General features: G+C 41.7%; 3 protein-coding genes across 15 annotated transcripts; 2 read left to right on the plus strand and 1 right to left on the minus strand.

Moving 5' to 3' along the window:
- The first annotated feature begins 34,727 nt into the window (after positions 1-34,727).
- LOC139694563 (frizzled-5-like) lies at positions 34,728-64,943 on the plus strand. The gene is made up of 4 exons (XM_071593065.1): positions 34,728-35,416; positions 35,507-36,013; positions 63,833-64,168; positions 64,247-64,943. The coding sequence occupies exons 1-4, from the start codon at positions 34,728-34,730 to the stop codon at positions 64,941-64,943; spliced, it is 2,229 nt and encodes a 742-aa protein (XP_071449166.1).
- A 42,108-nt stretch (positions 64,944-107,051) lies between these two features.
- On the minus strand, positions 107,052-137,063 carry psq (BTB-domain-containing protein pipsqueak). Its single transcript, XM_071593066.1, has 9 exons — positions 136,775-137,063; positions 136,091-136,247; positions 135,616-135,939; positions 133,555-134,101; positions 132,955-133,064; positions 115,997-116,072; positions 112,458-112,565; positions 112,126-112,412; positions 107,052-111,295 (listed from the first exon to the last, which is right to left on the minus strand). The coding sequence occupies exons 1-9, from the start codon at positions 136,819-136,821 to the stop codon at positions 110,792-110,794; spliced, it is 2,160 nt and encodes a 719-aa protein (XP_071449167.1). The 5' UTR covers positions 136,822-137,063; the 3' UTR covers positions 107,052-110,791.
- A 194-nt stretch (positions 137,064-137,257) lies between these two features.
- On the plus strand, positions 137,258-241,496 carry lola (longitudinals lacking). 13 transcript variants are annotated; one of them, XM_071593087.1, is made up of 6 exons: positions 137,258-137,369; positions 137,960-138,145; positions 138,471-139,332; positions 140,439-140,528; positions 165,010-165,338; positions 177,475-178,184. In XM_071593087.1, the coding sequence occupies exons 2-6, from the start codon at positions 137,972-137,974 to the stop codon at positions 177,805-177,807; spliced, it is 1,788 nt and encodes a 595-aa protein (XP_071449188.1). In that variant the 5' UTR covers positions 137,258-137,369; positions 137,960-137,971; the 3' UTR covers positions 177,808-178,184. The 13 variants fall into 13 exon arrangements, with proteins under 13 accessions (XP_071449188.1, XP_071449199.1, XP_071449192.1 ...); XM_071593098.1 differs by lacking the exon at positions 177,475-178,184 and adding an exon at positions 167,642-167,753; XM_071593091.1 differs by lacking the exons at positions 165,010-165,338; positions 177,475-178,184 and adding an exon at positions 240,874-241,496.
- Positions 241,497-288,358: the final 46,862 nt, after the last annotated feature.

The following is a 288,358-nucleotide window of genomic DNA, read 5'->3' on the forward strand; positions in this document are numbered from 1 at the left end:
GATGGGTGTGCATGAAAAAGAACATAAAAACTTTGGTGGATGACAAAAGATTCGAGATATGCCAGTGGATGTCCTGAGTGTTTAATAAACCAAGTGCAAGGAGTGAGTGGTGTAGCCATTGATGGCGGCGGTTTGGAATTACCGCCCAGAGTTGACAATTCTGTCCACGATAGTCAGGGTGCATGCGTCGAATGTTTGATTCCCAATGAGTGGGCTACAGTTCAAATGAGAAAATACGACATAGAACCTTTCAGATACCTCTGGTTTTGAATGATATTTTGCGAAATAATTACCTATAGATTGACTCGCCAATAGATCCTTACAGACATCTCTAGATGAGTTACAACTAAAAGATGAGTATGAGCCTAAAGAAAGGATAATACGTAGAGCTAGGATACAAGAATGGTCGGATTAGTTTGCAAAGGAATGCCATGCATAATTGATTTGGAGACCCATTGGAAGCCATTTGATTGTGTTTATGGATAGGAAATTATTTTCTAGTATTTGGTTTGTTCAAAAAATATTCATTGAATGCAAGATAAGAGATGATTTACAGTGAATTATTGATTTCTTACAACGTGATGAGAGACCAAAAGTATCAGTGAAGATAGGATAGTGTCTTGAGCATCACTTGGGGAAACTTGTTGATCTTCATTCGAATAAAATGAAAGCACAAGCTAATTTTCATCCAATTAATGCACCTACCTCAGTATGTCTTTATCTTTGGTAATATATTGAAATTATGATAGCGTATTTATTTGCTAGAAGATTAGTTTTTGTTGTTTAATTATTTTTGCACTAATGAGAGAGCTATGAGAGCTGCTGAACGTGGAACAAGTCAAACAATTTGACAATGCATAAAGTGGATCGGGGGAAAATGAGAGCAGCAAGGAAGATTAAATCGCATTTGCAGTTGAGAGAAAAATTCGAACTGACATATACGTTACCAAGAAATATCCATGCATGCTTGAGGATAAGCTGAACTCGAGTCAGGTGGAATAGAATGAAATACATGGAAAACAAATATATGGTAAATACAAGCTATCCTTGCGGGCTTGAAATTAGATGATTAATAAGCTAGGAGAATTGCAAATGCCTGAAAGAATTACTGTTATCTATTGCAAAGTGATTGATGGACGTAAGAAATTTTATGCCAGAATAGTGTTCGGTAAATTGTATTGAATGAGTAGGGAAGGTGAAAATGGACAAAATCTGGGCATTAAAATGGAGCGTTGTGTTTCATTTGTATGAGGAATAAATGTTTACCCTTTAGCGAGTAATAAAGTAATACATGCATGTGAAAAATGAAGCCCATAGTGCATTTTCTTATTAGGAGAAGGCATAAAACAGGATAAATAGCGTAAATTCGTGGAAGATTAAGGACGAATTTGGAGTGATTAGACGTTTTTTAATTATTAAAAAAATATTCGTGAAATTGCTGAGGCGAAAGAAGTTTTTGACTAAATGAGACCGAATGACTTGAATGAAATGTAAATTGGTGAAAATAAAGGATGTGTTATGCCACCATGGATGTTAACATTTGCAACGATAAACGCGTGGGAGATGAATGCAAGATTAACGTTCAGCATAGTTATTTGATATTTAAATATGTATCCTCTTCTATACTCCGATAATATATTTATTACTGAGATTCCAAAAACCTATTATGTCAATCCCCTTCACACTTGCGTAATGGCCTGCATAGCTTCTATGAATCAATTGAGTGAATGTAATTGAGGGCAAATGAGTTCAAAACCAAAGCAGGTACATTTCATAAGGGAAATGGAAATAATGGTTGCATAATGAGTGCATATGGTGATATAATGGAACAAGTGGATTGTTTTATTGCTTGTCCGGATATTTGTGAAAGGTGTGAGATTAGACGAAAATATCAAAAGGCGCGAGAATGCTGGCTGAGAAAATGGATGTTCTGCTTACCCTGAAAGTTGCCGTGAGGCCGTAAGGCAGGAGATTTAGGCCACCAGTCATTATATTAATTAGTTATTTAACCATGCAAGAAACTTAGTTGACATTTTATTTTCGAGTGTTTCGAATTATTTCTAACGTTTTTTGGCTGTTTTTAGTCGTATTTAGGAGGCATATGGGTAGTCGTACAGCTCCCCGGATTATCAGATGAAGATAAATTCGGGTACTTCAGGATAAGCATAAAACTCGATTAAATGTGGTATGTAGATGGATACTGTACAGTGTTGGTGGCAAAATGTAGCAGAGAGATAAAGTCAGAGGTGAGTGGATAATGAAGGAATTCGGAATGGATTCTCTTATAATAAGCGGTTCAGAAAGAACTGTGCTTCGCTGGTTTGGCCTCGTTGAAAGAATTGATGAGAGTTTATATCACTAAGCATGTGTATGAAGGAAAAGTAAATGGTCTGAGAGAAATGAGTGCATTGAGAATATCTTGGGTAAATGCGGTTAAAGGGACTCAAGAGTTGAAAAAATAAGTATTTTAGGACCCAAAGAACATGCATGAACTAGGTTTGTGAAATGTCGAAAGAGTATTCGAGGAGAAGGAAGTGTATAAGACAGTATTAAAAGAGTCAACTCCGAAAAGCATAACATAAAATTATGGTTTTTCCTATGCATATCCTAAGGGAGAAAAATTATAGACACTTAGGATTACATACCACAAAGATAAAAAAAGGGAGATAGATTCCAGTACAGATGGATAGAAATACTCATTTTCCCCCGAACAATCAGAAATCATAATAGTAAGAAACCAAAGTCACTTTAGAAATATTAAAAACATTGAATTTACAAGTCGGAACAAAATTAGACATTACGAGGATATTAGGTGTATTTATAGGTGCATGTGTATGTTAGTTGGTGGTTTGATTGTTTGAATGTGTGTGGTGTGCATGTGTTCTTGCATGAGTGTATGCAATGTTTTGTTTGCGGATGGTATAAATGTGTGGCTTTTGCATGCGGTTTTTTTTTCTTTCTTAATTACCGGTGGTGTCCTAACACCCCCCGCCACACGCCCTTGTGGCTGCTTGCGGGGTATTAAGTAGATGTAGATTAAATTAAGGAAGAAAGCAAAACTAAAGAATTAGCAATAGCAATTCCTAGATCGGGGAGTAAGAATATTTTTGTGTCATATTCGCGAACGTTATGTAGGTGCAGTAACGTTTAGTCCAATGGTCCATCAAAACAGTAGCCTAACCCGGTAAATAGCGCTAATTATAATATCCTGAAAGGATGCGGCATGAGGGATATGCATGCAGTTGTCTACTTACTGCTATCTTTCTCTTATCCGTCAGCGCATTTTCCAAATTAAAAAAATACCCATCTTGAAACTATTTCTGGCGACGCGATACAGAAATCGTTCACCTAATCAGAAGTGGGCTGTGTAACATAAAAATTCAGTTTCTAACACTTAGTGGTTCTGTTTTTCCACCGATATATATTAAATCAGGATTAAAATATGAAAAAATACACACATCCCACCGCCGATGAACGCTTAAGCGAGAAATCATGGAAAGATACGCGAAAAATGTTGGAAAGAGTGCCGTTTTTCCCAGCATACTGGATGTTTCCAGATATTAAAATATTACCGTCGAAAATGCCACAATTTTTCCTTATAACCCATTTTCACGCCTCTTTCCAACAAAAAACGATCTCTGGGAAACCAACACCTCTTATAATTCCTACGAACTCCATAAATGTATTTCACCATTATTTTAAATATTTTCGCGGATCCGGGAGGAGCTCGCGTGCTCTTAACTGTGACTCCCAACTACACATCTCAATTTTTATCTATCCCTCCACCCTTCATCTCATACAATACATGAATGACCTCGCCGTGTAGAAACGAATAAATATTTTCCGTAAAAAGTTTACTTTATGCACCGCGACGAGGAAGTAAACCATGGTGATATAAATAAATAAGAGGACGACAAATATCAGTTGAGTTGGAGGAATGGCATAAAAAAGCGTTAAATTCCTTTAAAAATGATATGAACGTTCCGCAGTCACGTAACTGAGCCAACTTCACTATTAATTTTTTCATTTTATTTCCTTTTTTGACCTCTTCTCCCTTTCCCCATGACCCTTCCAGGCAACTCATTTTTACTTCTCTTTTCTCCCCAACCCATTTCTCCCGCATTATCACGTTCGACCATTCGCGCTGTTTCCTTCAAAACATTTCTCCACTCTTCATCTTCGTTTTATAAGCCTGTCATTGAAATAGTATATATTAGATAATATGTGCAAGTGTCCTTAATGTCTTTTTAGTCATGGGTTTAACGGAAAAGATCCCCGAATTTCATTTCTCGTCCGATAAAACAAGCAGATAAAACAGAGCTTAAGAGTCGCTTTTTCCTAGATTAATGGTAAAACTGCGAGCAGATTTTGTTTTCTTCACAAATGCATACCTTTGAAGTAAGAAGAATAATGAAGCTATAAGAGAAGGAAGACGGCTCTTACCTAAAAGAACAGACAAAATTCTTTCCAGCGGATTCATCGGATTTGAATGCATAAAATCTTCGTGTATATCCCTATTTAGCTATCGATCGTGCCATTTCGTATTAATGTTGTGTTGTTGAATATAATACTAAGGAATCGGCAGTTTCGACATGTTTTCAAATGAGTAAATACGAACCTCCTGAAGTTAAGTAAGGTTAACTAAAATGGCCTCAATGATTCTTCATTCCCCCATCACACTGATGCGAGGTTATTTTTTCCACGGGAATTAGAAATGTATGTGTATGTCAAATATTCCTCTGGACAAATGTTGAACAAATTGAACAAATTTTTCGAAACCTATTTAATAGTATTTTTTCAGTTCAAATATTTATTCTTATATATAATTAGAATTAAAATTACCAATATGCAAAATGGGTTGGTTTGTAACAAAAGGAAGAGGAGCGACATGGTAAATGTCCTAGATTATAGGAGAATATTACTATTCTGGCACAAAAGTGGAGGGAGGGAATCAGAATTTTACATCCTCAGCATCCGTAATGGAATTTTAGGATTCGAGGAGGAACATTGCAGATGGTTCTAGTATTTTTTTATTGATATCCCTCTTAGCATAACTATGAAATAAAATTACGGCGGAGGAAACGTTCAAATGGCTGCCAATCGGGACGGGTAGATTGAATGGCTGAGTGAATTAAAATCAAGAGACGACCCTACACCACCGTGTACGACCTCATTGTAGTCTGTTTGGCCGGAACAGGCCCTTTCTTTTCCGCCTAGAATTGCCTCCATCACCTCTCGCGCCTCGCTCACGCCCACACCCGACTATATCGGCCTCCTGTAACCCTCTCCCCCTTGCCTCCCGCCGCTCTCCCGTTCACACTTCGCCACGTGGCCGACGAACGATTCGATCGCTCCTTCTCGCCCGTGCATCAGCCTCCGAGCGTCCCTTCCTTTCATTCCAAACACACACACACCTCTACCAACCCACCCGCCCATTCGCTCCCCCCCCCCCACACCCCTCTAATCTCAATCGCCCTCCTCACTGCTAAGTCCATTCTCTACCGTTCAGGCCGAGGTTGCCAAACCGGCGATGGCCTCAAGGGTCGCAAATATATTATATTGAAACAAGCGGGATCCAACCCAAGTGACGCGTACAAAGCCAATCGACGTGCAACGCCATCGTTCAAGGCTGCGTCGCGACTGGACTCAATTACGACCCTCGAGGAGTGAATGAAATTCCAATTAGGCAACCTCACGCGCTCGCCATTGGATTTGAGTTTTCACTACATCCCATTCTTCTCTGGTCACAGTCGTACGCACCCGGATGATGCTGGCATTAATCAATCGGTAGCGGTATCGTTTCCAAGAGACTTCGAATCACTCTAATAATTCACATTTTCAAAGCAGAATGCGGGGAATTAAGTTATCTAAGTTAAGTCTTAGGGCCATTAGAGTTCGTTGGCAATTACAATCAAGTGAAGTAGTTACGATTTTCCAAAAAACAATATTGATTATAATTTTATATTGAATTTCAAATACTGTTCTGATTGGCATTTGATTAATGAAGCATATGGAAAAACTATCCCATTACTACTACCCAACCTTCTACAGACTTCAATCCCAAGATTGCTTTGACATAGCTCTTATATCGACTAACCTCTTCGTGTCTTCATGTTTCTATACTTTCATATCTACCATTATTTGTTCCATGTTTCTCAATCTTTAAGAACATAAATTTGTTCCAAATCACTATCTCTTCCCTTTCCCTTCCCGTCCAATTCTATTTTATTTTCATTTTTCTTTCCCACACTTCATTGCATTCTTCGTTTTGTTACTAGTAAGGATTTCTCACTGCCGTATAGGCTGCTGCAATTATTCCATGAGCCAGGTCGTTTTGTAGCTTTTGAAATGTATTGTTAATAAAACATCTGGGTTTCCTCACCCAACGGATAAAATCTCGTTTCTCCCTTTACAGCCCTTTTCCTTCTTTATTTTTCTTACTTCCACCCATTTTCTATTCTCCATTCACCTCTATTTGTCTTCATAGTCCATTGTACATTTGAAAACGAGTCGCCATTGCATCCGTCTGTGACTGAAAGTTATGGTTGGCCCTTGAGGACCTGAGAACAAAATAATTTTCTTTTACCTATCATTATTGTTCCAATATTCTTCAGCTCATAATAAATATTATTCCCATTCCTAGCGCAAAAAATATATTTTTTTCCTTCCTCTTTAGGTTAAAATGATAATCTGCTTGTTTTATCCCGATTTTTATTCGTTTGTGTTTTTAAACTTTCTTTGGCGAAGAATAGTTGTGCAACAACTATTTCATTTTCCCGCATGTGTTGGTTTATATACTTCCTCTGAACAAATTTACGATGTATCGACTATTTGTGATGAAGACAACACCTGTTCCAAATACTGCCTATTGCAGTTGGTGCAATTTCGATGAGAGTATTCGTCGTATATTTTAAGAAAGCCCTTATTATTTCCTCCATTCCAAGACACATTTGAGCAGTGAACAATGCATCGTAAACTCAGGGGATCACATAAATGCATGATCAATATTTTGAATGATTCCGGAAATATATTTCCTGCAGAGGTTCTTCTTGAACTTTACAAAACCTGTTTCACTCAAAGGCGGCACTATGCCACGCTTAAATATTTTTATTTTAACCATAATATAAATTCATAATTTGGATTTTCTATTCAGCTCTGCTCCTCCGAACACTAAAACATTTAATAGGACGGAAATTTATTTAATATTATGATCCTTTACTTAGTTTTCTTTCTTCTCCCTGGAATTCCGCCTATCTAAATGTTTAAAGATCATTCACAGATGAGACACACCCACCACTATTTTTAAAACTTCCGACAAAAAAAATCAGAGATCCTGTACAATATACGAGATTGCAAAATAAATTCTATCTATGTTGGGCAAACGAGGAAAGGGATGTTGGACGGGATGAAGGGGGGAAGAAAGTACTCAGAGATGATGAGGGACATCTACATCTACTTAATACCCCGCAAGCCGCCGCAATGGCGTGTGGCGGGGGGTGTTAGGACACCACCTGTAATTTAGAAAAGAAAAAAAAACCTCATGCAAAAACCACAAATTCATGCATCCACAAAATACATGGCATGGGACCTGATGTAGAGTAGGATGCTGGATTTTGTGTTTTGTTAGGAGTCACAAAATATTAATTTAGTAGTTGTTCCCATCCAAAAACCTACCTTAACCGCTAGATTGCCTGATAATAACAATAATCTGGTTATTAAATACAGCATTATTGTTCATTAAACCACTACCCAGGGGTTTACTGAGATGAGCTACCTTAAGACCGTTAGGGCATCTACTCTTCTTAAATAGGCTAGCCTATACTTCGCTAGCCCTTCTGAAAGATTTTGAAAAAATTGATTTGGGACAGAGAAGTGCATTTTTAGCACTTGGCCTGAGCCTCAAGCATGGATTGATCCCTCACTATGGAACGTGTTTGTTCCATATAGAGCTGTGAGTGTTAATGGACAACTCTGCGACGTTAATGGCTTTAGTCATTGTGTGGTGCAATACGTCACAATTGCCTTCCAAATGACTTATTTTCCCTTCTTAAAGTAGAAACCTCTAATGAGAATGTTCGCAAGGGCCTTACACGGAGGAATGACCTTCAGTACTCTAAGCAGTGTCCTTACAATCAGGAGGAGCGTTCGATCCTCTTGCCTTCTTACAATATATGGGCCACACGCCCGATCCAGGGAACGTTCAAGTCGCTTTATATTCCCATTACTTGGTTGATCACTCAATTTACCGTTCACTGCAATCCCTCAGAGAGTGGGGCAGTTTGTAGCCTATAAACACACGATCCAAAGTTGATTCTAAGAGAACCTCTCTCGTGATTCCGATAAACAAATAACAAGTATAATTCCATTGAAAAATAACTGGTTTCTGCAACTGGAAATAGTGCCTGTGTATGAGCTACTTACTAATGTTTTAAACTGAAGGCATCCCCATACCATCATGATGGCTCTACGAACATCCTAAAGCGGATTACCATGGAAATGATCATGTAGATACATAAGGAACAAAGAATTAAATGATAATCCCAAGTTTTTAAAGAAGAACGTCACTAATGAATTGATTAAGATCAATTCAAATAGAGAATAAGATGTCCCAAGGGATGAGATGGTCATTGAGATTAATGGTGAAAATAATTGTTTGGGCCTTATGATTAAGTTCGCCTTCAATAAACTGTTTGTGATATTTGGTTTAAGATAGTGGATAATGCTCTCTACAGAATTTCTGGGTGGACATTCCACTTATCCTATATTTCCAAACAATATAGCTAGGTTTAAAGGAAATCCGCCAGATTTGTTCTAAACTGCTACAATATGAGAGTAAACGTAATAGATATTCACAATGAAATGTTCTGGGAGCCTCTTGATTTTCGATGAGAGCAGGCAAGACTTTTAGGAAGGCATTGGGAACCTGAATTTTCTTACGACACAGAGGGAATTCTTATGGATCCAAATTTTATTGGTAGATTCGACCTCGGAGATACATGTAGAGAGATAGACACCGTCAGTTAGATTCAGGTACTTGTTCTCCCCTCGCACGATACGAATCCATAACAAAATAGAAACGAAGAAACCAATATTTATCTAACACCAAACTATAAATTTAATCGAACACAACTTGTACTGCTTGATGTGCCCACACAGGCATGTATAAGTGAATATTCAGGAGTGCTTTAAGTATGAGCTAATTTATATTATAATATTCATGGCAAATAAACATTGCTAGAATGAAAACTTTCACCCCTACTTACCAAGAATACGGGAGAATATGGGCGGCTGCAACAGGGCACTAGCGATTATTTTTATGGGTCCATGAGACACCTTTACCGTGTGGTTTTTTAAGTTCTTCTTGCGGCCAGGCAGTGGCCGGCGGAATGCACAAAAGGAGCCTTTAAGCGAGGGAGAGAGGAGGGAAAAATTATCCCTTATTTGACCCCAGAGAAAATCATAACTATGCTTACATTCATGCAAACTTATCAGAGTAGAATACAACTGCGACTCTTCAGCTCTCCTTAAAGTGCATTGCGAAGTGGACATATCGCGCATATTGAAAGTGCAAGCACATGTTATTTTTTATGCTGAGTCTCGAGAAGTTAAAATTTATTTATTGCACGACATATGGGGGAGCGAAGGGAAACGTTAGCTCCTAAGACTAATGCGCTCATTATCCAAAAGTTCCTCTCCCTCCCCTGTCTACCCTCCCTCAACTTCTCTTCCTAGTCTCTCCTCCTACCACGCGGCTTACCACGGTCCTAAGATTCCTTCTCCCCTACCCTGACCAAATTCTCGCTGAATCCCGTCCCCTAACCCTGAACCCTCACTTCCAAATCTAGCATCTCTCAACCTAAAACTCTACCCCTCCCCTCAAAAACCTTACCTTCACCCTCTCTTCCTCCTCGTCCCATTTCCCACACCCTAAAGCATTCCTCCCCCTTATTTCCCTCCTCACCACCCAGATCTCCCCTCTCAGCCTCCGAACCATGCCCTTTATCCCACCCACGAACCAACCCTGCCACCACCACCGGCTCTCCCTTCACTCCGACCAACCCTTTCACCCTCCTGCGCCCCCTCCCGCAACACCCTTTCGCACCGGCTTAATCAACATTCTATCCCCGTTGCTACCGGCTATCCCTCAGACTGAGAAGCGTCCTTAACAGTGGTTGGACGGAGAGAGAGGCTGGGGGGGGGGAATTGGGAGAGATGGCGAGGGGGGAGAGAGAGAGGGGGGAAGGTTGAGGGTATGAAGGGGGTTGGAGGTTTTGGGGTTGGGATGGGGTCACAATGGCACCATTTGTCACCGAGTCCTCTTCCTCCATCTCATCCTCCCTGTGCCCACAACAGCACACATGCCCCTTCCTCTTCCTCTCCAACACAACGCCCCCTCCAACCCGCTCTATCTCGCAGTTCCTGGGACGTCGTCTCCCCCCTGCGTTGGGCAGGAATCCTGGCTACCGCGAGTGAAAAGGAACACACAGCCCAAACAGCAGTGCGTGTACAGCGCTTGCACAAGGCTCCCTGTGCCGCGCACAGAGCTCGACTGTTGAGGTCGAGCGATTGTCCCCTCCACACCCGGGATGGTGGTCCGATTGGTCTCTCGTTGATAAAAGCATCTCTTTTCCCTTTCCACCGAGGGAAGTTTTGAAACGTCCGCACTAATTCTTTACTCAGAAAGATTAAGCCGAAAATACGGCATTTTCCTAGATTGTCTAGTTGTAAATCGTAGGGTGAAGGAGACGACCAAAGCAAGGGGAGTTGGCATAAAGTCCTCAACCGGTTTTTATCTTGAGTGTTGTAGAGGAAGAACCCTGACGGGAATATATATATATATATATATATATATATATATATATGTGTGTGTGTGTGTGTGTGTGTGTGTGTGTGTGTGTGTGTGTGTGTGTGTGTGTGTGTGTGTGTGTGTGTGTGTGTGTGTGTGTGTGTGTGTGTGTGTGTCCGGGTTCCAAGTTGATGTTGACATATCAGTAGATTGAAATCAGCAGAAAGACATACGTTCCAGCATCCTGCTCCATTGCGGAAGGTTGTCTTATCAAATCTTTCTCAAAGTTAGCATAAAGATTAGCATATCCCCTTCGTCAAACTTAAAAATGAGAATCATCCCTCAATAGGTGCTAGAGTTATTATCATAGAAAATAAGTGGACAATTCTAAAATGAACCAAAAAGTAAAAATTCGCCGCAGTTATTAACCCAAAGGTTGAGTTGATTTGTAATGAGATATGTGTAGGTAGAGCTCACCTAGTGCTGAGCCCTATGCGGCATATGGTATTCACATACCAAGGAAGGGGGGCCAATTTCCTTTCTTGTGTCAACTGATGTTTCCCTGGAAGATGCTTTTCAGGAAAAATCATGCCGCTTGAGTAAAGCTAAGTGTGTACAGGAGGCGTTATCCGGAATCAAACTCGGGCCCTCCAGCCAGTAGCCCAGCGATCTCCCCATTGGTATACTACGCCCTTTTTTCCATGAAGTAATTAACGCAAAATTCAGACGATTTTGCTCCGTTTATCTGGCTCTTTTTGTGGAAATATGGGCTAACTATAATCAAATTGGAATTAAAAACTATCGCTCTATGATAACGTTACTCGGTTTACCGAAATCATGGTAAAACATATTAACCGTGACTCTAAATTAATGCGGTTTCTGATATCCGTAGGGGATAATAAACTTGAGTTTGGAGGTATTTTCATATTTACAATGATAATTGTAGCTTGGTCTATCCGCACAGTCTTCCCTTTCTCTACTTTGAATAATATTCATATAAATGCTTACCGTGGAAAATAATTGTCAATCAATGTAAAAATTATTTCTAGTAAAAATAGACTTAATTATGGAATTTAAAGGACCAATTTACATTAATTAGAGAACTTTTATTTCCCTGGAATTTATTTTTTGAATTTTTTAAACAATCTGTAATTACAACGAGCGGATGTCTTTTGAATCATGTCACCCATTCAACGAATCCTTGGACAAACATATCAGGCATACCCATAAGAATCATTCTAACCTTCCACAGTTCATGAATTTAATTGATAAAACCATTTTAACCATGCTGAACACCTATTATTTATTCAAGCATAAAGTTTTTCCACTACCACTGCTTTCGAAATCAAAGCCGTTAATCACCGCCTGTTCAACAGCGATTCTACCGGTCAAAAGAGTGTTAAAATTTATATAGTTTGATTGATTTTAGCACATTTTTATTCGCAAAAAAAACCACCCTCCTCTCCGACATAATGGATTCTTATTTGAAGAGGAGTTGAGGGTATCCACTCTCTCTAATTCCTATCCCACCCGCCCGAATACCTAACTAGTGTAACGTCATACATCGCTTAATCGTTTTAAAGAGGACGCCAGTGCGCATCATTTCAGGGTACCCCCCCCCCTAGCCCCTGCCAAATCAACCCCCCACTCCTGATCCTCCCACCCCTCCTGCCACTCGATCCACATCACACATGCGTGAGTGGCCGTCCGAAATTCCCGTCAAACCACCGATCAACATACCTCAGAGGCCACTTCAAATGCGGAGGGGAGAAATGTGGCGCCGCGCCCCCGTCCCACACCCACACTACCAACTCTCCCCTCTCTACCTCTCTCACACTCTCACTCTCTCTCTCCCTCGGAATCAAGACTCCTGAAAAAAAATAAGTCCGGGTGAAGTTGGAAAAGACGGTTTCACCCCATCGAATCCGAATCCAATCTGTCGGATAACCACGCCGTTTAAATGGCCCTTCATCGGCTCCTCATTTTAAAGCCTTGGCTTCGACATTCCCGAAACCTCGCACCGCGTCACGCGTTCCGCATGTGAGTTTCGGAATCGATCCAGGAAGGGCGTACGTGATTTTTTTGATTCGTGATGCATTTGGTTGGACCTAATCCTTTGATCCCGTCGTGAAATCAAGGGGTCCCGAGCTCTCGCTAGTACTCAACGGCTCAGTATTTCACTGATCCATTACTTTTTATTAGGGTTTAACTCATTTGGAGTGCTTCACGCAAGCACATTTTTTGTTGATGGAACATCTATTAATGGTTCAGAACTATTGAAATAAATAAAGGTGTACAACAACAAGCACGCCTACCACCGTTACAGTTATCAATCCGCAAGTTGGTTTGATAGGTATGGATAGAACTCACCTAGAACTAAATCCAACGGTGTTTGAAATTCAGACATCAGGGTAGGTTGGGCAGTTCCTTTCCTTGTGCCGCCTGTGGTTTTCCAGGAAGATCTGGTACCTGGAAAATCACACATCTAGGGTGAAGATGAAGACGATTGGGTCTAGAGGCGTCCACGGACCCCAAATATGTCAGCATACATGTAAATTTTATGGTCTGAGATGAAGGAAACACATTACTTTCTACTCTCTGACAATATTTCAAGGTAACATTTAAAAGATCTATTTACTAATAAGCAAAATGGGAATTATTTTTAAATTATATTTTTATTACCGATTTATATTTGCTCCGATTCAGCCATATCTATCGTATTATCAACATCTCATGGTGCTCTCATTTAGATTACTCTAATGAGCAGATTATTTTTCACTTTTTCATTTGGCATGCTACTCCAATGCTGCATTATTTGGCATTGCATAACTATTGATTAATATATGCACATTTGAGAGTTCTGCATTTTTTTCCCTATAATCTTTCATTATTTATTTTTTAAATCAGATAGTCCACTCCGTATCCAATATCAGATGAAATTTACCAGGAATTCTTCAAATATTACTATTTATTTAGATGTAGCGCACGTTACTTAATTACTGAGGTGCATCGAAAACAGTAGCGGCTGTACCGTTAATGCTTCTACAAATATTAAAAAGCTGGTCTCTTGGGGAAACACCCCGTAAACCGTGGCACATGTTTACACGGATTCAATGAACCCTTAAGGGCGACCGCACGACGGCATTCCTATTGGTCGAGTTGGGTCTGGGCCACCTCCACTTTCCGCTCCGAATGACCTCAACGAAAAAGGAATTTCCTGTAGCAGCTTGCGATAAGCGATCGCTGCCCTCGTCCATTCACGCACGGAGGGCGAACTCTCATTTTCCTTCTCCTGCTCGCCGATCCACGAGTTCAACTGCGAACTGTTCCCGGGCGTTCGTGTTACCACCCCCGTCCAATATGAGAGATCCCTCTCAAAGCAAAGAGATGCTGAAAGGTAACATTGAGGGGAGAAAGAGGATCCATCGGGCTTAACGCATTTGTTTTCGACCCACGGATTCCTTCATTGAAACGCGAATACCATTTTCCATTTACCAACATTTCTTTTTATGGAGCAATGGACGTGTTTTCGAACTTTTTCGTGCGGAATACTATCGTCAAAGGTGTCCTCCCCGGGGCTAATTGTCTGTCTAAAACATACTTTCAAAATACAATGGCAATGACAAAGGATAAAAGCGGTACTGAGAATTGATCGGTCTTCCTAGCCTCTCACTTTTAATCATAGCGTGCAGAGTCGAGACAAATAAATGAAATTTCTTTTCTCATACCGGAAAAAATGACCCCATTTAGTAATCAAAGCTTGAAATTATTGTTTCAAGAAATGTGGCGCGGTGAAATGATGGAATTTATGGAAAAGCAAATGAAGAAGCGTTTTGAAAAGGTGAATACGAGGGAAACTAAGTGGACACAACCTGAAACACGATAGCTGACTGAAAACCACAATTTAGGGAAATATGGCGGAAAAAACACTACGGGAAGGTTTAGGATGAATGATGAGAAACCAGTAATCGCTAATGTCGGGATCACAATGATCGTCGGGAAACAGGAGGATTTTGAGAACTCATGCAAACCAATCCTCGGATTGATAAACCGTGAGGATGATAAACAAGATTACAGCCTCCACTAGTTTGAACTGAACATTTTCAATTCTTGAAGAAATACACTAGATTACGGTTTAACTCAATCAATTCCGTTTATTTTACTTCTTTGCCGTCGTCCAAGTCCATCGAGCATGTAAGCTTGGTTGGAATATATTTGGCACGGTAAATGAGAGTATTTCAAAAATGTTGACAAGTTTTTTCTTTCCTTTCATTCAAGTATGTATTTTGCTACAAGGTAACTTTATCCCTCTGAAGCACATCACTATCACTCCATTATAAAAAAAGATAAAAAGAATATTTTGGGTATAAGGAGATCTTCATGTCCAAATTATAATTTTGGAACCTAGCACGAGCGCTACTTCATACGGATGGATATGAATTCATCGAACCACTGCATAGAGGTGCATGTGAGTTTACAAAATAAATTGGAGTCACTTCCACATGTGAATTATTGTGAAGACATAATTACATAAATACAAGATTTGAGCTGGAAGTAACCCTTCCTTTTTTGTCTCGTTTGCCAGTTATAATATTTTTAATTTTACTTCGGTTGTAAATTAACTAAAGCTTTTTCTTCGGCTGATTGTCCCAACAAATTGGAAAATTTTAAGCCTAAAATACAGATCAATCTGTACATGAATTACTGAGGACACAGTCAATGGGCGAGTTGACCCCCAATCGCTTTACGGACAATAACTCAGGAATAAGACGAAAATTGTAAAATTAACCAAAAATTTTAATCAATACGGTACTACCAGTTTCATCACAAAGGTTACATCTTCAGGTACCTTGAAACCGGTAGTGCCGTTAGAATAAAAATTTTTGGCAAATTTCACAAAGTTTGTCTTACAGGTATTCCTCAAGATGAACGTACACAAGGTTGAGCCCGATACCATTGAGACAATGCACCATTTATGCGGTCGTAAATGAAATTAAATCCAGAGATAAAATTTCTATAGAGAACACATTTTTATTTTTAGGAATGCTGAACACAGTAGAGGCATGCTTAAACAGAAATGGCCAATCAACAAAGGTGTTCAGCTACGAAATTCACGACCATAAACATTCGAGGGATTAATCTCCTAAAATCTATGGAGTCATTCTCAACTTTTACTCATCTTTTTGGGCTCACTGGGATGTGCACGCTCACCCTGAAATCCGAGAAATCCAGCTAGCTACGAAATACGAATCCTGCTACTATGAGGAAGTTTAAGATTAAGGTGAAAAAGTAAAGAAAAGCATATCCTCGAAGGGGGGGAAAAGTCCGAAAATTCTCAGGAGGGAAAGGTTTCCATGACGACCTCATTCCAGAAAACCATTCCCAGAATACCAAGGGAAAGACAGTCATTTCTCATTGGAGGGTTCGCAAAGGGTAGAGGAGGACAGCGATTGGTGTGTGAAGTTTCCTTTTTTGGACCATGTCCATTCAGCTCTTTTTCCGACTAAAAAACATAACGATGGAACTATAAAGATTCAAGTTAAAGAAGAGATTGCAAGAAGTTCTCTCCCTAGTAGGGTTTCCGAGGTGAGAGGACGGTAACGGTAAACAGTCAAAACACTCAAGAGATAAAATGGAATGATGTTCAGATTCATTTGAAATGTTAAGCTAAATCGAGTTAAACCTTTTCCGAACAGGTTTGCGCAGGTTTCGAAAATTCAAAGGAACGCACAATACAAGGCGACATCATCAAAACAATCGCAAATGATAATGCATCCTCCCTGTCATAACACCTGCATCTGATTTGTTTCCATTGAAACTACAAAAAGTAGCATCTGAAAATATTACATCTTAGTACTTTAGATACGAAATTCGCTCATTTTTATGCTGAAAAAATATTATCCAACAACAAGCCTTAGTACATATTCTGCTACCATCCCCTGTAATTTTTAACACTAGTAAATATCATTAGTTTGGAGCCTTAATGTCTAGCAAGATACGGCATTTTTTATTTAAAATTTGTGCTTAAGATTCTGCTAGAAAATCAAAGCAACCAAATATTGCTTTATAAAGTTTTTTTCTACCGCTCTAAAATTATATTTCCTAGTACTTCAAAGGAAATTAAAGTAATTAAAAGTAGAAATTTAGAGTGCATTAAAATAATAAATTACTCTCCGATTAAAATGCGGCAATTTAACTCGAAAGAATCACTCTCGCTGGAAAGAGAAGAAGATATATGTATTTGGCTTAAAAACTGATTCCCCCACTGAGCTTACAGAAGTTGAACAGGACAACCAAAGCTTAAGAGAAATCTTCCCATAGAAAATAATTAGCTACAGCTAGAGATTAGAGATGACCATTGGCAACAGTGTTTTCCGTTGATTTATGAGACAAGATCATCGTTTACAATGAAGAACAGTAGGAACTGCTAGGTACAGACATTCTTGAATCAGATTTACTGTTTTCAATTAAGATTACTGCATGAAAAGTTAGAAAATAAACAAGGCGGAGGCAAGAGAACAGAAAGTAAAATAAGGCCCGGAAAATAAAATGAAACGCTGGAGAAAAGGCAAATGTGAGCCATGGAAGAGGTTTCTTGACGGTGACTGAAAAAAGTGGGGGAGGGTGAGATGAGCGAAGAAATGAGGGACTGAGAGAAAGAAGAAGCATGACCTTAGAATGGGTGAAAGAATAAGAAAGCTTTGAGCCAAAGATTTTAAAGCGGGGGTGGATCACGCGTTGAGAAGGGATGTTGCTTTGGTTTGAAGTTTGACATGGCGTTCGGCAGGGTAGGGTGGGGATTAAGAAAGAGGAGGAGTTAATGAGACCCCCTTGGGATGCGCGCAACCCAAAGTTTTCATTGAAGGAAAAGGTGAAGAAAGGCGACATACAAAAGATGGGAAGAGAAAAAGACGTAGTAAGGACTTGCACAAGGGGAAGGAGCCGGCGCTGACGGTGTGTGTGCGTTGCTTAACGAGCCCACGCGGCGAAACTGTCCCCTCCTTCCCACAAAAGAGAAAGGGGAGGCGTGTGGATGAAGATGGTCCAGGTTGATCTTTCGGGAAGGTATTATCCATCCTCCCCGTCACTTCTTTTGAAGCCTAAGTTCAAACCAAAGGACACGTGAGTCCTCCCCCCGTCCGTCTTACTCTTTCCTCCTCTAAAATCACCGACCTCCTCTTCCTGCACTCACCCTCCCCGCTAACCACACCAAAACCCCCTTCTTGTACCCATCTCTCTCTCTCTCTCTCTCTCTCTCTCTCTCTCTCTCTCTCTCTCTCTCTCTCTCTCTCTCTCTATCACACACTCACACTCAAAAATCCTCGGTTCTCTAGAGAGAAGTTGGAATGAACGGCTAAATCAAGTGCGGAGTTAGCGAGCTGAGCAAAGCGAAAACCTTCGGTAAAGCGGACTCAGGCGTGGTGGGCGGGTCGCGATCATTAAAATCCTCCGTCCCTCCACCATCCCGTCTCCCCCATGGGTTTCCCGCGGTCACATTTTTCGCTGGGTGATCAAGCAGCGAAAATGCGCAATTTACAATGCAAAACCGTTCTCTCTCGTTTGCCTTTGCTTAAGTCTACCACCACCACTCCACCAGCACCGCTGCCGTCGCTGCTCCTATCTCCCACCCTTTCTCGACGTGCTCTTTTATCTCCCCGCCTCCTCCGTCTCGCGGTTCATTTGCTCCGTCACCGCGGTGTCTTTGGTACTGGCGAAAAGCAAACAAACACCAACTGAATTTGAAGGATTGAGGGCACGCCGGGATCTCACGATTTTCGAGAAATGAGGTGGGAGGGAAAGGGGGAAGGGACTCACCTAGCTCCTGAAAGTCTCATTTTCGGAAAACAAAATAGATTTCCAAAATGTCAGTAAGACGAGACATGAATTTTACCAATAGAGATGAAATATATGGTTATCGTGATTTTCGATACACTTTTTAAAATCAGGCTCGGATGTGCTGAAAAAATAAAAAAAGACTACGCTATTTGCAGATGAATCCACGTTGATAGTCCGAGCGACGATTCCCATCTAAAATCGCGAGACTTTGAATCTTAAATTTTCACGAGCTTATTTTACTTCAAGCCAAACTCGAACTCAGAAAGAATGGTCAGTTTTTGCGAAAATTTGAGGTTGCCTAATTTTTACATTTACATGCATAGTTTTTGGACGTAAATGAATAATGCTGTGCGCATATTAAATGCATATATTCCACTTTGCAGTACAAGATAGGTGTAATATTTTTACACTCCATGCAATGTAATAATTTGCTTTGTTCGCAGAATTTATTCCGAATCCACTGGGAATAAAGTGAGTGTACCCACTTTATTGAAACCTGAGAACATAAAAATCAGACAACCTAATGAGTCAATTTCACCTGCATTTGCTTAATTTTTATTGAATTGGATAGGCTATGATTATCAGTAGAAAGGAATGGAGAAAAGGGGCATATTTTCAGATATTAGAGTACTTTAATTTCTCAGAGTGGAGAACTTTAATTTAAATTCCACTGATTTTTCATTTATTTCTCCAGTGTTATACGTGTGTTTCGATAGGAAAATATGTTTGGCTAATTGCCAACAGTTGATTAAATCGCGGAAAAATCCACACACTTTTATTTTTTGGAAAACGCGTGTCAAATTAGAGTAAAGCATTCTTTTCTGTCATATTTCTCAAGCAAGGTCGGAAATCATTTCAGCTTTATTTGTGATATTCACTTTTATTGGCTATAGTCATTAAAATGGACAAGATGCAATCCTAAAGAAGCAAGAAAACAAAGTAAAATCGGCTCTACTCGTACAAAAAACATATTTATGAAACCGTATTTTTAATTGTTTTCTCAAAAATGTTCCGTGTCCATGGCTTCAGAGAAAGTAAAGAGTTGCAAATTACTATAGACATCTATAAGGGTAACACCGTGATAAATACAAAATATTAAGTATTTTTGAACGCAGATGTAAAAGATGGTCGCAAAAGCAATCTTCCTATGAGGAAACCAGCTATCAATCACGAAAAGAACATCAGCCGATCTCTCCGAAATGTATGTGAACCACACCCTGCCAAACACCATAGCAAGAAGGCTGTGCTCCCGGCTGATTTCAAATATTGTACTGTTTGTCATAAACACACAGTGTAACACGAAAAAGACTCGACTGTGATGTTGTCTCTGTCGCTTTTTCTGGGAATCACGAAAGGCTACTACAGGTAAAATACTGTTTTTTTTCCGTCCACTCTGATCAAATTGTTATTAATGTCCTTGGGCACCGTAACACAAACAGTTGAGCAACAGCTTATAGCGTATTTAAACAACGAACAATAGAATACGTATTCCTGAATGAAGCTGGTCCGGAGAATGATTGAAGAACCGCTCTAGATATCAGGATGAATAATGGTGAGCAGGAAAAATTCTGTGTGGCAATTATTCATAGGGTACGTCGTGCCTTCAAGGCCAGATTTGAAATGCAGGCTTACATTGGACGGCGGAATATTTAATAAGCATAAGACACAATTGTGAAGAGAAAATTCATCGTTATGTTCAGACACTGTTAATCACTCACTCTTATCTCTCGTAATTTCCAATCTCCCGTTATCTCCATACTAGTAGAGTAATAGCGTTCAGACGTGCATAACATTAAGGGAGAATATTTACTTCATTATCGGTAGCAAAGGGAGGATGTCATTTAATAGGGTCCTTTTTTCTACCATTATCTTAATTCTTTTCATTTCACAGACAAAAACCGCTTATTTTAATGGAATAAAAATGTAAATTAGTGGAATTTTCATGTATAAAATATTTAAATCATTGCTCTCGATTGGCCAATGTCCCGCAAAATGTACTACTTCTACAGAGTGGATTTCCGGCGTTCAAAACAAAACGAAGGGGAAAGCGCCCTCCCCAAAGCCTTAAATATGATCACTTTGAACACCAATGGGAGGATTTATTTTCTCAAACAAGAGCTGCAATGATCCACCACAGGGACGATGGAGTCGTGTAACACCCTTTGCGGTGCTAATTAAAAATCGCTACGGTATTACTCCGGAGATGGAAGCCAAAAAATAGCCAAGCGTACATTCACCGCCACCTGCCATCTGTCTCAGGTCGTGGTAGAAGAGGGATATCCAATCGTTTTACGCTCTTCCTTTCACACCTCGCTTATGTGTGCAGGCGACTGCAATTTAGGCAGATATCCGAGACCGAATCCCCACCGATTCCGTGCTGAGAAAAGCATGAATGCGGAAGAAAGAGAAAAAAACAACGACGCATCAATTTTGCGCCTGGGGCTTTCGCCTCTACAAAGGAGAGGAAAATTCACTTATCACTTCCCCATCCCCGGCGGGGACACAGGATTTCCCCATATATATTGCCCATTTCCGCGTGCGGGATTGGTCTGAGGTCGACCTCTCGCTGGAGGTTGGGAGGGAGACAGGCGGAAGGCAGGGGAGAACCTGCTCAGCTCCGAGTGAGTTTACAGAGAGAGCGTTAAATCCTATGACATAAGATGAGGGTTTAGGTGGACAGAAAAAAGGCAAGGGGGGAGAGGGAGAAGAGGACGAGGAGGAAAAAAAATCCTTTCTCCTTTCCGATTGTGTGCCTGTGATGCTGATTGCAGTGCAGACTCCCGTGATCGCCTCACATTGTCCGTATGCAAATCGAACGCGGTCGACGACGATGAGGCTCTGCTACATCGGTTCCCCTCTCTCCTTATTCCCTCATCCACCTTCCCCCTCCATTATGTGCCCCTCTGCCTTCTCACTCCTGAATTCTCAACATAAATACGCACATACACCACAAACACACACCAACTGCCCATCACACCCCTGCACGGAAACTCCCTTAACGTCACCACTACCACTATCCCTTTCCAAAACGCCCGCAATTGATTGCGGTTAAAAAAAGAGGAAGAAAATTGGAGAGAGAGAGTTCTAATAGTAGTAGTAGTTCTGTTAGGGAAGCAGGGGAATAAAACCGGGATTTTTTTTTCATTTGTTAAGGGCCCTGTGGTGGTGTCACCCGCTTCGGGGATGTCCAGCTGGCACGCCCCCTTTCCCCGTTTCTGCTGTCCCGCGATCTCCCTTCCCCGACCTCTTATAAATCCCATGCTGTTCTCTTCCACTCCTCCACATCATCCTCCCACATTCGCGTTCCAAAGAGGGGGAGTGGTTTTATCTTTTTTTTGGGTGCAACGGAGGCAGGAGGCGGAAGGGGCAGGTCGGGTCGCCACCAGGGAGGGAAGGCTACAGAGTAGGGTTAAAGGGAAGAGGGGGAGAGTACGGAAAGAACATGCTGCCCGGGGACGCCGGCTGGACTTGAGTCGGAAAAGAAAGAATAACCACGGTGACGGGTCCCTTCCGGTTTCCCTTACCACTTTCCCTCGGTCTTTTCCCTCCCTCTCTTAGACATTCTCCCCGCATTTGCATAAGTACATCGCTTGCTAGCCGGAACGATACCTTTTCCCTCTTCCCTATTCTCGTATTTATTTAATAACTCATTTTGTCCACATCAAAAATTTCCCTTTGTTACCAATTGTGTTTCCCATTTTAATTATGTCACGTAATCTTGATTACCTACGCCCGTCTATGCGAAAGTAGTTGGCAAGTTAATGAAGTCAAAAAGTATCGGTGGACGATAAGGTGTCATTAAATCAAGGAATTTCAGTCATCTTTGATCGTATCATAGTATCATATCAGTGGATACGCAGGATAAAGAGTAATTAGGAGAAATCAAAGGTAATAAGATTACAAAGAAGTAGGGAGTCTTAAACTACCCGGATCGGCAGCAGTTGCATGTTCTGCGCGAACCCGCGGCAATGGTGGCGTTACTCGACAGCCGACCGGTGAACAAGCCGGAGGTTTCTATGTAAGTAATCGGCGATGTGACCAGTGGACTTTTTTCCGGGCGGACATCGACGCACGCAACTTACCAAACGTAGCCGCCCTCTTCCAGGCTCCAGCCCTCGTCGCGCTAGGCAAGCGTGGGTTTGCCAACGAAAAATGCCGCTAAATCTGTACGCAATCCCGTTGGGCCCCACACCGCGATTTTTTTCTATTCATATAAGCATAGTTCGAAAGGAGAGAGTGGGTCGCGGTAGTCCAGGGGTAGACTACTGACCGGAGGGCCCGGGTTCGATTCGCTGGAAAGCCTCTCTGGGCACCTGCAGCTCTACCTCCTATGTGACTTTTCGGGTACCAGATCTTCCTGGGAAACCATATCCGTCACAGGGAAAGGACCTGCCCCCCCTAACCTGATGTGCCAATTTCACACGCCGTCGGGCTTAGTACTGGGTGAACTTTATCATCACCTTCTAAACCGACCTTAGGGTTGATTACAATGTTTACGGTTTATAGTTGTAGTAGTGATATAGAGGCTTAGGGTAGGGCTAAATATCACTGTAATCTTAAGAAAAGTATCAGGGCGTTGACGCCTGATATAAAAGAGAAAACATAGAGTAAACCGAGAAGAGGGAGAAATAGAGTAGGCCTTCCCGTTAAGGTAGAGAGAAACTGAAAATAAATTGGGCAATAGTGTGCGGCAAATGGTTCTCATATTGTACGGAGTAGTTTCGCAAATCCACCAGGAAATATATTACTTTTTAAGAGTCGTACGATGACTATCTGTATGGTATAGGGTAATAATTTATACGAATTTAACAATCTATTCCTGCTGTTCCTATATTTATTGAATTTTGACAGCGTGTTAAGGGAGTGCGCGAACGTACTCGTACCATGGCATATTATAAGCTAACAAATTCTCTTACCGCCTACCTTTACTGAAATATATTAGCTCCTTGAGCAGAATAAAGGATATAATGGCTAAACATATGTATCTCGACAAATTTCATGCGACGTATTGCAAAGTAATTGCAAACCTTGGGTTGGATGAAAAATTAAAAATTCGTAGTTACAATTCGCCTTCCATAGGAGGCAGGAAAGAAACGGTAAACTACCAATAAAATTTACTCATAACAAACTTCCCGAAAAAAGTACCCGATGCAAAAAATGAGAAATGCCAAATTCTATAATTACTAACAAGTGTCCAAATAAAATGTATCATTCCCAAATTAATTGATAAAATACCTCCTGATAATCAGCCATTAACTCGAAAATTTTATGACACAACCAGGAAGTACTAAATTACTTTTACTATTGCTCTTACAGAAAGTGAGGGTGATGTTATTCACTCTTGGTTCACCGAATTAATAGTCACATTTGTTATTTTCTGCCGGAAACATCAATTACCTTGCTGTTAATATCACCTATTATCTTTTCGTGTGTTTCCGTCTTTGAAGCATTTCTCCCTCCTTTCTTTATAAGTGATACCCTAACTAACTGCGGTTTTCTCTTTAAACATTTGGTTGAATATATTTTCAAATATTTGTAAAATAACACAATTAAAAATTTGTAGAACAGCTCAATCCTTGTTATTCGTGTATTTTGAAAGCATATAACTGCAGATGTAATTGGTTAACTGAAAGGCTTAGACACAAATATTGCTTGTATATGTAACCGTAAATGACTTTTCATGCGCTTTTTACTATTCCCGATAAAAGAAAACATTAATGTAATATTCAGCCATGATAGGTCCAATTTCTCGTCGATGTAGTCCTTCGTCGACCTTCTCTTATTATTTCCTTCCACCCTTCTCTTCCATTCCCCTTTCCAATATTTAGAAATCCATTCCTTTGTTTCCCGCACTTCCTTTTTCACGCATGACGCTTCCACCATGTTGTGCACAGCCTCTTTTGCATCAACAGGAAATGTAATTTTTTCCCCGTCAGTTCGATCCGAGTTTCCTCGCATACTCGCCATCTGTTTGGGATTCCGCCTGTTCCCGCCGGGAAGAGTTTTAATTTTTCTGCACTTTTCATTGAACGGAATATATTTGTATGCTAATACGAGGGATCGCGATGAGACGATACACGACGCACTTATTCTAAAGGCATATGAAAATAGCCGTTCCCAAGAGCTGACATCAATAATCCGGCAGAATGACGTGGGCTGACTAAAGCAATCTATAACTCTAAATATATGATGTGAGCAGCTCAAGATCCTTGGGGATAAAAGATAAAAAATAATGAGAAGTCTAGTCAGTATTAAAAGAAAAATTTTAATTAGCAGGTGAATGGAAATTTGCATGTAAATTGGGCTCTAGATTTTAGGTAGGGCTCTGCTAATATTAATTGTTTGACTAAGGTGACCCCTCGATGAAATTTCTAACCCACCACACCATAAATATTGTCCGTGTCAGGAAAATGTGATAGGCAAGGAAGTTATCTTTCTAATATAAATCCAATAAATGGCACAAAAGCCATTTGAAAGGTTAAAACACTATACTCTCCCGACGCATATGACAAAAATGCTGACAACAAATTACGATTTTTGCTTATTAAAAAATTTCTTACACCCGGAAAATTTCCATCTACTGCAGCCAACCTATAATAGATCGTGTTGCATCATGTTTCACGATTTAACCATGCATTATTTTTACAAAAATTACCATTTAAAATTTCATTTTAGATTAATCTAATAAAAGCGATAATAATCGACGAAAAAACTTAGCAAAATCAATACAGATCGAATAATAATATGAACTCAAGATACCGAGCGAATGATTTTACCGTAATACATCATCCAAGGTATTCTACTCATTTTTGGAAGGTTCCTAACTACTATTTATTTCTAAGTATCACCGGGGCCTTTCTATTTCTTTATTCATTTCTTCGTAACTTCTGCTTGCCTTCATGCTGTCCAAAAAGTCCTACTGTCTTCCTTCCTCTACTCCACTTTCACAACGTTCTCCCTTGTATACAATGGCCTTCAACACATCACTACATTTCAATATTTCCACCAACGTTTCATTTTTCTCTAACTTTTTTCGAATTTCCCCCCAGCAATTGCCCCTCTTCGCCCACCCTATTTAAGACCTCAACGTCTGTCTTCCTTTCCGTCTTTAGATTATAGTACTGGTCGGATTAATTCTATCACATATTCTTCTTGAATTGAACCTTGAACTTATTTATGGCTTTTCTGAAGTCCTTTCCGATAAATAAGCCGATTACATTAACCGTGTATGAGTCCTTATTTATCTTGAAGAGTGCATTAACTACTTTCCCAACTGCTGTAATCTTTTATGCCCCTTAAAGAAATGCTTACCAATATTTAAAATTTCTGTTTTCCTTTACACACGGAACCTGTAATAGCTTGTACAATAAATCTGCATCTGTACTGGACCTTAATAAAAAAGCGACCTTTTCGAAAAAACGTATTAAGGTTCAGACCTCAGAAAACGCCGTTTTCATTAACCGACCGACGGCGTAGCGGACTGAATCTAGATATCTCCGCCTCCTAAGCATTTCCCTACCAACGGGGCACATCCCAAATGAATGACGACTGTTCCCATAATCCCCACCTCCATTTTCAGCTCGACTGCTTACGGTTTGAAAAAATGTTTTCGGGCCAACGCTTGCGCAAGGAAATTAAGGAAACCATACCGAAAAAGCTCAACGCCCAGGGAGCTTCTGCCAGGGGTCGTCCGAGAGCCTTTCCCCCTATGCGCTCAAACAACCAGCACGCCCCCGCACCCACCTCTACCCTCTCCCCACACGTCCCTCGGACCAGACCAGTCCCTCTTTTCCAGTCGCCACAGCGGCCGACGTTAGTCCGTCCAAGTGAGTCTTCCCTCTCGACTCACTTAGTAGCCACACCTCCGGTTCCTTCCCATACTTCTGCCTAAACCCTCCTGTGCCCCTTCCTCCTGACGGTGAAAAACTCTACTTCTTCCCCCGCCCTCCCAATCCCCTAGTTCTCTCCCTCCCACCACCCCCGCCACTTCTTAGCACCTTTTTAACCACCACGCTCTTATTCTCGTCACCTTTTTTAAACGAGGGTTGGGAGGAAGTGGATGGAAAATAAGGGGGGAAGGGCAATAGGTTGGCCAAGGAGAGCATCCCACACTCGCAGCGCCCGGCCTTTTCCTTTCGAAAATAAAAATAAGAGAAAAGAAGAACTTTGAAGACCCAAAAGTTCCTGGAAAGTTCACACCCACCTGCACTTAAGCGTATTTTGATCACGAATCCCACTGGCACGGCCGGAGAGTGAACTTCTTAGTGATCTAAAACTACCGATGTAATCTAGGGACGCGATAGGGACAGTCAGCGCTACACTCCCATCAAGAAGATCTAGTAACGAAAATCATCGATGCCTCTACCTCGTTAACATGGTCTTATTTGCACCTCCTAATAATACTGACAATATTCTAAGTGCAATAAAGAGACACCGCTTCATGAATGTTGCTTTTTGTCATTTTATGTTAATTATATTACTGAAAATACTTAAAAATTACGAGGAATCGTACTTTATTTTTACAAATGAAATCTCTCGACACAATATGGTCCCATCTATCAGGACATCTAGATACGACCCAAACAATCATTGATGCTTTACCCTTCTTGTCAACCAGAGCAGAAGACTACGCATAAGTACCTCAATTTACCCTAATCCCAGAAGCTAGGATGCCGGATAGGGTGTATAGTAAACTTCAGATTATCAAAGGGAGATTATGGTTTTGTGAGCTTTGCTTTTAAGACGGTAATCGTTGGGTACCAAAATTTCTACACCAATTTTATTTCATGAATTTCGAATACAGAAAGGCTTACGCTGCTAAAGGGGCAGCTGTCCAATTAAAAAAGGTATACTAACACCATCTGTGTCTATTAGCAGACACTCGTTTTGGCTGCATGTAGGTATACAATTTTTTGGGTACTTTTCGTGCCAATATCAAATCGCAGTGCTTCTTCCGAAAATTTTATAAAAGGCTTGTAACTTAAATATAGGTCGGTATTCAACTCTGAATAAAATTGTTAGAAAGAAAAGAATATCTTGAAATATAAAATAGTTAACCGTCAATTATGGCACATCATGGCGTCATTGGCATATAAATATTATTGTTTTATTTGAATAAAAATTTGGAAGAAATAATTTTCCTCTTCACGCCTTCACAAATTTTTGTCAAAGGCATAAAAGAATCCAAAACATTTCTTTCTATCTACTACATTTATATATATATATATATATATATATAAATATATATATATATATATATATATATATGTATATATATATACACATACACACACACCTCAGGATTATAAACAAAATAATAGAGAGTAGGGCAAATTATTACTTAGGGGATGATCAGTTTGGGTTTAGGAAGGGGAGAGATACGGCGTGATGCCATTTCAGTAATGAGATTATTAATCTAGAGGAATATAGAATACAACCAGGAGGTATTTGCCGGTTTTGTAAATTTCGAAAAAGCGTTTGATAGAGTGAATTGGGAAAAACTAATTGGTATATTGCAGAAAATAGGAATAGATTGAAGGGATAGGAGGCTAATCCGTAACATGTGCATGTCTCAGACTGCTCAGGTGCGAGTGGGGAACGGGCAGTCCGGATGGGCAGTGCGAGGAAGAGGTGTAAGGCAGGGTTGTCCAATATCACCGTTGCCGTTCGACCTGTATGTAGAGGAAATGATCAAAGAAGCATGGGAAGAACTGGAAGTAGGAAAGACTGTGGGCGTGGAATTCGTAAAATCAGTTAGGTTTGCCAAGCTCGAGCTTGTGACCAAGCTCGAATTTGTCAGTCAGGCAAGGGGCTGCAAGCATTGCTTAGTGAATTGGAAATCCAGTGCAATAGGTATGGGATGAGAATCAATATTAATAAAACAAAGGTTATGCGATTTTCTAGAAAGAAAAAGGCTAAGCTTAAAATTAAAACAGGAGGGTAAAAACTAGAGCAGGTAGAACAGTTTACGTATCTCGGAAGTGTTTTGGACCAACACGGTCAAAGTAATAAGGACTAAAGGAGAAGAATTGCGCTAGGCAAAGAGGCTCTCACAAAGAGGAGGGAGTTGATGACAGGGACTTTGAGTAAGGACATTAAGAAAAGACTCGTGAAAACTTTAATATGGAGCGTAGCTATGTACGGCGCGGAAACGTGGTCATTGAAGCAGCAAGATAGACGTAGACTGGAGGCTTTTGAAATGTGGGTGTGGAGAAGAATGGAGAAAATGAAATGGACAGAGAAGAAAACAAATGAGGAAGTACTTGGTATGGTGGGCAAAGAGAGGGGTTTGTTGGGAGAAATCCTATGGAGGCAGGAAAAGTGGATGAAGGGGGTATTGGCCGACAGGGGGATGTTGAAGACTGTAATTTAGGGGAGAATGTTAGGCAAACGAGGAAAGGGAAGGAACAAGATAGGGATGTTGGACGGGATGAAGGGAGGATGAAAGTACTCAGAGATGAAGAGGGACCTGATATACAGTAGTATGCTGGATTTTTTGTTTTGTTAGGAGTCACAAAATGTTTTATTTGGTAGCTGTGTCCATCCAAAAACCTACCTTAACCGGTAGATTACCTAATAATATAATATATATATATATATACATATATATATATATATATATATATATATATATATATATATATATATATATATATACCTCCAATTACCACTCATTACCACCATTGAAAAAGCAGATAGCACTTATTTCGCATCTAGATCAAAACTAGGATTCCATGGTTCGATTTGCATGGAATCCACTAATATTTGCTAAAACTTGCAGAGAGGTCAAGAAAAGCACGAAGATAGAATCAAAGATTTTGCGTTTCCACGGGAAATGTGGTGGTAAATATTTAATGCGACCAAATTTGAGATAAGAAAGTGTAATGAGTATCAGAAATGAAGAGAGCAAATTCCTTCGTTTTTCTAACATTGTCTTTTGATTGATATTTGGAATTTAGTGTGTAAGATATGTAGCGAAACGAATTTTTTCAAATCATAACAGGTACTTTTTCGCTCTGCCATAATTCTCTCCACGGCTGACGCAGCGGCACTTATGTAAGGGCCGGATGGATTTAATTTCACTGACAACCATGAGCACTACCATATTTAAACGTTCAAATACGAAAATTATTCAAGCGTTAATAACTAAAATATTGGCACGTAAAATGACGGCTTTTTAAAATGCTGCAAACAAATCCTGGGATATACAGGGTTCGTCCGGAAAATAAGTGTACTGACTCCTGGGCTGGGCGCGCCGCTCCAGGCGCGCCCAGCACCGCTCTGACGGGCTGCGATTGGAGGGGGGTATGTTGGCAAGCGACGCTGAAAAAGGCAGTCGGCTCTGAGCTGTGGTGTGGTGAGGAGCTCTGTTAACGCGAACCTCCACGCTCGACCCACGTCACGGAACGCGATGCCGAAGTTTTTGTAGCAGCGTTATTCCATCAAATTTGCGGTAAAGCTTGGGAAATCGTCTACCGAAACTGTCGGTATGATTAACCAGGCTTACGGGGAGTCAGCCATGTCCAGAAATATGATCTTTCGGTGGCACAAGATGTTCGTGGAGGGCAGAGAAGAGGTCGACGACGAGTCTTCGAGAGGTTCCCGATGATGCCTTCGCGGGAGCGTTCCAGGAATGGGAACGCCGTTGGAACAAGTGTATCGACTCACAAGGGTCCTATTTTGAGGAATATTAGCTTAAGATATGTAAAAGTGTAATAAATTTTTTTTCCTGAGCTCAGTACACTTATTTTCCGGACGAACCCTGTATAACCCACGATGAAACATATTAACGTTGCCTATTATCATTTATAGCCCATACTCCACGTAAAAATGTCTTAATTTCTACAAAAAATATGATTATTGATTATTGAAGATTAAGTTTTTTAATTTATCCATTGTGTTCGTTCAGATTTAAAATTTAAATAGTTTCTCTGGCAGAAATCTTTGGATCATATTAAATTTCTAAAAATAATTCATACACACAAACACGCACACCCACGTATATTGTGTATTTTTATCAACGAATACGTTATGAATATGATAATGAGACATGCTTATAGAATTTTAGACTGTCGAAGCAAGAGAAGGGAACGGACCTAAATAACCTGTTGTGAAAGCGAATAATTTTACTAAAAGCAACTCCAGCAAGCGCGATGGCAAGCCATCCTCAACGACAAATATAGGCGATCTTATCGAGCTGCAACACGACACGCCCTTTGTTTTACAAGCAAGGCACAGTAATTTCTTTGAGTCTTATTCGATCACGGAAAGACCAAGGTTTGTTAGGCGCACCGAAAATTTTAACTCTTTATGACCCAAGAGGCAACACAAGAGATGAAAGGAATGTGAGCCTAGTTAATTAAAATCAAAAGAACGGTCCCTAAACTGGTACGGAATCGACAAAGACTTGTATCCAAAAAAAGAAACTGTAATCCTTTATAGAAGGTGACGTGCTGATATAGTAAAAGAAATGCATTGAACTGAGGCCATTAAGCGGAAACATTGTGAATAAAAAAAATCATATTAAAAATAAACCTCGTTCTGAGCGAGGTTCACGTCTGAACCACACCGGAGAGGTTCAGTGGCAGTCGTCGGTGAATGAGGGAATCACCGGCCGCCTCTCTCCCATCGTGCAGGTGTGAAATTCCTTCCGTTTTCGACTCATTAGAAATATTTGAGAGGCCCTTCACAGGGGCGCGATAGCGTGAAACTTTTCCAGTTTCCACAAAAAAAATTAAGAAACACTTCCCTCACTCTTGCTCCCGCCATAAATGAATAATAAAAGGCATAACGACTTTAAAAGCACGGATCGAGCGTGCATAACGTGTGGGGGCATCGTACCCTTTATTTCCCATTTGGACTCGTCACAACGGTTGTGAATAGAGGAACACACACGCTCTCCCTCCCCCACTAATTACACACCCAGGCGTGTGGCCTTACCCTCCCAATTATCCTCCCCCTCCTCCACGACAACCACCACCGAACGAACGTGTTATGTAGTGGTGGTACACCAAAGAGCGCATTTATGTATGCTTGCATGTATGTATTATCATTCGCATACCCCACTGTGCATTCGTATGTGTTTTAATGAGTAAGTATGCATGCGTGCGTGCTCCTGTATTTTATGGACCGACTCAGTCACTTTATTTTCTTTTTTTTTCGCAGAGATCATCGCCGTCGCCTCCTTGGCTCCCGCGTCTATAACGTCTGCTACGTGGACTGGCCACTGAATCACCACTGCGACCCACTCCACCGCCTTCCGTCCGTTCCTGTCGTCTTCTCGAGTCTCGGCCCGCGGGGGAATAGGAGAAAAGAGGGGTTTTTACGGTGGGGGTTGGAGACAGAGAGATAGAGAAGAGCAGGAGGAGGAGGCCAAGGGAAGAAGACGCGGAGAGGAAGAAGAGTCCGAGAGAGGAGCTGAGCGTTGCCTCGACACGCGTCTTCATCGTCGCCGCCGCCGGGTTGAGGCACGGACTGTGGGGACAGACACGTGCACGTGAGGCCTGCGCGAACGAGGAACGACCTGCGGAAGGGGAGAACTAAGGACGGGAGGAGGAAGCATATTCCCGAAAAAGGGAGGAAGCAGAGAGTCAAAGAGAGGAAGAGGGTGCAATAACAGAGATAGAGAGAAAGAGCAGAAAATCGTGGTAGAGTGGGTGATATTTTTCCACATATACACAAGGGGAAGAAGAGGAGGTGGAGGAGGACCGGCGGTCGTGTTCATTGGGCGGAGGCTGCAGAATCAGTTCCAAGAGGGGCAGGTTGAGGGAGCTCCGTCATTGGTTGGCAGCTCCGCTCTCTCGAGTGGGCCAAGCGTGCGTTTTTTTTCCCTAAACATTTTTTCCCGCGTCTCCTCTTTAATCCTTCCCTCGAAACCAAAGGAGAGGGGAGGGAAAGATAAGAAGGAAGAGGGAGACTGGAGAAAGAATAAGGCAAAGAGGAAACAGTAGAGCGAAGGAGGAGGATATTAAGGGATAAGAAAGAGAGCGAGGCAGATAGGAGAAGAGGATAGAAAACGCATAGAAGAGAGAAAGGGTTAAAAAAAAGTTGCAACGGAGAGAGAAACATATAGGAAGCCAAACCTCTGGGCTACCCACACGGCGGCTCTCCCCATCCTACCTCACTTCTCGAACCCTACCTAATCCTCACACCCTACCGACTTCCCTCCCACCGATAGTACAAAGTCCTCACCCCCTTCGTGCTCCTCCCACCCTTTTTTTCTCCTGCCATTCCCTCTCGCCGTCGTACACACTCGGTTCAGACATAAGAGGGAGGAAGGGGAGAGAGAGTAAGAGAGAGAGAGGTGGAGAGGGGCGGAGGGGTAGCTGGGGAGAGGGAGTCTCGCTGGTTTTTCTCCCCTCAAATCCCCCCTTCTGTTTCCTCCCCCTTTTACCCGCTGTCACATCGACCACCCCTCCCTCGTCCTCCTCCATCCCTCCCCAAAAGAACCCCCTCTTCCGCACACATAACGCAGTCTCGCCCCCTCCACACACACACACGTACGTACTTCCCCCGCCCCGCCCCCTCCTCCTTTCGCCGAACGCACAACACTCCTCTTCCCTGCTCCAACAACAATTCGTCAGTCGCTGGCCAGCTGTCATCGGCGTCCCAGCGTGTGTGTGCTTTTTCCTTCCTTCGGCTGTCTCCGAGCTCCAGTCCGTCCTGTCTTACTTCTCGAGTCCCCGCCTTTTCCATCTCCTTCTATCGTCTCCCCCCTTCAAGTCCCAAGCCCTTCTGAAAATTTCATCGGATATTATTAATCCATCTCGCGCGCATTATCCCTCCCTTTGTCATCCCGACTTCACTAAGGCATTGACGTTGGACACAGTTTCATAAAGTCCCCCCTATTGACGGTAATTCGCGACAATTGACCAACACTTTCGCTTATATACCTGAGTGATCGCGAACTGCGGGGTGTGAGAAGAGCAGTGAGCGGACGTGGGTGCTACCGTCCTTGTGTTTCCGAACGGTGAATCAAGACATTAATGCGCGAATGAGAACAGGATCAGAATGTAATCTTGCTCACTCCAACCATCGCCACACTGAAGCAGCAGCCACAGCCGGCGCTAATTGACGCTAAAGAAACCGTACGGACCGTGCATCGTAATAACTCAAGCGAAAACCGAGGTCCGGACGCCTCTTCTACGTGAAGTGATTTCACTTGTTGTGTGCGGTCGTGAATGTGGGCGTGTGTTTCCGACGCCGTGCAATTGAGATTTTGGCACGCGTCGTTGACAGAAAGATCTTTTTTTTCTTGGCTCAATCGCAAGTGATTTTTTTCCCTGATGAAACTCTAAAACATTTACTCTACTGAGGAATGAAGGAGTGTCCGAAGTAAGTGAATCGCCATCACGGAATAGTAAAAAAACTCGACATCTAAGACGTCACTAGGATTATAATTCTCGTCTCCCGAGGATAATCAGCACTGGTCGGATGACAAACAATACTAAACTAAATTATTTTTTTTAATACCAATTGAGTTCCAGGTTAAGTAGAAAAACTTTTTGAGTCGGAATCATCGGTGCAACTTCCGTGACGAAGGGTGCTGGAAGAGGAGGGATTACCGAAACATGCCCTGTAGAGTTCGCGGGCTACTCGCGCGCGACCCCGTGCGATCGAAGTGTCCCCCAGTCCGTTCCCCTTTCCGGGGTCTCCAATGAAGCGGAATCAAGCGTGCGAACCGAAACCGATCTGGTGCACTCACAGCTTTCGGACCGCTCGTTGTCCAGGACTAATAAAATGAACGTCTTCAGAGTGTGGAAAGACAGACGGGATCATCGGAGGAGAGCTCGAAGAGTGCGCAGTGATAGGTGTGGCAACTAAGTAACTTTTAAATGCCTAAAGAATAGGGTGATAAATGACATTTTTCTACGTTTAATAGGAAAAAACATTATCCTTCGGTGGCGGTCGTGTCATCTTCGGATCCGTTGCTTTGAAAGGTAAATAGAACCAGTGGAGAGCGAAGTTCGTTGACTTTATTTTCAACGAGCTACTTGAGTTTTTTCACGGGAAATTCACTTGGAAAATTTCACTCCCGTACGTAATCATGGCAGGCCGTCGGAAGAGCGACTCCTTGTGGTGCGCGTTGACACTCCTCCTTGTCGCCATGGCGACGGCGGGTTCCGTCCCGCCCTCTTCGCCGGAGGGCGACGGAGGCATCGGCCCCGGGTCATCCGTCGAGGGATCCGCCGGCGGCGGTGGAGGTGGGAGCCTCGGGGGGTCCGTTGTGTCGTCGGCGGGCGGGTCTTCGGGGGTCGCCCAGGTCGCATCGCCGGGAGCGGCTATCGGATCCCTGACGCCCGCCATCTCCTCATCGTCCTCCAACTCCAACCCGAGGTGCGAGGAGATCACGATCCCCATGTGCAGGGGCATCGGATACAACCTCACCGCTATGCCCAACGAACTCAACCACGACACGCAGGAGGAAGCGGGCCTGGAGGTGCACCAGTTCTGGCCACTAGTCGAGATAAGGTGCTCCCTAGACCTCAAGTTCTTCCTCTGCTCCATGTATGCTCCCATCTGCATAGAGGACTACCACAAGCCACTGCCGGCTTGCAGAAGCGTCTGCGAGAGGGCCCGCGCCGGCTGCGCCCCCCTCATGCAGCAGTACGGCTTCAAATGGCCGGAGAGGATGGCTTGCGAGAGACTTCCCCCTTACGGTGACCCGGAAAACCTCTGCATGGAGCAGAACAACAGGACGGACTCCGGGGGTGGCCAACCGCCCACGCCCCCGCCTTACAGACCCGCCGCACCCACTAGGAGAACGGGACCCGTGCGGTGCAAGCCCGGGAAGGCGGGAAAGGCCTGCAGGGAGCAGGCAGAGAACGCAAACAGGGGGTCGGTCGGCGGCGGGGTCCCCGGCGGCGGAGTCCCGCCCGGCGTCGGTGCGCCGCCGGGCCGGGGAGGTCCCGGCGATTGCGCCTGTGCCTGCCGGCCGCCCCTCGTGTCGCTCTCCCGCGACTCGCCCTGGTACAACAAGAGCGTGATGGTGGCGGACGTGCCCAATTGCGCCTTCCCGTGCGACGTGGCCTTCGCCTCGAACGCCGAGAGGAAATTTGCCTCGGCGTGGCTGGCCCTGTGGGCAGGGGTGTGCTGCGTTTCGACGCTGGCGACCGTCTCGACGTTCCTGATTGACGCGGAGAGGTTCCGTTACCCCGAGCGGCCCATAGTGTTCCTGTCCGCGTGCTATTTCTTGGTCGGGGTCGGTTACCTGGTGAGGGCGCTGTTGGGACACGACGAGATAGCCTGCGAAGACGTGATGGGGACCACGGCGATGGGGGCGACGTCGGCGCCCGGAGCGGTGCTGATCCTAAGGCACCACGCCTCGGGGCCTGGGGCATGCACTGCAGTCTTCCTCCTCGTCTATTTCTTCGGGATGGCCTCTTCCATTTGGTAAGCCATTTCTTACCCATGCGCGTGAATGACCAAGATCCCACCCATGATATGTCTACGGTCAAATCGATATGTTCTCCTCAGCCTGACGATGCAGTAGCCGCGCCAAAATTCAGTTATGTGGTTTGAATTGGAATAGTATTCAGAAATAACCTAATATCGGTTTTTATCTTGAAACAAATTTTTGTGCCATCATGTAAGAAAAATAGTGAAGGGAGGAAGTTAAGTAGATCAAATGAATGTCGCGTCTAATTAGTTGCGTTCTCAAATAATATTAATTTATTTTAAGAGAAAATCAAGATAATGGAACGGTATTTGAGTGAGGAAAACAAAGGGTTGAGTTGTCAATGACGATGAATCTTGATAAATGTGTTCATTTTAACATAAAGATGGATTTTTTTCTGTTTTTAATCATCATTCCTGAAACCATCAAGTAAACGAGGTGAATACGATTTTTTTAAGTCTAGAATCATATGTTATACGATTCCAGCGGATGTTTTTATTTTGAATGAGAAATATTTATCTAACATCGGTTTTAAGAATATCAAGGAGAATTAAAATCATTTACTTCCATGGGGAATATCGCTTCCGATCGTCTGAATCATCTTATGCGTCGCAGTTTGCCGGTAAAGAACGCCTCATCAATTAACTGTAAGTGTTCTAACTTGAGAATGACCTGAGAACTGCTCCCATTAACATTGCCGTCATTTCCGTCTGAAAACAACGTCACCGTGTTCGTGGAATATTTGGGTGGTTATACTCATTGATTCATTCCCTGACCTATCCCACGCTACCTCGCAACGACATACTCGAAGTTGTCAATAATCTGGATGCGCATTACGCCTTCGGCTTGTCGATTGAATAACTTTTGGGACCGTTTTCTTTATCTTAGATGATGGATATTGGCCAAGACCACTGCTTTGAAATTCAGTACGCAATGTTCGCTACCGTAAAAGATGAATGTGTACTTAAAAATATATCGAAAACCATAACATGCAGAAAGACGAGATTTGTTTAGTATGCGCACGGTTAACTGAGGAATGCCTGCATTCCGCTAGCATTTTGTCACTAAATTTAAATTAAAATAGACCATGAAATCTATCACTCGCAGTTGGCCAATTCCCTGCAGTTTTCATTTAATTCCATTTTAGTAAATAGAATCCCATATCCCATCCGAGTAACTAATTAACCTATCGAGTCCGTTTAGATTTTATTTAAAACAAATATCACTTTCCGAATTATTTTCTCAATTTCATACGATTATTAAAACCAAAAATTCTTAATATGATTAAGATTAACGTGCGATGACAAAATTTAATGGTGATATCAGGACGAAAACGCAGTGTTTCTGACATTAAACTTTTATGTATTGTACGTAAAAAATCAGGCATTTATATAAGTTGTGAATATACCACCGGTAGAAAAATTATTTCCTAGCACTTCAACAGAAAGCTGATGTTTTTGTGAATGCAATGCGATCAATCGTGATTACAGTTTTTCGCCTTAAGGCATTTTGCATCGGAACTTCGCTCAGTGAAAATATTTACAATTATAAAATTTTAATTTTATTGGAAATTTTGATTTAGTTTTTCCAGCCACCTTAGGAGTACAAATTAATATGTTTCAGAATTTTTATGCTCTTGGAATTCTCAATCAGACGGAAAATAAATTAATATGCATGTGAAGTGGGAATTAATTATAAAATTAATGTTTCGATGTCAGTACTATTATGGATTAAGTGGAAGAAGTGACCATTTGGTCACAATTTCGCCCTAATGAAGACCTCTATCAATCTAAATGTCTATTGAAAATCTTCTAATTACAGAATTATGCCGTGCTCATGTAAAATTCATGGTATTGTTATGAAGATACCATAATAATTTCTTTCATACATTTTTGAAACCATGTCTAATGTATATGTATGATTACAATTGAAAATTTGAGAATTTCAACAGATGAACAGCAGAATAGACGAGGTAAATTCGCATCCTTTTCTCAGACGCTTCTCGTTGAGACCCACAAAGATAAAATAACAACCAAATCAGATTGGCAATTTTTCATGGATAGCTATTTTCCTATGGCAGGGATTTCCCAGTTAGGCAGTTTTTGTCTTTATAATGATATATATATATATATATATATATATATATATATATATATATATATATATATATATATATATATATATATATATATATATATATCATTATAAAGACAAAAACTATATATATATAAATGTATGTATATATACATGCATAGGATATATATTACTAATATGACACTTTGCTTATTTTTGCGAATAATATTTTATGTTTATGCATAATTGCAGCAAGTGTAAAAAAATCATCCGCTTAATTGTGTACTTACTGGAGCTCGAAATTTATTCGTAGTATTATTTGCTGTAGTCGTGGAGTTTTATTAATGGCTTGTATGAGAAGCATTACGTCCAATACAGTCTAAATACAATCCTAATTACTAATTGATTCATTAATTTTTATTATTCAAACCCATTTTGTTATTCAGACCATTTGTATTCTAAGTTACTTTACAGTACGAGTTATTTTTTAAACTTTCAATAAAAGAAACTAGCGTTTAAAATGAATGCAAAACCTTGTAAAGTGATATGTTTCAATAAGTCAACCAACTAAGTTTCACTTGATGCAACCCTGCGTTATGAAATATATTTTAGTCATTTATCGACCGTAACTGAATTTCTCGCACGAAATCCACGTCTCGTGACTCCTTTTAAATGAAAAAGAGTTCATAATCTTTTCAACTCGTAATAGATTTCCTTATTCAGCTTAATTTCTGGGCTATATGCTTCAATGATCGATATTCTTCTTGCCATTCGTTTCACCTTGTTCAATTTACTCTTTTCTTAAAATCTTCATGTATCTAGGAAATATGTATCAAGAGTTGAAATCTGCATGGGAGAAATATCTGAATTAGAATGTGACTGGACCACTTATCACACAAGGCCTTGTAAATATATGAAATCCGAATGATGCTATTACTGAAAACACTTAAACCCAAAGTCAAAATTTCGTTTGGTGGTAGTTAAAAAAATAAATAATTTGCGTTGTGAACTAATTTTCCCGAACCGTGGTAATTGACGGAGGAGCGTTTAGTCAATCCGAATTCTAGATTCACTAATATCGGTAAAATTTTCGACTGATGGAAAATTAGAAGTAGCATTTGAGAATCCCAAGGCATCAAAATTAGGCAAACAAAGAAATAGTGAAATATATCTGTCCAAAGTAAACAGTTATCACCACGTTTCAGAGACGGATAAAGAATACACTCTGGTGACACTCTCCGCTAGCATTTCATGGCAAAACCTACAAGAAGAATGAACTTGGCCGCGCTTTTGCGATTTACAAGAAAACAATGAAATACTATCTAGTCAATGATAAAATTCTGAAGTAAGGAAATTGTTCGATTTTTCAAAAGTGTTCTACGAGGCGAACGAGCCATGGAGAGTTTTAAAAACAAATAGGATCGTATTCGTTTTAGTCGCGAAGATCAGGTTCTATATTCATGTCAAAATTATATATATATATATATGTATTTTTATATTTTTATATATATATATGTATTTATATATAATATATATATATATATATATATATATATATATATATATATATATATATATAGAGAGAGAGAGAGAGAGAGAGAGACCTGGACCGGGATCCCAGTCAAGGCGAATGATTTTTTACACTCTGAAATTGTTGTATTAAAACACAGAAAATTGTCCTAATACTACAACTGAAAACAAGGCAACAGCAATATCAATGAATGTCCGAATTCGTATAAGCATTAGCCAGCAAGGATTGGCATCAATTCGCATAATGGCTGGGCAAGCCTTATCTTACCTCGATAACATAGTATCGCAATTATATCGAACAAACTTCAAAACCATGCCCCCAGTAAGATTAGACACACGCCGAAGACGGCTGTTCCAGTCCCGAATTCTGTTCCAGTTCACGAGCCACCATATTCGTCAACGTTCGAAAGAATTACGACCTCGTTTCCTCCCAGTTAATTAATTTCAACTTCTGTCTTGATCGATCGGGCGGGACCTGTGGAGAGAGCAGGGAAATCTTCGACCGCAAGAGGCAGGCACACTCGGGAATGGAAAAGGCAAGGGAAGAGACTCGTAGGGAGGATTAGGAGAAAGGGAAATGAAGAAGACAAACGCGAAAATCAATTCGTCAGACCAAGGGGTTCCCTACCGTTCCGAACGCTCGGCGCCAACAAAACCATCCGAGTCTTTTGGAGAGAGAGTGTACGCCATGTAAAATGAATTGATGGGAGACCATTCAGGCGAAACAAATCAGGCGTTAAACTCACCGACCCTAAACGATGCTCATCCGAAACACCCAGGAGGAAAAAATGAAAAAGATAAAACACCATCAATCGCCTTTCCATTCGTTTTCTATGCCTCTCTTTCGCCCCCCAACCCGTGTTTTTCACGTCGTAGAAGGGGCCACTATCAATGTTATGACTGACTCAAACGAGGTCGGCGCCATCTCGTCTAAGTAGCCGGGACGGAGGAGAGCGCGGTACTATGCTTCTTGAAGAAAAATCTAGATATAGAAGGAAAGAAGAAAGGCATAGCGTAAAATGACCATTGAAAACTTCCAGGGCCATCAACCAGGAGTGTGGTTCTTTAGAGGAGTGTATACATCAGCTCATATTAATCCTGTTTCGTAAAAACAATCGAGGAACAGCCCTGCACATTCAGTGTATGTGGGGGGGCCATTTCATAATTCTGTCCATCTGCGGCATCCCATAAGCATCCAGAAAATAACACACTTCGGCATTTTTAGAAGAACGTGCCCAGAGGTATCAAACGGATTTGAACTCGGCAACTTCTGGCCTATAGAAAAACTCTCTACCCACCTAGGTTAACAAGTCCATAAAATCCAGAACTACTAACTTAATGAATTGTATGAAATCAGAATGGCGGAGTAATTGGTGGAAAAGTGGAGCCAAAGAGATAGGAACACAGAGAAAAATGCCGCATGTGTATTGTACAATACTGTACGTGTGTAACAGTAAAAATGTATTGAATTTCACCACCAAGGATTTATTCGAATCCACCAATGCGTGTAAATCCGTTGTGAAATTTTATTTGACTTGTTGCAATACGTACCCGGAAATTTATGTAGTCAGTCAGTGGTGGAGTGATAGTTGGTGAACACATCAATAACTTAGTAAATTGAACTGAGTTTGAATTGTCAAGTGAAATGAGTTCTTTGCCTGTTGAATTTCTGTGTATTGACACATTATATTGCATTGGTGTACCCGACGACATAACATTATTCTTCCAACCGTTCCCCGTGGAATATTTTTTTAATTTAGTTCACTTACTAATTTAGTTCAAATTAAACGGGAAACTCTAGTGCATATAATCACCCTCAGAAATGCGTCTCCAAACATAGATCTTCATGCTGATGATCACCTAAGTGGAACATGAATAGCAATGGGAGTCGAGAAAATAACATACACGCGACAAAGATACGCAATTGCCGCACATGTACAGATTAAAGAGCAAAAATGCTCATAGGATAACATATAAATAAAATGCATTTTCTACGCCTTTACTTTCTGAGATTGATTTCTAATGAATGTTTTAAACACTAGGTGCTTACCGTTCCTGTAATATGATGCAGAGTTAGTAACTACATATAAATTATTAACACTTGTGAGCATTTTCTGGGTCAGCTTTTTTGGAAAATATGTTCGGTGAGGAATAGCATTTGAGTAAAACCCTCGAAAGAATGATCTTGCTGTAGTCAAGGAAAAACATTTCGTCGAGTGAGAGATGTGTGAAACGAACGCACTGCAAGATGGGCAAGGTGTGGGGAACCAAAAAAAAGGTAGAGAAGCGTTAAAGGTTTTCCGTAGACGTCTGCCAACGCCACCTTAAGTGAGTTGAACCAACTACCCATTTTAGGGGGGGAGACGGAGGCGGTTTCGGTTGTGCCTTGTTTACGTTGTCTGACAGCTCCCAAAAGCAGTGGACATCTTTTTTATGCTTATTTTTCTGCCTTGGCGTGGGAGGCCGGATCTTGCAGGTCATAAGTAGGCAGTCAGTATGCGCATCGCAGAGAGTGGTTATACAGAATGACTTGCACGTACAGATGAAGTGTGTGGCGGCATTTTATGGTACGCCCTAGTAAAACGAGGAATTTCGGCCCACTGGCGCCTTAAAAGAGCACCTTCGTATGCTCATCGACGATAAGAGAAGGAGAAAATATATTTGAGTTCACTCAGTGAGCAGGAACTTCCTCTGTTCCTTCAAGGCTGCCAACCGCGGTGCGTCGAGATCGTCCGACATTCGAGAAGTTGACACAGGAAACTTTATCTACTTTAACCAAATGAGTAAAGAAAAGTCCTAAAACATCTTAAACGGAATGGTACTTACTTCTAAACTTACAATTCTATTATAGTGCTTCCCATCCTTTAGCGCGCTGAACAGTGGAATGAAAAGAATTTACAAATTACACATTAGTAAAATTTTGGTAAATTTCTTCTCGCACAATTTAAAAATGTTCACTCACGCTGTTTTGATCCAGTAGTTCTAAAATAGACACAAAAACGCTCAAGGTTAGCTCTTAAAAATATTACCAGCCCCAGGTTTAACGAATGAGTTAGCTTTGAAACCGAATTTCATAGACTATCGTTATTAATTATTCACCGTATGGCTTAACTTCGCTTTCGTTCCCAAATTCATTTGATACTTGAAGCTTCGAATTATAAAATTTAATTACGCATTTATTAAGTCTCCAATATAATATAATTATATAGGTGAGGTATCCTATCTCGGAATTAAAATTCAATGACCAGTTTCGAGCTATTTCGATAAGTTATGCAATAGAGGCAAGTCAACCTCACGTGCTTATTTAACAAGGCCATTATTCTGCCAATTCATCACCGTGGCTATAATTAGGTTTAATCAAGATAAAGTAAACGCGACAAAGAGCCTGATGAATTGGCAGTTTATCCTCCCCTGATCAGAGAATAATGAAAGCAAAAATAAAATGAATTTTGAAACGTGGATTAGCTCATTTAAGGGACGATGCCCCATGGTAAGTGGAACACACAAAGTCACACCCTCAAGCTTCAACTAAAACCGAAGCATCTTCAACCTTTCACTGAGTCAGAAGTATTTCATTATCACAGCGTTTAAATTCAATACACGAGTATCAAATTGAGAGTCATCTCATAATCATTTTGAGCATAATTTTTGGAGAAATTTGTGGAAGTAAAATGGGTCGAATGATATAGTGTACAAAGATGGTAGCATCATAAGTAGTGTCCAATCAATGACGGTTCATCGAAACGCACTGTCCCAACCATTATAAACCTATAACATATAGATATACGAGATTGATTTGTAAAAACGATAGTCGTCCTTGAAGGGGTAAGTGCGAGGCATGTTCATGAAATAAGGGCCGTTTGGTCACAGGAAAAAATATACTCATATGAAACACATTTTATTGGTACTTTTAGTTAGCTACAAGCCTAATTCACTTCTCTACATAATCGTCGTTCACTTCTAAGCATTTTTCGTACCGCTGCACCAGCTTCTTTTACCCCTCTGCAGAGAAGCACGCCGCCTGAGAGTTGAACCAATTGACAACGCCGTTCTTGAGTTCCTCTTCGGTTTCGAAACGTTGTCCACCGAGTCACTGTTTCAAGTGCAAGAAGAGAGAGTAGTCAATAGGTTCAAGGTCAGGACTGTACAGTGGGTGGTCAAAGAGTTCCCAACGAAAATCTTGAATTTTCTTATTCGTTTTGGCAGCAGTGTTTCGGAACCCACCTTGCACACAATTTGTGGTATCCGAGGTTTTCTGTAACAATATTGTAGACAGTAGTACGTCCAAGTTGAGGAAATTGTTCAGCCAGGCCATTAATCGTCAATTGAAGATCACATCGCAATTTTTGCTCCACTTGTGAAACAATTTCATCGGTCAGAACACTGGGTCTGCCACTTCGCTCTTCGTCATGGACATTTGTTCGTCCATTTTTAAAATCACGGCACCATTTTCTAACCTTTCCTTCAATCATAACTGTATGTCCATAAACTAGTCATAACTCCCGATGAATTTTAGCAGGCTACAATCCTTTTGCATACAAGAATCGTATGACAGAACGCGCTTAACAGCTGGCGAGATGAACTATTGTCGCGGGCATTGTTGTTTGCATGCATGGACCAACAAACGACTTCTGAAACAAAACAAATGCTGCTATAGCTTCTAAATGAATCAGTATCTGGCGCTGCAGGAGTAAAACTGTGTTCTGAAGCGCCAATATTTAAATATAAGCAAATGGCCCTTACTTTATGAATATGCCTCGTATTTGACATCTCTAGTAGAGAATACTGAATTACATATTAGTAACATGACAGTGGCAGCGAGTGTAAAACAAGAATTTTGCATTCGCCTTTATGGAGGTTGTTTTCATATCTGATTCAAAAATACTTTTCATGACAGGTAACTTTAGAATTACCTAGATTTCCAAAGCGAAGATAATGTGTCATCACCGTATTTTATAAAATCAGTTTACATATAAGTATTCATAAAATGCTAACGGAATAGCGCTTACTGACATAATATGCGTGGCAACTAAAAAGATGTGCAATTTTGTGAGAACAATTATCCTTCCTGCGTTTTCCGTTCATTATATTTTTCAGGTATCCGCGTGAAACGTCTTAAACCTCACACAGGGTACCGCCGTCAAAGGTTGTTGGTGTTCTTGGTCTTTATAAACAACCCCCCTAGGTTGTAGTACTCTGCATTGTCGGGTTTCACCGCGTCGTTGTTTGATTCAGACAACGACGCGGTGAAACCCGACAATGCAGAGTACTTCAAACCACCGCCGCGAAAACCTACGCAGCCAACCCTCCTAGGTTTGTTCCATGTATATTCTTACACATGGTCAACATGATGGCACTGATGGCAGCAGCCTCTATGGCCAACACGATGGCACATGTCTAGGCACGCTATATTTGAGACTGTTGGAAAAAAATTATCTTAACATTCCCCATTTCCTCTCCCATCGTGTTATTCTTTGATTTTCTCACGTTAGCCCAACAGTGCAATACGAAAAATTCCTTCTCTAGATATCGCAGATAAGGTGTATTCCTCAATGAGTGATCATCAAACCTGATTTCACTTATGCTAGTGTCATCATGAGCCTGCAGATACATCGGAGACACATGTTTATCCGATTAATATACTGAAATCTCCCTGAGGAGTTCTCATATCAAAACTATCAAATTATATTCTGTGTATTTTTTTTCATTTGTGTATTTCATTCTTCATTCCATCAGACTCTCAGTGCACTTGACGTCGATCAGTGAAGCTAGATATTTAGGATTCCTTACGCTTGGTTGTGGAATGAAGGGAGGTAGAGTATACAAGTATACTTGTATGCTGACTTTGCTATGAATGTGTACGCGGAATGAAATAAGGTAGCATGCAAGCTCGTATAGGAGGATTTTGTGGGTTACGGTAGTCCAGGGGTAGAGCGTTGGACTACAGATCGAAAGGCCCGGGTTCGATTCCCGGGGAAGCCTCTCTGGGTGCCTGCTGCTCGACCCAAGCTATGTGATTTTTTGCGTACCAAAATTTCCTGGGCAACCATAATCGGCACAAGGAAAGAAACTGCCCCCCCTACCCTTATGTAGGATTTCACCCGCCGTAGGGTTTAGTACTGGGTGAACTCTATCATCACCAAACCGACCTTCGGGTTGAATACCTTGTTTATGTTATATATGCGGAATTAAAGAACAGCTTGTAATAGAGTTGGGTTTCAGTTTGTCTTGTTATGCGGGGCAAAAAATGTATACATGTATGCATGTTCATCTGTGTCCATCCAAGGCCTACCTAAAGCGGTAGAATACCAAATAATTATGTTTGACATTCCAATATTTTAGTCGATCTTCTGAAAATTATTCCATTTAATTTAGGAGCTTTTGAAAGCTATATCGAACGGAAAGGTAATCCACCCGAATTAAACGTAAGATTTCAAAATGTTACAGTTTTGAAATCTTACATAGAAAAGTTATTCATACATACGAGTAGTAAACTCCGGTTAATATACACACCTAGTTTGATCGAATAAAAATATACAACTTAAAAAAATGTTGTTTCCGCTGAGAAAAACTGTCACACTACACTACATAACGTCAGCTAAAGCGTCAACCGAGTCGATTTCAATGCATTAGCTCAATAATAATCCAAATAAAAGTTATCTAACGGCGGCAGGCATCGATCTTTGATGCAGATCCGATGATGATGATCTGATGAAGACCTTTCTAGCATTTTTATCAGAATTAGAGTTGCCCGCGGAATATTTTCGCACATTGATGGAAGTTTCTCCAACAGCTATGACAAAAAAAATTTGCCGAATGCCTTAATTCTTAAACGTCTCATGAAGGATTCCCCTTCTCAATTAGTTAGTCCTGGTGCCATCATGGTTCATAAGCCATCGTCAAAAAAAGTTCTATCTTAATCGTTCACTGCGTCTTATATTGCACATCTGACAGCTAAGAAGGTCAGGAGACGAACCATATTTAATCGAAGAACCTTCCCGGAAACGATTTGCTGTGACAGAAAAAATGAAACGTCTGAGTCCGAAAGGCGAGCTTCTGAGTAATTGATCATCTCCGCTTCTCTTAGCTAACCGTGTCTAAATAGCGAGAGTAATGGTAATCGGCAGATAGAACGAGTATTGGTGGGACTGGCGTTGTTCCCTGTCCCTAAATGCTCACTCATTTCAAACTTTATCTCATATTTTACCGTCTAACTTTTATTTAAGGGCAGCTTAATTATTGTCCCAAGATCTCGAGAAAGTTCACCATTTAAGATTATTAATCATTCATGCGTCACCAAAAAAACTGAAATATAACCTCAGAGTTATGGGTCGTAACACACAATCTTTACTGTCTCTCTGTCTCGTAAAAATTGCGATAAGTATCTCTAGGGCCGGATTAAAAAAAAACGCCGATTCATTCCCCTGCTGGGAGAGAAATACGCTAGCTACTCCCAACAGACGCGCAACGTAGTGTGCGACGTAGACGTGCAACTGTGTTCTAGCAACCATGGCTCGCCTAATCAACCATGCCCGCCAATGGGATTTCGTTTCCATTTGAATCAACAGCATTTGTATTCCACTCAAAATTGATTCCTCCTCCCTTGCCGCATGGGCAGTGGAATCTGCGATTGGCCGCACGAGTTTTCCGAGGTGAAAGGAATAATAATAGGGGAAGCAGAGAATAATAAAAAAGGTTATGGGATAGTAAGCATCCCAGAAAATATTGCACGATTCATGGGGGCATCAAGTGTTGAGATCAAACCTAAAAATAAGTAAGTAAGGAGGGTACATAGAGTGCTGTCTTAGGTAGGAAAGGATCTACGATGCGTTACAAGGGCAAAGTTTTTTTTTATTAGTTCTCATGATAAAATGAAGGCTCTTTTTTTATGTGTAGTGGCTTGCTAAGCCATAGCTGACCATTCTATAAATTTTGCATGATCAACGAGAATCTCACTTATATGACATCTAGCAGTTAGATGTGAATAAGTGGAAGCGAATAATCGAAGGTTAATGACTTCCACTACTAACAACACATCGTACTACGAAATAACCAATTTACCTTCGAGTTTCATGGAATGTGTAAATTCGCAGCGTCATTTAGTATCAATGGTATATGGACATTTATACTTTTTGCATTTTTATCAACCGCGTTACATTTTAACACAGTTGGATACAAATAGTTTTTTAAAAATGTTTTTTGGTATACGCAGGAGCTCTTGTAACTGGGAAGGGGAAAAAAGCGTGGAGAAAATGTCAGTAGTATCTTAATAGGCCACGTTTGGGCCAAAATCCTAACTATCCTCTATTTGTTCATTTGAATGAGGAAAAGAATATGAAAGATATTTAAAATGTGTTATTAAAATAGGCTATTTATCCGAACATTGGCGTGAAGCAGACTGACTCAACGAGTATTTCCTGCTGATCTCTTGATTACTTCAGAGTGTCTTTCTCAATATTTGTTTCCCAACTTCTTTCCCGTTATTTATCCTTGGTTCCACACCGTTATCCTACTTCCTTTACATGCTTTCTTCATTTAACTACTGTGCTTTAAAATATCTCCAATCATTTTCTCTTCTACTCGTCAGTATCTTTCATAGGTTTGTCTGCGCCTGCACTTCGAGGCACTCCATTCGACACTCGGTTAATCCATTTTAATTTCCCCATCCGTCGCAGTCATTACATTGCTATCACTTTTAATCTCACTATCTCCGTACTTGCTAGCCTCAATGTCGCACGACCATATAAACGTTAACTCCTATTAAAGGTTTTTGCGCCGATCCCTTATGTCATTACCCACAAAAGTAATCTTTTGCTGAAATATCGTTCATTCTGTGAGAAATCCTATGGGCTATCCAGCTTTCTTTGGAGATCCAAGGTTAAGTAACCCTGTGTTCAAATGCGAATTTATTCATGTTGACAAGTTTATAATTTGGAAAATCAGGTATTCTGGTAAAATTGTAAGCAAATTATGGAACCTGACAAATAAATTTTAAATCAATGTGATTCTAGCCAATCATTTCAAATGCATAATTAAATGCAGACTCTAAAAAATTCGCTGGTGAAAATTTGCTAACTAGATAATAGTATTTTTTTTATTTTCAAAATGTATGCCAATCTCCGTAATATCCTACAAATATAAAGATCTGGATGAAGTTGATACTTTTACTGGCGTTGGAAAGGACAGGTCGATGTTAGAATTTGTGTGATATTAAAGTCATTTCTTCAATTGGTGGCTAAGTCAAGGGCAAGGTGGCTTCAAAAATGTATGAAATAAGCAAAATCATTACGGTATTTTGTTATCGTTTGAACTTGAGGATATAATTTCTCTTTCCGTTTCCCTGAACGAGGATGGTAAGCCAGTTTTCCCCAAAGAAGGTTAGTCATTAGGGCTGGTAAAACTAAAAAATATTGCAACTGGCCTTCCGTCGGGTAACATTTCCCGAAGTACAACAACAAATTGAAATTTTGAACAGAGATTATAATGTTCACCAACCATAACAAAAAGTCAGCGTTTATCTCAATTAAAATGTTTACACGAAACAGCGTACATTCCAGCAAATAATCTGGTATATCATTTTGAGATGCCCGTAAAGCAGTTGTATTGCTAAGATGTTCTCAAACAAATTTATTTGATATAATTGGGAAATTAATGAACCATCTGAATATTTCCGAAGTTATTAAATGACTTCTTTATCAATAGTCAATTTTATTTTCACAAAATTTCCACGGTTAATAATTTGAGACAATTCATGACCACTTTCTCACGGAATCAATTTGTCTCTATATTTCCCTTATGAAGGTAATGTTTTCGAGTTAATGTTATACCAACAACTGAAAAATATGAACTGGCCCTCTAGGGTCATAGATTTATCATGTTTTCTAATTTCTTGAGATAAAGGCCCTTAATCCTCCCCGGACTACAACCTTGACGTGGTGGAAGGGCTTGTGCGTTCCGATGACCCCTAGAGCTGTACTGGCGGGAGTAATAATAATTGCTCCTGGTAGGGTCACCCATGCCAGATAGGTCGAAGGTCAGGAGCCAGACGAAAGATCCACACAGCGTCTGTTCCTCAGTGAGGCGGCTGCAATGGCGTCTGACCCCAGTGGAGCGGCCAGTAAGTGATGGTGTCGCGTTAAAAACACTATTGAGGAAGGCAACGGGAAACCACCTCAATTATCATTCCCAAGAAAAATATGATGGACAATACAGAGATTTTGAGTCCTGGCAACCACGGGGCTCGGCCCAAACGGCCGTGTGTCGTGCCCGGCAGCGGGGGAGGCAAGGCTTCCGCGGTCGTCATCCCACGAAACCCTTGCAAGGGAAAACCAGCAACAGCAGGGCAGAAGACGCAGGAGAAGAAGACCAAATTAGTTAGAATAGGAACGTGGAATGTTAGGACAATGATGAGGACAGGGAAATTGAAGAATGTTAAGCGAGAGATGGAAAGGGGAAATATAGATGTTTTAGGTCTATGCGAGGTGAGATGGAAAGATAGCGGGGATTACTGGAGTGATAAGTATAGAATAATATACAGCGGCGGGGACGAGAGCCAACGAGGGGTTGCCATAGTATTAAATGAAGAGGTATGAAGAAGCGTAGTCAACATACAGCAGGTAACGGATAGAATACTACTAGTGGAGATAAGAGCAGAACCGACGAACTTAGTTATTATTCAGGTATACATGCCACCGAGCAACCATAAGGAAGAAGAGGTCGATAGGATATACGATCAGTTAGAGGACATGATCGCGTGTGTTCCTGCAGGGAAACATTTGATAGTGATGGGGGATTGGAATGCGACGGTAGGCGAAGGAAGAGATGGTGACGAGGTGGGGGACTACGGTTTAGGCACGAGGAATGACCGCGGGGAGAAAGCAGTTGAGTTCTGCAGGAGACAGGGGTTAGTCATCACCAACACTTGGTTTAGACACCACAAAAGACGCAGGTATACATGGAAAATGCCAGGTGACTCAGGAAGATATCAGCTAGATTATATCCTGGTTAGACACAGGTTTAGGAACAGTGTGATAAATTCGCACAGCTTCCCGGGAGCGGATGCGGACTCAGACCACAATTTAGCTGTTATGAAATGTAGCGTCCGTTTCAAAAAGATAATGCAGGGGCAGCGAGTTAGAAAATGGAATGTAGAAGCATTAAATGGTTTGAAAAGGAAGGAATACAAACAGGCGGTAGAGGAAATCATGGAAGATGGTAAAGAGCTAAGCACTATCGAAGAAAAATGGGAAAGTATCAAGAAAGGGTTGTCTAAAGCCGCAAAAGACACTATTGGAACCGTTAACGCTAAAAGGACTAGGAAACCATGGGTCACGGATGAGATGATTACAAAGATGGATGAGCGGCGAAAATGGGAGAATGTAAATACAGAATTAGACAAAATGAAGTACAAAGAATTGAACAATAAATTGAGGCGGGCAACAAATAAAGCAAAAGAAGCATGGTGGAAGACGCAGTGCGAGGATATGGAAAGTCTGCAGAGGAAGGGTGAAATCGGTGCGCTGTATAGCAAAGTTAAAGCTTCATCGGGAAGTAAGAAAGGAAGATCAACGATTGCAGTTAGAGATAAGGCGGGTAAGGTAATAGTTGACGCAGGAAAGATCCAAGAGAGATGGAAGGAATATATAGAAGAACTGTATAGTAAAGAACTTAGACTAACAAAGTTAGACATAGAAAAGGCACATGACGTAGAGGAAGATAGCTTAGGTCCAGGCATACAAGACAATGAGATAGAAAGGGCATTAAGGGAGATGACACTAAATAAGGCCGTGAGGGTGGATAACATTCCCGCGGAACTTTTAAAATGCTTAGGAGAATGTGGGAGGAAGAGGCTATATGGGATGATCCGTAGTATTTATGAGGAGGGAATCTGGCCGGAAGACTTTGTGAGATCAGTTTTAGTTCCTATTCCGAAAAAGGTAAAGGCCACGTCATGTGAGGACTATAGGACGATTAGTTTGATATCCCACGCAGCTAAAGTTGTTCTCAGGATCATAAACAACAGGATAGAGAGTAGGGCAAATGATTACTTAGGGGATGATCAGTTTGGGTTTAGGAAGGGGAGAGGTACGCGTGATGCCATTGCAGTAATGAGATTATTAATCGAGAGGAATATAGAACACAACCGGGAGGTATTTGCCTGTTTTGTAGATTTCGAAAAAGCGTTTGATAGAGTGAACTGGGAAAAACTATTGAGTATTCTGCAGAAAATAGGAATATATTGGAGGGAAAGGAGGCTAATCCGCAACCTGTACATGCCTCAGACTGCTCAGGTGTGGGTGGGAAACGGGGAGTCCGGATGGGCAGTGTTAGGAAGAGGTGTAAGGCAGGGTTGCCCATTATCACCGTTGCTGTTCAACCTGTATGCAGAGGAAATGATCAAAGAGGTATGGGAAGAACTGGAGGTAGGAATGAAAGTGGGCGGGGAATTCGTAAAATCAGTTAGGTTTGCTGATGACCAAGCTTTAGTTTGTCAGTCAGCCAAGGGGCTGCAAGCATTGCAGAGTGAATTGGAAATTCAGTGCGACAGGTATGGGATGAGAATCAATATTAATAAAACAAAGGTTATGCGATTTTCTAGAAAGAAAAAGGCTAAGCTTAACATTAAAGTAGAAGGGCAAAATCTAGAGCAGGTAGAACAGTTTACGTTTCTCGGTACTGTTTTGGACCAACACGGTCAAAGTAATAGGGACGTAAGGCGAAGAATTGCGCTAGGCAAAGAGGCTTTCACAAGGAGGAGGGAGTTGATGACAGGGACGTTGAGTACGGATGTTAAGAAAAGACTTGTAAAAACTTTTATATGGAGCGTAGCTATGTACGGCACGGAAACGTGGTCATTGAAGCAGGAAGATAGACGTAGACTGGAGGCTTTTGAAATGTGGGTGTGGAGAAGAATGGAGAAAATGAAATGGACAGAGAAGAAAACAAATGAGGAAGTACTTGGTATGGTGGGCGAAGAGAGGGGTTTGTTGGGAGAAATCCTATGGAGGCAGGAAAAGTGGATGAAGGGGGTATTGACCGGCAGTGGGATGTTGAAGACTGTGATAGAGGGTAGAATGTTGGGCAAAAGAGGAAAGGGAAGGAACAGGATAGGGATGTTGGATGGGATGAAGGGAGGAAGAAAGTACTCAGAGATGAAGAAGGACCTGATGTAGAGTAGGATGTTGTGTTTTGCTAGTGGTCACAAATTATTTGATTAGTAATTATGTCCATCCAAAAACCTACCTTAACCGTTAGATTACCGAATAGCAGTAGTAGTAAAATGCCCTTAAATCGACTACTTTTATTGTTATTCAGGTCACAGCTTCAGTAGAAAGCAAGAAAAGGAAACCTTAGATATAGTCTATTGGTGGAGTCACGGGAAAAACCTACTGTTTATCACATACTCCTGAGGCTTAAAAACTCGGAAATATTGCCTACCCCTGCTACTTTGATTCTGAGGGAAGTTTAGTGCATGAAGAGATCTCCATAACTAGTTGTCAGCTCAATTTTTGCATACCGACAGAGAGACAAAATCAGTGCCTCTCAGAAACCGGATATTATTTCATACATAAATAACACAGTAAGTATTAGTACTGACCACGTAAAGCAACCATGGCACAGATGACCGAGTATGTAGACAAAGTGAGAAATAAAAATCCGAAAATACACAATACGCAGTATTACTGATTAAAAGTAGGTTTTAGTCGTTGCACAAGCATTTATTGTATTAGCAATTAGCTGATTCTAATAAGCATTTCCTCCTCAAATGGCAGTACATGCAACAATCATTCACGAGTAGCCGTATCTATTAGGGGAAGGTGACCGACAACAGAGGACAATTGATGGGTAATTTTGTAGGGGTAGGATTTGAAGGTAGGAAGGAGATAGGGCTGCGAAAGAGAGCATTAGCCGAATGTATGGTAAAAGACCAATAGGAAGAACGGAAGGACTGGCAAGATGAAGTACTGATTGACGCTCGTAATCTTTTAGGATTGCGGCTCTGGATGAGAGAGGCAAGAGATAAACAAGCATTGAGGAAAAGAAGCTAAGGGAGACCAAAGCTCAAGCTGGGCTGTAGTGCCATAAGAGAGGAAGAGAATTTTCAGGGAATGCGGGTAGAGTGGAGAGAAACGCGCCGTCGGAATTAGCTTACTCTTACCTAAATACGCCAAAGGTTCCATAGTACAACGTTCCATCCGGAGGACGGCGTTAAGCACTTAAAGTGCTTGGTCCCGATCCCTACTTGGCAACGTATGTAGGGTTCGGTATAGCATTTAAAGCTTGTGCCATTTCCAGAATTTAAACCCGTGTTATCGGTTTTGGAAGACAGTACACTAACCACCGCACTAATCCAATTCAAGGATTTATCCGAGCGTCAGCGTCAATCGCCGGCCTACTTAGGAATGCTCACCTCCGAAATAGGAATTATCATTGGACATCGGCAATCCTCGACCATTGTTGCATCGACCATCGATCGGCACATGTCTGAAAGCCTTAGGTGCGTTCTCTTTCACGTTACCTCTCCTCATCCACAAGCACACAGGCGCAGTTTAACTTCGGGGAGTGAGTTCACGAACAATATCGAGTAATAGTGATTTGAGCTCTGATAAGAATTTTGGCATTGCGAATAATGTTCCCGCCACCGTTGCCTACAAGAAATGCTTTAGTTATTTATCCCAACGATAAACGTGTATTTAATGTATTTCTGTTTAAATGCAATCCAAACCTTAATTCTATCGTGGAATACGTGCCAACTGTGAATGAAAATCGATTCCTGGCAAAAATCATTCGATAGTCAAATCCTACACAGGCATTGAAGTCTCCGGGTAAAGTTTTTTGCAGTACGACTCGAAATGAAACTGTGGCAGATATGTAACCTTTATAAATCACGAAATGAAAGAAATTATTCAATGAGCAATGCCTGTATAATAAGCACTTAACGCTACTTTATTTTTGAAGCTTACTTTATTACTCACCTTTACGCTCGTGGAAATCAGGAAGAGAGCCGGGCGGTAAAGTGATATGTGAAGAGACTCGGTATTGAGCTTTCATTCATACAAACCGATATATTAATTTTTACGTGTACATTAATATTTTTTTAAACATTTTCACTTTACGGTAACTTATTCAAATATTGGACAGTAATCTCTGATTCCCTAAGGGATTTTTCGTTAATAATTCGACCAACTCGTTTCACCATTTTTCCAAATCTCAATTGATCTTGTATTAGGTAGGTTATTTAAAAAAATTAAATTATTTTTTACGTATTTTAAAAATGTTTTAAATAATTGAAGGATCCAATGTTAAAATAACAACCTATAGTTTAGAGGCTCTTTTAGCTTAGCTTAAAAGTTTAGTTTTAGTTCTAAAAAAATGACTCAAATGGATTTCATTTGCAAGCCCTAGAGATAGAAATCAAAGAAATCCGGATTGCGAGGTTAAAATTATTTATCAAACTTTCACTTCCTCTATCCTCAACCATACTTCACTATCGCTACGCAAGAGGTTAAAAGTGTGTTTTGTGAAATAAAAGGGTATGCAAAATGAATAAACAGTCATGAACCACAAGCGGCGGATATTGGTATTCTCCTTTGGTTAGATAAGCCTGCCAAATGATGAAGTCCTATGAAATTGCCGTGACACGTCGACGACAAATAGGCCTCCGATTACCCAAAGAATTTCTACTAATACAGCAGTTATTTATCGAGCGCAATAAGCTGGAGATCATCGCAATAACCGGAACAACTATCAGCAAAATTAATAGGATCATCTCTATTAGATCAAAGTAAGAAGATACAGAAGCAAGTGGGAATGATGCACGAAGTCTTTTGAAGTGTGAATGAATAATTTTGTAACAGAGGCTTCGCTATGTTTAAGATAAAAACACACCAAGGAATCATAATGATCTACGCACTGCACCCTGACTGATTATACAGATAAGGGAAGGGAAAAAGTCAATGAAATATCAAGGAAGAATGTAAACATTCACGGAGTAAAGAACTAAAATGAACTGGAGATTGGCACCTTGTGGTTAGAAAAAGGCGAAGACGGAAAAATGATTAAAAAATACTGATCGTAATAACAGAAAAGGGCGACAAAATGGAATGGAATTCAATCGTTAGCGAAGAATTTTAGTTTTAAAACAACCGTGCCATATGTGATGAAGTTGCTGGAAACAAGTATTTTCATTTGCGCCACATTCTTCTGTATCGAAAATTCAGGCATCAAATCTACCTCTGTTAAAAGGGCACCGGCTGGACAATGAACACGACTTATGATGATGAAATGGTATCTTAAATTAAAGAGACGGCATATACAGGAATGACAACAAGAAGGTAAAAAGGTAACCAGAAACGCTAACGAGACAGGATTTTCAACGAACACTTGATTTAGAAAGATGTGAAAAAGCACAACATGCAATTCTCGAAAATAGAAGACTATTCATTACATCTATTTGGAGCCTACTTCTCTAAAGATTCGAAACATAAACGGTGAAATAAGAATATAATAAAATAATGGATGTAAATCAAGGACTACGGAAGGCAAACGAAAATCTAAAGGACAGAATGTCCTCAAAGGACTTCCTAACAAACGTATATCAACTCGATAATTTAGATGCATTTACTTTTATTCGAGCGTTTGCAGAGAGTTGAAAAGGAAAAAGAGCCATGGAAATAGTGGAAAAAGAACGAATATGATTCAAATGTTAAGACGAAATAGCTTGCTAAAAAACTTCCGAGGAAGATACCGAATAAGATTGCCAAAAAACTGATGGCATACGTGAAGCCTGAGGAGTAGAATGAAGACATGAAGAGGTACGCCGAAGGAAAACAGAGTGGAGAGTAGCATAAAGCAATCCCAGTATAGATCACCATTGATGATAACGATGTCAGTGCATGCAGGATAAAGCAAAAGAATTTTCCATTTTTTAATGCAGGAAAAAATGTAAAGGACTTGAAAGGGCTGAATTCCGCAAAGCCAAATTACTCCCAAATTTGGCTGAGGCAGACATGTGGACTCGTAGAGGAAATAAAAAGAATAATAATCTGAATGGTATGAGAAGCGGGTGTAGGTACCCCAGCACCGCTGCGGTGAAGTGGAAAATTCGTCAAAAGTACTCGCCTCTCCACACGAGACAGAAGTCCAAAATAACTTGTGAATATAGCACGAAAGGTAGCGATTACAGAGCAATAAAATGAATACAACTGATGATACAAATCGTGGATTTAATTAAACTGTAATGAAGTTAAAATGGTAGTTCGGTGAAGGAGGGAATTAACATTTCCTTAAAATTATATTTCACCGTTCCCTCTTAAATGCAATATCTTGGCAATTTCATGACATGACCTTTTCGGGGTTGCACAAAAATATGGTAGACTACAGGAAACTGATATATACCCTATTTGAATCCAGGCTTTGAAAATGTATTCGAATTTCTGGCAATTTTTTTATATCAGGTGATAATTCATCAGTGGAATATTTTTATTTATAGTAATGGGAACCACCCCAGGATGGAGGATGTTAAGCCGACATAAATTGATTCCTTGAATTAATTTAACCTGGAGATACGGATTAATTAAGGGCTGAAACTTTTTAAACCGTATTTTACAAAGACGGTATTTTATTCGTAATTTGAGGAGGACTATATAATCTTAGGACTAGAATTTCTAAAGAATTGGTGTCATTTTTATGTGAACCTCGTCCTTTTATTAAATATGTGTTAGCCATCCACTAACCAAAACCAATTCACAACAAACATAGTAATTAAATTGTAAAAACAGCTGCTTCAACTCTTGGGAATGCCATTCCTGCATCCCTTGTCTGAAAATTTAAACATTTTTAAAGCCTTAAACCCAGTATATCTTAGCTAAATATTAATTCTGTCACCTCTCCGACCAGGGAAAAACTTTCTCAGAATTTATATAAATTTACAAACAAAATTCCCTGAATCTCCAATACTGAAAATAATCCAGAACTAAATTACAGTCACCCAATCAGCTATTGCTTCAGGAAGATTATTTTGATATAATCAGTCCCAGTTGTGTCTTGGGCATTATACATTTATAACATTTGTTAATTGCTATTTTCCAAGAATTATGTACGAGTAATTCTTGAAAAGAGCAACATTGGAGAGAGAGTAATAGGGATTATTAATATTTCCTAAACCTGGACTTAACCGTTATTTTATAAGTTTCCCTGATATTATATTTAATACAGGTGATAAGGTCTCACCGAGAGGTGAAATTAATAGACGTTATCAGGATACCGCCAAAAGACACCAATTCAAGAGTGATAGTTGTGATAATACCAGAAGCTCGATGAAAGGCTGACATTCTGAAATTATTCACTGTAGTGGAGAATTAAATTGCGTCAAATTTTAAAATGGAAAAAATATTACCTCTATCGGTAATACCAGAGAAAGACAGACAATTAATTTAAACATAACAGTTTCATACTTGACTTCGTAGAATTCCTTCATGATGAAGTTGGAGAAAAAACTTTGCTCTTCCACCTAAAGATTTATGACTTCAGAGGACCATAGTTTCGATCATTGCCCATCATCAGGTGGTGATGCGCTGCATGGAAACCATGGTTGTGTGAAGTAATAAATCTCTATGTGGAAGTGCTAATTCTTTCTCTACCCTCAACAATTAATTTACACTAAGATTTTTCCACGCTTTTAGGTTCAGAGCCAAACTGTCAAGTTCCTATAATGGACATACGTATTACCTAAGCAGTGTTGTTTTATAGATCCAAGCAAAACTATCTATGGACCTTTGAACACAGGACGCAGCCTTCCGTCCGCTGAATAGAGATTATTCTTCTAATTATTACTCATACAAGTACAAATACCCACATACTTTGTCGATAGATGTTCCTAAAAAATAACCGAATACAACCGAAGCAAGCAATTTGTCAATTCTAAAATACTTTCCAGGCCGAAGAAGCATGAAATATCGACATTGTGCTAAATATTTCATGTGATGAGAGTGAGGTATTCGCGACAAATTATATTTTGTTCATTCAGCGAATGAACCTCTTTGCTGATGAAGCTGCTCTACTGAATTTACAATATACACGGGATTCTACTGAGGCAGCCTAAGATAAGTTGTGAGCTATTTTATTTTAAAATAATATTCTCATTCATCTCGGGGATCTTCAACCCCAAATAGTATGCCATATGCTACAGAGAATAAAAAAACAGAAAGTACCTTTTCACCTATCCACATATCTCCCATCGAATAAAATTCATATGCGATCTCATCGGCAATTGCAGTAATCATTATTGTAAACAACATGCTTATTAATTTGGAAAATTGACAAATGCGTTTAGTTTATCACTTAAAGAAAATTTAAAAATAACCTGAAAAATTCTGTTCGCTCAACAAAAACTGAGCATAAGAACGCTGTTTTTTTGGTTACTTACGGTAACTATTTCTTCATTTTCAAATTACATTGAATTCTATAAAATCTCTTTTTATAAGCGTACAATTGTTTCTAGATTTCTAGTCCTAGATTATCAGGGTTGAAGATCACACTGATGAAGGATTCGGCTGGTGAGGGAAAATATGCGTAATGACTATTAGCAGTTAACATAAAAATAATTGAGATATGAGAAATCGTGTGGATTTCATTCTCTCCATTAAATATCAATCAGAACGTTTACAAGGCGACACCAGCAAAATCCGTGGAGCTGCTGCTAAGCAACTCTCCCATCAATAACCCGTGATGGTGGAAAGACCCAACGCTTCACCTATGAAAATATGATGAATTTTTTACTTAAATGATTTTGATTCCTTGTTAATCTTTTACTAAATCTTTGAAAATATTCGGCATCAACATTTCTCCACTTATCAATCCTGAATACCATTATGTTTATAATATTTTTGCAAGCTTTAATTTCTCTTTTAGACAGATAGAAATCCCTCGAAAAATTTACCAAGAATTACTTATAAATCGCCTTAGTATATCGGAAAAAGCATAATACCCAAAGTGTCTAGTGGCGTTCGATGAAATAATGAATATTAACTAGTTTATTAGGTGCATAGACATAGGGCATTAAGGGAGATGAAATCAAATAACGCCGTGGGGGTAGACAACAGTCCTGTGGAACTTCTAAAAGGTTTAGGAAAATGTGGGAGGAAGAGTCCAAAGGGATTGATCCGTAGTATATATTAGGATGGAGTCTTTCTGAAGACTTCGTGAGATCAGTTTGGTCCTATCCCGAAAAAGGTAAAGGCAACATGATGTGAGGACTACAGAACAATAAGTTTTCATTTCCCACATAGCTAAAGTTGTTCTCAGGTTCACCAACAAAAGGATAGAGAGTAGGGAAAATGATTACAAAGGGGATCGTCATTTTGGATTTAGGAAGGGGAAAGGCACATGTGATGCCATGCAGTAATGAGATCACTCATCGAGAGGAACGTAGAATACAATCAGGATACGTACGCATTCGTATTTGCCTGTTACTTAGATTTCGAAAAGGTGTTTGATAGTGTTACCTGGGAAAAACTAATGAGTATATTTCAGAAAATATGAATAGATTGGGGGGACAGGAGGCTAATCCGCTACCTGCTAATGTCTCAGTTTGCTCACGTGCGAGTGAGGAACAGAGAATGGGCAGTGTTAGGAAGAGGCGTAAGGCAGGGTTGCCCATTATCACCGGTGCTGTTCAACGATTATTCGCATGCTGACAAAATAATTAAAGAGGCATTGGCAGAATTGGTGCCAGGAATGAAAATCGAAGAAGAATTCGTAAAATCAGTTAGGTTTGCTGATGACCAAGCTCGAATTTGTCAGCCAGCCAAGGGGTTGCAAGCATTACTGAGTGAATTGGAAATCCAATGCGACAGATATGGGATGATAATCAATATTGATAAAAAAAAGGTTATGCCATTTTACAGAAAGAAAAAGACTAAGATAAACATTAAAATAGGAGGGCAAAAACTAGAGCAGGTAGAACAGTTTACGTATCTCGGAAGAATTTTGGACCAGCATGGTCAAAGTAGTAGGAACATAAGGAGAAGAATTGCGCTAGGCAATGAGGCTTTCACAAGGAGTAGGGAGTTGATGACGGGGAATGAGTTGATGACAGGGACGTTGAGTAAGGATGTTAAGAAAAGACTCGTCAAAAATTTGATATGGAGCGTAGTTATGTACGGCGCGGAAACGTGGTCACTGAAGCAGGATGATAGAAGTAGATTAGAGGCTTTTAAAATGTGGGTGCGGAGAAGAATGGAGAAGGTGAAATGGATCGAAAGGAAAACAAATGAAGAAGTACTAGGTATGGTAGGCAAGGAGGGGGGTTTGTTGGAAGAAATCCTAAGGGGGCAGGAAAATGGATGAAGCGCGTATTGATCCGTAGTGAGATGTTGAAGACTGTAATAGAGGGGAGACTTATAGACAAACGAGGAAAGGGCAGGAACAGCATAGGCATGTTGGACGGGATGAAGGGAGGAAGGAAGAGTACAAATAGATGAAGAGGGACTTGATGTAGAGTAGGTTGCTGCATTGTGTTTTGTTAGGCGTCACAAAACATTTATTTGGCAGTTGTGTCCATCCAAAACCTGCCTTAACCGGTAAATTACTTAATAATAATAAATAAATATATATATAAATACACATACACTCGCATAGACACAGTCATGACCTTTGTTATATCTGCTAATTAACAATTTATGAATAAAAACGTTGGGTGCAAGCAAATTTTGTTCCCTTAGGTATGGTGGCATAGTTGTTACATCCAAAATTAAGATATCACCAATCCTTTGTCCGAAGTGCGCCATTTGAAAACTCATTCACATTATCAAGGCTGTATTCATATCAAAGGTTGAAATTCCTCGAAAGATGCAGACAGAGCGTGCCACATAAACGCCCTCAAGATAATCAATCAAATATAAATTTCTTCCAACGAAGGAATCGTCAATACTAAATTACCAGCAATTTCTTCCCGAAATAAAACCTTGGGAAGAAGATTAACTTCCCCTAATGGCTGTTTGCGGCGATAGTTGTTGACTTTCCCTCCGGAATAATGCAAGGCCCGTAATCGCGACCCATTCATCAAAATCAGATGTCCTCGATAAGAACTGAGCTCGTTTCGCGTTCCACGAAATGGCGTGCCCTGCCTTGTTTGGCGCCCAGAAGGAACCCCTCCACTCCACTGCTTCCCCCCCCCCCACTCTCTTTAGGGCGCTTGTTCCACGGGAGCCGCGTGACGTCGCGTGTCCCTACACCGCAACCGGGGAGTTGCGTTCGCTGAAAACGGAACGGTGGATGAAAAAGCGTCCGTGGAGGTGATATCCTTGCTCCCGGGTTTCAAATTTCGTGAAATTGGAGCTCTGCAGTTAGTGGCTCCCTCCGCTTTACCTACCCGCCCGCATTGGCGACTTATCACGCATCAGCTTCTTCCAATGTGTAGGCGTAAAAGATTCCGGGGTTCCGGATTGATTGACAATGTCGAAACGTCTTATCCCCACAGTTTTCCATTTCGTGTGTTTTACGCGACACGGAAAGCTTTCACAGCTTGATGGTTTTGTTTCTTTCATGAATAGAAATTCATAGTTTTTACCACGAATTATGCATCTGATGAAACCGATCAACATTTGATGCACAACCACAGCAATAACCAAAGAGACTCTATCATATTAAAACAATCTACTTTTTTTTCTTTACTTTTCTTCCGTCTCTTGGGTGATTATTTTAACAACCTATTGAGTGTTCTTTCAGCGGTATGAGGATTATTTTACAGTCAAAGATTTATTTTAAACTACTTCATTAACCGTGGTCCACTCAGAAAGAGCTTGCATCCATCATTAGCATTAGCGTAGAACGATTATACTGCCATTGAAAATGAGACACATTCGATTCTAATCATGGAAGGAATTATCACGACACCAAAATATCAATAGTGTTGGCGAATAATAAGAGGTGCCTTCGCGATTTATAATAATAACTGTAAATATACTGAAATTCATGGGTTAAAAGTAATTTGAAGTGCTACGGTGTATTGTGACTTGTTAGGCGGGGCTCAGAAGGGTAGTAGTGCATATTCCATTACTCATCAGAAATCTAAATGCATATTTTCCCCGAGGCAACTCCTACACGTAGCTCATAAGTAATAGCAATGCTTCCACAGTAATATTCATGCATTTCAGTTATGCTTTATCGTTTCTCACGCCTTCCTACCCGATTTGAACAGTAAGCGGAGAGAGGATGATCCCTGCCGAATTTTTGAATACTTGATTCTTGAGTATGAACTACAAATAAACTAAAACTCACGGGTTGAGAAATATATTGCATAACGAAATAACAAGTTACACAATAGTCCATCCCATTAAGAAAATTTCAACTGATAAAAAAAATTGTTTATAAGCCTCATTCAGTCGGCTCCAATTGCTGTAATTTCCAAAGCAATGGTTTACTCTTTGAAGCAGGTGACAACAATAGAACGAACTTCTCTTTTACAATTTCTTTTCTCTTCTGTTGGACAATCACCACGTACGCCTGAATTAAAACTCTACATTGCTATTTATTAGTAGTAATCTACCGGATTTGGGTCGGATTTTAATTGTCCTTTACATTATACACTTCTCTCGTTCTCACTAAGCCCTAACTTACAATACCCAAAATATACATAGCCCCATACTCCATATTAGATAAACTCATTACATAGTCTGCATACTTTTTATTCCCCTTCATTCCGTCCAAAATACCTATTATTTTCCTCCCTCTAACTCGCTTGTTCATAATTCTTCCCTCTATTATCGCGTGCAGCATCCCACTTCCTCTCAGTTTAATCTCCGGCATCCATCTGTCCTGCCTTCCTATTCCTCCCAATAAAATTCCTAATTCCTAATTCCTCCCAAATAAATTCCTCCCTCCCTTTTCTCCCTTTATCTTCTATTCTCCTACCATACCTACAAGTTCATCGTTTGTTTTCACGAAATTAATAAAAAGTTGAAATAAATATTATTGAAATGAGATCTAATGTGGCATTTTAGAGTGGAAGTTTCCATTGTATGACTGGTACTACTAAGTATAACAGCGCAGTGTGACAGTGTTTTCTTATTAGAATTTTGCAATTGAATTCATTTTCCTGATGGTGCATTCTGGATTAATGATTCTGCATCATTCATGAAATCAGATCAACTATCCATCACAATGCAGGATCACGCTTTATTAAACCATCCGCATTTTCTTTGCACTTACAGGTGGGTGGTCCTGGCCCTGACGTGGTTCCTCGCCGCAGGACTCAAGTGGGGTAACGAGGCTATTGCCTCCCTGGCGCCGTACTTCCACTTGGCCGCCTGGCTCATCCCGGCGGGGAAAGCAGCCGCGGCCCTCGCGTCCAACGCGGTGGACTCCGACCCCGTCGCTGGCATCTGCTACGTGGGGGGCCTCAACGATGGAAACCTGCGAGTCTTCGTGCTCGCGCCCCTGCTGGCGTACCTCCTGATCGGGACGTCATTCCTCCTCGCCGGTTTCGTCTCCCTCTTCCGGATAAGGAGCGTCCTCAAGCGGCAGCAGCAGTACCACCAGCATTCTCAGCAACTCCAGGCTCCGCAGCCACCACCGCCGCCCCCTCCTCCGCCATCTTCCATTTTGCACCACAACAATCAGGGCAGGGCGGACAAGTTAGAGAAGCTGATGATCAGGATAGGTGTTTTCAGCGTCCTGTACACGGTTCCCGCCACCGTCGTCATCGGGTGTCACTTCTACGAGGCTTCAATGCGTCCGGAATGGATGAGGCAGACGGCTTGTCCCTGCGAGGGAGGCTCTGGCGGTCAGCATTATCACCAACACCCGACGAGACCGCTTTACTCTGTCCTGATGCTCAAGTACTTCATGGCCCTTGCCGTAGGGATAACATCCGGGGTTTGGATTTGGTCTGGAAAGACATTGGACTCGTGGAGGTGGTTCTGGCACCGCATAACGGGGGGTAGGGGTGGCGGCCCCGGGGGACCGGGGGGTGTCGGCGGAGGAGTTGGGTCCACGGGTAGAGGCGGAAGGGGCAGAGGGGGCTACTACAGCCAGAGCCACCTCGTGGGAGGAGGAGGTGGGAGTCTCTTGGCCGGCCATCAAGCTCCTTCCCACCACTACCCGTCGTCGGGTCACATCCACGGTCACGCATGCATGCCAAAGCAACAGCAGCAACCTCAGAGGCCACTGACGGGACTGAAGGGTCAACAGTCCATCTGCGGATACAGTTCCGTGGCATCTCCGGCAGTGCCCGTTCCCGGCGTGGCGGCCAGCGTCCAGTCCAGCCACGTGGGCAGCGTCGTGCAGCAGAAAGGAGTAGCGGCTCCTTTGAGTCACGTATGACAGCAGAACGGCGACCCGCCCCTGGCCACGCCCCTGGTACGTCACCACCAAGGGATGATCCCTCAGCCGCCCACGCCTTCCGGCCTGACGGAGGGTAGCGAGATGGGCGGGGTGGCCGGGAGGGCTGGGACTGCAGGGGTTGGGTCGTGCGATGGCGCGCAGCTTAGCAACTACGGGCCCATCTGACGGGGGCAGGGTTCCGCCGGCGGGGTCGCATGGGGAAACGTCAGGCGGTAGATGGAGACGAAGGGGAAAAGACTTGGTGTTTCGCTCCATCCTCGCCTAAGGGAAGATTTTGCTCCCTAGTGTCGAGATACTTTGATTTCGAAGCGTAACATAACGAGCTGAGTTCCCGAAAAGGTGCTGGACGCCTTAAAAGATCTTCGATACCAGCGAAATTCTGGGGCTCTCTCGTTTTGACGCGTGTGCGACTCGTCCGACACTTTGTTTGTTCAGTGTACGTCCAATCCCTTTAATTTCCACTTCACCTTTTTCGTGTTCTTCTTTTGAAATTCTTCTGTTGAAAGTCGGGCGCGGGAACGTTCGATATTTGTAGATTCAGTTGTTCAGAACGATTTTCATCCAATAAACCAAGATGGACGCTCTTCATGAACCGAGAAACTCTTTACATATCTTTATTTCAAAATTTAGCCCAAACGGTTTTAGTTTCGAAGTCCAGATAAGTGAAATGTAGTTCAAATTTTCTTTTGATTTTATACACTGAGGACCACATCAAAGACTTTTCCTTGAATCTCCAGCTACGAGGTTTCCCCTCTCTAAACCCACGATTAAGTACCCAATAGTGAAAAACTCAAATAAACGCCAATGAGCGAAGGAAGACGTCCTGAATAGCTCTCATTAAGGAACTAGTGTAGCAGTGTAAATACAACAGTGACAGTAGTGAAATTGGTATCCAAAGTACTGGGGAAATAGTTAATAGCCCTGAGGGCAGGACCCGAAAACGGTCAATACGAGAACATAAACGTAGTGCCCCGCAAAGTATGTATGCATCTCCTCCGTGATAAAAACTGACAATGATAGGTGTACTAGCATGTGTGTGATCGTGAGTGGATGAACAATTCCACCATGGAAGGCTGTAATTATTCGAAGGCTGTATTGATGTGAGCGAAGTATGCAGCTCTAGTGTAACTCGTTAACAGTCACGCAAAATTCAGGAACTTGTAACGATGCAGTGGCCTGAAGAAAATTCAATTCCCTCCCAAAAGATGTTCAGCAGTCGATATTAGGAGAGAACCTTTTTCCTCTCACCTCGAGACCTCAATACTTAAAATTTTCGTCATCAAAATTATTTAACAAAATAATGCAAATAGTGCACGTTTGCGCGGTCAAATGTTTCTATTCAAATTCTGGAGAAAATCAAGTGTGACGAACATGGTGTAGAAATAAACTGTAGACATGTTTAAGTTAAGGCAGAAAATCAAGAGTTGAAAACTGCCGTACTTTAAATTATATTGCCCATGAACGACGATGATTGCAAGGAGTGGATATATGTATATATATATCAATATGTGTTATATAGATAATGGACACTTAATGACCAATCGATGATATTTTAATGTGAAATTATTTAATGGATGTTAGGAGGGAAAAAACGAGGGAGAGGCGATAAGGTAAGGGTTTTGAAAGAAAAGTGAAAACTCATCCACCGCGTAAATTTTCACGTTAAACAGAAACAACCAAAGTTACCAAGTAGGTATTCTGCAACATAGGAAATTTAGAATTTTCATAACATTGACTGTCGCCCAAAAACCAAGGAATAATTTCAGGAAAACTTTCTTTTTTGTAAATAATAATGACCATAGATTATTCTCTTCGTATTCGCTTTCAGTTACCTTCGGAAGGCGATATATGCCTCGACTAGTCCGTTTTCCCCAAGAACAAATAATATGAATGGAAGAAGTTCGAAGTGATAACTTTTGGATCTTAGTGATCCTGGAGGTCATCACATTTTTACAGTCAACTCGTCATTTTTGCATTGCGAGAAGGTTTTTTCAGACAAAGCTCAATGTAAAAATATGGCATTTCTTTGCTTTCCCTGGTCCGAAATTCCTGTGTCGCGTGAAAAAATAATTTCACTTGTACTTTTGCAACAGGTTTTCCGTAAAACAATATTGGTGAATATTAGCTAGTCGAAATGATACAAGTGAGATCAAAAATAAATTTCTGCTTTTGTTGTAAGCCTGGGAGTGGCGTGAACTAATTCTGGTGCAATACAAAAAACTGGACCCCAAGTCAGATAAAAAACTTTCTTCACCCACTGAATGTGCAACGTGCCAGTGAGACCTGCATCCTCAAAAAATCGCAAATGTGTTGTCCAAGTCCCTTGTTTCAAAAGGCGGCAAACTCCTGAGTTCAAATCTTGTGCCCGACCGCCAAAAGTAACAAGTTCCATAATCTCACAACTCTGCGGCAAAACTCCACTATAGTGCTCATATTCGGTTCCGCCGCGGAAACCCGAAATAATATCGAGCACATTTTGTGTGCGCATGTTTGTGTATGTGTATGTGCGCATGTTTGGATTGTCGAGGAAAGCATTTAACCCTCCCCACAAGCACTCCACATCCTCCTGCTTGCTGTTGACCGTCAATGCAGCCCGAGACAATGGGAGAAGACACAAGACAGAGGAAGGAGGAAGGGACAATCAAAAGGCACAGAAAACCTCAACGGAAGAGTCACATTCCGAGTTCACCGCCTGCAATCGGAGTTCAGGATTGTTTTAAGTTCTATCAGAAGGTTTGTGACGGTGAGATAACCTCTCTTTTCTTTGAGAACCCCATAAATGAACTCCCTATATAGTGCGTTGACGTCTCTACCGCTCTTCTTTCCTATCCAACCGGCCGTTTTTGTAAATTAATGTAAAAAAATGAAATCTCATTAATCTTATTACCTCTCTGTGGACAATTAATTCAAAGGCAAGTCCTTCGAGGTGGCCTTAGATGGACTACATTGTCAACGCACATGTTCAAAAGAAGATTTATTGAAAGATATTACGTTGCACAGCAACCTCAAGCCGTTTTTAATGTGCTAAAATATCATCGCTTTCTCTTTACTAAGGTGATTGATATGGTTTTCCATAATTAATATATGCTATAAAAAACGAACTGCCGTATCTCTTCCCCTATTTGTGAAAACAACGTTTTCTTGCTTCATTTGAGAACAAATATGTGGATCCGTAAAATTATCATTAAATCCATATTATTCCTTCGTTTTGAGGAGGGAATATAATTATGTAAATTAATAAATGTTCTGAAAGATGCACGACGAAAGTACAGGTGAAAATATAAATATAATTACTTATATAAAAGTTTTAAAGGCGGGAGTTTGCTGTACATTCAGAAGATGTCTCTCTTTATCTGTCATTTTTAAATACATACTAATGTACTGTAATTTTTTTGCATGGCGTAAGCTTAGAAATCTGTGTAAGATGAGGTGTTTTCGTAAACGTGATGTTTGGCTCGTCTTTTCAAAAAGGATACTCTTACAGTGAGTGCAAAGGCTAGTTGTACATTATTCGAAAAGGATCCCGAAATAACGCCATTGAAATTGGAAGATTTTCATTCGTGACTGGCTAAATGTTAAACGATTCCATAATACTCACATAAATCATACCCTATAATACTCGCATTAATAAAACCCCAACGTTCTCACAGAATTCAAGGTAGCCCTCTCTTTTCCCTTAACCAACATGATGTAGGTATGGATGAAATTTTATAATCAAAAGAGGTGTCATTCTTTCACCTCCCGCTGGCGAATTTAAAGCTTTCGCCAGATTTAAATTTAAGCGTCTACAATATGACTGATCTCGTCATCCAGATCTCAATGAGGGATTTCTGCTGCATAAATTCGGATGACCCGGGTGTGATTTATTTAATCTCATTTGACAGAATATCGCGTCAGGGATACTAGCAATTTACGATGACAATGCCTATGCGCTCACTGCAAGTACATTATCCACGCAACATGATCGGTGGACCGACAAGTAAACTTTTGTTTGCCGGATCCACTTTCGTGTCGCAAGTGATCGCTAATATACGTAAATGAAATGAAGATGAGATTGTTGAAATTTTAAGTATGTTCAAATATCCGTGAGATGTAAAAAAGAAGAATAAGTACAATATAGAGCAAATGCCAAAGCGCTCGTATTTTGTAAGTGAAAGGATGGTGTTTATTATGGTGTTCTGTCATCTCGTTGAAATTCGACAAGAATGAAATAATTTAATTTTGAACTCATTATAATAATTTTTCTCCTCAATCACATAAATTAGTTCGCAGAAAATTTTCGAGCTAATATCATTTGGTACAATTTTTCATCTGGCTTGTTGCATTTTATACAGTTTTTATCCTTTTGTCGAATGTAAAAAAATAGCCACTGAAGCTTTATAATTGTTAAAAAATTAAAAGATTCATCTGCCCTTCATTTCCTATTTAAAGCATGATATATGTGTACCAGATTACAGATTGTAACATGAAAGCTTTCATATACAGGATGACAAGAAATGTTTTCATTATTTGGCACACGATTTAGTGTTTTATGCATATCTAACAACGTATACGATGTAAATCACCAGTTAATCGTTTATTATATATGTTATGACCCTCGCAGAAGGCATTCAAGCCGATGAACTAAAAAGCATACGCCAAAAATTACAATGCTATTTGGAATGGGTTGCTTCTCAGAGAAAGGTGGCGGTATGGCCATTTGTAATCGACTTCTAATATATATACTTAAAATATGTAAGGCGAGTGCGAACCGTTCTTTTTCATGAGCCGGTATCAAGATCTAAACAAAATCATTTGCACTTAAACAGAGCATTCGAATACACAAAATTTTATTGAATTGTGCTAGAATACGTTGTAAAAGGCTGTGATAAGTTTTATTTTATTACTTTCACGGTTAAGTTCAGTGAAAAAAGGGTGAGATTTCATACTGTCTCTTATTATATTATATGATTAAATAACTTTTTCTTTCCCTAATCAATAACCAAAGTCTTAACTGGCTCTATTTCAGAGTTCCTCAAAATCAATTTGAAAAATAATCACCCAACATTAGAGTCTATGAATGGAAAACACCCTTGTCAAGCAGGAGTTCAAGCGTCGTTTAATTGTCCCAAAACTCCATTCCCACAAGTTATAACCGTGTTGGTTCAAAACAAGCAAAGCTTCCACTTAAAAACTGAACAGAACTAAGCAATCATTTTTGCAACATCAAGCGAGAGCATGCAAAAAATGGCCCACCATCCCTTTGGAATGGCATTTATTTAAGACCCGCTTATCTAACACCGCAATTCATAAGCTCCCTCCCGAAAGAAAAAAATGGAACCGAGTAAGATGAAAAACGAAGGGAGGTCGAAACAAAAATAAAAACAGACGAGAACTAGAAAGATCGCGAGGCTTGGAAAAAAACCACAATCCAGGCCTCCCGTTTAATTACGCGAGCTCACACAACCATTGGGAGCATCTGCGAGACATTTCTGCGCTCGTGTTGTTTTCAAACCATGAGGGGAAAGAGAGAGAAAGAAAATGAAAGGCGTCTCAAAAGACTTTCGGTGTATTCTTCCACTCACATTTCCCTTCCCACATAACGTAAATTATAAACACACAATGATTTCTTGTTTTTATAAATTGTCACAACAATGTTGCTACTCGTATTATTACCTTAGTTTCCCCTCGAGAGAAATATAATGTTTTTGATCGGTGTTTTCTGTTACAAAATACTCAAAGGAGCAAGCCGTCGTAGACGAAATAAAACATTCTATTTACCGTCACAGTCAAAATTCTTCTCCCAATCCTCCCTCCTTTCCTTCACCCATTTTTTTTTGACAGTCCTTTCTCGCCCCATATTTCTTTATTTTGCAATGATCCCAAGTCGAAATAATACTAAGGCTTATGTTTCCATTCATTAAATTCCTATTGTCTAATGGATAAACATAAGCTGTCATTTTTTTCACTAGCCTTCTCCCTCCAGTTTACGTCGTCTCACCCATCAATATAAGTCTACGTATGTCCTCTTCCCTTGTTTTACTTCATCTCTATTTCCACCATTTTCTTCCTACTTTTGCCTCAAACTGAGGACCTAAGCCAAAGAAGAGTTCACCATTGGTCTCGCAAGAAATAAATTGTCAATATGAATTTCCGAAATAACGTTGAGGGTAGTTCAAATGACAGATACAGTATGATGTTTACATAGGACCTCGTCGTTGATTGGGCGGGGACATCTTCAACATGACTGAAACAGAATAGGAATCCGCTACGTTCGAAAATAACATATTTCATTTCAAAGGAAACCCATTTCATCCCTTCGTTTTAAACTGTCTCGTTTTTGTTTTTTTCTCCTCCATCGAAGGAGCGAAAAATATCGTCATTTCTTCTACCCAATGCACAGTTGTTGGAAACGGGCGAGTTATGAATATTTGTGAAAAACCATGGGCAGGGTGGCATTGTGAATTGACCGCTGCCCCGCCCTATACCAACGTAATTCTCTCACTTTCTCCGATATTTGCCAGAGCCTTAAAAAATATACAGTTCCAAAATGGATTGGCTATAATATTTATAATAGAAGAGGAGGGAGCCTTTTAGTCTATCCATTACATATTCACAGGATTTCTTGATTATTATGTATGTTTTTCAGATTACATGTGTCGATTTATTTTTTCACTGGCGTCTCGCGCCCTATGTTGTTGCAAAGAACCCGGTTACAATGCTGAGATTAAGCCCGGTGAGGAGCCAAGCAGAGGACGCGAAACGCTGGAAACAAATAGGTTAATCTACAGAAGCAGAAAAATATTCTATAATGAATTGCTCTATGTGCCAAGCGTTGAAATGTTTTCTTTCCATTTTGAACTTAACAAATAGGGGAAATATTCTCATTATAAGTGACCGATGATGCAAATTAAGAGAGACGACTGAAATACGTTTGTTGGCGGCCTTCCGAATGTTTGTGAATTTCGAGTTACAGTCGCGAACAAAGGATTCTAAAATTTACATCGAGGTTATATCCCGGAATTCACAAATTAATTATGCAACGGGATAACAAATAAAAATTTTACAAAATGAGATGCTGATCTGTAACAGCCTGAGACGTCCTTATTACAACCACATGATGCTGGTGCAAGCATATGTATTACCATCAAATTCAAAAAACACAACAAAACCGTTACAAATCGATCTACAGCAATTTCTCCTTCATTACTGCCCAAAACAGTGTTCAGGTTGCCCTTTTACGAATAGAAATATATTCTCTTTAATGCACACATTCCGCTTAAAGTGAGATGAAATACCTTCGCCGTTATCATATTTGCGTATTTCAACACTCGGGCAGGACAACATGAACAAATCATTTCATGGCACATTTAAGATATTGGTTCAACTCCTTTTAATTGGTGGACTATAAAAGCTTTATTATTTCCTTCCTTCTCCCTATTCACTCCCTATTTGACTGAAATTCATCCAACAAACCCTATGGTTAGAAAGGCGACAAATTTCTCTTCCGAAATGCATGGAGAAAAATTGGGTGATGGTAGTTGGCGTGCTGAAGAGGAAAGGAGAGGAAAGAATGGTAGAAAGTGCATAGAAGGGAAGAAAAGAAAAAGAGGAAAGATGAGAAACACCAATATGCGCATTCCAGTCCGCGTGTGTGTTCGCCCCTTCTACTCTCATTTTTCCATTCACTTTTTTTGCCTCCCTCTTCTCGCATAAAAAAATATCAAAATAATTCTTCCCATAATTCCTCCTCGCGTCATTCCTCTCTGTCTCCCTCTCTCTCTTTCTCATTCCTCTCCTTCCCGCCCCCCACCCACTCTCTCGCACCCTCCGCCATTATTCACACACCCGTTGCCATAAGTTTTAGCCCGTCTTCCACCCCCACCTCACCCCCAGTTCTTCCCCTCAACCCTTTCCCATCCCCACCGTACGCTCGAAACCAAATCCCCGTCTCCCTCCCCTTCCTACTTTCTCCATTTATTTCTTTTTTTAGAATCGCTCCCTCTCTTGTGCGACATCGAAAAGTTGGTCTCAGATAGCGTTACCCCTCTCTTATGGCTCGTCCCTGCCCTTTCAATCTCTGAATCTTTTTCACTCCTACCAGCTGGACCGACGTAACTATTTTTTCTCCGGTTTTGGACTGGAGTAAATGCGACCGCACGATAAGAGCCCAATATAAGTGTGAGGGCTGCCAGATCCATTCCGTAAATGGGTCGGAATTGCTGAATCGACTTTCTCGTAGGGAAACTAAAGCCTACGCCCTTATGCTGCAAATATTTTGGATTTAAACATCATTTTAATCCGTAATTTTTCAAACAATTCCATCGCAGAATTACATCCTATCTCCACACTACGTCATGCGGTGGTACTCGATTAATTTGACTCAAAAAAGCACCAGAAATACCGACAATGATGCTGGAGGCTTCAACTTTAGCCCACCAACCAAGAGATAAGTGTATGTATATAATTTGGTCACTGGTTTCAGTCCTTTACGTGTATCAACCGTTTATACACAAAAGCACATGTCAAGGTGTAAAGGTAAAATGGCATTAAATCTCCCAATGTGTCAGCAATATTGAAACGCTAATATAATCATACTCGGCTCAAACATGACATCTTTCGGTAGCTCTTTTCTACAGTTTCAAATAATAACTATGAAATCTACAACTTTTGGTGCATGGCAGTCATAAAATGTCGTTATAAGTATTTTAATAAAATCACTTTTTAAAATCATACTACACCATCACAGATCTTTGCGGCATTAAGTCCAGGGTGGGACACATCTTTACCCTTCACGATGTTTGACTTTTCTTGTTGTGATTTAAGTGTTACACTTTTGCCAATATTTCATGTTGAAGGAACAGTGAACTTTTCAAGTCTCTTAAAAAGACCATATCTAAATTTCCTGCACGTGTCATGCCATACGTCCTTGCAGCTTCGTTAGGCGGGGAAGCGTATTGCATTACCAGAGATAGAGGAATATTATATACATTGCCAGAATCGCATCCGCTAAAACAACACGTAAGGATTTGTACTGACTAGATTAAAATTGTAACTGAAAGAAATAAACTCTAAAACTTACACAGAACTCCACGTATGCCTGGTTCCACATCTCCATCTTATAGGGCAACTGCACTCCTTCTGGTTGGTTTCTTTTCAACTTTTCTTGAAAAAATCTCCTGTAAATATGAAAAAATGGATTTCTTTAGATAATTTTTTAAATTTTCCCTGAATACACAACAAATTTAAAAATGAATTATTATGTTGGCACGCTTTCCCTCTCCCTCTAACTTCGAGGAAAGCATGTGCTAGGGGTGTGCATTTTCACTGCAAAATATGATTTGGTCATCAAAATCTTTTCCTTCCTCTGGGTGGCGGACTTGTGTGAGTACTTGTGGGGGGAAAACATATATATACATATATACATATATACATATATACATATATATATATATATATATATATATATATATATATATATATATATACTACAGGTTTGCCGGTGCAGTCCTCCGTCTTTAAACCTTACAGGAATGAAAAAAACAAGAATCGCCAATAGACCTACGGAAAACTGATAAATATGATATATTCCTATTTCCCAATCGCCATAGGAGATTCTACTTGTTTTTCAAGAATAATCCTTTTGTCTCCTAGCCAGACTCCCTCTAATTTTTCAGATCAAAAAATAAAACTTAATTTCGGAGAGAGCCTTTGTTTTGCAGCTTCCATTATTCTTTTGAAGTTGATATCGTTTGTTTCTTGGCCGAATGAAGGGAGAAATTGATAATTCTCACAAATTAGGGGTCGCAGAGTATTTCTCCAATTAGATTTTTTGCCCGTAAGCAACCATTAGGGTGCGAGTGATCTTTGTGAAACATCTTGTTTCTATGAGGGAAGAAGAATAAGAGAAATTCTCCAGGATACAGTCAGGAAGATTATGTTAGTCTTAGTCAGTCTGGAACATTATGAATTATCCCTTTTTCTGACGAAATGGAAGTAATTCTATGTCTAAATCTAGATTATAGGAGAGTTGTTTAAACATTTTAAATGCATGAAATAAGAATGTGTTCGTAGTTCCATTTCTAAAATTTAAACGAGATATAAATCAATTAAGGGACTCTTCAGCAATCTCCTAAACTTCGGATGTCATCTATTCTACTACTGTTTTCTTACGATCAGAAGATTTCCCCACCCGCTGATCTCCCCCGTGAAGGAAATTATTTCATTCTCGGTGAAATTGTGAAATTTATTTTCACTTCAAAATGTCCGACAGTGGCATGCGTTAGTTTTTGTGTTGGTGGATACGTTGTGTCCAAATTAAAATTTGCAAATTACCATGTCAACACTCGGGATGTATTCCCCTAATAGTCTTTCAAATTTCTCTCGCTACTTCCTGAAGATTGGCTCGTCTCCCCAAGTACACGAAATATCACGACTAAAATTAACATGAAAACTCGCCAAAGAGAGCAAAATAATGACCAACTCACCTCTACTCACTCCACTTCTGCCCCTCCCTATTGTTTCGTGATGGCCAACCATGAAATAACGACGAGATCGATGAACGTCGCGAATGCCTGAAGGCGCATTTGGTGTGTGTTCCTACTCGCAGACTCCCCCCTCTCTTCATCAGCACGTTATCGACGTGTCACTAGTTCCTCTGGAAAAAAATCGCCCTCGTGTCCTCTTTTTCTTGCTCCATCTCCCTCTCTACTCTCTATCTCTCTCTGTCTCTCCCCCCGCAGTTCTCCAATTGGACCGTGTGAGACGCGTGTGCTTCCATAGATGAGTATACACACAAAGCGCATTTTCACACGCATGCTTTTGCGTTCGCCTCTCACGGGTGCATTCTGCCTGCCACCCCCTCCCCTCAGCCCCTTCCTCTTCTACTTGTTTGTGTTTTTTACTTAATTTTTACTCCCCCGTCTGACGCGAAAAAGTCCGTCCCGTCTCCTCCCCGCGAGCGTGCGGCTGCCGATTCCTCCCACACACCAGCGACCCCTTCGCTTCTCTCTCTCTCCTTTGCTGGCGACAGCACCAGAAAACGGATTGCGGGGTATACGTCCTTAAAAAAATACTACGCGGAAGGGTGCGAATAAGAGGATAGAAGATGAGAGAAGGATATCCCGAGGAAATGAAAAGGAAGGAAGGGAAGAAAGAGAGAGGGGGAGGAAAACATTGGAAGACCAGTAGAGGAGAGGACAGTGAGAGAGAGAGAGAGAAAAAAAGGGGGAATATACACCTACATATATACAAAAAAATGAAAAACAGAAGACGAGCTCAGTGTGCGAAAAAAAGTGCGGGGGGTTTGCAAATATATATATATAATATGTATATATTTTTTTGATGGATGGAGATGGCAGTGCATGGGGAGAGGGAGGAAGTTTGGAAGGGAGTGCAGGCGTTGGCTGGAAATATTCGGTGGGAAAGGGTGTGAAAATGAGAATGAAGCATCCATAACAGAGGCTCGAGAAGAGAGGTGAGAAAGAGTGGCGCGGGGTGGGGAAAAAGGAAGGAGGGATGCAGCGTCTCTGTTTATCATTTGAGAGAGAGAGGGAGGCACGTGCGACAATAAGGTAGTGACGTGTACATAAAAACACATTCATACATACATATATACATACTCATATGTACATAAAAATATGTATTCCTCTTTTTTTTGGCCCGGGATGCTGAAAGAATTGGATCCGGGAGCACGCTCCACCCCGCGCGTCTCAGAACACCACAACCACCCCACTACCTCCAACCACCTCCACCCCTCCTCCGATCTTCCTCCCTCCTCCCCCTAGCCCTCTCATTCTTCTCCGCCCCCCACCGCTTCTTCCCTCCACCTTCCCCTTTCCCAACGCACACCCACCCCAAGCCTCTCCCCCCCCCCAAATTCCCTCTCACCATCCAATTCTTCGAAACCACGTTGCTCCCCTCGATAGTAACACCTCCACTCCCGCACCCTCAACTCCCCCATCCCTCTCCTTTTTAACCCTCTTCGATCCATCTTCCCGAAACCCACCCGCCTCGACCCTCTCCACAACCTTACTGCTGCTGCATTCCCACCCCGTCAACCCCTTCTCCTCCCGCCCCTCAACTACCACGTGTACAAGAATGAGCCCCTCCTCAATGCCTCCTTTCTATCCCTCCCGCGTCCTTCCTCAACCCCCCTCGCGCTACCCCCGCCCCAGCATCCCCAGCACACACTCCCTTTATTGGAGAATCCCTACCACGATCGCCGTAAACCCCTTTCACCCCCGTCCACCCTCACTCTCAAGCGCCCCCTCCCGTAGAACTCCATCCGCACACCTAAGGCAAAGGAAGGGTGGTGTAGCGGGAGTGTGGGAAGGAGGGAAAGGGCAGGGGTTAAGGGGTTGAACCCGGAGGGGAGGAAAAGGATATAAGGGAGGGGGGTGCAAGGAGGAGGAGTGGCCGGACGGTTCCCTGAGGGTAGGAGGCAGGCGGCGCGAGGGAATGAGAGATATGGAAAGAGCCAAAGGGGTGTATGGGTGGATGGATGGGATGGGAGGGGAGCGAGGGTGAGGGGTAGGGTAAGCGGGACGGGGGTGTGGGGTCGCGTGAGGAGCAACGAGGCAGGAGAAGGGTAGGTTGCGAAATTAGACTACCCCGCCCCGTTTGCCCTCGGGAAGTAAAGTGGTGGTGTGACGATGAGAAAAGACCGAGAGGTGTTGGATGGAAATGTACTCCGATCAGGGTGGGAGGGAAGCGGGGGAATGAGGGGGTGAGCCGAAGTATTTTTTATTCCCTTTCCTTTTTTTCAATTTTTTGCATTTCTTTATTTTTTCCCCTGAAATGCGGAGGAGGGAAGGGTGGGTACTGTGGAAAAAAGGGGTTTTTGTTTCAAATTTTCGGTTTGTGTGAGGAGGAGAAGCTGCGTGTGAATGTCTCTGCGCGAGTCGTCGGGGTATTTGGGGTGGAGGAAGCTTGTTTTAATGAATTAACGACGAATAAAAAAACAATGACGGAAGACCCGTTGTCCCTTCTTATCAAACTCCCTCATATAACCAGGATTGCTAACAATCCGAGATTCAGCTACTTATCTTTTGGATATATTACCTGATGTGCTAAATCTCCGACCGAAACGATTTTTATGTTATTTTTTAGATTTCTATCTGCCCATCCCATCCACTTGGGCCACGGTCGGTCAAGTCAACGGATTTTCTCGATCCTTTACACTAACTTTCTACCCCCGTGGGTATTTGAGTAAGTTCGTGACCCTTAATTTACGGCGCAGCTTAGGGGTCAAAAACCTAACTGAAGGTGGGAACTCCGCTCCAAGCATGGACCCAAAAACCTTCCACCCTTCCTGCAGGATTAACTTCCTTCCTGTCATGAGTTTGGAGAGGAAGAACCGAAACGGGATGAGCATTACGTCCCGATATTCACACAGCAATGGCAGGGCATTGAAAATCTAAGTCAAGGTTAAACATTTTCCAATTCAGGCATCACTTTGCTGAAGTTGAATACGTTCATAACATATGATGGAACAACGTACTATTCCACAGATTATTTACTGGCACGACGACACATCGTGCTACGGCAACACACCTAATGATGCTATACCATAGTGAAACGGGTCATACCCATAAACATTCTACGAGAAAGTACGATGTTTTTTCCAATGTTATGGTTAATTCAAGACCTATGAGGTACGATATTTTGTTTTCAAAATAAAATACTTGCTATCTTCCAAATTTGTACGTAGTGGTGAGGGATTCGGACAGAAAATCTTTGCGCATTCCCAAATGCTTTCGGGGATCGAGATGGTGTGGGGGCTAACGTAATTGCTTCCCACCCTGAGGGCGCGGGTTCAAATCCCGGCGGTGTTGAATATTTTTCAGAGGTATCTCGATCCCTACTTGAGGTGCTTTGTGGAGGGCACGTTGAGTGAGTACGCCGTCCGTCGGATGGGACTTTAAACTGTGGACCCCTTGGTGCCTTTCGTAAAGAGTAGGCTAATGCCGTCGCCGGGTTTCTCTCCACCCTTCATCCTTTCCTGTCCATCCCCTATGGAGCAAATGACCTTAGCTGTCGGTCGCCTCCCCTAAAAACTACTACTACTACCAAATGCTTTCGACTTCAATTGGGCTGAAGAATCTACTAACACCAGCCAAATCACACTTATGACGGAATATTAACTAACTCCACTACACGTAAACTCAAATAAAAAATATTCAGCTAATCCATAGAATACATAGATGGGTAATTTTTGTGCCACGCTCGCACCAACCTCGCACGCAGTTTGTAAAGCAACGAACCTGGCAAGACGATTCGGTTAATTAGATGGGTAACTTCGCACTCTTTCTAAATCGAAGGCCGTTTGTTCAAATCTCGCGTTTTATTTTTGTGCAAGGTTCCCATCTGCACTTTTGTGCATGTTGAGATATGGAAACTTCTAAAAAGTCAAGTCACTGATAATGTGGCGGAACATTAGATTTGATGTGATGATATTAGATTCAATCGTATTTAACTTTGCCTATAAGACGATGAATCGACGTTTAGTTAATTTACTATTCGTATTGAAAGAACTCCTCATTCAATTTTTGTGAATTCAGTTTCCCAATGAATTAACCTTGTAAGATCATCATTAATAGATTCTTATAAAATCAAAATGCTCGGTGTTCGTATCTAAGAAAATGGATAACATAGTCATTGTTAAGAAATTACATCTATAGATGGAGTTGCTCGATGAATCACTTCCCTTGTTGCATTTATAATGGCTACCTCCAATTCTTTTTTACACCATGGAAATTTTATCACCACAGAGCCCCATGCCCTTACAAAGGAGCAACTATCAATTTTCGCCACCCCAGTCTAAAAGGGAATGCTTATTTAAAATTTATGTTATTTAAAATCGAATTACCCCGATATTTTTTCACCAAACGAAGCGTTCTCATTTTAATTTATATACCCGTATGGATCTCACCCCTTCCACTAACTTCAGGAGTTAATATGACATGCCTCAGGGGTGAACGACCGTATCTCTCAACCAAACGCTTGAGAGGGTGAAGTTTTGATTCCATGAGTGTTCCAGTTCACGACCTCGCCGGTTACGTGAAAGGAATTCTCGGCCCGAAAGAAAATCGCCTCTCGCCTTCCTCCAAAGCGAACAACACCGCAATATCAAAATTGCCTGGCTCCTTTTTTTTCTCACCTTCACTCCCTTCCAATCCGGTAGCGTTGGTAACGGCAGCGGTGATGGAAGCAACGCGAGGGGGATTGCAAGCAATAAGAATGTGCAGAGCAAAGGTGAAAGGGCGAAAGGGGTGGGTCGAAGAAAGGAAGAATCGCCCACCGGAACCCAAAAAGAGTAAGGAGAGCAAATGATCGGGAAAAAAGGAGGACGAAGAGTCGTGGAAAGGGGATTGCGTTACAACTTTAATAATAAACTGGCGGTATAAAAAATCCGTTGTGTTATTTCATCAGTTGTAACTATCTTACCACACACATGATTGTACCAAAATCTTCTATAAGTTATTTAAAAAAACTTTAAACCTGTATTCTTGTGACCAATACTAAATCGATTTTAAACCTCACTGTATATCCTTATATAGGAGCATTAGAAAAAGTCTATTAAATCGGTCGTTGGTCGTAGAAATTGAGACATAATCCAATTATGGGCCATAAACATCACCGCCTTTATTCACAATCCTTCATACTTAAGAATCCACGGAAAAATTTCGGATAGTTGACAAATAACTTCGATTTATCTCTCATTTATTTCACTTATCTATTTTGACGATGAATTTGGCGAAAAATAGGCATGCATTGTTTAATCGAGCTATGGCAACTATGAAGGTTAAGATTTTCAGCCAGGTCTAGGCGCTTTCACTATATTCATAACAGAATTTCAAATTGCTCGAAGGAACCATTTTTCTTTTGGTTCGGCAATGACTAATAAGCAAAATTTTAGGCAATAATTTTAATAAAAAACAGTATAATATAATCTAAATTATCGAAGCTATGTTCTGATTTGGGTAGATATGGGTAGATAGAAAATTCTATATTAATTATTATTAATTATTAATAAAAAAACAATTGGATTCCCCGATTTTCACCCCGCAACAATCCACGAGATTATGTTAACTACAAGTGGAGAAAAAACTATGTAGCCAGAGGTACGAGGTTGCTCCGTATGCCTTTTGAAAGGCAAAAGAAACTGGAAACATTTCCAAATTGGAAAAGACTGATACCAATTTTGGGTTTACTTCGTCGAAAGTGGAGGGATTTCGAGGAATAGAGATGGGAGAAAGAAAGGTTTCAGATTCAAAGTTCTCCTACGGTTTCTTTGTTTGCGGAAAGGTAAATTGGAATTTCATGGTCACATCCGAAAGGAATCAGAGAAAAGGTGAAGGAGGTGAGGGATGAGGCGATATGAAAATATTCCGAACAAAAAGAATTGGTAGGTGAATGGAGGAAATTGGAGTTGGGAATCGAGTGAATGAAGTTAAAACAATGGAGCAATACAAATAGATACAAACAAAGTTAAGAATAGTACTCTAGTTCTGATAAAAATAAAAAGTCACGATGCTATTCCTTCGCTAAGCCTCGAAACTTCGGGCGGTGTAAAGGAGAATATCATGAATCCAGTTCCTCCGTGTTCCCGTTCTTTTACAGAGCTTCCCATGCACCAACTGATTCAACGCGTCAACTTATTTTCCATTTTTATCTGTTCGTTGAATTTTTACCCGTAGAAACTGTCTCGGCGCGTCAAACAGCTTTTATTTCTCACGCATGAATGAAAAATAAGTGATATTGTCGAGTGGGGTTTGCCGCGAGTCCTATATTAAAAATTCTTTGCATTGTGTTTCGAAAATTTTATTTCCTCGAAGAATCAGAGCGCGCTGTTGGGAGAAAGAACACCTTAATGCGAAAACATGGCAGCCTGTATTAGAAGGGATTGTTAAAGCATTTTACAATACAACGGGACAAAAACCATCTACTATTTTAAAATCGTGACCGTTAGAAAGTTAAGAAATTACGAATATTTATTGAAAGATCAAATGCTGTCCCGTTAAGAATAGTTTTTAAGTGAAACATCCTGAAAACGCCGAGTATCCGTTATTATTTAAAAAATGCCGTCGTACATAATGAAAAGACATGCCACAGTTTTTTTGCATAGGAGATTTACACTTTATCCAAAAATAATAGTAAATGAAATACTAGATTTTCAATTTGATGGTGCGAATAAATCTAGTTAATATGTTTTTCTTATATTCAACAACCTATTCGACATCAATCATAACTCAGAGATTGACGAGTATTTTTAAAATATGATGAAATACGCCGCGCCGCATAGAACACCATTTTCATTCATCAAGAAGAGCGCATTTCATATAATAATCAAGATTTGATTCATTGGCTAAAGCAAAACATTCATTTTTTCATTTCAATTTTCTTTAGTGAGCCCAGCAAACGCGCAAACCACTTGATCATCACTCACCCAAAACATTTCAGCACGTTTGCTCCGTGATTCGTCGCGATTACATGCAAGCAGGTGTAATGAGATTTATTTCTGAAGAACCTCAATGAAAACCGTCTTCTTGCTCATGCAAGTGTGAAAATTTTTCACACTGGTTTAATCAGAAAGGAGTCAGCCAACGACTCAAATGCCATTCTAGTATGAGTTCGGGATGAAAAAATTGTTTTTAAGGAATAAAAGTTATTAGATTTTAATTCCAAACCCTCCTTAATGTGTTAACCTGTTCTTATTTTTTTCTCTTTTTTGTCTGTTTAAGGCCATACCACATAATTTTCACCATTCACAAAAGACAATTTCTAAAAAATAAAATGATAAATTCTGAATGATTCAAAACAGGCCAGCATCGACTCTGAAGTTTATGTAATACTACGACAACATTCATTTTTATTGCCTACCACTCAGGCTAGGTAAATTTACTTAGATAACTGACTTCTTTTAAGTAGTTATGTATGTACTTTTTAGAGAAATTAATTTCAAAACTGCGTGAACCGCATAATTAGGGAATTTTTGCAAAAATTCCAAATAAAATGTGCAAAAACATATTTTTTTCACTATTGCGCCAATTGGAATGTTCGTTATAATATAATATCTTGAACATGGTGACATGATAGACTTTCAGAAGGCGTTTAATATCCTTTCTGCTCACCATTCTCGGCTGACTAAATCAAAATTTTAAATATCAACATTCATCCATTTTTAAACAAAATTTTGAAAAATAAATATTCTGAAACACGTATTTGTAATCACAGACTTGACCGTACACAATCGGCATCCAAAAACAATTATATTGTGAAGATAAACACTAATAATTTTTGAAAGACCAATAATATTCAATTATTTTCTAAAAGGAGTCGTAAAATATTTAATTTTTAATTTATTCCAAATATACTTTAAGCATGGAATTCTCAAAAATTCCACCGTTCAAATAAATTTCAGATAATTTTTTTCTAATAATATTACCCTAAATTGCTAGCCGCTGCTGGCAAATAGTAGCTCTGTTTAATGGTCGAATTATGGATTAACGACTCTGTCACTGAGACGAATAAATTAAACATTTTGAAATGCTCTCCCAAATTAATTTTACTAATGCAATGTATTTATCATGGGCACAGTGTAATGAATTTTCGAAAACAGGAAAATGAATTTTCGTTCTTACTAACGTCAGAAGTATTGGAAAAATATTTATGTAAAAGTGACAAGAGAGCCATGATTTTCTAAAACCACCTTGCGATCACCATTGCCGATCCCGTTTTCCATCAGATTTCCTAGAGGTCGAACTAACGGTTAACCCAAGGATAAACTCAAAAACCCGTGATCTTTTAATTAGCAGATCATATTACTGACCGTAAAAACAAATGAATTCCCTTCTACCACTCTTTTATGGGAGTCACTGGGAGTCATGTCGAGCATCTATGTGAGCACTGTATAAACTATGGTTACCAATCCAGGCAAAACCGTTTCGGTATTGAATAAGGCACCACCATATCTTATATTATCATTAAAAAGCCACGAATAGTATTTCAAACACACATCAAACAAAAAGAGGAAAATCAAAGAGAATCTAGAGGAAAATCTCGATTGATATAAAACAGGGATATTAAGAGCGGTAAAACTGCGCCAAAATGGAAAAATGCCATGGAATTACCTATAGAGATATATTTTTTGTACTTCATTCATTTACGGATTATAATCTGGAACGAATAGTTTTCAACTGCCTTCTCCCACTATTTCCTACTCAATCAATAATTTTCAGCCGAAGTCAAAATTCAAGGCGCTTGATTAGTTCGATTCTAGCTGCAGCTGCCAGCCCAGGTGGAGGTTGCTCCAATATACCGAATGTGAACATTGAAATCGGCCTATGAATTCACTCTCAAAACACTTCCTCGCTCACTCACGTCTCAGAAAACTGCTCACTTGGAAGCCTAAGCGAAACGTGAAAACAAGTCCTTTGAAGATGAGAACTTTTCTAATTTATAATATTTATATTTTCTACATCCCAGCTCCATGAATGGCAACATATATCGCTTCTACATCAACTTGCCTTTGTAATGATTCTGCTTGATGTACGTTTTGTTTATTTTCCGGCATTTTTTTTATATATTAGCCAATCAATCATTTACCACGTAAAACTCGTCTATTTTTATTTATTCAGCTCTACCAAGACGGCAAGCCAAAATGATATTCTGCCCGTACTATATTCTACATTCTCTTCATTTAAAATCAAGATGAACGAGTTAAAGGTGAAAGTGATATGATCTAATACGGAAATAGATGATTACACAGATGCAAATAAAGCCCTTGTGCAATTACGAGCGCAGAGGTGAGCGGAGGGAAGAATAAATGTAATCACAAGGACTCAGGAACCTGAAATCATCGCATCCCCGGAAGGAACTCGACTTGGCTGGTGAAAATCTGTATGGGGAATGCAAAGAATATTTAAATAGTCGGGCGGAGGAGAGAAAACGCGATTGCGGAAAACTCGGATGCCCGTGCTTGCACGTGCTTCGTATGACGTTCCCGATTCACACTCCCCTTCTGATTTGCGAGGCATTTCCTTGAGTCTATAACAGTAGCTAGAATAACATACAAAATATTTTCTTTAAGCAAGGACCTCATTTCAAATTCTGTCAGTTTAATTTCTTTTCTTGCAAATGCAACTCCAATTGAATTTTATTCAAGTGACCAGGTAAATTTGGCCGATCGAGAATTCATTTTCAAAAATACCCTCTGTGGGAGTTAAAAAAAACCGATAGACCTGAGGAATATGCAATTTACTCCCTTTCCTCTTGCAGCATAGATTTAGAAGAAAAACAGCATACGAATACTCATTCCAAAAGTAAAGGAATTATTTGCATTTGCTGGTACATTTTACATCCATTAAACCTCGATCATTCTTCGATGCTTATAAAATAATTCCATGTAGCATGTCAACACCTATGTTATAGGTATGAACTTGGTGAAATTGAAAAACCTTGTGCGAAATGGGCTAATATTTTCACTTTGAAACAAAATTTCAATTAAAAAAATACAAGATGTGATGGACTTAAATGACACTATTCGCAAAAATACTGATAAAAAAGAATGATGCTAGGAATGAAGTAGGAGTGCCTAGGTCCTGCCGAAAATAGAGGATCTAAGACGCAAAGAAGACTACGCCATTCCTGGAATGCTTCGTGAATAAGTCACCCATCCCCGCATTTCTATGATTTTTCACTGCCATGGGCACCGATCAAGAGTCCACTTCGCATATTTCTGAGGTGAAGACTCCCGTGTCACGACGTAAAGCACCCTCAGCAGACCTTTCTCCTCTCTCACCAACCTAACCGCCTTTCCAAAAACCCCAGCTACATCACAACTCACCCCATCAATATCCCTCCCTCTTTCCCCCACCATTCACTCCTTTGCCTCCATCCCTGGTCCTATCCCTTTACTTCTCTCTTCGCCAAACCCAAAATGCCCTCGAAATCCTCGCACCCGCTTTGGCACCGCCACCCGCTTCAATCTCACGCCCGATCCGTCACCGATCCACTCAGGGCCGGCGGGTTACCGAGAGTCCGCAAAAAAACGCATCGCAGACCCCCCCCTCCCGATTCACATCACTCTCGCACGCATCCCACCCCAACAGGAAAGTAACCTCTCCCGTTAACTCCCTGCCCACGCCTCTGCCCCAGCCCCTCTCCTCTCACCCCATGCAGTCCCGACGGACCCCTCGCAGCGCCACCATCCACCCACCCCCTCTCCAAACCAACCAAACAAGTCGATCACACACACGTCTCACTCCCCCACTTCTCCGTGCCCGTACCCTCGCGCCACCCTCATATGGGGATCGAAATTTCGCACCCTCTTGTTTTTCACGTGACTCCCACCGAAAACACCCGTTCTCTCTCTCTCCCCTGTAATAGCCTCCGCCCACCCCGTACCACTAATCCCTCATCCACCCATTGCCCTTTAATTCCTAAAAATTCCTCACCCGCTCTTCCCAATTCCATCCTTCCCTTTTACGCCCGCTTTCCTTTTCTCATTCGGTCTATCGGGCTTGGCTTCCCTTGCCTCGCTTCTTTTTTACTCGACATGATCGGCCACCGAAAAGGTTGACTACGTAAGCATAGGCCACTGCTCACAGCAGAAAGTGATATTTCAGCGTGATGAGGAACTAATTACCATAAATCATTCATCTCCTGTTATCATTTCGCACGACCATAATGTGCGAATTACGCTTGCCTCCAGAATTGTCGGTCCAGAATTGCATACAGAAAACCAGAGCAGCGTTCTTAATCACCAATTTAAGGGATACAAAGATTGTGGAAATTGCTCGTCCTCTCTTTCGTGTGGAGAGGGAATTTTTAGTTGGCTAGTAAAATATCTGAATACAAAAATACAACGATATATCCTCGGGAGGGCTTGGTATTTCATCCAGGCTATAAAACCCGTATAAATTTCATCTATCACAGCATATGTCATTTGGCACAATCAAGTCATTAGTCTTCAACCTAGCTAGATGATTGACCATAAAATGGCAATATGTACGTCGGGCTGGAAGCTTGTCTTTGATTAGCCAGCAGACCCCAATTGGTATTGGAAGTGGAACGTGCGGTACGCATACAATCCGACGAAACTGTAGATGAATTTAAGAGAAAGGACATTAATGAAAAATCAATAACATCCATTGCTTCTTTTACAACGCGAGTTCAGAATTAAAAATATTACCCGCCTTCCCCTTTCCAAATCCCAGCAGTTAAGCAGCCTCTCGACCCATTGCCATCCTCACGTTCACTGTGCCCCCCTTTCATTTAACCGTGCAGGGGGTCGCCTCGTCCGATCATTCAGCCTGTTCCCATCCCCCATAACTTCTCCCCTTCCTTCCTATGCCATCGTTCCTCCCGAGTCATGTTTTTCGTCCGCTTCAAACGCACACTCCCACGTCCATGTAACTTCTTTCCGCCCACTCCCCTCCCTCACCCCTCCCAAATAACGCCCAGAAACACGAAACATCGGACCCTCACCCGTGTTTACAGCTCGTTGAGATCCGAAGAGGTGAAATTGTATCAATCGCGCGCCGGGTACGCAGCGGCTTTCCTCGCGAATAATCTTTCGCCAGCCTGCTGCCGCTCTCTCTCCGTCGAGGCTGCGGGGTTGGCCTGAGGGATTGGGATGAGGAAGAGCCCCTCACCTTCTCTCACAGTCCGTTTCATTCGCCACCACACCTACTGCTTGGCAAGCAGGTTTGGAGGATTATCCCCTTTTGCGGATTAGTCATCTGTGATTGAGAGGGCGGGATGGGTGAGCGGCAACGGCAAGTGGTCCAGAAGAACGCCAGGCAATTGACACGAAAGGGCACCCGCGGGATCGGGAGGGTGAAAATATGTCAAAGTGTAATGGCGGAAACGTCACCTGCTCAAAGCGCGAGGAAAACAAAAAAGCTGATTGGGTACCGAAATACGACCTGGGTGTCACTGCGTCGTCGGTTCTTAGAATGAGTTCTACGACAGTAAATAGGACGCATATCACGATGAAATCAGATCAAATACAATTTTGCCCCCTCAAACCATAACACCTCGTAAAATACAACATGGACATGAACCCTCCAGGGTTTGCGTAAAACGAAACTTTAACAAAATAATTGAAGACTTTTGTGAAAAACAATGTATAATTTTTTTATTTCCATTTATCACAAAATATATTACCTAATTTTTTCATTTAAATTATACTCCATGGAATTTCATTGCATATTAAGTTTGTGGCGATTCCACAAACTTAATATGCGTAACTCGTTAACACCGAAAATCATGAACTATCGCCAATCAAAAAGGAGTCAGTCCAGAACTCATGTAAGCTCTTCCCATTTAGAAAAACCGTATGTATCACATTGGCAATGAAAAAAGTTTAATGCTGATTGAAAAAGAGATTCCATGCACTTGCATCCAATATCCCAACAAAATTTGCCAGGATCAAAAATACGAAAGAAAAAATAACGTCGACAATTAAGGAACTAGGCACGTAAGTATTTTGAATATAATAAATCTCAACGCGTTGAAATATCTCTATGATGACCAAATTCCCGCTGCATTCTTATAGTTACTCAATTCATACAGTTACTTCGGTCACTACTGAATGTGTTCTGCCCGTTGATGTTCTTAAATCTATAATCTTGGTCGAGGACACGTTCCTAAGACATTTTCTCGCATGTTGAACTCCTATTCCTCATATGATTTCCTTCTCCAGGCCTTGGTGCTTTCTGTTTCCTGTCATGTAATTTAAAATAAGTATATTTTTCCCCTTCTTGTCTTACGGCTCTTTCTATCGTAGCCTTCAATATCCCGCCCGGTACCAGATATAGACCAGTATCAGCGTATACCAGCCTAAATCAACACAATGCATTTTTTTAGGTCTGAGCTTAAAAGTACAGCAGACTAGACCAGATGAAATTCATTACTTTTCTAAATGAGTGAATAACTGAGTGACGATCATTACTTCATACTTCACCATGAGTATACCATGGACATTCACTCATCCAGATATAGAATCACAGAAGCTCACGTATGTGAAAATTGTACCATTTTTTTCCACAAATACTATAATGCTTTGTTTGAGTGCAAAACTACGCTTATGGGTTTGCAAAATGTTCCATTAATTATTATTGAGTCCAGTTAGATAATGGCGACTATTTTATATTCATTCCATGGATCATTATTCATTTTCTTATTTGAATGTGTTAACTTCGTTGCAGAATTTAATATAACTCATATAACGTTCAGAGAATTTTAATTTCCAGCAATATGGATGGCTTACACACACATTTATTTATATGTTTCATACAAACAATGATAATTCTCAAACCTATTTGACTGGCTCTGTTTTGATGAAGAACAAAGAGCGCAGTAGTGTCAATACCAGTGTTTACAAAAAGTTTGTACATTTATATATTCGTAAAAGCGCATAAACGGTTTTCTCTTTCAGAAACGCGCCCATTCCATATTGTATGTTAACATTTTTATTGAAAAATTACGGCAACAAGCTTGATAACCACTCATATTCTATTACCTGTGCACCATGAGTTGGTTTGAATTCTGTAATTTCTACATGAATGAAATACAACGCTTGCATTTATAAGCCGGCTATGAACCCCACGCTTAAATGATTTCTTTTACCGAATCATGTATCGATTATTTTCATACCTTTATGGTAAGTAATTTTGCATTTGCTTTTATTCTCATGTGTTCTCGTGAACTAATATGTCCAAGTTCCATTCGCTTTTGAAAATAGTCGTACCCTTTGTCCCGATGCCATCGGTTTCTCTAGTCTCACAAATTGAGTCCAAGAAATGCGAGTAAGTTGGCATGTGTTTCCGTTTTTCTGGAAATCAAAGTGTAAGTGTATAGTGGTTTTCTATCAGTTTCCAAAAATGTCAATAACCGCAATTGGATAAACATTGTAATACACGGATACTTTATGTATATATATATATATATATATATATATATATATATATATATATATATTATATATACGTAAAACAAATGACGAACATGCAATTTACTGCATCTTATTAAGGAAAAATAATTAATAAAAGTGTTGTGAGCGTTCCTTCTTATATAAATGTGAACTAGTCAAAGTTTTTTGTCCTACGATATTTTATTATTATAAAATAGAAAAAGCCGCAATGTTGGTATCGCAAATCGGCGCACTATGAAGTGGTGTTATTGTACTTCACTTGGTTCAAACTACAACCTGTAAACATAATTGAGAACAAGCAAAAACATTGTTTTAAAATTGTCAAATTTGTTTTTTTTACTTTCATTCAAACAGGGTATTATTGGATAATTACTCGTTTATATGTTCGTTTATAACATATCATACGTGTTGGTTGCAAGATAATAAAATACAGGGTAGTATTTGGATACGTTATGTTTTCAATTATATGTATATAATGTATTGAGTCCATGAGTCAATATACATCACTTGAAGAATGTGTGAAGTATTGTGTTTTCATTTCTTTCCTCCTTGACCTTTTCCTGTTCGAGAGGAGCGGGACAATGAAGTGAATCAGCAAGTAAGCATGCCAGCATATTCTTCGGAAATACTGAGGTAAGCCGATGAGGTGAGTCTAAGAACACTTCGTTACCACGCTAAGACCGGCTTAAAAGAATGGTTAAGTAAAACATGTTTCGTCTAACGTACGAAAAAGAAAATTCATCCACTGCTCTCTCTATGATTCAATTCAATAATAACATTCGTCATCTTACAAACGAGGAATGTTTTTTATATCTTCTTTACCTTCTAAGCACTAAGCCACCACTGCCCAACGCTGGTTAACTTTGGATCAAACCATTTGGAGAGCAGGATGAATTTTCTGCCATGACTTTTACTTCAATGGCGCGCCATACATGATTTGGAATGAAAGCTATTATATGTAATTTTAATAACCCCCACAAATGGCGAATATGACATGTTTCCTAATCGAGCCACGATGATAGTTTCTTAACCTTTGTCCTTTCATGTTTCGTTTCTACTTTCTTTTCCGGGTAGTATTTTTGCAATATTGAACAGCAGTTCAAATTTTTTTCCTCATACGAGCAATTGGAACTTCTATATTTATAACTGAAAGGCATGAACTATTCAAAGAAATGGCAATGGACCTTTCAAGTTAGCCTGGACAAAAGTTGCTTTTTGGCGAGGTCATAACTTAGGATTCGATATATCTCTACTTCTAAAGTTTTAATAAATCAATGCCTTATGGAGAATTTGTAAATTTTAAAGTGAAACTGAAATAATTAATAGTGGTAGAGTAAAATGTGTAAAAAGTTACTTAAAATAGTACAAACAACTTGAAAATGGATCAAAACGTAAAGTATTGTTCAACGGGGGAAGAACAATTGATTTTTCATTTCTAAATTATGTAAAATTTCCATGAAAATACAATGGACCCTGACAAAACAATGAACAATTAAGGCTGATAAAAACAACAGGCAAAACCGTGTGAAAAAAATGTCTTAGTGTACAGAATATGCCACTCCTGAAATTTACTACCTTGTTTATCTTGCATTGTTGCCATATATACAGGATATGATCTAGGAAAACCTGTAGCCAAATCAATATACTATAGCTTTAAGCGTTCCCTACTAGTAGTTACGGCTCTCTACTGGATAGTTTTGGTACATTTTGGCAGCAAGCCACAAGTGAAACCCAAACCTAGTGAATAACACAGTCCCTCTTTCACACAACAAGGTGGCATAGTGGCTGCCCCATCATGGTTCCTCAAAAGTAAACTATTTTCTTTAAATAAAAGCTAGCTACTACCCATTCCGCTTATTCTGGATAATCAGCTTTTTCTGCAGAATGGAAGATGTTGAATGTTGGGATTGATTTTTTCCCCGCATGATTTAATTCTTTTGATGCCTATCCCCGGTCCTTCTTTTATTTTCTCTTACAAAAATATGCTGAATAATACAGGTGAGAGATCCGAGTCTAACTCCTTTATATATTTTTACTTTTCTCTCCATTTTTTCATTCGATCTGGTTAATGTACGTATATGTATATTTTTCAGGCAGTGTAATCCATGCCAAGGTTTCCAGCAACATTTTGATCCGCTCGACGTTATTAACGGCCAACCCCTAGGCCACCAATTCCACAATCCATGGCTTGCTGACGTGTAGTAAAAATAGTTATCAGTGGAGGCGACCGACAGCTAAGATCATTTTAGATAGATATATTTTTAAATATTTTAGTACCATGCAAGCCACCGCTAGGGTGTGTGGAAGGAGGTGAATACACACCAGACTAATTTTGACTCGAATACCGAGGTCGGACAGTTTTATTCTGATTCCTTATCGTTCGTGGAAAAAATGGCATCTTAAATCTATCTGTTCTACACTAAATGTTTCTCATTTTATTGACATGATCCCCCCATACAGTACTACGATGGGGGTAATAATACTGTTTCAACATCACAGCTAAAGAGACATCCAGCATGAGACATTTGCTGTAGTAAGGAGGGATAAATGGGTAATTTGGTGGAGGTAAAATATTCAGAGAATAGAGGAAGGATGGAGAGAAACCTGGCGTTAGCATTAGCTTTCTATTAACGTGACGCGCCAAGAGATCCAAAATTTAAAGTGCCTTCCGACGGACGTTGTACTTCACTTCAAGTGCTCTCCACATAATAGCCCAAGTAAGGATGGGGTTACCTCTGAAATTTCCAGCCACCACCGAGATTCAAACCCGGGGCCCTCCGAAAGGGGAGCCAGTACACCAGCCAACGCACCACCCCGATCCCTGAACATGTGACCATGACATGTTGACATGTGTTATTTTTTCATACCAGTATCATTATGGAGGCATACGGCCTCTCTCATTCCTCTGTTCTTTCTGAATCCAAATTGATTTTCCGACCGATAGTCTTTCATTTTTCCTTCCATTACATTCGTATTATAATTTTGGGCACAAATGGCACCTCACTCTATATACTCGTCTTCTTCGGTATCATAAATTACACTCTTCCTTAAATCCTCAAGTAACTCTCCTCTATCGTACCTGCCCTCTTCGATTATTCCAAACAGGCTTAACCTTTCAATGCAACAATTTCTGATTGTAAAAATCATTGCCCTTAACCGGAATTACACTTAGCGTTACTTCGAGCGCTTAGTTCATTTCTCCTGTTTTTGTCCGTTCCAGTAACCTGGTGTTTAATTCTGAAGAATTCACGTCTCAATATACCGCCATCGTCTTCCTCACCTCGCTCTCTTTCATGAGGTTATCTTAGAGATTTTGATCCTTAGATATTCTATTTCCATCTTTACCCAATATCCACGTGTTAAATTAACATATTCCCATTCGCATCCATAATGTTGTGGCATTTCTATCTCCGAAGTTACCCTTCACTAACTCGGTCGTTCCCTCCATTTTCGCTTATTTCTTCATCCTCGACCCACTCTGCCATATATTCATCGTCAAACGTCAAATCATGTGTTTTGACGATAGTCCTCGTCCACAGATATGAAAACATAAATGTAATGGCATGCCGTTAGGTTATATTTTGGTTCAGTAAAATCGCTATGGCGAAAGGAACTTCGCGCTGCTGCTCTTCAGGTTTTCATTATTATTAAGTAATCCACCGGATAAGGCAGGTTTTGGGCGGACACAACTGCCAAATAAATGTTTTGTGACGTCTAACAAAACACAATCCAGCAACCTACTCTACATCAAGTCCCTCTTCATCCCTTTGTACACTTTCTTCCTCCCTTCATCCCGTCCAACGTCCCTATGCTGTTCCTGCCCTTTCGTCGTTTTCCTATAATTCTCCCCTTTATTCCAGTCTTCAGCATCCCACTGCCGATCAATACGCCCTTCATCTATTTTCCCTGCCTCCATAGGATTGCCCCCAACAAACCCCTCTCTTCGCCCACCATACCAAGTCCTTCCTCATTTGTTTTCTTCTCTGTCCATTTCACCTACTCCATTCTTCTCCACACCCACATTTCAAAAGCCTCAAATCTACGTCTATCCTCCAGCTTCAATGACCACGTTTCCGCACCATACATAGCTACGCTCCATATCAAAGTTTTTACGAGTCTTTTCTTAACATCCTTACTCAAAGTCCATGTCATCAACTCCCTCCTCCTTGTGAAAGCCTCTTTGCCTAACGCAATTCTTCTCCTTACGTCCCTACTACTTTGACCGTGTTGGTCCAAAACACTACCGAGATACGTAAACTGTTCTACCTGCTCTAGTTTTTGCCCTCCTATTTTAATGTTAAGCTTGACCCTTTTCTTTCTAGAAAATCGCATAACCTTTGTTTTATTAATATTGATTCTCATCCCATACCTGTCGCACTGAATTTCCAATTCACTAAGCAATGCTTGCAGCCCCTTGGCTGACTGACAAATTAGAGCTTGGCCATCAGCAAACCTAACTGATTTTACGAATTCCCCGCCCACTTTCGTTCCTACCTCCAGTTCTTCCCATGCCTCTTTAATCATTTCCTCCACATATACTTTGAACAGCGCCGGTGATAATGGGCAACCCTGCCTTAAAAATCTTCCTAACACTACCCATCCGGACTCTCCTCTCCCCGCTCGCACCTGAGAAGTCTGAGACATTTACAGGTTGCCGATTAGCCTCCTGTCCCTCCAATCTATTCCTATTTTCCGCAATATACTCAATAGTTTTTCCCAGGCAACTCTATCAAACACTTTTTCGAAATCTACGTATTAGGCAAATACGTCCTGATTGTTTTCCTCTATATTCCTCTCGATTAGTGATCTCATTACTGCAATGGCATCACGCGTGCCTCCCCCCTTCCGAAACCCAAACTGACGATCCCCTTAGCAATCATTTCCGGAGAACCACTTTAGCTGCGTGGGAAATCAAACTTATTGTTCTGTAGTCCTCACATGATGTAGCCCTTACCTATTGCGGAATAGGAACATCTCACTAACATCTCACTAAATCCTCCGGCCCGATTCCTTCGTAATAGATGTCATACAGCCCAAATAGTCTCTTCCTACCACATTTTCCGAAACCTTTTAGTAGTACCTCAGGGAGTGCAAAAAGTAAGGAAAAAAGCTGGGAGAAATTCTCGAGGCCAAATATTGAGGAAACCCCCTGGGGGTTAATATATAAAATGGCCAGAGAAAAATATTTAAAATCCCACCAACATACACGGCTAAGACCAGAGCCAGAGGGGAGCTTCTATTCCTGGACGAAACTATTTCCAACATCATCAACGTACTAGTACCGGATGACACAGCAAAAAGTGAAACTGAAGAACAGAAAGTAATTAGGAGTGAGGCTAACCTCCCTTGCCAGCAAAGTACGGAGATAGACATCACCGATGAGGAAGTTAGAACCGCGATTAAAGAGGTGAAAATGAGAAAGGCCCCAGGCATTGATGGCATAAACGCTGAATTGATCAAAGCAGCCGAGCCGGTTATCCTCAACTTCTTAACTAGATTGCTACATGACTGTTGCAAAAACAAATACTTTCCTGGGGCATGGAAAAAGGGTGTCCTATGCACCATCTTGAAATCTAAAGAAAATGACCCTTCTGGTCCAAAGGCATACAGACCCATAACACTAACACCCGAAATAGGGAAAATGTTCGAAGAAATCATCAAAATGAAAATCGAGGAAGCAGTTGGTGAGAAGGATCTACTTCACAAAAGCTAATTTGGGTTCCGAAGAGGCGGATTAACCGCAGCCGTGGCAATGAAACTTCTGCTAGAAATAAAAAATCCTAAATATAAGTAAAAGGTGGCCTTATTCATAGATTACGAAGCACCATTCGTCCTCTGCTGGCCCTATTGCATAAACTAACTCAAAAGTTATAAAATTCCGGGACTAAGAGTAGAACTTATTAAAAATTATTTCTTGAATAGAACAACCATAATAAAACTAAATAACTTGGAAGCCGAAAATAACAGGTCACCACACAGGTAAAGGGGCACCCGGTCCTTTTCTTTGGAACATCGCCATGAACGATATGCTGTATGAACCCCTTCCTAAAAACTGCAGATGGCCAGCCTACGCCGATGGCGTTGTGAAAGCAATGCCTGCAAATTCCAGGAGATAAATAGAAAAAATCGCAAATAAATGTTGCCATATAGTGGAGTTATGGTTCTACCGCGGTCGGACGATATTATTCTGATCCCTTATCGTTCGTGAAAAAATCACATCTGTTCTACACTTAATCTCTCTAATTTTATTGGCATGATCTCTTCTACTGTATTACCATGGGGATAATAATACATTTTCAACATCACTACTAAAGAGACATCCTTCCAATTTAAGCAAGAGATTTAATCTGTAATTTAACCTTCGCTCTGTGAGTGATTCCCAGCCTATTTTCCCAAATTTTTGGATACACAACTAAGTTTAACATAGTAATTTTTACCAATCTAGCTCCTCTACGCTGTACGTAATCCAATTCGGCAATCAACCGAACTTCGTGAGGATCCCATATACTAGCAGCATATTCTAAATGAGACCTAACCAGCCAAAGGAAATATTTCTCCTTGAACTTTTTATTACATTTTCCCGGTAATCTTCTAATAAATCCTAGTTTTTGGTTACCATGTCCACATATTCCCCGAATGTATTTCACCCAGGTAACCTGATTGCCAGCCATATGTCGAAACTTGACAAATTAAACCATGTGAATGCAAAGAATGTCAGACACATTTTTATTCTAGTTGACCAGCCCGATATCCTGTCTGAAAATCCTTAAAGTTGACCTATCGGAAATCCTTCATGATGCAGCAAAAAATTGAACTCCAAACATTTTCCCTGAGCTACTGAGTGACCACTGAGACTGATTCCTCCAAATGATGGATTTACTAATTACTTCTTTCATGAGAACATCAAACCTAATACCACAAACCAATCTTATGATGATGAGCTACATAAATAATGGGTGGTTTTTCACAGCCCTCGAGAAAAAGTAATGCTAATACATTCAAAGAAATCAATCGAAAATCAACCTATACTATCCAGTACTCATCTTTGCTGTCGGCGAGCATTAACATCTAATGTGCCACGTACCGAGGTTAAAATATTAAGGAACAGGCTGAAGGTATCCAAAAGCAAGGTGGAGGACACAGACGGAGAATTTCGGATCATACAGGTGATACATGAAATGAACCAGAAGAAAATAAATCTAAAATTGATCAATCCCTGTAATTGTATTGTAAGGTTACTGGTTAAGGTAGGGTTTTGGATGGACACAACTACCAAATAAATATTTTGTGACTCCTGAGAAAACACAATCCAGCAACCCACTCTAATCAGGTCAATTTCTGTAATACAGACATTAAAACAGAAACCAATATATTCGTATTATAGTACAATAACTGTACTTCCATAGTCAGTACAGTAGGAGCGGACTTCGGAATGTAAACGAAAAATTCTGTAGGCACGACATTCAACGATTACCTAAACACTCGGTTGGCAGAAACGATTAATTTTACTTCCTGACGATAATTTTTAATGCTCAGCATAGGGACGGTAGGCACACGCCGACCCTGGGAGAACACAGTTGTAGATTAAAAATACTGCAAGTGACGGAAAAAGCATCTTCGGATGAACTAGAGGCTTTAAAACGTTACGACGATACATGTCTTTAAAATAAATATCAATGCTTACGTGAAAGTAAGAGTTGAAGTTAGATTTGCTGAGTACGTACAATGCTTAGATTTCATCATTTACTCAAACTTTAATTGGAGAGACAAGTGCAGAATGTAAACATTATTCGCCTAGGGATGAATCGCGTCTGATCATGATTTGACTTTTCAAATATATTTAATTAAGAATTATGAAGTATTTGCATGGAGATTTAGACGAAATGACTAAATAATAGACCATAAAATATTGGTTGAATGGAAGGCAGTTATTATTAAAATACGACTGGCCAATATGAATAAAATCCGTTCCATGGCAATGAAAAATAAACTATGCTAAAATAAAGTTTGATAGCGACTGGCTGCTGACTTTTCCAGGAATAATAAACAATTTTATAATTTTTCATGCTAAAACTTCTCACTCGCAAAAAGCAGCACTGAGGGTGATGGAGCCCATATTTTCGGGAATCTCAAGATTCGGATACCACCGTTTTAAATATCACGTCGAATATTTCAAGAGTTCATTTTTAAAGGATGACACTATGACCCATGGGTACTACCTACATCTATTAGCTCGCAAGCACTCTTGACACCAAGTGGTAGCACCGCGAATAAACGAGTATTAATCAACGGAGTCATTAGAAAATATAAACCGTCTGAATCGAGTGCCTTAAGCATTAGGAGGGGGCTTTGATTTGGAGTAAAACACCGGTAGCCTTAATCCGAATTACACTGCCTAAGCCATATGAGCAAACGGTAAGATAGGATGCAGACTTCAAATCCAGATTTCCTGTACCTCACAGGCGATCATGCTTAGCGGGAGGACGGTAATGACAATGACAAGACCCTGGCGATAAAATTACGCCGGATTCAGCCTTCTTTTCTTTAGTTAGACGGCGCGAGTCACAGTGATCCTTGTCATGCAGCTTTTATTTAAAAAATTGGACAAATTACGATGAAAAAATTAAAGTTATTTAAAAACCACTACGGAAACGTAAAGACGCCATGATCACTAAAAAATCTAGAGTCACTGGAGTCGCCTAAACCTAATTTGATTAAGTTACAGCAAGCAACAATCGTGCGAGTCTGGTATGAACAGAGAGATAATTAATAATTCAGGCCCAACGCGCTATAGAACGACAGGTTAAAAGTAAAAAGAAAACATTAAGCACGGACATTAAAAGAGTATTCGGGTTAGTCCTAAAGATGCGATGAAATTTGGTTCCGTTGGAAAAGTTTTAGAGAAACAATTGAAAAGCAAGAGAGAGGTGTTGAAATAAGGTCACATTTAGAGCACCCGACAATTATTTTGAGGCTCATGGTACAAAATGCTAATCAAAGGTTTAGAAAAATTTCAGAGAAATCTACTAGCTTTGATACGCTAAAAAATTCGTATATTTGCTAAAATTGCAACGATAAGCGAGTCAGCGTCACGTGTGTGCTGGAGAATTCAGGTGGGCAGCATTGATTCTCGAAGAGAGCAGAAAAAGGCTTAGGGTTTTGGAAAGGTACAAGGCCAAGTACTAGTTTTCTTGTGACACAGAGTGAACTATTATAACACCAAATTATATTGGTAGATTCGAGTAGTAGTAGTCATTAGGGGAGGCGACCGATGGCTTAGGTCATTTGCGTCATCAGAGATGGATGGGAATGGAGGGCGGGCGGAGAGAAACCGTTGTCGGCATTAGCCTACCCTTGACGAATGAAAGAATTTTAACGACCCATCCGACGGTCGGCTTTCCACAAATCACACCAATTAGGGATCGCGATACCACTGAAAATACGTATCTACCGTCTACAGGATTCGCACCCGAGCCCTGGGTAGGAAGGCAGTACATTAACCCCTATCCCAAATAAATAAATCCCACTCTCCCAATTATCGGTTGGATCGACCAACAGGTTAAAATAAGAGAGGAAGATACAGAAATTCAAGTACTCGGTTTCCCCTCGCACAATTCGCAATCATAATAACTAGATGGAATCCAAGAGGCCGCAATAATTAAACCAACTTGAATATTAGAATATATTCTACTGCTTCAGGCTTCACTTCGTGGAAGCATTTCATATCAATATTAAAAAGACTTGGTACTTTTCATAGATTTTTATTATAAGGTACAACGCGTTTCACCGGCTTGCGGCATCATCAGGTACAAATTTACTAGCAAGAGTGCGAGAATATACAGGATTCGTCCGGAAAATAAGTGTACTGATTTTTTCCCGCTGCTCCAGGCGCGCCCAGCACCGCTCTGACGGGCTGCGATTGGAGGGGGGTATGTTGGCAAGCGACGCTGAAAAAGGCAGTCGGCTCAGCTGTGGTGTGGTGAGGAGCTCTGTTAACGCGAACCTCCACGCTCGACCCACGTCACGGAACGCGATGCCGAAGTTTTTGGAGCAGCGTTATTCCATCAAATTTGCGGTAAAGCTTGGGAAATCGTCTACCGAAACTGTCGGTATGATTAACCAGGCTTACGGGGAGTCAGCCATGTCCAGAAACATGATCTTTCGGTGACACAAGATGTTCGTGGAGGGCAGAGAAGAGGTCGACGACGAACCACGGCCTGGACGCCCATCAACGACACTCACCGACGAAAATGTGCGAAAAGTTCGCGATGTACTGAACTCTGATCGTCGTCTTAGTGTTCGGATGATAGCAGAGCAGTGTAATGTGCCAAAAAAATAGTGCACGAGATTATTAGGGAGCAATTACAGATGCGAAAAATTTGTGCAAAGTTGGTGCCGAAAGTGCTCAGTGATGATCAAAGACTCAATCGTTTGGAAATCGCGACACAACTTGCGGATCACTGCAAAAATGATCCACATTTTTTAGAGGTTTTAGCGATAATAAAGCGAAATTTTTCAGCGATACGGGACTTTGGACGCCGTCAAAGAGGCCGTGACGACGTGTCTTCGAGAGGTTCCCGATGATGCCTTTGCGGGAGCGTTCCAGGAATGGGAACGCCGCTGGAACAAGTGTATCGACTCACAAGGGTCCTATTTTGAGGAATATTAGCTTAAGATATGTAAAAGTGTAATAAATTTTTTTTCCTGAGCTCAGTACACTTATTTTCCGGACGAACCCTGTATACGCTCAGGACGCTTCGCTAGTTGATGAATTACTTCGGAAAAAACAGAAATCCATTGCCATAAATAGTATTTCTACGCACAGTCCGCAGTATCTAAAGATTTTAGGTGGTGTTCGATCCAATTTCTGGGAGATATATCATATAGGATTTCCAACTGCCTACCCACCTCACTCGAAGGAGCCTTTTATACACCCCTAACCCTCTCAAAACTTCTAGTCATGGTAAAGGCACAGGATAGCCTTCTTAAGTCAGGTATTAATAAACTGAAATGCGAGATTTGCAACACCGTTTATGTCGGTCAGACAGGGAGGAATGTCAAGCAAGCTACGAGCCAAGGAACACGCAAGGTGTCACAAAAATAGGAATACCAACTCTCTCTTTGCTAATCACCTACTAGAATTCGACCACAGCAGTGACTTTGTCCCAGAAATATTACATATAATGAATATTTACATTACATATACTTCATAAAGGATTAAAAATGGACGCTCTCGAGCAAATGGAGATAAGGAGGCACCTAGCTAACCCCAACTTGACACTTAATAACGAGCAATTGTTCCCGACCCACTCCTTTCTGAGAAACTAGCCTGGAAATGGTCAAACCAACCCCTCAACGCACCCGATCGCCCCCTCCCCTCTCAGGTCCTCCTTCCCCTCCCTGCCCTTACTCTGTCCTGAGCGTATACTACCTTGATCAAAAAGTTCCCGGAATTACCACCGTGTGGCGCTCCCATCGTTCCGATTTGAGTTCTGTTTTTTTTGTTAAATTGGTACATCTGTTGTTGATATTCCCTTTAAATCTTAGTGTCATAACTTGACATTTGCAAAAGTTACGTAGCCAAGAGTACATCTATCTCTGTGTGTGTTGGCGATTTTTTACAATTGCAGAAATGGATTTAAATTTGCAACAACGAACTTGTATTAAATTTTGCGTAAAAAACGGATTTAGTGGCGCACGGACGTTGGAAATGTTGGAAAAGTGTTTCGGCAACGATTCTCTAAAAAAAACGGTCGTTTACCAGTGGCACGAGCGGTTCAGAAGTGGTCGTGAGTCAATCGAAGATGATGAACGCAGTGGCAGACCATCGACATCGAAAGTCGGTGAAAAAATTGATAAAGTAAAAGAAATGTTGGTCAATAACCGCAAATTAACCATCAGAGAAATAGCGGAGGACTTGAACATTGCCTATGGATCCGCCCAAGACATTGTGGTTAATGATTTGGGTTTCCGTCGTGTAGCATGCCAAAAGACCTCAATTTCATGCAAAAAAGAGACCGTGTTGACGTCGCAAAAGACATGATTTGCGAGGCTGAATCCGATCCCACATTCATCAAAAGGATCATTACTGGAGACGAGACGTGGGTTTATGAGTACGACACGCAATCCAGACATCAGGCAAGTGAATGGCGTTCACCAAATGAGCCGAGACCAAAAAAACCACGTCGTTTTCAGTCAAAAAAGAAGGCAATGCTGACGGTTTTCATGGATTACAACGGTGTAGTGCATCATGAATTTTTGCCAGAAGGCCAGACAGTAAACAAAGAGTATTATTTGGGCGTTATGAGACGTTTGCGTGAAGCAATTCGCCGAAAGAGACCAGAAATGTGGGCAGAAAACTCGTGGATTTTGCACCATGATAACGCACCGTCGCACAGTGCTATCATTATTCGTAATTTTTTGACGAAAAATGCAACAAATACCATCCAACAGCCACCGAATTCACCTGATTTGGCTCCCTGTGACTTCTTTCTGTTCAATCGAGTTAAAAAACCATTGCGGGGAACGCGTTTTAGCAGCCGAGAGGAAGTAATGGAAAAATCGCAGGAAGCACTGATGGACATACCGAAAACCGAATATAAAAAATGTTTCGAGGATTGGATCAAGCGCTGGCATAAGTGTGTTGCAGTCGATGGGGATTACTTTGAAGGGGACAATATAGATTTAGATGAATAAACTTGTATTTTTAATTTTCTGAATAAATTCCGGGAAATTTTTGATCAAGGTAGTATATTCTCTCACCGCGTTAAATTTGTACCTGATGATGCAGCAAGTCGGTGAAACGCGTTGTACCTTATAATAAAAATCTGTGGAAAATTACTAAGTCTTTTTAATATGGTTTGAATATTAGAATTTGATGAATTGGTCATGCGCAACCATTATTGCATGCTAATGAGAACTCAGAAAAATGAGTACGTAATTGGAAGTTACGCTAACTCTTCAAGGCACAGATATCCACCCAGCAGAGGTGTTTGAATGGATTGCGCAAATACCCTCAGCGCGAATATCCTCTGCACATGGTGATGCCATCTACTGCGATGCATGCATTTCATAATATGCTACTATATCGTATATCATACTATATAATGACAATGCCATATGGCAAATGCCGTTAGCTGTCTACATTGTTTTATCAAGGAAAAATTCAAAACTCATTTAGTAATTTCAATCATATAATAATTACCATGAGGAAATCTTCATTTATAATGCAAAAATACATAGCCTCCAGTTGATTTGAAAAAGATCTACCAGATTTGTAATTTCACTGTGATAAATAAAATTGATTGATATGTGGCATGAGTTCCATGTTGATATTTGGTGAACATTTTATTTACAGATTATGAAGTCTCTGGCAACGTAACACCGTGCGCTTTAGCTCCCAAAGTCTACACAATCACACAATGATAAAAAAATACTCAACGCTAGTTTGACATTATACCACTGTTCATTATGAAGACATACAGTAAACTGGCACTATAGATATATGTAATGACCGCAAATTAGCACATGCACACTTAGCTTGGTTAATTAAACAGCTTTGAATTTTCATTTAAAGCTTGCTAAGTTCTGAGAGCTATTGTGAACTATTACACGAACTAACATTAAATAATGAGAATGACCAAGTAAAAAGTAATTATTACGCACATCAAACTTCACTAATTAGTTATTTGAGCGGTAAAATCAAAGCGAAGTGATATACATATACTGAACAAAAGAATAGCCAATTTAAATATGCGGCTCATATGAACGCTTCAACAAATAATTTCCTAAGTTCCCTTCTTGCTGCGTTTCCATATGCATTCAATTTGTGGTTCAACAAATTATGCTGTTTTAAAATTTTATGCCGTAAAAAATGGACTGGATAAAATACAAACTTATTTGTCATACCACCGAGGGATTTATGTTTGCTTTGTTTCACAACGCTGCTCCCGAAGTACGCCCATCTTTATGATACCTTGTTCACTTTAATTATATACTAAGAGCATGAACTATACAAGCATGAACCAACACACTTCAAATGATGTCCTGAAATCCTTTCTTATAATAGTCAATTAAAGGTTTAACCCACCTGGTTCTCGCGTTGAACGATTTAAAATGTCGACGAAGTCCGAACCACATTATTAATTATCTAATTTGGAGTAATGTGCCACAACTTCACTTCACACTTCCTTCCTTTACGCAACACCTAATAATTGTAAGGTGAAAAGTGAATTCTTCAAGGTATTAAAAGCCGATCGGTACTCATGAAATTGACGATCTTTGGTGCACAATGGTCAATGCGATACTAACGAATTAAGTAGTTTGTTACGGTTGATGACGCCATAACTGTATAATATTTTTAGCCAATGGCATCGCAGATCTTGAGACAAAGGTAGTTCGAAACAACCAATTCTCAGTACAAAACTAAATTCAAATGTTTAAAGAAACTAACGGAAAAACTAGCTTATATCGCCGATGTTTACTCAAATGTAAGAATTTCATCGCTCAAAAACCATCCATGATCCCATCATCGTATAGGCAAATGACTTCTGCAAAATGCAATTCTCGCCTTTTTGAACTATTTAAAATTTTCCTCTGAAAATACCAAGAATATTCCCCATTCAAACTTGTCCAAAATCAAGAACGATGACATTTATGCCCATTATAATATAAAGAACTCCAGGAAAATGTTTGGCGGTTGATGGTAGAGTTCACCTTGTACTAAGGCCAATGGTGGGTGAAATTCACACATCAGGGTAGGAGGGCCAGTTCCTTTCCTTGGGCTGGTTTTGGTTTCCCAGGAAGACCTGGTACCCAAAAAATCACATAGCTTTGGTGGACCTGCAGGTGCCCAGAGAAACTTGCCCAGGAATCGAACCCAGATCCTCCGGTCAATAATTCAATGCTCTGCCCCTAGACTACTGCAAGCCACACAATTTTAATATTATCCTACCAGAAAACCTTTTCTCCAAATAAAAAATCCATGATTTCATCAACATATGTTGCATTAGTAATTCATAAATGATACTTGATAATGACTAATAAAAAAATGATCAATAAATTTAGACAACACACAATTAATGTAATGCCATAAATTGTAATAAAAGTGTATCCCACCCTTTCCATGGAAGTTTGATTTCCTTAAAATGTCCATATGGTTTACTAAATCACAGTTAATCTACCCAAACTTCAGTTTGATAGGTGAGAACAGACCCCAAGGGAATGCAAAACTCACACATGGGTTGGAGGAGCTAGTCTCTTTCCTGGTAGTTTCCTAGGAAGATCAAGTGCCTGAAAGTCATACAGCTTGGTTGAAGCTGTGTGCCCAGAGCCATCACCTGTAATGAAACCTGAGACTTCTGGCCAGCAGCCAATTCTTCTACCTACTGGACTGCCACATCCAGAAGGATGTGAATAAACCCATAAAATATGTGCTTCTTCTATTTTTAGAATTCAATTCATATTTCAATAATGCATGGACATGGACCATCAGAAACTACTGATATCCTATCCGACAGAATTTTTGTAATTTCAAAGTTTGCTAACAAAATTTCAAAGTGACTACTTAAACACACTAACATTAATTGCTCTTCTTTTAATTGTGGGGCTTAAGTTGTAATTCAATTTTGATAAATTTTTTAAACAAAAAAACGATCAAACATAAGCAAACTTTTATTTGTACTTCCAACTTTATGGAGTCCTACACACCCACATCTAGGTACAGCGAAAGCTTTCTGTGCATGGGCAAGCCATCACTGGACAGGAAATGTCTACCCAATGGTAGAAGAACAAAAAAGGCAAAGGAGGAACAACCATACCATATAGCTACACAATGCATTTGCTTCATTTGACTGACAACATCAATTAGATCTTCAATGAAGCACATGGATTTATGGAAGACTGAATTTTCTGAAGATAAAGGCCTTCCCTTAGACAAGTCCCCATACGCATCTAATTTTAATCTATTTACAATTCTGAATTTCGTTGAATACATGCAGCATGAGGACAGGATCTCTAACCAGTAGGCAACTTCTAACACATTTCCTTAAAAATATTCATTACAATCAAAGAACAGAAATGTGATTGTTTCACTCAAATTAACTATATTAGAAGGTTTGGCTACATCAATAACAAAAGAGAAGGAAGAGCAGAGTCAAGGTATACTGGGTAAATCAGTAAGTTTTTAATTAGAAGAGAGTGCCTAATTGAACCAACTGTTATCCACCCAATGGTTGTTGTGAAGAGACAAGGTAGTGCTTACCTCATAATAAGGCTCTCGAGCCAGTAAAATTCACGCAGGGTAAGGAGTCCTGTTCCTTTCCCTATACCACCAGTGGTTACCTAAGAAAATCTACAAACCAAAATATCACACAAATTGGGTGAAGTTCGGGGTTGGTCCTAAAGTCTTTAGGAATCAAATTCAGGTCATCTAGTTAAGTTGAATCCTATTCTACCTGGGCTACTATACTAAACCCACCTTTTCAATTGCAGTAATATAACAAATAGTAACTTTTTAATAATCATACTTGCAAAAGTGGATGCCAGATCTAGACCTCACCCATTCGGCAATTAATTTTTAAATCACAGTAACAAAATTTAAGTGAACTTTAAAATTGCAAAAATGGATTTCACATCCCTGGGTTACTCATTTCCTACAATCCACCTTGAATCATTGATGCTGCAGTTCAGTATTAATTTTACATTCTGTACCTGAATCTGCCAGCATAACATTAGCACCACTTTTATTGAATACAAACTACTATGGTAAATTTTGCTGTAGAGTCAAACTTACATTACCAATATCCAGTTGAATGGAACTCTCATGCCATTTAGCCTGGCACTATTAATTATGAACAACTGAAGGCATCAATTCATTTTCAAATATAATGATTCCAGTAAAAATAATAAAAATTAAAAAAGGCAGCCATAGTATGAATAACGAAATTCTATTTGCATCAGGAATTTTTGGAATCTTGACATTGGGAAAGAAGGACACAGGACCCAATGCATTTCACGATTGAAGCATAATTTTTTAAGGGAAATTTTCCCCAACACAATAATTAAGAACCAGAGAGGGAAAAATTTTCCATAGTAACTGCAATATTTTAAAATCAATAGAATTTCGGAACACTTAAAATATAGGAAGTTGGAAAGGGTGAAGTAAAGAAAATGCACAATATCTTGTCAAACCTAGGATATTTCTTCTCTTAATAATCATTTACAGCCATTCACATATATGATGCTATTATAATGCATGATTCCAATCACTATCATCTGTAAATTTTAGTGTCACCCACTACAGAATCCCTATAGTCCAAATAAACGTTTTGGAAAATAGTTTAAAAAAGATACCCATTATCATTATACTCTTTGCACGCTGAATCATCCTTCCATCCTTCACCAAACATAAACAAAGACACAAATGAAGAGTTATTTATATAAAGCTATTCATTTTTCATCATGCACATCTTGGCTAGGTGTAAAATGTCTTGCTTTTCTCTTATATTTTGCCTACAATTTGAGTTGGATCATTTATAAAATACCAGGACGTTAAGGAGGCATCATACGATAAATCCACATAACCTTTTTTTCAACCTATTCTTTAACTTGATGCCTTTTAAAAACAAAAGGAAATAATCATCGCTATGCCATAGAGAGACACATCGTTTTTTTCATTTCAGTAGGAACTGTAACAGCAACTTTATCATGTACTGACTCACTGATATTGTAATCGGATGGATTGTCATGACAACTACTCAAGAATGAACCACGCACCTCTTTCATCTTACACCCAGGTACAATCACAAAAGTCTAGTCATTTCTTTTTTTCTTACAAAATATATCTTTTGCTTAAATACATTCCAATATGATTTCTTTCTTGTCCAGACACATTCTCATAACTTACTATACACTTTTTACATGTTCTCCATTATCCCCTTCAAAAAGGTAACACACTTTTTTTAAAATGTTTGGCCTCATCATCACTAATTATGAATATTTTAGAACAGTCTTCTTAAACAGACAATGTCAGCCATATTAGTGTGGTAGCAATTTCCAGCATTCAAAAGTATTGCTGAACAATTGTGTGTACATTTGATTTACATATCATAAAACGATACCAATCTTTTATTTACCTCTGCCATTATGCTAACTCTAAAATCATGGCCCACTTAGTATTAGTCATTCACACATTCCTCAAAAAACAATGTGCCTTAATAATAAAATACTGTCTACTCATATAAGTTGTATTGGTAGGTATTACAGAAAATAAATAAACATAGACCAGAGATGGAAGGTCAAGCTTCTAACTGGAATTTTCAGACATATAGGAAGGGTTGTGTGATTCTATCCATCCAGTGTGCCTACCCTTTATAAAACATATTCTCATGGTCCAATATCTCTCTCGGATGGAGTTATCTCTCACCTTTACACCTTCACACTGATTCATTAGTAAGACAACTTATATACTATATCTATATAACCTCTGAGACAATAATGCAAGCTACATAAATTTTAAAAAGTAGTGAAAAAATTTATATCAATAAAAATATGCTAAAATAAGTTTTTATATACACCAACAAATAAAAACCATGTCTTTCGTCAAAACACCTTTGAACCCAAGTGGATTCTGCAATAATTCAAATTCTTTTATGAATAAAAAATATGATATGTTGTATAAATTAACAAGCCTCATGATTATATCAAATGATCTGTCCATCCATATATATATCTATGTGTGTGTGTATATATATATTTATATTTATTTATAAGGCAATGAAATGCAAGTAACGGAAATGGCAATTATAGAGTAATAAACCATTCACTCTGATGAAAAACTTTCCCCACATCGTTGAACCATTAGCTGTTTCACCTTCCCATCTAACAGTGGATATAGCTACTAATTTCACAAATGACACTGAATACTCTTCTTGGTATTAAATGCAGTTGAATTCACAAGTATAACTATTGCAGGAAATATACGCACTATGGACAATAATGAAGGGACATCCATGTCAAAGAGAATACACCAGCAGCAAAGAAATTGGAAACTTAAAAATTGAAACATAAGCCACCTATGCATGGGTAATTGCAAAATATCTGGCGTACAGTTACAAGATTCAAGCACTTCTAAACAACAAGTTTTGACAGTCATGCCAGTGACATGTTTATGCTCTTGGGATGATGCCTATGTAGAACTAAAGTGGACAAAATCCTCCAAAGATGTTACACAACAATAGATGCTTCCTTAATATAGAGGAGGGAACGAGTACAAAAGTAAAAGGATATTGTTATTCTAACTGCTCACCTTACAATTAGTTTGATATACAACATTGCGGTGGTTTTACCATTCACTACACACACTCATCTCTCTTTCTGTCAGTAGAAATGTAAACAAAATCAGTTTATTCTGTTTAACAGTATAAAATTTTGGTGCAGTAGCATCTACTTTTGTGGCTATGAGAAAATGAGTGTGTGAGCAGTGTTTATTAGTAAGATGGTTTGAAAACAGCAAACAGTATCCTTTGTTTATTACGACAAGGTGCAGTTCCATCTTTTGTCATCAAATTAGTGATACTGGGATGTTTTTTAACAATATGGCTTGCCTACCCACTAAACAAAATGCAGAAAAATGTGTACCCTCAGTAATACAAATTCATACATTAATACCTAAAATGCAAAAAATGCTTTGCCATCTTTGTACTTGTGTGGCCACATATTTTGTGCCTGTCCTGTAGAATTAAAGTTTTATAAAATAATACAATAAATCCATAAAAATGGTACTGTGTCGGTAGATAAAAAAAGGAATTTGCTGCACACCGGTAAAAAGAAGTGCATCAATGGAAAAGCAAAATATGGAACTGCATTCAGTTAAAGTGGCAGAAAGCAGTTTGATACAACTAATTTTATCACCTATAGACATCAACATTATGACCACATGACATCTTAGTATCAAAGAATTACAGTTCTCATTACAGGACAGACTTATGTACAGTATAATAAAATTTTGCGAATAACTAACCTGACAAAATGTCATCAAACATCATGGAAAAATGGTACTTTCCAACAAAGTACAAGCACATATAGACATATTTCTATGTAAACTAATACATAGTAAAATCTTTTAATGATGATGACAATACCAATGTTCATAGGTCAGATTTCGTGTGATCACAGTACCTTTACAGCCATCCTACGTAAGAGACAGACACTGAATGTCAGAGCCTTTAGATGCACTTGCAGTATCATTTGGTTAATATAATATGATAAGACATTCTTAAGACAGCTTCTTTTATGAATGTGCAGTTCTTTAATCAATATGTTTTAATTTTCTTTTTCTGATCAAATAATGAAAGATAATTTACTAATGTGACCAGAATGCATTTTAGGCTTATGAATGTACATGTTAATAATAATTTAAATAAAAAACGATGTGATATATTTATGTGAATATTTATGCGTATATATAATATGACTATGTTCAAAATATCACGCTAGTACTTTGGTTATTTGGGGGCAGGCGGGAAACACCATATGCCACACTTCCAATGGAGAAACCAGACTTATGTCTCCCAAGATCCAGATTTAGTGGCATGGTTTCCACAGCACACAATCAATGTCAATTATTCCCCTAGCCTCCCACTCTCTATCCTGATTGCCACCTTTATTTCCAGCACAAGGCAAGTATCTGAACTCTTGTCTTCTGTGGGAAAACACCTCACACTGCCATGGAAATTGAATTACTTTAGGGATTCTAGGCAGGCAGGTTTCATGGTTTGGGCAAAGAAGATACCCGAGGATACCTCTTACGTCTGCAGGAGGACCTGGTGGTGTAAGGGACGGGGAGGAGGGCTTGGCAGCACTCTCCATACCGGCACTCCCTGGTTCGGTCCCTCGTCAGTGCTCACTCTCAGCTGCTATACATCTCAAAGTCGATGCCCTCATGCCCTCCTCCGCTGGTCGTTAGCATGATACTACTTCCGCTTCCTGGACCAGCAGGACCTTGCGCTGAGCCACCTTCCACACCACCGCCCTCTGCCTCAAATCGAATCCTCTTGAATCGGCCATACAGTGAAGAATAGGGCAAGTTGTAATGGATTGCAGCTTGGTTGATGCTCATCTCACCAACACGAACAGCTTCAAGTGCCTCATTCATGTCATCCTCCGACCAGGGAACTGGGTTGCTCTTGGATAGCTCAATTCCTTCCCTCTTGCACCTACCATACAGGGTGCCACTGGGAATGCCATGCTCTGATGATGCCCTCTGCACAGATGTGCCCTGTCGGATCGCTTCAAGGGCCCTGTTAAGGTCCTCAGATGACCATGTTGTGGGAGTTGCATTGAATGGAGCAGAGAGCTTTATTCCTTCTTTCCTTGCAATTTTATACAGTGTGCTACTTGGTATGCGGTAAACCTACAGAAAGTGAAACATAAAACAGGATTGTATCAAAAAACTGAATTGCAAAAGCATTAAATCAGTCTATCAAGTCATCTACATGCAATAAAAGATACGCATGAATACTTACATATGTTCTTAAACTTGTATTGTACTAAAACATATATGAAGTTTGAAAAGCACCAGACTTATAAGTACATAGATTATCATAAAAATCACTGAACTTTGCTATTTAATTACATGTAAAATTTCAAAAGGCAAATTGTTATTTGACAATGACATTAAGTCAAGCAATTGAAATATCAGAAAATCTCCTCTCGCATTTCATCTAAGACAAAATAATAAAGTGAGTGAGATTAAACAAATAATAATCCATATTCACACATTTTTAAAAGTAAATGTGAAGTGCATGAATCAAGCATGTAATGACCATTCAAAAAAATACATAATTATGGTTATGCTTGAAAGCAAAGTAATAAAGACATTATCTTTCATGCATACTACATAGACATATTCTTCCCAAGAGAAGTCACTTTACCTTAAATGATATCATTTAATATCAGGCTGTTTGAAATTTATTGTAAATAATTGCAGATGATAAATTTTACTAGAAGATAAGTGGCAATAAGCTAATTAATCATCTTCAATTGGAAACTGCTAATAATCAGTATTATTTTATAACTAAACATATGCCTCATTGATACAAAAACAATAATAATAATCAAGATTTCAAGTGTATTTGATTTTAAAGTTACTTGGGCAAAGCTTCAGATAAAATGCTTGTAGTGACCAAAAACAAACATGGGAAACAAAAAAGCTTAACTCCAAAGGATACTTCTTGCACAAACCTTAGCAGCGCGATTAGCAGATATGCGGCCAGCACGCAGTTCATCAAGGGCAGTTGTTAGGTCATCCTCTGACCATGACTTGCCCCCAGGGGGACCACCGCCATCCTTCTTGGGTGTGTCAATGCCTAGGCGATGTGCTCGCTGCCAAAGTGTGGTGGACGGGATCCCAAATGTGGCAGAGGCCCGGGTGAGGCTCATGGCATGGGATCGCAGGGCATCAAGGGCCATCTCCATATCCTCGTGATTCCAGTTCTTAGGGCCTCCAGGGCCACACTTCCCACCTCCCCCTCCTCCACCCCCTCCGCCTCCTCCACCCCCTCCCCCGCCCCCACCGCCACCCCCGCCACCCCCACCCGTTCCAATTCCACTGCCCGCCCCGCCTCCGGCACCAGTTCCTCCTCCGCCTCCTCCTCCCGGAGCTCCTGATACCTCACTGCCATCTAAGAGCAAAGCCACTGATGTAACATGAGATGGTTGAAGTCATGAGACAGGTTTTTTTTAGCAACATGAGGGAAGAATGAAAGGGCATACACTGGATGATGAATACTTCATCCTTTCACCCTTTTTTAAGGGTTGGTCTTGTCTCTAAAAATTGACAATGGTTTAATGAGAAGGTGAATGCAAGTTGTAAGAATAACCTCAAATTCGAGGCACTGAAAGGTTACACAGGCAAAATATCAAGAAAATAGAAAGATAGAACTTTTTATTTACAATTTCATTTTCCAGAGAGATCTTTGTCCCTTTTTTTTGCATACTTTGTACAAGTGAAATTTTTAATGACAGATGCATTCACCAGGTTTGAACTGAATGATTCATGATCAAACAAACAAAAGAGCCTCTTCTGCAGAAATCATAAGAGTGATTATTATTTGTGATATCTATTTCACTATTTACATCTCACAACTATCTAAAATTAGACCAACTAAGTTATTGAGAATAAGGTAGAGTATTGATTATAAGTTTGCATGCAAGAAAACAATGGAAATCCACCAAACAGGGGTAGGGATTGTGTACCTTCATGCCCATCAAACCAATTCCTCAATAGAAAATTAAAGAAATTAGTGACTAAGGATTTTCATCTTTGAGTTCTACTAAAACACTACTTGCATTAGGTCTGTCAAACACCATGCCAATAAACAGAAGAGAATGTTCTCAAGTCAAATGTTGATACGTTGAATGAAACCTCACTTCTACGTTCACATCTACAAAGATAAAAGCAACAAGAAAACTTAAAAAAAGACTACATTTTTACATGAAGGTCCAGAGCACAGCATAAGAATTTACCTCCGCAACCTTACATACCTGCTATAGCCAGAACTAACAATTGTTATCTCAAAAACTTTGTACGGTAAGCATTAATAGTATTACTAATGACCTAGATGACCAAGCTATGATCAACTAACTAAAAATCATTGTTTAAAGAAGCAAGAATGCAATGGGGTACCAGTTAAGAGAATATTAGCACTAGATCCTTCTTGCATGATATTATTCTTCCAGTTACCAACATTCACGAAGCTCCTATGACACCTAGATCTAAATATTCAACGGGAATTGTTCAAAACCCAACTATTAGGAGGTAGAATGTTTGAATGAAATGAGCATTCATGGAATGCATACATGAAATACTGAAGCTAATAAAAACAACCTAAATAGAACAATGTCTCAGGATGATCCTTGACTCTCAATAAAACATATTGCACGACCAGCTGCATTCATGTCAATTAGTTTCAGCGAAGCCTCCATACAGTGAAATCTGAGACAACCAGATGGCTTCATTCAATCAAATTTCCCCAGAATTAATAGTAAAATTTTTTGAGATAAGAAAAACCGGTAATAAAACTGGAATATTAAGAAACTGTTGATTGTTATATTTCCAATTCCACACACACAGTACACCACACTGAGATGATAAGTCATCTGAAATAGTTTGCAATTTCTTCTAAGTTCCTTCATCTTGTAGTGAAGATTTATTAAGTTTTCTGCCTCATTAGGGTGAAAATTGGATATTAGTGGCCCACTAGGTTCAGCAATACAAAATTGGTGAAGGATACATAAAAATTCTAAAATTGCAGGCCTTACTGAATACATCTTCCTCATCAAGAAGTTTTGAAATTACCATATCATCTGCAGCCTCTTTCAGCCATTTAGTCCAGGCATACTAGATTAAACTTGCATCCTCAAAATTACAATTGATTGTTAACTAGTCCCCTAATGTAACAGTGAAGTCTTTCCATAATTATAAGAATGCAATATGTAGCACATAGTAGCAGTTTGGTTCACACATATACACCCAATGTAATATCAATCTTGCTCTTTACCTTGACACTTTTCATCCTATAAACCATGCATTTAGTCAGGCATCAGAAAAATATTCATCAAAACCCTAAGTCCTGCAGTAAAATTTCATGAAGAGCTCCTTTTTTTGGTGACAATCATCACAAGTTCTACATTAAAATCTTTCTTTCCTCTGCAGAAATATTATGACAACGCTTAAAATTCATCAATGACCCTTTGGAACACTAAAATGAGCCTCATATTTCTAACTGAGCTACAACATCCTTCGTCTTTCTTCCAATAACTGCCCAGTTACTGAAATGATTTCATGGCATTCACAAAAACTCATTTAAATCTCCTTCCATAACTTAATACTTGGAAAATCTCAATTGTAATAAAGTTTGCCACCCCTAATAGTTAATTGTTTTATTTTTTCATGGATACAATATCAGTAATTGCTGAATATGCAGTTCCATGCTGCTCAGCCATGTTTACTTCGGAAAATTTGGCTTTTTCCACCTCTTATGATTTTTAGGTTTTTGAGATGCTTGAACCATTTTGCATTCATCTCATTCACTATTGGTCTATTATAAAAGATTTCAATTTTTTCAAATTTTAGAAGTTATCAGGAATGAAAAGGTACTGCATTTAGTATCATGCTATAACACTTTATATATGAGGGCCTACAATGATGGGTATGAATACAATTTCTCTCCATTTTACTGAGTTTTACGACAAAAAATGTTTTACTATTCACACTAATTATGGTTATTTTGTCATAAGATTTCAACATTCCATCAAGCTATGGATTCCATTAACTACATAGAATCATGTTACATTACAGGCATATAACAAGATTGGAGATCAATAGGCAAGGGCAAAATTTCCTTTCCCATATGCCATATAGTTAACACACAATGCAATCGAAAAATATATAATTAAGCTTTAACAAAAGGATCTTAATAAACAGCACATGATATGTTCTTAAGACTACAAGAGGCCTAATTTTTCTGAATAAAGGCTTGAAAGGCAGGAAGTCTGTATACCAATATTTAAAAACAAAACAGAAAAGAATTCGAAACAATTTCTACATAGCATTAATCTTTCTACATAGGAAACAAGGCAATGACATTCCTGTACCATTTATGAGAAAACATGTTGAACCTATTTGACTTCCCAAAGCAGTGTCAGTTTAATTCATAATGTGCACACCTAAAGGACAAAAAATTATGCTAATGTTACCAAATTCCATTTCCCAAGGAGTTACATTGGAATACAAGGCATGCACGAAATTACAAGAGAACATGCTTCACTACACAAATTAGTTGTTCCCCATGCAAAGTTTTAACCATCTAGTATAAAAATTCAAGCAATTACAAATTATCCTATTTGCCATCAGCATTATTTCTGGATGTTGCAAACTAATTGTAAGGAGTGAATGATGAAAAAGGTTTTATGATATTAACGGTAATGAATAGTAGGATGTTAGGCTAAATAATGGTGAGAATTCAGATGATACAATGCTTTAAATCAACTTTAGTAAGCATTTTAAAGTTCAGAATAATCTTTAATTCAAGACCACAGCTTAGATCCTTACCTGAGTGCCCAGATGAAGACGGAATAAGACCAAGTAGTTCTGGGGTAATCATCATTGTATGTTCATCATCAACATTCTGGAAGAAAATTCAACATTATTTTCATCTGACATAAAAATATGTAAATTATTAACTGAAAATCAACCACTGACTAAAGAATAAAATACCACCTTCAAGACATGGGACTACCCTAATAAAGAATAACAAGCACTGAGTTTGCAGGATTTATCAATCATTTCATTAAAGGGACCATGAATTCTGATTAAAATCCTCTGCTAAAATCTATCATTACAAGAAAAACTAAGATGAGGCTTTCACATAAGAAATATCAAACTGAGAACAACAAAATGTCACAAATTTAACAAAGAAGCTATTCATAATTAATAGAGAGGACTCACCCTTTCAGGTATGTCCCTGAAAAGCATAACATCAGTCAGGGTGGGTTTTCCCCCTCAAAATAAAAAAGTAATACTCCAAATCATTATTCCACAAATGTTACAAGGTGGGAACTTTAACAAAGGTAAAACTCACAGAATGCTGTGAGTGTATAGGTCACTGCTACTTCTGATCTTCCATTGAGAAAAATCATGAGAGAAATACTCTAATTTAGCAAAATACTACCTTGATCAAAAGGTTCCCGGAATAACCACCGTGTGGCGCTCCCATCGTTCTGATTTGAGTTCTGTTTTTTTTGTTAAATTGGTACATCTGTTGTTGATATTCCCTTTAAATCTTAGTGTCATAACTTGACATTTGCAAAAGTTACGTAGCCAAGAGTACATCTATCTCTGTGTGTGTTGGCGATTTTTTACAATTGCAGAAATGGATTTAAATTTGCAACAACGAACTTGTATTAAATTTTGCGTAAAAAACGGATTTAGTGGCGCACGGACGTTGGAAATGTTGGAAAAGTGTTTCGGCAACGATTCTCTAAAAAAAACGGTCGTTTACCAGTGGCACGAGCGGTTCAGAAGTGGTCGTGAGTCAATCGAAGATGATGAACGCAGTGGCAGACCATCGACATCGAAAGTCGGTGAAAAAATTGATAAAGTAAAAGAAATGTTGGTCAATAACCGCAAATTAACCATCAGAGAAATAGCGGAGGACTTGAACATTGCCTATGGATCCGCCCAAGACATTGTGGTTAATGATTTGGGTTTCCGTCGTGTAGCATGCCAAAAGACCTCAATTTCATGCAAAAAAGAGACCGTGTTGACGTCGCAAAAGACATGATTTGCGAGGCTGAATCCGATCCCACATTCATCAAAAGGATCATTACTGGAGACGAGACGTGGGTTTATGAGTACGACACGCAATCCAGACATCAGGCAAGTGAATGGCGTTCACCAAATGAGCCGAGACCAAAAAAACCACGTCGTTTTCAGTCAAAAAAGAAGGCAATGCTGACGGTTTTCATGGATTACAACGGTGTAGTGCATCATGAATTTTTGCCAGAAGGCCAGACAGTAAACAAAGAGTATTATTTGGGCGTTATGAGACGTTTGCGTGAAGCAATTCGCCGAAAGAGACCAGAAATGTGGGCAGAAAACTCGTGGATTTTGCACCATGATAACGCACCGTCGCACAGTGCTATCATTATTCGTAATTTTTTGACGAAAAATGCAACAAATACCATCCAACAGCCACCGAATTCACCTGATTTGGCTCCCTGTGACTTCTTTCTGTTCAATCGAGTTAAAAAACCATTACGGGGAACGCGTTTTAGCAGCCGAGAGGAAGTAATGGAAAAATCGCAGGAAGCACTGATGGACATACCGAAAACCGACCGTAACTTTTGCAAATGTCAAGTTATGACACTAAGATTTAAAGGGAATATCAACAACAGATGTACCAATTTAACAAAAAAAAACAGAACTCAAATCGGAACGATGGGAGCGCCACACGGTGGTTATTAGGGAACCTTTTGATCAAGGTAGTAAATAATTCATTAAAGTGAAACTGGTATTTGTATATCAAACATTTAAACCACTGATGCAGTTGTATTCTGATTACTTCTAGCAAATAGTTATGGCTTGAGACATGCATATTAATTGGCATTAATCTGCTACTCTGCCAATAAAAAGGACATAAATTTCTCTAAGAATTTTCTATCTAATAAAACACTTCTTGGTAAGACCCCTGATCACCACAGGAAAATAAGGAGAACTATTATACATGAAAACTGCTGAACCTTCCAGCATAATTATAGGATACCACAGGAACCATCATGAAACCTTAAATTCACATACCCGACTAAATTTCAGTATTCATATAGTTTACTCATATCTAACTATTGTGTGGCACCAATGCAAAAGAGAATAACCAACCATATCAAATAGCAGTTTACGGGATGGTGTCACGACCCAACTTCTACGCTCCTCCCTCCTGAGCAAATATATTTAACATTTGCAGAAAAATGGAACATAGCTGAGTGACAATGCTGGTTGCTAGCATCACTAACATTATAAAGCATAGGCATGCCCAATATATTCATTTGGTAACCTTCCTCATGATAATTACATCATTACAGCTCAAGAGCCTTAACTGAATTCTCAAGTACACAGAAAGAAGACTCCAATGACATTCCATACATCTCCACAGTTGCCCCTGGTGAAGTTACATAAACTTACATAAACACCTTAGGCGTTAAATCCATCAAATAGCGTGTTTTAACGAATTGCAATATTTAGACACAGACATTATGAGGTTTGCATAGGAACTAATGGGATAGAAGAAAATTAAAATATTTCTGAACCAAAAAGTTTTACGAAAATTTGATGTTTAAAATAGCATTATTTACATGGCATTTAAACTTGTTGAAAATCATGCCATTTTATTAAAAATAATGCCAAGTATTAAAAATTAATGTAAAAAATTACCAAGACTAAATTTTCCCAATCAGTTTCCCAATTCAGGCCAAATGCTAATTATCATACTCTAACACAGATATACGACTTAAAAGTTCACCTTTCTCATATTGATTTCAATTATTGTCCTCCTAACTATAAGCATATGCATTGACACATTTAATAGACAGCAACACAGGAAAAACTCAGATGAGACCTTAACACAGATAATAGTTTAAACATCAAGTGAGTCCGAAACAAGTGAATTATTTTTACAAGACAATACTTTCTTTCACAATTCCTAAGAAGAAATGAAGTGCTTCATGAAATCCAAATACAAAGGATTGAAACTAGTGTCTCACTTCCACTAAAGAAATGGACTACTTTAATTGATAAGAATGGGAAACTGATATTCATGACTAAATAAATAGTATGAGTATTTATTCTCACAATCCAATTCCATTAACCTCTTTACCAAAACTATCCCTTCCCATTGTAGCTCGCTTGAGTGGATTGCAGGCACAAATATTGAATAAATGCATCAGCATGTCACATTCACAGATGGAGCCCTACCATATTGAAACCTAATTCTTCCACATTGTAGCAAACAAATCATAAGTTTAAAGTGGAAATTTTGATAAGTTTAGTTCAATTAGCCTTAAGCATAAACACATTTAATAGGCTATTTGTGTACACAATTAATTGGCACAATGCATTGATCTGCACTTCAAACACTCTATTGGAATTTGCCTATTTAATAGGGTCTTATAAAAGACCCACAGTGTTTGCTACATAGCCCCAAAGAGCAGGAGAGAATCTAAGACCGATGAAATTCTCATGCAAACTTTTTAAAGCATATACCTTGGTTTTGAAACATATCTACAGTCAGAAATGACACTTTTCTGTGCCACCTAAAAGTAAAATGATGCTTTCAAATTGACTCCAGGTAAAAAGATGGAGTCCATATTTATCAATTTTGTCATCACTTAGTTACCATAAATAAAAATATTTCAATGCTTATAATGGTTCAATAAAAACTGACTATCCCTCAATGGTGGCACCAAAAGAAATTCAGGGCTTTAATATGTATCAGTTGGTACTGACAAATCCATCATCACCTTCATATTAAAATCAATCATGTCTGGTTTGGCTTTGCCTTCCCTTTCATTCTTTCAAATGCGATCCTCTTCGCAATTAATCATATCCAAATCAGAATATATCACAATGAACCTACTAATTGCAACTCATTTTTGTCTACTTTTATCGATATGGCAAGTTAAGTTTACTCCTCTAATGCAAACAAATACACTTCACGGGGCAAACCTATATGTGACCATAAATATTGAATTTATTTTCAAGGGACTTTTAAAAGGCAAAAAATTTTCAGCCACTTTTACAAGAGACCATGTTGAATGGGCAGAGTGCGGGAGTGAAACATTTCCAGCTTTGGCAGTGTGTTTCCAAACCATTTACAAGCAACACTGAAGAGTTGGCACTGATTTCACACAGCACCATGCAAATTGAACGATAAAATTCTTCTTTTTCCTGATGAGATATAGCAAGGAGTGAAGTACCAGGTACATTCAACGGAATATATACTTAAATATCCAAGTTGTCATGTTCGTAACAGAAACCTATGGTAATAAAAATCATAAACATACAGGCTCCACACTCAATATTATGACCTTAATTTTCACAAAAAAGCATTAACCACAGCTTTAGTTTGTGTAATCTCAATGCAGAGTATCTCAATGGAGGGTCAGTGAAGCAAAGATTGAGGAGCAGCACAAAAATACCTAAGCATGAATTAATAGCATCTCTAGAGCACATATCAAGATGACAAGATAACTTCGCTATACAAAATAAGCCAAATACTCATTTTCCCAGAATATTACTTCAATACCCTGAGTTTTTCAGGCTGGCTATGTAAAATCACATACTACCTTGATCAAAAATTTCCCGGAATTTATTCAGAAAATTAAAAATACAAGTTTATTCATCTAAATCTATATTGTCCCCTTCAAAGTAATCCCCATCGACTGCAACACACTTATGCCAGCGCTTGATCCAATCCTCGAAACATTTTTTATATTCGGTTTTCGGTATGTCCATCAGTGCTTCCTGCGATTTTTCCATTACTTCCTCTCGGCTGCTAAAACGCGTTCCCCGTAATGGTTTTTTAACTCGATTGAACAGAAAGAAGTCACAGGGAGCCAAATCAGGTGAATTCGGTGGCTGTTGGATGGTATTTGTTGCATTTTTCGTCAAAAAATTACGAATAATGATAGCACTGTGCGACGGTGCGTTATCATGGTGCAAAATCCACGAGTTTTCTGCCCACATTTCTGGTCTCTTTCGGCGAATTGCTTCACGCAAACGTCTCATAACGCCCAAATAATACTCTTTGTTTACTGTCTGGCCTTCTGGCAAAAATTCATGATGCACTACACCGTTGTAATCCATGAAAACCGTCAGCATTGCCTTCTTTTTTGACTGAAAACGACGTGGTTTTTTGGTCTCGGCTCATTTGGTGAACGCCATTCACTTGCCTGATGTCTGGATTGCGTGTCGTACTCATAAACCCACGTCTCGTCTCCAGTAATGATCCTTTTGATGAATGTGGGATCGGATTCAGCCTCGCAAATCATGTCTTTTGCGACGTCAACACGGTCTCTTTTTTGCATGAAATTGAGGTCTTTTGGCATGCTACACGACGGAAACCCAAATCATTAACCACAATGTCTTGGGCGGATCCATAGGCAATGTTCAAGTCCTCCGCTATTTCTCTGATGGTTAATTTGCGGTTATTGACCAACATTTCTTTTACTTTATCAATTTTTTCACCGACTTTCGATGTCGATGGTCTGCCACTGCGTTCATCATCTTCGATTGACTCACGACCACTTCTGAACCGCTCGTGCCACTGGTAAACGACCGTTTTTTTTAGAGAATCGTTGCCGAAACACTTTTCCAACATTTCCAACATCCGTGCGCCACTAAATCCGTTTTTTACGCAAAATTTAATACAAGTTCGTTGTTGCAAATTTAAATCCATTTCTGAAATTGTAAAAAATCGCCAACACACACAGAGATAGATGTACTCTTGGCTACGTAACTTTTGCAAATGTCAAGTTATGACACTAAGATTTAAAGGGAATATCAACAACAGATGTACCAATTTAACAAAAAAAACAGAACTCAAATCGGAACGATGGGAGCGCCACACGGTGGTTATTCCGGGAACTTTTTGATCAAGGTAGTATTTCATTCTAGTTTCCTCAATACGATTAAATATAAAACTAAAAAAATTGGAAATTATAATTTTCCCAAATAAAAAAATAAGAAGTTAAATAAAAAGTTGAAATTAAAATTTTTGCTAACAAGCTGAATGAAATATTTTGCAGTTCATTCTTTTCCATTACTTGTACCTTGGAACTTGATTTCCTGTTTTATCTTTCAGAAATTCAATCTATTCCCAGATTTAGACAGTCGAAAAACCATGTTGTTAAGCTCATTTTATATATATATATATATATATATATATATATATGTATATGTATATATATATATACATATATATATATACATATATATATACATATATACACATATATACATTTATACACATATATACATATAATGTTGGCCTATTAATAAAGTCCAAACATTAACTCGAGAATCATCAGATGGAATATTCGATGGTTCCCTTCTCCGATAACACCTAATTTTAGTAAATTTCTACTCCGATGGATTTTCTTCCTCTTTTATTTACTTGTCAAGAAGCATATTTTTTGATGATTTAATTTCTACTCTTGAAAGTAAAGCAAAACCTCCTCAAATGGATGAATAGATCACCAAAATTTTACTTTATCACCTCAAATAAAATAATGATATCCATTAAAATGAAACTTACAATTAAGATGAATAAACAAATCTTCAGTTAATCTTTCATCATGTTAGTTCAACATGAGGAAAGAAAAGAAAAATCAAAGATGGCAACAGATAGTTTGAAAGTGAATACATAGAATTATCAGTACTAATTATGAGTGCAGTCATTTGCTTTGTAGTTAAAAACTCATCAATGACAAAGAAACATTTTTAGAAATAGTTAAACAAACCACAGCATTAACTTCTATACCAAGTATCCAGTCAGGGAATGTAAATAACAGCACTTGGTGATTTGACCTAAAATTTCTTCAGAAGTGCAACGTCCACTTGGCAACCATATGTAATGTATTCATCCCCCAATAGATAAATCTAGCACATCTATACCACTATTATTATATTTGGGGAGGTTTAGCACTGCGTGTGCATATATGCTCCCTGACAAGAATGCAACAGTAACACGCGTGAAGTGTGTAGTGGGAAATGTACGAGCATGGTGCACTCAACAGCATCGTTTGAGAACACACCTTTGAACTAATTTTAATGCATTGCTGCCAGCATGAAGTAATTCATGATATGCTGTTTTAGATTCATTGCAGTCCGCATCTTAAGAATAAGTTTATGTATAGAGGCCACAACTGATTATTAAATACAGTTTCCGACTTGAAAAGTAAGTTGGGAAGTTGAGGTACCGCTGTGAATAGTTTTCTTTCTTACACATCAGGGTTTCTATGTTCTCTACCGCTAAATATTGCAATGATTAACCCCCTACATAATTACAATGCTAGGTTCACTTTGTCATTATTTTCTTGGCTCATAAATTGGCAAGAGGCAATATATACAGGTCAATACACCTATGACTCACACATTCACTTGCAAATTCAGCAAAAGATAAATGATGGTAAGCAGGTAAATTGGGACAATCATCAAATTGAGTCGAGAGATGAGAAATGTCAAGGGGCATGCATGTTATCTCATTCAATGCTTCTGAGTTTATATCTAACTAGGATTTCTGGCTTACTTTGTGAAATTCAATGTTGAAAAACTGAAAATTCTACAAATTGTGTGCCATTTGGAAGAAGTTTTAGAAAAACAGCACAACCATTAAAATGAACTCACATAACAACTGTAGTCATGGCAAGCTTTTGTTCTGTACATATCTTTGCCCAAAACAAAAATTTATTTTAAGATGCTTCAAAGATAACCTAAGTAGTATTCCTAGATGATACAATTGTAATCAAAAGTAGCCTCAGTTAGGAAATGAGAGTGAAAATATTGAATGCTGACTTAAGAATATAATTTAATGGCAGTAATATGCATGACATTTCTCCAGACAAATACAGCAATCCCTCTTCCAATATCACTTAACAGCCCTTCCTCCAGCCAAATGTCATGTTACATTTCTTTATAATTTTCCATTTAGCAGGACTCATTTGAATGAACTTTAGTGTTAGGTGAATAATAACGTTGTTAATATTTCTATAAAAAGTGCATTGTTGCGAGGTCACAACTGAAAATAATTATCAAAAATATTCCTGTCCCCTAAAAATGTCATTTTACAAAAAGGAGTAGGAACCTAAATGTAGTCTATTACAAATTATTATGGTTAAGGCTCAATAAAACAAAATTCGTACTTCCAAGTGAATTTAATTATAATAATATATATAATGAATTATCTAGGCAAATTTTGAATCAATTCATATCCAATTCATGTAGTTAATGTTAACTGCATTTCCTGTTTTGACGAATTCAAATCAATTTTTCAAGAAATTTTCAATTTTCACATGCACATCCATGCATTAAAAATTTACTCGCATGCTACATTAACAACATGAGGTTAATTTGCTGTAAAAATATGTGGCATGACAAAAACTTAATAAGGTATTAGGAGAAAGTTGACAATTTTGCAAATTGAATGCACACATTCACCATTTAGCTTAGACTTGTTTTTAGATTCACCAATTTTTACAATGCTTTAGCTGGGAGTACCATGCTTCTTCAAAGGTTTTAAGCAATCCTAACTACCTGAGAAACACTTTGGAATCCCTATTCCACCTAAAATTTCCGAGGAAAGTTTATCATGCATGTAAATTAGAGAAATACAGGCAAATATAGAGTGCAAATGTATAACTTATGAAAGCTTTGAATTTGTGCCTATGGTAGTGTTTAAAGCCACATATTAAAAAAATCCATTATAATCCGTTAATGATCAGGCAAAAGAAGGACTTATGAGAATTTTTGGCATCAACAGTAATACATAAGATCGAGGCCACCTTTATGCTTAGGTTTCATTATAAAATTGCTTCTCAAATGACATGTAATCAAACAAAAAGGTTTTGGGATCATATAACTGAAAATTCATTGATAAAATTACAGAAAAAAGCTCCTTTGTAAATTCTAAGATATATTAACAGTGTACCATTATTTATTGTGCGCTACTTGAAAGAAAATTGAATTCTACTTCAACACAATGCATATCAATGTTTCAAATATAAATTTTAGCTGTATAATTCACCTTCATTTCATTCACTCACTGTAGAAGAATCATCAAAAAATTATAATCCCATTCATGTTGTGGCTAGATAAAACATATCATACTTCAAATGCAAGTAAGTGATGATATAACACTGTGGTTGCATTCATCATTATTAAGTCTTACCCATAATACATGTTTACTTTTTCAATTGATAAATTTCACATGCCTTTAAATTTGCTGGAGATGAAAAGATTGTTATGAAAACCATCTGAAAGGCATAGCAAAAAACTATGGAGCATACAATATAGTATTTGTAAGAATGCATAATTATGATATAGCAGTTCAATAGTTCTCTCATGACCTATTATTTTGACATTAAATAGTTTTACACGAAACTTTGAAATTGGTCTGCTTTCAATTCAGGGCCAGTAATTAGGTTGAAATCATATAGTCCACATGGATAATATATAGGGTATCAGGTACTCTATCCTAGGATCGAGTTCAGGTTTGGGCATAGTATAGAAAAGTTTCCGACCTAACTAATAAAGGAGACATTTTTTCTTCAAACTCACTTTTATTTTCCAACATAGTCACCTATTAAGTCAATTATCTTTTTAACTCTCTCTTCCAAATAGTAGTTCATGCTTTTCTCTGCAAAAGAGTAATTTATATATGTTAGGCAACAGAAGAGTTGTTGGGGCCAGATCTGGTGAATATCGTGAGTGATCAACCAATTCAAAGTGCAATGAATTTTAGTCATGGCAATGGCCGAAACATGAGCAGTTGCGCTGCCCAGATGGAAAAGACTTTCTTCTTTTTTTAAATGCATTTGTTCTTTTGCAATTTCTACCGTCAGCCGTTGAAGGAATGATGCATAATATCTCCCATTGTTACTCTTTTTTTTAAGATGATTGATGAACACAACAGTCATCATCACCTTCCCGACCAATGGATCTATATTCACCTTTTTTGGAGCAGATTAACTCTTTGCTGTCCACTGTTTTGACTGTTCTTTCATCACAAAAGTGTATAGGTGGATCCAAGTTTCATATACAGTTATGAATCAAAGCAATAAATTCTGACTCACTTTGTTTAAACTAAAACAACAGGGCCTTGAAAATGTTCACTTGAATGCATTTTTGGTCCAGTGAGAGCAAACATGGCACCCAATGAGTGGATATCTTATAAATATCCAGCCTCTTCTGCCAATATATGACTCATTAGTTCTTTCGACATGCTTACAGCCACTGCTGTGTCTCTAACCTTAATTCGATAGTCATTCAGTACCGTTTGGTGAACGTTTTCAATGTTATTGGTGGATGCTGCAGTTTTTGACAGTCCCAAACACTCTTCATTAGGACAGTCATGTTTAAATTCAACTGCCCAAATTTTCACTGCCATAATTATGCTGCAGAGTTCCAGCACATTACATCCAACTTGTCTTTGATTTGTGTAGAATATTGCCTTTCAAAAGCAATGATTCAATGGCAGTTCGATACACAACTTTTTCCATTTTTACAAAAACTCTCACTGCAACTCACTCAAACAATTGTCAAGCAACAACTGCGGGTGCAAAATTTGTTGAAATGTAGTTGAGTACTTTTGAAAACATGCGTGAACAAATTCACGAAGTTTTGAAGAGTGCTGCCATCTTCATGCAGACGTAGGAAAGTTTTCAGAGGTTACTACTTGTTTATGAGTACTGAGAACTAACATGCATATTTGCTACTTATGTTACATCAATATATAAAAGATGATACATGTGAGATACCGAAAAACCTAACCATAGGTAATGGAGGCCCTCTAACTTCTGTATGTAACTAAAATCCAAGAGAAAGCAATTTTACAAAAAATCATTCCTGTAATCAGTTAACACTATAATGAAATAATGTCTGATGACTTTCAAAAAAAATCATTTTAAAATGATCAAGTAATCATGATGGCAGTGAAAAAATTAACCCTGATGGGTGAATTTAATATGCAGTCCAGCTTAGTGCAAGGTGAACCCTACCCACACCAATCAAACTTATTACAGGGTGAACTCCATCTAGAAAAATAACATTTATTTTTCTCAATACGCATATCAGCACCAATGAAGTGGAATATAGACAAAAGTGTCAATTTTTTTAATAAAACATGTAGAAACAACAGATCCTAGTCCAGACCCTCAACTTTTAATTTTCTCAACAAGCCCAATTGAATGCTACACATTTTTGAACATAAGGTAACAGTTTCGAAATCACTACTTTAATATAGTTCCTAAAACAAATAAATTTCTTACTAGCCACTCATTAAACCCTATAATATAAATGTTTGTAAAGGCATCAACCACACAGAGAGAACAATGAAATTACCTTAGTTATTATTGAACATTAACTATATAAATACATTACTATTACAGTTTGTCAAAAGATAATGAGGAGCAAGAGTTATTTTAAGTGAAGCATAAATATGATGTAATGTAATTTATTTTTTCTTGATACTAGTGGGGAAGAGTGTGAGTTCCAAGCTACATAGGACAGTTAAGTGCTCACCTTAATAAATCTTACCATTCACTCTCTCTATTATAAAAGAAATGACAAGGAACTAGATATTACATTAGTTTCTTACTCTGCAGCAAGAGACAAAAACGGATACGCGATGGTGACTAACAATATTCCAACCTGGTATCCCTGCGTAAGAATTGAATCTAATTTCCCCCCATCTGCTTCCTTACTCATATCATATATGATAATCATTCATTTTGCCCTGGATTCCAACGATAGTAATACGATTAACGATAGTAATACAAACTCAATGAGTGGAAAAGGAAAAATGGGAATTGTTTTCGTTCATCAGCCATTAATTAGTACTTACATGACTTCAGACCAGAATCAGTTCCATGCAACAATCTCAACTTTCACTTACAAGAATTTCTGCGAATCACAAAAAGGAACTTGTTATATCTGCTATAGAACCCATAGTACGTAATTATGGATCTACCTCAACGGTCACAGAAAATGTAAACGATAGAAAAAGTCGTTGGTTTTCATACAGTAATCCCTCAGAAACTCTGTCAAACTTAGATTAATGCACTATGCAATCCAGGGTTACCATTTTTATGAGGTGTCTGGGTGGAGCCCTACCTTCTATCTGTTTTGCAAACCTTTCTCTAATGACTTCACCAAAAAGTAGAATTTTAATACAGCTTATGAATAATTAAATTTTTTACAGAACAGATTTAGCTGAATATTAGAGATGATTTTTCTTACTTTTAGAGCCACTGAAGCTATTAAAAATATCAATTTCCTGAATTATTGCTCTACTTATGCTAATAAAATGAAAATATTGCCCAATGGCAACACAATCCTAGATACTAATTCTTTTACCAAAGTATAACCTTCCTCTTATTGTATTTCATATTCCTAAATACATACTCTTTTACCTTGAGGTCTACTGTCCTTTTTAAATCCATTAACAAAATGCAATAATCACTAACATGATAATCTCAAGAAACTAAACCATTAACTATTTTAAAACTTCTCCACTTCAAAGGCTTCAATGTTTCCAACATGATCACTAATCACCTAAATTTGCAACCTAATAAGAAATATGTTAAAGAAAGTAGTGCACTAATTTGTGTGTGTAACTGGAAATTTTGAACAGGATACTAAGTGGGAAAGGAGCAAAAGATTGAAACCTCATACCAGAATTTCAAAGACATATTTGCTGCTTACCAACACTTTCCCTCAAATATAGCCATATCTTCCAGTGCTCACGTTTCCCCAGGACAAATGCCCCAGCTCAAAGCAAGTCCCAGCAGCATGGGACATACAGTAATAGCCCTGCACTTGCATTGGAACCAGTATTATTATATGTCAAATTCATTTTTACTCCATAAAATATTAAAATGGGTGCATTTCTTTTTGAAAAACATAAAGAAAACCAATTAAATGACTGCTAAAAGAATGAAATTAACCATTGGAGGCTCTCACATAGCTTGGTGAAATCTCACCTACAAATGGAATAACAAATTTGTGATTTCACCAAAATTATTTGTGATAAAGCTGGTCTCATCACTTTGGTGACATTTAAACTCTGTCCTACGTTCTCCAGACTCAGTAATTTTCCTGTTTCCCTAATCTTTCCTTGCCCAAGTTTCACTAATATACCACCATATACAGAAGATTAAATGGAAGAAGGGACCATTTGGTCTCAATTTCGCCCAAATAAAGACCATTATCTATCTATCTATCTATCTATACAGTGTACCTGAAGATGTCCCTCATGTCATGAAATGTATTGCAACCCAAGAAGTTTGTACTTCAGGAATGAAATTCACATAAAAATCTGACACTGCATTAAACTATTCTTCCGCATACATTCACCCCCCCCCCCTTATCCCATAGGCCTACCCCATAAGCCCATCCTTTTCCTGCCTGATGTTCTCTCCTCTATCACAGTCTTCAACATCTATATTTACCTTTCCTGCTTTGTTAGGATCTCTACAAACAATCCTTTCACCTCATCCACTATGCCTCGGCCTTCCTGATTTGCTTTCCTTTCCAACCACTTCACCTTCCTTCAAGGACCATGTTTCCATGCCACACAAATTTATGGTCCATATCAAAGTTTTAGGAAACCTCTTCCTAACATCCTTCATGAACATCAACAACTGTCATCAATTATCTCATTGCCAAAACTAATTAGCCTAATACATTTGTTATTGTTTATGCCTTCATCCTATTGATCATCCTAAGTACCACTACAGCTGCATGCAAAATGAAACAATGTTTTATAGTCCTCAAATATCAACTCCCTTTTTTTTTGAAGGGAAGTAACACTAAACTGACAAAATCTCCAAGCCAAATTCCTCCCCCATAAAAACTCACCCTTCTATTCGTTTGCCTAAACTATTAAAAAGGGATGTTATACATACCCACGGCTTTAATATTTGATTTCAGCTAACTCAATGCCCTTTCTATTAACCCATCAAATTGCCTTAGCCATCCACATCTACTTATTCTTGTTGTTCTACATCTTAACTTGTTGGCTGAGAGTCTATACAGATCCTCTACAAATATTTTCCATATTTCCTGGTTCAATTAATAAGTATTCTAACTTATTTTTGACAGTTTCCATGAATATTCCCCTCTTACTTCCTGATAGTACTTCCACCTTCCCCTAAAGTACACCAATTTAACATGTCTTTTATAAGCTTTCCATGTCCTTGCACATCATATACCACCTCACTTCTTTTGCCCTATTAATTTCCCACCCCAGTTTAAATCTCTTCAACAGGTATTTAACACCAGAAAGTGATCATCCTTCAATGAGTGCCATTATTTCAAAATATACTACTGGAATTAATATTATGTCAAGGAGGCTTTCAAGGTTAGTTATGTATTCATTTTCAGCTTCTAATAAAAACAGCCACCCTACAAAACAAGTTAATTATATTTTGAACTATTACATCTCATGAATACGTAAGACACTCTTGTAACACAAGCCTGTGAAGAACCAACAGGGATATTCATCTGATTTATCAATAACACAAATATTATTCAAGAAAGATTCTGAAAAGATCCTTTCCTCTCTTTCTAGAAACACAAAATCCAACATCATACATAAATTAAAAACTTATTGCTATTATGAAAATGTATCCATTTAATATACTCTAGGTAATTGTTTTGGCACATTATAACAGTGTCTCTAATATAAGGTGAAAATTAGTAGGTACCATCTTGATCGGTACTGGGATAATTATATCAATGTCATAGGTTAAAAATGGGTGATGATATGTATACAATAAGCACTAATTTAAGTCAATTTTATCATAGCCATCCAGGTAAGACTGATTAAGAACTGTTTTAATACATATTCTTGTGAACAGAAATAGAATTTCTGAATCAGAAACTCTAGTGAATAATGAATAGGTGAGCTAATTTAGGAACCATAGGTTAAAATCTAACAGAAAGTAGGATATGCTATACATCTATTATACCTGTATGCAGAAAATAATACACAAATGACCAATGAATTAATGAATAGTTTAAGGAAGGATTTGATCAGTTAACCTGCCAGAATACTTATACTGCAATTAAGTTTTTCAGTAACCTTAAAATACTGAGCAAGCCTGAGCGATACCCAGCATTTACCTTACACCCAGCAATGAGTATTTTCTGACCGTGCTCAAGAAACCACACAACTTGTTTCGAAATATATAAATTGAAGAGGGGAACCAGAACAACAAAATTTTGCAAATAGAATTAACTGTTAAAGTAAGATTGAAAACCTAAAAATCTAATGAAACCTATCACTTTGATGTAGTGTATTGAAATGCAAATTCATAATTTATTGAAACTAATTGCAAAACAACACTGTGGAAATGGTTTTCAATGATTAACAAGGAAGTACCTAAAGCACACAAAAAGAAATCAACTGACCAAAATCCAACATTATAACTGGATAGCTTAAAATTTGACTAGCAATTTCAAAAAAGTAACTTGGATGAATGAATAATTGCCGTATGACACTCTAAGAAATCACTCTGTCTCAACCTGAAGATGAGATGAGTCTCTCATTGTTACACCCTTAGAAACGCAAATAGATCAATATCACACTCAAGACACACAATGGCAAACAATCCTCTCAAGCATCTTTAGCAGAGAAATTCTGAGATGAACTATTTTAATAATAAACTGGGAAATTCAATTGCTTGCGCCAACATTAAAAAAATTATTAATTAGCAATTTCCATGATTCACACTAAAGGATACACAAAAAATTGAGGACATCAGCTTATACCTTAGAAATCTGGCAATTTGGCCTAAATAATTATTCACAATTACCAGATTTTTTTAGAATTACCATTGGATCACAATTTCAGCCAAATATAAAGTAATTTAATTGAGATAGAAATCCATAAAAACAATAGAATACAAAAAGAAATACCGAGTCAATGAGCATTAAATTTACAAATATTCTAGTATTCTGCTCCTCATTAGGATGAGAGGAGGTCATAAATAACTTTGATCTGATGATAGCACCTGAAGAAGACATTTAATGGATGAAGCACAAACATGATATTGTGTGTGTACTTCATCCATTTTATGATGGAAATATAGGAATTGTGAAGGTTGCCATCCATTTGTTCCTGAGCTTTTTTTGTGCTTCAAGTGGCATGTTTCAATGCAAATTCGTATTAAAAAAATGCCCCCAACTGGTAGGCAAACTTCCAAATGCAGATCTAGAAAATGATGAGCACATGCACAAAAATATTAGCAGAGATGAAAAAATGGAAGCCACCCTAAATATTTCCCTTGAATACTTGAACATATATGAACAGACAAGATTATCGAATATGAAATATAATGTAGTGTGTTGTTTAAGAAAAAGAAAGCATACAAAATGTATTGGTCATATCTCTAAAAATTAGACAGCATAAAAACAAAAATTTCCCTGTGATTATTCTTAATTACATCCTTATAAACTAATTCACAGTCAAAATGTATATTTCAGAATGTGAAGTCTAGAAACAAATTAAAACATCACATTAATTATCTAAATGGTTAAACCATTTTACAAACCCAACAATTCTGCTTGCATGCAAGCATCATTCCCCCAAAAGCACACAAGGTAATGGGATCAGGTCTCACGAATGTCAGAGAAAAAAGCACAGAAGAAGAAGTAGATTCTAACAAGTAACTTTACAAGTACCTCAATAGTTATTACCCCAAAAAATGGAATTATTAAAAGGTCAATATATGACTTACCCTTTCAGACATATGACTGTCAATATCAATAACAGCATCTGGTTCAATAGCCCTCAACTCCAATTTCACCTTTACTTCATCACTATGTCTTCGTGGGTAATTGGGATGTTCTGTACATACAAATTAAATATATTTTAAACAATAATCACAAAAGCGGCCTTTACATATAACAAATGAGAATGAAAATAACATGAAATCAAAAAGAACTAGAATGCAAACTCTGCTGTTGTTTGGCAAAATTATCAAAACACATGAAATACAGCAAGAGATACCTTTCTGATGCAAAATTTAATGGAGCAGTGTCTGAAAATGAATAATAACTTAAGTAACTAACACTAAAAAACATCATGTACTCCACTTAAGCGACAGCAGCTCCATCAATTGATAACAGTGGCACTCTTTCATGAACAAAAACTGTCACTGAATGCCACCATAATTGATGACTACCAAAGATCAGTAAAAGCATTACAAGAGAGATCTTCACCCAAAAGCACAACTCTCATCTGACTTTAGCACGTTGTCCAGCCATAAACCGAAACACAACTACTACACTACTCAACTAATAAGATGATAGGAAGCTTTCAGGGGTAAAAAACGTACCTGGCCTCGGTCCTGGCATCCTATCTGCTGGGGAGCATGGATAGATCTCTAGCTCCTCCATTCTTCCTCCCTGTTGGCCCTGTCCCTGGGACCCTGGAGCTCTTTCCCCTTGGCCCATCTCGTGGCCTTCCTTCACCACCACACCGGGTTCCTGTTTCTCTCCGGGATGACGGGGTATCTCACCACCCTCCCCTCCTCCCTGGGATGCAGTGCTTCCACCTTCTCCAACTTGCCCGCCCTCTCCACCTTCTCCACTGGCCTTGCTGACATCCCCCTGGGCACCCTCGGTACCGCTCTCGCCGCCCCCCGCGGAACCGGGGGCACCGTTCGATGGCACAGCACCGTGCTGTTGATTTTGGCCGGGGTCTGCCCCCTTGCCGTAGTCGCCGCCGGGACCAGCGGCGCCTGGTGGCCCACCCGGTGGCGGGAGGCCGGCTGCCCCATGTCCCCGTTCCGTGTCGAGTGATCTCCTTCTCATGCCCATCCCCATTCCGTGGCCGCTGTGGTGATGCTGGCGGTGATGATCAGTAAAAATTGCCCTTCGAACCTGAAAACCCACGACATATTGTGTCAATCCCAAATACTTGTCGTGTCCCCAAACAAAGGAGTGAAGATCCCGCGGTGGATATGGCCATTTTAATAATTAAGGGTGGGAAATCTACGAGAAATTCCTTCAACGATTTGTGCCAGGAAGGGAGACGAGAAATCAGGCATCGGCACTGCCTCGATCCATACGAAAGGCGCCAGGAGAATCAACAGTTTAACATCACATTCGCCTGGAAGGTGGCTGGCTACAGTACCTCGACTTCCAACTGAGCTCATTGAATTAATCACTAAAAGATGAACAAACGGGCCTGCTCATGAGGCGAATTTTTGACCGAACACGATAAATGGAAAAAAACACAAAATATCCGTTTCACCGCATGAGTTATAGTTTATAAATTGAAAACAGTAACGAGGCGACTGCAAAATTCACTGTTATCCTTTCTTCACAATTAGAGCTAAAATAGCCCGCGATGGTTCTTGACTGAGTTTTCAACGAACTGAATGATGGATGAATCCTGAACTTAAAGGCATCAATGAGTACACAACAACCCAAGTTTTTTCGGTTGACTTGTTTACAAAAAGGGGAGCAAGTTTTCCTTAAAGGGGCGTGCTCACGTCCAACACAAGATAGCATACGATTATGGTATAGCTTATAAAGTTTTTGAGTCTTTCCACTTCGGATTATGTACTAAAGCAAATGTTTGAGTAAATTTTAATATGCGCGGTTTTCAAGAGCTCACAATCATAATGCCCCAATCACTACCCTAATCCGATGGCGACGAGAGTACTGGTGGGGGAAATATAAGGAATACGTTCAAAAACCTGTACCGGGGGTATATTATGGATGATAATTAATAAATCCATTTTAAACTTAATAATTGAAATGAGTAAGGCAGAACATGATATTAACCAGCGTATCCGAATAATCTCACCGAGGGTAACTTCATAATAAATTTCGTTAAACCCAATTGTAATAACTCGGATCGATGAAATTGAGATGTGAGACGGGCAGCCCGCCGGTCATGACACTCGGAAAACTAAAAACTTAATTTGATCCAAACAGGCATAACAACATCTAAGATTTGAAGAATTATAATAAAAACCCCAAACCAAGTGCAAGTGTTAGATACAAGCCCCTACTTCACGTTAACAATACCATTTTACGTAGCTAGAAAATAATTACCACATCCATATGACATGAAAATCAAATTTATACTAACCTTATAAATAATAAGATTAAAACGGTTGACAGTAAAACATTGATAACCAATGCGTATGAAAATGAGAAAAGTTACAGGAGAAATAGCCAAATTCTCTAAAGAAAAATCAAACCTACGTTGACCGAAACCGCGGGTAACAATAAATCACCACTTGATCAACAGCTCGAAGTCACATGAGATATCCCTAAAGTGCACCAATTTACCTTAAATGAAGCATCCTTTGATTACGACTACATATTTCGATAGCGTAACTCGGGAAAGGGGCCAAAGAAGGTGAAAAAACACGATAACTTACCTGATCAACGCACCGTCGTTTATATCCAGATAAGCGAAGCTTGGTGAAAGAACGTCGAGAAATTGGCAAAGAAGTAACACCGTCGGAGCCTCCAGCATTCTTGTCAGAAACTTCACAAAGACCTTTAATTTTCAACTGATCAGCTGTCTTTAACAGAGACTGCAGTTCAGCTTGTGACACATCAATTTCACCTTTGTACACAAACTCTATGATGAATTTAAGATCACTATAGCAGACATCTTGAGGCATGATGATAACAGGATGTTTACAAGGATTTTCCAAAAGCAGTTTTTGAAAAAATGGGGAACAAGCTGACAGTACCACCTGAAAAAATGTTAAGCGTATCATATAAAAACGTGATTTACTATATTTTCGCGCCGAACTCATAATAATAATGCACTCATTACAAACGTCAGTCACAAGAGCAACAATATTGCCAGTCGATTGTATGTACCATTCAATTCGAGACGTTTACCTTATGAGCTTTTAATGATGCCTCATTACATGCCAAAGTCACGTCAACAAACGCTTCATCTTGAAGAAGCTGATGAAACACAGACGTCATATTAGACTGGTAGTTATTCCACCGCAAACAGTAGTGTTGGCTTGCCATGTTTGTGCCCGGTCTAGTACTGTATAAAGAGAAAAGCTTCAGTCAGAACCTTGTAACGGCAGCAGCGGTCTGGTTAAGGTAAACAATAGCGGACGAAATCTGCACGCACCCGCGGCTTTCGTCGGAAAAAAACATCAATCAAACCTTTTAAACGCCTAAAACAATTTACCGCATCCTAATATAAGGATAGAGTCTGTGTGAATGAAGAACAACCCCTGTATACCTTTACGGACTAGACAGTAGAGCGCAACTGATGCTATTGGATGTTTATAAAACGGAAAACGCGAATTGAAATGCGCGCATTTTATCCGTCGAAAAAATAAACTTAAACCAACTAACAGCTTCGACAACAACTAAATTGATGACAATCGCTATTTTTCCTTGAAACCCTTTGCGATACAAATAACTTCCACCAATATTTACTCTATGAAGCAAAGGTTAATGACAAGTCAAAGAGAAATGACGTTAGGCAACAAGAAGTCACTCACAATCGCATTTTTACACATTCGTCGTCTACACAAAAAACTTTAGGGAGCAAATGCTCACCTCAAAGGTCGCTTTATCGTGGGCACATTTGCAGGGAAGCACTTCATCCTAGCTATATAGTACACGTCCCAGGCCGTCCACAGCACTAATCTGATAAGTTTCCTTCTTCCTGTGATAGGTTTTCACAATATAAAAGGTTATATCGCCATATCCCGAGGTTGTAACAGAAACTCCCGTCTCACGTAATCCAAGCCGAGGCTACGGATAGTCCGAGTAGTGAACAGCACTCCAGTAAAGTCAGAATTGACGATTTGAGCCTATTTTGTTAGACCTACTTCTTCTTCCTATCAGCTCTCTCTTTCAGCGTTCTCCTTTGCACCTTTTCTCATTCCACTGAGCTAAAGGGTGGTGGTGCCTTGAGCGGACCGACCAATCACGAACGAGAACATAGCTTCGGAAGCCGTGGCGCTGGGTGAATTTTCCGTTTTTAAGCGTCATGTAATTTCACCTTTTAAATCGTTACGTATCGACGCCATTCCAAGGGTCGGCCATTGTGTGAAAGAAACCAACGTTAGAGTAGTGTGAAGTGATTGAGCGGGAATCGGAATTTTCAAGTAATATAAAGGTTGTTCGAAGAGAATTATTGCCGCAGTTGGTAAGCATAAGTTTGTTTTTCACTTCATATGTAATAGTTGCAAGTTACTTATTGTTATATGGATGAAATACCAAGTTAAATATGGATGAGTGAAAAGGTTGTGCGAATAGCTTTTAAGTTCCATGATGCTCCCACAAATGTCTTTTAAGTTATTACTTTTTATACTTCATTGGTTAGTTTTCATCGTAACGATTGTTTATTATTATAATTAATTGTCTGATAGTATATTTACGGTAGTTATTGAATCTCCGATAGTACCGTGAAGGCTAAATCTAAATGACGCCCATACACCGGTTGTGTGGCTAATTATTCTTAACATGGCGGTTGCCACCATGCCAAATGTACTTTTTGATACCCGACTCACCTCATCGAATGCATGTAATTATTATCTCTGCATTAAATAATGGCGAAAGTGAGGTATTTTGTGGTATTTTAATACTTTTTTAACAGTGTTAGTGCGAAACAGCACTATTGGTTTGTATTATTTTCTCCTTTTCATTCATGACCTTCAGGAAATGGATCCATTTTAAGAGCATCTTGAAGCGATTGCATCGGTTTGGGTTTCAAAGCATATATTCATTTGTTTGCAGGTTTATAACATTATGGGATCAGAACAACAATTTTGTTTGCGATGGAACAATCATCAAAGTACCTTGATCTCTGTTTTTGACACGCTTCTCGAAAGTGAGACTTTAGTAGATGTAACGTTGGCAGCTGAAGGACAGTATTTAAAAGCTCACAAAGTAGTTTTATCAGCATGCAGTCAGTATTTTCAGGTATGGATAAAATTATTTCCCCCTGTAGAGCAAAATGAAGTGAAAGTTCTGTGAGGAAATTGGTTAATGGAGGTGAATCGCTAATTGTAATATTTCACAGTATTTTAGGAAATATTCCATTGAAGACTTTTGATGCAAAGATAGTAGTTAAGTTTAACCTGTGAGACCCATAATAAGTTCCATTGACCAAAATCCTTGTAGCTACTTAGTGAACTTGAATTTTTTTTAAACATATTTGCATTAAATTATCAGCATTGTGAATTGGCAGTATTATGACGTTGTAAATGAGCCTTAGTCAAGCATTTATTGCGCATTTATTTTTCAGGAATTATTGTGCCATCACTTAGAAAAACATCCCATAATTATATTAAAAGATGTAACTTTTCAAGAATTAAAAGCATTAATAGACTATATGTATCGTGGGGAAGTGAATGTGTCTCAGGAACAACTTTCTGCTTTAATTAAAACTGCCGAGTCCCTTAAAATAAAAGGCCTTGCTGATGGAGGTGACAGAAGGCCAGACAGGAAATCAGTGCCTCAGCTATCCCCCCCTCTTCCTCCTGTACTTGCTCCAGCGCTCTCCGGGAATCTATCACTTGATAGTAGGTCCATGGGCGCTGGTGATTATGCTACAAATAGTCCCCTTCAACATGGTCCCAGAGAAGGAAGCATTTCCCCCGTGTCCAGAAAGAGGAAAAGAATTCGGCGTAGGTCTGGGGAAGGTGTGGTTGGCGGAGGGGCGCACGAGGGAGAGGTTGGTGGTGGCTCGGAGCAGGCCTCTTCCTCTGCCTCAACTCTCTCGGTGCCAAATATCCCCGCCACCATCACACCCGTAAACTCAGGTTCAAGGACAACACCAGGTGATGCAGATGGAGGGGATGACGAAGGAGTTTCTGGAAGCAAGTTAGATGGAGGACAAGAAGATGGAGCACAGGGACCCGCATCATCTAAGCAAACTAAATCCGAGCCTGGGACATCGTTGCAATCACACTCACAAACTCCTTTATTGGAACCAAAGTCAGAATACAGGGAAGAGGATGATGATGATGGCGAAGCAGATGAAGACAGCATGGACAATGTTGTTGCGCTGGATGAGGATGTGATGGACATGGAAGGCAGCAGAGATGATGGACTAGACCAGAAGGCAGGACCCTCTCACGGAGCCGAGGTGTCCGGGCAAGGATCTGGTAAGTCTGGGTGTAAAAAAAGCTTGCGTAGTTTTTCAATTTTTCGGTTATTGCGTAGCTTTTAAGGTTTGGTTTTACCTGAGGCACGGCAGATGAGGTACTTCCATTTCGGGCAGGGTTAATGTTGTTTGTTTGTACCCCCTGGAAAGAGACCTACCTGAATCTTTTGGCAATTTTTTTGTTTAGGGTTTGAAAGTCTTCTCACGTCTGAAGGTAGGTTTCTCTTTCCAGGGCACTTGGGGGAGCTGTATTCGTTCATTCAGCGACATGATCTGTCAGCCCCATTTGAAGTGCCACCATTAGTCTCAATACCACCTTCCCATCCATACCCTCCTCCTCCACCTCCTCGTCAGATCCAGCCGCACCATCACCACCGACAACTCCCGGATGACTGTACCCTAGGGTTTGCCCCCCCTTCCCACATCCATCACACCTATAATGCCAATTTTCCTGAGATACCCAACGTGCAACTCCCACGAGACGCTGTGTCAGATGGAGCATTTGAGGGTCTGCTGGCGTCACTCTCTGAGGATGTGATGTTTCGCAAGTACTCTGTTCAGGTCGTCCGGGGAGCTCTTGAAGCAGTATTGAAGCAGGGTACTAGTGTCACTAGGGCATCTGCAGATTTCGGAATCAAAAGATCCACTTTGCAATTTTACTTGAAGAAGATGAACATTGCCCTTCGCAAGTGACGTCAATGCTGAATTATCTTTTCGTTTGAACTGATGTTATGAGAATTAAATTTCATGATTATTTATTTTAACGTGCTGGTTGTACTTGAAACTAAATAAATGCCGTTTAACGTGGCAGAAATTTTTTTGCTGAGACAGACTTTTTTGTATAAATGTTTATTCAAGTTCATCTTGTATGATCCGTTCCAAAGGTCAGCATTTTTTATCAAGCTTTGTATTATCCTCCCACCCCTACTGCCGTGTCTCATGTGTGTGGTTATTTATGTTGATGATGTTGTTTCATCCATTGAATGTTTTCCCCTGAAATAACATTTAAATAAATGCTTATTTGAGTAAAATATCCAATTCAATTCTGCAACCTTTGATTTGGGGGTTTATATAAAAAGTTGGACATCTTTTTGCCCCCAATTTTAGGCTTTGCACCGTGGCATATGATGCCTGACCGGTCAGGGGATGATATCTTCATTCCATCTCAGGAAACTGCTGCTCAACGTGAGAGCCAAGGTAAGAATCTCCCTTGCCAGTTTTTTCAAATCTCTTTTATTATACTACTTTTGGGAAGCAAAGGACACTTCATCATTGAGCATTTAATTTAGATATGTTCCTTGTACATTTTCCAGTAATACCCTACCCTTCCTGTTGAGGCAATGTTTATTTAATATTTTTTGGATGATGGTTACTTTTACTGTCTCTTTTCAATTTCAGTACTTCACAAATCTCTTGGGAATGAGCTAATTTAATTGTATTCATGAGAAGCAATCATTTGGACTTTTAGTCATTTTTTTTTTAATTTAGAAATATCATTGGACACTCGAGTACTCATTGTTTTCTGGGGAATTTTTTTGTAACTCTAGTCTGCTAAATTTACAAGCAATCTTTCATTTATATTTTTCGGCCAATCATAAAAGCATTCCCCTTTTTACAACTTATTTGCTTTGAGAAATTATGGGTAAGAGCTAAGTGAAAGGGAATGAAAGTAGCATTCTCTATATTCTCTGCAAGCCTATCCCAGCCACCTCTCGCCTTTTACCTCCCCTCTCCCTGGTTCCCCATCCCACTTGCCTGCTTGATCCCTCCTTGGGTCTCCCTTGCCACTACTTCCCTTTCTCTTACCGTGATCCTTAGGTCGTAACAAATTTCTCCTCTCTCCTCACCACATGAACAAACCCATGGAAAATGGAGCAAGTCATAGTCAGAGCATTCTCCTCCTAAAAATGAAACTTTCTTTTTCTTATAATGTAAACAAGTGTAATTGCCTGAATTTTTTCTCTCAAACGAGAAAACTTTAATGGTTAAATAATTTTGCTAAATTTCTTTTCTTGATTTGTCTGTTTGCATAGTAAATAATACGTACACATGATTGATGTGTTTTATTAAAATGCTCATCAAGTGTCCTATGGTTCAGCACAGCACTGCAGGGTACAGTATTACTTTTTTTGTCTGTGAATGATTTCGGGTGTGTATATTGCGTTTTCCAAGTCTCCCTGCCAATGTGAATATATTTTTGAGCTGCATTTTTGCCTGTTCCCCATTATTTTTTTGATGTTTGTCATCCGTGTCGTGTTTATTTTTCAACATTACTGAGTCATGTCATCATTAGAGGGGTTAAAACTTCTCAGCTACCTCGATATTTCTCCTCTTTTCCGCTGTTTTTCTCGCCATGTCCCACCCCCCTCACAATAATATCCCCAACCTAAGGGATTTCTCCATTTCAAGGCAAATTAATTGTTGCTATGCAAGTGACCCCCTTCACTCCCATGTTTAAAATGTTCAGCTCTCAGGCGTCCGCACGCCCTGTTTTTTCGTGTTCACATCAACTCGTCTCCCTCCCTCTCTCTCTCTCACGTCCGGAAAATGACGCTGACGATGCCGGTCGCCGACTACGACGCCTTCACAGTACGCCTCCTCTCTCCTGCAAGATCGTCGTCTCACGCCGTCGATTGATAAGTTGCCCTCCCATCCACCCTTGTGAGGTCCCCTATACCCCCCCTCATCATGCCCTCCCATTCATTCCACCTGCGTCGTCATTTAAATCACCGTTCCGATTCTTTGATTCGGCCGTACGTAGGTATTTGTAGCAATTTCATGATCTTCATTTTCCCTCCAATCATCCATTCTCCCCCTTGCCGTAATTTGTCACAGGTGTCACGCAATTACCAATCTCTTTGCCAGAATAAATTTCATATCCATTTTAAGGTTTGTATCATGAGTTTTATCTCATGATCGCGAGTCTCAATACTTCAACCATTGCAACTTTAGTTATTCTTTGACTTTGTAACAAATATTATGTCAGTTTAGTTAGTATCGCATGATACTTATAACATATCCTCAAACAGATTGGTCATTGCACTGTATTTTTTAATCACGAATCTCTCATTTTCTGGCTGTATCATCGCTTCTCTCGCCGTGACTCATTTAATTTCACTTCGGAAGTAAAGCATCGGGACCCCGTGCGATGCAGAACCAGAACGCGCCCATTGCATTCACCACTCGTAGTTTTGTTTTCACTGAATTGATGTGCTGGTAATTACGGCCGATCAGTTTGCTTTTCGCGAATTCGCTCCCTTCACCTCGCCATACCTCTTTAATCCCTGTCTCACACTCGTACGTTCGCTCTCTCTCTCTCGCCTCCGCTACTATGGGACCGCGAATCGATAACGCTGGCTCGTGTAATGGGAGGTGGTGGCTGGAGGAGGAAGAAGCTAATAGCTATCCACTAGCGTCTTGTTTTTCTGAACTCAAGGCGGGGTTCGAAGCTGTCAACAAACGACCACTTGTTTTCTCTGGCCCCACCACTACCCCACACCCTTAATCTCCCCTCCCACGCGCCCGCCCCACCCAATCGCATTCGCTAGCAAGTGGTCGCAGCCTCTCTCGAAATCCTTTAGCGTCATCCTTGCTAGCAGTTAACAAGAAGTTTTATCGTTCTAATTTAAGGCAAAGTAATTTTATTTTATTCGTTTCTCCCTGTAAAAAGCATACCTCCGCCACTCCCACAGTTTCCATTTATTATTAATCAAATCGATTTTCTGTAGCGGCTAACATTTTCGGATGTGTGTTTTCGCGGCGAGTATCGTGTGCTTCCTGTTCATCTCTTGCAAACCTTATCGTAGATATTGAGAGTTTTCTCTTTAAATGTGTACTTAAAAAATGTATCTTGCTTGGTCGGCAATCCTTCCCGCCCCCCATTCCCACTAAACTATGTCAACAGAGTACGTATAAGGTGTTCCAAGTGTGGAGCCCTTCCAAGTCCAATCGTCCTCCCTCTTTTTTCTTTTTTTCTCATCCTTCCCGATCCCATCCCGCTGCTGCTCCATGCACTACCTCACTCGCTGTCCCCTACCCTTCTTGTCTCCCACCCTCTTACGACCACCCATCCCCCTCAATCTCCTCGCACGCTCTCTTCCCCAGATTTTTTTCTCGCTCTTCTTCAAGCCCACGTCTTTCTCTCTCTCCGGCTCGCTCTCGTGGGACAGGATATTACCAGGAAGTCAGTGACTCCCAAGGAGAGAATGTAGGCCACGTTAGCATAGGTCTAACTCGTTCCTGCCATTCTTATTCTCCTCGCTAGAATGCTAGATTTCTCTCTTATCACATTACCCTGTATGGTTCTTTTTAATTTACTCCCTCAAGCTCATTGCGATGTATGTACTAGTTGTAGAAATGAAGCACAGTCTCTCTTTCTCTCACTCTCATCATCTCTCCTCTTCTTCCGTGGTTATAAGCCAGCTTTTTAATATTTCGTCTTGGCTATTTTTGTGTGTACACATCGATTTGTATTCTCTTCGCAAGGAGTAATATTTTCGCAGAGTTTGCTGATTTCTTTCTTTTTCGTCGTTCAAAAGATATGTATCGTGCTGCGTTTGATTTCATTGCTAGAAAATTATTTGGGTAGTTTGTCTCCCACCCTTTTTCCTCGCCCGACTTACGGAGGAGCCTGCCCTGGGTTCCTTCGTTTTTATAGCAAATGTGGGCCTCGGGTGAATTTGTCAAATTTTCTTCGATTGAATGTGCACATAAACATGGCGCCCCGACTTCCCTGTTGTAGGAACTATATTTTTCCTCTTGTCCTTACCGTCTACAGAGCGAGTTCAAACAGTAGTTATAAGGGTGGTGTATGCCGGCTTTTTTAGCTGTTGGGCGTTTTACAAGGTGTCAGCACATACCCAGGCCAATGCAATAACTGATGTCGCGGTTTGTTGTTCGAGTCGGCGAGGCCTTTCAGAGTCCGCGCGCGTATTTGTGGGGGGGATTCCGCGTTTTCCTCTTTCATTCTACACTCCCGATCGGTGGGGGTGCTTGGGCCCACGGCAGACATGGTGGTTTGGCAAGCGCGGGGATCTGCCGGGGAAATGGGAGAGGGAGGGCAGGGGTAAGAATTGGGGAGGTGGCCCGCCAGCCGCGCCTCTTCCCCTTCCTCTGTTTCTCTCTCTCTTTTCCCCCTCCCTCACTTCCACTGCGCCCCCGTCAGCCGGCTCGGCGGCGGACGGGCTGTTCCCGCCCGCCTGTGTGCTACACTAGCTTGGGGCCGGGAAGGGAGAGAGAGAGGGAATCGATAAAAGCGGTGGAGAATCAATAACCGCTGGAGGAGGGAGGCTGGCTGGCCTATCTCCCCTCTGCCCCATCCTCCTCTCTCTTCCAAAACCCCTTTTATGCCCCCTTGTGTCCCCTCTCTTCCTCCAGCCGGCTCCTCCACTATAATCCATCCACCATTATCATTCTCTCACTCTCCCGGTCGCTGCAATCTCTTCTCCCCCATACTTCTCTGTCCTCCTCCCTGACGGGTCCCCGATATCTCTAGACGACGTAACGGCGGCCATGTTTGTATCTATGTTCTCTACTCTCGGGTTTCTCGCTCTCTCTCCATCTTTCCCCAGCCTGGCGTGTGGTGAAATAACATTATATGATTAAAAGGAATCTCTCTTTCCCCTCCCCTTTCGTCCAAAAACAACGCTGCGCTGCCGCGCTAATTTTTGCTTGCGTACGTAAATGCTTTTTACGCTGGAGTGTTCGGGAGGAGAAAATATCAAAGGTTGTGAGTGTTAAAGCGGCCAATCGCGTTTTCCATTCGAGGGTATTCATCATCGTCATCTTGCGTTAATTATTTATGCAATTCCTCCACATCCTATTGCCTATCGTATTGTCTATGAGTGGCCTATAATCGTTGTTTGTCTACTTCGGTGCCTAACAATCGTGTTTTAGTTGCTACTCGTACGAGCGTGACTCTTGACCACGCACAAGAATATCGCGGTAATTCCCAGGCATAGGTTTTTCTTCGTAAATTCAAAATTGGGTGCTTCGTAAATGCAAAAGATATGAGGAGTATAGAATAGGAGGAATAAAGAAAGTTCTGGAAGGAGTCATCATTTATTGTTGCGCATCATATGTGAAGAGAAGCATCGTGCGCTCGCGTTTTGTAATAGCCTTTTGCTGATTTTTTTGTCTTTATCAGCGACTACGTCGACTGTTTTGCCCACTAGGTCTCCTCTTCCCCTGGCCTATTCTCCCTTCCCATTTCCGTCCATCCCCACCGACCTCCCTCCACCGTTTCATGCGGCGTGCCTTTCCCTCCTTTCTCTTCCCTTCTGCTCCCGCGTCCTGAATTTCCCTTCACCTACGGCTCACCGCCGTCACTCTCCTCAACATGCCGCCTACTTCCTTCACCGCCCCAAACCGATCCCACTCCCTTCCGTATATTCTTTTCTCCCCGAATCCTTCCCCTCCGTGCACTTATTTCCATTCTATCCTGACCCTCCTCCCTTCCCACCCAGCCACCCTCGTTTTTCCCCCACCCTAGAACTCTATTCATTCCCTTGCCCCCTTGCCTTTCCCCCCGTCTCTTACGGCCTAACCCCCCGCCTGGTCTCCTCCGACCCCTCTCTGTCTCTCGTTACTCCCCTTCTCGGTTCTCCCTTACTCCTTCCATCCCCTATTTCTCTCTGCCGTGTCATTCCTACTTCGCAGTCCCCGCTTCAGCCCTTCCCCCGCATTCGCGAGGATCTCTCCCCTTCGTATTCTCGACCATGATTCCAACCCCACCCCGCGTCTCTACCTCCCCAACTATTCTTCCCCTCTCCCTATCTCCTGCCATCCGTCCTGTCTTTGTACGGTTTTTAACGCCCCCTCTCAAATCAAACTCCCTCCCCTTGACTGTCCCCATCACTCAGCCTTCTCCCCTCGTGCACCCGGTATCTTTTGCCGTCTACAGCCCCCCTCTCCCTCACCTGCTTTTTAAGTGGTCCCGATGTTAGCGTGCAGTTAAAACGTATCGATATCATCCAGAAGATCCCAAACGTCGAAGCTTACTCTAGCGAGGAAAAGATATGCTTAGGCGATGTATAACAAATCACAAACGCGACAAGAATCAGAATTATTAAGAGGCGTCTGTTTGAGGAAATGTTTTGTTGATGATCGGCATTAGTGCAGAGGGGAGAATTCGATTCCAACGTCAGCGCTTATCCCGCCGCTTTTTCTAATAAAATTCGGTAGCGGATATACTTCATTACCTAATTCATTCATACTAATACAAGTCCTTTGGTAAATGTTTCATATATTTTTGTGAATTCATGTCGGCACGTAGTGTAACTTGGAGGGCAAAAAATGGAACATTAATCTGTTTAGCTTATAAGGAGCGATAGAAAGTTCACCCTGGGAGTGGATGTTGGCCGACCCAGATAATATGAACGTTTTTGGACAAGTATAATATTAAACATAGACGTGAATTGAGATAATTTTTCTTGATGAAGTTATTAGGTGCAATTTTTTTGTAAGGTTTTTTAAATTTCACATTCATTTGTATCTAACTCCCGGGGATTCATGGCTAAGCACCATCGGATAGCCCCAATGAATGTGTATTAAAAGTTACCCCTCGCATATAAATTAAGACCAATAGTAAACGAATGGGGTATCTGCATCCGTTCAGGATCAAGTTCAGTTTTATGCGGATTTGCTATTTGAATCAAGTGCTATCTATGATAAATATCTTCATTTTCCTTTTAACCGTCGTTGTAGTTCAAAACCGTAATATATATATATATATATATATATATATATATATATATATATATATATATATATATATATATATTACCGTATTCCTAATAACTCGTTATACCCTCCACAATGTGGGATACATATTGATTGTGTTTTATTTGCTGGTAATTCAATGATTATGGTAATGCCAGTGAATTACGTCAGCGCGTTAGGAGTTAGGCTATAATCACTACTTTTGTGGAGGCATGCATTATAATGCTAGAATGGTTGAAATAGAGTCGTTTGTAAACTCATTTTGTAAATTAGTGGATCATGATTGTGCCACTCGTTCTTTTCGAGCGGCTTTCAGTAGGGTGTCAAATTCGTGAATTATGGCTAATCAAATCTCATTTAATTTATCATCCTAAATCCAAAAGTTTATTTATGGAGAGGTCGTTCTTTGGCCAGAAGTACGCCGTCCTCTATATCGATATGATTTGTTCAGACGAACCTCACCATTGGCTTCCCCCGTTTGTTTCGTTTTTCCGTTATATCTCAAAGCCTCCCTCTCCCCCCCTCCGTCGTTCGACCTCCTTCACGTGGCCTCTGTTCGTCCTCCCAACGCATCTGCCCGCCCTTTACCTCCCTCCCCATGCCCTCTTTTATCTCCTCCCCTTCGTCCTCGACTTCCTCCCGCCTCTGTCCCTTCTTCCTTCCCCTCCGCTCCACTTTAGTTGTGCCTCCTCATGCACGTAGGCCTTCCTCTAGTCTTGCCCTCGCCTCTCCTTTCTTTCCTTGTCCACGTCTCTCATGTGCCTCCTTCCCAAATGTCCTCATTTTCCCCCCTTTTCATTTTTTTCGTCCTCATTGCTTTTCAGATCCCATCTATTCGCTCTCCTTTTTTTTCGTTTGTGGCCATTCTTTGTCCCGCATCTGCCGTTCTTTTTTGAGCTTCATGGCATTTCATCCCTCCCCCACCCTCTTTGCCTTGTTCTTGCCCTCTGCCTAACTCCCTCCTTTGTGAGGGGATGGCCACCTCCCCCTTCGCTCATTTAGGCGTTCTTCCGATGCCCCCTGCTTACTCTTCTTCTAGGTTTGTCCGCGCATCATCCTCGCACCCTTAACCCTCCCCCGTTGCCGGCCCGCCCTCTATCCGTCCCCAATCGTCGTCTAAATTAACTCGTGCGGTTGCCTCCCTTTATTTTTTTTAATTCCGCTATGCGTTCTTCGATTTTCTGTTTCGCAAGACACCTCTTGTGTGCATTTTATGTAGGTAATGTTTTTTTGTAGCGAAGATAATAGGGAGAGGAGGAGTTGGAAAAGGATTGGGATTATTCGGATAAAAGGTGAGAGAGACTGAGAGAGAGAGAGCGAAGGATCCGACGGACGCGCGTCATGGCTTAATTGGGAGAATTGGATCTCAAAATTTTTCCTAGTATCATGTTATTCCATGATTACATCATTTTCATTATCTTTGGCAAGACCGAATGTTGTTATTTGGTAGAAGTGTTTGTATAATATATGCACCCAGTGCCCTGCTGTGTTTAAACGTAAATTTGATGTAAGCTGTCCAGTGCATGGCGTATTTTCTTAACCTAGCCAAAAAATTTCCCATCCTTTGTTGGATTGCTTAAATATTGCAATTGGAATGGGCCGTCACTATACTCTTTGGTAGAGACACTGGCTAATTTAGAAAATGCGCCATACTTGAGAGAAACGTAGTGTAGTAATTTGCAGTTGTCTGTAGAATGTATTGTAGGGTAGATTTTTCTCTATTTATGTATACTCTTGTGTTGGTTGACCTTCTTTGAGCTATTTTGTAAGCATGTTGCTTCAAGGAAACAGGGAACCAGGAAAAAATCGATCTTTTATGCCTACTGCTTCTACTACTTTTTACTAAAACTTGTCACACTACCACTGCTGCTATACTATTCACTACTACATTCTGTTGGTGATAGATCATGTAATACCAAAATCAATACTGCTGTAAAATTATTTGCCTCGACTCCGCCTGTCGGAGGTACGGAACGCTGCCTGTTTAGAGCTATCTACCGGGCTGACGTCTATGACCGCAACCCGTTCGGGACGTATCTTGAGTCCTCACGAGGTTGAATCCTTTATGACAAGTGACTATTTGCTGACGTTTTTCAGTGCTTCTTAGAGTGACTCATAGTGGAATAGATATCAACGAAATAGGAGAATCAGTTTTAATTTGAACCATCTAAATTAAAATAACGAATTGATAATTTTTAATGGTGTCGAGGTTTTCAACAGCTTTGATAGGAGATGTGGTGAAGAGTTAGCAGTTCGATGTCCCGTGCTTAGCGATTCGACCTTGTGGTATTGTTGAGCTTTTTTGGGTAGCTGAGTAAGATCAATTAATACACCTTGAGGAAGTAAGCATTTCGATCGCTGCTCCCATTAGTGTATTTTTACTTGCTGGTAAGTTTCCAGTTAAATAAGAAGTTCGCGCTTGAATCTTATTATTGTTCTGTCCTCACCCTACTTGTCTCGGCATTACTGTACAATGTATGCACTTTAGGTTTTGGGCTCTTGACGTTAAGTTTGTCGTTGTTTTATGACATGTGATTTCTACTAAACCCTTTCAGTGTTCTTCCCATTTTAAATCTTATCAACTTTTAATATGTTGCCTTGTGTGTTTTTTTCTCTTTCATTACTTAACCTCTTATTCGTTACAATACCATCAAAATAATTTTGGTGTGATCGTTGGTGTTTTACAAAGCGTAGAGGCTCGTTCACAAGTACTTAAATATGGATTATATATAACTATATATCCATGTATTTCTTTTTGAGAAATTTTGTTAAGAAACACTTTTCGTACATTACAATCTAATTATTACTCATTCACATATTGCCTTGATACTTATTATTCGGTATTCAGTTCTCAGTCATTGAAGATACGTAGTCATTGTTGAAAGTACCAACTGACTTTAAGTATCAATTCATATTTGTGGAATGCCAAGGCAATAAAGTTTCAAAGTGCACATGCCTATCGCAGTTTAAGATGACGTACTTGTGTACGAGCCTTATTCTTTTTTTATGAATATATAATGTTATATACCCTTTTTTGGCGCGTGATCTCGGTTCTTGTGGGTGGATGTCATTTATTCTGGCTAAGTAGGTAGGTCGCTTCCCCCATTTGAAATCCCCAGTGACCGTTGTGTCGTGGACTCGTCCATTGGAGGTCCTAACGCACTCTTCCCTCTCCTTGTTGTGTTGTTGCAGAGCCGTGGAGTAGTGGGTATCCGTTCCCGCAGCCACCCTGCACGCTCTCCTATCCGGTGGGGGAGGAGACGGAGGAGGAGGAAGAGTTGCAAAGCTTTCTCTCAGTGGAGGATGAGGGGGGCGGAGGAGGTGGCAGTAGTGTTGTCGCATGTGTTCGTAGGCCGATGGTAGGCCGGAGACGCGTGGGAGTTAAGGACGAAGACGGTGATATAATGGTGGTCGTGGACGATGGAGTAGGCGGCACCATCGGGCGCGGGTTTGTCGGTGCCAGTGGTGCTTCCGGTGGTAAATTGTCGTGTCCGCGATGCGCACGCCAGTATTCGGTTAACTATACACTGGAGCGGCACCTCCGCTACGAATGTGGCGTTGCAAAGCAATTCGCGTGCCCTGCCTGTCCCAAGACGTTCAGGCGTCGTTATGTGTTGAGCGCGCACCAAAAGAAGGCCGGTCACTTCGGCCCTCCTGCTCCACTACCATATAGGAGGCACCCTTTGCCGCCTCCTCGTCCCCCTACGCACACCATTCAGTGAGTCCACGCTTCCCGGTTCGTGGATTGTTTGGTGGGACAGGATATATTTCGCTTGTCGGTCCGATTAGACGCATTTCCCACGAGGCGAATGTTGTGACTTTTTTTAAGGGGTGTCGCGTATTCTTCCCCTCGACCTTCCGTCATGACAACCCCTGCTTGCGCAATAGGCACAGGGGTGACCGAACCGGAAATCTCTTTTGAAGAGTATTTTTTATTTTTAAACCCCTAGACCAATGTCGCTGACCTAACAAATACTTTTTTCTTGTTTGGTATACCGTTTTTTTAGGGGTCCATACTACTTGGAAATTGTCCGTGGAAGGTGAACAATAGAGGAGGGGGGCCTTCATTTTTATGTCTTTTTAAATAGGAGTGCCGGAATGATGTAGAGCGGTTTTGCTTGCGTGCCAGTATAGCGGAGAGGGAACTGATTGCCGAAAACTTAATCAAAAATATAGTAGAGAGAGAGAGACATCGATTCATTTTGGTGCTAAAATACGGGTTTTTGTGTAGTCGAGAGGCATCCAGAGGGAATTAATTCACATCAATGAGAGCTTCACGAGTGGACCTCATCCCTTCCATCCCTCCAAGAAACCATTTGGGAATGTAGATTATGATAAATGCTATCTTTTTTTTCTCTCTCTATCTCCAATTTTCATTGTTTTTTAACAATTTTTTAAGACTTAAGGTCGCAGAATATTAAAATAGGCAGGCGTGGACTAGTTTGTAACGATCCTCCTCTCTCCCTTTTTCCTGCTTCTTGTTGTTCCAGAGGAGCAGTGGAGTCCGTTTCCGTTCCCGCGGACCGCCCTCGCGCCCTCCCCGCCTCCCTCCTCCACGTCCTCGCTAGTCCCCTACTCCTCCACCGTCGTGGCGTCCCATTCCCCACTCCCTCCCTCCTCCCCAACTGCCTCTTCCTTGCACCACAGCACGCACCCTTCCTCTCCTACTTGGGCGGTGTCCCCTCGGCACCCTCCTCATCATCCCCTGGCATCCCAGCGTCCAACACCCGGCGGGAAGCAAGTTAGGAGGAGGGTGGTCGTGGCCCTTCTCCCGCCCGATGAGGAGGAAGAGGCACCCGCCGCGCCCCTCCCGCACCACCTGTTCTCCCCGCACCACCACCATCACCACCACCACCCCCCACACCGTCACCTGACTGGCCATCCCGGACTCTTCCCGCCCCTCTCCGCCTCCTACGTTTCCTCTCATTCACCCTCTAACACCTCTTCGGCCACCACCAACACCTCGTCCTCCACCTCGCCCACCTCCAAGTCTTACGCGTGTCCACGGTGCGACCGAAGGTACTCAGTCAGCTACACTCTGGAGCGTCACCTTCGCTACGAGTGCGGCGTCGCGAAGCAGTTCGCGTGCCCAGTCTGTCTGCGCCGCTTCTCTCGTCGAGACGTGTTGCGCGCGCACCAGCGCAAGGCCGGTCACCATCACCACCAACACCATCGCCACCACCTCGTTCCCTCCCCGACCTCTGCGGCCTCGCGGGCAGTGGAGGAGGCCGCGTCGGCGGTCGTCGAGCTCCCCGCAGAAGTAGTCGGATCCTTGTTCTCCGGGAAGTAGGGCGTCGTCGCTTCACTCCGCTCCACTCTTGTTGTCCCCTTCTCTAGAGAGAAAGACACATGAAGGAATTTTTGAAGGAAATATATGCAAGTCCTCTCTTTTAAACAAAATGGTTATATCGTAAGAAAATCTTCCTCTTATTGCTCATTTTTCTCTCCGAGGCGAACTGTGTACATAGTATAAAAGGTTGCCCTTCTTGCCTCAATTTTTTAATCCAATACTGGCGTTATCCTTGGCAATATCGTGAATTTTTCTCTCCCTCGTCATTTGAAAGCATTTTAAGAAAATGGGAGATGGAGTACGTGTTTTAAATTTGCGATCGTTTTGATCTCCTTGTTATAAATATTGCGACCTGTTTGCCCTTAAAACTAGTCATGTTAAAACCTAAACTTTATATATATTATAGGTCAATATAACCGTTGCCCTGAGTTTTGATGTTGATTGGGGTAAGGGTGTGTTTTTTGATCCTATATATTTTTAAAGCTATAATACAGCGTGCAGATCCATTTTTGCCAGTAGATGTTACCTGTCCCTATGCAGGGTCTTTCTGTCAGAGATTTTGAGTGATGCGCTTCAACCAAACTGATGAGAGAGTATGGGCTTTCCCAGATGTTGAGCATCCTATGGATCGAGTCAATTCCTGACATGCTGCAGGAAGTGAAGTTGCCAATTGAGAAACGAATTATTTTTCCCCGATTTTTAACTTTTACTAGCTGTGCTATGTTTAAGCCAAAGGCGACTTACTGTGATTTTATAAATGTTTAGGATATTGTTATGAAAAGCTCAGACTAATCGGGTATTCATGTTTGTATTTTCACTCTATAATTGGGTTGTGATTACATTGGTATAAATGGAACCATTTGATGAGAAGCCTTACTGGTTAAAAACGCTCAATCTTAAAAGAGTGTAGGTGGAAGTATCATTATTTTTTCTTTATATTACATTATTGGATTAATGTGATATGTATATATGTATTTATATTGTCATCATACTATTGAATATTTTTTCCTTTTCGGATATCTTAAGGTTTTATCAATCTTATTCTATTCATCGTAGGTAGGTTATTGTGCAGGGTATTTATATTTATTACTTGGGCTGATTACTCTTTTAATACTAATAAAGTTAGCCCTTAACCATTTCCGTGTCATTATTATGTTGAATAAAATGGACCTGAGGGCTGATGTGGTTGATAATCTTTACCAATAAGTGTGATAAAATTTCATCTCCATGTTTTCTGTGTTCCTCTGTCCCCGTCAAGGGTACTGTTTTGGATGTCTTGTTATTAACATTATTATTGCTCTTGTTGTTGACAACGATAATAAATGTTTATCAAAAACCTATTTGTGATGTATCATTGAGTAAAATATGACAAATTCCCTCCTTGATTGTATTATTCCCACCTTTTTGTGTCCTCTGTTGAGTGTCATGTTGGTTATTTAGAACTGCGGCGGCATAAATCGTTAGCAAGATGATTCTTGGGATGTACGAAATAGGGCCACTCTATGATCTAAGAGGTACTATAGATAAAGAGCATTCTCCTGTCTTGACCCATCTTGGTGATATTTTCTGTTGTTTTGAAGTCTATACAGGTGCCAAGATATGGCCTTTGCATTTTGGTATACTTTTTCATTGTCATTGGATTCGTCTCTATTGCGCTATATTGGAAAATATAATAGATAGGGATCATATCGGTAAAGCTGTAATAAGATAATATTCCACAGGAGTTGGTATTTATGAACTTGAGTGTGTTCCATCGTACCAGCCACCTGCGCCGCCTCCGCTGCCCTCATCGCTCATTGACATCTCCATGTGTGTCGTCCTTATGACCTATGATAAAAACGATGAGGCTATTGTCAAAAGATTGGGTGGCTCCCCTGTTTGGCATGCTGGTAAAAGTGCGCGTCAACATGGCGTCAGGCACTCGCTTCGTCGTCCAATCACTACGGCGTACTGCCTCGATCATCATGTTGCCTTTGTGCTCGGCGGTATAAACGATAAGCTGCTCTGGAATAGGTGTATTACTTCAGTGAGATCCTCATTGAGAACAGTGATTTTCCTTGGAATTGTGGCTGCTGTTTTTGATCACTGTTAGATCTTCACGGGTGAAATATTGTTCTTGCCCTCCTTTTTTCTGTTCTTTCCTTGGCGGTGATTAGGGATGGTGACGGAATGTAAATATCGTCTTTACTGTACTCAGGATAAAGATAAATTTATTGGTAGCATTTACGATCGGAATTAATCACGTGACCGGCTTTGGTATTTGCCGTCGCATGTTATGGTGAGGCATGGCCAGCCAAAATACACTTCGTCCATGGCGAAGGGATATTGTAGAAAGCATATAATGGCCTGGCTCTGGTTAGTCGTTCCTTGTCTTGCCTCGTGCTCTCCTATGGAACCCAATTGTTTCTTAATCCTGATAACACTTAATGAACCAGAACAATAACCGTTCTATTTGACTCAGTTGACCCTATTTCTCTAAAAATTTTAGCCGAAGGGTGCTGTTGGATATAATCACTTTTGTTATTCGTTGGCGAATGTAGAACCCCTCTCCGTCTGTATATAATTTCCTTCGTTTAATATTGCCGACGTAAACGGATTAGTCCGCGTATTTTAAATCGTGCCGAGTGGTTCAATCCAGTGTGTCATAATGAAAGAGCCTCATAAGAGAGCCTTTCTTGCAGTCACTTTTATTCAGAGTTGCCCCCTCTCTGGCCTCTTTGCAGGCGGAGCGGCGGAGACGACCACAGTGTACCTGGATTGGACCACTCAAGTGGGGAGGTCCTCCCCTTCGCCACCTTCCCCATTAGCAGCCGTTCCGACTTTATCCTCGTACAGCCGCGGTGCCTACCGATCCTCAAGAACCTGCCTCTCTCCACACCCGCAGTCCATCCCCCCGTATCCTCTGCCCCCCCTGACTTCGGCCCCGCACCTACCCATCCGTCCTGGTGTCCCCGCCTTGCCCCCGTCCATGACTCTATCCCCTGTAATCCCCGGGCCTTCCTCCGGCGTCGCCGAGAGGGACGCCGGGGGTGATCCTTCGTCGCCGTCCTCACGCCTGCACCCGTGCCCCCGATGCGGCCGTCCGTACAAGACCCGTTCCACCCTCAACCGACACCTGAGGTACGAGTGCGGGGGCGCTGGACGTCGATTCGAATGCCCCATCTGTTTGAAGCGAATCTCCAGGCCGGACACCTTCCGTCAGCACGCCCTCATTCACCGTTCTGAGGCAGCCGCGGCGGGAGCTGCGATGTCGGCTTTGTTAGATGTGGAGAAGCAGGAGGGAGAATTGGGTTCTCCCCCTTCTTCGTCGTCCTCCATTCCTCACAGTTGTTGACCTGCACAATTAAAGTGCTTTGCTGCACCGTTTTTATTAATGAATAATATTTGGGGAGGGGAGAAGTCTTCCCTGGGTTTGTTGTTATAATAAAGACAGTCACTTTTTCTCCTCGCGATTTTTAAGGATTGATGCAAGCCAGTCAGGCTTTATGGAATTGTTGTCACGAAGTTTCTTGTGAATTAACTTCTTTTTGAGATCAATAGTCGTTCATTCTAATTTCGATTGGTTCGTGTAGGTTTGCGGTTATGATCGTCGTTTCTAAAGATGTTATATTGAAAAAAGATCAGGCGCTGTTAAACAGTGGTTTAAATAGTTGTGTTAATAGTGAAATTTTATAGGGCGTTAGTATTTGCCGTTCTGCCTGGTGTGTTCTGTTTCAACTTTCCTTCTAATTCACTGCTTAGAGGTTGTTTTTGATGAATCCTATTGGAAAATCTTGCGCTTGCTTACCGTAATTTTCTAGTCTTCTCAATCGCTGTTTTATTTGCACATGGCGAAATACACGTGGCGGTGAACGCCCAATGATTTGCCTTTTTAATTAATTGCTCTGTAATCCATGCAATTGTAGGTTTGGGTGTAAGATTGATTGTTCCTGTTAATTTTTCTGATGCCTACCTCCTTGCCTACTCAAATAGTTCTTATTATTTGTTAACTAATGTTATTTCCACTTCGCTTGGAAGTTACACCTGGCTGAATTGTTCAACTTCTTAAACATTGTTGAATCAGAGAGAACCTCTTGGTACCTCCTCATGTGATTTCATCTATTGTAAACCAATTTGCTGCAATAAATTCCTTAAAATTGAATGTTTTCTTTTACTGTTTTTCAATACATCATTTTACTCCCCACAAGGCCACACCTAGTTCGTAGCGCGATAGAGTTGGTAACGCAGTGGTTAACCGTTATTCGCGTGGACCCATAGTATACTTTTTTGCTTAGCCTCTTGTGGTTTTAGCCAATTTTCCCTTCGCAGTTGTATCGCATAGCACTAGCCGTGAGCTTATTTACAGAACAGCAGAACGGTGTAATTGGTAACGGTTTGCTGTTCTGTGTCTTTTTCCAGGCCGGACCCGCGTCGGTCTGTCCCGAAGTGGTTGCCGCGATGTAAGGTGTGGAGAGTCGGTGCAATATGAGGGGGAGACCTTGGGGGGAGTGGGGGATTGGCTGGCTAGTGGTGGCGGCAGCGATGGTGGGTGGTACGCGGCCGATGGGTTGGGAACTGAGGGCCACGGCACTGGACACACCCAGAGGGTCCAGGGACGTTACGTTTGCGACGCCTGTGGGAAAGCTTACGCCTGGGTCTCGAACCTTACGAGGCATGTGAGACTTGAATGTGGGAAGGAACCTCAGTTTCAGTGTCCCCAGTGCCACAAGCGCACAAAACACCTGTCCAACCTACGAGTTCACATGCGAACCAGACACCCTGACGTGGATCCCTTCGTGGCTCTGGCTAATATGCAGGTTGGGGACACGATGAATCGTTGAATTTGTCTTCTTGGATCATGTCAGTGGTTCTTAGTGGAACGTTCTTCATTCACTCCCTCGATTTCACACTTTTCAGGAACCCTCTCAGTGAAAACTAACAGGTTGGGTGGTGTCAGTTAATACCCCGATCCTCCGTAGCTCACAAATCCCCACCACAGTTATATGCGAGTAGGAAAATTAGTTTCGGAAGGATTTTCTCCGCTGCAAGAACTGCGATCACGGGTCCCCTGTGGAAACATAACCGGTTACATTTCCATTGCTTTGAGCATAGCTAGGCGCAGAGCTCTCCCTGCCTTAACAATAGTCTTCAGATCGTCACTCTAGTTCGTTTGAGTTTCATGTGCACTTCAGGCAGGAGATTTTAATTGCGTGAATTACAACAGCTCGTCGAATTCAATGGATGTTGTCTACGTAATGTGTAATCTGTAAAAATTCTTGAATGGGCTCGAAAAGTTATGGAAAAAGCTTTGTCCCTTTTTTAAGTTCCTTAAGCTACAATGTCACTCTCCGTTGAGATAAGATTTATCATTGTTTCGGGCTCAACAGGCTGGATTCAACGCATGCCAGTTTGTTCGTTATTATGTGGCTTTGTAAATTTGGAATAATTCTCAAGTTCAGTTTCGTTTATTATCTTCATTTCCTCTTTTTGCCTTTGCAGACCTGCCTCCACCGCTGATCAGGCAAAGCGAAGAGAGTTTCTCCTCCGAGTTGAATGTGTCTGAAGCTAAATTTAAGTTCGAAGTTGCCTCTCGTTGCAATGTTCAGCAGCTCTCATCCCATAATTTAGGTATAGATTTGCCTCCACCGCGAGAGTTCATCGTAGGAATGGATTGTATTGCTTCAGATTTTAAAGAGTCTAGTCATATTTACGCCAAGGTGTTAAGGGGATCTCTCAAACGACCGTCCGACGGTTATTGGCTTTGCGATTTATGTGGACGTTCTTATACCCAGAAGTCGAATCTAATGCGTCACATGAGGTTGGAGTGCGGCAAAGAGGCGTCGTTCGCATGTCCTTTTTGCCCTGCGCGTAGTGCTCGTGCGTCGAACATAGCCAGGCATATAAAGACCATCCATCCAATGATTGGAAATTGAAGGTTAGATAGTATTTTCAGATATATATTATTTATTCCAGCAAGTACAATAGTCATCACGAGGTTATCATTTTGTGTGTTGATCGGTGATTCTCTTCCCGAGTGCAGAATTGACATTTTCCATCGTGTCTTTATTACAAGGCACTTGACGTGCGACACTTCTCTTTTTTGTTTACGGCGGTGCAATTACCTTGTCGGTAGACGAATTTATGAATGTCCTATTGTTCTCGTTTATCATATTTCACCATAAATTTTATTATATTCGCAATGCTGACACACATTTGACAGCTACACCCAAATCATTATTTCTTCTTCGATGTACTAAATCCGTCGGAACACCAATTGAGATCTCAGTCCAAGGCACTGCGTCATTTTTTAAGTGGCGGAGGTTGTTTTTTATTGAGTTACCTCATCATTTATGTGAGCGTTGTCGATAATTTCGCCAGTGAATATTTGGGCTTAAATTATGATATGGCTGGTTTAAGTACCTTGAGGTTTATGTACCTCATCTGTGCAAGTTATTCTGTATTCAAACGTGAAATAAAATTGATTAAAAGAGGTGTGCCCTGTGATTTATTTAGTGATATGGTTTTCCTGACTTATGCCTTTACATATCCGATTGTTTTCTGCAGCCAATTTGTTTGGGTATGGATATAGGAAAGGTATGAATGCCATCTTCGGTTCTTAGTACGTCTGCGCTTTTTTCGGTCAATTTGTGCGCGAATCCTGGTCACTTCTATAGTTTGGGATTGGATGAAAGTTTTTCGGAGTGTCACTGTTGTCGGATGTACCTTAGTCTGTAATCGCTCTAAGCCAGTTTTAAAATTTTGAAATATTTTTCAAATTGTGCTCCTCATACGTTACACACATTGTATTGGACGTTACACACATTCTATTGGAACCTGAAAGAGGAATGAGAAATTCTCTAACCATAATGTTGTTAGAATTTTGAAACATGCACCTCTCTCTCTCTCTCTCTCTACCTTTCTCCGCATTCAGTGCTGGTGTCTGTTCCATTTACCGGGTGCTAATTCTCTTTCGCATACGAGTGTCTCGATTTGTGGTATTACTCTGTATGGTGTTTGTTCGTGTATGATAAGAGCGGCATATATTCTACTGCTCTGGTAATTTTTATGCTAACCTTTCTCATTTAACTGTTATATGGTATTGCTGTTTTCAATTTGGAATTTTTTTCTTGTCTGAAGAATAAAAGATAGTATTGCATGTGGGACATATTTGAGTTCAAAGGTATCTGCTAGCATTGCTAAATAAATAATTTTATTTCGAGTTGCCATCTGTTCGCTTTCGTTTTTCAGTGGCATGGTGGTGTATTCAAAACAGTCAAATGACAGCTCTTCTCAAAATGACGAATTTACCAATGTTAGCAATGTATTTAATGGGATGACACTTGGTCGTAAAATGTATGCACTGCAATTTTGTAAGGGCGATGGAACTGCATCTCGTTCATTTTAGAAGAGAATACGTGTATATAGCCATGTTGACAGAAGAAAGTGGATGACTAAAATGGTATCATAAATAGGAAATGCGTATTGCCGCGGGTTTTCATTTTATGTTAGAACGAAGATTTTTTCATTGTGGTTGGTTTTCACATTCGTAAGTTGTGGAAATTATGACTGCTGCACTTCAGGCAAATCGTTCCCTTGGATGTACACAATGGGCACTCTGTCGGGAAACCGGAGTTAATTCTGGAACTATTCCATTTTTTCTAAATGTGGGTAAAAGAGCATTTTTATTAGATGTCAGCATGATGTCCACATCGGGAATTCCTATTTAGAACTGCGTTTCTTTTTGTCTGTTTTTAGAAATGTTTGTCTTATTGGTTTGTGTTTTTCCGTGGCTATCATGCGTGAAGCCCCTAGGAAAAACAGAATCTATATGGGACCGACTTGATTGACATCCGTGACACGCGTAGCTATGAGATGTTGTCAATAAACAACGTAATCAGATCTCAAGCTCTGAGAAGAAAAGCAGCTAAGAATTATGGTTATATTTATCAGGATATTCAGAACAAACCTCCGAGAGTGAAGTTCGTGGAATGAATGGCCACTTCGTATTATTTCGTGATCGATGAAGAATTGACATCGCGTCTTGATAAATATTCTTTATATGGTGCTTATTACGATGCAATAGACGTTTGCTCGTTATCCTAAATTTGTATGGATTTTTAAATTGCGAAACGTGGGTTTACCTCCCAATGAATGTGAAAATCGCGATACACTTCTTCCTCATGCGGGATGAAAGGTTCTCCTTTCTAGGGATGAGTTCGCACAAATTTATTCTCCCAGTCATGGAGTTTGACTTCATTCTCGAAAGCGTCTGTGCTTGGAATGTCATAAGGCCCCTTATGGCAAAAACATATGTGCGTGTGTGTATGTACCCCTAATTTTATACTCTTATTGCTATTTGTAAATATCGGGAAAAATTCCATAGTGTGAGATTAAGTATGATCATGTGTATGTATACCACGTATGTTCAGATGTATCTTGGTATAATGGTCTCTGTATTCAAAGAAACATGCCATTGGTTCAATTATCTTCTCTCTTATGTTTATGACTTAAATTTTACATGCTCCTTTTTTATTGTGGTTTCGATTTAATCACAGGAATTGGGTGAGAAATGGCGGCTTGCGTAACTTAAATCGGACGTTGGTGTCACATATCAGTAAATTTAGAAGCAGTTAATTCCTCCTCATTTTCGTCCCCGTGAAGGTCTTAGTTGGTTTACTCAGCCTTAGCCGAACTTGATCATTACTTTCGTTATGGTAGGTCTTTCATTGACTGGGAAGCCTCGCATTATTCACCTCATTCAGCAATATAGCTGATACGCCGTCCGATGACACTCAAACTACGATGGCCCTTCCATTTAGAAATGCAATTTTAATTAAATCCCCGTAAATATATATATATATATATATATATATATATATATATATATATATATATATATTGCCGTAAGGCTGTATTTCTGAACTGTCAGTTCTTGGTCATTTAATAATTGTTAAGAATCTGACTCGTCAAGGAAATCTCTGGTGCACGTCCCATTCTTATGTGCAAGTAGCATACCTGCAATTAAGTGCTCTACTACTGTCAAACCGAAGTACGATACAAATCAGTTCTCTTCAGTTGATGTTAGGATACAAGTATCGAGTTCGTGAGGTATGCGAATCGATTCTTTCCTTCTATTGTTTATTTTATATTTAACTAACATTCATTCGATAATTCTTAATGAATAATTTTTTTTCTGGGGAAATTCCAAATAGCTTATCCCAAGAAATATTGTAGTTCTATGTTTATATAAGCTTTATGAGACCATATGTTCGTTTGCGTCTAGCCCTCTGTTTAAAAAGATGCCTCGTAGCAGTAAATATGTGAATAGTTTACTACAAACAATAGCAATTATTATGCCTAATGTTTTTCCTGTTTTCGTAAAGTGGCGCGTTGTAAATGTGCCTTCCTATTCTATTGTAGTCATTAGTGCCTCGTTAGTGATCACCGAGCTCATAATTTGTACTTGTCAATGGATAATGTAAGAGTAGGTCAATTCAACCTCAAGCAGAAATGGCAAGTCACTTTTAATTCGTAACTGCACTTTTTTTGTGGCAGTGGATTTTCTTGGCTGGCGTTCAAGGGCCACACATTTTGTAGTTGATTTTTGCCAGGTGGTTATTTGACTACCAACAGTCAATTTTACAGCGGAATCGGAACAGCCGTGTATTCATTGTCATCGGAAATTCCATGATGACCGTTGGAGCAGGTCATCGTGTACAGTGCCTCGCCAGTCAGTATTTCGATGTGCATGGCATACCTTAGAGCTTGCGAATTACTCTTACTCTGATCTACATGATGTTAAAAACCTGCTTTATGAATCCGGGCTTCCTTTCAACTCTCGTTAGTAGTGCTGCGTCTTTTGAGAAGTGTTAGTGCTTAAACCCAAATGCCATTCGAAGTGGAGTATTTTTTATTTACAACAATGACTCTCCGTCTTAACCTGTATTCATCAATGCCGCAGTATTAATATTTAATGTTGCTTAAAATGACGTAAAATGATATTTTTTCTTTTAAATTGGTAATATTAATAATTCGAGGTATTTGTCCCTTGGTTTTATAGTTTTCCGAAGGATTTTCATTTTTTTGAAAGCCAGATTGTCATACTAGAACTGTGACATTCTGGTATGCGGGGTTTGCCCTAACAACAAACAATTAATGTTAATTCTTACTCGTCTGTGTGCTACGTCAGTTATTATGCTTCCCGCAGCTTCATGAATGAATTCTTATGGTTTGACGAATTTTCGTTTTATTTGCAGTTTTCATGTGCGACGTAATAATGTATTTTCTCTACCCCATTTTAATATTTAATTGCTTATAATTATTTGTTAGGGTGATTGGACGAAAAAAATTAACGTTTAAGAATGTATATTGTTTACCCGTATGATGGCGATGCATTGTCTGCTTTGGCCCAATTTTGTCCTGCTCAGCAGCCTCGTGCAGTAAAATATCGGTAACTCATTCCTTGTTCCCAGTAGTATCTGAAGTAATTGACTGCGCATCGAAATAACGTCGTCTAGGTGGCTTTCCATCGCTCCAAATATATTTCCTAAAATTCTTATTTCAAAGATGGCAGAGGTAATGAAAAGAGCAACCGAGACGAAAGTTGTTTTTTTGCCTCAAGGGGCATAATGAAGAAGACTAATCCCCGATAGTGTGAATACGCCCTCATAAATTTGGAATCCTCTCAAATCATTTGTATAAGAATGAGTGATTTGTTCTTCCACTGTTACTATTCGCATTCTTTTCCGACTACTGAATTAGGAAAAAGTTTTTAAGTGATTCTGGAAAAATTACTCATGAAGAATGAACTTGTTTAAAATAATCGAAGAAAAACTATTGGTTTAGTATTTGGGCGTAACGAATTTTTAGGTCGAAATGGTGTTATTCTCAAAATAAGTTTTTTACATGACATTCTTGAACAATTAAAGGGGGGATTATTTTCTTGGAACTGATTCTTATTAGCATCTGGGAGTATCCACTTGTGGATGTCTGCATACACCGCGCCGTTCTAAAATTTCAGTGCAAATTCAGATGAGAGAGATAAACATCAATGGAATCGTAAGCTTGGATATGACAGTGGGTTTTATTTCATTCGCAATGTCTTCCTTTATATATCTCCGTACGATTCATGGCAGTTTATCCGCTGAAAATGTTGTGTTGCCTTTTAAGTTCCTATCATTGTGAGCATTGAGCCTAAAATATACTTTCAATTGAGATTGTTGTTGGCGTGGATATTTCCGTTTTCAATGCCATTCCAGGGGATGTGCGTTCTTGAGAACTCATGAGTGCAAAGTTGTGATTTTCCGTTAGCCAAAAAGTGGACGTGCTAGGGCCATGAACCACGGCCACCAACTGTGGCTGGTAACTTCTAATAAGTATGTATTTCGGAGTGTATATTTTATTCGACTGAAACAAAAAAGCGTAATATTTGCAAAGAAAAGATTTGTATGTTTGCTTTTCTGCCATTTCGGTTGAGTCAGTATAAGGAACGTTTCTTCCTAGAGATTCAGCATTGCTGTGAAAACAGTTCGTTGCTCTTTTTTTACAACAAATGTTTTAATTTTCCGCGTAGGTCGTGATAATTTTATTCCCTCAAAAATTGTACGTATTTACGGGTGGTGTTGATTGAATTAAGGTTGTCACGTCATGTAACTATTACATGACAGAACTGTATACGTCTTTGGATAATAATGCATCTTACGTATGCTAATATGTTACAGCTTTAGCTTTTTCGTTACAGAGATGAGGTATCATACATATTTTTATTCTTGGAAAAAAATAATACCTAAAAGTGGCTAAACCGTTATTTTTTGCCCAATTTATTTTTAGTAACGCTAGAAGAAGATACTTATGCTATGCAATAGCAAATGGCTATTGAATGGCGTGTGAATGGTCCTTGGTCTTTCAGTCTTAATTTTGACCTGAAAGCGTTTTGTTTTACTTAAAGTGAGAGTGTTGAAATATCAGCTTATGGAAAACGGATGCCTACTTTAGGATGCTGTCGTCTGAATTAATTCAGTCCTACAAGTTTTCTTATCTTGGGGAAGACTGAAGAGCAGAAGAAGAGCTTAAAGAAGAGGAGGATTGTAGTAACCAGGGGATCCGTTGTCGTTTCAGACCCATGCGTCATTACCTCGGTGCAGACGTCAGCTGAAGACCTGAAGAGTGTCCCCGTGGCCCATGATACCCGCCCAGCTTTCGGGGTCGCGAGGGAGTATATCAGGCCGCCAGAAGCTCTTGAATTGGGCTGGTATAGTGGTGGCGAATCATGTGTAGATAGTGAAGAGACATTTATAGCCAATCTGCCTATGGTGCCACAAAACAGTGCTTGTGTTAGTTTCTCAGAGGAGCTTGGTGAGACACGGCCGAGTTCTCCTAGTGAAGAATTACTCTCAAGTCTCAACTCTAGTATGAATGCGGCTCGTGGAAGAAGGCTCGTCAAATGTCCCTTGTGTCCCTATAGTTCCGAGAGGCGTTTCAACGTCAATCGACACATGTACTTGCGGCATCCCAAACGTTTATTTATTTAATGGGATTATAGTGGTCAGTACCGCGTACCTCGGCGTGGATTTAGTGGAAATGACGAAGTAAATCAGGACAATTTGTAACATGTGATTCGCGTGTCCTTTGTTTGGACTTGGTCCTGGTGTCTCACACAAAATGGACTATTGTTCTCCAATCTCTTTGCAGAGTCGTTATGGATGCAGCCTCAGTTGTCATCGCCGATGTCGTTGCAGATTACCTCTGTACGCTCGGGAGAAATGGGTGACTGGGTAGCAGTTCAAGATCCTGCGGGACAAACTTCCGACCCTAGATCCCACATTGATACGCCTATGTCCTCATCAGAGCAAGACAACTTACACGAAGAAACAAACGCGGAGTTGTTTTTGTCCCCTCCTCTTCGCGGGCGACCATCCTTACATGTTTTGCATGGAAATGTTATGAGGAGTATTGGTTACGGATTATTGCACCGACGCGGGCATGGCAATGCTATGAGAGGCGATATACTTAGGAACAGGGTAATTACTTTTCCCAGCCCTGGTATGTTTGCCGGACGATCTGTTGGAAGCGTTGATACAGGAAGCTTAATAGGCCACATTTCCGCCAGGGGTTACATTCCAATCACGAGGATTGGAACTCCCCAAGCTGAAACATTTTCTAGTCAAAACTTAACAACATCAGAAGAATTACCGAATTTTCAGTTGCATCCAGGTATTCAACGAGTTGCAGCAAATAGGCGTGGAAGACCCAGGCTAGCTCGTCGTGGACGACCGAGAGGTACCAGGAGAGACCTTCATGGAGGCATTTATGTTCCCTTGGGGGGATCTATCACGCAAGTCGCTGGATCAGTAGTCCGGCGTGGCCGAGGACGGCCTCGGGGATCTAGGCTCCAGCGTCTTCAGCAGGAACAGTTTTTTTTTGTTCCTGAAACGGATGTTCTGCAACATGTTGAACAACCTCAACCGAGCTCATCGAACCCTGTAGAGTCTTCCGTTGACAATAAAATTAGAGTCGTGGATGCAAGTATTCCCATGAATGTCTGCATAAGGCAAAATATTGATTCCCCATTGGGCAGTGACCCAACTGTCACTAAAACCCGTCGTGGGAGAGGGCGGCCTCCAGGATCAAGGATCCAACGCATTCAGCGGGAGAAAGCATTCTTCATTTCAGAAAATGGCGCTGATCAGGTCGAGCTGCCCCAAGAAAACCCGTCGGGAATTGTGGCGGTTCCTGTTGAGAGTAGAGTTGACACCCATGATACAAATACTGCTGACAATGCCGGCACCAGTCAAAATATTGATCCCGTAATGGGTAGCGACCCAACTATCACAGCAGCCCAACGTGGGAGAGGAAGTCCAGCTGGGCCTGTGTCCGAGAGTCTTAGCCAGGAGGAAGTTTCCTTGGTCGTCAAAGATTAGGATGAATCTGACGTAGTTGATTGGACATAAGAAAATCGTTTGTTGATGTGTGAACTAGCTCCGCTAATTCCAATCAAGGCAATGGTCCCTTAGTGGGCGTTGGGCTTCGTGTCAACTTCACTCCGACGTTCCGAGGAATGCGTGTAGATTAGACGTAGATTCAATGTTATCGGTAAAAATTCTTTTTTGTTTTTTGAGCAGACGCATTTTCGACCGGGTTTATTTATCTCTGAAAACCCCAGTAATTAGTGTTCAGAATTCTGTTGGGAATTATTTATTGAAATTCTAGTCGGGATTATTGCGCTTTTTAAAAGTCCGATTGTGACCTACTGGAGTGTTAATATCTTCTAGTCAGTAACACCAGGAATTAACTCATAATATGGCTATAATTCCCAGGATATGTTACCATTATCTAATTTTTATTTTGTATAGTTATTAAACTTTTCCTTTTCCACCTGAAAAATTCTTAGTGATAGCAAAAACGATATTTGGATAATAATATGGGAAGATTAAATCTGAATTATCGTGTTACAGATTGAGTTTATTCTTCCATGCGGGTGAACAACGTATTTGTTTTCCGATATTTATATATTTTATTCAAAGAAATAACATTCAAAATAATTTTCACCCTGATATATTATTTCGGGTATCCTTGTCTCGGTTTGCATAATTATTCAAAATATTACCTTGTTATTAGCAAAACAATGTGGTGTCTTACAATAAGATCAAAAAGATTGAACTACATTATTTATATATTTAAAGACATTGTCCGTGTATATATGGGTAGCAGTGTAATCAAATATGCACTTCTGTAGTATTCTTAACAGCATTTTTGGTAGACTTCAGCTGTAGCTAATTAATGCATGGATCTAGTAAGTGACTAGCCCTTTAGGTATTAAACTTTCCTGAGATGCCAAGGTTTATGCAGTTAAATCTTTATTACGTGAATTACGAAATCTGACCTCTTAACATCCCTTTATACATCAAAACCCCTTGTTTTCAAAAGAGGCTGAATAGGTATGCTCAGTCGTGGGATTGTTTCGTTTAAAGGATTCCATATTACTAGTTAGCGTGCCCTTCATATAGTTTTGCATCGCTTCTCCATTGGTGTAGTTGCTCTTACTGGATTCGGAAGTACGAATATGTGCATGCTACCAGTGGAATCAATGTAACTACTACAACAAATTTTGCTGCATTTGACCAGTATTTCGTAATTATATTGAAGCTATTTAGCGTTCTTAGCACGTAGGTCTATTGCTAGGAGCCTTATTCGAGAATGTGGCCGATAACAACAGCCAATGTCATCGACATACTCGGAATTCGATCATGGAACCTACGTCAAAAGGCTCCCTATCTTGGAGATAGGGTTCTTCACATATTGTTATTCCTCGTGTCTCTTGCAGACGCTGCCATGTTCTGTGTCCAAGTGAGTCCATCCATGGTTGTCGACTTGGCTGGCGCCTCCCCTACCGCATCTCCTGAGACTGCCCCCCTGTCCCAGCCCCCCCAGGGGGTTCTTCCGCCCGCCACCCCTTCGCTCAACGACCGAAGGGAAATACGCGGTGGTTCGGACCGAACCCTTGGACAACAGCAACAAGCGGCAATGCAACAGCCATCTATTCCTTATTTACCGTACAACATAACTTCCGCTCCCGATGATGCATCATTCCTTCGACTTCTCAGCATTGAGGATGATATACTTCCTATCCCCTCCGTAAGCGGAAGGATTTCTGACGCAGGAGGATCGTTAAACGTGTGCACATTCGCTGGCAGACCTCAAGAGGCGGAAGCTCAAGTTGCTACGCAGAACGTTCCCTTAATGGGACCTCCTCCGCCACCCCCGATTTTACCCGTATGTTTACAAGGGGCCAAATCTGAAACTCAGGTTAGGATTGGACGTGGAGGCGGATCGCCCCGTGGTAGCCCAAGGTCGTCCAAAAATAAGGGGAACGTAAGATTCATGTGTCCGAACTGTAAGACAACGTATGGGCGCCACGATAATCTAATGCGCCACATCCGGTTGGAGTGTGGCAAGGAGGCACTATTTCATTGCCCTTTGTGCAAGTACAGTGCAAAACGGAAGTTTTCTCTCATACGGCATTTGCGGAGGTCGCACTGAGATAGTTGCCCTCCCGCCGTTGGGTCGCTGGCAGGCGGGAGGGCTGCCATGGGAGGAGGCTCGGGAGCGAGAAATGAAGATGGTGTGACGCCAATTATTTCGTCGTTTCCCGCATTAGCGCTCCATGGAACTAAATAATATCTCCTTATTCGAATCCTAAAGAGACAGTATTTTAATTTACTGAAATTGGTTTGTGGGCCAGTAATCCATTTTCCATGGTGAAAACTCCTACAATTCTTTTATAGAACGCTTAAGTTTATGCCAATGATACTTGTGATTAAGTTCTTAAGAAAGATCTCATGTGAGTCTTCGATACGTTGAACTACTATATGCATTGTACATTCTGAAATAAATTATAAAGAAATGATACATTTTGCCTTTTTCTGAATAAAAATCATCCTCTCCCTTCGTGTCGTTAACAATTGGACGCCCCGATGTGTATGATACCTCTAGTGAGCATTAGTTAATGAAAGTCTTCCACTGCCTTAATCGGCATTAGGTGAATTTGAGGCCTCTTCGACGAAATCCCTCATGTTAACGTGCTAGATGCCATCTCGTTCTTTTAGTTCTCCAGCGATTACTTACGACCATGTTATGTGGAGGTTATTATCAAAGTGAGCGCGTAGATGGGGGCGCTAACAACATTAGACCTCTGCTTTCTTTGCAGAGGTTACGGCTGTCAAGTCGGACGGCGAAAGGTCTGAGGAGCACTCGCAACAGTTCCCACCCTTCGATCCCCCCCTTAATCTTCCGTTCCCGGAGCCAGCGCCGTGGCAACCCGATGAGCTGCCACCATCGTCATCAACGTGGCCCACCGTCAGCGTGGCGGACGACTTCGGTGGCAAGACGGAAGACTTCGGGGGCAAGACAGACGGTCGAATTTTCCAGTGTGCCGCTTGCGGGAAGCGGTATAAGTGGAAGACCTCTTTAATGAATCATTTAAGGATGGAGTGTGGGATAGAACCTCAGTTCCAGTGTCCTGTTTGCAGATATCGTGCTGCACAGAAAGGAAACTTGAAGAGGCACTTCGTTGTCGCACACCCTTCAATGGACCTATCTTTGTTAGGTCCCCTGAGAACTTACCGATATTAGACGAGTGAATCATTCGTCAAGTATTTGCACTTGTAATTACGAATGGAAAATTTTAATTTTATTGGACGCACCTGCTAAGGCGTTCTGTATCACCTGTACCTCAGTGCAAAGGATGCCTCAGCTAATTTCTTTACTGAAATGCGGTAGGAATTAGTTTCGGCTGGAAGTTGAGGCGTTGGTGTTCAAATAAGACATGTTGCGCATGTGCGTCGTGATCGCTAATTTTCCAGACTGTATGGTAGTCAAATGCATTTCAGGATATGAAACCTTGCCGTATTTCTTGAATGCTGGAGCAGGCGATAAACTCGGTTTTATGCATTTCGCAGGTGTGATCGAGAATGCATAAGATTAAGGTTTTCGGCATTCTTAATTTACTCTTTTTTCAAAAATTTTCTGTTTGTCATCGTTAACAAATTTTCCCGAGAGTTGGTGTCATAGTCGTAATTCTCGTCATCGGATTAAGTGAATATTTGCCATGTGGGTCGTTCAATAAGTCCTAAGGGAAAAAATAGAAAATATTATTTTTGGTAGATTCTTTTTTGTTTTTCTATCACCTCCTTTATAGCTCTATATACTTTCCAGTATTTCTCCTACTTGGCCATCCAAAAGGTAGGACTTCGGAAGATCCTCAAAAAGGCTTCTATACTGGCGATGACCTCGTTCGACGTGAATCATTTACTGCAGAGCATTTTTGTAATTTAGGGAATAAACTGAGTCACTTGTGGACATACTTGGTAAATGGATGTTGTTATAATTCTTACTTAAATATCATAGTTTTCGCCATCGGAACTGCGCAGATGTGTACTCTTGCATTGTATTGATGGAAGAGAATTTTTTCTCTGGCAAATGAGGTTTTTCTTGATTTTTTTCGCTCAAACAGTGCAATAATGAATCATAATACTCCCCATTTATCGGTTGTCCCTTCTGTAAGTAATTAATTTAGACTTTACATAAAACCATGGCAATCAATCACCTTTTCGGTTGATTTTATCGCATTAGGCTTCTTCGGAACCGGATCGCCTTAAGAAACCCAATGTTTTCATTGTGCCTTTGTCGCTGGAGAGTAGTAGTGTGTCCATGTTTCGTCCTTTGTATCGACGTTCTTGTATCGACGAAGAAACTCGTCTGAATTGCGACAGTAAAGCGTCAAACCAGCCTCCAAATCAACCACATGATTGCGTATATTCTCCACTGAGAGAAAACCCGGCTCCCATCCTGTCTAGATTTTTTTCACATCCTATTTTTGGTGAAAAATTGTGAACACTTAGTCTTGTGATGTGCCTGTGGCCTCAACTATTTCGCGAATTGAGATTCATAGGTAACTGGAAAGCATATCGTGCATTTTGTCAATCATTTCGGAGAATGTGTCACTTCCACAGGATTTTCCCAACAATTTTCTTCATTTGTGGGTATACGGTCACGTTTGGACTCATTTAGTAAATTGTATACAGTCGCTAAGACGGGAGCAAATGTGACGTGAACTTTGGCCAATTCAGCTTTGATGTATTTCCTTGTTTAGCCTTTTAAATAGAAGTGTTCAATCAACGCTCGAAACTCTTTTTTTCTTTTTCTAATTAAACAAAAGTTTCTTGCTTCAATTTACTATGAAAATGAAATAAATTATTGAAAATAGCTGATACTTTTAAAGCAGTGTAGGGAGAGATGAGATTTAATTAAAGCAAATCTTTTACGATACTACGAGCGCCACATTAGGATTTTCTAAGGACTTATTGAAGGACCAACGTATCTCCAAATTTGGAGGTGCTTATTTTGATAATGCGTGTATACCTTTCCGTTTTGAGCCGTGTCCTTTGTGGAATCTTGAGATTACCTTGGTTCGCGCATGTCGTGAAGTCATCGTTCTTCAGTTTTTGCCTAAGAGGAGGGGTTGTTAGTTTGTACCCTTGATGAGAGAGAGAGAGAGAATGTGGATGGTGGTGGCAAGAACTGGGACTGCAAGGAGGGGAGGCTAGGACCTATAACGGAGGACCTTCTCCTGTTCTGGTTGTCATTGCAGACGCTGCGGCGATGACGTTGAAGGGTCCCTGGCGACGCCAGGACTGGTCGTCAGCCCTGCGTGACGCCAACGTGATGTCCCTGCTGGGCGTGGAGGGGGGCGAGGGTGGTGGCATGGGGGAGGAGGAAGCCGACTGGGAGGACGAGGATGAGGAGGAGGTCGGTGTTGTTGGCGGAGTCATAGGTGGCGTTCTCGGTGAAGGGACCTCTGTAATCGAGCCTGGAGATGAAGTAATCGTGGGGAAGAGGAAAACCGCCGTGCCTCCGGCGAGGAATAGGAAGAGGAAGAGTAGGGCCAAGGGTCAGGCGAGCACCTCAGTAGCCTCCGGCCTCGGCTGGATCCCACCTGTATGCATCGATGGCCTCTATACGTGCGAACAATGTGGGAGGACCTACAAAAGGAAAGATTCTTTACGTAGGCATTTGCAGTGGGAATGTGGTAAAGAGCCACAGTTTCAGTGTCCCTTTTGCCCCCAGCGTTCCAAGCGGAAGGCTCATCAACTGCGACACATTAAGAGACTTCACAAGGAAGAACTGCTGCTCTAAACCGAAAAGTATTCTCAGCTGCCCACAAACATTAAGAATAGTTCGCAATTACCAGTGTCCGAGACTTTCTCCCCCTTGATCACTTTTTCTAATAGGTAATCAATTTACTTAAGGGACTTCGGTGATATTATACATCGAGTTGTAAATTTATTTATTAATGAGCCTTGGTAGGCTATGTAAGGAAAATTACATTTTTCGCTTGCAGCAGCAGTGTTTCTTGACTGGTGAAGTGTGGTATTTGCCATTCTGATTTGTGTGTGATCATGATCTAAAGCATTCAATGCTTGGGAGGAAATGCGAGTCACGCAATCGTAGTATAATTCGTTATTTATCTTATTGAACTCTTTTAGATGTTCTCTTGTATGTGTTGGCAAGTTGAGACCGTGTGCTCTCTCTCTGCTGTTATGCCTCCATTTGTGTGATTAAATCGTAGAAGAACACGCTTTGTCAAATGGCAAGTCGAGATATTTCCTTTGCATCGAAAGCGTTTGGTACGTTTTTCTAGTAAGCGGCACGAAGTTTTCTACAGCATTTGATCCTTTATTTATTTTTAGGTAACATGCCTTTTTCGTTATGTGTTTTAAACCTATTTCCCTTATATTAGTGCTCATTAAAGAATTTCAAAAATGCCGAGAGATACTTACTTTTAATTTAGGATGTGTTTTCGACCCAGGGTTGTTTTTAACGGATGTTGCCTGGAAATTTGCTTGTAATAAATGAAATCTAGATAATTGTTAAGTTGCCCTTTGAAACCCTCAAAAATATTTGAAATCACTTCTCGTAGTCATACGCCAATCTCTTTTATATATTCCTGAAACGTATTTAATAAACAACCTTTCTTTCGAAATTCTTACACTTCAACCTTTCTATTATATCCAAAATGTTGCTAGGTTTGTTAAGACCTTAATGATATGTTAAGAGTGTAATTCTCAGTCAGAAGAGTATTTCATGCATTCCGATAGAAAATAACTTAAACAATTCATGATAAGTTTCGTATTTATAAGACTGCTAATCTAATTATGTAATTAATAGGATTATTGACAAAATAAGGTATCAGTGGTTTTTAGCTGAATCCTTGTATGGAACTGATTGATATTGAAGTGCTTTCTAATGTTTTAGCTTGTGTATGTGGAGGGGTTGTCCATGAATAAAAGAGTGCATTTATTTATCATGCAAGTTATAATTAACTCCCAACCTCACCTTTAATATTAGTTTTACGTCGTTAGATTCTTTCTTTATACAGTTAAGTAGTTGTAATCTACACAGCGGTTTCATCAGCATTCTACGATACAAAGAAGACTGGTCAAGCATTGGTATTGGGAGGGCATTGAAGAGTGAATACTTACATTCCACTAGCTCAATGCGACAAGCAATGTTTTCCGTTTTCTCTCTTATTAACTTGAGGCGCATGGGGTTTCGGTGGCAGTTCTTTACTTTCTTCCTTGCGGTCTTCCTTACCTTTTTAACTAGTAACGAGCTATAAATTGCACTACCATCTTAAGTAGCCTTACTCCTAATCCTCGTAGTGGGAATCAGGTTAATTTAGATGTATTCAACAGCACTGCACGCACCTCTGAGGTATTCTCTCTACCTGGAACCTTTCCAGAAACCTTACTGGGACTCATATCAATGGAATGCCAAGCGACTTGGTGTCGCATACATTTCTAATGCTTTCTATCAGCCTTAGTATGCCTTGGAAAGGTTGGGGAACTACATCACTATAAGTATTCCCTAAAAACATCTTCTTCGACTTTCCTGTATTTAAATATTCGCTTCAGTCGTTATCTTCTCACCTCCTCGGGAGCCTTCCTCGGAAACCAAAACCTTACCGTGGAGAATTTTTTCCTCTATTTTCCCTGTTATCATTGCAGACGAGGATGGAGAGGCAGGGAGAGTAGTTGGAAGAACGGCGCATTGGGGAGATGGTAATGCAAAACCGCAGTCCCACAGGAGAGAACGTTCCGGATTGGACGGCAGTGCTGGCGGTGTAAAGGTCAAGGCTGAGAGGTCGTCGTCACCCTCGTCTCTGGTGCATTCTTCTCCTCAACCAGCAAACTCAGACGGGGACTCAGCTTACTACTACACTGCCTCCGGACGAAAGCGACCCAAATCCAAGATAAAGAAAAAGAAAGGTTTATCAGGAGACCTGATGGACCGCGTGCACCTACAACTCCTGCACCCCAGACAGGGGATGGTGGTTGCAGAGACTGACCTGGCCGAGCTAGTAGAAGAAGTGACTGAAGAGGATGAGGAGGAGGGCAAGATCAGCGGGGTTTATTCCGCTCCCCTCTTTCCTATATCTTCTGCTGCCTCAAAGGATTCTCCTTCTTTCGGCCAAGCTCCCAGAAGGCATTCATGTGGAGTTTGCGGAAAAGCTTACCAGAGGAAGGACTCCCTGCAGCGCCATGTTCGCTGGGAATGTGGAAAGGAACCGCAGTTTCAGTGTCCATATTGCCCTCAGAGGTCTAAGCACAGAATTCATGTGGTGCGACATATACGGAGAGTGCATGAGAATAAAGCATCGTAGCATATGTCTATGTGCATCTTCTGTCTGTCTTCCTTTGGCGCTATGGTGATGGTGCTACAAAGATCCCCGGAAGACTTGAATCCTGTCTGCTCCTCGTTCCCAAATGGATACTGATAGGGCAAAACCTTAAAATGCCCACGACTCCTGGCCGTAAAAATTTAGCTGTGACAACCGCTGAATGACTATGACTCTTCTATACTAACATATCTCTCGAGATTCATAAAGAAAATCTCAGTTGAGATGCCTTCGTATTTTTATGATTCTTAACTGTTTACTGTAGATGTTACCTAATTTTCCATCTCATTTGAAGATGTTTAAAGAATTCCGTCCAATGTAAATCTCGATATTTTTTGACTTAGTGATGCTTTTTGAATTTCTTATTAACCAGATTGCCTGTGATTTTTAAGAGGTAGTTTTTTTATATTAAGGGAGAGGCTTTTTCGTGCCCTGCGACGAAAATTGATTTTTTTTGCGAATATTGACAATCAGCGCTAGCTACGGAAGGCATTTCAGTACCGTCAAGCAGCAAAAAAGAGAGGAATGCATTGGGTGTTAGACATTTTTGTATTTCTTGTTTCATGAAAGGCAGCCTTGGTATTTTTTATTGTGCTTTGGTACGAAGAGGGAAGTTAGTGAAATGAGGGGAGGGGAAGCGTATGGAATGTCAGGAGGCCGGTTACATCTATTTTGTGTGTGCATGTGGAAGGCACGAGGTGCTGACGTATAATGTATCGTCGCTTGTTCTTGCTGCTTGCTCATTGCAGATGCCATGCGCCTGGAAGAGGATGTGGAGGAGGTGGAAGTCCACGAGGATGACGATGAGGACGGTGACGATCATGATGATGTGGGGGAGACTGGGAAGAGCGCCATTTTAGACAGAGTGAAAGAAGAGGACGTTATGGGGGAAATAGAAGAACTGGAGACTGATGAGAAGGGGTGGTTGGACTGGTGGGCTTCGGAAACGGCGGGATCTGCGGACGCCACCTCCGCTGGAATGCACCACCTTTTCCTTTCCCCGGAGCCCGCGCAGGTCAAACCCAAGGGATCCAGGTCTAAGCGATCGGCGAAAAGCACCCCCGTCGCTCCTCCAGCGAGAGGGAGTCCGGGAGGACCGTCTGGAAGTCAGGAGGGTTCTCTACAGTCGAGGACGGGAGACAGCGGGGCCGAGATGCGCGGTGCAGACGCTGCGGCGGCCTCCTCGGCCCATGCAGCTACCTCCTCTCACGTGCTCTTCACGTGTCCAAGGTGCGAGAAGACATACCAGCTGAGGTCCTCCCTTAACAGGCATCTGCGATGGGAGTGCGGGAAGGAGCCACGCTTTCAGTGCGTCCTGTGTTCATACAGATCGAAACACAAGTCCCACGTCGTCCGGCACGTCAAGTTTGCCCATTGATGAAAAGGAATCAAGACGAAAGCCTTACTCGAGTGCCATCATGAGGACTTGATAGCTTTCGGGGTTGTAAAGACGTAAATCTTTTGAGTGATGGTTTGGCAAAAGTATCCACGGCATTTGTAGTGAATGGGAAGGGATTGAAGATTTAATGCATATAGCTATGTTAAGATTTGGCACCCTTCCCCCTGCACTCCGAATTATCATTAGGTAGGATGGCTGCCTCATGACGGTCTTCGTTTCCCCTGCACATGTGAGCATTTATTGCGGGAATTCATTTTCGCCGCATCTCCTATATTTAGTGTAATAAGAGAACAAAGAAGGAAATTCGGGTGATTTTTGATTCTCCACTGGAGGATTCCTCGACTAATATAAAAAATATATGTATACATTTTTGGACGATGTTATTTTGATACAGGAGTGATTTTATGTTTTATTGTCTCAGGCACAGACTGTCAAGGACATGCACTTGAGTCTACATTATTGCGTGCCTCTTAAAAACGTACAAGTTGGAGTGGTGTTTGTTACCACTGAAGCTCTCTATTCTACCTCCCCCACTGGCGCTACCTCCATAACTGTGAACTCGTATTCAACTCCTCGTTGGGCCCTCCGTTAAGGTGTCCCTTCTCTACCTCCGGCCCTCCTCTGTTGGCTGCACAATCTAAGATTTATAGAAGACTTGGCGAACATATATCAAGCGCTTTCCAAAACAGAGTTCGCCGAAATGCATTCCTCGTAATGATTGTTTCCTGAGTAAAACGTTTTATAGTTCGTAAAATACAAATGTTATTTTTCGTACCGAGTTTTCAGTGATGGATAAGTGTTTATTATTATTATAAAAGAAAAATCACCTGGTTGCTGTATTGAGTCCATTTTTTTATTGTAATTGAAAAGTGATGATTTTTATGATTTTTTTACGTGCGATAATTAATTTGTATTTCTTTTGAATGTTTTTCTAGTAAAGGAGATGTATGTACCTAAAATACAAATACAGTTAATTGAAAATAAATTGTAGTTGATTGCATATTTTGCATCCTTATTCAAAGTTATCTTTCCTAATTCTATAATTATAACCTACAGCGCGGAAGGGCAAGGGCATTGAAGATTTCATTCCTTGTTAAACACGTTCCAAAGGGACCTGAACATTTTAGTCAAGAAATTTTACTCTTCTTGTTTTTTGTCTGTGAATTTGGGTGTGTGGTTAACATGAACCAGCATTTGGTTATGCATGTTGCGAGAGGGTATCCAGTTCCAGAATGAAGGCAATGAATGCACAGACCGCATTCCTTTTGAAATGGAAGATGCGATGTCCGTGTTTCCTCTCATCGATTCTTCCCAAATATCTGCCTTGTCGTATTCCTGGTGTGAACGTTTTATCTTCAGGCTGAAGCAACACTATAAGAAACACGTCCAAGGTTCACGAGACACCAAAAAATCCATCCCAGAAAAAATGGAAAACAAAAAAATCTATAGACCATTTTGTGGTAGCATTTTATAGACCGCCTCAATCGTCTCTTAAAAGGCTGCGGTATTCCCTTCGTTTCAGAAGCGTACGTCGGTGTGGGTGGAGAAGCGGATGGTGCAGTGGTGGCGGGGTGGTCGAGTTCCGGGCGGTCCATCCTGCCTCCTCGCATGCCGCCACCACCACCACCCCCCATACCGACCCAAGAATTCATCCCTCCTCCTCCACCATTGCACCATCATCCCGCCACAACTTCCAACACCACCACCCTGGCGAACTTATACCACTGCGGACGTTGCGGACGGACCTTCAAGCACTACAGCTCCCTGGGCAGACACAACCGCTACGAGTGCGGGGTGGAGCCGAAATTTCAATGCTCCATGTGCCCCCTCAAGTTCAAACAGAGGTACAACATGATCATCCATGCTCGCCGTCATCTGCAGAAAGAAAATCATGGAAAATTCGGGGGAGTGCTTCCGCTTTAAAACGAAAAGGAGAGGAATTATATTAGATGATGATGATGGAAACAGAAGTCGTTTGTCGTCCTGTATTGTTATGAGTAGACGTGTAAAACAGTGATGTAATGTCGGTGCCATTAGGGATAGTCTTAGTCTGATGAGGAGACTTCTTAAGTGGTTACTTTGGGAACGATTTAGTTCGTCGTTTTTTTGTGCTGGACTCCATCAGAGACGATGTCTGTATACCCTGAATTCTGCTCAAGGTTGCTGTGGAAAACCTTACGAAGTGTACATATTTCCAGGAAATTTCACTTATGGCGGTTTAATAAATGTTGCCAAGAGTGTAGAAGGTGTTTTATTTGCCGCTGCATCTCCGTATATTTCCTTAATAATCCTATCAGAGAATAGCAAAGAATGCAGTAAATGGAAAATTTAGCGGTTAGCTTGTGTTGTTGCCTTTGGATACTGGTATTTGCTTCGTTTTTTTCCCACGAGCGTTCGAGGATGTTTGTTGAATTACCCTTGGCTGTTTGGCATGTTCGCTGTCAATCCCTTGGTGAATCCTATGGTGTTGTGCGTCGTATTTTATCATCACACGTTAATTGAAAACGTGGATACTGAACTCTGCCCCTAATAGTCATTAACTACCATGCCGCAATTGTTTTTGGAAGGAACCTTTTGAAAATCGAAGAGGATACACAGAACATACTGTAGAAAACACTCCTGAAGTTCACCATTACATTTACATTCTAGTTTTCTTGTTTTTTATGCTATACTCGTGAAAAATCTTCTAAGCTAGGCTTGAATTTGAACTGATGCTCAGTTGCTGTTTGAACTGGCATTTGCGGAGACGTTTAAGGTATTTTTTCATGAACGAGACGACTACCAGGTACCTCCCATGAAATGAACTCAACCTTCCTGGACCACACTCATAGCCTTATAAGAAAAAAACTGCCTGCCTCTCTGCATTTTAGTCCTCAAATGTATAAGTATAGCTTGCATTGGAGACGCTGCTTCCCTTGATAAATTTTAGGCATGTTTATGCAACCTTCACAAGAGCGAGTTGAAAGCTCAAGAAGGTTGAATCAATGCCCTTAAATCGGATAGTAAAAGCAGTTGTCTTGAGAAAGTATGATTCAAAAGAGTAGAGCAGCAGAGGCTCACAAAATTGCTGGAGGAAGGTCAGATTGGGGGGGGGGTGGACATGTGTCTCACATGTAAATGGTATTGGGATGCTTTTTTTGGGCGGGATGGGGGATGCAATGAGGAGGGGTTGTTTTTTTTTAATAACCGATTCGATTGACTCGGAGAGCGTACGTAGGCTGGGGGGGATAAAGAGATTGTGTGGGGAGTAGTTTAAAAAAAAATGAGAGGGTTTTTGACCGTGGCCAATGTGGCACCTCCTCCGTTCATTTTCTTCTACTTGCAGAATCTTCCCCCCGCGGTTTGGCTCCCCCAGGGCCGGTCTCCTCCCCGGGGGGGGCTCTATACCCCACGGAGCACCTCCTCCTGGCCCAACAACTCCACTTGGTCTCGAAGGGGGAACGCGGGGGGGGAACCGTACCTCACCAACAACAACAACACCACCACCAGCGAGCCTCGATGGTGGCTGGCGGATTCACCTGCACCCGGTGCGGCAACTCCTACGTGCGGCCACACAGCCTTAGTCGTCACCTGAGATTTGAATGTGGGGTGGAACCTAAGTTCGAATGCCCCATCTGCCACAAGAAGTCGAAACACAAGCACAATCTCCTCCTTCACATGAGGACGCACCAGAGGAATTGAAACGGACGGGCGGCGAAAAAAAAGACGAGAGGAAAAACCCTCCAGAAGTGTTTCTGTTCTTTTTTTGCTTTTGGAGCGTGGGCGTAGGAGGGAGGGGGGATAAAATGAATTAAAACCTTAAAAAAAAAAGAAACTTAAGCGATCGACGGTCGAACTTTTTTCAGCGTTTAAAAAAGAAATCATTAAGGAGGAAGAAGCGGATAATCATCATCGTAATCAGGAACTCTCGCAAACCGTTTGATGTTGGGGGATTTCAGACAACATATATAAGGCTTTTTTTAGCCACAGAAAATACAAAACACTCGAGACAAATCACCGTAGGTTTTAAAAAATATATATAAATACAACACGTTTTTTGTGTGCACGGAGAGTTAATGAGCTATAGTTTTTAGAAATATTGTGAAGTTAGTTTTGCTACTCTATGCAGGACTTTCACTTCTAAACAGGTAATTAAACTCAGTGATTTTTATTAAACCCGGTTGGAAGAAAATCTTCCGCCTCACTCCTAGTACAACATTATTTCAGGTATAAATGAAACCGGCAACGCTACAACATTGTACACCAACGCCTTTTCAGTTAAGCGGTGCACGACAGTGCAGTTTTTTGAGTAGCTGGCCTAAGAAGCACGCGTCTTGATGTACACTTGTGTGCTTCTTAAAGAGATCGTAGAGAATATGTGATCAGTGGGAAAGGTATACTTATGAGTACCTCAAATAATTTGCCTCAACTTAATCAGGAATGAAAATAAATAGTTTTTAGATTTTTATGTATTTTGGCACGCTGATGCTGATTGTAGCCTACGGCTAGATAGTCGTCATATCGTTCTGCCTGGAATAGACCGTGTTGTTAGTGAGATTAATAGTCGTTAATAAGTTGCTATTTTTGAAGTTCCTAGTTGGCTGAGCTATTTTAACCGTTTTTATGCTTACCATTGTAGTGACGAATGCTCTGCGATCAAACAAACATTTATATTCTGTTAGGAGTCTTCGGGCTAAATTTGTCCCTCTGGTCAGAATTTGTCTAAATCCGCTTTTTTGGAAGTGGTAGTTTTGGAGTTTATATGAATATATAAATATATATTACTAATTTATTGTTTGATGCAATTTTACCCGATAATATTTCACTTGCGGACGAAACTAAGAAAGTTGTGATTTATTTTCTTAGTGTTGAAATTATTGGTGCTGATGCGAAGGAGATGGAAAAAAGAGTGATGTGATATATAGATAAATAAATCGATGGGAATTTTATTGTCTTGTCTTCCGTTCTGTCCCCCGAGTTTTTGAATGTTTTATAATCATTTTTTATCTTCCCTTTATTCGTTATAGTGCAAAACCTTATCTCTTGACTTTTAATTGTTGCATCCTTTGAATTTTTCTTGTTTTACCCGCGTTCATTGAACTGCTGTGAGAAATCTGTGAACCAAGAAGGCAGTGGTGTTGTTGAAACGAGTCTTTCTGAGAAAATTGTATACGTATTACTTTGGAAAAACTTGCTAACGTTTTAGCAAAAAAAAGTTGTATATTCGAATTTATATGTAGGAAATTATATTTATAGATAGATGACAATAAAGAGTCTTCAAAATATTGATTTTTATTGATTATACAATCATCCATATGCAATCTTGCTCCTCCACAGTGATTTTTTTAGTGTATGTCTTCTTTCCATCATATTCCACCGCTTTCCTTGGTGTTAAAACTGGGGTTTAATGAAAAACTACTTCCTTAAGAGTTGTTATTATCACCATCCTGTTTGTTGATTACGTAGTAGAAAGTTTTCCATTGATTTTTGCCTCCAAAACAATTTCTCTGCGCAATTTATTTTTGATGCAATTTTTGTAACTTTTCCAATCTAATAGAAGAATATGCAAATTTTAGTGGTAGATATGTATTTAGTTGTTTATAAATGTAAACTTAAAAGAGTTGTGATTATTTGGTAATGATTGTTTTTGTCATATAGATGATTACCGTAAGGTATTATGACGTGGAAAGTACAATTCTGATCCTCAGAACTCATGACTAGCTGAAAAAATTTCTTGATTGACAAATCATGTTTTCCGGAATTGCTTCGCTTCGCTATTGTTCCCAGCTGTTCATCGTCTTCTGAATTGTTGGGTGATGCTCTTGGCCTTTTTATTGATAATTTCTCAGGTTGTGAGAGTGCGAAGAAGAGGTGTACGTTGGCTTTCGTGTATGAAGTGGTGTATTTGTGAATGGCTTTGCTCTTAATCCACAAGTAGCTAAATCAAAGGCTACTAGAATTCCAGGTTGAAGCAGGTGAACAATTTTATTATTCTAATTTTTATAATAGAATTTTCTCTTCGCGTGTATATTTTTTGTGCCCATTTGGCAGTTACGTACACCGTGACGTCGTAGTAACGGATTCAAGGTTCTCCTCGAGGGCATCTCGTAGTACTGCATAATTTTCATTTATTTTGCTGTTCTTAATTTTCTTTAAAATTTCTTCGTTCTCACTACTCGCCTGAGAAGTTAGTTCTTAGGACCCTGGAAACTTATGCCGTCTAGTTTCTAAACATGCCTGGTTTGCTTTTTACCCTTTGTTCTACGCGTGTGGTGTCGCCGTGCTAATGCAACCACATGCTATTTTTATAAGGTGACTAATCTTTTCCTAGGAGATACTCGATGGAGATACGGGTCTAAAAGAGGTCAGTTTGAAATTTATCTCATAAATTCCGCAAGTGACTTACATTTGACTTCAGTGACTTTGATTCATACTTCCTTCGTGCATGTAATTGCACGCCAAAATTATTGGTTTCTATTTCATTCCAATATAGAATGTAATGGGGATAATGACTCAAAAGTATGCAGATATTCAAAGGTACAATCGCCCAAGAAATCTTAATGCTTGTAGTTGTGTCTTTGAATTATGCAAACTAAGGATTAGTGGGTTTCTTTAAACATTAGAGTTGCGTTACTTTCGGTATACTCGATGTTCATATTTCATTGTAAATTGTGTATTTTACTTTCACATGAAGTATCTCGTACGTCTTACTGCTCCAGTTGTTGTTTCTATTATAACGAGTGTTTGTATTTTAGTAACATTTACTTGCCGTAGCGTCTATTTATTATGTTTTGATCTCGGTTAAGTTGCAACCTAATGGCATAATTGATGAATAATTAGTGATTTATTGTATGTCGCTCAATCCAGTACAACATTCGGACGTCTGGAAGAATAATAATGAAAATGTTTGACAACTATCATCTTGTGCAGTATTAGGCAAGATATAGATCCGCTCTCTCATAAAGATGTATTTTTCTCCAGCGTGTGGAATTTCATCTCCCCTAAATGTGTTGAAAGGCAATTTTGTTCGCAGGTACCTGAAAAGTGTAACCCCTCGTATTTTCTTCCATGTTCTCCCTCCTTTTTGTGCGTAATCTTCGACTGTCTTAATTAGAGGTAAAACGCTTGCTGCTGGTATCCTAATTTGTATCCCCTGCATAATTCCAGCTGCATATTTTTTTACATTTTTGAGTTTGCACTAATTGTTAAGTAACCGAAAGAGGTTGCATAGAAAAACCATGTCCCTTAGCCCGAGACTGCTCGCTGAAATGAAAAAAAATGTTCGCTGGTGGATTGGTCCATCCAACGAGCTTTTATTCCCCCTCCGTCCTTCCCGGCCCCCCTGCCCGTCCTTAGACAACGTAGCGCACTGATCGACTTCAGAGACGTTCCGCTGGCGGCGACCACGCGGTTGGTGTGGCCGCCCTGCTTTTGGACCCTCCGAACGTCTCCGGTGCCTCCCGACGCCTGTCAACTTCCACGTTGTAGGCGGTAGGTTAATTTTTGAGTCTCTCTCTTTCTGTTCTTCTCTTATTTATCCACCCCACTTCCTTTTCTCCATCTCTTTTTGGCCGAATCACGTATATTAAACATTTAATTTTCGCGCCCTCCCCTAATTCCACACCCGATGCTACAACAACGTCTCTCCCGCATCCACCCTATTGGTCGCGCGGCGCCCCCTTCACAACTCAACCCCGTTCTCCTCTTTGGGCCCTGCACAGGAGTCTGCGGCGACGAGTGGGAGGAGGAAGACTGTGGATGGGACCCACTGGACGTCTCCAACTTCCTCCCACCCGGCCTGCTCCAGCCCCCGCCGCCACACCTCGCCCTGGCCGGCCCTGCCTCGTTCCCACCGCCGCCTCCGTCGTCGCCGGCCCCCGCCGCCGCCGAGGACCACCTCCAATTCGTGCGTCCCGCCGCGGTGGGGGACTTCCGATGCGAGCGCTGCGGGCGGCGGTACCTCAGGCGGAGGACGCTGCTCCGGCACCGCCGCGACGACTGCGGTACGGAACCGCGGTTCGCGTGCCCTCAGGTCCCGTGCGAGTTGAGGTTCCGGCGGAGATACGCCCTAGTCTCTCACCTGATCGGAGTTCACGGGATAGCGCGGGAGAGGGCGGAGGAGGCCGTGCCGGTCGGCCCCGCGGGCCCTAGATACCGACATGCGCCGCCGTAGTGCCCATGGATGATGCTCCAAGAGGATCTCACGTTTCCCCTCAACGGTAATAGGGCCCCCGTCCCTCCCCCCCCCCCCCCCCGCCGTCTCCCCTCGACGTCTACCAAACGAATTATTCCACGATATATTTCTGTTGATCCTGTTGATTATCGTGCTAGTATCATTCATGCTGATATTTATCCGGTATTATTTGAACCCAAGGGCATGATTTAGGTCGTGCCAAGGGGGTTTTGGGGGTCTTGGTGACTTCCTGAAAGAATGTAACATGTGGAGAACCAAAATTTTGACATTGTTGGATTACAGGGGGCATTTGGCATATTTTCTGTTAAATCAATGACCATAATCATTGATTTCATGTTTTCAAATGGTTGATCAGGCAAATTCTACTTCATAGTTGATGTTAGAATATCTTGGCTCCTGGAAACTGAAATATATTTAAATGAAATAATCTAACCTTGATTCTTCAACTGTTGATATGCAAAACACTAGAGCGTTGTATTTTCACCAATTAACTTGTGGTTTTTTTTTGTTTTTATTGTAAAGTTGGTCAACATTCGCCATTGGTTGATTTTTTTTGTTTTTTCTAACCATTTTCTGCAATATTGAGGTACAGTTGTTTTTACGAAGGGGTGAAACCTAAATGTGAATGTCGTAGGGGTGTATACGAGTACTAAGTATATGGCTCAGATAGAGACTATTGATGTGCATGAGCCCCTCTAAATTCTAGGAATGCCCCATAATAGGTTGCAATGAAGTCTAATTTTCGACTGCCATCTTGCCCCATCTTTTTTTCGACTGATCTTATTCATAACAAAAATGTAAGGAAGGCTAAGCAAATAAGCAAGAGGACAACTGACCAGGGTCACCACGAAAATAATTGCGGCCCAAGTATGACGCTCGTAAAAAGTAAATAAGACGCACGCTTCTCATTGGCATTCTTGTAGTGCCCAGCGGTTACATTCGGAGATGTTAACGCTAGGCCGCTTCAAGCATGAGCCCCTTTATTTACAAAATAGCCTTATACTTGAATCAAAATACCTCTCAGCGATCTTGAGGTAACTTTTTACGGCCCGCTAATTACTTGTAGGATCCAAGGTAATTCGAGATTGATGAGGTCCATGAATTACTTTTTATGTACAGAGAAGTATTTTTCCGTAAATCAGTTGTTGTAACCATATAACTTTCGACTAAGCTATCCATATACGTGTATTTATTGGTTATTTTACATTATTGTATTGCTATCGTGATTAGCGTGATGATACAACTAAATCAGAACGGAAGGCTGATCAGTCTAATGAGAACATTGATTAACTTTAATGCCATGGTGCCCTTAATGCAATTGTTTGCCGGATATTGGTGAAAACCTCAGGATTCAAGGGTCTGCGAGACGTTTTGATGTCCTAGTTCTACCTCTATGTCAAAGTTGTTGAGGCCTTTGTTCGTGAAAATATTCCACTGTTTCTGTGATAAAACCGCAATAATATAGTTTTACCATGAGTTCAGGATATACTAAGAGAAACATTTTATGATAATCGAATGATAAAATAGTTCTGATACGATCACGCTTTGTGCATCGATGGAAATGTTATTTTACTGTGAGAATTCTAATGAATTGCTTACTCTGTCAGTGTAAATGGAATTATTGGGCGATTCTCACTTATATTCAATTGAAAGGTTTTCGGGAATGCTTGGACAAGCTTCAGTCTTTATCACAGGGTTATTTGCACCATATCTGGACGACTGATGGCTTGAGTATGCCATCCCTCAGTGGTCTCTTTCTTGCAAAACCATTCCAAAGCATTACTAACTATTCACATGACAGTTGACAGTGACGCTCTCCCGAATATCACGGAAAAGCGGCTAATTCAACTTCTACTTACTGCTTTTGGTGGATTTTTTCCTTCCGTTCCTATGTTCTACATTTTTTCGTGCATTTACTGTGCATGTCCGTATGCGTGATGTCGAAAAGTTTACCTGCAATCGCTTTTGCATGATGGTGAAGGAAAACCCGTACGCTTTAGCTGTCTAGGAGAAGCTTAATGCGTTGATCTCGTTTATGTTGATACCTTAGCCCATGCATGTAGGTATTAAAATTAAAGTAGTATTAAAAACGGCCAAATCTTCAAAAAATGACATTTCTATCGCTTATCTCTGTGTAAGGATCGGGGCGTTTTTTAAGTATGTTACCAGAATTATGTCGAAAAGTATTACCATTTTCTTTTATGTTACCCCTCGCTCTGGGGGTAAAATTTATAGCCTCGAGTATTTTCTGGGAAATTTCTTCCATTTCCGCAACCATTTATGGCCTATGGTAATGCGAGAATAGAGATATGGTATTGAATATTATTATTCTCTCCCTAAATGAAATTCTTGACTTAAAAACGCCCATTTGCTGAAGAATTTTAAAACTGACCAAATAAAAATTGTCATCATTGTATTTTATTTGCCTGATTAGCCCGAATTATAACTTTCCCTTTTAAATAGTCGGGCTTAATTGCGCTTTATTCATGTCCGTTTGATCGTTTCTTGGATAAATATTCGCCTTTTATCCTTGTGACTAACCTCGTAAGATTGGGGGGGGGGAGCAAATTTAGCCCAACGGTAGCGCGAAGTTACTTTCAACCGTTGAAATATAAACTTTTCGATGTTATCAAGTTACTTAACGTTAAGTTGTTGGATGTGATGGTAGAAAGTAAAATAATACTTCAAGGAAGGAAGGACCGTTGAAGTGCCAACCCATCTGATAGTCTTATGGAATCGTTTGATTCGACGACTGTCAGTGGATCCAATTATATAAGATACCGTATTATTAAAATATAAACCTGCTAAAAGCAACAGTCATATTTTAAAACTAGAATGCAAAATGACTGCTATTACTGCAGGATTTCATGAAAGTGATGATCGGTTTTTATCGTTTGTAAAATTTCACAAGTTTCAATGTCATGTAATCTATCTCTAAATTCCTCGTTAGACCATTTGTGATCCTTGGAAATTTAATTAACCTCGAGTAAATTACCTATTGATTATGCCTTGCTTTTCCGGCTATATGTCCGCAGATCTCTACGGGTTTTAACTATTGTTCTCGGTTTACCATAAGCCCTCTTCTGTGCAAATTCAAAAGACTCCGATTTTCTTTGGTATGTGACAGTGAATTTCGTCGAAGCAGAACGTTACCGGTGGTGTTTCATGGAGCCGCGAGTGTTAGGCCCTTGTGGGTTTCCGCTAAATGTCGTCTTCTAACGAGGGTTCACTGTTACTACAGCATGAATTTGTCATGGAGGATTGTCGATTGCGCCTGACATTCTCCCCCTAACATATAGTATTGGCTGTAGCATGGAATGTAAGTATTCGCCCGACTCATGGTACTCGCATTTAGTAAGTTTGTGGTCGCTGCTCGGCCTCGAGGGCCCCACCCATGCACCTAATACACCGCGGGCCGACCGTGACGCTGTAGAGGTCGAGGATTATAGCAATTAAAAAAATCTCCTGATCCGCCATTGCCGTCCCGACTCTTTTCATGCCGTTTGTATGTCCGAAGTAGGTTACTGACCCAAGAGTCACCCTCCCTCCCGATTGTGCGTCTCTGTTTATTTACGAAGCATTTCGAGGACGTTAAACCGTCCCCAGCTCTTGGGTTTTTAGTCCCATTCCGGCGACACATTTGTGAGATGCGCCGCGAGGTAGTGACTGAGTGGGAGGAGGAAAAAAAATAAGGGCACCCGAACTGTTTTTGAGGCTTTATAATCCCTTCCCTCCTTCGTCAATCTCCTTTCAGCTCGGTGTAGCCTCCTTTTGGCCCCCTTTTGTGAGCACCTGGTCTAACGGTATCTCCTCTTTCCCCTCCCTCCCCCAACTCTATCCGGACTCGCTTCCCTCTCTCACACTCCGCTTGTTCCGAGAGAGTCTCCCTCCCCTCCCTTCCTTCTCCGTCCCGCCCTCCGCTCCGTTTCTCCGACTTTAGTACCCCATCCCCTCCATCTCCACTCTCCTTGTGCCTTTCATCAACTGCTGTCCTCGCTTTTCACCTACTCTCCAAAGGAATTGTGGGAGGAGAAGGGGTGGGGGAAAAGAAAGGCGGAGAGAACGCCGTCTCGCTCGGTTGCTTTTGGCCTCTCTTTCCCTCTCCAGATCTCCCTCCCCGCCTCACTTCTCGCCTCCCCTCCCCCTTCCTCCATGGGGAAGGTACTCACGCGAAACAGAGGATATTTCGTCTTTTCCCGTGTCAAAATGGTCGTTTCTCTTCCACCACCGCCTCTCCCTTCGAGTTGGGAAGCCGACGTACGTGTACACGTACTCCCCCTCCGCGGACTTAGCCACGATTTTTCCCGTTTTGCGATCCGCGACGCACGTAAAACCTGCGTGGAGAGAAACGGCTTCTTCGGGAATTGTTGGTCAGCTAACGTTCTAAGGTGAAAATACAAGAGCTGTCATGGAGACGTACGTTTGAGGAAAAGGGCTTAGGATACACCGAAGTACAGATGTAATGGGGAAGAAATGAGGAATGAACAGTCCGCTTTATTTCCTGATCATCATTTATAAGGTTTCCAGGCCGATCAGGCCATTCGGAATGAATTCTTTGTCGTTGATGCTTCTATATTGAAATTTACATGACCATTTTTTTAAAGTATTAAATAATTGGTATAGTGTCCCAAAGATGCATTTAAAACATTTTAATGGCGACACTAACTTTTTTTGTGTATAAATGAATAATGGAGCTACCCGCAAAAAAAATTTTACTCTTTTTCAGGGTATCGTTTTGTGGATGAACTAAGCTGACGTTCTTTCCCCACGATTGAGGAAAGGCTGCTTGTTTTTTGCGAGCACTTAGCACCTTTAATTGATTTTTAACGCGTGCATTTTGCATCATGGGGATCGAGATGGTGCGGGGGCTAACGTACTGGCTTCCCACCCTGAGGGCGCGGGTTCAAATCCCGGCGGTGTTGAATATTTTTCAGAGGTATCTCGATCCCTACTTGAGGTGCTTTGTGGAGGGCACTTTGAGTGAGTACGGCGTCCGTCGGATGGGACGTTAAGCTGCGGACCCCTTGGCGCCTTTCGTAAAGAGTAGGCTAATGCCGACGCCGGGTTTCTCTCCACCCTTCATCCTTTCCTGTCCATCCCCTATGGCGCAAATGACCTTAGCTGTCGGTCGCCTCCCCTAAAAACTACTACTACTACTATTTTGCATCATTCTACTGCAAGTGAACCTTCTCCCTAAAGTTGTTGAACCGATCGTAGGAATGCTTCTTCTCTCTGAGAGTGTTTATCGCAATTGTCTTGAAGAGACTTCAGTGGGAGTCAATGCGTTACGTAAAAAATGACTGACCTCGTAGGTAATAGCGTAGATTTTGTCGTAATTAGATTCATTTTAATCGACAAGGAAGTATAATTTTCGACCGGTCGCTCCGAGTTGGATGTTCAGATCTCATCGCCTCTTTTGTTAACCCTCGTAGAGTCGAGGCAGGAGGCAGACTCCGAAAGTGTGTTCTCAGAACTGTTGTTGAATGAACCGGGGAGTACTGGTTTCGCTAACGTCCTTGCCCGTGGCGGTATCGGAATCCTTGGGACGCCTGGAACTGTTTTCAAAGTTATTTTGGGACGAGGATGTTTTTTTTGTTCTTCCTTTTTCATACTGCTACTTTTTTAAATACCGTCAGAAGTACGAACTGAATAAGCCGAGTCGAATGAAGTTAATGTCCAGTCGAGTTCTTCATCAATTGGGGTGTTACCCGCGTTTATTATGGATAATCCACTAACTCAGCGAAGTGGGGAAACAATCGGAGAAGGGTGGATGTGTTATTGAAGCGAATTTTAGCTAACGCTGTTGCATTTCTCGTGCTCCAAAAGTGGGGTTATTTGTGATGCAAGGCGAGGAATTCCTCGTGAATAATCCAAAATCACTGTGATGGGAGCAATGAAGTTGATTTCAAAGATGAGTACTCTTCTCTATGGGCGTAGGCTTTCGCGGGAATCATTCGTGATATTTGTATTTTTTTGGAAAACTCGCGTGAAATACATAAAAAGGACCACACATGACATAAAGATTCGTCAATATCTTTGTTCCCAATTAATTTATCGAGCCCCATATGAGGAAGAAAATCCGACGATAGTCATATCGCGTGATCTTCAGACGTTTCCCGCGTTTACATACGTGAACTCGGAAAATCGAATCCCGCCGAGTCATTAAATGTGAATTGTAAACGTTGTGGTAACGGACTAAAGACAACGCGTTACTTTTAGGGGGCCCGGAAATAATCTTCTCGCTTTTAATAATCACTCGGACTTATTATAAATCCCACTTCCCGTCCTCATCCGCTCTCCGTTTTCATTACTCAGAAGGAAAAAAACGTTCCCATCCGCTCACAACTCGGGATTAATGGTCTCAGGGGAATGATTCACCGGGCTCCCACACCCTCCCGTTTTTCCCAGGTAACGGGTCTCCTGTTTTGGAAACAAGGCTTTGATTGCCGTCCCTTTGTGTGTGATGCTTTAATGAAGAGGAAAAAAATCGGATTTTTATGCCGGGATCGAGGCCGTCCTCGTCCATGTTATCCCGCTTTCTCTATACGCGTTCAAGCTGGCGGCGGTGGAAAACTACTTGGGTTTTCGAAGTGAAGGGAGACGCGTCGCAGAGGAGGAAACGAGGCAATAAGGCCTTTTTTTCCCCTTTTCCTCTCCAGGGAAAGAATTCTAGTTTTGACGGAAGTACTAATTTCCTCAATCTCGATGGCACACGCTTTTCGAATGTCGCAGACAAACTGTTAGCCGGTTACGTTTGTTCGAACTTATTCCCACCTAGTTGGCATTGATAAATTTCCGTTTATCATTAGCATGTTTTATCTTGTGACTCGTGACTTAAGTGACTCGTTTTTTTGTCAACGAGCAATTTTCTGTCTTCAATCGTTAGTTACCTACTCTCCTTTTGAAAATTTATCATTCTGTTTTCGCCTTGTCCCTCAAATTTCATTCTCACCGTGACTTAAGATAACGTATTAGCCCACAGTTGCTGTGGCAATTTCTTCGTATAGAAAATCTGGAATTGAATCAATATTAAATTAAAATGGCCTAAAATACTGTTGCCTAAACAAACTGATCAATTGATAATGAAAATATGTTTGACTCTATTTTCCTGACAGCTTTGTTCATAGGTATGTATATCATGCAAGCCACACAGCGGTGTATGTTCATGGAGATTATGGAGTAATAATAAATATGAGGTGTAAATTTGCATCGATGCCGTAGAACATGTTATTGTTCCTGATAATTTTGAGATCTGTGGTCGAAGCTGTGTTTGAGAACATCATTCAAACCAGCTTATACTTGCACTAAAAACTTGGTGGCAAAATTTCAAAATGGATTTTTTCATTGGTGAATTTTAGAATTGTCTTTGGAAAAGTTTGTGTTCGCTGTAGCCCCTAGTCTCTAGCTTCAGATCGGCAGACGTAGACATGAGAAGAGCACCGGTTTTTTTCTGCGAGAAATTAATTGATTTGATATACTCTTCGTCCATTTGTGAGTGTAGTTTTGGTGTTTGATCACCTGCAGAAGATCATGTGTCTGCATTCCGACAAGCGTCATGGGAACTAAATCGAAGTCCATCAGAGTGCTACTGAGAAGGTGTAATGAAAGTAACCCGGTAAAATGCTACCTTAAATGGAAGGCTTGTTGTTTACTTACTGTAAGTTTATTAGGTGTTGTTTTTGTTGTTGGTTTTCCTTACGTTTCAGTCGATCCCGTTAACTTTTGTTCTTAACATGATCACATCATAAGCGCCCTTCTAATATGGCGTCACGCATTTGAGCATGTGGTGTACTACGGCTTTCTGTGACGATGAGGTAGGAATGGTGTGGTTATCATGGGTGTCACATTGGGTGCAATTGTCTGAATAATCACATAAGTTCTCACTTCATATTCACATTTGCTGAAATTTAATTGACTTCCATCCGAACAATCATATCAGTATAGTGTGTTGAAATAGAGGGTTGCAATGTTTTATTATTCGTCATTAGTCGAGAATTTCGTTGACTGAGATTATTTGGAGTGTTTTAAATTGTGTTCTTCGAATGAAAGGCGAGCAAATGCTTCATGGAACTATCGAGATAAGTTTTTTAAGGTCGGTCTTAAGTTGACAAGGGTTGAAGGAAGGGGTTGAAAACGACCATAAGGATCGGCGACATTTCGTGCCCTTTTCCACCTGTTTCCCACTCCCTTTCACTTATGCTACCCTCCTACAGCAAGTATGGCTTCTGTAATATTTATCGAGAAGGATTCTAGACCATGAAGATTCAGATTGTCCGCTCTCTTAAATAGTTAATCAATAATCTCATGTCTCTCTCTCCAGTTTCTCATTTTAAACAAAAAAATTGACTTGAAACGGTAAATAATCGATAAAGTGCCGGCCTTTAAAATTTGTACATTTTTTGAAATCCCCTGAAAATTAGTACTTGGTGTCGTAAGGAAAAATTCAAAATGGCAGAGATGGTTCTAAATCGTCAGCGACAAATAATCTTCGCCAATCCATCCGCTAGTGTGGTAGGAATTGGGATTTGATGGTCGCACATTAGAATCTCTAGGCTGTTTTGTTTTTTTCGATCGCCACGAATGTTATTTTATTCTGAAGCCATCCCAACGGAGACTCGGGAGGCGCACAGTTTAGAAGCCGCTGGCACAATGCAAAAGAGGAGAAGAAAAAAACTGAAATAAAAAAGAAAGAGGATCGCTGAAAGTTGGCCGCGTGGAACGCTCCATTTGCACTTTGTGTAAGGTCGCCCGCAATAAAAGGTCCATCCCTTTCCCTTAACAGTCCGCTGAGATGGGTGCGGATAGTGTCGGGAGATTGGGTGGGGGGGATGAGGGAGCTAAGGGGGTTCGAGTAGTTATGGGGTGGGAGGGATTGATGGTAAGAAGGGATGGAGAGAGAGAGTTGGAAGCGATTCTCGCGCCGATATCCATTCCCGCGGACCTTGTTTTGTTTTGTTGGACGCTGCAGTCTTGTCGTTGGCCTTTCCCATCCGCGCGCAACGGCGCACTCGCCTCGCTCGCTCCTTCCGGCCTTTTCCTCCCTCTCTCTCTCACCGCTCGCTTGGCATTCCTCGGCCGCGCAGGTGTTTCAAAATAGGTCGAATGCAAGGAGAAATCAAGGCAAAAGGATGGATAACGCTCCTCTTTAATATCGTGTGGTTCCGTGCGTCGGTAGACGGTGCGGGGAGGGAAAGGTAGTGTGGGCGGGAAGGAAAGGTTAGCTGGGAGGGGCGGGGAACGTCCCATGCATGACGGGATGCGTGACGTCGAGTTGGTCAGGCCTTTCTTTTTTTTTCGAGTCCCATTCCATGCCTTTCTCCTCTCTCTATCTTTCCCTCCTCTCATTTCTCATGCCCATCTCACCCATCGTCGAAATCTCCTTTCTCCGTGCCCATCCGATCAGAGGGTTGCCTCCTTAAAGTTATTTGTCGGATTCGTTGCCGTTTTTCCTCCCCTCCTTGTTTGGATCCAGTCCCATATGGAAGAAACTTTTTTAAAGGCAACCAACCACCTTTGGGACCAACTCTTTCTTTCCTGCGTTTTTATGTTTAGCTGGCTAAGCTCCTTCCCACGCCGTCTTCAAAGTTATAATATGTTATATGAAATACTCTTGTGGTATATTTTTAATGGACTTCACGGCTGCTAATTTAGAGTCGCATGATTCTCCAATAGTTATCATTAATTTTAATGTTTTGAATTAGTTTCATAGTTGTCAAAAACATTGTCTTCTGAATGAGAATAATTTTGAATCCTGCGTATTTCGTTCCTTGTGTTCCATACTCCGAATTTTATGTTAGTTACTATGGATTTTCTAGCTTCTGTTTTACTTCAACGGGAATCATTATTTGTTTTCAATCTGCCTACGTGGGTGCGTAAACGATTTCTTCTTTTGAATAGCATTGTTAAATACGATTGCATAACTTTCGTACTTGATGTTTAAGTGTTGATCATAGGAAAACAAGTTTGATTTAATGAAGGATAAAGATTATTTTGTGTGCTGGATAAAAAAACCCTTGAATATAGCAAAGAGCATGCCTTCCCCTCCCATTGCTTTTATGCTAAAATTTGCATTTGTATTTGTAACATACTTCCTCCGTTTTCCGAGTCAAAAAGGTGGTAAAGTATAAATAACCACTCGGCCCCAGATTTCGCCTTTGGAAGTATCACAAAGAGTTATATGAGTCAACGAGAACATATTGTGAGCCAGTTTCTTTATAAGTTCCATTTTATCAGCTGTAGATTAATTTTTTCATTCCATTGAGGATATTTTGGATTTTCGAAGAGAGGCTACCACTTGCTAGCCCCTTCTTAAATTGAGGAACATGTGGAACGACTTCTGGTATTGCGAGATAGTGTTGGCGTTTCAACGCTCTTCGGCAGGTTTTAGGCGTAGTAAGAACGTTATCACTCGCTAAAATCTCCTGAGGAGATACGTGCTGATAGGGCTAGTTGCCAGAAGTCATTAATCGCATCAGACTTCGTGTTATGTCATTTCCGAGAATATGGCACTTGGAGGCTAAATATTCGGTGTAGGGTTGTATCACCCCGATTTAATTGTCTGAAAATTCCATCCTTAATGAATCCTTCAAGCTCTAAGCAAGTCTATGGGAATGTTCTTTTTTCCATTATAAATAAAATTCGCGTCTTTCCCAATTTAATTCATTTTTTCTTAGAGAGGTGTAATTTCTCAGTTTGTATTTATTATTTAATGTACTTAATGTTAAAATGTCAAAACAATTTTAACCTATCTGATTGACACTTATTAATTCCTCCACTGTTCGCTGTAACATGAAATAACACAAAATATCTCCTTGTTCTTGTTCACCCATTCCATTTCGTTGGCCAGAGTAGGCTTAGATGTTTTAATAATATTCACAGAATAGCGAGTTTTTAAAATTATTCGTAATCACGATTTAGTGATGTTTTAAGTTTTGAGCCAATTCCTGTATTTTACGTACTATCCCTGCTAGCATTAATATGAATTGATTGAGTAATTTTCCAAACCTTAAAACTTCTGCATTAACATCTACTTAACGTATTATTGACCGTCATATATCTGTCGCTGAAATTTTTTTTTTTAATCTCCATCATCAATGAAATATCTCTCGATGATAGGAGACAAAATAAATGCATTGCTCTTATTGAGGATCCCTTCCTGTTGCAGAAATGCATGTATTCCTTTACGATTGATTAAGAGTTCCAGGAACCGTTCAACTAGCGTCGCCCTACTCACCCAATAGTAGACATTCTCGTGAAGTAATTGAACTGTGGATTTGTTGAAGCTCAATTATCCAGTCAATGCCCCATTTTTTCACTAGTCATTTATTTCCCATGGTTAAACGGTCATTAAAGCAACAATAGATAGGAGAAATCAGAAACTGTGGTCCCATGGAGAATGAATCTCCCACCCCTTCCTTTTTGTTCCAATTCCTCGGTTCTTTTCACTCAGTTCCTTTCTCTTGGATTGACCATCACTTGCCCTTAATTCCCGCACTTGTGTGACGAGTTGTTTCCTTTTTTTTCGTTTGGACCGATCTCTCGCCCCACGCGAAAAATTAAATTCGGCGGAGGGAAAGAGAGGTGGGAAGAGGGGGACCGGTAGGAGATGGCGAATTTTTAAAGGGATTGTCGACGGATTCGTCGGTCATTCCTCGACCCATGCGTCGGACCATTGTAATCATTGTGTTTTGGGGTGTGAGTAGCGAGAGAAAGAGATCGTGCGGTGTGTTTTTTCTCTCTTTCTCTCTCTCCCTCTCTCTCAACCCCTCCCCACACGCTCGTTTTTTTCCCAAAGGCCGTTTTCGAAGGTGGTCGGGAGAGAAAACCTCTTTGGCAGCATTTCTTGAAGCGCATTCGCGTCCCCCTTTCGTCTGCCGCTTCACTTAAAACGGGAGTGCATGGTGAAAGTAAATGAATCGATGTTGCCTCGTCACGGAATCACGTTTATACCCACAGTTCTCTCTCTTCCTCCTCCCTCTCTCTTTCCCTCTCTCTCTCTTTCCCCGCCCCCTCTTGAACCTCCTATCTTCCTCCTCCCCCTTGCCCCGCTCGCGGTTTCCCCACACCGCTCCCGTCGTGAAATCTGTTTTTTTTCCCTTTCCCAAGAAAATCTTCCTTTTTAAATTCCTCTCGGACTGCTTTTATTGAAGGAAAGGGAACTTCGCGTGCGGTAGTTACGTCTTCCTCGACACATAAATGCGTCGTGGACACAATCGTTTGGTTTCCCCGCAGGTGTGTTTTTTCTCTCTCCTTTGCGATCCTTTGGATGCGCGTTATATCTATTCTAGTCAAATGCTTGCATATGTGATCGCATCCGTGTTGACCGCGTCCGTGTGTGCGGTTAGGGGGATGAGGTGATGTTGGCGGTCTTGTCTGTAAACTTTGCACGTATTCTGTCCCCGTCATATTTTTGCATTTGAAAGAAAAGACTGCTGGGTGTAGATCTCTCTTGTTCTGACTACTCCCGGAGCTTAAAGGGGAAGGTTCGCTGGTTTGCAGAATGCGTGAATTGAACTAAAGCTAAACAGCGTGGTCCTTGTTCCCTCCAACAGGTACTGAAAGTAGTTGCGATTCGACACACCCATACTCTCTCCATATTCTCTTGCAACTAATGGCTAGTGCTAATTGCGTACCTACTCGTGATTGTCAATGACCAGTAAATTTAAAGGATCCTGTGCTTTTGCCCTTGATGCCGTAGGATTTGTGCTTGCAATTTTATGTTTCGTAATGATCAAATGGAAAATTATTAGAGCATAGGAAAATTATTTAAATTGTAAATTGGATACCTGCTTTAAGCTAAGCTTCGAAAGTCTGGAAAGTATTTATTCGCATTCCTTATGATTCCTATTTTTGGCTCTTAGTGCTTCATTCAGGATCGCGAAAATGTATCCTAATATTAAAGTTATGAAACGTTTTAACTGTTACTGAACCTGCCTAGATATTAATAGTATGTTGTTGTAGACTTCGAACTCCATCAGCTTAGTCTGTTTCTCCTCCCAGGATAAAAACTAAAGATTTTGCTATACTGCTATGTGTGATTCCGATTTTGGTGTCTGGCTGTTTATTATATTATTCTTTTTTATTCTCCATGTTGCCGATGACTTGTAAGCTGCAGTGATCCTGAACTTTGACTTGGAGTTACCTTTTTAGAAAGTTTTACTTGAATGTCATGTGATCATGCATTGAAAAGAATGACTTGGGCGTGTATTATCTTCCACACAAGTAGTAAATCGGGCATCTGGTGTTGAATTAGATGCGTCCAATTCATTCACGTAGATTCACACTTCGCGAACCACTCCCATTGTATTATTTGAGAAAGTGTAGAGTGGTTCTCTACTAGTTGTATCTTGTCGAAGTGAATTCAAGAGTTAACATTCGGACACTGCATTGTGTAACGGAGTACGTATTTCATTTATTACTGAGACACTATTTTAAATTACTGAAGAATCTTCCATTCGAAAGATCAAGATTTATTGAATCTCTCATAATGTGGTGTCCAAAGGAGTAAAAAGAAATCGAAATTCTTCCGTGCAGGAATAGGTACGGTGGCATACCATGGAATGACAAAACAGTACACGTATGTTACTAATAGGAATAATAGTTTAATCGTAAATTGGTTCGTTTTGATTTCTACTAAATCCAAGGGCATTTAATACATGATTAAAATCGTCTCTCTTCCATGAGAAACATTTTACTGTCTTAAGATAATATATGATGGATTAAAACATCGCCGACGGCAATTTTGGTCGTTTTTGACGAGTGTCATTAGTCTTTGACATTCACTTTTATACCGATTGATTTTACTGGAGGCCCTTGGGTCTTGCCTGATAGGGGTCATAGGTGCCTCCATCAATTTCGGCATTTTAAAATTATTTTTGAATGGATTATATTCAACCAAAGAGATTCTTTACGGTCTCATTTTCGAATCCAGCGGTGGGGACTACTTACTCTAAATTCTCTGGGTGAGATTGACAAGAGAAGAGAAAATTAGGTATGGAAAAAAACGAATGTTCTTGGTTTTTTTTTGAAGTGGAAGGTGTCGGTAACCTCCCTTTCCTTACACCGTGCCTCCTTTCTCTCATGCCTTTGTGTGTGTGTGTCTCACCCTCCCTCCCCACTCCACCACCTCTTTCCCTGGTCTCGTTCCTTCCCGTCCTCCACTCCGGAAATGGCACCCTTTTCTGATTGCATTATCTGGTGGTTTGCCTTCCCTTCCGGCTCCTGGTATCCCAGCTCCACCTCCCTCCTTCTGTCCCGGCCTTTCCTGTAGGGAAGTGTTCTTCCCTACCTCCCCTCTTCCCCCCCACCGACTCCCTCTTTCCCTCCTGCGCTCCCAGTCGCCATCTCTTCCCGTCAAGACCTCACAAAGTCTTTCTCTTTTTCCTTCCGTCCTCTCCTCACCCTCCTCTCCCCCCCTCTCTCTCACTCTTTCCTCAGCACTCGCCGCACTCCCCCTCCCACTCTTTGCTAGTCGAAGGATGAGGATCCCTTCGGAAATAGTGTGTCAGATGCGATGACCCGTATACAGATGCTGGTATGGGAAGGGAGTAAGAAGACTGTCGCCATGGTATGGAATTCCCTCTATCTTCCTCCTCTCCGAAAGGGATCCCCCCAATAAAGTCCATCTCTCTGGCCTCCTTCCCCATTCACTCGCCATCACCAACCCTCTTCCACCCCCACCCCCATCTTCTCCCTTCACTTTCCTCTCCACTACAGCCAGTCTACCCATCCCCACCCACGATCCACCCATTCCCCCCGGTTCTTTTTTTTACGGGATCCCCTCACTTGTTTTTTTCAACTCCCTATCCTCTTTTCATTCGGTTTAACTGGGTCTTTTAAAGCTCGATTTAATGCAAAGCAAAAAGTGGGGTATCGGAGTATTTTAAGGTTTGGCACTATGGTTTATTTTTCTTTGTGATATTTTTCGGATGACTGAAAGTTGCCTCCGGTGATTGTATTTTTGTCATTTTTAAATGTTTTATCGACGGGATCTGCTTATGTCGGTTCGCATTCATCGTGTGCCTTGTGGGTTTGCGCGTTAATGAGGTAGCTTCTAGGAAGTGAACAATTTTTGTTGTCGTGTGTCTTCGGTTTTTTATTGCTTCCCCATTTAATCTCTTTTGTGACGTCCAAAATTGTTTTTTTTTCTTGTAGCGTTTATCACTAATTGGAAGACTAAATAATGAAAGGGCCATGTCGATGTTTGTTACTTAGAAAATCGTTGGTGGTGATGTAGATAAATACTGTAGTGGTTTTTCTTTTAGAAAGAGCGCAGACATGATTTTCCTTCACGGCATTATGAGCTGGCTGAAATAATTGTAGGTTATACTACATCCGCAAGTTTCGTAACGACGCTCATTATTTAAGACTTTTTCATCGAAGAATTAGACAAAGATAAAAAAGTGTGAACAATGAGATAAGTGTATGTTGCGTGCCATAAACGGCAATTACAAGTAAAAATTCTACTTCGAGGATGGAATCGGAAGAATACTGTATGGCCAAAAAAACTATTTATCAAGGTTGAAGGTACTGATTTCTCCGGATGACCGAGCTAGCCGAGGTCAATGTATATTGTAATATTTTTAATGATTCTGTCTTTTTTAGGATTAGTGATTTTTCATGACGTAACTATATCGTTAATATAATTGCATTGTGTCCAGTTCTCCGTCATGAGATCCTTACTCAAAGTTGAGTTGCCTCTATGGATAGTCAAGATTTTCCCTTTGCGTCGTAATCTTTCAGATTAATGCTCCCAGATTTTTCTGCAAAATAATGATGTAGTACTTGGTCTTCTCTTTGAGTCGGAGAAAGAGTTTTGAAAGTAACCCGTCGGAATGAGTGCAAACTTTCAATCCTTTCCTTTTCACTCATTTGGCCATTGAATCGAGGGAGGCCGGTTGCTCATCTTTGATACTTGTCTTCTCCGAACTTAATTGATCTTGATATGTTTTTAGGGATGTCTAGCGTTAGTTTTGGGGGAGTAGGCTATTGTTCATATCTGGTACTTCTCTCAGCGCTGTCTTTTGTTTTACGGTTCATATACTTCGACTTAATACATTAGTGATAATAGAAAGAAGGCGGTGTTTTCTCCCTTTCATACCGTGAGCCTAATTTCGTCACGTATGGGTTTCTGTGGCATGACTCCCAGTAGCAAGAGCAAACTTTTTGTTGCACTGATGGAAAAATGTGAATGGACCCGGTAAAAACTACTCATTAATGAAGGCATTTCAAAATGTCAGTTTCGTAATCTGTGTAAAATACAATAAGTAACAAAACTTATCCGCCCACTGAGTTATGTTATAACTTAGTTTAAATGCATCACGTCATCTTTAAGTCGAGGATGCTGCATATCAGGATACACGGAAATCTATGACTATGAGAAATGTTATGAAGTGGAACATTTAATTTTTCGATCATTCACTATGTTCCAGTTACTGCTTATCATGCCTCAGCCTTCTATATTGTTTTATTTACCATCAATTGTGTTGTGTAGTCTCAAGCTAGCGTCTTCAATGGTCGCTGGAAAATATTTTTCATACTAAGTTAATATAAAAAATCAGGATTTTTATTTTAAAATTAAGGATTTTGTAATGGATATGTCAAATCAAAATACCTGGTTTCATTTGTGTTGCATTTCTAGAATTTTCTTTCGCGATCCGGAAAATATATCAGAAGTAATCGATGAGTACGAAGGAATATCATTCTTTCAATGATTTTTCAGTTTTTATTTTGGTGTAAACCCGTCGATGTTTCCTTCGTGGACCTATGCAGAAGTCGAGACTGGGGTGTTATTTTTGGATAATCAGGTAAAATAGGAGCACCTTTTCTAAATTAGTTTGTTAAATTCTGGATACATGCAGTTTATTGTTATGATAGTAATAACTTGATCATTAATGAAAGAAGTCCCTTCAGATGTCATAGTGGAATAGTATAGGTAACCGTTTTCCTATCCCGGAGCTTCTGAGTAATTGGCCATTTTAAAGGCGCTTACCCTTGAATTCCGAACTGGCATTAGTGTGCCCCTCCAGCCACCGAAGAGGTACCCCCACACCCTCCCCAATCGACGTGGAAGCCACATTTGCCGGGCGATTAGCCCGTCGCTGAACGAGTGCTTGCATAAATTAAGTTCTCGAGCGTTATGCGAAACCCGCGATGGCATATGGCGCCACTTGGAGATCGAGATTTGGGGAATTCCACCACCCCCACCCGTCTTAACAGCTCCCTTGTCAACCCATCCAGCCCACTCCCTTCCTTTCCAACCCTCCATTTAATCCTTTTCCCTCCCAATGCCCCACCCCTCTCAGAAACCCCATCCCCCAACCCGTTAAAGGTGTGGGAGTAGTTTGACGCCAGTTTATCCCCGGCGTAACAAATGAATGGATCTCTTGAATACTGTGCTCAGAATCACGGTCAAGTTTTCGAGTGTTCGGAAAGGGAGTGGGTGGGTTGTTGGGGGGAGAGGTGTGTTGTGTGTGTGTGGTGAGGGGAAGAGTAGGAAGGGGGGGACTTGAGTGAAGAGACGTGGCAGAGGGAGAGGTAAAGAGAGAACAATTGAGGACCGTGCATTGTGAGAATGAGAGGCGATGTTCCGTTCTTTTTTTTCGTCGTTTTTTCCCTCCTTATTTTCTGAGCGGCGGCTGTGCGGGGGGGAGATGGGGGGATATAAGTGAGGAAGTTAGGAGGTGGGGTGTAGAGAGTAAGGGAGCGGTGGGGACGAGAGGAAGAGGTTTGCGATGGGAAGAGGTGTGTGTGTGTGTGAGTTAGTGAGAGAAGTGGAGTTGGGGGGAGGGGGTTGGAAGAGCGAGAATGGAAAATAAAGGCGGAAGTGGTGAAAATTGCCGGTTTCTGCGGGATGGGGAGGAGGAAGAGCAGCAGCAGCGTCTCCCTTCTCTTTTTTTTTCGGTTAGGCTCCGTCCGCGAGTGTGTATGTGTGGAAGGGAGAGGTGTGTGGGACACAGAGGGGAAAGCAAGGAGAGAGAGAGAGGTATTTTGCGAGGGAAATGTTGTGGAATGTTCACTTCCCATTATTTTTTCTCCCCCCCCATGCATGTCTCTCTCTCTCTCTCTCCCCCCCTCTCAACTCACCCCTCACGTTTTTTTCAATCCGTGTGGAGATTTTTTATTCCTTCCTCCCCCTCTCTCCCTGCGTTGTCGGACGTGGTGAAATCATGGAAAAACGGAAGTTTTCTTTATTTCAAGAAAACGTTGCCGCTTCCTTCTATCCCTTCCTATCCCCTCCTAGCCCCCCCCCTATCCCTTCCTCGCTTATCTCTATCCCCCCCCTCCGCGGTTCAATTTTTAATGGCGGAATGCATCTCTAACCCTCGAAGATTGATCCTTAAAAAGGTTCTTTCTCTTGTTGTTTTTTTAATTAGTCTGTCAACGTGCCAGCGTTTAGACGGCATACATTTTGGTGCCATCCGGGGTCGTGGGTGTGATTCATTGTTAACGCAGGTGGGATATGGTACTGGTGGAGGTTGGATTGGGGGGAATCATAAATAGGGCTTATGGGATCAAATTATCGCATTTAAACCTTTCTCCACCGCTCTTTAGTTTGGCTACGGTTCACTTCCCGCTGGGGGCATAGACCAAAATTATCGGACACAACCGATGCAAATTCAAAATTCGTCGCGAAGGGCCATTAAGTGTGTTTGTCATCCGCCGAAGTTCAGCTTTAAACAGTGTATCCGCAACAGCGGGTCCTACGCCGTTATTCACCAATTGCAAATTTGCATATGACAGCTGTCAGCAGAGAGAAGGGAGAATTGGTGTGTGTAAATAGTGTGTTCACAAGCGGAAGCGACCACGCCGTGCGCTTATTTTTTTAGTGGCAGGCAAAACGTAAGCAAAATTAAGAGGAAGCGTTTGGGTAACTCCGCAAATATTGTTGATTCTCCACGTTTTCACGCGTACGTTGGCATTAAGATCCTCTTCCGACATAGGTATGGGCCAGTTTTAATGTGAACACTGTCTTTTACGAAAAAAGTTTCCAGGCAATGGCTTCCCCGGCCCTTTTTGTAACAAATTGTTTAGAAAGTACTTCCGCTCAGATTTTACGAGTACTCGTATCACCATTGTGCACTCTTGCCAAAAAAAGGTTCCTGAAATGCATGCAGCAGATTGTAGACCTCCTGAACAGTCATGGCCGTACCTTTTAGTGGTAATAGCCTCTCATTCCTCTGGTGTTTGAATCTATCCGAAAATCTAAGCTGCATAATATGTTCACGGATATGTTCTAACCTTTCGGTTTAAGAAATCTGGGAGAAACATACGTCTGTTATCGATATTTACGGTGTTGAATTAACGGAGTGCGCCACTCGCATTTGTCACCGTTGGCATCTTCTACAGTTGCGTCAGTGAGCATGGTTGGTGATTTAGATTGATTTATGCACTCGAATGGTCTTGCGTATGGTAACAACCATATTCAACGTGAGTGGAGGTACTCGTTGGAATTTGATCCTTCGGAGTTAAGTGTCTCTACAACAAAGTTCAACCCCTATCAACTCAGCAAATTTCATGTTATGACATGGGAAAAATTTATTTGTAGCGAAACATTCATTCGGTATTGCAATGTCTTCAAAAAGTGATTAAGAGTTCTCTTTCAACTCAAGTCTTTTATTCTCAAGGTTGGTTTTGGTGCGTTGTTGATATTTTAACCAAGATGAAGGCAAAAGTATTTCCATATCAAAAAGAATTGACAGCTTGCTTTGTCCTGTTCTTCAGTTAACCTTCTCTTCTTGGTACCCCAGAGTAATTCCAGGTATGGTTTCACTTGACCTATTGCTTGAAGAGTAATTATTATCCGTGTAGCTGTTATGATATCCTCAGTGACCTTATTGCGAGGTGAGGTCGTCACGTCTATCTGATAAAATGAGTCTGAAACTTATCTGGAGTTTCTTCCGCGCGTTTTTTTATTAAAAATGTACTCAACCCTTGTTAAATGAAATTTTCTTGCTATTGCCGCTCTGTGGGAGAGATATTTGTGATATTTTCGAGTTACTAGATCCGCGAAAGATTTTGTTGAATTGGGCAGAAATATTGTCTGATACCTCCTCGGTGGAATGTATTTAATTTCAGCGCGCTTTTGCCTGAATTCACATATTTGTTCCTTCCCCTCTACCTGGATCGAAATTTGAAAACAAAACTGGTTCACATCCCGTTCATTACTCTCAGGCGGTAACCAATTCAGTGGAAGCGTTTCCGAACGTTTTAATCGGGGACCTCTCGTTATGCATAATCAAGTGATGCATTAGACGCATTAATTGGCAGTATTTCGCTGGGTGAAATCTCATCGCGTCGTCGTTTTCCGAAGCCTATTTTCGCTCTGGAATCCCTTTCTTAATGCAGTTATTTTGACGGAAGTGAGCGCGATTCTAAACGTTTCAAAATGAAACACTGAAAGGGAGTGCGTTCGGATATCATTTTCAAATATCAGGATCTTCATCGAGGGAGAAGGGAGGGCGAGTCTGGGGCAGAAATCGTGCTAACCTAGCCAAATCTCATCAGCGCTATTCATGAAGCGCTGGAGAATTCTACCTATTCTGGCGAATGGAATGAATTGGATAATCAGTTGCCTGGTTTTTTCTCTTAAATTTCTTCATTTTTAGATTAAATCAGTTGGCTAACTTCTATGATTTTCTCAGCCTATAAAAAATTTCCCCAATAGTTCCAGTGTCCCACTAAGATTATTCAAGATATATTTTTAGCTCATCAAACCCTTTTCAAAATTTTCGGAATTCTGGCCGCCATGAAGGACAATTTGTTCATTTGTCATTAGCGATCAATATATTTTGCCATCGCCGAAATGCTGCGTTTATCTAATTCCAAAGTGCGTTCGTATTTTTATTTTAAGGAGTAAGAATGTATTGATGTTTATGTGGAATTCATGAATGATGTAATCATAAGATAGCATTAAATTTCTTTATCTCGACTGCAAGTAATAAATGTCGCAGTGTGTAATGTTTCTTGTGGTCAAGCATCACAGGGCCCCTCCGTTTTCCTTTATATCTGTCATAAAATTTAACTGCTACACCTCGTTGAAATGATACTGAATGTGTTACAAAATATTATATATGAGCTTTCATTTGCATTCTGACAGAAATACCTTACTTAATATTTTCCAGAAATACCTACAAAATAATATAATTCTTTGCAATACAGGGAACTAACTTAATTTATTTTAAGTATAAATGAGTGGGGTTAATGAAATTAAGATAAGTATATTGCATGAGAATCGTGGCTTGCATTACTTAACGCTGGTTCACGTTCATAGATATGTGACTTCCCCAAAACAAGAATTGTTCACACGTTAAACAGGTAACCCTCGGGGATCTTTCCGTCTGAGGCCGATGGGCGGCGCTGCTTTCACATGCGTGTTCGTCGAATCCAGAACAGTCAAAGAAACTCCATCGCAATTTGGCCGCGAGGAAAAAAAGTTCATATTTTTCCTAGAATTCCCCCACATCAATTTTTTCCTTCCCGCTATCGATGCTTTCTAACGTCTGCCACGGCGGGCGGTTGGTGTTCCGCCTCAGAACGAAAGAAAGGCGAATGAATTCTCCCCGCCCCTCACGTCACTCCTCTTTCTCTTTGTGAGGAGGGCCTCCTTTCACGGACTCCTTCACCTCTCCCATCTTCCTTGGACGCGCTGTTATGAGCATCCAGGACGAGGGGAGGGCAACGCCGAAACTCATGTAGGCATTAGGTCGCTTGTTGGTCGCTTCAGCGCACGCGATAAATATGCGCAGTTATTCCAGGCACGCCATCACATGCCAAGGACCTCGGCGAGACCCTCCACATCGGGGTATTTACGCTATTTCGTGAAGCAAGGAAGTCCAACTGCCTTCTGAAAGAAGAAAACAATCGCCGTTTACTTATTTGACTGGTGGATAAATTATCGCATTCCGTGTGTGACTTTCCCACTTATTTCCATGCGCTATTCTGTAGCGCCTCTTAAACAATTCGTATTAATTAACCCCTAATAAATATTTTTCTTCAAATGACTTCTCATTCCAGTTGTTAAAGACGAGTGCATAATCACTTTATACATGTTCGGTGCCGATACCCGGATAAAACGTTTTCTCTCCCCGAAGTTTCCTTAAACCAGAAAGTGGATTCAAAATGTTACACTAAACACTGTATTTATACTGATCTTTGGTATTTCAGTTTAACAATGAAAACATAGTCCTTAAGCACCGGAGACCGACGTGGTTTCAATCTGGTACGTGCATTCTATTTTTTCACTCGAATTGAACTTTCTGTTTTCAGAGAGAGAAAGATATAGTAGCTATAGTGTCGGTGGTTAAACCGGTGATAATGAGAACCAGTTAAAAATGTGTAAACATTCCTTCTGGCGAACTTTATTTAGGTGAAAAACACTCATGTTGTAATTCGATAAATCAACATACGAGCCGTTTTCCTAAGGGGATTTAAGAATGACATTCTTATAACCCTACTACCAGCATTGTTGGACTCGACTTCCATGCTATTACCCGTCATATGGTCAGGTTTTTTAAAATGATAACGTAACTGGTTAGCTGCCGAAGGGAACATCATCCTTGTGTGTGCCCATAGTCATAAATAGTAAATAATGATACCAAATATTTTTCTTCCGCGGGATAGGCGACTGCTTCCAAAATCGTGCGTACCGGAACAAGGCTTTAACTTGACTTAAGTCCTTTTTTTAATGCGTGTAAATATATGTTTATCTCTCAAGTGCGAAAAATGGTAGTTTTCACATTTATCCATGACAGCGAAGCATTTAAACTGTTCCGTTGATAACGTCATGTAGGTAAATTTTTAGCACCGATATCTTAAGTCTCCCATTTTCCTGGTTATGTCTAGCGGACTTGTTGTAAGGACTTGTCGGGTCACGTAAGGGTCATGAGCCGTCGGTCGGTCACGACGGAGGGTAATTCCTGGGTGCGAGCTGAGTCTTCAGCCGATCCTTCTTTCTAGTTCGCGATTTCCTGACGGTCTTCTAATTTGTCTATCATCACATTTTCAATTTCCGCAGTGTACCCTTCGTAATGTTAAAATGTCAGTCAAGCCGTGGGAATTATTAATCAATGGGATATGCACCCTCCCAACTCTGTTTTTCATCTCCCACCCGTCGCCCTCGCCTCATCCTTTCCTCCGTCCCTCCTTTTCCCCAAAACTACCCTGCGTTATGCATGTTTAATCTGAGTTCAGTGTCCGGGGCGGAAACATTGATTTCCAATGCGGCGGCAACTCCTTCGAAAAAGTTGAGCTAAATCGATTCAGGCTGGATTTTCGGGGTCCCCTCCCTCTTAGGGTGAGGGGGTGGGTAGAGAGGGGGAGAGAGAGGATCGAGGAAGAGGGAGGAGGGAAGGAGACGCGCGGAGGGAGAGAGGAGAGAAGAAAATGGCGTTGTTTTGATTTGTAGCCCATCGTTAAAGGGGATCGGCTTCAAAGGGGGGGAGAGGAGGAGGAGAGTGGGGAGACAAGGGTTGGGGGCGAGGGTTGAGGGGTGTCCTGGCAGGGAGGGGGGTAGACGGAATTGGTTTGAAGGAAGAGGAGGAGTATGGGAAGGGGGAGGTGGAGAGGAGGGTGACTGAAGGGCGCGTATAAAAACCTCTCCTCTGCCCCAGCCATCTTTATCCTCCTATCCCCGCGCCAAATATTCCATCCAGGGAGGGAAGAGAGGGAATATTCCCCATTAATAAAAAAACGTGGTCCTCATCGAAGATAAAAAAAATAATGAAAGTGCCCGAGAAGGGTCCTCCTCTTATTTCTTCACCCCCCCTCCTCTCTCCCACATTTCACCCCCAAAACACACTCTGGATTTCCTTCTGTCTCTCTCGCTCTCTTTAAGTCCTTATCTCGAAGACTCGTTGGCGGCGAGGTGTTGCTTCGCCCTACCCTCCTCGCCATTTTCAAGTCCCCCCCAAGTCTCTTTATCGTTCGCCCCTGGACCTTCCCCCGAAGTACCTCCTCCAGGCCCTCTCTCCTCCGTCGCTGAAGGCGGTATTAGGTGGCCTCGAGCGGTTCCTTCGCCCTCCTCCCTCACTCATTCAGCCCTGTAAATCACGTAATGGAGGCACAGATGCTGTAAGCTTGAGGTCCTGTATGTATAATAGTTGTTGGAAGTCGCTTTTATCATTAATCACTCCCGTTATTTCTCTTTCGGTCAGGAAATCGATGGCTTAATAAATTGCCCCGAGGCGAGAATAATGCGAAAGCAATAAGAAAAATTGTGTGAATTTCCTCCCGAGTATATATTATTGGCAAAATGTTCACGTCAGTGGAGAAAGTCTAGACAAATGGTGTTCATGCGATCGACAGTTATCATCAGAGGACGGGACGTTTGTTTAGAGCTCCATAGGGCGTACCATGTAACGCCTCAACCCGCCAATTCGACCATGGAAAATGTATATTCTGGACATCGTCCATCAGGTCCTTCGATTTGACAGTCAGATGACAAATTTTTGGGAATCGTTTCGGAATGGCATAATTTTTCAAAATATGCTCATAAATATGGCTTCGGCTTTTTAAAAATCTCCTTTGCCTAGTGCAATTCTTCTCCTTACGTCCCTGCTACTTTGGCCGTGTTGGTCCAAAACGCTTCCGAGATACGTAAACTGGTTCACCTGCTCAATTTTTACCCTCCTATTTTGATGTTAAGCTTTGCCTTTTTGGAAAATCGTATAACATTCGTTTTATTAATATTTATTCTCATCATTCTCATTATTCTAAATCTGTCGCACTGAATTGCCAATCCACTCAGCAATGCTTGCAACCCCTTGGCTGACCGACAATATATATATATATATATATATATATATATATATATATATATATATATATATATGTGTGTGTGTGTGTGTGTGTGTGTGTGTATATAGTATACACACAGAATACTCCTGGTCCAGTGCTAGCTAGCTGAAATATTTTATGTAAAAACAGTCCCTGAATCTTCTTTCAGAAATCGAACCTTCATTTCAATACACTTGATGTCTAACTAGAACCTTTATAACCTGGCAGCACTGTCATCTACGGGGAATTGGCATAAGGATATTGCACTTAGAGAATTATATCAAACTTATCCAGAATCGTGAGATATTTGTCATACGGAGCGAGCATTTACATTTCCGTCATTCGGATTTCAGCGTAGTTAGCATTCGCATTCTCCTCTACGTGGGACCGTGGAGCACGAAGCTGTCGTTGTTAGTACGACCTCCGTCACTTACGACAATCGATTCTCGATCAATGATTGTCGGAAAACCTTGAGAAGCCCATGAGAGTGAACGAGTTACGTTCTCTTGGTCCCTCATCTACGGTTACGATCGCCAAACGTATCGATTTTTCGGGGGTTTGGGAGGAGGATAGGAGGGTCGGAGGAGGAGGAGTAGTCGGGATTCGACCCCCTTCCCGCCGCTTTTCCTCCACCCTCCCCCCAGGGGCGCATCAAGTGCGTTCCCCCCTCCTCGCCCCATTCCCCGGCAACGAGTAAATCCACCTCGCTCGCCTCCCCCCCGGCCGCCAACGGAGAACCCGCCACCGCCAACGTCGGTCTCGGCGTCACATCCGACGTTTGCGCGGGAGGATTTCGGGGACCTCAACCCTCCTCAAGGTTGTAAAACGCAGCCGTACACCCTTTCCTATCCCTGAGTCCCCCACCCGTTTCCACCTCACCCCGCCCTCCCACTTCAGACCCCGTCGTCTCTGCCGCTCTATCCACCCACACACCGACGCCGCCACCGCCCTCCCGAGTCGCCGCCGCTGCATGTCCGGTACCAATTCCCCTCCCACTATTCAGCTTCACCCCGCCCGCTCCCACGCACGCGTCCCTCCCTCCCACTCTCCCGGCTCGATCCGGACCCCATCACATCATCTCCCCTCCCTCACACCACCCTGTGCACTCACGAATGCGAGCGCAAAAGGACCCTCCCTCCTCCACCACACCCCCCCAACACGCACCGTTCCGGGGGGACAAAATGCGCGTCGGTGGGCAGAGGTCGCGTCGGCAATCGCGAATTGGGCGGCCGTTGAAGAGGGGAACGAGGGACTGATGCATTTTGGGGTGCGTCCTAAACCTCGGCGATGTGCGTAACAATGTCTGGCCGTGATGCAAACGAGGCGTTCGCGTTGGCCTGTGTGGTGTGCCGATTCCGATTTCCGACCTCTATTAATGAAGAATAACATCGAGATATCGTGATGATGGGTGCTAGGTTTTTTTAAGGGACTCTCTAAAAGATACCGCTTATGGTATTAAATGTTCATAATACCGCGCAAGTCATTGGAATGGTGTGTGGTATGGGTGTATCCATAACAGACATGCGCAGTATCTGCAGGTAACAGAACGAGTTTGGTTAACGTACCGTACATTAAGGGCGTAAAACGTTTGGTAACGTACCGCACATAAAGGTTTCAAAACGTATCTGTCGTACATGAAAGATCACCAGTGTTGAATTATTGAAGAAGGAAATATTTGTGGAGAAGTTAAGCCAAATAAGAAAAAACTAGCTTTCATTAACAATTTCTAATGTGATAAAATAGAAAAAATAACATGATACAATGGTGACTTAGAGCGTGTATGCGGAGAGATTCCGGAAACAGCCCATTTTGATATGGTCGAAAGCTCATATCGATATCGTCCTTCTTGAGTCCCGTGTTTGGGGGGGGTTTCGAATTCGACAATTGTGCGACGTCGGAACGCCTGGCGTGACAAACCGACGACATCGGTTTGGGCTGCGGATGCGACGATGCATTGACGCTCTTGACGATATTCAATTTGCGTCGCACGGCCCGAGTGCATCCACCTCCCGACCCCGCCGTCCTCCCTTCCCCCATCCACCACGCCTTTCGTAAGGGCGAGGGGGGGGATAGGGCAAGGCGTCCGTTTAAAATGGTAGGGATATGGCGGAGTGTTGGGATGGGGGTGGGAGAGATCTCTTGTTTTGACTGCCCTGACCCCTTGTGTGTGCCGCCGCTCTCACAGACGCCCTGCCTGCCGGCACCCCGCCACGCCCCCCTTCCCTCCCCCTCTTTCTCTCTCTCTCCCGGCGCGCCCTCACGCACGCGATGGTGGGGGGTGTTCAGACGGGGGAATCGGCGGCGGCGGCGTTGCCAAAACAAATTTTTCGGGAATGGCCTCCCTCCGCCTCCTCTTTCCCCCCCCCCACCTCGCCTCGTGAAAATAAAGAAGGAAAAAAAGGTCGCGCGCGTCGTGAATCACGGAACGTGTTCGCCCGTTCCTTGCAGCCCCGAAAAGGGTGACTGGTGGGAGGGTGGGTAGGGAGAGGGAGATTAAATGCCATTGTTTCCGGCTTCCCCGAATTTTCAACCCGACCGGAGGCGGTCAATTTTTTTTGGTTGGATCGATGTGTATATTATTTCCCTGGCGTTTAGCGCGTTGAGTTGACATAAAAATAACCTCGCCTCCTCCGCGGTTTTGTTGCTTAACCGCAGTCCTGTCCTCGGGTCTTACGTATTTAAAAGTTCCCCGCTCGCGGTACGTTATCTCCTTTCTTTGAGTTTCCCGCACGGACCGCACAGTATGTTAGGAAATAGCATGGTGTAGCGGGTGGTTGCAGAAGGTCCAAGTGAATCATTTTCCCGGTGTGGGCGCACCGCTGTCAGTTTATTAATTTGGAGAGTTGATGAGTATTTGCATTACCCTGGGCATCGGAATGCATTGGAAGCTGAGTTATTCCGCTACATTCGTAACCTGGCTATCGTAACTGTTGTTGACTGCCTCCAGAGTAACTCTGTGTAAAAAATTACTTCTTGACGTCTCTGTGAGGTATTTAAAATGGAATTAATTTACATTTGCAAGTGACTGCCCTTTCGGCTATAAAAAGAAGCCGGGATTTGTAGTGTGTGCATTTCAGAAAAAAAACAATTGAGAGAACGATGTGATTGTTTTTGAAGAACTTGTACAGTACTTCTTTTCGATCTCATAATTAATTGGACGGATGGATGTCCGTCATTGGGAGTAAGCTGTCTTAGTGTACATTTTACGCTGATAGCATTTAAATACCGCCCTAAGATTTTTAATCATATAATTCCAGTGCCGGAAAAGTAATACTAGCTCTGTTTTAAGTGAAAAGGAATGGCTTCCCTTTATTTTGATTGCTCACGTTGGCCGTAAACAGCTCCTCGAATTCGTATATGGATAAAAAGCCTTCGGGGGCTGTGCACTCAATTTCCAAACTAATATTTCTTATTCTTTGTCGTCGTCACATCCTGAGTATGTTCATAAGCAGTCTGAACCGAGAAACGAAATTGTTCCGCGTGCCTATTTATTTATTATCCGAATCCACATATGCTTTAGGTTAATTAATTGGCATTTCATTGCGCGATTATAGGCGCAGGGGCGCGTGTTTGTTATCCCAGCATCGGTATAAATTCAATAACTACTCGGTGAGGCCCGAGATCGAGAACGATATCATCGTCATTCGTAGCAAGTGGGTACTTCAAGGGAGGAATTAATGGATGTAGGGAAGGACAAGGTGAAACGCGATGTTGATGTCGTCCCCCTCTTGCCGAATGGAGCCAAGGGCGCCTCAGGCTTCCTGTGCGTCTGAAGTGGTGTCTGTAGCCCTTGAGGGATTCCAGGAATCGAACTCAAAATATCGCTGTGCTAACAAACTGAACCAAAGAAGTGTATCACCCACTTGAAGTTTTGCTTTATTTAGAACTCTGTGATTAATTTCAACGTGAAAAATATATGAAATGTGTAAAAAGTCAGAAAAATGAAATTTCCTGAAGTTTCGGCAAACATGATGAAACTGAGGGAATAAGTCGTGGATGGATATTTTCATAAATTGAATTCAAAACGTTGCCTCAAAAGTTCTAATTACTTCGATTTGCAAGTGAAATGAACGGTGGTGTTTGCTAGTGCTGGGTCATCAATAAATTAGTTCACGGGGGTGGGGGGGTGCCAAAGTTCCAAATTTCGATAAGTAACCCTCCCGGAGACTTTTTCATCTGGGGAAATTGAAATTTTGACCGAGAAAATCTGAATAAAAAGGTCGGGAAAATGGAGAAACTCCGGAGTCGTGGCGACGCTCAACGCGAAAACACGACGGCCGTCGCGGCGTCAGAAGTCGCTGTGGTCCCCTCACCCCTCCCGCGACCTGAGAGTGACCAAATTGGCAACACTGACGCTGGCTCGAGCCACCCCTCTCTCTTCCCCCAACTCGGTCCCTACTCCCTTTCCCCCCCGAGCCCACCCAGTCTCGCCCTTCCAACGCCCCCGCTCCACACCGACGTCCTCCACCCCTCCCGCACCGCCCACCGACGCCTCTTACGCCCGCCGCCTCATCGAGCGTGCCCGCCATTTCGCGGAGGTGGCGTCGCCGCCGCCGTCGTCCCTTCGACGCAGGGGGTGCGGGTAGGTTGGTCGAGGACGTCGGTTTGCGACGGAGGGGGATGTACGCGCGGGAAGGAGGAAGTGGGCGTCGTGTACGAAATAGATGGTCCCTAAGGCCGGGGCGGTAGAAAGAGAGAGACAATCCGTGGAGAGTCAGGTGGGTCGTGGTGGAAGAGAGAGGAGGTATGTCGTGTTCTCGGGGTGGAAATCGAGGCTGCGAACGTGCGCTAAGAGGATGAATCGGGATTCGAGGGAGGGGGGTGGGTCCGCTTATGTGCTTGCGTGAGCGTTTTGGGTGTAGTCCTATGCGTGGCGGAGGGATGGGAGGAAAAAAGAGCGGCCGACAGGGGTGCGAGGAGAAGTTCTCTCACCCTTTTTTCATTTTCCTCCATTCCCGTCGAATAAAGAAGACGCTTATCCCAGGGTCTTCCTCTTTCTCTCTATCTTTTTCCCTGCCCCCACGGGAATGGATGAAAGGGAGTTAAAAAATAAAAACCGCACCATCGCACGCCTTTTCTCTGTGGGCTCAACGGAAAAAGTTTTTTGGAAAAAATGGAATTATGCGAGTTAATATTTCCACACCTAGAGGTGAAGAAGTTAGGGTGTCGATGGGAGGGGATGGTCTGGTCGGTAGGCGGTGTCGCGAAGTGCTAGTTCGCGTTACGAAGTCAACCTGGCGAGCAATCCGATTCTTCGGTTTGGGATGCTAACTTTGTTTTTCCCATGATCCATTTGCAATATTGACCCTCGATAATACTTGCAAAAATATCGACTAAGATGACGTGGCTGGCGGGATGTGGTGATAACACATAAGAGGAGCTGACTCGTGAAAGTTGACCTGCCAACGTCCTCTTGGTCCCTTACGGTTCATAGCGTAGATATATATGAGCCACTTAAGTTGTAGATTTCTACGAGTCTAGCCAGCTGTTACCTATACGAGTGCTCGGTCGACCGCGGTAGCCTCTTGGATTGAGTTTTCGCATTCCTAGTCACCATCCGAATTCGTTCCATATTTCAGCCAAATCGTTGGAATCGCGGTAGTAAACAGCGTACTTTTATTGTGTGTCTGCGGCACCATATGACCATAATGTAATTAATTCTCTAGTTAATGGTTGAGGATCTTTTTCGCAAGATTGTGCCGTGTAATCAATGCAATTATGTACATTGTTGATATTTTTGGACGCGTAGACGGGAATCGTGTTCTCAGTTGACTTCATTTAATTAGATTCGGTTCAATGAAAACCGCTCACATGTTGGTGTACATCACGTGTGAATATGAATTTTGAATTAGGTCACGGGTACACTATCGATTGTAACAATTAGATTAGAATATTAAGGCAGATAATTTATGTCGATGCCGATTAAGCGGTATCGAGGAGGCGCGTATGTTAAAAGTGGTATAGGCCACCTTGACTTACGCGATTGCCTCCGTTCCGATTACAATGTCTGTCTGCGAGAGGGGTTACATCGGCACCTGTCCAAGTTCCGATGCTCATCGTATGTCGATGCTCGCTTTCCGAAGAGAAGAAGCCTCGGGGGCGAAAGCGTTTAGCGACGGTTTTTGGTGGGTGGGATGGGACGTGAGAGACTGGAAGAGTGAAGAGGTGTCGGCTGGCTTGGGATGAGGGCGCGTTTCCCCGGCGTTCGGGATGAAAGGAGGGGAAGGGATAGAGATGGGCAATTATCAATGCCCGCGAGCGCAACAATTGCGAACGACATACTTGGGCAGTCCCGTGTGTCTGGAGAGCGTTTAGGAAGACTCCTCTCCCCACTCCCACCTCCTCTCCATGAATGTTAGTTAGGGCGTGGAGTTTTTGGGATGCCGTGGCATTATTTTTTTCCTTCCTCTTTCGGAGCCGCTATTTTTCCGAGACCTCCTATCTTCCATATCTTTATCTCTACCGTTTGCCTCTTTATCTCCCTTCCTCCCCCGTTCCCCACCCCCTCCTTGTTCTTTTATCTCTTTCCTCTTAACGAAGGCTTTATGTTTGTCCTCGTTACTTTTTTTCTTTCTCGTCTTTCCTTATCTGTATTTCCGGCCCTTTGCGGAGGGGGAGGGATAGAGGAAGGGCTTAAGCGGGAGTAATGGCCGCGTCCTTTCCGTACGCGAAAGGCCTTCCGTTCGAATACCGATCCGTGTATCTGTAGTTGGTTGGTTGGCTAAGCGATTCCAGTGAAGTGCGTATCAGTATTCTTTCCAAATGGTTTTGGTTTGCCATTTTCCTGGTGTTGAAGTGCACTTTGGATGGAATGATAAATATATTGTTCACGTATTCTTTGTTTTTTATCAACGTCGGCTGCTTCAGTCGTGTCGAACGAACGTCACTATGATGATTATAAGCGTCGCAATCTGGAATGGGGTATCGCATTCCTTGGACTTGAATCAGTTTACTTACAAGTGTATTTCTCCTTTCGAAGTGTGTATATCATTCTTTATGTACGTGTTCATTTTCCTTTTTGCGGCAACATGTTGTCATTCTCCGAACAGTTTTATCATCAGTATTGTCTCGGTTCAATATGGGGTCGGCAGTATTGAATAGTTCCCGTCCCGTTGTATCATGAAATGTGGAATTGAAATGAACTGTGAATCTCAATTAAAAGTATTTTGTTGATTTATTCGTAAGAGCTAAAAAAAAAGAAAATTTGGAGTGAATAATGACTCATTATTTGGTTCTTGTTCCTTTTTGTATGAAATGTTGATTATTTTCATCAATTTAGTTCGCTTCGTTAACGAAATGTCAATAAACAATAGCGACGGTCGTGTGGCCTGTTTCCATATCTTGAACGGGATTTGGAAGAATGTGGTATAGCATTATCCTTCAGGTTCTGACTACGCTGACGTGCCGTGTCATGCGGCTTGGATATTTAGTTCATATCTTCTTGTATGCCACTTTCGGTGAGGGGTGATGGCTTATAAACTGATTTCAAGATTGTTTGATGAAGGAAGTAATCGACGTCATGATTTTTATCCTCCGAAAAGAAAAGCGGCTGGTGATAGGTCTTCTTCTCCAAAAGCTTCCTCGGCCCACAAACCCCTTCGCGCCAATCGAGTTGTTGGGAACGCTTCTCTATTTGAAATGTGATACCAAAGATGCCTGTTTACTTTTTTATAGAGTAGTGTATGAAGAAACAAGCGGTATTGGGGCTTATAGGCTTGAAAACTCCCTGCCTTTTTTCATTCATGTGGAGAACTACGATCCGTTTTCATCCTGAAATTCCTCTCATGGGAACTAGAGTGGTCTTGCTGATATTTATTTTATCTGGTGTTTTTATAAGGTAATCAACCTTCTTAATTCTTCCTAAAATAAGTCAGTGATCGATTAGATGATATACTTTCCGATGACATTTCGAAATCGTTTGCGGCACTGATTAATAGAAGATTGCCAAAGCTATGAGCATTTTTTTCTGGGAAAGATTCGAAACGCCTTTCGCATCATCATTATAGGTTCTCAATCCTATGGTTGCTTTGTGAAAGCCCTGTTAATTAACTTGTTCCCTGCCAGTCTCTTCTATTCTTTTATAGTTACTATCGGTGGCGTCTTCTATCGCTTACTTCTTGTATCTCACCATTACTCTTTCTCTGTAGATTTTTCTACCAATATGGTCCTGATTACACTATTTCTGTGTCAGAATCTCTCCTGTCCTGTTAGTTTACGTCTTATTCTTGCCATCATCCACCTCAGAAATTTCGTTCCCTTGCTTTCACTGAACTTTCCTCTGATATTGCTGTGTACACGTGTACCAGCCCTAGAAAAGTGATCTCCTGTATGCAGTGCTATGCTTGACAGCTCGCGAAACCCGTTGATAATTACTCTCCATTGCCTCTTCAGTGCTCTTTCCGTCAATCCTTATTCGCTTCAAGATCAGAACGACTTCAATCCTGTGACGCTGCTGTATTTGTATTTAAATAATATTATGGGGGGACATCAGATTTTGCGGTTATTTCAATAACTGTTTGGAATTAATCGACATCTTGGCGTGATCATTAAAAAAATTTCTTAATGTACGTATGAACATGAGTCACAAAATATTAGTTTAGTGGGCTTCGGTGGTGTAAAAATGTTCTCGCTTTGTGTCAACCTATTTAAACATTTGAACCCGTTCTTAAATACAGAGTGGTACGTTTTTCATGTGATTTCATACATGTGGAGGAATATTTTGAGTAAAGGTAAACGTTGAGAAACTTCGTCATGGGGAAGAAGGGAGTAAAAGGCCACCAACTTACGTATTTTTACTGCTCGATAGTCATAACACGGTCCCAGAAAAACCATTCAGCCACCGGCAGTTGTGTCCTCGTCCTTCGTTTCGCCACGTATTCCATTGTAGTCATTTTACTGTTACAGGGGACCGATAGCCAAGAGAGAAAGATAGATATTTGCTGTAGGTGGCGAAAGAAGTTAGAAGGATACCCCAGCCCGTAACGAATGACACCTAGGAGCATGGGGTGGGCGATCGCCTCCTTGGTAGACCAGAATCTGTGAGATAGCTAGCTGCATAGGGAGGGAAACTTGAAATATGCCGATTGACTAGCTGCTGGAATATATTCAATTGTAGAGTATTGCAGAAATTTGCCAAATTTTGGGAGTTCGAGGTATCTTGGGCCCCTTGAATGCATGCAACCATATTGTATTTTAGGGCCCAGATTCATCCCTATGATTGGATCCCTTGCCAAGGTCCCCACAGTTTGACATCCCATTTAATGAGCAAAATACTGTACTTCCCATTGGAGTGTCCTCCGCCCTGTTACCGATACGAGATGGCAGTACCGCGAAAATTCCACCGACACCGGGATTGCCGCCACTCATGAGTTCCGTTCAATTGCGTGGCCTTTCGAGTTACCTGGGAGGAAAATACGTATTTCTCTCCCTATACTTCTACTCGTATTTTGATGTGGGTACGGGATCCAGAAGCCTATCTGACCTCCTGAATCCATCAAAAAAATTAAAAAGATACAAGCTCTCCTTGGCCAACGCGAGGACCCTCCTCTCTCGTGTACCCGTGTGTTGTGTGTGTGTGTGCGCGCCTGCGGTTAGGAAGTTTAAAAAAGATTAAAAAATCAGTCAATTAACACACTCTTGGCGTCCACGTCAAGAGTGTATTTTCCCACTCCCCTCAGTCCTTCCCGCCTCCCCATCCTCTTTTGTCTTTCACTTCCTCGCGCTTCCTGCACCGTTCACACTCCCCCTCTTTCTCTCTCTCTCTCTCGGAGGTGTGAGTGAGAGGAAGGGAGAGGTGAACGAGCTCCGTGGGAATTAGAATAGAAATTGTGGGCCTGATGGGAAGAGAAAACGCTTCGAAGCGGGGAAGGTGGAGGAGAGAGATGGCCGAAGCGGAGGGATATAAAAGCCGGAAAAGAAAAGGGCGGGTGAAGGAAGACGGTAAAGGGAGGCATCTGGGGGGGTGGCTGGGTTTGGAGGGGAGGGAGGGGTAGGGATTCGAGGGTGCGGCGGAATAAAGCGTGGATAAGCTATGAGAAGAAGGAAGATGAATTAGAAATTAGAATTTAAAAGTAGGAATGAGCGTCACGGGGGAAGGAGGGAGGATTATTTTTTTGATCGAGGAATGGGGTATTTGGCAGAGGATGGGGAAAGGGAAATAAAAGCAGGGCGAATTGTGGAGGAGGAGGGGGTTGGGAATGAAGAAAGGTTTTTCGGAAGGGTGGCGGGTATGGGGGCGAGCGAGAGAGGAAATTATATAGAGGAAAGATCGGAGTTTGAGAAGCGAGGTGGAGGAGGAATACGAAGAATTAAATTATATTAGAAACGTAGCGATGGGAGCGAGATGGAATAAGGTTTTTGGAGTGGGGAAGAAAGGGGGAGAGGTTTGGGCGGGACGGGTGTGGAAGCGGCGGGGGAAATAAATGAAACGGGAGCGGGAAATTGGAAGAATAAGAAGAATTAGACGTTAGGATAGGAGCGTTATGAGTCGGCGGGAGGGTGACCGGGGATAGGCGAAGAAGGAGAGAGGGAGGGGTTTAGTGCAGATGGGGTGAGACGTGGAGGGGGCAGAAAAGGGTTGAAATGTTAACGAATATAGGGTTTGTCCGGAGGATGGGAGGGGGAACGATGTAAGTATGGAGGGAATCGTGGTGGGTGGAGAAGGGAACGGTTGGAAGGAGATGAAACCAGGAGGAGGAGAAGCAAAAATTTTTTTACGTAGTAATGAAATAAATTGCGTCGCAAAGATCAATATCTTCTCCTCACCGTCCCTCCCACCATTTCCTTCTTCTATCTCACACTCTCCATACCTATCTCCCACCCCCCCAACCTCCCTTCCCCCCACTTTGGCTCCTTACCTCCCTCACCTCTGGAGTCTCTTTCTCTATACACGGGCATACTTTCTTCTTAGCGCGACCCCACCTCTCTCCTTCCCCTCATTCCTCCACTCATTCCCCAGCCCCGTCTACCCCCACATCCTCGCATCTTTTGTAAGTTTCTTTATCTTCCGTCCTCATTTTCCGTCTCCTCCCTCCCCGCTCCCCACTCCCGTACCAAGGCCTTTCGTCTTTCCCAATCCTCCCAGTATACCCTCCTCGCCGCTCTCACCTCCCTCTGTCCTCCCCCTTGGTCTCATCCCTCCTAATGTTGTACCCGTCTTCAAAGCAATTGTAAAGTCTTCTCCTCCTTCCCTCCTATCCCCCCACGCACTCCCCCTTTCTTTATATTATTTCGGCTCCTCTTCCCACACCACCGTCCCGTCCAAATCTCCTCACCCCCCTCCACTTCTCATAACCTCCCCCAACCTCTCCTCCTGGCCCCACCTCCTCCCCCGCGTCCTATCCCGCGCATCCCCTTCGCCCTACTCTTTCCATCGTCCCCCTGTCCCTTCCACGCTGCTTGAGTGTGAATTATTCGCCCCCTCCCGAAGAACAGCCCCATTCTCCCCACCTCCTCCCTCCGCCCTCCTATAAGCATTTTGTGCCCCCCTTCTTAGTCCCAACCCCCCTCATAATTTCCCCCACACCCCCTCCTCAACAAACGCGTTCACCTCCTTTGTCTTGCTTTCTCTCCCTACCTCCTCCTCAGCTCCTCTCGCTCTCCTCTTATCTCGCTTCTTTGAGTGCCTTGGCTGTGTGTGTGTGTGTGTGTACCGTTTTCAACCTATCTCTCTCGCTCTCCCGGTTAACCCGCACCCTTCCCCACCCACGCTACCCCCCATCCGTCCCGTGTCCTCCTTTCCATTTCCTTCCCCTTCCCGTCCCGCCTCCTCCACCTTTTCCTCAATCTCCTCTCTCTCTCTCACCCTCCACCTCCTCACAAGGTACCTCCCCCCTATCTCCTTCACTTCCACGGCAGCGCAGCGCACCAGAGCCGCACCTTCTCCCCTCTCCATCTTCCCTTCACCTTCTTAAAACCACCTCCACCCTACTCCATACCCCTCGCATTTTCCACCAAAGCCTCAACTCCCAGTCCTTCGCCCGCCATCTTCTCTTCAAGTCTCCATCCACCTCTCTCATCTCGAGCTTGTATTATGTATCCGTCCCGTCCTCTCCTCCTTTCCCACTCCACATTTTTCGGTTATCCTCCTCATATTTCCCCTCCCTCCTCCAGCGCACATACACACAGGCGTCCCGTTTTGAAACCACCCTTCACCTTCCCTCCCTGATCTCTCCTCTCCACTTATTCCAGCTGCCTTTACCTGTCTCCCTCTCTCCGCCCTCCTTCGTCCCTGCCCTCAAAACTGCATCTCCGCTCTCCTGTGTTTGTGTGTGTATATACACACATGCGCTCTTCTCTCCCTTCGCTCATCACACTCTCCCAACCCTCGTATCACCCATCGTCCTTCCCTGCCCTAACCGAGACATGTCTCCTCTCCCCGCGCCCAGGGTCTTACCGACGCATCCCGTTCCTTTCCTCCCGAACTCCCGCTCACGCACGCACGCAATTGCTCACGCGTACGGCCCCCAGCCGTCATCTCCTCCTACTTGCACTCATCCGTTTATCCTTGCCCTCTTCCTCTCCTCCTTCGTTCTCTCTCTCTTTCTCCCTTCTTCCTCCCTTCGCCTCCCTCTCGAGCCCGCGCTCCTTACCCGCCGCTGCCTCAGTGGCGCGCTCTCTCCGTCGCGGCCCGTACTAATCAATAAGACGTCTCCCCGCCACCCCACTCTCGTTGCCTTGGTGCCTCCTCCTTCCTCATCTCTTCCACCTCCTCCACCTCCTCCTCTTCCCTCCCCCGCGGCCTCCCTCCTTGCAACCTCCTCCATCAACCTCCTTACTTCTCTCAAACCTCCACCTCCCTATTCATCTTCCTCCCTCCCACGCCTCCCCGCCTTTAAGGAAACCCCTTTCAAACCGCCCCAACCCCCCCTAGCCCACACTCCTCTCTATATCGCCCCTCCTCCGGCCCTCGCTTCCATTCTGCCCCCCCCCAAGCCCTCACACCCTCTTCCTCCGGAGGATTTACGTTCATAAGACGATCTGTCTCCAGGAACGAAACCAAATTCTAAGAAGAAGTGGAATGAATAAAAATTATGAATACGCCATAAAGGAAGGAGACGTGATGGGGGGCGAGAGGATGCGTGGGTGTGGATCGCGGGCGGAGGGAGGGAAGGTAGTTCTGGATGCGGTGCGGTGGGAGACGGGGACGGTGGAGATTTTTCGAAGGGTGTTTTGTGAAGGGAGAGAGGGAGGAGTGGTATTGGTATGGGGATGGTTATCGGAGAACTAGCTGTTCCCCAGGTGTGGGCGGGAGAGTCTCTCTTCTTGCGGGAGGAGGTGGAGGGTGCGTCGGGGGGCGGAGGGGGGGGTTGAAGATGGGATGGAAATATGTGGAGTGGGATAGTTTTAATTTCGCGGGAAGGCGGGGAAGAGGGGCGCTGGATTGGAATGGGAAGAGGGGGGAGAGAGATGTGCCGGGAGAGGAAGACAGATTTGCGCCACTTTTCACCCATTCCTCTCTCTCTCTCCTCCGTCGCATGCGAGATCTCCACTTCCCCACCTCTATTTTCCTCCCCCGAAACGCGCACCCACCGACCGACCTCCCTCCCACCCATTATGTCAAAAATATTAATGTAGTTTACTTCCCGACTATTTTTATTCCTCTCTCTCTTACTCCCTCCCTCTTCTCACTCATTTTTTTCATTTTTATGCTGAATACGTTTCTACGGGAGTCCGGAGAAGGGAGGTTAGGCGAGACGGGGGAGAGGAGTGTGGGAATCGTCTAAGTGGGTGATTTGCTTTTTTCCCCGTACACACCCCTTCCCCAATTTCTCAACCTCCTTCGTCTTCCTCATCTTTTTTTCCTCATCTCCCACGCCCTACTCCCATTATTATTTTTCTCTCTCCATCTTTTTCCCGCGTATTTTATTCTTTGAACTGTCTGCGCATGTCGGTTCAGGGAGCTGGAATGACTGACAGTTTTGCATTAGATGCGTTGAGTGGTCGAGGCAATAAATTAAGGCGGAAGCGTTTCTGCCACCCAGGGGGACAAGTTGGTTCAAAATTTTGTTCGTTATTTTACCGATATTTATGACAATTGGGGACAGTTTAAGTGTCATCAATTGTTCTCGCGTATTTAAGTGGAAAGGAATAATGAATTTTGCACCTGCCTCTACCAGGGGCGATTTTTTTCGCCATGCCGCTGCTTGCCTCCTCTTGGAGAAATGAATGTTCAGTATGACTAGCAATTTTAGCTATTGAGTAATTGCTTAGTAGTGTGCGCTTTAATGAAGAGGACGAGATATTTAATAGAAATTATTTTTTTTCGGTGTCTATGTGCGAAGATGATCCTAAAAATATTGTATGCATGTCGGCCAAATGTTAGGTATTTTTCTGTCGTTCGATTTTTGAAAAGTTTTACGGTGCACGGCTTCCCAAAAATGGAGAATAATTTTCTTCGTTCCCGACAAGCAGTAAAAAATTGGCGCTAGGATAAAGAAATCACCATATATCTTTCCGCCTAGCTTTGCCCTCCTGCAGTTATCCGATGCCCGATATACCCGCTGAAAATTTTCCCCGGAGCGGCTGTATGCGGAAATGTCTTTTTTAAACTTAGCTCCTGATCATCTGATGCATGTAGTGAGGGCGTGGAGCAATATAGTAGTGTGATGTCGGAGGAGCTTCGTTTTGATATTTTTCCTCTCTCGGGAATGATTGGAGGTGAAGTGGGAGGGTGAGATTGATCCTCGCCGAGACCTGGTCGAAATCCAGTCCTAAAACAGCCCTGCCTCCGCTGTGCCATTCACCCGCCCAGGAATGTTATTCTCTTTTAGCACAGCATGTAGTGGTAAATGTGGGAAATATAGTTTTCGGATGCCTCAGTTTGGAAAAGACATGATCGTCATTGCGAGAGTAAAAATCGGTCAATTGGGTTGAAAATACCACTGATTTAGGACCGAAATAGTTTCATGAAGTCATATCCTTATGTTCGGTTCACCGTTGGCTCTGTCAGAATTCACTTCGATTAGAAGTCTTGTCTGTAGAAATCGAGGAATCGAGGTTTTGGGAATTTCTGGGGACGTAATTCCCGGACTGAGCGTATGATCGCAGTCGATTGGCGCACACTACAACCCCGAATACAATCCATTGGGACACACACCGATGTTCTTACACGTATGTTACAAAATATATCTCAGTATAAAAACAGGTCTCTGACCTCATCTCTAGATAGTCTCTATTCTTGTATTCTTATTAAGATGTTCTTTGATCTTACTTTTTGTGTTTCTAACCCTCAGATTATTTTTCTAATCCGTGGTGATTGAAACTGTAAAACTTAATAAATGTGAGCGTGGTTTTATGAAAGAGGCGGGCAACCATAGGAGGGCGTCGAGGACATCTTCCTCAATCAAATGGTTCATACTCCACGACCGGTTTCACCTTTTCCCCATTATTTGTCTCGAATCATTCTTCCATCCCTCTTTTCCTGTAGCATGTTACTCGCAGTAATTCTCACTTGGGGAGTCGGGCAAATAGTTCATATCTGGATCTCATCTGTGGCTGTATTTCGTCTCTGTTTACGCGTTATTTTATTGAAAATATTATAAAACCCGGATTGTAGTAGTCGAGTGGGAAAGGCTCTGCGCTACTGATAATAGGGCCCTGGCTCGATTCTAAGTGACGCCTCTGTATACTCGCAGTTTCACCCAAGCTTCTCGATTTTTCGGGTACCAAATGGTCTTGGGAATTCACACGGGAGGCGTAGGGAAAGGAATTGCCCCCGGCCCCCTCAACCCTAATATGTGAATTCCATACGCAGTATCGAGCTTGAAGAGTACGACCCTCTGCTTGAGTGCTGTGATTTTATTAAAAAATCCAGAAAGGAAAAATATCCAGAACCTGAATGCTAACGACCGGAAAAATGTTTTAATATTCGGGTGCATAAATGTGTGCGTGGAAGGTATCATAAGTAAATTACAAAGTTTTTGGATATAACTATATAACAAAATTTAAAAACGCAAGCATAACATACTATACGAAGTCATAAAAATGATCCGGAAAAAGTTTTTTTATTGAAATGAATTTATGACAATGCATTGGTATTTGGCGTCATTCGTGACCAAACAATATTTTATAACACTTTGAAATAATCATCGTAATTGTTCGCTATTTCTTAGGTCTAATACAGTAAATAGTACCTTGAAATATGGAAATGTCGAGTGAAAAATAATGTCACATTCCGTGCCTATTACACATTTGTTATCATTAGTTAATACAAATTTATATTTGCCTATTAATTGATACCCCCATCCTATTCTCAAGTGCATTAGGTGAAAAAATAATTGACATGGACCCCATATTCACCAACCGAAATAGGTAAAAGTTGTGTATTAATGTTTGCTTTTTTATCGAGGTTTACTAATGGTTATTACAAGTAACATTAATCGTCAGCATTTTTAGATAATAGCGTGGCAACACGCTACATATAGCCATTAATTAGAAATAACTGTTTACTAATGATGGAAAAAAATGTCTTCAAGTTCTCCAAATAGTATCATTTGTGCAATGGAAATGAGGAATATTTAATCGAAACTTATTTCGGAAACGTAAGTGGACATTGGGATAGCTGAAATATTCTGTATAACAATGTAGCCCGTGAAACCTCCAGGAAGTGATCCGGAACACCATTTTGAAAGCTGTAAATATAAACGGTGTTCGTGCCTGAAACATGGTTGTGCCTGGTAGCAAATCTGTCCGGCTACTCTATTTCATTAATTTTTAAAAAAACTAGTTTAGTCTCTTTCACCCGTCTGTGATCTTCCCTGAAATGCTTGAAATTTTCCAGATGCTTCATGATTACATTTACAAAGTGATGCTTCATCTATAATTCGCACCAACGTTAAACAGTGCAAGAATAATGACCCTGCATAACTCAATCACTTCACTTTCAAGATAAATGGGCGTACTATCCATGTTATATACCATCATTTTGGTTGGTTCATCTGTTACGTCCCTTCTCCGTCCCCCATAAGACCTTTCCTTAAATCACGGGTGTCCTTATCCTTATCCTTTCACCAGGCGTACCCTGTGCATATTGGTCCCTCCCCAATAATTAATACTACCGGAAGGGTCTCATTTTTCGTAATATTTTCGCCAATTCTAGTTTTTTTAATCATGGCAAGTTCAACGACTCCACCTCGCCTCGCGTAAAGAGGACCCTAATCTCGTATTTGGTTTCTCGTTTTGAGAACTTCGTTTCGCCGGCATAATACAGTCTCCCAGTTGTAAGGCTGGGGTAAGCGGGGTTATTCAACTCTTCTTTGGGGCTCCCTCCCTCTCTTTCTCCCCTCTCTCCCTCCCTTTCTCCCTCTTTCACCCTCCGTCCGTCTCTCCTCCTCCGCCTCCCCCATTTCCGCGAAATATCGACCCCTTCGGCCCAGAACGGCGGGAGGGTGAGAGAGCCAGCCAGCCAGCCTTAGTTCCCCCATCCCTCCCTCACTTTATCCGCCCCCTGCTTTCTGCCCCTAATGATTCTCCATGAATATGGGAAAGGTTATTCCATAGCTGGTGGATGGGTTTACCCTTTCCTCCGTCCATCGAATAACTCCCGCCCCGAGTTTAAGGATGCAGGCGTTTCTCTATGAATATTACCTCTGCCAGTCGCTCAGCCTCTTTGCTCCCCTTTCAAACTCGTCCTCCGCACCACCTCTGATAACCACCTTTCTCCTCCCTGCCCCCATCGTCCACTACCTGCTCACGGACAGGGATTTGCAGTATGGCCATCTATCTAAAACATGTCGATATTTTAAATATTAAGGCACCGATACATCGTGGATCGATTATTATTTTCGGTATGGAGAGTATTATCAACATGGAGTCGATATCGAGATTTAAGGCGAGATCGACGGTGTTGCTCAATATCCGCGAATGTTATCGCCGTGTATATGTATTTTCGCCACCTCGATATTTATGTTATATTGATGGACGATATTAGTAAATATCGCACGGCTCCCTGTTCGTGGTTGCGTCATATTTTGCGCTTCTCTAACTTCATCACCTGGTTCTTTTCCTCGGCTTCATGTCGAAGTAGCTGTCCCCCTGTCTTCCTCTCCAAACATTTCATTCTCTCTTTAAGTGGCGTTATGTAATGCACCGTTGTCCATCTCGCGAACTACAAAATTTTGAGGCCACCCTTGTGCGGTGGCTTTCGTTTTGGCGTACCTTAAGTTGACGGCGCGGCTTCGTATAAAGTCGGTTTTCCTAGTCGCCCGTCAAGAGGTTTTTGGTACAGGGCATCGGACGTTAAAAAGACTTGGCCCATGAGGTCATACTATGAGAAATGAATTAATCCTGGGTTCTCTCCACGATCAGGGCCTCTTCATTTTATGCCTTGCTGCAGATTTCCGTCACAAAACTTTGAGCTCTGCATTGCATTTTTTTCACCTCCTCAGCCCACATCTGTTTTCCAGTTGTGATGTTTCTCCATCCCGCTTCAACAATTTCCCTTATTTGGGGCACATTTTATTTTATCTCCGCAGAATGTGTGTATGTTTGTGTGTGTGTATAGTGTCATGATGTCTCCCATTTACGTTGTAATAACGCAAACGCTAAACTATTTAGAACTACAAGAGAAGATTGGTGAGCGATATTTTAAGCAATAATTCTTTTCCTGTGTGCTTCACCTTCACTTATAATTCGGTGACGCATTGTATCTGATGCGTCATATCCATGTCTTCCCCTCTTAATCTTTCCTCCCGTTTTATCGAGGGGACTTGCCTTCATTTCATATTGAAATATGATCTGCACAAGGGTCACTGTCATTATACCATTTTGAATGTGATTCATTCGTCACATGTTTCGCCGCAATTCTAAATTGAAAGTTATCCCTCAAAGAAGAGAGGATGTACTTTAATTTTTTCTTTTTTCTCTTCGCGAAAATTAATCCTTATGATTTCCCTCTATTCATGGATTAACTAAAATCACCTACTTAATTTCGTATTTCTCATAGTACTCCCTTTTCTTTGCGTTTAAATAAAAAATTGCTCTCGTCTTTCCTTTAGTTTGCATTTCGACCGTAGTGACATTATTTTGGGAAGGTTGTCGTGCTGCGGTGGTCCTCTGCTATTATCTGATATTTTCTCATATTTTGATAAAAATTGATTTAATTATGGTTACTATTTTTAACCTCGGTTTTTTGTAATTTTTAGATAATTATCTTGTGGACTAAGTGTTTTCTTTTGTTTTTGGCAAAGTTTCTTCAAAATGAAATGCCTTTGTTTTATCCGGTTAGACCATGGTGCATATTTTCTGATCAATGCATAGAATATACATAAATGGGAATCCATGAATAATTTATCTCGTCATTAGCACAGTAGATAACAAAAATCGTTATAGCTCTGAATATTTCGAGGGCTCATGTCGTGTAAACGAGACTGGATGAAATTTTTTTAGAGGTCCTCAGGGAATATGTATGGTATTTTTCATCAGTTAAAAATGAAAACGTATGGAAAAAAATGATTGGCACAATATTCTCTTTCCTTCATCCATGAATGCGCATTTTCCTGTCCATTAAACATTTTTAAAATAATATTTCCTTAAACAATTTCCTCACGGGCCCAAAATCGCCCGATGCGATACCGAAACAATCGCTAGTTAACTGATGCTCTGTTCCTGATTCTCAAGACTTATGACTGGTTATTAATGGCAAAAGTCCGAATACCTTTCTCTGCTTGTAGAATGATTTAAAAAGAAAACACATCTCGGCCTTTGGCAAAATCACGTCACCAAACCCTCCCCTTCTCCCCCGCATCTTCGCCATTTTTTGGTTGACTCGAGTCGGCGCGACCGCCGTGTCTTTCTCTCTCTCCGGGTCCTTTGACCTTTCCCCCCTCCCCCGGTCTTTTTCAGCGATCTTCCTGTCGCCGCCGGCCAACATGCTGGACGCCGCCGCCCTGTTCCCCGCGGTCCAGGACGCCCTCCAATCGCTGCCTTCGTCTAACCCAATCCCGACACTGGAAGCCCGTCAAGCGATCGCTCATCGCAACCCCCGACACCCGGCGGCGTCGGTCCGCGAGCCCCCCGCCCCGGGAGGGGAGTGCGTCGTCGACCCCCTGCAGACCACGGCGACCCTGGCGCCGTACCTGGGCACCGGGTGCTCTCGGATGGTGCCGCCGCAGCCTCCCCCGCCACCTTCCACCGTGGACCATCCCCCGTCGTGCCACAAGTGCCATCGGAAGTACTCGTGCCAAAAGTCTTTGATCCGGCACCTGAGGTACGAGTGTGGCATCGTACCGATGTTCCAGTGTCAGCTGTGCAGCAAGCGATTCGCGTACTACTACAAGATGATGGCCCACTTCGAGAAGAACCACGTGGCAAGGAGCGGCGTGTGAAGGTTGGCGGGGTGTGGGCCGTCGTGGACGCGTCACTTTTGAACAATCCCGAAGGAGGGACTCCCGGGTTCAGGTGCGCTCGGGAATCGGCCGGACATAACGTGCGCCAGGTATCGCGGAAGATCCGCCCCGCGAAGGATCGCAAGACCTGTTGAGACAAGCCGCCCGCCGAGTTCGTGACCGGCCAACCTCCACGTAATAATCCACCGTTGTCTGAGAGAAAAGGAAGGAAATAAATAAATAAATCAATCTTTCGCGTGCGTGTGTGTGTGTACCGGTATATCGGTAAATTTTTGGTTGGGGGACAAGAACGCCCCATTTCAAGCGTGCGCGCGCAATGATGCGCGATTTTTAGTCATGACTCTAGGTAGGATTGAGGGGGGGGGGGATGAGGAGAACGAAAACGGAACAGTATGGGCCGTCGTCATTGTTTCGTATTCCAGAGGATTTTTAAAAGCGAGTTGATTGGCGAAGGAGGAGAAAAGTGTGCGGTAAAGAAACAGGAATATTGCTACGTCTCGAGGGAGGCAACTCTCCGGAATGATATTTAGGAGGATGTTTTAAATGTTTTAAAAATTGTGTGAACATATATTTTCATCCGTTGCCCGTATTTTCCCTTTGCAAAATGCTAGGTGTTTTCCTGAGAAAGTGAAAATGGAAACGAAAGGGTGAGGGGTTGAAGGTTGGGGTAGCATTCCTGAGACTTCTCTACGTCCCAGTGACCCATGTTTGTTTGTTGACTGTCCAATTGTTGTCGCGTGAGGAGCATGGATTTTCTGCTCGATTTTTTTCGATTATCATCGTCTCTTCTTTTTATATCGGGTTCCCACCCCCCTCTATCCCACGACCCGACTTTAGGCCGAACCACGATATCCATCCCTCCTCCTCCACCAAAGCTCAGTCCTCCGCTCCCCCTCTTTTACTCCCTAACCCTCTTTCCCCATCTCCCCTCTGCTCTTCAACGTGTTCCTTGGCTCCGCCGAGCGAACACTCGTATGCCTCCCTTGAGAGGGTGGGAGGGGCGTCGGGAAGGGGGATGCGGTAAAGACCTACCCCACGGCTTTTCGAGGTCTATCGGGGTGAGTCTTGGGCTGGTGGCTGACTGGCTGGGTGGGTGGGAGAGAGGGTGGGCAGAGGGGGAAGGGTGGTGTGAGGCTTACTTCCTCCTCACTCACTCGCTCACTCCCCCTCTCCCTGCACTCCTCTCCCTCTCACCCTGCCCGTTGGCGCCCAGAAGAATGGAAGGGTTCCTTCTCCCTAACCCTCCCTTTCTCCCACCTTGCCTCTCCCTTCAAAAACCAACCAGACACCTCTCTCTCTCGCTCCCTCCTTCCTGCATCTCTCCTCACCTTCTCTCTCCTCTTCTCCGTCTCTCCCCTCAGAGCCTCTTTCTGTGGACCCCACACTAGTCTCTCCACGTTCGTTCGCCCACTCCGAGGGCCCGCCTTCATCTGTCCCTTTTCCCTCACTCTATCAAGTCTCCATCCCAGTCTATCCTCTCCGGGATCTTTTTCTCCGTTTACCTTTAAACATCGGGGGTTTTTGGGTAGAACGCAGGTCAAAATCCTATGTGAAATGCATCATAAGGGCGCTCTCTTTCCGTGTATTGGTGGTCATTGGGAAAAATAAGTTGCTTTGAATTGCGTGTGTTTACATGAGAGATCATATGTCCCTTAATTCGATTTTTTTGTCTCCGATTGATTTATCTTTCGGTATCATTAAACAATCCGCCTGCAATGATGGCGTTTGGACCATCTCAAACAATAATTGTGCAGATCGTGCCCTGGTAAGTTCCTTTAAAAACTTTAAATTTGTGCACTACCCAGATAAATTGTACACTGTTTAAGCATTGAAGTTGGCGGAATATTTGCCCTGGTATAAAAGTAATACTTTAAAGGCAGTATGCTTACAAAAGCTGCTCAATTTCAACAATGTGGCTGCACATGTAAAGTACTCATTGTTAAGGGTAAGGTACTCATTGTTAAGGGCTTCCTTCTTAAGAGAACACGTGTTGCCATTCACTAAAATTATATGTAGATATTTATAAATTTGGCCAGGATAACCGGAAAAAGTCAGGGGTTTTCATGTATCTTAAATTGCAGAAACGCTGTTGTGCGAATCGGAAATTTTATTCTTGCTGCCTTGAGGGAACACTAATTGATATCATTTTCATTACAAATCTTCTAGATTGTTTTTCTCACCAGCGTTTGTTTCTAGGTGATTTGTTAATGGCTCACACGTTCTACTTGCCGTCCTTCCCTCATTCATTCTCTCACACTCAATTGCTATGGAAAGGTCCCGGAAATGGGGAAGAATGGCACCAGATTTGGGAAAGCGTACAATCGAGTTGCATTTCAGTTTGTGGTGTTTGGAGAATCTGGTATGAAGTTGTTCGCGGGAAATTGGAATATTTCGCAGCCCATATTTCCTCTGTTTCACCCCTTAAGTTACGATGTTACCATTTACCTTCCGAATGCACGTATTTGCGCCTATCTATACCCTTGTTTTCTTCGCCTCCCATTTCCTCTTGAAGGCATCCTGACCCTTAAAAAAAAAAAATCCCTCACCATACACCCTCGTGGGACTTCCTCTGGAAGTGTGTATATGGGGTGTTTCCGTCCTTGTTTGCCTCCGCAGTTGATTCTCCTCCCCCGTTCTTTCCCACGATCCCTTTCTGCGTCTTTTTCACTTTCCATTATGTTCAGCATCTTCCGTCTTCACTTAAGTTCAGCCGTTTCTCCACGTGTGAGACAGGCGGTCGGACGGACGTGTGTACGGGGACGGGAGACGTATGAGGCTTCAAAAATTGAAGAACCCTGTTTTTTCTCGGATCCCTTTGGCCACCATGCGTTCCTGCTAGCGTTTGCTACTTCTCCCGCCCACCTTCGCCGCCTACTTGTTCTCGGAGAAGGCACGGAATAAGTTCACCGAAAATCCTGTGTCCTAGTACTGAAAAATATGGGTTCTCTCTTTAGTCAGGACGATATCCACTTTCCTTAAGACAATCCATCCCTCTCCTCTGTTTTGGGTTTCATAGTTCTCGTCTTGCGTGATACATTTTTAAAATTCAGGTACTTATTCAGGCACCTAATAAATTCGTTCTAATTCGCTTTTACCGTCCTCGTCGGGTACAATCCATCCCTTGCGGCCCAGGAGGTAGTTTCTTGATTTTCCTGCGTTCTATATGTTTCAGAATATTATTATCCGTAAACTCCGAATGGCCTCTATACTTCCTAGTAGGAACTGTTCATTTCGCTAAACCGTCATTACTGCTATTCTCTGTATTTACTCCTCAATTTGCTTACTTCCCCCTTTCCTATACCCCATTACCCCTCTCCTTCCTGCACATCCTTCGCCCTCTTTTGTCTCATCTCTTTCCCTCTTCTTCCCCCTTTCATGGTCGGGAACCGTGTAGCCGCAATCTCTCCACGATTAAGCCGCTTCGCCTGTCTGTCGCGCCCTCTTCTCTCTCTCTCTCTCTCTGCACCTCCCCCTTTCCTCCGCCGCTGCCCTCCACCCGCAAGACTTTTTTTCGAGTGTTTCCACGTCCTCTCTTTTATCTCTCTCTCTGTCTCTCCCCCACAAGTCCTCTCTCCTCCGTTCCATCCCTATCTTCCTCGCCACCTTCCTTCCCGAAGTGGCCCACTCCGCTCCCTTTTCCCTCGAAATGCCTTTCGGCGGCGCGTGATGCTTTCTTCACCCCACTCGTCCCTCCCCTTTATCGGCGTACTTCTCCCTTCCCTTCCTTCCGCCCTTGGCTCCCTCCCTTTAAGCCTCCCGTCTCTCAGCCACCCCCTTCTCCATGGTCCCTTCCCCTCTCCCGTCCGCCCAGCCTCCCCGTCTTACTCGAACCCTTCTCCACCTCCCCCCCTTCCGCGCGAGTCCCACACCCCGGGCCATCTTCAGGTGAAGACGGCCCTTTGATAGCAACAATAATGATACTTGAGAGGAGATTCTCGACGCGTAGACAGGAGTTTTTGTGTGCGGGGGGGGGGGGGGGAGGGGAGAATGTGGGGAGAGTTGGGGGAGGTTAAGGGGTTTTGTGGGTGTCTGTGTGTGCGGATGTAAAAGGGGCGAAGGGATGGGAGAAGGCGTTGGGGGTTAAGAGGGGGGACGAGAAGGAAGTGGAGGCGGAGATGAAACGCACTCCTCCCGGTGTTTGTCTCCCTTCCTCCGTCACACTCTCCCGACTCTATCTCTCTCTCTCAGGGCGCTTTTAAAGGTGAGGGCGGGAAGGGAAAGGTTTACGCCCAGGGTAAGGCGGAACCCTTGCTTGCTCCCTTTTCCGTCCGCCTGTCTCCCCCTTTTCATCCCTCCCTCTTCTCTTACTACTTCCTCTTCTCATTTTCAGTTACACTCTTCGGTGGCGAAAAACCGACAGCTCCCCCCCCCCCCCCAACTCACCCATCCCGGGAAAGGTGCCGGATTTTTATTCTCTTCGATCGTCTGGTGGTAGAGGAGAAGTGTGGGATGGTTTACGAGAGGAAGTTAAAAAAAAGGGAGTTGAATGGTGTGGAACGTCTGGGTGTGAGAGAGAGAGGAGAGAGAAAGGAAAAAAATCGTGGAAAATCGTTTTCCTCATTAACACACTTCTCTGGGGCTTGTTTCCACAGTGCCTTTGAACTTTATTTTCGTTTCGGGATTGTGGTCAAATCGCCCGATTGTTTTTAAACCTTTTCTTTCTCGCTCTCTCTCTCTCTCCCTCATCCATTTGGTTCCCATACGTTTTATTTTCTCCCTGCCCCGATCCCGCACACTTCCCCTCCCCTCTCATCTGGTCATTCCGCGTGCTTTTTTTCCGAATCGTGTTTCGTTTCCATTGAGCTCTTTGGAAGGCTTCCGTCATATTGATTCGCCTTGTTTTGAAAGACGACGTCAATCGTGCAAGTGATGCTTTTGTCCCCTATCGGTTTTCATTTTTTACCCTTTCGGAATTACCATTTGGAAACTTGGAATTATGATATGATTTCGGGGGGATTTAGGAGAACCTATTAACCACTGTTTCTTTTTAGAGATCTACACACACTGTCCTTGTGGACGTAATTTCTATCCCGGAGCAAATCGGCCCAAAATTATTAGCGTGAAGATTTAGTGGAGCAATTCTCGCGAGAGAGAAAAAAAACCTTTATCAGCGAGGAATCAACCATCTCAAAGCTGTTCATTACCAATTTGGATGTTTGAGGTTTTTAAAAAATGCCAATCGCATGTTTATTGGTATTCGCTTCGGACTTGGGAGCGTTGCCTCTTCTCCTACACCAGTGTGCAATGGTTCCTCCTGCGTTATTTCTCATTGCGGTCACCACTGAGAAGCAATGATTCCTGTTTTCCTTCGACTGTGCACCTCTGCTTTTTTAGTGTTTTTATCAAATCAAAATTTAAACGTTTGTCTGTGCCTCGATTTAAAAAGATATTCGTGACTGCACTTCGTTGGTGAATAAAAAACTAAGAAGAAAACTATTTTAGACCATTGCCAACTCCGCCCAAAACGGTGACACGACTGAAGGATTCAATGCTGTGCTAAATTCAAAATATCTTCTGGAAGTGAAGTCTTTCTCCTAGTGTGAAACTATTCCTTAATTTTCAAAATAATATGCATGCATGGGTATGTACTATAAATATTGTTGTCGCTTATTTTTGAATGTATGTATTATTTTATACTCTTCACTCGTTCAATCACCTTGTTCTTTCCCTAACTCTAATCAAAAATGTTCGAAAGTTGTTGCTATTTTGTTTAGAAAAATGTGAAATTATTCAAATACAACTGTTGACTTAAATTTCTACTGTATTTCCTTTCTTGTCTGTGATATCATGCGTTGCTGGGAAATGTATTTTTTGAGATTTTAAATCTGCATAACTTTATTAGAACAAGTTAGTGACGATTTTCTTCAAGTATTTGACAAAAAATTCTCATTTCAACGACCCTGTGTGTAGCCTCCGTGGTCGCCTTCTCACCTAAGATAAGGTACTTGAGTTTTCGTTTTATTTATAAAATGTTTCGGTCTGATGCTGTCAATATTGTTTTCTTAGGCGGTTAGGCCGATTTTAACTCGCTAAATTTGTACGTATGATTATTTTGGTAGGTTTTTTTTTAAGTAAAGGCTTAGTTCGTCATATTATCTTTCAGTTTAATTGTTCTTAAGTATTTGAATTAGTTAATTCAGTTCAGAATTTCTTGTAAAACCTCATCTCATTTTGAGTAATTTTTCGCATATAGTTGGAATTCGGTTGCTATTCAAAATTAAATTGAATCGATAATTGGAATAATTTCTTCTTAAGAGTATGTTCTAGAAAACTACGTGAACGTCATTTTAAACCATTGATGGAAAAATCGCATACCATCCTCGAATACTTCTCTTATTAAGGTGGGATGAAATAATTATATAACATTGAACGCCACTGCATTTTAAAGGCGATTTTCGATATTGTTGGATCATTTTATTCGATTATATCCGTAGCCATTATTTTCATTGCTTAGTTCAATGGAATCTCATTGGCTGTGATTGCTCAAATTTTTTCTTGTTAGATGATTTGGTCAATGTGGGGTCACGTATAGTTCCCTTGAGACTTAAGCTGCTCTAAGGAACGAACTTTATGCTTTGTGGGTGGCTTCTTCTTTCAGTGACCCCCTCTCAAAATGCTTGGGCAGTGGAGGGAGTAAAATTCAGAGGCGTGACTAGCCTCGCTACAAGTTGATGAAATGAATACATATTTCATAAAATAACACCGTAAAATCAGATTTTTTATTAATGCCAAGATTAGTGTGTTTAAGTTCCAGTGCTACCTTGCAAATTAGTACTTATGGAGTCTCGAAAGTGGTCCTTCCATACCAGGAATACCACTATAAAAATCTCTTGGATTAAATTGAACAAGTAGGTAGGTGGAAATCATTTCTCTGTAAAATTCGCACCAATTTTTGTTGAGGTTTTCGCTTATTTTCCTTGACTTCATACACTGTGTGTACAATTGACCAATACGCAAATATCCCGTTCGTTAATTTTTGCTGTGTGAAAAAAATAATGCCTATTGTATTCGTTGGTAGCTTTTTTGAGGGAGAGTACTTTTGTCTAATTATATCCTCCACAGTGGCACACAGAGCAAGTAGCAAAGTCGAATTTGATTGTCGTCATTCATACAGGCAGTAGTGCCTTTCTTTTATTTCGGCGTATTGTGTGAGCGTAGCTCGTTGAGAGATAAGCAAATTGCTCGAAAACCTCTGTATCAATAGCGCAATGCGCGTGCGGCGTTAAATGCCTTGTCATATAAAGGAGCCAAAACACCCATTTACGCCTTTAAGAATTCTGTCCCCGGCTGTTTTGGTGTCCTCCGAAAGAATGAAGCGGCGCCATGTTATTTTTCGCCGGTGGAAGTTTCCACGGGCGCTTTACGCCTTCCCCTTCGCCCGAGGAATAAATCATGTGGTTTGATAAAAGGGACAGCGGGAGGGAGAGAGAGAAATGAGCCGGGGTTCACCGTGGGACGCACCACTCGGAATAGCCGATTGATCATCATTTTCCGAATAGGTCTCGGGTAGAAGCTTCCACCTCTTTTTCCGTTACGTAGTTTCCGGGTAGTATCGATCCACCTAGGAGGAGGTGGAGGAGAGAAGGAAACCCCCCTTCCCCACGAGGAATAGCACCCATCCTTCTTGATCTTCCGTGCCATTCCCTTATGAGTCTGCATGAATACAACGGCGGGGGCCATTCTGGGACTTCGTGGATGGGCTTCATTTCGGTCCGCAGCGTCGGCGTTGGGTTCTCGCGCTAAGGTGATCCGTGCAAACCAACAGACACGCCCGTTCCCCTTTCCACCGATCTTCTCCCCCCCCCCCCCCACGTCCCCCGCCCTCGTTGAACTCTTGAACGCGCTTTTACATTTATTTTGACGCTGGGGGCAAACGGATGCTTTACCATCTAGCCGTTGCTTGGAGAGTTGAGTAGGCTGCAGGATGGGAACCTTGGATGGACGTTACTAAACCCACTAAATTTCTTACGGCGCTTAACAAAACAAAACCTGCCACCCCATGCGACGATAAACTGTTATTTAATTCCGCGCACATTCTATATCTCTTCATTCCATCCAATATTCTCATCCTATTCCTACCCCACACCCCTTGCCTAGCTTCCTACTGTCTATCAAGTCTTCCATTGCCTATCAAAATGTTGTGCTTTCATCTTTATTGCCTCATTTTGATTTCTCCCAACAATGCTCTCTCGTCCCCTATATTTTAATTTGATTTCCTCACCGTCCATTTTACCTCTTCCGTCCTTCGCTACACTTACGCGCACTTCTCTGCACCTACGGGCCAGTTCCTTTCCCTGTGCCGGTTATGGTTTCCCAGGAAGATCACATGGCTTGAGTGGAGCTGCAGGTGCTAAGAGTGCCTTGCCCAGGAATCGAACCCGGGCCCTCCGGTCAGTAGTCCAACGCTCTACCCCTGGACTACCGTAATCCATTCATATACACATATGTGTATATATATATATACAGGTATATGTGTGTGTATGTATGTGTGTGTATATATATATATATGTATATACATATACACACACACATACATACGTATATGCGTACACACACATGTGCATACATAAACATAAAATATATAATTAAAATTATAGCGAAATCTTCGTTGCGGGGCTGTTAGTGTCTTAAAAGGTATTACTCCCGGAAATAAATCCGTTTGCCGGTTCTAGGCCCTCTTGGGGCAGGCGGGAAAGGAGGGGTGATTTATTGGCATGCTTAAACGGTTCCGTCCCTCGACGTTTTTATTAAATGGTGCTTATTCGATCTCTCTGCTCTTCAAAAAGAGCTCCTGCCAAACCCACTGCCTGTTTATATCCCACTAATAGACGATGGAGAAGGTAATTTAGTTCGAATCAATGCTTGATAGATTCGTTTCCTCGGATATTAGGCCACGTTTCAAAAAGCCATTGTGAATTAATATATCAGCATCCACTGTCCGCTATGTATGAGTTGAAACTCTGTCCACCTAAGATTTAAGTTTTCGTGACCCAATCAAATCCCAAATGTTTCCTTCCGTACCCTCCATTTACGTAGTTCATCGAACGTCCAAGTGGTATCTGAAAATGTCTCGGGCCACGTTTTCTCGGAAGTAGAATTCCATCCTGGCTTCATTCCTTGGCTGCGTCATTGAGGTTCCAGCAACACCCCCCCCCCTCCCCCGAGATTCACCGAGCAGAACCGTGGGGTACACGAAGCATACCATTAAAACTACTTACTTTTATTTAAGGCTATCGATAGCCCTAACAATATTCTGTGCCTTCAAGAGTTATACAAAAGATACCTACATGAGAATCACTGGTACCCTACTACCCCTACGTACTCCACAATCGACTCATAATGTTTTTCGAATTGATCAGACCAGCTAGGCGTGGTCAGCTGCCTATCCAATGTCGACTACCCTCGTAACAGATTGCAATAACCAGTTTGACCTGGTCGGTTGCGTGTTCCCAGGTTAAACAGAAATTCTACCCTGGACTTGGCTTTGTATGCAATCTTTTTTTAATATGGCATTATGGTGTGAAAGCGCTTTTTTGACTGTAGCCTTTGCTTTTGCTTCCAAGAAAGTGCATATTTAATTGCCAGTCGCATAGTTATTAGGATTGGAAATGTTCATATTTTTACAAAAAAAAATGTCTACTATTTTATCTCATTCCTCCAACCAATGACGCGGAACTAATGTATTCCACCAATAATATTCAAACTTAAATTCTCATGTTTACGATATTTCGATTTGTACTGTAAGTTGCTATGACAAGAGCTTCTCCAAATGAGCACATTTTTATTAACGTTTGAAGTGTTAAAAATTTGAAGAAGAGGACATTCAAGTCAATAATTTATTAATGAACACAAATAGCACGTTCAAATGATGCAAGCCCTTTCAAGCATTGCCATAAGTATTGAGAGTTATGCCGAGCATTTATGACTCAATTTCTTCAGATAATAATGCGCTAAATATGGATATCCCATCTTGGGCGCCATGAATTGTAAAATATTCGTATTTAGCATTAATTGCTTTCTTTTGTGGGACAGAGATGAAATATTTTCCGTGTAATTTTTCAGCGGGTGAATTTTTCTATCAATTTTTCTTTTGGACTGAGCATTCTAGTTTTCTTGCAGGAATGAAATTACCCGAAGATTTTATTTTTATCGGCTTATATGGGAGTTAGTATTTTTTTTATATCCCATCGAATTAAATTGTTTTCTTTGTTATTGGTTGCGTTGGGCATTGCCCTAGGACATTGTTATTCCCCCTCGCTCTGCTTCTGGGAATGGAAAGGTGGGCTTTAATTGACATCACATACAGAGAGATCTTTTAAACATGGGGAGAATTTCAAACGTGCAAAAAGAATGGGCCCTCCGTGTTGTAAATCTTCATTAGAGTGAATGACTCGTAATGTCTTTTGTCCCAAGTGGCCACGTTTTCCTCGCTCGTGACCTAGCCCGTGCTGTGTTTGTTCACGTGCATTGTGATCTTTGGTTTCTGTTGGCGCGTGGCTCTGTCTCCGTACCTTTTTCTTTTGGGCGACACTTGTGAGTTTATAAAGAAGCTGCGTCCGCTTGTCCAACTCTTCTTCACTGCGTCAATCGTGCGTTGAAAATTACTCGTATTGCAGTTTTGTTTTTTGCTTTCGCCGAACATTTACTTTTTTACTATCCCTTTCGTTAGCTTTAATGATTCCAGGTAATCTTATCGAACGAATTATTTTTATTTTCATTTACACTACCGCAGGAGAAATATAATTGTCCTCAGTCTTATAGCATTATCCGTGCGTTTCCGTATTTGCTTCGTTGTTGTGTAATAATTTCGAAATTACTTTTATCTTTCAACTTCTATGTCAAGATAGTCTTATCGATTCTCGCAGTCTAACTCATCAAGAAGGGTCTCAATCGTTAAGTCCGGCCGTCACGAATTCAATTTCAGTGATCAGTTTATCTCACTCTCTTATGAATTTTGTTGAAAGGCGTTTAGTTTTTTTAACATAGTGGCTTCATAGTATATTATCTCTCCTTGTTAAGAAGGTGTTAAACAGTTTTGTGCATATTAGATGTGCAAGAAAAATCTTCCTTTCTTGTTGAACTTTTTCTTTTGATCACACACACAGTAATAACATTGTGGCTTCGCTCTGAGACTAGTTTACTTGTAGATATGTTAGAATTTGCAATTCAGGGCCTTCAATCCTTTGCTTTCAGTTTCTGTACTCGAATAGTTTTCTCTTAACCCTGCATTAAAGCCTATTGCTTCAGGTACTTTTGAACATCGCTAAAATGAGACACATTTATGCCTTGATCCAGATTTCGACTGCATCCATACCCGTGAATGAACACGTTCTGTTTTAACCCCCCCCCCCCCCGAACAACCCCTCCCAACCACCCATTTCAACAAAAATCCGTGAAATAATAACCTGTTTGGCACGCTGGGTAGTGTTTACTCTGGGTAAGCATTGGTATAATTTGTTCTTTTCACATTTACGTTGCCTGAGCTACATTATAGAGGTTAGTCTGAATTTTTTCTTTTTTTTTATTTCCTTCTGATGAGCCTTGTTAAGAATTAGGACCAGTTTATTTTCAAATTTTTGAGACTCAAGAGAGAGCGCCTTTTGCCTCACATTACGCCGCTCTCTTGCAGTCCTCACGCTGCCTCAGTTGGACGTCGCCGGCGGTGGGATGCTGGCCTCGGAAGCTGAGCCGGACGCGAGGACCGCGCTGTACCTACGCCCGTTCCCAATGGGCATGTCGCCCCCGCAACCGCACCACCACGCCCCTCCCTCCTCCACGTCCGGCGCCTCCCGCAGTCCCCTCCCGTCCCACCAACACCACCAGCACCACCACCAACATCCCGCCACCAACGCACCGCCGTCCCGCCTGCCCCCCGGCTCGCAAATACCCCCCTCGTGGCCGGCGGCGACGACAGTCCTGCAACAGCAGCATCGCAACTCCTCCCTGGTCCCCTCGGACACGTCAGTTTTAGCAGTTTGCACGGACTGTGGTCGAGGTTACTCCTGTCGCAGTACGTTGGTCAGGCATCGCAGGTACGAGTGCGGGGTTCAGCCGCGCTTCAGGTGCCCCATCTGCAACCGGCGGTTCACCCACAACTTCAACCTGGCGGCTCACATGTGGGTGGTGCACAAGAAGATGTCGTCGGCCCCCATGACTGGCGAAAAGGCCGAGGAGACGGGGCCGTGACGGGAGCGGGGCGCCTTGGAGAACCCCTCTCCGGCGGCGGGAAACGGCCGCGAAAGCCTCCTCATCTCCCCCTGTCCACGGACTGAGGACCGGATAACTTCGTCTCTCGTCAGATATTGTTCCGCCTCAGGGGACGACTCCTCGTTCGTATCTCGCCGCGGCCCTCCCTCATGAAGAGATGAAGAGTTTCCTTAAGGTCTTCGTCATGTCCTCTCCTCGCTCCCTCCCCCCAATCGAACCATCTAGTGCAACGGTATAAGTTTGTATCGTATGTCTCGTAAGTTAGGAGTTTTCAGGAGATGGCATGTCCCGAAATTCCCTTTACTTCGCAGTAGGATTTTTTTCTAGGCGGCTGTGGAGACATTAATGATGAAATAATGATCGGCTGCGGCCTATACGCTCATAAGACTGAATTGGTGAATATTTTTATGGCGCGTTCTTAATTGTGATGTGCGCATAGCCAGAGATCGAGTGTTGCGTTCCACTGCCTTCTTAATTTTTCTTAAGAAACATGTTCCTAGCGCTTCTCGTCGTCATAATAATTATAATTCCTATGTAAAAAATCAAATTTCTTATTTATAAATCGTGTCGATTTCTTAATGTGCGATCCAGCAACTGGGTCTGTTCCGAAATTAATGGGGAAGCTTATTATTGGGTAAGCATATTATTTATCAACAAGTTAAAATTAATAATAAGTTACATTACACTGTATTTTCTGGGATGTTCTGAGTGTAGCCGCGTTTCCTCGGTTAGAATTGTGATAATCACTGTTAGCTGATGAACTCTATTGACATCGGCAAGTCTTTTGTTTGAGTGCGACGATGTGTACCGGTGCTGATAATTTTATAATTTTTTTGTGTCCTCAGCAATATCTTTTTGAGAAGGTGTGGATTTTTATAAACAAGACTGAACAACAACTGTCATCTTATCAATACGTAAAATTTCATCATTTCATAAATGTGTGACCGCTGTCGTTCTGCTCCTTTAATTTACTATCACTTGTGCACCCATGTAAATTGCAATTTATTTATGTCAAGTTTACATGGTTTATGCTGCTACTATTTATTCAGTGTTTATTTGCTAATATGTTAATTTGAGAGAAATAATTCCTAACAAAATTGCTCTAGGAGTAAGATCCGATCTAGTTGCCATGAGTTAAAGAAGTGTGAGGAATCGCAGCTGCTTTTCATTTTTTAAGCCCCTGCAGTAGCTCTTAAATGTACTTTTTTACGTAATCTTGCAACCCTCGCCCATTAAGTTCATTTTGGAATTTCCCTTTCTCCTATTTTTATACACGAACATAGCCAAAAAATGATGATTCTAATGACAGCATGGAAGAATTTTCCTGAGAATGTGGTCTGCGTAAAAGTATGTACTTCTAAAAATTAAAGAGGAGAAAGAGCTTGCCCTGTCTCTTCAGTTTTCTTTTTTGTGCTTAAATATGTTTTGTAATTTATATTCCACTAGGGAAGAAATAAGTTACGTTGAAATAAAGTCTTTGTTTCTTTTTAATCTCTCTCTTTGTCTTGAATGATCCTAAACCTGATAATATAAAACCACCAATGTCCACTAATATTTAATAAATCCTCTCGGCCAAGTGACTCCCTTTATAAGTTATACAAACACAGTAATCAACCATAAGGTCGGTTTTGTAGGTGATAATAGAGTTCACTCAATACTTAGCCCGACGGTGTGTGAAATTCGCACACCAGGGTTTGGGGGCCAGTTTCTTTCCCTGTGCCGGTTATGGTTTCCCAGGAAGATCTGGTACCTGAAAAATCACGTAGCTTGGGTGGAGCTGCTGATGCCCATATATATATACAGATGTAGATTTTTAGAATATAGAGACACAAAGAAAGGACACTCACAATTTGTTATTTGACGTTTCGACAGCTCGGCTGTCGTATTCAGATTCTGAAGACGACAGCCGAGCTGTCGAAGCGTCAAATAACACATTGTGAGTGTCCTTTCTTTGTGTCTCTATATTCTAAAAATCTACATCTGTGTTTTTATATATTTGTGCGTCGCCGAAGAGCGTTCCATTTCGAAGATATATATATATATATCGGTGATATAGAAACACTCACACGAGCAGTATAATATTTGGACGGCACATTAGAACACAAATAACATAGATAACAGTTAAAAGGACACTCACATTGTAGATTGTTTGAGCTTTCGGCCTTCTCCGAGGCCTTCTTCATGTGCTTACTTACACACACACACACACACACACACACACATATATATATATATATATATGTGTGTGTGTGTGTGTGTGTGTGTGTGTGTGTGTGTGTGTATACACAATAATTTCGTTGTTTTGCTATATTCATTTCGATGCGAAGAAAATGGCTGAAGTGTTTTCAGGAAACTGAAAAAATAATAATAAGTTGGAACTTCTTGTCGCAAATTTGATCCTGGGTGCATTTTGTGAATAACCTCTTTCTTGGTAGGAAACGTTAATACTCCGAGAACCCTAATCTTAGGATTGAAATAGATTGGTTTGCTTTAAATGCTGATATTATACACTCGTATAGATGGTCGTTTTAGATTTTGGGGAGAGGGTGCGGATGTGTTCATGATTTTCTCCGCTCAAACGATAACCAACATGGGCTTCTTTAGATATAATTTAAATATTATATCTGGGAATCGATCTAATTATGCGAAGTAGGTGGTGGAACCCAATTTGTGCCCACCTGACAGAAATGTATCGTTTCGACAATTGAACGTCGTCTTCGGGTACGTTTCGCCCACCTGAAGGTGACACATGCGTTAGAATGCTTTGCAATAAATTTCTTTCGAGTGGGCAGGCATCATCATCAGTGATCATCAATCCTTAGATTGGTTTGACGCAAGCTCTCCTCTCAGTTCTCCCATCGGGAGCAGAATATTTATCTACTCTTTCCCCTTGCATTTTAATTAACAAAGAAGGAAGCGCAGAGGTGTGAATTTGTCAGCTAGATTTTTCTATAGATGATAAATGCGGTTTTATTTTGACATCCTGGGGCCTTAATCCGTATCTCACACTGAGGCATTCATTTCATCACGTGTGTCAGTTGCATGATGTAAGAATCGTTCCTCTTTGATGTGGTTTTTCTATACTTGTGAAAAGGTGTTTTCATTAGAGTTTGTGGTGGACTCAGAGACTTGGGTTGCAATGGGAATGATTCAATTTTTATCAGTAGATTTCTATTCCCGAAAAACTCTTATCTAATTAATGGAAACACTGTTAACGAGTCTAAAAGATCCCACTAATCTAGTATTAAAACTATGATATTCGATTATTGCGATATATCATCGGGTTGATGAACTGTGGGCTAAACTTCTAAGGGTGTATGGAGTAGGGATTTTTTATAAATTGAATGCGGCTTGATATTGCGAGAAATTAACACATTTTACCGATTTTTGAGATGCAAGCCTCTAGAAAAATCATGATTTTTCCTTCGGAAACGAAAAACTCCCCCTTCGCTCAGCTTTGTGGCTTGGATTCACGAAGACGGACGGAAAGGATAGATCATGCTTCCATTGATTAAGAATGCGCATCAAATGAAACCTTGACTCATTTTCACTCCAGAAACCAGTTGTATTTTTCGATGACGTGGTTGAATATGCGTATATTGAAGTGCATGTGTACACGCACACACACACACACACACACATATCTGTAAACACTAATCAACCCAAAGGTCGGTTTGACAGGTGATGTTAGAGTGCACCCAATATTGAGCTCAGTGGCGTGTGAAATCGTGTCATATAAGGGTAGTGGGCCGTATCCTTTCGCTTTGCCGCCTATGGTTTTCTAAGGAGATCTGTGAATCAAACCCGGGTCCTTGGGTCACCAGTCCTTAGCTCTACTCTTGGACTACCACGCCCCCCTTGTGTAATTATATGTGCTTATATATATATATATATATATATATATATATATATATATATATATATATATATATATATATATATATATATATATATATATATATATATGTGTGTGTGTGTGTGTATGTATGTATGTATGTGTATGTATATATGTGTGCGTGTGTACGTATTTGTGCACCTTTTCGTATGCAGTATGGAATGTGCGTTTGCAAGGCAACTGAAGCCTCCCCTTCTCCCCATGCGCCCGCTTCCATATCTCCATTTTATGCATGTGTGTTCGTCGTCTCATTCTCGCTCCTCCTCGCCCCTTCCCATCTCGTGGACCTCAACTACAACCATCTTGTTTAACCCCCTCCGTTTTTCCTCCGCTTGCCACTCGTGACCGTTTCCCAACTTCTTCCCGCACCTCTTCACTGGCCTCTCCTCCCCGTATTATTCCGCTCCCCGACCACACGCAGTCCTCTCTCTCCCTCTTCCCTTTTTCAAGTTTCTGCTTCCTCTTGTCCTTGCGAAGAGGTGACGCGATATAAACGCGCTCTTCACCAGCGCGCCCATCAGCATGACTGTGTCTTTAACGAGATCGATCGCCGTTGATTCGTTTTTGAATTCGTTTGTTTGGTCTTGCTTCGTATGTTCTGCCTAAATTATCACTTTTCAGCGTCCCACGGAGCACGTCATCGTGGAATAATTAACTGTGCCACCTCATCACATATGTAATCCCTTAACTCGGTTGGTCATAGGACGACGCCCCGTCCGTTGAAAAAAAAACTGGGATTTTTTTCATTTGCGAAACCTTGGGTCAAATCATTTCGGGATTCCGCCTTCTTTTGGCATTAGACACGCGGGAGATGTGCATCGTGAATACAAATGTGCATTTGGAATTTGGCTGGCATGGAGGGATATGAAGGGAGAGGTAAAACGAACACTCATTTTCCAGAGGCCTTATGCAGCAGACTTGAGTATAGTCATCATAGGCCGTACGAAGTGCTCCGTCTGGCTGCGGCCGAAGGACGAAGCCTCCCATCCCTCCCAGGCGAAGTATGCACATTGCAATTTATTCTTCCTTCCATTTCCTTCTCTTAAGCTTCCTTGCGACCTCGCCTCTGCCAGTCCTTCTCCCCTCTCACGCTCTCTCTGCATTCACGTCCTTTATTGCTTGACGCTGTACGTAGTAGTATGGTAACGGTTGGCTAGCCAACTCAAAGGTGACGAGATTTGAGCACTCCGCCTAGGACGTGGATGTTTTTATTTTTGTCGGAGGATTAAGCATGATAAAAAATATGCTGTTTAATTCGGTGTGCGTGAATAACTCTCCAACTACGTACGATTAGGTTGACAATTTTTAGTATCAAATAGACAACCAAATGTCTTGGTAGATCATTATCTTTCAGATAGGGTTCAAAACCGTGACCCTGGGGATTTGGGAGGACTTAATGCCGACATCTCCGAAGTCGAATATAGATTTGGTTGGGTGTGGGGTTAAATGGTGCAATACGGCCATCAATGTTGGAGCACCTAAAACCGAAATCTATTTCCACCATTCCCTTTCATCGCAGTCCGCTCCTCGGTTGTTACCTACCTATCGTTCCTCCGTTGCTTCGTTTCTTGTTCCTTTCTCGCCTCCGATCACCCTTCTCTCTCTCTCAATCCCTCCTTCCCCACCCGTGCTATAAACCCATCCCCTCTTCTCTCGTCTCGTGAATGCAATGCTATTCCCTCCCCGGAGGAGAGTGTGTGCTTGCGAAGGCTGCGCGTTGGATTTTGCAGCGGCGGGAGAGTCTGGGATGGAACTTGGAGGAGGAGTTGGAAGGACGCAGAGGTGGTGGTGCTGTTGGTGGCAGTGGAATGGGGACGTACCTACCTGGTTTGCCTTACCGCGTGCGTCTGGGGCGGCCGGGGCGAGGAGGGATGAGAGGAGAGCCTCTCCCCCACTCCGTATAGTCGGGAGGATGGGAGGGCGCGTCAGGGGTTGGAGAGGGTGGGGGGCATAAGGAAGGTTAGACGGACGGAAGAATGCAGCGACGAAGCTATATAGGCAGAGAGGGAAGGAGGTGGAGGGATATGAAGACGACAATCTCATAAGAGCATGAGGGAAGGAAGGAGGAGAGGAAAAAAAAGCTGCTCGCGAGAAATTCTTCCTCCCCTTTTTCCACCCGACGCGTAATATAAAACTTGCATGGAAGATGCAGCTGGTTGTGGAGTGCTGGGGAGTCGGAAGAGAAGGGAGTGTGAGGATAGGGCTTGCCTTCTTTTCTGCTCTCGAGGATGAGAGAGAGGGATTTTTTGAAGGGGCCTTGGTGAAATTTCCTGTTGCTCCCTCGCTTTGAGATCGCGGGTGTCGAACTCGTCGAGGTATGAGCGGGGGCTTGGGAGAGAAGACGTGGATGTTAGGGCAATGGGTGTTAGGTTATGGTTTAATGGCCGCCGAGGAAGGCGAGAAATGTCTCCATGCTGTTGAGGTTAAGCATCTCCACGTACTTATTTTCAAACCGCATAAAAAGAATTTTCTGCGTGTTTAATTTTAACCTGTGCTGGTGAGGTTGATACTTGTATACATATTAACCTTTTCATATAAAATTGGTGTAAACTGCCGCAAATAATGACCGAAAGCAATTTAAAAGAAGGCAGGTTCTCTGTTATTTCACAAGATTAAGGGACGGTTGACGTCACAAACTCGGTAACACAACCTAAGATTTAAGCAGCTGGATAGATGTTATTATACGCAAGATAACAAACATTCATGGTGTACAAGTTTAATTCTGACTCCAAGGAAATGATTTTATCCCTCGCGAAGCATTCGTATGTAAGCCCTCTCTGAAAGGCGTTGAGTTACAAAGACAGGTGAACTTACCGATGCTGGAAATTCATTCTCCCCCACCTCTCGCAATTCGTAATACAATAGCAGAAAACGTTGGGCACGATTACATAAACGACGCGGAAACCAAAATTTTACTCAATCCCACTCTTGAGCGGGAATACTAAATGATAAATTTTGCTGTAGAGCTAATGTCCTCTCTAGTGTGACGGGTACAGCGCTGAGTTTTTGGTCCGCCCTTGTATTAAAATGAATCCCGGAGAAATTATGTGTTACCAATTGTTTTCCTGGCGAAAAATGTCTGTGTTTTAATTATTTATTATAATTCAGGAAAAAGTGCTTATTTGACATTTACTTCGTACTATCTTTAGAACTTAATCTCCCACCGGGAGTACAAATTCTCTCCCAATAGTGCTAAAATAAATTCAGGTTTTGGGTTTCTGCCATAATATCTCATATTCTTGAGGTCTAACATCCAATACGTTTCCTACTCTTTGAATCTAGTCTATGTAGGTCAGCATTGAGGTAAATGGATAGGAAACAGTGTTCTGATCTTGAAAGTGGAAGAGGAAACTTTCGAAATCGGTTTTCCTTTCGTGTCACTAAAATAAACCCGAGTTTTCATGCTGCTCTATCTTACCGTGCTTCCATTTCTTTTTCTCCTTGACACTTTTGCAATGATTATCGAAGAAGACTTGGGACCCATCCCATGAATGTGGATGCATGCTGTTTTGTATCAATTAATGAATATCTAATAGTTATTTCACCCATCTCGGCCTCGTGTTTCTTAGATTACGCTCAGCGCAAACGATGTCCCAGTGTAGATTTTCTGGGCAAAGTCAGTGTAATTTGAGGAGTCGGTCTCTGAATCACATCAGCTCTCGTTCAGAGAACTCGGATTAAATAGTAATCATCTCCAGAGTTTGCCGATTTAAACCTTAGCTTTGCTCGAGACTTTTCGCGCTCTGTAAAATATGTGTTTTCCCTGGTTTTCCTATCTCGAACAATGTGTTATTGAAATCAGTACAAGGGAGAGATTCCTCGAGGCTGAAGGTTTGAATGTTTTTCCCTCGAGATGTATACGGGGTTAAAGAAGGTTTTACTATAGTGTTGGGTCAGATAGTATTTTGGGCGAGGCTTAAAAATGTTGGGATGTTGAGCTTGTGTCATCCAAAACCTACCTTAAACGACTCAATAATAATATGTTGTCCTTGTTAAAAATACTATTAAAGTATAGGCACAAGGGTACAGATATCTTTTTACGTAGTCTTCATTCGTTGAAGGCGGCATGACTGTCGAAAGGTAGCAACATACGAAAAGTGAAGAGTCAGTCGTATGGCAATATGCAATTGCTAAGCAGCCGTAGCAACATATTTGTGTTTATTTGTAAAGTTAGTTTTAGTAGTATTTATTTCGCTGTTCGAAGTTTTCTCCAAGTGTGTATGTATGTGTGTGTGTATATAATATATATAAACACTGATAGATTTTTGAAACGTAGAAACACGATGATGACGGTCGTGCCGTCAAAATTGTATAGGTGAGTGTCCTTTCTTTATGTTTTTATGCTTTAAAAATCTAACCGTGTTTTAATATATTTGTGCGTCGCCGAAGAGCATTCTCTTTCGAAGACATGTATGTGTGTGTGTGTGTGTGTATATATATATATGTATATATATATATATATATATATATATTCATTTATACAGACACACACACATATGTATATACTCACAAACAAATGGAGAAGGGGCCATTGGGCTGTTAGAGGAGGAGGTGGAATGCGAATACTCGGGATATACGGCCGTGGGGGTAGGATCGAGAGAGAGAGACCGGGAGAATCAGAAGAAGGGGTGGGAGGAAAGCGATGGTCGGTGAGAATGAGAAAGTGTTAGAGCGCTTATGGTGTGAAGGTGACTTTGCACAGTTCGAAGAGGAGAAAGGAATGAAGGAGGGAGGAATAAAGGGGGGGAGAGGAAGGAGGATATGAGAGAAAAGGAGAGCTTTTGCGGAGAGGTGGCAACGGTGTTAGTTGAATCCCGTGATGATGATGACGAGTTCTTCCAGAAAGCGTAAGGCAGAACAAAGAAATGAGGGGGGAAGAAGGAAGTGGAAGATGTGAGGCGAAGGCGACTGCTGGGTGGGGGGAGGGTCATGCTGATGGTGGTAGTTAGTGTATTGGAAAAACTAAAAAGAATGGAGATGGGATGTACGATGAAAAGCGTGCGGGACGTGGGAATTAGATTTGGTAAAGAGGGCTGTGGACGATGCAGAAAACTAGCACCCAGGCAACTTACTACCTTGGGTTACCCACGCGCGTAACATTTCTCCGGAGATTTAATGAAATACTTGGGCGGAACGTGTTGTTTTAGTTAGCTTCTCCAAAGGTTAGATAGGTTAATTCCTCCTCAGACCCCGCTTGCAGCAAAAGAAAAAGAGTGGTGGTATTGGAATCCTGGAAATTTTCCCGAAAATTTTCATCCGGGACGGCTCAACGTTTTCAATCCTGGTTCATAAAAATATTTTTTCGCCGTGATAAAATTACTAGTGTACAGTATCTCTCTCAGATATGAGTTGGGAAACATGGGAGGACTGAAAACCCACCCATGTTAGGTCAAACTGAGAAATAATGAAAATGGGAGAGTTCATACACAATTTGTGATCAACAAATCGCGACAGGGCTTCTATAATGATTTCCTCCGATAGATTTAGTGCCCCCATGTCCACCCTGAAAATTTCCTGAGGAAAAGGAGCCTTAGTAGAAGTCCCCGCGCTTAATACAATCCGTCAAATCGTATATTCATCCTTCTCCTTTGTCTCATTCGACTTCTGACATGTACCGTTATTAGGTTGGTAGCATGGATATGTTGGGAACGTTGGCATCGCTTTTGGACATTATTTGGGTTGAGTTTGTTATCTATGGAGCATTGTTTGAATGTAATGAATGATTGGAAAGTCTTCTGTTGTTACATGCGTCCCAATGTAATTTCCTCGTCGAATCATGCTCTAGCAGGCGTATGGAACATAGGTGGTAAGCGTTTACTAGTGGTGCAACTTATTTTTCATTCAACGAAATGTTCACTGGTGATAACGTTGGTGAAGTTATTCGTGATATCGTTGGTGTTTGATGTCCATGCCAATAGAAATAAAAACCTATTTGTAATTGCAATAAGAATTTTAAATATGCTGAAATTTGAGACCAAAAAGTCATGGTGTAGGTTAGATAGGTATTTAAATGTATTTCCGTAGAGAATTCCTGCTCATAAGAAGTTCTTTGAAGTATCAATCGCTAATTAACACTGCAGTCTGAGCTTATGATGAATTTAATCACATTTTCAATACTTGTCCGAATATATGTTTGTGTGTGTGTATATATACGCATATATACTGGTATATACACACATTTATATACGTGTGTGTGTATATGTATATATATATATATATATATATATATATATATATATATATATATATATATATATATATATATATATATACGAGGGTCATCCAGAAAGTAGTACCCGTTCGTGAAATAAAGACACAAAAGTAAATATTAACAAACATAAAAAATTTTATTTGAAAGAGGATACTTTAAACTACTTCTCAACATAATCTCCAAGCAAATTAAGGCATTTGTCATAACGTGTGACAAGTTTCTGTATTCCTGCTGCATAGTCCTTCGCCGCCAGCTCATTGAGATACGCGAGGGACCCATCTTGCACAAATTTTTGCATAATGCAGATGGTGTTTAACAATTTCATGAACAATTGTTCGAGAAACATTGGGAAAATGCTCACAGATGTCATCAATTGTGACGCGCCGATCGTTCCTCACGAATTCGTCAACTGAGCTCACCAGTTGGTCTGTAATGACAGACGGTCTCTCCGAACGCTCATCGTCGTGTGTGTTCCCCCTCCCCATGTTGAAGTTGCGACACCACCGCCGAACAGACGACTCGTCCATTACATTGTCTCCATACACCTCCTTTAATTGGCGATGAATATCACATGGGCGAACGTTTCTTGCATTGAGGAATTTAATCACTGCCCTCACTTCACAACTGGCGGCGTTCTCAATTTTTTTAAACATTGTAAACAATCACAGAAACAACACAGGCAATGCTAGCGTCACGCAACTTGGCTCAGAGAAGGCAGACAAGCCACTGAAGCTATCTGACCTCGTCCAGCGGCTACTCGCGTCGTCAGCACTTCATGCGGCACGAACGGGTACTACTTTCCGGATGACCCTCGTATATACATACATACATACATATAAAAAATATATATATTATTTTCTTTGTGTGTGTGTATATTAGTGATTTCATCGCCAGTAGTAATTCTTATACGCTATGTGGGAATCCATAAATGTATGTAGATAAAGTTAACCTGTAAAAAGGGAAGCGTGGCGTGCTTGAATGAATAAGACTTCAAGAGCATCACGACGGAACATGAGCATTTCGGGTACAATCCCTGCGTCATAAATGTCATAGTATATGCAGTATCCAGTAACAATATTTAGCTTTTCGATAAAAGAACAGATTTAGGATAACGAGTCGTGGAAGGAGGCGTGTTGACACTCGAGAAATATGTAGAAGACTGATGTGTAAGAGCGGAGGGGGGGGAGGAGCTTTGGAGAAGGGGGGACCCTCTTAGAAGGGTGGAACGAGAAAGAGGAGGGGCGGGAGTGGGTGAAGATCTGGGGATTATAAAGAAAATATATATTTTTGTGAGATGAGGTGTGAACGCGGAGGCGTGGTGGTAGGAGTCGTGGGGGATGGGAGTAGGACGGAGGCGATGGGGTTTTTAGGGGGTTTGGAGAACAGGCGCATTGTGATGAGGGGTGTGGGAGAAGAGGAGGAACCGTGTAAAGCGTCGTGATGGGACGAAAGGTTGTGAGGGATGTGTTTCTAGGAGAGTGGGGACTGAGGGAGGGGTGAGTAGGACGGGAGAAGAAGATGATGAAGGACTCGGAGCGGGTCCTTTATAACGCGAGCGCTGCGTGTCGGGGTAAACAGCAACGCCGTGTGAAATCGCGTTATGAAATGTGGTACGGTATTCCCTTCGCCCGAAGACGGATTTGGGGGAATGCTTTTTAGCTCTGTGCTTTCGAATGTTTGATGGTGGATCACTACCTTTTCGATCATGTTCGCCTCACGGTCACCATGCCCATCACCCGGTTCGATACTCTTGGGTAGCGCACCATTTCAATCATTGTTTTTACTTATCAGCGTGCGGACCCGAGATGTCTTTCGGGATCTTAAGAAGGTAGCATAAAAATGTTAAATAAATGTCATTTTGATGAAATATCTTCTAGTGTTAACCCCAAGTGCACTATCCAATGACGGTGATAAAATAGGGTCTGTGTTAGTTTCCATAGACATTGGCATTGAAGTGCAAGATTAAGCATTCTCTTGTGGCAGCGAAGGACTATCAGCTGAAAAATTGTGGTTTTTATGTTGCGGCGGAATGTAAGAGTTTTATTATGTCAAGGTAACAGCGCATGCCTTCATAAAAAAATTGTGGGAAAAATCAGCCAAAATTGCATTTTCGGAAAAGGGTCCCTCTGAACTAGTCCCAAATAAGTTTTTTTATCAAGTTTCAAAAATTAATTAGAACCTCGGAGTGCTTAAAAATTGTATGTTCATATTATATATCTTAACAAAATAAGCACGCATGTATGTGTGCATTATTAATTTTGGAGATGTTTGAATGGAAACATGGTGTCGGCCATTGTCTACCCTTGAAAAAAGCTGCAAGTGGGTACATAATTGAATGTCCCATCGTACAGAACCTATTTACACTCCTTATACTCTCCCAAGGGCAAAGGGAGTAATACTACTGAAAATTTTTCAAGAGAAAGGAATCCCGACTCTTGGCATGGAGAATAAGTGCATTAGCCGCCACGCCGATTCGATCTCCAAGCTAATAAACGCGTCGTGCGCTTAACTGTTTTTTCCCGCCTGAGTAGTGAATTTTTCATTTACTTTGCAGTCATGCCAGGTAGAGCGATAGCACATAAATCCTCTTTGTTATCATTCCTTCCACATCCCCCTTCACTTAAGGTTTTTTTCCGAATTTTAAATTAGGTGTACTCACATTTAAGATTAAAGACTGAGTGAATTGTGACCAAATCGCCCACATTTCTTGGCAATACAGGAACTCCTTGGCCTAGCGAGGATATTTAGAAATTTTCGGTGACGGTAATAGCATGATTAGAAAAGGATTAAATATTAGCATTTATTGTTTCGCTTGATAAAAGTATTTCAATCGTTTATTTTAAACCAGGGCGTTAAATGCAAATTTGTTAAAGGTCGTACCAATTGCTATCATTTTATTTCGTGCATGTGGCTATGTTTCTCAGTATTCACTTTTCTATTTTCACCAGGTGAGGTCATCGTATTTCTTCGCAGGCAAGAAATCGGAGAAATCTGTTTTCGAAAAATTCTTAAACGTAAGCCTGGACGACCTGATTCTTTTCCGTTAAGGTTGCTCTTTACAAATTCCGTAGGCATATGCAGCAACTGTACTTGTCTCGGATGCTCTATCTAGTAGATAGGCAAAGACTGTTAGTCTCTGAAAGGGTGAGCTCCCTCAAATCTCATAATACCGCTCTCAAGGATTTTTCTATCTGGTTTGAATTTCTCCCAGTTCGGGGTTCGCGTTGGGCAGGCGTCGATGAAAAAGCCATAAGCGTATTGATTTTCGAAAATACATTCAAACCCCACTCTTTTTTATATGATTTCCGAGATCATCTCTTTTACAAATTCCCCCCCTTTTCGCCCGATTAAGTGGAGCTGAGAAAGTCAATCACTTGCAGAGAGCAGGTCGATGAAATGGAACACATTCACGTACATTAGCGTGTGTGCATGCTCTTTAGCAAAGAAATTGACGGCCACAGTCCGTAACCGAAGTGGGTTAATATCGAGGATGGCAAGGTACGTAAACTCGTCAAATGCTAGGGCCCTTAAGGCATTTTTGCATCAAAAATCCTTTTCCATATGTAGTTTCCCCGCATTGTGTCCAACATAAACAAGAACAAATATACGGAACTGACAATTTTCACGGCGATAATTATTAGAAGTTATCAATCTCAAGGGTCCTTCGATGCAAATTGCCGCTCAGTTCTATTCTCAGCTTTTTTCGTGATTTCTTGTTAGGTCCTTTTAACCCTTCCATTTCCATCTGCCACTCGGCATATTCTATTCGTTGGTTTTCTACGTAGTCCATCCATCATGGTCTTTGGGACGATGGGATAGCTATTATAACTTAGAGGACGTGCATCAAATTTACGTCTTTTGATCGCCGAATTTGCAACTTCTTTTTTGCCTTGTTGCGGGACTATTTTTACGCTGTATTCGCTTCATAGATTTAATTTTTGTCATTCTTCTGTAAAACCGCAATCCCACTGCTTAATATCTTCTTTTTTTGCTGTTGCCCATGCCTCACTACCATAGATTATCAATGCCAATGTGTTTGTTTTAAAGAAGCTTGAAGCTTTTTATTACTTCCACATTTTGGTTGCTATTTCTCCTGGTAGAATTATTTATTTGCCTGGGCTATTCACCTCACTTTGTCCTTCGCATCTCGCTCCGTTCATCTAGGTCTACCGTGCTACCTATGTAACAAAATTCATCAGTTTGTTTCAGTATATCGTATACTGCCATCATATTGGCTCAAGCTCTTGTTTTGTTTTATTTTTGTTAATTTAAGGTTAAGGTTTTTTCGTTATCTTTCTCTAGGCTAATTTCCCCATAATATCTTTCTTCGTCGCTGAATTTTGCATTAAGTGTAGCGTAAAACGTTGATGGTTTCTCCTTGTACACAAATCCCTGATTTCAATTTTTCTTTTATTTCATTTATTGCTCCCCATGGAGGATCATCATGGGTGACAGGAGGCGAAGGGATTTCCTGCTCTTGAGGCCTCGCTGTCCCGTAAATCCTTCACTGCAGCATCAAATTCTGATCTCAATGTAGAGTCCCCTTTCTCATCTTTATCCCCAGCATTCTTTTGTTACATTCTTTCTTATTGTAAAGTTTCTCTTAGTAATCCTTCCTTCTCTACGTTTTCAATGAAAATGTCCTGATTATTTTCTCTTGTATAACGTCGTTGGGAATCAATTCTTACCTAGTGTTGTATGGGATGCTTCAAATTCACTATCTTGAGATATCTAAACGCTAGTCAATATGAGCGTTCACTTTACAATTTCTTTTTGACGTTGTCAAGACTATTTATGCTTCTGATTATTTTTTTCGCCTCTACTTGTCCTATTCGGTTCTTCCTTCAGTTTATTTTCTCCGTTCACCTATTAGGCCCACCGTTTCTCCTAACGTCAATGGCTTTCTCGTATCTGCTTTTCATTCTCCTCCCAACTTAAGGTCTTCAAAACGTGGCCTGCAGCCTGCAATTTTTCCGACTCACCCCTTACCTTATTCATTTTCTTCAGTTTCATCGACCATCTTTTGAAAGGCAGACTTGTTTTGTTCCCTTGAACTTCTCTACCTTTCAGTAATTCTTTGTTATTCTAGATTTTTTTGTTAGTTATTGAAGTTACCTACTCGGAACTTGATCGCTGCCAATTTCCATACCGGTACAGCTCTTGAATTCCTTACCTAGATGTCAAAATATCTGTAACTCCGTGGTGTACGAGTGTTCAAATCATAAATGTTGTCGGTCTTCCCATTTGTATCTTCTTGGACGATAGTTACTAGAAATACTTGCCGCACCCATATTGAGGGCTTAATTCTAGTAGTTCCTCTTATCTCTTTTATTTCGCTTACCTCTTATTTTCCTGATGCATTTCCTTCGCCTACCGTATTCCAGTCTCCTATCATTATTATTAAGTTTCCCTTTCCTATGTTGTTCTTTATCACCTACGCTATTCTCTCGAGGACATCCTGTTTTCCTCTTTTTTGTGATTCCTCCGTAGCCACAAAAACTGAATGAATTTCGTTTCTCTCCATTCTCATTGCGGAACTCTTCTGAATTGTTATTCCCACACTTTCGTTGCCACTATTGAGATTCGTGACTAAACAAGTATGTATTGGCCGCTGGAAAGTTTGCTTCTTCGGGGGTATTTCGTTTCACTTATTCCTAAAAACGTGTCGGCCCTTAGCACGTTTCCACTTTCAGATCTTACAATTGTCTGCAGCGTCTTGAGTGATCCGACTCCCAACCTAACTTAACTCGGAACTCGTCCCTCTTTCAATGCACTCTCACACCTAGTCCCCGCACTTAGCACGCAATGGGTATGCCAAGCGGCTTTGGGAATTTGGCAGCTTGCGGGAACATTTTTGTACCGCAACACAGCTGCAGAAAGAATATTCTGAAATGAAATCTTTGCCACCCCTTAGGAACAAAGTTTTCTTCACTAAAGGCATGGGGGGCCACTAATAAAATAATGCTCCGTGCGCAGCCAAACTAATGGCACCTTAGTATTTTCGAATGGCTGCGAAAACCAACCATCAGTGATTATGATCGAGATATAATTCTAATCGGGGAAATTTTGTTGGTAAATATGCCATCATGTTTATTGAATCACTATCAGAGCAGGCGAAAAACAGTGAAATTGCGAATTAGTCATTGGCCGAGGAACTTAAAATATTTTCTCGTATGAATGTTTTGGCATTATTTTATCGTTAATCGTTATCAATGTGACAGAGTGCAAACTGTCTGCTAAGGGAATTCTTCAGATGTGAGACAATATTACCTTTATTTAATGTTAGATTAAGATTCCTCGAAATTACAAATTGTTTCATGTAGGTAAGTAATTTGGAGCGTTGGTCGCCCAATTTAACCTAGTTAAAGATGATTACCGAGGAAAAAAGAGCTTATCTCCAAAATTCATAGTTTGAGTTATTCTTTAATGAGCCGTTTAAATTACAAAAGTTATTAAAAATGAGTTCCGTAATGCGTCGATTCTGCTGTCATCGTAACTTTTGACGTCATTCCTACTCAACAATTCCTATAGCCTCATTGGTTTAGTGCATGTTGTCTCTCTCTTTTCATACTTAGTAGTTGTGTGTGCTCCCACCGTCCTCCTTGTGAAAGAGAGAAATTCTTTGCCGGGGCAAATAAGCCAGGACGATGCGTTGCTTCAGCGTGGGAGGGGGAAGGGCAGAAAGATATTGTTTAGAAGGGCGAGCGCAGGAGAGATAAGAAGGCAGAGGGAGAAGTTTTATTTCCCCAGTCATGGCCTGTGATGGGGAAACTCTTGGGGGAGTGGTGTGATAGTAGTGGAAGGGACGAGGTTTTTGGGTGTGTGTGAAAGAGAAAGAGAGAAATACGAATAACTGGAGGGAAAATGGAACGGCGTGTTAAAACTTGAGGCTTGTTCACATGTACGTATTTCTGACCTGCAACTGCGTGGGAGTACAGGTTTTTACGGTTCACAGTTTTAAGAAACGATCGAAATGCGCGATATCAATGAAAATATTTAAAAAAAAGAATCGATCTACCATCCGATTATTGCCGTTCCTCTCTCCCTCTCTATATTAAGGCCACCACATCAGTTTTACATTTTGCGTATTTACTCGCGTATCCTCTCCTTCCGGTGTCACTATCACGATCGTCCGCCATGTTGTTGCCTCAAGCATTTTGTTCTCTTGCATAGTTGAGTTTTTTCCTTTGCCGTCAATTTCAGTGATGCGTAATCAGGTAGGGTTACGCGTTTAAGTCGTGAATTTTCTCGCCACCCGATAGGTCGGTTGTCCGTTGGACTAGGCGCACGCGCGGCTAAGTCAGAAAAACGTGTGCTTGTGAACGTCGACATTTCGGTGTGGTTGGTGTCCACCGTTCAACTTCTTTCCCTCCGAAAGTGTATGTGGGACGTTGGTGGGTGGTGGAGAATGGAATGGGGACAAGGGTTGAGTGTGTGGGAGGAAAAAGGGTGGTTCCCCGTGGGAGGAGGGATGGAAGAATATGGTCGAGGAATATATCCCCCTCTCTCTCTCTCTGCTAACCGAGAAATGCTCCTCCCCATTTCTCAAGGTGCTTTCAGATGGTCTTTCTCCGGCTCCACCATTCTTTCCCTTTACTCCTACCCTCCTTATGCCTCCTATTTATCAGCCTCGTCGCTGGTAGGGTTGGTGGGAGAATGAGTGGGTCGGTTGCGATCCGTCTAGGTGATGGAGAAACCCGTCGGATCATTATTTTTTTTCGGTCTGTGTACACCATCTTTTACCGCTCCCTTCCCCGAAAAACCTTTCATAATTAATTACATCGAGTTGTAATCAGACTTAACATTCGAATGAATTTGAGGTTAGCATTTTTAATGGGTGTTCTCCTGTGGTTAATGTAGGCAATGAAACGGAATGAATCCCTCAGGAGAAGACAAACAAACTCCTCATGCAGTGGAATGTGTGTGATTTTTGATTCGCACCAAAATTAGATTGCGAAGTGATGGGAAAACAAATCTGCAGCAATTAGTTGGACAGTTGATTTCTTCTGGGTTATCCAAAGTTCAACAAAAATTTTTTTTATTACGTACGCCGTGTAAATCGAGTTCAATTATAAGCGTTTTTGGTCCGCCACCTCCTATTCCCCAAATTAATCAAACTCCCAAATTCTCAGTTGCGTTTACGGCATACATAGTAAATGTCGATATAAGTGGCGTAAAGTTTTATCAAAAAAATCTCAGATGGCTTTATTCATCAAAATATTAGTAATAGCTGACGAAACGATTGTGTTTCTGCGATATAAATATTTGAATCCTCGTCGAAAACTTAGACTGCGTTGCCTGCTATATGTAAATTCCAGGCTGTTGAATTGTATCCGTTAAGTGATGCCTGAAAGCCGAGAGTCATCATCTTATAACGATTCAATGATTTAAAATCTCAGAAATAATCTCTAAGGAAGAATTCCAAATAAACTGCAGGAGATGCCGCAACAGTCACTTTTAACGAAGTCATCCGCTAATTGCATTGAAACTCTTAGGAAGAGTTGTAAAATTAGTTACTTATCAAATATTTTACAGTTTAGGGAAAAAATATATTATCCGTGTAGTTGCATCATTATTCAGAACTTTGCCAGCATGTTTTGTAAATCTAAATGCTATTTGCTACTATTTGTTGCATAAATTTGGTTTGAAAACCCCTTGAGTTTACAATATTGACTGATTCGCGGTTGGAGGAGCTTTCTAAAAAAATGGAATAAATTGTCGTTATTAAATATGTTATTTGTACTGCTGTGTAATCGATCCGTGATGCTAGGTTTTAGAAGGTTTACAGCAGCTTGTTCATTAGGAAGTGACGGTTAGCTATTGGGCTTGTGACTTTCGTTTTTTTTTTCGTAGTAAACACATCGTACCACAACTGAAAAGCGGTGTATGATGGTCGTTGAATATGCATCAGACTCCGTATTCAAATATATATATATATATATATATATATATATATATATATATATATATATATATATACAGGTATATATGCCTGTAGTCCGGCATTTCATAAAATATGCCTATGTTTGTTTAGGGACCCATGTGGTCGAAAGCTTGCATATTGCCATCGCTACTGCTGAGTTATGATCATCAATGCGCATTTACGAGAAATCGCGTCACCCTATGGTGTATTTTATTTTCCTTATGTTCATGCATCCATAGTCGTACTGCTGAGGATTTTTGAAACATTTAGTTTCAAACCTCACTATTTTTTATTCAACGGGTCTTTACCATGTCCTATGACCGTTTTCCGTATCCTATACCCCCATTTTTTTTCGATCAGCCCAATCATTTACGTATAGGTCCGTCATCTTTAAGAGCTTCATGCGCTTCATAAACTTCAATCTTTAAGAAAATGCCATGCACTTCTCAAAAGAATCGCCATAGTTGAGACAAGTACCTTATCATAAATGTTAAGGAATTCTGGAATCCGAAGGGACCCTGAAAAATATATATTTTCGTAGTGTGATTTGGTTATTAACAGTTTCATTAATTTATATATCAGTTTTGTAATCGGTTATTTTTGCTCCCCCATCCAATTCTCTAAAGACGTCGTAACCCCACTTTGGTCTGAGTGACCCTTGGTTTTCTTCCTGCCCTTAAGTTTCTAACGAGCCCTTCGTGCCTAGATACATTTCTTCCTACTTTTTCGTGTAGTTCTTCTTGCGGTTTTTTCCTTTCCTAATTTTTCATTTCCTCGTTTCGAAGCTCTTACACCTAATCTTACTTTGTCTTCTTTTCAAATGGTCCACGGCTCTGACCCATGGGCCGTCACACTATACAGTAATGTGTTCGCGCACCCGCTGCTTCCCTATGGGGGTGACTAATCGTTGTCGTGGTGGAAAATAATAATCCTTAGTTGCATTTCTGTAGACATAAAAAATAATTGGTGAAAGAAAAAGACGCATTATGTACCATCCAATCCTGTAGTTCCCCAAAAATTAGAATTTTAAAGCTTTTGTTTCATTCTTAGCTTCATATATTTTTATTTTATGACCGTCCCCTGACGTGAATACTCACTTCCCCAGGGAATCACCGCGCGTGGAAAGCAGTGAACGTATATTGGGAGTGGCTAGTTTATAGAAAGGTTCTCTGCCTCAAAAGATTTCTTCTTTTCCTTCTGCTCCTGCGATATCCGCCCTTCACCCGCCCGTGGAAACCTCGTGATATGTATGAACTTTCTGGATCCTCCTTCCCTCTTACAACCCTGACCCCCTCTCCCTCCCTAAACCCCTAACCCTTGCTTACTTTTCGCCCTCTCCCTTCCCTTCAACATTTCTTTTTCTCTCTCTCTCTCTTACCACCGCCCAAAACTCTCTCGAGTGTAATGATTCCGCGGGGGTGGAAATACAATGCATTCCTACTCCATTTCATAATCTTCCCTCTGCCCATCTCCCTGCCATTGGACGGGGGAACCGTTTCTCTTCCATCCAGCGCTCTTCCTTCCCCGTCCTAAAGACGTCCGCTTATCCCTTCCGACGATCCCTCCCCGCGTCCCATTCTTCTTCGACCAACGGAAGGCGAGGGGGGTTTGAGAAGCCCACTACCACCGCTGCCTTTAAACGCCTCCGGCCGCCCCCCCCCCCCGCCCCTCGATCATATTTATAGGTCTGTGGGTGTTTCGCCTTTCGCACGGCGATTCCCGTTGTGTACGCTTTTTCCCCATAGGGTTATGCTTGCGTGTCTTCCTACATTTTGATGGGGGTATCCGCCAAGTCATCCCGCGACGGACCATAACGTCTTATCTCCCGAAATTGCGTGAAAATGTTTGAGTGAAACCAATGCGTTTAAGGAACGAACGGTGTTTAATTAGCTGATGCGGGAAAATATGTGTGCCCGTATCTTTTTCCGTATATGTCTTTAACTTTCACGGTCTGTAATACATCAACCCCGCGAGCGTGTGGCAGGGAATGGTACGTATGTGACCAGCCATTATTTTAATAATTGACTGTTGTAAACCGTTCCTTCTCGTTATGTTCTTCGATTGTGAAAGGGTAAAAAAGATTCCTTATATGTAGAGGTCAGTCCCTTAGTCAATACGTATCCCTCGAACTAATCACTGTGGTCTCTTCCACCGCGCGCCGCAAGGATTATTCATTCAGTGTCGGTGTTAAACTCGTTTCATTCGTGCTTTTCTAAAAAGAAGACACCGCCTATAATCTTCTTGTTTCCAAGGTCTCCCTAGTAAGGTCTTCCAATAACAATGTGACGCCTCTTGGTTCCATCTGAACGATTCATCACGAAATTGCCATCTTTTCCTTTTTTTCTGTTTAAAACGGTAATTAAATCTTTCTACAAAGGGTTTCAAACACGCATCTGCAAGTAATGTTCGTACAGAGTAATAATGGTCATCTGGTGTGTAACTTATGCATATGTTTCTCTATGAAAGTTTTCCGCCCTGCACCGCCTTTTACGAACAATGCGAGTGCAATTTAAATCTCTGGTGTCGTCCGGAATAAGGTGACTTGAGAGCGATATAATCGCTGCGTTTAGTAACTCTTATCAGATCTTTTATGGACTCGTTCGTATGCCACCATTTTCGGTTCTTAGTTTAACAGCACGTTGGAGCCTAAAGATTGGTCATGTTTCTCTTATCGCAGGTGAAGATTATGAATTATTTTTCCTGGCAGCGGACTTCAATTCTAGAAAGGATCGTGTGGGTTTAAGGCTTCTCAAACGTTAGGTGTCACTTTCCCCGGCTCTTCAAAATGCCGTTCTCCCTGGTCCAGTTCTGACGTTATGCCAATGGTGGATAGCAACCGCCTCTCTTCCGAAGCACCGCAACACTTGAGGGCTATCTTTCGTTGACCAGAGATAGAGTTATCAGACGTCAACAATTGGTTTTTGAAGATTACTTAAAAGTCTCTCTGGTGTCAACTTAGCGATTATGGTGTCGACCGAATAACGCGTACCTATAACTCCGCCTTGGACTTCTTAGTGCTTTTCTTTTCTAACCTAGATTTAGGAGTTAGAGCTGGAAATTTTATCCCATATATATATATATATATATATATATATATATATATATATATATATATATATATATATATGTATGTATGTATATATATATATATATACATACTCTTCCGCAAAATCTTCCCGTACTTCTCTGTTTCCGGTGACAAATCAAAGGACGCTTTCCACCCAAAAATCAAGTGTATTTTAGCAAGACGTGAACATTTTCATCACACTTCAGTGACTGTATTGGCCGATTATGAACCTCGCAGTTCTCCCTGCAAAACTCTCCCCGTAGTTGGAATGGAATCTTCGATTCCTACACAAGTTTTTGTAACGTCTTATTCAACATTCTTGCGTCACCGCTAAACCTCAGGGCATTTCCGTGGTCCTGTTTAAATGCCAGAGGAAAACAGGGATGAAAATCTTTTAATGGACTTCGTGCCAAAGAGAAGCGAAGAAATGTCTTGCCAAAGTCACAGCGAGCCAACTGTATCTTTGTCCCATCGCCATTAATAGTGCTTCTACTCTTTGTCTTGCCTCCAGAAACAATCTCTAATTAATGACGCACCAATCGGCTTTGATGCCGAGTTGCGCTGCCAGTTGCACGTGGCTTCCACGTCTCGCCTGTCTAATGTACTTACCAAACATGCCTGTCCGCGCTTGCTTAGTAAATAAATCCCGCTGATAAACCGTATTTGGCTTAATATTTGGATTTTCAATGGCATTTATCATTTTCTTTGATTTTATTATTAATTAGCTTATGAGCAAATTTCGAGTAAAAGCAAGTAGTAAATGCCACTGCCCAACATAACTGATTCTGGAAGTTTCAGTTTCACCTTTTAGTCCTCCATTTTACCTTTTTTCGAAATTAAGCTGAAAAAATATTACCACAACAGATTTTAATTGACAATCTATGACCTAGGACGAGATATTAAATTATCTCTTTTTACGTGGCGATGATGTATACAATATACTTGTGCTTATACAAGTACCCGCGAACAAGTTATTGTTTAGAGCGCTGATGCTCATTTTATTCTTCTTTTGTTATAAATGGAGTTTGATAGTGAAGACATAGTGAGTTAGATAGGGAAGATGGCAAGTGAATAAGAGTTGGATTTGGCAGGAGAGAAAAGGAAGCCCATTAGGCAACTGCGTAGAGGATTTGAGACAATGTTTCTGACTGCGTGAAGAAGACAGTGAACGCAGGGGAATGAAGTGAGGGCTGTGATAGAAAGAAAATATGTTACATTATTGTGTATTTCTTTCTCTATTTTTTTCGAATGTAAAATATACTTCCCAATATTTATGGAACTTGCTAGTATATTTTAAGGATGAAATTGATGAAGTGTCTCAAGCTATCGACAATCGTACCGAAGACCCCATACGAAATTTATGGTTAAAATTAATATGCAAGTGTACACTTGTGTCTGTGTGTGTGTGTGTGTGTGTATATATATATATATATATATATATATATATATATATATATATATATATATATATATATACACTACCTTGATCAAAAATTTCCCGGAATTTATTCAGAAAATTAAAAATACAAGTTTATTCATCTAAATCTATATTGTCCCCTTCAAAGTAATCCCCATCGACTGCAACACACTTATGCCAGCGCTTGATCCAATCCTCGAAACATTTTTTATATTCGGTTTTCGGTATGTCCATCAGTGCTTCCTGCGATTTTTCCATTACTTCCTCTCGGCTGCTAAAACGCGTTCCCCGTAATGGTTTTTTAACTCGATTGAACAGAAAGAAGTCACAGGGAGCCAAATCAGGTGAATTCGGTGGCTGTTGGATGGTATTTGTTGCATTTTTCGTCAAAAAATTAGGAATAATGATAGCACTGTGCGACGGTGCGTTATCATGGTGCAAAATCCACGAGTTTTCTGCCCACATTTCTGGTCTCTTTCGGCGAATTGCTTCACGCAAACGTCTCATAACGCCCAAATAATACTCTTTGTTTACTGTCTGGCCTTCTGGCAAAAATTCATGATGCACTACACCGTTGTAATCCATGAAAACCGTCAGCATTGCCTTCTTTTTTGACTGAAAACGACGTGGTTTTTTTGGTCTCGGCTCATTTGGTGAACGCCATTCACTTGCCTGATGTCTGGATTGCGTGTCGTACTCATAAACCCACGTCTCGTCTCCAGTAATGATCCTTTTGATGAATGTGGGATCGGATTCAGCCTCGCAAATCATGTCTTTTGCGACGTCAACACGGTCTCTTTTTTGCATGAAATTGAGGTCTTTTGGCATGCTACACGACGGAAACCCAAATCATTAACCACAATGTCTTGGGCGGATCCATAGGCAATGTTCAAGTCCTCCGCTATTTCTCTGATGGTTAATTTGCGGTTATTGACCAACATTTCTTTTACTTTATCAATTTTTTCACCGACTTTCGATGTCGATGGTCTGCCACTGCGTTCATCATCTTCGATTGACTCACGGCCACTTCTGAACCGCTCGTGCCACTGGTAAACGACCGTTTTTTTTAGAGAATCGTTGCCGAAACACTTTACCAACATTTCCAACGTCCGTGCGCCACTAAATCCGTTTTTTACGCAAAATTTAATACAAGTTCGTTGTTGCAAATTTAAATCCATTTCTGAAATTGTAAAAAAATCGCCAACACACACAGAGATAGATGTACTCTTGGCTACGTAACTTTTGAAAATGTCAAGTTATGACCCTAAGATTTAAAGGGAATATCAACAACAGATGTACCAATTTAACAAAAAAAACAGAACTCAAATCGGAACGATGGGAGTGCCACACGGTGGTTATTCCGGGAACTTTTTGATCAAGGTAGTATATATATGTGTGTGTGTGTGTACACACGCATATATATTTTTGTCCTCAAAATATGTATAGTATTTCTAATTGTGATTATCCGAATATTTTTCTTAGATTTAAACTTTATCGACCGTAAAATATGAGTTCCGGATGAGAATAAGGACGATAAATATGTTCAATGGCATTGTTAACTTTTCTCACGGTATTTTGTTCATAATGAAGTCCTTCGTTAATAGAAAATCTTTTGCGACCATCCGTCACCGATAAACAAGTGAATCTAGCACAGCCGGTATTAAAAATATATTGATGGCAAAATTTATTCGGCAATCAACGATTATCTCGCAAAGTGATTTAGTTTTTGAATTAATTTCATTGAAAGCAATATTGACTGAAGATACTACCTACACGTCTTTCTAAAATTGTTGACTTCATGTTTTATCGGTTCATATGAATATGCTATATTACAATATTCATATCAGTAAATCCCATGGTATATCGACTGATAAAAATCGATTAATATTTAACTGAAATATTTGGTATTAAAGTACATGAATCGCTTTTATCTGGAGCCAGAATATGCAGAGACCTCACGTGACTCGCGCACGCACCAATCCTTCGTGGGGCACTCCCCGCTGGCTGTGCCATTTATGCCAGGTGAAACACGACGGAGTATGGGGATTCGGCTGAACGTTAATTGGTGCTAGATAATATTCATTTTCAGTGAACTCTTCCAATGATATTGCCGGATTATGAATTTCCTTAGGTTAAATTTATGAAAAGAATATTTGGAGCGATGTTAAAAAAAACAAGTAAGCATGAATGCGCCAAGTATCGCGATTTCCTGAACGGCTGGTTGTCTTTCATTTGTTTCCACAATGCAGCTTTGTTTATGACTGAAACGTGACCCCATGCCTGATATTTTATGCCTTAACAAACGCCGACCTGTAAAATTGGCTATAAAAGCTAGTCTGTAACGACTGCATCAGGACATTTTCTTTCTGGGTGTAGTAAAAGATTGATGTTACGTCCTCCACGGCGCAGGCGTGGTGATATCCGCGCATGCTCAGGGCCACTGTGCAGGAATAGCCTAACGTGAATTGCCATAGTCGGATCGTAACTGACCCCGACAAGTGTTTTGGCGGACGTCTTGAGGAATTCCTACCGGATTCTGCAGCACAGATACGGTCGCCTTCTTTCCCATACGAAAGTCAAAAAGAGGGGACCCGAAGTGCTATGTTCCTTGTCCTCAAAGACTGCCGCACGGATCCCTAAGGTGGCACGAACAATGGCAATGTCTCTACATATTCCTTCCTCTTGGTGAAGTCTTGTTTCGATATACTTAGGTATAGGAAATGTATGGTAAAGATATTCCCCAATGTTGTTCTACCACTGCGCAACCTTTTGTCTCGATATTCTCTTATCGAAAGTCCATTATAGAAAAGGAACATCTCACAGCCCACGTTCTCGTCTCAGTGCGATGCATCGCGTCGATTGCGAGCTCGGTATCGAATTTTGGGCATCCAGCGCACGTCACAAATATCGCATAGTTTTACAGCCCTAAGGCCCGGGATGAAAAACGCATTTGAGTAGTGGTCGTAACACCATATCCACCGCGGCTACAAGACTCTAGATGTAGATAGTCCGAGGGATGAGGGGAAAGGGTGTGGGTGCGGTGAGTGAGCGGAGCAGAGTAAAGATCTGGCGTGGAGAGGGCCCGGCTGATGGAGGGGAGGGTGCAAAGATGCTGCGGGATGAAGGGTCCCTGTAAAGGACCTGGGAAAGAGGGAGCAATGCTCGATAGATGAGGTTTTCTTCCTCCTCCCCTCGCCTCCCACTCTCCTCCCTTCCTCCCACTCACTCCGTTCCGATATCTCTCCACCCCCTGAACCATACCCTCGCTCTTCCCAATCTTCCGTGTCCTACGGAGCCCCAAGTGTTTGTGCGATTTCTATTTGCCGGAGCGTTGTGTGTTCGATTACTCTCGATGGTTTAATCTTTTATTTCCTTTCCTTTGGGTTTTCGAATTTGACCCATGGCTACCCTTGTGACCGCGGGGTCGTGTTATATATGTTTTACGGGTATGCCGTGGTTATTTCCAGGGGTTCAGCTCCAAACCTTCCTCCCTTTGATTTACCGACAGAATTTCCCTCCAGTAGTTTCAAGAAAGTGGGTTTGTATACGATACTCGTATTTTTATTAAATCTGCGACAAATCCCACAAGTTGCCCTAATGACGTGTGTTGTTATGGCGCCAAGCCATACGCAGCTATTAGTTCATAAGTGCATTTAATTATATATTAGCTCATATGCAGACACAGTCTTGGAGTAATTGTTTTCGGGTACTTAGGGTATATTTTGTTATGATTGCGTATCGTGCGCGCGAAGAGCGAGTACTTAAATTTTCCGGTGACCGGGTCTATCTATCATATTGTTATCTCGGTGGTTGAATCTACCAATACAATTTGATGGCATAATAATTCCCTTGATATCGCCAAAAAAAACTCAGGTTTCCTGTACCTTTTTAAAATTCTTGATGTCTTATCTGTTCTCTTCGTTAATAAAGGAGCTCCAATATAGTTTTTGTGTGCTTCGGGAATACTTTTCTAGTACTTTTTTGATCTCAAGATGAATGAAAGCCCAAAACGTTCACTTTCAACTTCGAATGTTGATGATCTCGTATCTACATGTTTTTATGAAATTAAAACGAAGTTGTTAATGCCGTAAGGTAGGAAAGTGTTAAATGTTTGAAAAAATCCATGTTCTCGGGCGTTTTTTGCGAAGGTAACTACGCTGCAGAATGAAAGTGATTAAGTATCGTTTCGACTGCACACTCATTTCTTTTCATGTCTACCATTTTAGGAACCACCTTGAAAATGGCTATCGTAATCAAGTTCGTAAAAACTTGTATTAAGTACGAGTGGACTAAATCGTATTTAAAGAAACTGCGGGAGATGCCGCAATTGTAACATTTAACGTAATCATCCGCTAAGTGTGCACTACAATTCAACAATTTCAGATTGTAAAAATCAATCCCAGTCAAGGCGAATGATTTATACACTCTGAAATAGTTGCATTGTAAACCGTATTTCTTTTAATTATTCTATAATTTGTAAAGAAATCCATTCCCGCCGGTACATATGCTGAATTATATGCATGACCTGGGCGTTACTATTCATTATTACCGGCAATCCCTTTTCAAAAATCTAAGACCGTGATGGTGATACTGTAGCTGTGAAAGCAGTCTGGCTCCGTCACACCGCAATAGAACCGTGGAAATTGCAATGTGTTCACCATTTGGATTAAGCGGTCCTCTCCCGTCTTCCTCGACTTCGACCTCTTAATTCATTTCATCCAACGAACGCTGGGCGGGGTGGAAAGCAATCGCGCCGGTCTTCTATCCTCCGCCGTCCACGCACGTCTCGCTCCAAAATGCGGCCGTCGGCTTGAGAAGGGAATTGTTTCGGCTTCCCTCCTTACAAACGCCGCCGCCGCAAGAACACCGCCGCTGTGCGAATGAAACGCGTGCCTCCGAAACGTTCGCCCTTCACCCTTGTCCCCCCGGAAGCACCCTTCATTTTCAATTCAGACGAAACTTCTAGGTTCATGAATTTTTTTTGCAGGAAGGAATGAAACTATGTTTTGGAATGTGGGCACATATATCGTTTACCTTGTTGGTAGTTCTTGTATTTCAAATGTAATGATATTTGAAAGACCACAATTTCATTCAAGCTAAGTTCTTATATAACCACCAGGTACAACACCGAGAGTGGCGTGTTATCAATGGTTATATAGAACTGAATCTTTCTGTGTGTTTATGTTACGCTTTGCTTGTTCACTTCTAGTCGTCTTTTTTGTTGTGCTTTACGTCCTTCAGACTGAACCTCAAGATGGCCTATCATACCGCGTAGAACTCTCGTAACCTTAAGTCTTACGATTCAGTTAAACGCTTTACTATCGGTACACTTGAAATGATACATGCCATTGTTTGTTATATATTTTAGGGAAAAAGATCTGGGGATGTTAGGGGAAGGGAGATAATTGTTGAAAGACATTTGAATAATGCAGAAAAGTTGATACTGGAAATGAGTGGCAAAGGATTGCTGGAGTGTTAAGATGGGATAATATTGGTTAAAGAAGGTGACCGAGGGATACAAATAAATATTTTGGACGAATATAAGTGAATTCGGCGGTATTTGAAGACAAAAAATAGTTTACTGTAATGTGTGGTTTAAAGATATTTAATATCGTGTCATGCGGAGGTTAGAAACGTGGCGTGCTTAGTTCCCACGCCAATGAAAACCTTCCTTAACTGTTACACTGCCAGTAATAGTTGTTCTAATTAAGTCTCCGTTATTATCCGATTGTTACTTAGAAATAGTCACCCACTGAAAAGCTTTTGTTTAAATGCGACGGAATTTCCTCTAAGAAAATTTTCATTCGGCCAGCCTTGATTTATTAAGGAGGTGGCATCACATTGGTCACCGAATAAATTTAGAGATTTTGAAATCGAAATGATTGGTGGAATCAATCAGGATGGCATTTGAAACGGCATTTAAAGGCTATTATGGTGTCGTGCGAAAAACACCTGCTCCCCGAAGTGTTAACCACGCGATGAGGACTGAGGAGTCGTGTAGTGAACGAACTCTTCTCCCAACGGGAGGAAAGATAGAATTCCTCCCTCAGGCCCTCGTTATCAGATATATTACCTCACCGCGCACCACGCTGGAATTTCTTCCGTGTTGAAAGAAAACTTCTACCTTTAGAGCAATACGTACCGACTTTTTGATCATCTATCCGGGTTCTTTTGTTGTTCGTTTCCAAGGCCGCCTATTGGTTGACGTTGTGTAACGAGACAAAAACGGGAGGGACGATGTCAATGCTCTCTCTAGTGTTTTTCTTGTCTTTAGAGGAAGCTTTTGCACTCCAGATGTTTTTATTATTTCCGGGCCCATAAATAGGAAAATAAATGGACCTGTCTCATGTGAGTCACCCGCGAAAGAGGTCGTATGTCTCCGATATTTGGAAATATTTTTCCGGATCCGCTCGTTACCATTCATTTGCGTCATCATAAAATCCTGAACTTTAAACGGATTTTATTACGGAGCGTTTTATTTTAACGTCGACCTAGCTATATGCTCTCCACAAACAAATTTAGTTTAAACACTTATAACGCATTTTATAGATGCCATTCGTAGGTTGCAGTTTTATGACTGGTTTAGTTGCGTCCATCAAAAGGCATTCGACTTTGTGTAGTAATGATACTATTTTCACCATAATATTCTCAGAAGACATTTTGTTTTGTATTACTTCCGGATAAGTTAATCTCAAAGATAATTTATGTTGCAAAATACTGTAACAATAGACGACGTAAGTAACCTGTCACGGGAAATCAAAGAATATTTCCGAACGCGGTGATTTTCGCAAAGTGAATTGTCTCTAGCGTGGAATGCTGAGGAAATATTAGTGAGGGAATACATTTTTGTCTGCAGGTGAATCAATATCGAGTAAATGCGATAATGAAAGATTTCATTTCCGATTGTTTTAGGTTGATCACCATTTCAATATCGCATATGATTAAGTCACTTGGGCCTATCAATTTCCTTTTTTTCTCCTTTTACAACGAATTACTTAGTTTTGGCCTCAAGCATTATGCTATAAATGTTTCTTTTAAACTTATAATATTGTTTATAATTAACGACTGAAACTAATAGTTATGACTAAAGGAACTGCGCCTCGGAAGTACATACACGTAAATGGTTTACTCAAGTCAATTTTTATTTTATGTACCCGCATAGGGACCTGAGCATGACTCGTTGGAACTTTCCGAGCATCAAAACCAAAAGTGAACCCGGAAAACTGTTTTATTTCGTCTTCCTGTTGCTGTCCCACCACGTCCCGTCAAACGCGGTTGAACTACCTCTCAGATGGACGAATACAAATTTATTTCCACTCCGGTTTCACGGAAAAACAGCCGCCCGCCCGAAATAAAAAGGAGAACACTTTTTCGGACCCCTTCCTTCCTTGCATTTCTCCCTCATTTGCTTAGAAGACTGACTTGCGCTCATTCGCGGCGATTTCCCCCCTCCCTCGCGAGCCTTTAATCGTGGAAAAAAAGAAGGAAATAAAACGGCGGGGGAGGGGGAGAGACGATTCAAGACGCTGGGGATGTTTGGTCGGCCGACTCCGTGGGAATCCTCTCGTGTGTATTCCTTCGCTCCCCAGACGTGTAACTGACCATTCCTTTTGCCGACGACCCTGACCACCACCCACGCGACGGGAGATTGAACTCCGACCTGCCTCGTTCGCTCCCCCCCTCTCCTCATTCTATACCACTCTCCATCATCTGGACTGCAATTGGGGGGGGGGAGAAGGCACGCTTCCTGCCGGAGTAGTACGTGCCAAAGGGGGGGGGGGCACCCCATTAGGCCCATAAACCAAGATGTCCCCCGCACTGATCTCAGCGATTGCTCCTCCTACCGGGGCGCATCCATGTCGTAGATGACTTCGAGGGATCGGATCGAGAATGTCGTTCAACTTTTATTTCTAGAAAATACTCACTTTTCGCATGCTCTACGGATGTAGTTAGAAAAAAGATATTAAATTTTCAAGCCCATCATTCTTTTTGCGTCGATGCTTTAAGCTGCTTACTTTCAAACATCGCACGAGCTCCCAGGATACCTTCCTATACTATACCTTTCCCCGACACTCCCTCGAGGGCCCCGTCGGTTGGCCGTCAATGCCTCAGCACACGCCACTCATGCCACTTCACCTTCTGAGTAGAAAAACCTAGTTTCATCTTTGTTTCTCTTTGTCTCCCCTTAAACTTAATTATCTCCAATGACCTCTCAATCTTCCCTCTCTACCATTCGCATGGGTGCAAGGTTGTTTCTATGCTGTTTTTTTTCTGTAAATACGGAAAAACATTTTTTGGGCGAATTGGTAGTGTTTGCAAAGTGGTTTGGGACGGAGAGGATGAGGATGGTGGGTGAGAGAGGTTCCTAGAGAGACCGCGTTCGAGCGGAGGATTTAGCAAGTACGGCGTAGTTAGGATGGTGGCAATATGACGGATTCTCGGAAGAAAATTCGGGAGATGGCAAGGCTGAAAAACATGAGATGGAAGTTCGAGGGCGTTTTCACAACTTCATGCCGAAGCGACCAGTCCTGTCCCGCACCTTCCTCTTCACCGTCCCTCGTCCGGAATACGGGTCGGTCCCCCGACTGCATGAAATATATTTTACCGCACCCTCCCAAGGCCGCCTTGTCCTCCTCTCTCACACCCCCCACCAACCCGCCCGTGTGTACCGTTTCCATTGGGTAACATTGCCGTATGATTTTCTTTTAATTATGACGATGGGGAGTGTTAGGAGGGGTGGGACGGAGGAGTGGTGGTTCTAGCGATGAGGGAAAATCGAAATTCCGAATACCTGAATGCACGTCGGGGAGAGTCATAATCTTGCAAAGGGAGCGCAGAGGACCTCACCTCACGTCTTCACCATATTCCCTTCCTCCTCCTCATCCTTCGGCCTTCCCCGCCCTCCCCACCCACGCCTCCGCGAGTCTAGACGCCGGGAATGGGTGGGGGGAAGTGGGGAGGGAACTGAGTGGGTGGGGAGGGTCCTAGGCAGGGGCGGCAGGAACGTGGGGGTGGGGCGAGGGGGAGATGGCAAGATTGAGAATGGGAGAGGTAGCCCGGCTGATTATCTCCCCGTCCCCTCCCTTCCGTCACTCCTTCCTCCCTCCCTCTTCCTAGGCGCCCTAGTCGTAGACCCTGGAGTTCGCCTAGACAACCCTCGCGAAAACGCCCACCTTAACTCCCCCCTCCCTTTCCTTGAGTCCACTCCCCCCTCCTCTTCTCTCCCGTCCTCATATCCTTCCCGCCTCCGTAGCCTTCCGCCTTTTCATCCATCTTCCCTCCCGCCTCTCATCCCCCCCACCCACGCCCTCCCCTCTTCCTCCCGCCCCGCCACGCCACCGTGCCTTCCAAACACACTCCTCCTCCATCTCCCCCAAGCCCTCTCTCCCCTCCTTTTTTCTTTTCCTGCCCGGGATACGACAACTTGCCCTCCTTCCACCGCTCTCCTCCCCCGAACTCCTCTCCCTCCCGATGGGGTTTCCTTTTTCGCCTCCATTGCCCCCCTTTTATCTCTCCCAGGTTTTTGTATTGTTCTACTCCCCCCTCCCCACACCCTTCCCCAATCCACCAAGGCTCCCTCTTCATCCCGCACCGTAATTTATCTTCACCACCCCTCCCTCTTTCCTATCTGTCTACCTATCTATCTCCCCGTGTTCCTTCTCTCCCATTTTTCTCTCACCCCCTATCCGCTCCACGTTTTGTGTTCCTATCCGCCTCCCTCTCGTCTCTCACTCCCTCCCGCTATCAACATTTTCCTCTGCGTACACTCCCCCTCCCCTCAAAGTCCCTACGCCCACATCACATTTGTCGATTAACGGTTTACCCATGAGTTTTGTCTTTTTTGTCTCCCCTCACCCACCTCACATTTGCACTTTCCTCTCATCCCGGAAATCCCGATTTCCGTGCATTCCCCTCAATTACAGCCTCTAATCCGTTGTTTTTTCTCACGGACGTAAATATATAATCCTCTCATGTATTTCCAGACTTTTAAGCCTGGCGTCGTCATCGTCAGTCGCCGTCATCAATCAGGAAATTGGTTCTTTGCAGCTCTCCACTGAGTTCGCTCCTAAGACAGCCAGGGTGTTTTTTTTTCTGCGGTATTTTAAATTCGCTTCTTCCATCATCCGTTCGGAGTCCTCCGTTCGAATAGTTCAGTCCATCCATTTTTGTCCTGAGGAGGCTGTTATGGCATACTATATATATCCAGAAGGTTTTCTCTTCTTCATCGCAGTGTCGTCAGCAAACTTTCTTACTTTTCATGGCGTAGGAATCCTTCATTGCTTACTGTCCTGTTTTTGTCTGATGTTTTTACTCAGTAATGCAACAAAGAATTTTATTTTTTTGCTCTGAGCTGGGGAATATGGGGCAGAAAGGACTATTTTAGCCTCCGTCTCACTCCACTAAAGACAGCTTATTAATATTCCTCATTTCTACTCGTTCGCTGTGTGCCCATTCTCCCTCGTCACCCCCGTGCTCATCTTATGATGGATTCCCGCCTCTTATCATTCCCCTCACGACGCAGTTAACAGTTGTCCTCCCCGCGACTCTCTCCACGTATCACTCCCCCGTGTTCCAATTTGCGTTTATTCTCTAACCGGTTGTTCTACCCCCCTCCCCACCTGCCGCTTCCTAGAGCGTCCTCTTCTCTTTGTGTCCCTTAGCTTTAGTTACTTTATTGTACAAATAAGTGCAACGCTGTACAATTTCCTTTAATTTCCTTCCCCTTTTTCATGACTTCATTATGAATTTATATTTTTTTCCCCTGTTAAGCCCTTTTCGCCCTCGTTTTTCCTCTCTTCTCTCCTTACCTTCGGGCCAAAGCAATTTGCATCGGTCTATTTCTTCTCTTTCTCTTTATGTCTCTCCACTTGGCTGTCTTTTCCTACTGTTTCCTTGTTTTGTTTCTTCTTCTCATTTAAGTCGTTCGATCGATGACATTTTTCAAATGCTTCTTTTCCCTCTTTTTTCTCCCTTTCTTTCCGTGAATATCCCCTCGTTCACCTCCCAACTTTCTTCGGCCCACTTCGTTTCTGCCCTCCTTCGTGCTCTTTTAAACTCGTCCTTCCATCTTTCCGGCGCACCAATTTCTCCCTTAAAAATCGAGTTTATCTCTCTCTCTCTCTCTCTTATTCTATGCGATCATTTCCGTTCTCAATCATATCCCGGCGTGGTTTCCCATCCCTTCCATTCCTCCTGCGTTTTCTTTCTCTCCTTTCCTTCGTCCTTCTACTTCCTTCTTCTACTTCTTCCTTTTGTGCTCTTTCCCTCGCCCTCGCCGCGAAATCTCATTGGGGATCGCGTTGTAAACCCAACCAGTTTTATTTTCCACTCGAAATAAAAAACGCTCCTCATTTCCCTTCGCTACAATTTACCTTTCTCCCCCCCCCCCCCCCCCCCGGCCTTTCTGTCTCCTCCCACTCCCTGCCTCCCACCCCACCCCATTCTTCTTCCCTCTTCGGCCATTTTCTCTTCCCCTCGTCCGTTCCCTTATCCCTCGCTCCCTTTCATTCGAACCCATTCCTCCCGCTCCTTATCTCTTTCCTTAATTAATTTTCTTTAGTTCTCCGCCTCCGTTCCCTTGTTCCGCCCCCTCCCTCCCCATTCTCCTGGAATCCATTGGCTTCTAAAAACCCTCTTCGTCCACCTCTCCCGCATTTCCGCCTCTCCTTGGAATAGTCCCATTCTCATATTCTCAGTCTATTTCGCTCGATTCTTAATTTACGTCGCCGGAGAAGAGAGAAAAAAGTAGGAATTCCCATCCTCGGCTTCCACGTGCAAAAATCCCTTTTTTCCTCCGGGAAAAGGAGAAAAATAAGTGCATTTTAAGCCCTTCAATCCCATTTTATTTTTATTTTTCCTACCAGTTTCTGTCGCATCTCGCGAGCGAGAACAGTGTTTTATTTTTTTTTCTCTCGTCCACGCATGACCTCGATGAGCGGTTTTGTGTGAGAGAGGATGGTTGAGGTTGTCCGACGCGGTCCGAATTTCGCCCGGCTGGTTCCATCCTCTCCCCCACCCTGAGCCTCCCCCTCGCCCACTTATCGTATTTTCCCCCTCCTCGCGAAGAGATTCCGTGCACTTCCTCTCTCTCTCCCTCTCTCATCCCTCGCTAACCCCCTCTCTACTTTCTGCTTGTACCGCGCACTTTTTTTGCGCCCTCCACCGCACCCCCACCGCTCTTTTAAAAACCTTTGCCTCCCACTCTTCTCCCCCCTTTCCTCTTTCCCGCCCCCCCACCCCGACGTATTACTTCCCCTCCCCTCCCTCCACATTTTTATATCATCTGATGAGGGTTTTTATCCTCCTATCCCATCTCTCCATTCCTAAAAATCCCCCTTCTTTCCCCGAACGTTCTCTCCCGGGTATTGATTTTCTTCCCCTTTCTTCGTCTCTCCCATCTTTTTCTTCTTTTTGCTATTCCCCCAAAACTGTTCCTCGTATCCCTCCCCTCCGTCATCTCCCTCTCCGTCTCTCCCTCCATCGCTCCCCATGTACCGCCACTCCCAGCTCTTCCTCCAACACGGCCTCATCCTCCCGCAACTATTCCTCATGCTCTTCACTTTTATCTTCCCCTGTATCCTTCTTTGTGAACTCTTTTGCTGTATCACTTTTTTTCCTCCCCAATTCTGAGCTTCGTCCTTCCTTCCCTCTCGATCCTTCTTGAACCCTTGTTCTCTCCAGTCTCGGGATCTAAAATGTGTGCATCGATATGTGACGGCATTTTTAGTTTCACTCATTAGCCCTTTCAGTCCAAGCTTGGTTGGCATGTAGAACTCAATTCTTCCCTATGTAATTTCTGTTCCTTCAAGTCGCGACTTGTCTTTCGTCATTCCTTTTTTTAATTTAGTCAACGATTCCAGATACCAATCTTAATCACGACACACCTTATTGTTTTTATTTTGAAAAAAAATGGACACGCTCGTTTTTCCGGAATTAAAATACCAGCAACTCCCTGGGAGCTTTAGGCCTTGTTCGTTACCATTTACCGTGCAGCATTATCTGTGACAGCCAATATAGTGGAAAACTAGAATCAGCATTTCGATGGGTAGTTAAAAGTTTTCAGTGGTGTAAGGGAGAAATTGGAAGTTTTTTGGCAAACAGTCTGCGTTTCTATTGTTTAATTGTGGCCCCCTCATGTGTCGTTAAATTCCCTCGTCCGCTGTAATTAAGTACGCCTCAACCGTTGACCCGTGGGAAAATCGAGGTTATAGCCACGATGTTACCGCTCTGGGAAATGACGTATCGTTTCCTTTTAGGAAGGCAATCGCAGTTGAAAATGCGTTCTTTCTAGAGGACCTGGTTCGGGAAACTGTGACTTCGACCACCGAAGTGCGCTCTAGTAGTTCTTGGGCGCTTTCAACATGTGAGCCATTCCCGTCACAGAAACGCGTGCCATTTAGAAGACGTTTTGTGGCGAATATTCGCAGAAATGGTGTGTTTTGGGTGATTTGGATGGATAGGCCTTCTTCTCCAGGCGATTCAGGTGTCGCGTATCGAGTTCGTGCACATCGATGCCCTCCTGATAACGCTCCTCCGTCACACCCCTCGCATGCCATTACTTCCCTCCCATGCTTTCTCTCCTTCCCGTCTTAAGCCTCGGCCTCCTCCTCCCTTTATCGTCCTTCCCCTCATAATTCCCCTCCATCGGCTCCAAAAACTCGGTCCCTGAGAGCTTCAGACCTCCCACCCTAAAGCCTCCTCCATTCCTGCTATCGCTACCCTCTTCACCCCTGTCCCATCTCTGCCTACTCATTCCTCCATCTCCGTCCTCACATTCTCCACCTCCCTCTCCGTCAGGACCCCTCTCCTTTTCCGTGTTATTATTTCTGCGATTATTGTTTTTCCTGTTCATTTGGGTATCGTGTTTTTCTCTTTTTTTTCTTCTTGTTCCCGTTTTATTTTTGACGACTTTGGGTTAAATGTAAGAACGTAATTTATGGTCTCAATATCTCTCCCGCAAACAAAGCCCTTTTCTCCCTCTTCATATGTCCATTCGTGTTTCGATCGTCATTTTTTTAATATCTCCAGCTTGCGTTTTAATTTATTTTTCCTTTCTTTCCGGAGAACCCATGACGTAGAGCGTAAAGAAGTGCCCGATGGTTTCAATTTCGCCCTGGAAATTAATTAAGTTTCCTTTTTACGTGTGCCAGACACTCATTGTCTCTTATCCCACTTCTTCCATGCATTTACTCGCTTGGTATCTCCACCGCTGCGGCTGACTCTTGTTCCAAATTTCATCCGGTTTAATTCATTTTAATCTTCCTTCGTTTTTCGCTAAATGCTTATTCCCAGGTATCATCTCGGCCACAACTTCGCCCTCAAGGAATACTCTACGTCGTGCCTCCTAGGTACATCTCTTCACCCTCCTGGCCTTTCTGTCTCCATTACGTGGACGTAGTGGACCCAATTTCGCTCAGTACGAACCACGCTCATAGAAGTGTAAAATATGCGTTTGCAATGCAATTTTGCTGCGTTCCACTTTCGGTGGGGCGGTTTGAGGGTCCAAATTTCGCCGGGACGTCCCTCACCCCTTCTTCCGTCTCCGTTTACCCCCTTCCACGCCTCCTCTCTCGACTCCTTGATCTCCTCTCCCCGTTCCCCACTTCCTCCCCCAATCCTCCGCCCCCGCAGGAGACTCCTCCCCCCTCCCTTTCCCTCCCCCACCACCTCCCCGCTCTTAAACCCCTCCCCTTCCCACCCACTCTCCTCCTTTCCCTCTCCCATCTCCCTTCTTCCTTATCCTAGGCTGCATTTCGCCCGCGTCGGTCTCCGCAATATAAGGATAAAAAAAGAAGATTCCGCGAAAGAAGTTTGACCCAGAAACTGTGTGCAGAATCTTAGCGCACGTTATACCTATTTCCTCTTAATGCTCTCCGCCTGTGCTCTCGCTTCTGCTCGGGGAAGGTTCCCCTCTCTCATTTTTCCATTCTGCCTACCTCCCCCGCCCTCCCTTCCTCCATCCCTCCCTCCTCAACCTCCACCTCCGCACTCCTCTTTCTTCCTCTAGCTCCTCCGCGCCAGCCCACGTTACCTCCCTCCCATTCTCTCGTCGTCTCTCTTGCCCGGGTTGCAGCAGACCAATGCATAATGCTCTCCGTGTGGAGAGAAAGAGATCCCTTTGGGCATGTATGTACGCTACCCCTGTACATATGTGAGCGAGCATGTGCGGCTTTATTTGTGTACGTTGTCACAAACAGACACCCGCTCATAACGATAATTTGAAAATATAAATATTTATGCGACTGGTACAAATATTATCCTAAAGTTTTGTGACAAGGAAATTTATATATATATATATATATATATATATATATATATATATATATATATATACATATGCATACATATATATGTATATATGCATACACGCGAGCTTATTTGTCTTACCCCGCACACATGGAAACATTCCCATGATGGAAATATCTAAAACGTAAATAAATCTGAAAATGGTAAAATATATATTATGCGAGGCCATTACGTAGCGGTTCCTAGATGCTATGTAATGGCATCGTGGTTTTTTCCCCGCGTGAATGTAAGAATGTGTCCTTGTATAGTTCAGAAGTGCAACGCGGAGTACTACTGCTGTAATATGTAGGTGATGTTTCAACTCCCGTTAATCATATGAGACCCCTACGGCTTCTGACTTAACAAGGTTCGTGGAATATACTTACATCTATTGTTTCAGTGGATTATCACTGGCGAATCTTGTTGTGATTATGTGATCTAGCTTGCTATTGTAAGACCTAAGGATATTAAAACGCTGTACTGCTACGCTGCCTGTATGTTTTTTTCGCGAATTTACCTAGACATTTGTTTAGTGGTGTATCATCTGTTGATGAGATCCTACCAATATAAATACAAGTTTAAATTCGAGTTGACGTGATAACCTAAGGGATAAATATGTCGGAGCAGACCAAATATTGACTTTTTTAAATAATTGCCACGTGTTTCTTAGTTTAGTCCACGTTGAATAAGAAAATGACTTATTTTAAGCACAAGGTCTGTCATCATAATGCACTCGCGCATGCGGGTAGCAATCGTACTTTATGGGTTTTTTTCTTATATTAATATGGATAGGAATTCCATGCAGCAGGCTTATTTAGTTTTTGGATGCCTTCCCCCTTGCTTTGAGTAATGCGAAGCACACGAAAAAATATTTTCGCAAAACGGAGAGTGGTTACCAACGGGAGATGAGTTCGTTGGAAGAGAATAAGTGTGTCGGTGGGAGGAGGGGTGGAGGAGAAAAGTGAAGTGAGGGGGTGTTTTGAGGTAAAAAATATTTAAATGATAAATGTAATAGGCATGAAGAGGAAGTTGAAATTTTCAAGATGGCGGCGGGACGTTCGAAAGTTCACGGGATACCTCCCTCCCCCCACTTGCTTGACTCTTCATTCTCCCTTCACATTTCCCTCAGTTTTCCTCCCAACCCTCCGTTCCCTCTACCTCCTCTTCGCCTTTTTCCTATATATATATATATATATATATATATATATATATATATATATATATATATATATATATATATATATATATATATATGTGTGTGTGTGTGTGTGTGTGTGTATATATGTATACATATATATACAATGCGTACATATACGTACATTTTTCTTATTTTCTTCTCTTTCCACCTTAATATTATTCTTTGCCCCTCCGTGCCGTCCGTAAATTCATTCTCCATCTCTTTTCGCAAGCAACCTCCTCCTCATTCCCTCGCTTTTATATCCTCCTATCTCTCTCTCGCTCTCTCTTTTTCCTCAACTCCCCGTTCCCCCCTCTTTCTCCCTCCCTCCTTTTAATATTATTCCCTCTCCCTGTTCTCCCTCCTTCCTCACATCTCTCCCCTGTCCCCCTCTCCTCTTTCTCTCCCCTCCACTTACGCGAGACCGTAAATTCATTCTCCTGCTCCCATCCCTCCCACCTCATTTAGTTTATTCCTTTATTTCCCATCTCGCTCTTTCCCTCTCTCCCCATCCATCCCTCATATCTCGCCACCCATCTGTTCTCCCCCTATCTCCTCTCCCTCTCCCCTGCCTCCTACCTTTCCACCCCTCCTCCCTTTATAAGGCCTTCCCTCCCCCATCCTTCCCATTCTTTCCCCCACCCACTCACCCCCACCCTCCCGCTCGTCGCCTTCCAGCTCCTTCACCTACCCCCCCCTCACCTTCTGCAGCGAAGACCTTCCATACCTCATCTGCCAGGCCTCCCTCCCTCCTTCTATCTTCCTTCAGCATCTCTCGTTTCCTTCTTTCTCCCCACCCACCCTCTCTCCTGGCCCACTCTTCCTCCCCCACGGCACCGTCCCCCGACCATCCACACGGCTCTCCGCTCACGGGTCGCTTTCTTCTCTTTCTGTCTGGGCTTACGTATAACGTACCACTATTATCTCCCGCCCGGCAAAAGGTCTTTCTCTCTCTCTCTCTCTCTCTCTCATTCTGCTTCCTCTCGTTCGTCCCTCCTCCGTTTGATTCCCTTCTCGCACGTCCCTCATTCGTCACCAACATTCAGGGCCGGGTCCAAAAGAAAGGGTGGGGGTCGAGCGAGCGTTTCTTCCCGATCCTTCCATTTTTCTCACACATCCTCCCACCCCTAAGGATACTCTTTCCGGTCAAGAAAATGGGACTCAGTGAGTGGGACTCGTCACTTTGATGACTGGAGGTTATTCATTTATCGAATTTCGCGTTCTTATTTCGATATTTTGGTAAATACATGGATCCAATTGAATAAATGAATGCGAACCTGGACCTCCTCCTCAGTCAGCCTTATTTTAAAGGTACTAAAACAAGATTTTAATTTTTAAGCAGCATCCTGTGTGTAATCGCCTTAGTTTTAACATCGTCATGGTCTGTTCAGGGGTGCATATTTGCAGTACTCAGCCCAAATATTTGTGATGACCTTTCGTTGACTCTAAGGATTAAGAAAATTAATGGTATCTAATCAAGAAATTTTCAATTTCCACCCGTATTTATTGCATCATATCCTCGTTTGATGTGAAAATCTTCATCCTACTTATGCTATGTAAACTTGATTATTGGTACATTAACGTTTCCATTCCACGTTTGTATAGTGTAACAATATAGAGGAATTCTTTTGTGTTATGTGTAAAATAGTAAGTCCCAGAACGTAAAAATCCTTGCTAGTGTTTTAATGTATTCTGTGATTAGCAATTTAAAAAGTATAAGGGATAGCATTCGTAATGACAAATATTTACGGTCAATATCACTACATTCTCCGCTCTCCAGAATATATGGTCCTTAATCGCCCACCCTTGGGAAGTTGATCCTTCCCTTGTCCCATCCCGCGATTCCCTATTTCTTTTCCCTCCCGCCTTTAACTTAACAGCCGTACCACCCGCCTTCAGCTTATCCTCTCTCATTCTTCTCCCTTAGTTCTCGAAGGGAAGGAGGGGATGCCTCCGTTATAAGGAAAGAAAGGGCACTAGACTGCGGCGAGAGATGCGGTAGAAACGAGATATGATGTGTCGAAATTTGGGTGCGAAGGAGCGGTGAACCACGATGAGTACAGTTGTCGCGAAGGCGAAAAATATGAGCAAACTGGAAAATGGCAGTGGAGAGGGTAATTGCACATTGATCCTAGAAAAATGGAAAGCCAGTAGGTACAGAGATGAGGGATAACTTTGCATAGTGCCTAACAGCGCACGCACGTTTATTGTCCGAATCGCGATTTCAGCGTTGCGAAATCGTTCTAGAGGGTGAGATACGACATTTTCTGTGCTAGCTTTTAAGTAGTAGTAAAAGAGAGAGAGAGATAGGGTGGCGGGAACGATAGGTAGCCGAATTACCCAAGTTGTGATGAAAAATAAATGAAAACAATATTGGATTTTTTAAGGATGGAAAAGTAAAAGAAGGGAATAGGAGGACTTGTGTAGGAATGTAATGTTCTAGGTAAAGGGGTTTGGATCGGAGTGGTTACGTTCTAATTAGATTGGGATTGCAAAAAGGAAACATTTTATTCCACAATGTCATTTACAAATGCCGCTACTCATACGAGGCACAAATGTATGAAGTACAGCTTTGAAGACGTCGAATTAATTCAAGCGGGAGCTTATGAAATACGATTTGCACTTCGTTCGAGCTCCTCTCGAGGAAAATATAGAAATATCATTAAATCGTATTGGGAGTCCTCTCAAAAAAATAGGTCAAATGTATGATTATCCCTAAGTGTTAACTCCTGTTATTTAAATATTTTCCTGATGATTAAGTGGAAAGTAGTCACTTGGTTTCACAACGCACGACTATAATTTGTACTTAAGGACTGCAACTACAGTGGTACCAGAGGTGTTGGTCCCATAATTTAAGTTCTGAAGTACCTCAAAGTCCACTTAGAAAAATCGCTATAAATGAAACTTCGATGTGCTTTTGGAAAAATTTCAACGTTCGGCTGGTAATAATTTATGCAGGTCGAGAGAATACCGGCCAGATTCCAGTAACTCTGACTGTGGAAGTATCATTTAAGAGTGAATTGTGGGAACTAGCCGTTGGGACTGAAGAAAACGGGCTGGGAGCTTTTGTGGTTGATTATCTAAGCTTCCGATCGGAAAATGTTTTGCAGATAACAGTAAAATTTCGGAAACAAATTTGACATGAAACGTGTGATGGTCGATGGCAGAATTTCGTAAACATATTTCTAGCTTTTGTCTTCATACAAAATGTAATTGATTTCCCTCTTGTGTTTTTCCGTCCGAATTAAAACATGGTCGGCAAGTATTTTCACTTAATTCATCATATCTGCTAGCCTGTCTGCTTGCGCAGTAGCGAAGATTGTGCTTTCTTTTTGTGGTGCTAGTACCACATGCGTCACTGATGCAGTCTTGTTTGCGTGTTTCTTTTCGCTTGCTTAGTATCCAGAAATTGTCCAGCGAGCATATTATTTCACGTTATTTCTGCCAGCTTGGTTTCTTTTGCTCGTTCGCCGGAGTTTCATGCTGTGTATTTTTCTGCCGAGCAGTAGCATCCACTGAGATGCGAGTATCAGTTTCCTCCGCGAAACGCCCCTCCCCGCGTCAATGTCTCTTCGTATTATCTGCTCTCCTGAACGCGGAATTTCGGGGGAAGATGGGCTGCATCAAAGGTATTAGACTTAGGCCCAGGTGGCACAGGGAAGGAGAAATACCAGAGAACGCAAGTTGTAGATTGCACGCTCCCCCCCACCACCCCGCCGTCTTTGTCTAGCGTCGCATTGCACGTTCAGCCTCGGAAGAGTCTCATCCCCGAACCGTCTACTCAACATACAAACTTCCTCGTCTATCGGTCGTAATTGTTATTTTTTTTAATCTTCCTTCGTTCCACCCGAGGTTTTTCTACCTCGCCTACTCCACTCCCGAACTCATCCGACGAGGCTCTGACCATTATTTTTCTTTATTTTAATTTTTCACCTCCCTTCCCGGAATCCGTACAGCAAACACGCCTGGGTATTTCTCAGGTTTTGGCCAAACCCTCACGTATTCCTTCTGCCCATTGTTCGGGCGATATCTCTCCCTCACACCTAGTGTTATTCTCTGTCGCCCCCGTGTCGTATATAATCTGCAGTCTTTATTCCTCATCCGCCTGTGTGTGAGAGTATCAAGGCCTCCCGTTTTTTTTATCTCCCTGACGCCCCCTCTCCTCCGTACCGATACTCTTAGAGAAAGAATAAAACAATAAAAAAATAATGAATACACCCCGAGAGTTCCTTTCTCCGTCCTCCTCCTCCCTCTCTTTCCCTCCTTTTTTTCCCTCGAATATCTGACTCACATCGTTCCCATTTTCTCCCATCTTCTTCCGGCTTTCTCTCCCCATCCTTCGTCTTCACACCCGCCGTCTCCGCTCCCCTCTCCCTTACCACCACCCCTTCCCAGCCATTTCCCTCCTCGGATGCATTCCCTTCGCGAGACTCACCTCCTTTCCCTCGGTAACTCCTCCACTCCTCGATCTTCTCTTATCATCCGAGTCGGTGTTGCCACCTCGGCGGTTTTTACCGAGTGACTTCGGGTTTCGGAATGTGCCCCTCATTCGAAAAAGGAAAAAAAATATATTTTATATCTTGAGAGTTACACATAACAGATCATCATCCTCAGAGAGAAAGAGTCATAACAGATCGTCGTTAAAAGATCAGCAATCTGTTAGCATCGCCCTTTTCCTGTAACTTACGACAGACTCTTCCATTGCACATTCAAAGATGGCAGTTTTCAACGCAAGGATGATGTATTTAATTCACGTTTTTTTATCCATATTAAGCATGATAAGCCATTTAAAAATCCTCTGCGATAGCAGGTCTTCAGGATCGAGGCGAAAACTTTTCTTTTTCCCGTAAATTGTCTTTACAGGTATGTTTGTACCTGTACAAGTCTTTTGTATGTCTTTTCCTTGTAAGATTCAGAGGTTCGTGCTGTAAATATTGTCTGCTCAGAAATATTTTGCCAATTTATCGATAGTTAATAACTCTAGATGAGAAATTTTCGTAAGGGCTTTTTAGTTTAGTTTAAATTTAACAGTGTTTGAAATAGATCCACAGACATATTGTCTTTGTAATATTTAAATGGCCGTTATTTGACTCTATAAATTACTCGAATCGGATGTAACTAAACATACTTCTGGGGTTAGTATAAGTAATTTGAATTATCTATAAGAGTAACATTGTTTCCAGTTGAGCAAAAGATTCCGTGCATGAAAAAGTAAAATAAATTATTTATGTATGGCAGTAATGAGAAGGAGGAATTGTTTCTTTAATCTCTGGGCCTTCTTCTATGCTAGGGTACGGATTAGGAATTTTGCGGGAGGTGAATGTTTTAGGGAAACACGGTGTCACGTTAACCTGCTCTGGCATAACGCGCCGGAGAGTGCCAAAACTCAATTAACTGCTTATTCGTAATCCAAGATTTCCCCCGCCCTTCTCGCAACTGTTGACTGGAATGTCACTGGCATTTCCAACTCCAGAAATCAAACTGAAGCCCTCGACGTTGGAAGACGGTCCTATCCCCATTTGTTCCTCGCCTCCTATCCCCTTGGATGAAACCGTGCGAATCAACTGAACGGAACCCCTTGGTCCGCCAATCAGATCTCAGCACTCAGTCGTCCAAGGTAAAAAACCCTGCCCCTAAACCCACCGAGCGTTACGAGAATTGGGTTCCCGATTTCCCGGTCCAAACGCTCCGTTCCTCCGCAGCAATGGTGCTACTTCTTCCTTGCGGAAAAGAGGACTGCATATGTTTTTAATCGTGCCATCGAAACCTGTCTCCTCCGTAATCTCTGCAGAAATGTCTTCGTACGAAGATGAATCTTAAAGGTGGTATCCCTGTAACCCTTTAATCAACTCCCTCTATTCTCCCCACGCACACAGTTCATTGGTCATTTTCCTCCCATTGCCCACGGACAAGTGCTTTCTCTCCCTATAAAGTAGCTGTGAGAGGTTCCATTAATTTGAGCTCCACGGAATCGCAACGCAAATTGAAAAGTGCAAAAATCCCGATTCAGGTTATTCGCGATGAACACCCATTGCTGCACGTTTGTATTAGGGATAAACCTGATATTTCTGGATTTCTCACGGCACGTCAATATGAATCCTAACCTTACATCCGGGCTGTCCATGAACTGTTTCGATATATTTTATTGTCGCTAAGGAAACTATAGATTAATTATTTTTTTTTTCATCATCATCGCATTTTTATTTTGACATCGAGGGTCGATATCGAAATGGGATATCGGGACCGCCAGCTTTTATATCGCAGCATCACGTACGATCGCATTGCAGTGCGTATCGCATCACTCCGAGGGCTCGACGACGAAGTCGATACATCGCAATATCGCACGGCCCTATCTCCCAGTCCTTGCTCTTCTAATACTCTCCTCCATCTTTCCACTCCCTTACCCCAAGCGCTGGAGGGGGAGGAAGTGGAGAGAGAGAGAAAGAGACAAGAAAACCTCCCTCCACCCCAGCCTTTCAGCACACCCACCCGTCACATTCTCTCTATCTCACACTCCCTATCTATCTCCTCTACTAAGTCTTTTTTATTCTTCCAACCCCCAACCGTCCTCCCCTCTCTTTCCACCTTTTCTCCCTCCCCTCATCTCCCCCTCCTCAAGCCCTCGTGGCAGTATACCTCAATCCTACTTTCCCGCAGGAGTCTCTCTCCTTTCCTCCCTCTCTCCCTCGTCTCCCCCCCCCCCAAAGCCAAACTCTCCCGCCCTCCTTAAAGACTACTACTACTGCTATTGCTCCTTAAAACCCCTCCGCGCGCACCTCAAGTCCTTCATTCTACCCCACCGCCTCCTCCATTGCCCGTGCCACTCTTCTCCCCCTACCTCTCCCCTTACCCTTTCCAGGTCCCCCTTCCCACGTACTCCACCCCACCCCCATTCCCAGCCATAACCTCACCCCAGCCAACCAACGTTCAAC

The sequence above is a fragment of the Hetaerina americana genome, unplaced genomic scaffold, assembly GCF_022747635.1.
Source record: "Hetaerina americana unplaced genomic scaffold, ioHetAmer1.1.p SCAF_50, whole genome shotgun sequence".
NCBI classification, from domain to species: Eukaryota; Metazoa; Arthropoda; class Insecta; order Odonata; family Calopterygidae; genus Hetaerina; species Hetaerina americana.

Bases quoted from the DNA above. Each gene is read 5' to 3' on its own strand.
- LOC139694563 (XM_071593065.1), top strand. From the start codon at position 34,728: ATGGCGACGGCGGGTTCCGTCCCGCCCTCTTCGCCGGAGGGCGACGGA. The intron at 35,417-35,506 runs GGGAAAGGCCTG...GCCCGGCGTCGG, and splicing joins CGGTGCAAGCCCGGGAAGGC to TGCGCCGCCGGGCCGGGGAG. The intron at 64,169-64,246 runs GCAACTCCAGGC...CAATCAGGGCAG, and splicing joins CAGTACCACCAGCATTCTCA to GGCGGACAAGTTAGAGAAGC.
- psq (XM_071593066.1), bottom strand. From the start codon at position 136,821: ATGAAGTGCTTCCCTGCAAATGTGCCCACGATAAAGCGACCTTTGAG. The intron at 134,102-135,615 runs GTAAGTTATCGT...GTGGGTTTTCAG, and splicing joins AACGACGGTGCGTTGATCAG to GTTCGAAGGGCAATTTTTAC. The intron at 111,296-112,125 runs GTTTGTGCAAGA...CACTTTCTGTAG, and splicing joins CTGCTAATCGCGCTGCTAAG to GTTTACCGCATACCAAGTAG.
- lola (XM_071593085.1), top strand. From the start codon at position 137,972: ATGGGATCAGAACAACAATTTTGTTTGCGATGGAACAATCATCAAAGT. The intron at 138,146-138,470 runs GTATGGATAAAA...TTTATTTTTCAG, and splicing joins CATGCAGTCAGTATTTTCAG to GAATTATTGTGCCATCACTT. The intron at 139,333-140,438 runs GTAAGTCTGGGT...CCCCAATTTTAG, and splicing joins GGTGTCCGGGCAAGGATCTG to GCTTTGCACCGTGGCATATG.